Source organism: Lepidochelys olivacea (assembly GCF_965140295.1).
Source record: "Lepidochelys olivacea isolate rLepOli2 genome assembly, chromosome: 2".
NCBI lineage: Eukaryota > Metazoa > Chordata > Testudines > Cheloniidae > Lepidochelys > Lepidochelys olivacea.
Window position 1 is genome coordinate 225,560,975 of NC_140412.1, and position 255,705 is coordinate 225,816,679.

The 255,705-nt window shown below is 40.8% G+C and overlaps 3 protein-coding genes across 9 annotated transcripts in view; 2 read left to right on the top strand and 1 right to left on the bottom strand.

Annotated features, from left to right (window-relative positions):
• Positions 1–11,339: 11,339 nt before the first annotated feature.
• On the top strand, positions 11,340–38,389 carry CYP51A1 (cytochrome P450 family 51 subfamily A member 1). Its single transcript, XM_084619887.1, has 10 exons — positions 11,340–11,587; positions 12,794–12,892; positions 19,598–19,774; positions 25,177–25,303; positions 28,447–28,621; positions 30,700–30,819; positions 32,171–32,366; positions 32,753–32,848; positions 35,755–35,923; positions 37,046–38,389. Exons 1-10 carry the CDS (start codon positions 11,435–11,437, stop codon positions 37,222–37,224), a joined length of 1,491 nt encoding a protein of 496 aa, XP_084476013.1. The 5' UTR covers positions 11,340–11,434; the 3' UTR covers positions 37,225–38,389.
• Positions 38,390–38,833: 444 nt separating this feature from the next.
• AKAP9 (A-kinase anchoring protein 9) lies at positions 38,834–240,923 on the bottom strand. 3 transcript variants are annotated; one of them, XM_084619886.1, is made up of 51 exons: positions 240,673–240,923; positions 199,130–199,378; positions 176,217–176,261; positions 166,196–166,249; positions 165,579–165,749; positions 160,342–160,497; positions 157,611–157,808; positions 151,809–154,262; positions 148,225–148,438; positions 143,562–143,641; positions 140,653–140,791; positions 139,713–139,810; positions 137,060–137,171; positions 136,389–136,587; positions 129,232–129,328; positions 128,322–128,414; positions 125,601–125,960; positions 121,661–121,885; positions 119,073–119,213; positions 118,513–118,616; positions 115,371–115,579; positions 103,982–104,208; positions 93,991–94,153; positions 86,009–86,221; positions 83,166–83,204; positions 81,681–81,913; positions 79,605–79,724; positions 77,219–77,395; positions 76,987–77,091; positions 74,752–74,904; positions 74,319–74,498; positions 65,116–66,201; positions 61,895–62,041; positions 61,030–61,536; positions 60,521–60,584; positions 59,032–59,153; positions 57,978–58,169; positions 55,290–55,478; positions 54,992–55,136; positions 53,745–53,964; positions 52,942–53,092; positions 51,209–51,877; positions 50,170–50,384; positions 48,288–48,396; positions 47,027–47,212; positions 45,846–46,064; positions 45,213–45,445; positions 43,782–43,867; positions 41,352–41,475; positions 40,015–40,154; positions 38,834–39,351 (listed from the first exon to the last, which is right to left on the bottom strand). In XM_084619886.1, exons 1-51 carry the CDS (start codon positions 240,718–240,720, stop codon positions 39,308–39,310), a joined length of 11,904 nt encoding a protein of 3,967 aa, XP_084476012.1. In that variant the 5' UTR covers positions 240,721–240,923; the 3' UTR covers positions 38,834–39,307. The 3 variants fall into 3 exon arrangements, with proteins under 3 accessions (XP_084476012.1, XP_084476011.1, XP_084476010.1); XM_084619885.1 differs by lacking the exon at positions 83,166–83,204 and having other exon boundaries at positions 45,846–46,046; positions 240,673–240,725; XM_084619884.1 differs by lacking the exon at positions 83,166–83,204 and having other exon boundaries at positions 240,673–240,725.
• A 9,056-nt stretch (positions 240,924–249,979) lies between these two features.
• MTERF1 (mitochondrial transcription termination factor 1) overlaps positions 249,980–255,705 on the top strand; it is an 8,600-nt gene continuing 2,874 nt past the window's right edge. The window contains exons 1-2 of one of the 5 annotated variants that reach the window (XM_084618572.1): positions 250,036–250,410; positions 250,927–251,068. The gene's annotated coding sequence lies outside the window, so the exon portion shown is untranslated. The other 4 variants (XM_084618570.1, XM_084618571.1, XM_084618569.1 and 1 more) reach the window with 4 other exon arrangements.

Sequence of the window (255,705 nt, forward strand, 5' to 3'; positions counted from 1 at the left end):
AGTTCTGTGTATGCAGGGCACACACTAAGGAACAATATGGCACATAGGCCATGGAGCACTTGGAATTTTGAGAACAAACAATGCTAATTAACCCCCATACTAAGCACAACTGTCCCTTATTTTATTAATTTCAGTACAGAAATACATTTTTAAGTATGATTATTGGCAGTTCTTTGAGTAGCTCTGCATATTCCCATTTATGGGTATGGCACCGCTTGGTGGTGCCTGATGGTAGAACTGTCTCCAAACAGTGCCTTTTGGAGCAAGTGTACCTCCTCCCACTTCTTCCCTCTCCCTGTGGAAGTGCCTTTCATACAACTTTTACCGCTCTCCCAGGCCAGACTAGCATCGTCCACCACACCGTTCAGACAAATCCCTGGGAGGTGGTTCACAGACTGGACTCCTTCCTAGTCTGGGCCCAATCCTTTCCCCTGGTACAGTCCTTGTTCCAGCTCAGGTGGTAGCTAGGGGATTTCTCATGACTGGAACCGCCTTTGTTTTGTTTCACCCCCTTATATAGCTTTGGCACAAGGCGGGAATCTTTTGTTTCTCTGGGTCCCCACCACTCCTAAATGCCCCAGATTTTAGATGGGTTTCAGAGTAACAGCCATGTTAGTCTGTATTTGCAAAAAGAAAAGGAGGACTTGTGGCACCTTAGAGACTAACCAATTTATTTGAGCATGAGCTTTCGTGAGCTACAGCTCACTTCATCGAATGCATCGGGCATCCGATGAAGTGAGCTGTAGCTCACGAAAGCTTATGCTCAAATAAATTGGTTAGTCTCTAAGGTGCCACAAGTACTCCTTTTCTTTTTGAGATTTTAGATGGATTCCCGTACCAGGTGATATGGTCACATGTCTTGTGAGACCCCAAGCCTTCATTCTTCCTGGCCTGACTCACAGGAAGGCTTGCAAGTAAACAGAGCCATTTACAACCAATTGTCCTAATTGATGGGAGCCATCAAGATTCCAAACCACCATTAATGGCCCACACTTTGCATAATTACAATAGGACCTCAGAGTTCTATTTCATATTTCTAGTTTCAGATACAAGAATTACACATTTATATAAATAGGATGACCACACTCAGTAGATAAGCTTTGTAATGATACCTTACAAGAGACCTTTTGCATGAAGCATATTCCATGTACATTATATTCACGCTCATTAGCATATTTTTATAAAATCATATGGAGTGCCATATCACAACTTGACCTCACGAAGGGCTACTGGCAGATCCCCTTGGACCTGGGCTCCAAAGAGAATACCGTGTTTGGACTCTATCACTTCACCCAGATGCCCTTCAGCCTCCATGGGTTCCAGTGACTGATGGACTACCTCCTGAATGCTCACACAGAGTATGCCTCAGCCTATTTAGATGATGTTGTGGTCTACAGCTGGCAGTGGGACGAGCATTTAAATCAGGTGGCCACTGTCCTCTGGACTCATGGCCAGTCCCATCTCACAGGCCCCCTTTGTTCCCATCACCGACCATGCACCCCTTAAGTGGCTAAACACTATGAAGAACTCCAACGGCAGGCTGATGCGCTGGTACTTTGACCTCCAGCAATATGCCTTTACAATCAGGGACCGGGCAGGTAAGGACAATGCCAATGCTGACTTTTTCTCCCACCTAGGGGGGAACCAAGGAGCCAGCCCCGAAGACCGGGAGCTGGACTTGAGGGGTGTGTATGTAGTGAGGTGGATTGGCCACCCACAGACCCAGTCACTGAACCCTGGTGGGCAGAGCCACACCTCGCTTAACCCTCCCGCCAGACATCGTGGGCAGGACAGGAAATACAAAAGGCGTGCCGGAGAACTCAGTTGAGGCCCAGCCACCAGAGGAGCCAGATGCCTCCTGCGAGCTCTCAAGCTGGGAGGCTGCTGCAGACCCCGAGGAAGCTGAGGACTGGCCAGGACCTCCAGGGCCATTTACAGACCCAAACAGAGAGGAGCTGCAAGCCCTGGCAGAGGTCCTCTTCCCGGACGATCAGGATGACCCTCTACAGAGCTAGGTACGCCCTGAGGGGGAGTTAGGAAGTGGCCATGTGGTAGCGAGTGAGTCAGTGTGTTGCGGTCAGGATCCCTGCTGACCCAGTGGCAGACTGCTCTGCCAATTCTAGGGCCCTGGGCCAGGACACAGTGAAGTGGGTGGGCCTGCATCCCCCCGCCACTCCAGTCTCGCCCTCTCTTAAGCAAGAAGCTGCACTTGTCGGCCCTCCGCTAGAGTTCGGAGGCCCGACTGTTTTGTGGCTTAGCCTGAGTACAGGCCTGAGCCAAGACTCTCTGCTGCCCCGCCCTGACCAGGAGCTGGGCTCTGTAACTGTGTATGTTGTTTGGCCCTGATCACAGACCTGCACTCATGTCTCCTCACTGATTCCCCAAGGCAGATGACCTCCCAGAGATGTAGTGAGGCGGATTGGCCGCCCAGAGACCCAGAGCGGGAGGGGCCATTCCCCACAACAGGCGGGAAGCAGAGACTGCCTCTGAGGTGACTGGCTGAAACCAGTTGGAATTGGAACTTTTGCACCACAGAGGCTACAAAAGGACTGTGCACCCTGTCAATCGGGCTGTCCATCAGAGAGGCAGCCAGTCACTTTGCGTGGGTGTTACAGGATTCCCTCACCGGCCACCTGATCCATATCATCCATCAAGACATCTAACATCTGAGTCTACTTACCGGTTCCTGGTTCGAGTGACTTGCCTATATCATTGGTTCCTGGTTCCAGCCGTAAAGGTCCTGTGTTCCTCCTGTCCCCAGCAGCCGCTGGAAGGCAGTTGTAGGTCCAGGGTCCAATGCACTCTAATAGCAAAAGTACAGACAGTTACTTACCATCAGCAGCTGTGTTCATATCCAGTTAATCTTGCAAAGGTCCAGAGGAGACCTACGAGTACAGTTTTAGGGTTTTACTTTGTATTTGCCAAGGCTTGTTTGGGGACTGGGCTTCAGGCCCATTCTGGGGAAACCACAATGTTGTTTTCCACCCCCTTCCTTATATGGTTAACATTCCTTCAATAAACCCGTTTTGTTTTTTAAGTCCATCATTCTGTCTAGTCTTCTGTTACTTACCTGGCAGACTGTGGGAGGATTATTGGTTACTTACTCCCCAGGTGATAGAGATATTGGTTTGCCAGTCCAAGAACCTGGCCCTGTTACGAAAGAACACGTAACATTTCTATTAATAAAATGACAGGCTTTATATGAGCTTATATTGCCCAGGAGAAGGCTGGGCAGTACAAGACACATTTGTGGGGAAAAATCTGGGACTGGGAGTGTGCTGGTGTCACCATACAATATATATTTCAGGCTGGTAAAAGCCTGGGTGTGACAGGTTGGTTGCAAGTGCAAACAGACATAGCTGGGAGTGACTTGCATGTTTGAGGCTGTTTGTCAGCAGTCCCTGAATGGAAGCAACAACAGCAATGCAGTGTAAAGGGCATCCCTGGTTAAAGGGAAGGGTGACAGAGATACTGGTAATCTGGATGGGTAAGTCACAGCTGTCTACTACAAAGGGTTATTGTTTAAAATGGTCTAGATTTATTGCTTGGCTGGTGGTGAAAAATCTGATTCTCCAGTTTCAGCTTCCATATCCTGTATTTTGGAATATTTAATGTACTTAAAATCCGAAGGGTTGTCTTAATTTTTTAAACGTTCACCTGGCAGCTATTTCAGATTTCCATGTTTTGGTCAATTGTAGACCCTGAGGGAGTCAAAGTCTGCTTTTCTGAAGTCCAGGGTCCGTATTCTGCTGCTCTCCTTTCTTCCCTGTGTCAGGATCCTGAACTTGACCATCACTGCCTCCCAGGTTCCCATCCACTTTAGCTTCCCCTACTAATTCTTCCTGGTTTGTGAGCAGCAGGTCAAGAAGAGCTTTGCCTCTAGTTGGTTCCTCCAGCACTTGCACCAGGAAATTGTCCCCTACACTTCCTGGATTGTCTGTGCACCGCTGTATTGCTCTCCCAGGAGATATCAGGGTGATTGAAGTCTCCCATGAGAACCAGGGTCTGTGATCTAGTAACTTCTGTGAGTTGCTGGAAGAAAGCCTCATCCACCTCATCCCCCTGGTACTGTGGTCTATAGCAGACTCCCACCACGACATCACCCTTGTTGCTCACCCTTCTAAACTTAATCCAGAGACACTCAGGCTTTTCAGCAGTTTCATACTTTAGCTCTGAGCAGTCATACTGCTCCCTTACGTACAGTGCAAGACTGTATGTTCAGACTGAACCCAGTACTGATAGTACATCACACACAAAATAAAACAGAACAGTTTCTTTAAGACAGGATGAAAGGAAATACTACCAACAAGCTAACAATAACCTAACCACTGCCAACTATGTATCTGAGTATTTACAGCTATCAGCATATAAAAGGAAAGGCTGAACAGTGCTTGAAGAGGCTTGGACAAAAGTTCTGATTCATACCTATGCGAAGTAAGAAGTAAGTGAAAGGCAGATGGGGCTGCCCTGACCTTTATATCCTTGGCTGGAGGCAAGAGGACACTCAGGTGCAGCCCCAACAGACACTGCTGCCCAAAAGAATTTATCTTGAGTGAACCAACAATGGAATATATATAAGAACCAGCACTTGAAGAAAAATAATCTTCAGATATCACTAATACTTAATGGGACAATGCAGGTGTCAATCCCTCTGAAATTGACCTGACCATGCCAAGTTCAACACTCATGGCTTGGTACGGGGAAAGGAAAATGCAGGCAGGAAACTGAAACCAAGAGCTTTGGAACAAATAAATGGACAGGCCCTAAAAGCACATATGAGAGAGACAGAGAGAGAGAGAGACAGAGAGAGGCTGAAGGAGTGCAGACTCTTTCCCGTAAACCAAAGAGTGGGATACTTGGGATAAGCTAAGCCTATGTAAGCTTTAGTAAACACAGATGCATGATAGAAAGACATATGCAAGATAGAAAGCTGGCTAGAGTGTCGGGCTCAATGGGTAGTGATCAACGGCTCGATGTCTAGTTGGCAGCCGGTAGCAAGTGGAGTAACACAGGGGTCAGTCCTGGGGCGAGTTTTGTTCAACATCTTTATTAATAATCTGGATGACGGGATGGATTGCACCCTCAGCAAGTTTGCAGATGACACTAAGCTGGGGGGGGGTGGGGGAGAGAGAAAGATACATTGGAGGATAGGGATAGGGTCCAGAGTGACCTAGACAAATTGAAGGATTGGCCCAAAAGAAATCTGATGAGGTTCAACAAGGACAAGTGCAGAGTCCTGCACTTAGGACGAAAGAATCCCATGCACCACTACAGGCTGGGGACAGACTGATTAAGCAGCAGTTCTGCAGAAAAGGACCTGGGGATTACAGTGGATGAGAAGCTGGATATTAGTCAGCAGTGTGCCGTTGTTGCCAAGAAGGTTAACAAATATTGGGCTGCATTAGTAGGAGCATTGCCAGAAAATCAAGTGATTATTCTCCTCTATTTGGCACGGGTGAGGCCACATCTGGAGTACTGCATCCAGTTTTGGGCCCCCCACTACAGAAAGGAGGTGGACAAATTGGAGAGAGTCCAGCGGAGGGCAACGAAAATGATCAGGGGACTGGAGCACATGACTTACGAGGAGAGGCGGAGGGAAGTGGGCTTGTTTAGTCTGCAGAAAAGTGAGGGGGGATTTGATAGCAGCTTTTAACCCCTGAAGAGGGGTTCCAAAGAGGATTGAGCTCAGCTGTTCTCCGTGGTGGCAGATGACAGAACAAGGAGCAATGGTCTCAAGTTGCAGAGTGGGAGGTCTAGGTTGGATATTAGGTGTTAGGATATAGATATTCAGGCCTGTCTGTAAAGGCCTATACTCTAAGAATTTAGGTGTATTCTTATCACTTAGCTAGTTATAGAGGTACAAAAGAGAGAATCAAAATCACTCTCTGCCGGTGTAAGGGCCTTCTCTTACTGTGACAGTCTGAGGCCCTATTCTTAGGCTAAGGCCTTTGGCTAAGCAGCAGGGGCAGCCATAAGCTGGGAAGCAAACGGTCAGATCCTCACATTCCAAACTAGTCTAATTGAAATAAGGTGCTATTGGGCTGTTAGTAATACAATCCTGTCCTGATAAAGCCTATCACCTCCAGAGAAAGGAAAGTGCCTAGAAAATGTAAAAGGAAACTTAGTTTGATAGCATTCTGTCTGGCAAGAACTCACTTATCAATAGCTGGGATGTGAAATCCTCATTTTTGTGTTTGTTCTATCACTGTAGTCCCCATTTCCCTATTAAAAAGAAAAGGAGTACTTGTGGCACCTTAGAGACTAACCAATTTGTTTGAGCATAAGCTTTCGTGAGCTACAGCTCACTTCATTGGATGCCCGATGCATCCAATGAAGTGAGCTGTAGCTCACGAAAGCTTATGCTCAAATAAATTGGTTAGTCTCTAAGATGCCACAAGTACTCCTTTTCTTTTTGCGAATACAGACTAACACGGCTGCTACTCTGAAACATTTCCCTATTGTTTGTTTGTATAATCTCTGTCTGGTTCTGTGATTGTTTCTGTCTGCTGTATAATTAATTTTGCTGGGTGTAAACTAATTAAGGTGGTGGGATATAATTTGTTAAATAATCATGTTACAATATGTTAGGATTGGTTAGTTAAATTTCAGGAAAATGATTGGTTAAGGTATAGCTAAGCAGAACTCAAGTTTTACTATATAGTCTGCAGTCAGTCAGGAAGTAAGGGGGGAATGGGAACAGGGAATAGGGGTGGGGAAATTGGAATCATGTTTTGCTAAGGGGGGGAATGGGAACAGGGACATAGGTAAGGCTCTGTAGTGTCAGAGCTGGGAAGGGGGACACTAAGGAAGGAAACTGGAATCATTCTTGGTGGAAGTTCACCCCAATAAACATTGAATTGTTTTCACCTTTGGACTTCGGGTATTGTTGCTCTCTGTTCATGTGAGAAGGACCAGGGAAGTGAGTGGGTGAAGGAATAAGCCCCCTAACATTAGGAAACACTATTTCACTAGGAGGGTGGAGAAGCACTGGAATGGGTTACTTAGGGAGGTGGTGGAATCTCCATCCTTAGAGGTTCATAGAATCATAGAATATCAGAGTTGGAAGGGACCTCAGGAGGTCTTCTAGTGTAACCCCCTGCTCAAAGGAGGACCAATCCCCAACTAAATCATCCCAGCCAGGGTTTTGTCAAGCCTGACCTTAAAAATATCTAAGGAAGGAGATTCCACCACCTCCCTAGGTAACGCATTCCAGTGTTTCACCACCCTCCTAGTGAAAAAGTTTTTCCTAATATCCAACCTAAGGCCCGGCTTGACAAAGCCCTGGCTGGGATGATTTAGTTGGAGTTGGTCTTGCTTTGAGCAGGGGGTTGGACTAGATGACCTCCTGAGGTCTCTCCCAACCCTAATCTTCTATGGGTCTATGTAGACCAGTCATACTGAGACTTGCGAGCCACAAGTGGCTTTTTAATGTGTCTCCTGCAGCTCTTTGCTGCACATATTAAAACACTGTGTGATTTAATTATTAACCAGTCAGGATGCTTTTACTATGATCATGTTTCCTTGCTCATGAAGAGCTGTTGAATATATAGTACTATAGGAAATGAAACAATAAATTCACACTACTGTGGCTCTTTTGGGTAACGCTGATCGCTAATTTGGCTTCTGAACAACTGAGGTCTGAGTATTACTGATGTAGACTGTTGCATTATAAAGCCTTTTTTCATTATGCTTTGATTCTTACTGTTGAGATTAAACAATGCTTTGCTTTGAAAAGGCTGGTTTGGGTCACTGTATTCACACATTGTTCGCAGCTCCTGAAGGGAAGTCTTGCAGGGGCTGCTGAGCAATTGTCATTGGAAAAGAGGGTGTTACGCTCCCAGGACCCCATCTAAAGAGTGGGAGAATCATGGGATTCTGCCCTAGAGACATGAAGGCACAAGGTCTGTCACCTGGAGGAGGTTGTATTCAGAGACTGATCTCAAAGTTGTAGCTCGACTTGAACTGTGTCAGTGCGTAAACCAACACAGTTTCTTGTCACTGCTGGAGGGCCTGACCAGGGCAATGGAACCAGCAGCGCCAACTTTCAAATCTGCTCCAGACCCCACCCCCACTCCACCCCTTCACTCAAGCCCCCACCCCCACCCCACCTCTTCCTGCCCCTGTTCCACTCCTTCCCCAAGTCCCCACCCCGCCCCGCCTCTTCCTGTCCCTGCTCCACCCTCACCCCGCCTCTTCCCACCCCGTTCTGCTCCCTCCTCCAAGCATGCTCCCTCTTGGTCCTCCCCTTTCCCCCCAAAACATCCTTGACGGCTGATCTGCAGTGGGCGGGCAGGCGGTGCTGGGAGGATGGTGGGGAGCTGGCTGCTGGTGGGTGTTCAGCATGTACCATTTTTTATTCCATTCATAGTTGGTGCCTATGAATGGAACTTCTGTGGGTTTAAGGTGTGGACTAAGAAAAAGGTTGTGAAATGGGGAAGATATTTTTTTTAATTTAACAAACATGCTAAAGATCCAAAGAAGGAAGAATATGTCAAATGCAAAAGCAATTTTATGGAGAGAGAAATACATATAATAGATACAGGTCATTCCTAAATTTGACATAGTTTTTGGAGAAGTCTTTAGATAAACATCATTGGTGGTGAAGGTACATATTCCCAATCATTAACCTTTGCTAGAGGAGGGGTACTGGATGTGATCAAAATGATTTAAAGGAAGAACTGAGAGATCTAAGAAATATGGCTCAAACCAAATATATGAAGTACATAGCTATCTTTTCATGAGCTAATCAAGGGGTACTCAGGATCCCCACTTAATCATTTAGGATAAGAACCTGCTGAAAACAATTCCTCCTGGCCCTATCATCACCAAAAGAAAAATGTGTACTTATCTGGTAACTAACAGGAGGCAAAATCCTAGAAGTATTCTGTAGTTTTATCACAAGTTACAGGTCAAGGTAAACTCCAAGCCTCTCCTTAGTCTGTACCTCAACCTACTTACAGATGAAAACTACACACTGCTTTGTCTTCACTAGGATTGCACCTCATGTTTTTTACATGTTAATTAACTTGAGAAAAGAACACCTTTTTACTTGGTGAAAATGCACCCTTAATGAGGGGTGTTGGAACACTGGACATATATGGGCATGGCCTGCAACCAAGGAAGTGAATATTTAGGCTTTCCTCTTGAGTTTCTCTAGTAGCGCACTGAGTGGGGGAGCGGGATTAGGGGGCAAAGAGGAGATAATCACTTCAGAGAGCCCCTTGTGTGGCCCTCTACGTGGAAAGAAATTGGAAAAGGTGAGTGGGGTTTTTAAGTGGACATCTCTGCCCCTTACCCTCTCCTCACCTCACTAGTTCCACCAGGTCAGCAAGATGCTACCTTAAATGCTGCACACTCCTGTCTACCCTAATCTCTGGAAAGACAAGGTAAGTGAGGTAATATCTTTTATTGGACCAACTTCTGTTAGTGAGATAGACAGGCCTTTGAGTTTGCACAGAGCTCTTCTTCAGGTGTGTAAGCTCGAGTGTCTCTTGTGTCAACACATATTGGTCCAAAAACAGATATTACCCAATCCACTTTCTCTTTAATATTCTGCACCAAACATGGCTACAACACCACTGCAAACATACCCTAATCTCTAGCATTCCTACCAGGGCCGTGCCTAGCTGTTTTGGTGCCCTGTGCAGCCCCAGGCCTCCACGGGTGGGGAGGCAGGAGCAGGCTTGGGGGGGAAGAGGGGAAACCTCCCCCAAGCACAAGCCGGCGGAGTGGAGCAGGTTGGGGCCGGGTCGCTCCACTTCCTGCTGCCCGGTGAGTGCAGGGCAGGCCCGATCCCACAGTCACGGGGCAGCGGGAAATGGAGTGACCCGGTCCCAGCCCGCTCCACTCTGCTCCCTGGCTCCCAGTCTTGGGACTTGGGGGGCAGGTGGAACTGCTCCCCAGCACTCACCAGTGGCGTGGCTGGGAGCTGACGGCATGGAGTGGGCTGGGGCCAGGTCGCTCCACTTCCTGCTGCCTGGTGAGTGCAGGGCAGGCCCAAGCCCTGCTGCAGTCCTCAGGGAAAGGGGTGAAGTGGGGGTGGGGGTGGGGCGGAGCAGCACACAGCTGTGTACTTTGCGTATGGGTAAGGATGGCCCTGATTCCTACAGTCTGTGGAGAGCACGGTTCTTTGTCCTGTGAGCTAGAATAGGGGAGGGGGCTCAGGGTTGAGGTAGGAGGTTGGAGTGTGGAGCGCTTACCTAGGGCAGCTCCTGTTTGGTGTGAGGGGTGCAGGTGGATATGTGGGCAGGAGGGCGCAGGACCTCCCCATTTGGTGCAAGGGGAGGGGTTGGGGATGTGTGCAGGAGTCAGGGCACAGGGTGTGGGGGGCTGGGTACGTGTGGAGGTGCAAGAGTCAGGGCTGGGGTGTGTGTGGGTTGCACGAGTCAGGGCAGGGAGCTGGGAGCATGTGAGGGTGGGTGCAGGGGAGGTGCGCTGGGGTCGTGGGGGTGCTCCCAGCCCCCTGCCCTGAGCAGTTCAGAGCAGGAGGTTGGAGGAGGTATACCCCCCAGTCCACTCCCTGTCCCAAGGCCCTACCCCCGCCTCTTCTCGCACAGGAGGAGGGGTGAGTACGCAGCAGGCTGGCGGAAGAGGGGGGAGCTTGGCTGCCCTGGAGCCGTAAAACAGAGCCCAAGTCGCGCCGCACCACCAAGCTTCTGCCCCGCAGTGGAAAGCGGCGATGGAGAAGAGAGGCCAGGCTAGGCCGGGCCGGACCGGCCGCCCCCCCCCCCACGCACCCCGGACTCCCCCGCCCCCCATCTCCAGCAGTCCGGCCGCCCCCCTTTTTTTTGCGCTTGCGGCGGCCCTGATTAGGGTGTGCCTGGGCACATCCGGCAGACCCCGTGCGCAGGCCTATGTCCCAGAAACTGCGACACTCATCCCGCCAGGGTGCACCGCTGACTAAGGGCAGCTGTCCGTGCAGGTGGGGCTGTCTCTCCCGCTGCAGGGGGTGAGTGCAGGAGGAGACGCCTCGTCCCCGAGACCAGCAGGACAGCTTGCCACGGGGGGCTGGAAATGCCCAGAAAAGGCACTTGAGGCCGGCAGTGGCGATTAGGGGTCAGCCCGTGTAATCTGGTCTAACTCCCTTGACATCGGTTACACCAGAGCCGGAGCGGGCTCGGAGCGTTCCGCTGGACCCGGCTGGCGACGCAGCCGGCGGCTGCCGATTGGCTGCCACGCCCTGTCGAACCCCCTTCTCACCACCCCTCCCGCGCGGCCGCCCTGTGGTGCTCGGACGCCGATTGGTTCGGAACACTGTGGTCGTCACATAGGCAGAGATCAGCCCAGCGCTTGGGGGTGGGGTTAGCTGCCCCTCCCGGGTTAGGAGGCGGGGCGGGGAGAGGGCGGGAGAGGCGCGGCGCGGCGCTGGGGCCGCTGCGGTAGAGCGGCTGGCGCGCCTGTTACCTGTGACCGCTCACCCAGCAGCTGAGGCGGGATGCTGAGCCTGCTGGAGGTCGGCGGGTTCGTGCTGGAGCGGGTGGCCACGGGCAGCTCCTTCTCCCTGGTGCTGGTTGCCTCCGCCTGTGTGCTGAGCCTGGGCTACCTGCTGCGACTGGGTTCCCGGCGCCAGCCGTGGCCCGGTGAAGGGGTAGGTCGCGGGGCGGAGGAGAGGGACCTTCAGGGTGCGGGCTGAGATGGCGGGGCCGGGAGGAGCGGTGGGGTGTGCGTGCGTGAGTGTGTGGGGAGGGGGGACCTCGGCTGGGGGAGGGGCCGCTGCCCCAGAGCCGGGGTGGCGAGGGGGGTTATTCAGCAGCAAGCTGGGCATCGGGGGGCTGAGGAAGAGGACGCCCGTGTTGCCTTACTCGGAGGGGGCTGCTCAGCGAGACCCGCAGCGTTAAGGGGGCTGTCTGAGAAGAGCCTGCTGACCTCATTTAGCAGCCTCCGCCCTACTTAGACCTGGGGTGCCCGGGTCCGACTTGGAGCCCAAAGCCTCGGGTCGCAAGGATGCACTTGATTCCTTCTGGCTGGAGAAACCAGGCTACGTGTCCCTCTGCTGGGCAGAGAGCTGCCCCCACGGAAGAGCTGGCGGAGTCTGACTGTAGGGGTGAGGATTTGTGGCATACTGTATTTGGCTTTAAGAAAAGGAGTACTTCTGGCACCTTAGAGACTAACCAATATATTTGAGCATAAGCTTTCGTGAGCTACAGCTTGCTTCATCTGGTGCCACAAGTACTCCTTTTCTTTTTGCGAATACAGACTAACACGGCTGTTACTCTGAAACCTGTATTTGGCTTTTTTTCATGCCAATTCTTATCAAGCTGAACACCTTCTGGAGCAGTGCAATTGGATGGGGCACTGCCTTAGCTGTTATGCAGAAGAAAGGTTCCTTTGACTCCAAATAGGACTGACTTTTTGGAACAAGCTTTTAAAATGCATTTACATACATGTCCCTGCAACCTGTGAGCATAAAACTGAGGCCAGTTTGGAAGTTTATTTCAGAGCTATTTTGTTTTTATTGAATGACACTTCATTGCAGCCTTATCTGTTATCCAGCAGGCTTCATATCTTTCCATTTACTGTATCTTTCTATTCTAGTCTCATTAACCAGTCTCCAGAAGTATTTTTGAATCTTTCCAATCTTTAGATCTTTGGTTGATAACAGTCTCTTATCCAAAGCTGTAGGTGCCATAAAGTGAGTAATGTCATGACTATTTATCCATTTACGTTCTTGGCCAATGTGAGTTGTTGAATCCTATTATTCACATAATGAACCATGAAATAAGTCAGCAGTCTTAGTGCAGTACTTGATTTAGAGAAGGATTGATCTAAATGTTAAATGAATATTCTCTTGCAGAAACACCCACCTTATATTTCGTCTAATATCCCTTTTCTTGGACATGCAGTAGCATTTGGAAAAAGTCCTATTGAATTTTTAGAAAATGCCTATGAAAAGGTGAGTCTTGCTTAATGAGTGGTTAAATGTACCTAGGATATTCTTATTTGTTCTGCTACCTTCTGTATTCCCAGAAACTATTTAGAATTTGGATAACTTTGAATCTCCTTGGAATGACATGTTTACACTTTGTCTGCCAGAGTTCAATATACCATACAACCTTGATAGTGTGGGTACATAATGTAGTAATACCTCATTCTGTGGGCAAGTTAATGATAGAAAGGTGAAGGAGATATAATATGATTAATAAATATCTACAGAATCATAATTTCAGTGATACCATCCTTTCTGGCATGGCAGGTAGGACTCGCTGCCCCCCCCCGTGGCTCCCAGCTTCAAGTCGTGTGGTCGGTGGAAAGTTTGTTAATGCAGTGTCTTTGGAACTGGGTCAAGCTGGATCTCATTCAAAAGCCTTTTCTTCCACAATGGTACCAAACATAATAAACTTAGAACAATTATGTAGATATGTAGTTGAGAAAAAATATTTAAAAATTAACATTTTGAATTATACTTTGACATAGGGACGCATTGCTTACATAAAAAGACATTGATCTTTGGTAATTCTAGGTAAGTTGGCCTTGATATGTAGAACTGAAAACATATTCATCAAAGTCATCATCAGTGTTGTCACCAGGTAGGGCATCACTGCTAGACATGTTGTCACATTGATCCTTATCCACACCGCACTTGCACATCTATGTACAAGACAGGCTACTGGTCAAACATTTGCAAGGGGTAGGCATTTGGTCTTTTCACACAAACATTTCATTAGCTGAATGATGGATTCAGGAGTGCATGGTATATTGCACAAAACTGGTGTGTTCAGTTCATCCTCCAAGACCATAGATGCCCAATAGGGAAGTGTAGTTTTGGATTTGCCTAATCATCCCATCCCAGTACTTTATAATTTGCCCTTGTTAATAACAGGTTTTGACTACCAGGGTACAGTCCAGTCTAATGGGAGGAGGGATAAATCAGTGGTTTGAACATTGGCCTGCTAAACCCAGGGTTGAGAGTTCAATCCTTGAGGGGGCCATTTAGGGATCTGGGACAAAAATTGGGGATTGGTCCTGCCTTGAGCAGGGGTTGGACTAGATGACCTCCTGGGGTCCTTTCCAACCCTGATATCCTATGATTATGGGTAGTTGCATCACCCCTTCCTCTAGTGTGGGGTGATCTTTACAATGCCCTGCTGCTGTAGCTTCCCTGCCTGGGTTGCTCACAAACAATACTCCTGGGGGAATTCTGCATCACTGTGCAATGCAGAATTTGCACAGAATTCATTTTCTGTGCAGAATTTCATTTCTCCCCCTGCAGAATTGGTGCTGCAGAGCTGCTGGCTGCCACTAGGGACCCCTGGAGTCCAGAGAGCCTGGCTCCTCGGCTTGCAAATAGAGGACATTGCCAGGGGGAGGGGGGCTGAAGGGTTCCAGGCAGCTGCAGTTTCCAGCATTCAGGAAACTCCATACAAGCCTGGAAGCCAGCATCAGGTGGTTTTTCCCTCTGTATTCCTGAGCTCTGGGGGAGATGAGAGTGCAGGTGTCTGGCTCTGTGGCTGGGCTCTGGGGGAAGAGGGGATGTAGATGGCTGGGCTGGGCTCTGGGGAACAGGGAGTGTGGGTGTCTGGGCTGGGGGGCATCCTACAGCTGGGCTTTCGGAAGAGGGGAGTGTGGGTATCTGGCCCCACGGCTGGACTGTGGGTGGGAGGGGGTGCGGGTGTCTGGCCCTGCAGCTGGGCTCTTAGGAGGAGCCAGACATGCACCCCCCCAACTGTAAGGCCCCCCCTCCAGCTCCTCCTTCTCCTGACAGTGTCCTCTGTTTGGGAAGCTCTATATGGTAGCCTTAGGGGAGCAGGCCAAAAAAGTTTCCTTTCAAGATGGGCCCAGCTGGTATGCATGACGCACCCAGACTGAGGCGTTCAATAAATGCATAACAGAGAAACAGGAACTAGGTTGTCATAGGGGTTTCTTTAACTCTCTATTCCTGGCAGAATATTTTTTCTCTCTGTTACAGACATACTTGCTGACAGGTATTTTGAAATAAATTACCACAATAATTGAAACTGGCATGACTATATTTTTATTTTGAAAATATGCAGAAGTTTATTAACTACAAAGGAAGAGATTTTAAGTGAATACAAGTAATGAGACATAGGTCAGACAGAACAAAGAGTAATGGTCTCAAGTTGCAGTGGGGGAGGTTTAGTTTGGATATTAGGAAAAACTTTTTCACTGGGGGGTGGTGAAGCACTAGGGAGGTTGTGGAATACCCTCTGATCCCACTGAGGGTTACCAAAAGAAACTACACCATCTGCTCAAGAAACTCCCTGAAAAAACACAAGAGCAAATCTGTACAGACACACCCCTAGAACCCCGAGCAGGGTTCTACTCAAGATCTTCTACTCAAGATCCATAAACCTGGAAATCCTGGACACCCCATCATCTCCAGCATTGGCACCTTGACAGCAGGATTGTCTGGCTATGTAGACTCCCTCCTCAGGCCCTACACTACTAGCACTCCTAGCTATCTTTGAGACACCACTGACTTCCTGAGGGCTTCTACATCCATCGGTGATCTTCCTGAAAACACCATCCTGGCCACTATGGATGTAGAAGCCCTATACACCAACATTCTACACAAAGAGGGACTACAAGCTGTCAGGAACAGTATCCCCGATAATGTCATGGCAAACCTGGTGGCTGGACTTTGTCCTCACCCACAACTATTTCACATTTGGGGACAATATATACCTTCAAATCAGCGGCACTGCTATGGGTACCCGCATGGCCCCACAGTATGCCAACATTTTTATGGCTGACTTAGAACAATGCTTCCATAGCTCTTGTCCCCTAATGCCCCTATTCTACTTGTGCTACATTGATGATTTCTTCATCATCTGGACCCATGGAAAAGAAGCCCTTGAGGAATTCCACCATGATTTCAGCAATTTCCATCCCACCATCAACCTCAGCCTGGACCAGTCCAAACAAGAGATCCACTTCCTGGACATTACAGTGCTAATAAGTGATGGTCACATAAACACCGCCCTATACCAGAAACCTACTGACCGATATACTTCCCTACATGGCTCCAGCTTTCATCCAGACCACACCACACGATCCATTGTCTACAGCCAAGCTCTACGATACAACTGCATTTGCTCCAACCCCTCAGACAGAGACAAATACCTACAAGATCTCTACAAGCGTTCTTACAACTACAGTACCCACCTGCCATCACCTTCAGCCCCCAACTAAAACCTCTCCAGCGCATCATCAGGGATCTACAACATATCCTGAAGGACAACCTATCACTCTCACAGATCTTGGGAGACAGACCAGTCCTCACTTACAGACAGCCCCCCAACCTGAAGCAAATACTCACCAGCAACCACACAACAAAAACACTAACTCAGGAACCTATCCTTGCAACAAAGCCTGTTGCCAACTGTGTCCACATATCTATTCAGGGGACACCATCGTAGGGCCTAATCACATCAGCCACACTGCACATCTAGCAATGTGATATATGCCATCATGTGCCAGCAATGCCCCTCTGCCATGTACATTGTCCAGTTTGGACAGTCTCTATGTAAAAGAATAAATGGACACAAATCAGACGTCAAGAATTATAACATTCAAAAATCAGTCGGAGAACACTTCAATCTCTTTGGTCACTTGATTACAGACCTAAAAGTGGCAATATTACAGCAAAAAACTTCAAAAACAGACTCCAATGAGAGACTGCTGAATTGGAATTAATTTGCAAACTGGACACTATTAAATTAGGCTTGAGTAAAGACTGGGAGTGGATGTATCATTGCACAAAGTAAAACTATTTCCCCATGTTTTTCCCCCCTACTGTTCCTCAGACGTTCTTGTCAACTACTGGAAATGGCCCACCTTGATTATCACTACAAAAGTGGTTCTCCCCCCCCCACCCCACCCCTCCCCGGCTCTCCTGCTGGTAATAGCTCACCTTACCATACACACTGTAACATGAGTGATCAGGTAACACCCATTGTTTCATGTTCTCTGTGTATATAAAATCCCCCTACTGTATTTTCCACTGCATGCGTCCGATGAAGTGAGTTGTAGCTCACAAAAGCTTATGCTCAAATAAATTGGTTAGTTTCTAAGGTGCCACAAGTACTCCTCCTTTCCTTCCTTAGAGGTTTTTAAGGTTAGGCTCGACAAAGCCCTTGCTGGGATGATTTAGTTCGGGATTAGTCCTGCTTTGAGCAGGGGGTTGGACTAGATGACCTCCTAAGGTCCCTTCCAACCCTGATATTCTATGAAGTCAGCAATGATTACAAGAAAAATAAAGATAAAATGTTTACTAATACTTAACAAGCTACATTAGATTCAAAGCAAGTTTTCTCACTACATTCTTCAGAAAATTACTGACCAAACTCTTAAGTCAGAACTCCTCCTCCAGGCCTATCCTACTTCCTTTGTCCTTTAGAGGCCATGAATATGATTGGCAGAGAGGGTGTCTTCCCTTCCTCTTTCTAGTCCTCTCCCTGCTTTAAGAAGCATTTCCAGCTAGGAGCATGGTGACAGGCCATTTGTGTGAATGGGAACTCTATGCTGTTTCTTTGCTAAGATGTAGATTTTTTTCACTCACGCCCTCTTTCCTGCCAAAGAATAGCTGCTGAGCAGGTAATGGCTCCTTGACCTTGTTTACACCTAAGGCTAAGGCATCAGCTTGCTATTTGTCTGTGAAGATCTGCTTTGGCCACTCCCCAGACTTGGATCACATATTAATAACACCATGTAACGGAATCTTATAACTTTACATACAATGTTACCATACATATTTTACCGGGATAATAATGACCAGCAAATTATAAGTTTTCAAATGACACCTCACAAGACATACTTTGTACAAAGATTATTACAATAGCAGACACAAAAGTATGTTCTGTCACACATGTATAAATGCACCCATTATTAGTGGCAATTTTTATCTGTCTGTTTTTTGGAAAACATCCACCAGTGTAGCTCTGCCAAGTGTCGTAATGTTGATTTTTAAACATTTTGACGAATATGTATCTACATAATTGTTCTAGGTTTGTCATGTTTGGTACCGTTGTGTTCATGGGTTGAGCTGGGTATAATTTCTCCAATTTCCAACGACACTGTATTATCAACTTTTCCACCAACCGGAGGACTGGAAACTGCAGAGGCAAGGGGCAGTGAGTCGTCCCGCACCCCCCCCCCCCCCGGCCCCTGTCCCTCCCAAGCCCCAGAGGATGACACTATTGAAATTGTGATTCTGTAGATTTTTACTAATCAAATGACATGTCCCTTACCTTTCTGTCGTTAGCTTGCCAATGGAATTCCACATGTTCCCAGGCTATGACTGAAACAGTCACATCCCTGAATTTCAACTGTGGATGTGACCTGGTTTCAAATAAGTGTACATATAGTTGAGGGACACCTGCCAGTTGATTCACTAGTTATCCAATGAGCTATTTGAATTACTTACCTTACCGTTTGTTGATACTACGCAGGTTCTCTTTCTCAGTCTCTTCCTTGCCGATAATCTTGGGTCTTAAAAGGTCAGCGTATGACTGGGCCCCTACCCTGACTAGTTGAAGAATTTGAGTGTCTATTGTAAACTATGAATAATTGGGTGTTCAACTGCACCAAGATTTAGTAGCCCAGGGAAAAAAATGAAATGATACCGATCCTGAACTCATAGTGTCTGAATTATGTCAGAAGAAGGCTTAATGGTTAGACTTTCTGGAACCACAAGCTCGACTTGTGGTACTGTTGATTCGATGCTTGTGAAATGGACAAACTGAATAATATGCACTTTGCTTCTTGGGGATTTTGGTCAAAAGTAGAGTTGGTTGTGTTTTATTGAAAAGTACAGGTTTATTAAACCCATAAAATCTCATGAAAGTGATTTGGGTTTGAAATTTCAACAAATAATCTAGCTTGCTATACCATGATTTCCAGGCTATATGTCCTGGGGCTGGGAGCCTGAAAGCCCTGGGAGATCCAACTGTAGCTTAGGCTTTCAGGACTTAGTCTCCATGGCAGGGAGCCTGGAAGCCCAGATTCTAGCAGAGGCTTAGCTTCTGATTTCCGAAGCAAGGAGCCTGGAAATCCTGAGGGTTCTCAAAGGTTTCAGGCTCTCTGCCATGGAAGTCTTTACCTCTCTACGTCCATGTCCCCTTACTATTTCTGTGGTTTCACACACTCCTGTTTTAAAGAAGGTCTTCCCCCTGTTGTGTGAAAACCTCCACACAAATGAAAATGGAAACTGACTGACTCATTAGACACAAAATGCAACCAAGTAAACAGGAAGAACACACATCCTTTATTTATAATCTTGGCTGTTACCTCAAATAAATCTAATTTTTCCCAATATAAGTTTGATTTCAGGTATTTATGTCCCATGACGTGATTTTTAGTCACTTCTTGTAAGAGTAGGGGCTTGTGCTTATTAACTTTGGTCAAACTTCTCCCCTCTTACCTTCCATTCTTCCCCAGTGTGCAGTGCAGGCTATGCATCAGTTGTCTAGTTCGATTGGAAAGGAGGACAGCAGCCCAGAGGTGGCTGCACTTCAGTAGTATTGTGAGCATATAGATTTGAAGCAATTAAAATCTGAAAGGTTCTACATAAGGATAACATTTTTTTATAACTTTCCAGAGTCTCATTATTTTAAACTAACTTGTCCTTTTCCCCCCTCAGTATGGGCCTGTGTTTAGCTTCACTATGGTGGGCAAGACATTTACCTACCTACTGGGTAGCGATGCTGCTGCTCTAATATTCAACAGTAAAAATGAAGACCTGAATGCAGAGGATGTATACTCTCGACTGACCACACCAGTCTTTGGCAAGGGAGTTGCTTATGATGTACCTAACCCGGTATGTATTTAGAGTACAAAGTCAGTTAAACATCTAGGGTGCAGATCAAATTCTGACAAGGTTGCCATGGGCTGTTTGGACTATATGATGGGGATTGACAATATCTGTGAAATTCTGGTAGCATGGTTTGCCAACACAGTTGCTCATTTTGATTGTTAGGCATAGAGCGACCAAAGGCTGAACACATTTAGACTCTGGTATTGTTTTTTATATGGCCATCTATTGGTTTGGACAATACTTGTGGGTTAGACCTTCTCCTTCCACCATAGTAGAAAACTAGGAATTTAGCCTTCTTTGTTTTCCTTCCTCCTTTGAGTGTATACTTCCTGAGTGCTGCAGCACCTCACTGACCATTTACTTTTAGCCTAAGAGCACCTATAGGCTCACTCCTTTCCGTGGGAGCTTGAGTGAGTTTTTTTTTTTTTCCCCCCTACCAGGCCTATTTGTCCATACAAATGTGAGGCGGTACCACCTCCCCAAGCCACTTCCATAGTCCCTCTCTCTAGCACCAGATCTAAGTGCTTAGTGGTTTTCTTTGCAGAACTTTGCACTTCTGTCCTCACCAGCAGGTGGTATTGAGTTTTCTCAGTGCAGCAGACAGCAGCATAACCCTTCTGTTACCTCTACCCTCTTTGCCTTGTATTCTTGCAGAGGCTGAGACTGGAGAGAGAGGCAGCAGACCTTCCTCCCTGACTGTGGGAGGATGGAGGACTGTACAAAGTGAAAGCTGAGAGTTTGAGGATGATAGTTATTTAATGTGCTAGGGATGGCTGCATGCTTCAGAAGCATATTCCCATTCTACAGAGAGGGATAGTGGTGGCATACATAAACTGCTATGGAAGAAAAGAGAAAGTTAGAACCATGAGGCCTTCAGAATCCTTTCATTCTTGAAGAGCCAGCTAAACTAAGGCTGACTGGCTCAAATAATTTTAATCAAACCAGTAGGTGGCTGTATATTTGCCATACTGAAAGTAGCAAGGTGGAATACTTCTGCAGATTGCCCACAAGTTCATTTCAGAATGGACCAAGAACATGGAACTTGCTGCCAGGAGAAATAAGTGTTCGCTGATCTCACTATTCAGGGCTAAATGCTAAACTCCACTCTTCAACCAAGCTGTCCAATGCTATCCCCATTCTAAGATGCACTTTTAAAAACCCATAAGCTTGGTGGCTGGGAAAGATAAGTGAGTGTTTGCATGGGCTTTTTTTTTGTTTTTTTTGGTACCTACGAGGCTCTCTGGGAAGAGACAATAAGTTGACTGGATAGATAGAAGGTAATTAAAATCTGAAACAAGTATAGACAGAATATTGACTTAATGACTAACAAATATTGACGTAAAGAGGTTTGCAGAGGAGTTGCTCCAAATATGAAAGTAAACTTGAATTTCTTTGTAGGTGGTAATGTTCAATTGCTGAAGCTTTTGAGTGTGGAAAAATTAAAAAGCTTTAATTACAATTTAATGACAATGTGCGTGTTCTGAAAGCAGTAAGAACCGGATTTAAGTGTATCCTAGAATGCAATTCCACACATTTGCCAGTTTCTGCTCACGAAAGAAGAATCTAGACTTGCTTTTGAAAACCTAGTAGAAGTTTATGTTGGCAGGAACTCAGTTCTATCAGTAGTTCAACGACCAACCAGGATTTCAGTTTTCAGTATTTTGTTCTTTATGTACAGTAATTTTGTAAAATTAAAATAAAATTCCCCACTAGTAATGACAGTGATGTGAGTTAAAAACCTCCCCAGCATTTATAATTTAGCTAAAAGTTCAATAGCATGAATTTCCAAATTAGGTCAGTTTTGAATTCTTTTAATAAAAAAAAAAAATTTCTTCCTCTATCTGGCTTCATTCCCAAAACATGGAGTAGCAGTAAGAGCCTGAAGCAGAACAGGATAAGAAAGCTTCAGCTGGTATAGAATACAGCAGCCCATCTGCTTGGAAATAATTCCACTACTCTGCTTTCGAAATAGAACCCATTAAAGATCTCTTTTCAAGATAGGCCCTTCTTCTTGAGGGGTTGCTTCTCACTCCAACCATAACCTTCAGCAATGGCTACCTTACACCAGTGCTTACACCAGTACCTGACGTGAAACTTGGTCAGTGGGATACTTGTTAACATGGATAGAACTGTCACAAGAGCTAGACTCAGACTTTGGAACTTAAACTCACAAAATACAAGAATGACTATTGATTTTGTGCTTTCAGAACTAAATGCCAAACCCATTTCTTTGATTAAGCTTCCTCATATGCTACATGAAAATTTAGAGCGGACGGAGCTTGCTACTTTTTAATGCCACTGCAGGTGAAGGAGGGAGATTTTTTTTTTTTTGGTGAGGTGCACCTACTACACTGAAAACCATGTAAGTATCTAGATCAGTGGTGTCCAACCTCTTCACCCTGAACAAGGTCAAGGGGCCCAATATTTTGGGGCAGAAAATCTTCCCTGTTCTACTAGCTCCTATGTCTCCAGAGGGAGAAGGGAGAATGAGTGAAGTATGTTGTGCTCTAGCTATTCCCAGGTGGCATATAATCTCTTGTGGTCCTCTGTCAGATTGGAGTGTCCTCAGGCAACTTGTGCCTATGCTGCTTTAATCTGGGTTGGTGCAGAGAATTGGGGAGGTCCCCTCTGCCCTGCCCTGGATTGTGTGGGCGGCCATCCTTTACTAGGCACTCTGCTAGGCTAACGCACCCATTTGAGCTCCCTTCCTGCTCTCCCTGGGGCTCCCAGGCAGTGGGGGAGCTGCTGAATAGCTCTAGCACAAGAGGGATAGAAACTGTCTGGTGCACTCCTGGGTCGCAGAGCTGCTCATGGGGCTACAAGGAGAATTTTCATTTTCTGTAATCCTAACTTTCACCCATCGTAGGCCACTTGGAACAGGACTGAGGCTTGATGGTGGAAATTAGTGGATATATTTGGGCTGCTGCTTCTGGGTTTTTGTTTTTGTATTTTTGTTTTTGACAAACAGCATGAGTTCAGTCTTTGTCTGTCAACCATGATCTTTATAATATGACAGTCATCTAAAATGATATATACAAGGTGGGTGAGGTAATATGTTTTATTGGACTAACCTCTATTGATGAATGAGACAAGCTTTCAAGATTACACAGAGCTCTTTTTTCAGATCCTGTGTAAACTTGAAAGCATATCTTTTTCAGCAACAATATACTACCTCACCAGCTTTATCTCACTAATATCCTGGGACCAGCATGGCTGGTACTATTGCATAGTAATTGCTGGCATACAGCTCCCTACCTTTCCCTAGTGGCCTCAAGATATCCTATCTGTTTCTTGCTTTCAAAGGAAATGCACTACCTGAAGCACTGCTGCGGTTCTTGGAAATGGATAATGTTACTGGCAAACAATACAGCATGTTAAGACTGCTCTTTATGTACCCAGTTAGTGGGTAACTTGGCTGAATATGTAAGCTTAATACAATATCAAGTGATCTTCTGTCCTTTTCTGCAATCAAACCATGGAATTTGACTCCAATATGTGAATTAACTGCTATATAGTAACATTCTTGGAATGCCCTATCCAGTGAGAGATTCCATTCGCTAATGAACTAGTTCATATTTGTAATTACTGTACTTATTGGGCTAGTTATGTTTTTGCTTTGAAAACTACATGATGCTACAAAAATGGTAATTTAACTATAATTGAATACATAGAGTACACTAGTGACTGTTTTTGGTGGTGGTGGGTGGCGGGGCACACTGAGATTGCCCAGTCAGGGCAAACTGCAAAGAATAGGGCAGACTCAAAAGTGCTGGTTATACTTAGATTCACCAAGCCAGCAACAAAACGGCTTCTACAATACCTCACTGGTTGCCCAGAAACCAAAAACATAGTTTCCTTAAAGCAATCCAGCCTTGGGCTCTCACTCAGACAGCCAAGTTAGATATGATGAGGATACTGAAAATCTTGTTCATCATATATAAAGTTCTACCAATCCCAAGAGATTGTACACATTACCCACCAGGTCAATTAATATTTCAGATCTTACCCACGTACACGCTTACAGACAATTCTTATTAACTAAACTAAGATTTATTAAAAAAGAGTGTATTGATTAAAAGATCATTATTCAGTTATGAATCCAGTTCTTAGGTCAGTTTCATAGTAGAGATGGTGAGCTGCTGAATTGCAAAAAGTTCTTTCCAGGATCGGTTAATTAGGTTATAGTCCAAATAGGCAGCCCATATATAGATTTTTTGTTCAGATTCTTCCATGAGAATTAGCAGGGTAATCCAGACTGGAGCTGGAGACCTCAGTCTTACGACTCAAGCTTCCCCTGACCAAGCTTAAGCAGATCTGAGGTCTTTTATAGATCTCTGGCAGGTTATCAATAGCCTTGTGACAGCAGGTATTCCTTTGGTGAAGAATAGTGGTTTTGAAATAAAAGCTCCCATTTCCTATGTGTACTCAAATAACCAGTTGGATTCATCAGCATAAGGTATTATCCATTAAGCAGTTCATAAACAGTTTTTTACAAACTTCAAAGAGCAATATAGATGATATTATTACACTCAAGTTTCATCTAAAGGTTAATATTCCCTTTTGATCTCTGAATCGATAGAGTATAGTAATGGACAGGAACCATCTGTTTACATGATTAACATCTAACAAGATAGAAATAAGCACATACAATTAGTATTTACCTCTAATTCTGTAACAATACATGTTTCCATTTCAAAGCTCTAGTCTACCTGCCATGGCTTGGTTATAAGGAATGGCCTTAATTACCATTTATATACTTTTGTAATATGTCTTTAAAGTTTGAATTCAGGTGATTTAGCCTGCTGGTTGCTTAACCCTTTCTGGCTCAGTGTTGCAACACTTAGTTAACATTTTCAGATTTGGGTGTCTAAACTTAGGCACTAAATAAGTGGCCTAATTTTCAAAAGGTGCCCAAGCATCTGCAGCTCCCACTGAAGTCCAATAGGATCTGCAGGTGCTGTTTAGCTATTTGAGTGACTTAGGAACTCTATTTAACTCTGAAAATGTTAGCCAAATGTAGTGCCAAACTTTAATATAGAATATGGTAAATGAGTTCTGCTTTGACACTGTAAGAGATTTGCAACTCCATCACAGTATTGTTGTTGTGGTTTGGATGTAGTTAAGCAAGCATTCTTGCTTGAAAACCAAAGCAACTAAACTCAAATGGAATTTCAGGTTTATAGCTTAGGTTTTGTTTTTAAATTTTGTTCTGGAATTTTTTAAAGTGTGTGTCATTGTGGAATCCTAATCTTGATTTCATTTTACTTTAGCTTCTAGAAGGTTCTACCTGTCCACAGTAACTTCTTTCTTTTTCTATTTCTGCCTTTTCTGTTTTAGTACCACTTGCAATACGCTATTAATGACTAAACTGTAATGACGTACCTCTAATATCTTAACCCTTGCAGGTGTTTTTGGAACAAAAGAAAATGCTAAAAACTGGGCTGAATATAGCTCAGTTTAAACAACACGTACCAGTAATTGAAAAAGAAACAAAGGAGTACTTCAAATCCTGGGGAGACAGTGGAGAAAGAAGTAAGCAAGATCAGATGCTTTGTGTTTTGAAAAGTTACACTGAAGGGAGTGCACGAAGTAGACAAAACTAGCTTCATCTGACAGTATTTTAATCTACTTGAACATTTTTAATAGGAAAAACAGGTCAAACTCTATCAGACATTCCATGCTCAGAAGAACCAGGTACAAAGCATGGAATGCCTTTGCCTACTTAAAGCTCAGGGGAGGATGAAGCCACTCTCAAACTTAGTAGTAGGTGTAAATAGCTAATTTGCTCTTGGCTTTGTAGTTCAGGCTGAATTAGGATAGTTTGGCAGGGGTTAGGCCACTTGTGCCTAATAGCTTCACTGTTAAACCAGTAGTTCAGCATTTCTAAATGTTATTCCTTTGTTCCAGAATCAAGATCAATGACTCACATCCTCTTTAAAGAAACAAACCATTTGTACTTCCTTAACTAAAACAGTCTGTCTTAAACCAAATTAGATTAAAAAAATTAATCAGAAAAAATAGACTCCACCTGTCCATTTTATTGGTGAGCATTTATTCCCAAATTTCATTGATTTGAATAGGGCTGCTTCATCATGAGCGTGTTACTCTTGGGGGAATTCTGTGCCACTATGCAATGCAGAATTAATGTTCTGTGCAGAATGTTATTTGTTCTGGCAGAATTGGTGTTGCAGAGCTTCTGGCTGCCACTAGGGGCAGTTGGAGCCTGCAGAGTCTGATTCCCCAGCTTGCAAATATAGGACACTGCTGGGGGTGGGGGAGCTGGAGGCTTCCTGGCAGCTACAATTCCCAATATGCCCTAAAGGTAGGGTGACCAGACTGCAAATGTGAAAAATTTGGGACTAGGGTGGGGGGTAATAGGAGCCTATATAAAAGAGCGGCCCAAAAATCAGGACTGTCCCTATAAAATCAGGACATCTGGTCACCCTACTGGAAGGAAGGAGGTGGTGTGCAGGAAACTCAACACAATCTCAGGACCCAGCATCAGGTTGTTTCTCTCCCTGGGCTCTGGGAGTGGAGGGGGTCTGGGTGTCTGGGCCGGGGAGGGGGGGTTGGCACCCCATAGCTGGGCTCTGGTGGGGGAGGGCGTGTGTGTGTCAGGCCCTGTGATGGGGGCTGGGGTAGGCCCCACAGAACTCCCTCCAGCACCCCCAAATACCCCCTCCCAGTACACACACACCGCTCCAGCACCCCTAGATACCTCCCCCAGCTTTCCTTCCCCCAGTAGTGTCCTCTGTTTGGGAACTTCTATATGGTAACCCCATGGGGGCAGGGAGAACAAACAAGAATCTACTAAAAGACTGGAAGGGCAGACTTTTCCCCAAGATGTGCCAGCTGGCACATGTGACACACCCAGACTGAGGCACCCAACAAAGGCATAACAGAGAAACAGGAACTGAATTGTCATAAGGGTTTCTTTAACTCTCCACTCCTGGAGGAATCTCTTTTGTTGTCTGTATTGTTACAGACATACTTGCTGATAGGTATTTTGAAATAAATTACTAAAATAATCAAAATTGGCATGATTATGTTGTGTTGTTTTGACAACTAATATATGCAGAATTTTTAATTTTTTGGTGGAGAATTCCCCCAGGAGTAGCATGTTAATGAGTAAGAACTGCACAGTTGGGCCCACAGAATAGAAGATGGTTATGACTGAATTACTTGTGTTTCTAGAGCAGTCTTTAAAGCTATGTCAGATTTATCAGTAGAATATTTTTTTATTGCCACTCACCTCTTTTCTGACATGAGCAGTCTTTGTCCAACTCCCCCCAAACCTGATGTTACTCTTTTCAGGGAATGTTTGTTTGCATAGGCTTTAAGATTAGAATTGTACAGAAGCAAATTCTTTTCCTGATAACTGTTGACAACACTTTTTTGGATCCTTTCCAAATAAAACAGCTTTCCTCAAACATAGCCCACCTTTCCTTGCTTGTATATTGGAGTAGCTCAGTAAAAGCACTCATATCACTGATGAAGTTAATAATGCCTTCCTTTTGCGTCCTTTGATGAATTTGTTATGGTCATCTAAGACCCCAGGAAGTCTCTCTTCCTCGGTGATGGATTGTCAAGGATGGATGGATAGTCAGTATGGTCCAATCCACCACTTTTGTGGTGTATTAAGGAACAGATAAAGAGGTTCTTAATCAAGCTAGTTTTAAGACACAACAATGACTAACATAGAGACCAGTACCCCAAAATGAAAAGTAGTAATAAAGGAGCCTCTGTAGCTCCTTAACCTGAACTGCCCATAAATTCAGTCTCTTGGGGTCATTCTCAGTGAACCAGCTGCCACTTCCTTCCTCAGTGCTGTCTTCCCTACAGCTCACTAGTAAGTGAGGACTCTGTATTTTAAAGACTCCAGACTCCTTCCTCTTTCCCAGCATGTTTTGTCACATAACGTGACAGCCATAGAATTCTTTCTCCCATTGTAACAGAGCAGCTTGGACATCCTCAAGCAGCTTACTCCTTCCTGTCTACTGTAGGTAAGGCACTGTGCAGAGTAAGCTTTGAGTCCAACCTTCAGGTCTGAGGATTATTGTTCCAAGACTGGCTTCTTGGTATTTTCTCTCTGAAACCAGATCTCATCAGTCTTCTTGTACAAGTGATACACCCTTCTTTTAGAGCTGTGAGCAGGGATCATAGCACAACATAGCCCTCATCTCCAGTTGAAAAAAATTATCTTGGAAATACTTAAAAATATTTTTCCTTCAGTTGGTTGAAATGCACCTTATGTTCCCACAAAAGTGCTTCAAATCAACTGTGTGGTGTTGGGGCACGAGTTCAACCATCATGGCAATTACTTCTGGATTTTGTAGGGGTAAATAATAATCAAGTGCCAGTTTGGGCACATCTCGCTTGCACAAGCAGGGGCTTATAGCTGCCTCAGCTACTGAATTCCCCTTTAGTTCTTTACAATGTTTTCTATCTTCTCTCCCAACCAGCCTTTCCAGTATCCCCTTCCCACTGTCCCAAAACAGGGATCCATTTGTGGAAGAACACTTTCAGAAACACAGAGGAAAAAATTATTTAAAATTCTCTGTGTGTATTCTGTTAATACCTTTTTTTGGCAGAAGTGAAAGTAGTGGCCTGTTAATCTTGTCACCATATCCCCAAAATGCGTGCTGACTGATTTTCCTTTTCCTCCCTTTATTCAGATTTGTTTGAAGCTCTTTCAGAGCTCATTATTTTGACCGCAAGTCATTGTTTACATGGGAAGGAGATCAGAAGCCTACTCAATGAGAAGGTGGCACAACTGTATGCTGATCTGGATGGGGGATTTACTCATGCAGCTTGGCTTCTGCCAGGTTGGCTTCCTTTGCCTAGCTTCAGGTACCAAAAATAACACGTTAAACTGGATGTACTTAAGATACTTCTGTGCCTGTTTCAGCTATTTACTTAAAACATACTTTATTAAAGATGAATTTTAAATAAAAATGGAATGCAAGGATATTTCCTGTTGGGGAGACTATCAAAACACTGTTTTCATGGTGTAACCTCAACTAGAAATTAGGAAGACAGTTGCTTTTAACTGACATCTAAAAGCATAAGACGTATAGCATGCCTAAAAACATAACAATTACAGCATAACTAAATGTTATCCCCACAACTACTGAGTACCTAAATTGGAGTCAAAGCATTAAGAATGTGGGTTTGAGAGTTTCTAAACATGTTAATTCAGTATAATTGAGCTGCCTAAATGTAATGCATGTAATTAAGTATATACCGTTCTAGTTCAAAGCACTTTTTGAAGCTTTGTTCATTTTCTACAAAGCAAATGACTTTTATGTAAGATATTATATTGGGTCTGATCCTTCAAGTTCTGCATGAGCACATGGGTTTGTTTGCATCTTGTCTTAAATTCATTTGTATTAAAACTTTAGAATTAAAATGGCTACTACAAATAACACTTTTTTTTTGTATAGTATAATTGTATAGGCCCTTATTCAATAAAGCACTTAAGTGCTTGGTTAACTTCAAGCAAATTAGTAGTTCAAGTGATAATGTCAATACATATTCCATATTAGGTGAATATAGGCCAGTATGCATATGCTGGAGAATTTCCTAGCAGGAGTACAAACTGGAGGGTACTGTCACATGTGCGCAGAACCATTTTGTTCTATCTGGACAGCACTAAATCCTTCCAAAAATTGCCTAGACTGCTCCTGGCCTGTGCAGAGGGTCTTAAAGGGCAGGCCATATCTTCACAGAGAATATCAAACTGGATTGCCTAGTGTATCTGGACATGTTATCAGTTAGCTGATCTGTAACCACACAACAATGTGAAAGCACGTTCCACCAGGGCACGGTCTATCTCTGTGGCCTTGCTGGCAAACCTCCCCATTCAGGACGTTTGGAAGGCAGAAACCTGGACGTCAGTGCATCCTTTTGTTGAAATTGTATAGTCAGCTCCTTGACTACGTTTTGGTTAGTTATGAAATATGTTCAGTAAACCAAATAACATCTGTCAGGTTTATTGCTCTAAGCCAATAATAATGTACAGGGAAAAGGTTCTCTATGATACCAGTCTCTGGGAAGCTGTCTCATGCAGTGATGTTACATTCACCTTTTGCAGATGATGTGCTCACAGAGTTCTACATTTCAGCTGGGTAGTATTTATATGATGATTTTACGAGTCACATATCTCTTTACATGTCACTAAAATCCAACCCAATAGTTTGTCCCAGTTCCCAAACTTCTTGTTCTGTTCCTTCCTTATCTTTGTTTTGGATACTAGCATTTCAGGTACTGGTCCATGAAGGTATTTCCCTAGCTTTCATTAAGCCATAGAATGTATCTCGATGTTGACACGTTTCCTATCTGCTTATGCCAAATGCTTGCTTCAGCAAATGCAAGGTGTTATAGGATACTTAATCTAAATGAACAGGGTTATGGTATAGGCCAGTTTAGGCAACAACAGTGTTCTATTTGTGCTTAATTGCACTGGGTGTTAGGGTATGTTGTAACACAAAGCAGCTCTCTCTCTCTGGCCCATCTCATCAGCTCAGTGGAGCTTGAACCAGTTTTCCCAGTCTTATATTCCTTTGTGTTTCTGGTGCGCACATTGTACTGTGATGCACATTATCCACTCCATATTCCCAGAACTCCTTGATGGAATTACACCTATTGGATCACATACCTAATCTGTTCTGCTCCTCAAATTGGTATCTGAAATTACTATGACCCAGTTAATATTTGGGTAGTAAATGACTCACATGTCACTGAAATATTCCTTTTAAAGACTAGTGGAAACTTTTGTTTAGATAAAATGCCTAAAATACTTATTCACAATCTTTTCTATTGTCACTGATTATTTGCAAAGAAAAATTCTGCACATCTGATAAGTATTTACAGCATTTTGTGTGTTTATTTTTATACAAAGACTCTAATAAAAATGCTTTGAATTACAGACGTAGAGACAGAGCACATAGAGAAATAAAGAATATTTTCTATAAAGTAATCCGGAAACGCCGGCAATCTGGGGACAGGGAAGATGACATGCTCCAAACATTGCTGGATGTTACCTATAAGTAAGTGAAAGTGTTGAAGGTTTGCCATTTAGAAGCGTAAGGGGGAAGTGCTTAGTATTTTAACAGGGTATACTTCATTTACCAAAATTTTCCAAGTCATTGCTGCATGACTCTTGTCACCCACCCCATCCTCCTCACGTCTCTTCCTTGGGTTATTTGGCTTTCTCCTCTTATATGCAGCTTTCTATAGGATTTGGAGAGAACACCTCTTTCCATGCCACTTTGAGGATAATGGGTGGAATTTAGTCTTTTTTGCCACCTTCCTCTAGAGGCTGAAGGAATTCATTTTGTTTAGGTGCAGACTGTGTGAAGCACCCAAACAGTAGATTTCTTAAAACCAAGATTGATTTAAAAATGTAAAGAAAAATCAGACTAAAATACCCCACCTGAATACTGTGCAAAGCTCAGGGAGCTAGGCTTCCTTATCTCAATTATAGAGAAGAAAGATGTTACATGGGTACAAAACAAAACCTGTCCCTCCCCACCCCTTAGTCAGCATAACAGCCTCGTTTTCCATCTCACTTACCCAGCCTACTTATCGATCTTTACGGTAAGGAACTCTAAACCCACTAGATGAGGTCACCTCAATGTTTCCATAATGCAGATTTTATCAGGAGTCTCTTCTAGAGAGGATATGCCACAGTTGGTGTCTCCAGTAAAGTTTTGTCTTCTAATCATCTCTGGAAAGCGTCCCAGCCTTCTTATCTTCAAGTCCCATATTTCAAAAGCCCTTTTGAGCTCAATTTCTGTAGCCTAATCAAGGTGGTTAGTTTTTTAATTTCCTTTCCGTTATGTACTGCAGGAGTTAGGCTGTACCCCTGTTGCATGCCTCGTTTCTCAACTGTACCCCTGCTGGATGCCTCTAGTTTCTGTTGCCCTCAAGCCTCTTTTGAAATCTTCCAGCAGTTTCTTCTACCATGACATATATATTGACAGACCCTTTCTCACACCTCTGTTCTCAGTAGAAAGAAAAAGAATTGAGTCTGAGTCAGTAAAATTCCATGCACAAATGGCAGACTTAAGGTGTGGTCTTGCCAAGTTCATTACTAGCTGTGTTTAAGTGTAGATCAAAAGGTTAGGAGGTTTTGTTGTAGATGCTTAGCCAAATGTTGGAGGCAGCTGTCAGATAGCTGTTGCTTTTCTCCCTCATGGCAGCCATGTGATGACTTTCTCTCTAGCTCCTTGCCTTGCAATCTCTCCTCTTTCCCATGCATCTGCAGTTCCCCAACTGGAGGAAGGAAAAAAACTGAAGCTAAAAGTATCTACAGTCCAACATTTAACATGATGTATGGCACTATATCTGGATACCTAATCAAGTAAAGCTAGCATGTTTTTTATTTCCTTAATCTAGGGATGGCCGTCTGCTGACAGATGATGAGATTGCAGGAATGCTTATTGGGTTGTTGTTAGCAGGCCAGCATACCTCTTCTACCACCAGTGCTTGGCTTGGCTTCTTTTTAGCTAGAGACAAATCAATACAGGAACAATGCTATGCAGAACAGAAAACAGTTTGTGGAGAAGACTTGAAGCCCCTAAATTATGACCAGGTTTGTTTGTTTATATAACTTTCAGGCTATCTTTAAATTTTTGAAAATGAATTTATAAAAATGTTTTAAACTCTTACTCAGATACTGTTACAATTACAGCATCTGTCACATGTATGCTAGATGCTCATATCCTTGAACTTGGTGAATGAAAGCAGGTTTTGGTGGTAGCTTGTATTCTAGTATCACCTTCTGGATAGTGGAATTTTTTTAATTCAATCAAATAAAGCAGAAACAAACAGGGTAGCTACTGAAGTATATATTTGGAATTATGTATTTAATATATGAGCAGCTTATCACACGGATTTTTCAAATGGAAAAATACTGTTTTATGAATGTTAAATATTCCTAAATCATGAGGAAACTGATAAAGTTTACTATATTTGCAGCTGAAGGAGCTGAACATGCTGGACCGCTGTCTGAAAGAAACTTTAAGGATTAGACCTCCTATAATGACCATGATGAGAATGGCCAGAACTCCCCAGGTGAGCATATTTGTTGACTGTGTCCAGATCAGTGGTGTGGCTGTAATGTACATCAATTGTAAATCTGTAGTAGATAAGGAATGACAGTCAGAAAGGATGCAAGTCCAAACTAGGTTTTTAACTTAGCAAATGTCACCAACGAGATTAGCAAGTTATGCAGTGAGCTGCACAGTGTGCAGAACGCTAATTAGCACAGGGGCATAGGAGGACTGGAATTTGATGGTTTCAGCTTATTCCTGTCAGACCAGGGAAAATGAAGAAGAGTTTGGGAGCCAGCGGCACTAATCTGTTCATCAGAGAACTTGTTGTGGCATTTTTGTTGTACCTTGCTAAATCACCGATGCTGTGGGTCTGTTATACCCTTTTTCTTTTAAGGGCATAAAGATCAGGATCTCCCCTGCCTTGAAACTTGTCTACTTTCTGCACTTGTGAATATGAAATTAGTATATTTAATTTTATTTATTGTACTGTGGTATTTCTGTTGGTAAACTAATCTTGCTTCCTCCTGAAGGGCCTTCTGTCTCCTACATTGACACTTGTTCCTTTGTACTTTGAAAAACACAGTGCTATCTAGTGTGAACTTTTCATCTCTTGCCTCTGGTCTTAGTTTGATTTGTAGTTTTTCTAACCTGTTAGTACCCTGCCCTTCTTACCTGATATACCTCACATCTGCTTTGCAATGCACATAGGCTGAGCACTGATGTCAGCTGATCTGAAAATGAGGCCTATATGTCTCTGATATTAAGCAGTCTGATTACCTCTGACTGTCCCCTTGGGCACAAACAATATGTTTCTTTAAAAAAACATCTCTCTACAGGTGAGTGAGAGAGCAACTGATGTTGGAGTGGAGTGCTGTTTGGGTTTTGGTTAATAAATATTCTTGTATAACTGCTGTTCTATGATGTGGAAGAGAACATGCTTAACTTCAGATTTTAAAACTTTTATTTTTACTGTTTGTAGTGTTTTGGATGCTTACTTGAATGACCTTAACTGCATTGCAGCTAAGTCTTTCATGTGTGTGGGTACTGAGAGATCTAGTTCTGTATCGGGAATGAACAAGTCAAGCTGATGATCGCAGATATATCACTATGTATAACATTTTAAGGGGGGGAAAAAAAAGTGATACTTTCCTTACTCGGTCTTACTATTTTCATCTCAGTCTAGTTCAACAATAGATGGAGCTGTAACACAGGCTCCTTTATTCTGAAAGTACCTTGTTTAACTCCAAGGAAAGGAAGCTTTTTCTCTTGTGTAACACGCTGTTCTGTTTCTTTTTGTATGCATGCATGAGAAACCAGAACACTTTTTCTCTCCAAACACCCCTTTTGTCTTTACAGGTATTTCTCAAGGTTTCAGGCGACTATCTTGATGGGGTGCCCAATATTGCTTCTAATGCAACTGACAAATTTTCTTACACTTGTCTTTCCCTATTTAAATTTTCTTTAAATGAACAAAAAAAAAAATCACACAAAGAGATCCACAAATCTTCTGTAGTAAGAGACCCCTTCAATAGGAGGCTTTTTGGGTGTGAAAATAAGCTCAACACTTGCTCATGTGACATGCATGGTCATGGCTAGGGTCCCAGGGACACAGTCCCATCTTTGGAAGGGAGGCAGAACAGTAGTAATGTCAGCATCTTTTACCCTAACATGCATCTTTCCAGATTCTATCCTCAGTCAGTGAGGGGTGGGTGAAACAGAATCTAAAGATTGAGTAAACTGGAGCAATAAAAAAAAAAAAGCCTGGGGCATAATTACCAAAAGGGCTCTGAAGATTTGGAGAATGGTGTGCAACACTTGAGAGAGAGAATGGCAGTGCTAATTTCCTTTCCTTTCATACTTTGTTTCTTTTTAATTTTTTTACTCCTTTCAGTCTTGATCAGTCTCCCCAAGAGTTGGCCCCGTTTCCTAGCCTGCAGTCACAGAACTTCATTGTCTGGCTGTAAAGTCTGTTTTACTGTATTACGCAGGCAGTACTTCTTTTGTCTTTATATTTACTTAACAGCTACACTTACATACTGTGTCCCAAATAAACCTGCTGTACATAAGATGCCAGTTTGGGAGCAAAGTATATTCACTTGGGCATCATGATTAATATGAAACGCATTTTCACCAAAACTGGAAAGTCATTGTGCAACCTGCACCATTTTTAAAATTTTCTTCTTTTAATTTTTAAAAGAATTTGTTGTGCAGAGGAAATGAGCTCACTCCGTGTTCATAAGCTATGTATTACAATTATCTGAATACAGTACGTAGCATACATTCCATCTGAATACAATACCTAGTTAGGAACATAGGATCTCTTTGGTCATCGAGTCTAGTCCCCTACTACTGCAGACAACTTCCACCCTATACTAAAATGTATCAAGCTGTATCTTAACACTAGTTGTTGTTTGCTCCTACTACTCATATTGGAAAGCTGTTCCAGAACCTCATTCCTCTGATGACTAGAAATCTTCTAATTTCCAGATTAAATTTATTCAGGGCCGGTTATATCCATTTATTCTTATGCCAACATTGTCCTTTATAAATGCACCAAGGGTAAATACCAAAGAGGGAGAAGAACTATTTAAAGTTGTCTCTCAGCCTTTATTTTGCCAGGGTAAACAAGCCAAGCTTTCTTAATCTTATTCTAGGTTTTCCATTCTCCATATCTTCCTAATAGCTCTTCTCTGCACCTGTTTTGACTGAATTCATCTTTCTTGACCATCGGTGTGACTAGACTTAAACATAATATTCCAGCGGAGGTCCAGATTAGAGTTAGACTACTCTAATTATTCAGCTAAAAAAAACTCTTTATAAACCAAGCTGAGGATGACACTGGGAGAACTTTTGCAGAAGGGAAAAGGGAGAACTGCTTTTTGTAACAGGACTCTTGTTTATTTTTTGTTTTTTTTTTTCTTGTAGACTGTTGCTGGCTATACTATTCCTCCTGGCCATCAGGTTTGCGTATCTCCCACAGTTAATCACAGACTTAAGGATTCCTGGATAGAAAGTTTAGAATTCAAACCTGACCGTTACCTCCACGATAACCCTGCAGCTGGAGAGAAGTTTGCATATGTGCCATTTGGTGCTGGTAAGTCCAATGATACACTCAGAAATTGCATTAGGACTTAAGGGTTCTCAAACTTCATTGCACTGTGGCTCCCTTCTGACAACAGGAGGGGGCTGGAGCAGGAGTCAGCGTGAGCCCTGCTGCCCCAGGTGGGGCTGGAGCTAGGGTTTCAGCCCTGGGTCTCAGCAAGTCTAATGCTGGCCAATGTGACCCCATTACAATTGGGTCGTAACCCACTTTGGGGTATTGACCCAGAGTTTGAGAACCAGTGCATTGATAAAATAGCAGCATCTTAGTAATTCAAACATCTGTTACCCAATGCCACCTTCACTTTTAAACTAAAGGGACTTAGTCGATTTTAAACTTTAGTCCATTGGAAGTATTTTTTGGTACAACACTTGCCACTGTGTGGTCTTACACCCACACTGTCCAAAGTTTTTTGAAAGTTTTTCTCTTGTTGCTTTGTAAAAGACCCTCTCAAATGAGAGACTGATCAGATGGGGAGAGAAAGTGAAACTGACTGTAAAAGTGCTGTTTAATGCATGAAGTAAAAAGTTTTGTCTTCTATTTCAATTAATGTAATTTTAGTTTTTGCATGTCTAAAGATTCCTTGCTTACTGCTCCAAGCATGTCTTTCAAGTTTGTTTACTTATTGTCAAGGGGAAAAAACTACACTAACATTCACTGTGCAGAGTTCAATTCTGATGGCAACAATAACTGCATCATTGTACATAACATTCAGAGGAAAGTTTTATGACTGATCTGGGAATAACTTTTCAATGTGTGTTCTCCCTTAATGCTGAATTAATGAAGATTTTTGCCAAGAAAATAAAGCAGATTCTGTTCTGTAGACAGTATGTGAGATTTGCTGCTGTGAAGATTGTTTTAATTTCAAATTCAACCCTATGTACTACTCCTATTAACCAGTAGTGGTATGGCTGTTAAAGATATACATATGTGCTTATTCCTACTGATGTCCATCAGTCTTAAGTATGTGCTTTGCTGAAGCAGTACCATAAACAGTTGTTTAAATACATTGAAAGAAAGCAGTGTACATTTTAAAGCTAATTGTTTAACTCTTTATTTTAGCTCACAATGCATTACAAAATGCATTAACTATTCTCCTCTTGGGTTTTCTTCTAGGCCGTCATCGTTGCATCGGAGAAAACTTTGCTTATGTTCAGATTAAGACTATTTGGTCTACTCTGCTTCGTTTATATGAATTTGATCTCATCAATGGATATTTTCCTACTGTAAACTATACAACTATGATTCACACACCTGATAACCCAGTTATCAGATACAAAAAGCGATCACACTAAGTTTTGGAGACAAAATTATTTCTCTATTTAAATAAATTGACACAATTAAATGGTTAATAGAAAAGCTGGTCCATTGGATGTGTAGTGTTATGAAAGTGAGGTTAATTTAGCTGTAAAATGTGAAATTGTTGTACGCTGCACAGTACTGTACATTCTAAATTACACAACTAGAAAAGAAAGTGTCTGGTTAACAATTTTAAGATGGATGCTCCATATCAGTATAGGTGAATCCAACTGGTCAGTCAAATTTTAGGACAGGTGAACATCTAATTTTTTTTTACAAGCTTAAATTTTAATAGGTGCTTTTAAAAAACCTATTTTCCTTGATTCAGCTACTTTAAGGGGCAAGACTATGCTCTCATGGACATCCATGGGAACCGATGTGTATTTTAATGTGAACAAGTTGGAACCTGCTCACTTTGCAGATTTTCAGCCCTATCTATGTTTGGAGAAGTGAACACTTTTCATGAGAATGCTTGATAGTTCTTTATATAAAAATTGCCGTGGGTTTTAATTTAGAAAACTATAATATTTTCAAATGTGACAGGTGATATAAGTGCTCATCTTGAGACAGTTTTTAAGGGTTGGGATTTTCAGAAAGTGCTGAACTGTAACTCTCTGAAAATTAGTTTCATTTTAAATTATGTAAAATTAGTCACACTTGAAAGTCTTGGTTTCAGTGCAAAGATTAGCAGTAGAACCTTACAAATCCAGAATTAATAGTTAAGAGTAAGCAGAGCAAGGCAGTTGTATCCCATGTACATCTGAGAAGTGTAGTTTCTTTAGTACAAAATGAACAGAGTTAAAGAAAGTGAATGAAAACTAGTGTGTACTACTGTATTAACTAGGAGTATATCCAGTGTTTAGAATGATGTAGAGGGAAGAATGGGCACTATAAAAACTTTTGTTTTAAGAAGTGCCTGCTGTTTGGGGGACAAAGTCCTATTAATAGCTAACCTTCTGCAACCCTTTACTATTAAATCTTGGCAACCACTGAAGCTGTTCACAAAGACGCACAGTGAATTAATAAGGTTCCTCTCCCATAATTCACATGGGAATGGGTAACTTATTTCAGGACTGTTAAATGTTGTACTTGTGTAGTAGAAAATAGCTCTGATGTGACTTGCAGAAATTTTTCATTAAAATTTATAAACTTTGTGAAATAGTTTCCTGTGCTCAGAACACTGTTCATACTTTTAGAAAAATATAGAAAGCAAGCTCTTTTAATAAAGGAATGGATAAATGTGAACTTAAGCCAGCCTGATGCTAACACTAGTTAGTAACAAAACTTTGTTGCCACAAAGTGAAAATCTCATTAACTACCACTTCTCCATTTTTAAAGACGAATACAAAAAAGCCCTTAGCTGGCAAGTTGTTGCCTTAGGAAACTCCCCTGGCAGAGTGGCTGAGTAAAATTAATTCCTAATCATTTTATTGTACTAGAACATCAGGCTGAGTCTGGACTTCTTCCCTAGGCAGTGCTCTGGTGCTTACCAGGAATCCTCTTGCCTATCCCTGAAGCTGAAACTAGCAAGAATCAGGGTTTAGTTACCTTTTAATAGTGTGCACAAGAAATGCTCCTGTACTTAAAATAACCTGAAACAACAAGTAAAAGGATGAAGTTATCTTTATTTCAGTACTTTGACAAAATACCCTTAAAATTCAAAACTTCTACCTTACAAAAATAGGTCTCTACTAGTGATATTCTGTCTGCACTGCCAGTAGCAAATATTAGGCCAGAGTTGTGTAGTTTTGTCAAAGTGCAGTACACTTTCAGCTACACATTCAACAATCAAATACACAAGCATCATCTCCTGGCATCCCATTTGATAAATACACTTTTTATAACTTAATCATTTAAATTAGCATTCCACAAATATACATGTAATTTAATGATTTTTGAATGAACACGAAGTGCCTATATACATAAATTCCAGTCTGTGTGGATGTGCCAGCAAGAGAACTGTGTAATCATACAGCTGTGTTCAGGTTGGTCCCACAATATACACATTCTACAAAAGCACAGAGAGCACAAAGGTAGTTCATTCATTATCATTACCATGATGGAGATGTTGAAAGGATATTATCTTCTAACACCAGAGTGCAAATGAGTGTAGGAAGTAGAACCTGTAAGATTTAAAAAACAGTGTTAGTACTTGGTGAAATTAGATGTGTAGTCAGCATTAGTTATCTGACATTTCTGCAAGACTTCAGCTGACCTGTGCAGATTCTACTATAAAGTAAAAGATATACTTCAAGAACAAAACTACTTGTTTCTAAATTCTGTTTTGTTAAAGTGGTTTGACTCCTTATCAAACTAGACGTGGGTCAGTCTGAACCGTTCCAGTAAGAAATACTGGAGTTAAAAGTTCTAGCGGGAAGAGCCTTTTCAGAAAGTGTGATTAAACATGCTGCAGTGTATCATCCAGTACTTGTCAGCATGTGAATAGGACAACTGAGCCAAACAGCACAAAAAAATGATTAAACAGGAGGAATCTTGATACAAAAGAGTTTACCAAAACCACGCCCCTGTCTCTCTTAGATGTTCATTAAAACCTTGCTGCAAATTTATTAGACAGCCCCAGCAAAAGCTTCAGTACATAACTGAATACAGTTTCATTCCTATATAGTTTCTGACCACTCTCATGGGTAGTGGGCTTTTTGTTCCTTGAGTTCAGCTGTGAGTTTTCCCCTTTAAGACTGAACCTGAGAAACCAGCATATACTTTCTAACTCAGAACAGGTATTCTGTGTCTTTGTACCAGGAAAAGGAAAGTTTGAGTATTTTTACCTGATTGTACGCTTCCAAGTCGCCTCTGTAGTGCCTCCAGTCGATTGATATAATCTGTTAAAGCTCTGTCAGGATCATAATTCTGCAGCTGAGAACATGCAAGGGAAGCTGGGCTTAAATCAACATGGATGCCCTGGAACCTAGCAGAAGAAAAACAATGAGCTGTAGGTTTCAAAAATTGAAGTTCCTGTACAAAAATCCTGTTTCCAAAAGAGAATGTAGCAGCAATCTTACGAATATTAAGTATACGTAAATGCTGCCTTTTAGAAAATGAGTGTTCTGCTGAGGGTAGAACTCCCCAGTTTCTTGGACACATTGTCCTCCCCATCTGATTCTCCCCATGGTACATCTACACTGCAAAAAAGATCCATGACTGTGAGTCTCAGAGGCCAGTCTAGGGGCTCACAGTCTGGTGCTAAAAATAGCAGTGTCAATGGTTCTAGTTGCGCTCTGAAACCTGGCAAGGGGAGGTTTCAGAGGCCAAGCGGGAATGTCTGCATTACTCTTTAGTGTTGTACTGTGAGCTGGAGTCTGTGACTCAGATGTGCTGCTGGAGGGTTGTTGGGTTTTTTTCTTCAGTGTAGATGTACCCTCAGCTGCCTACCTTCCCTGCTATTCCCAAGATTTCTGTTGCATTTCTTTGAGGCAAAAATCACAAGTAAGTCTCCTAGTGAGACTGCATAAAACATGCAGAAGTAGCAGTTTCAAGTACAGTTGTTTTAAAAATTTCTTCTAAGAAAAAGCAGGATGTTTGAAGAATATCTATATATGGTTTTAGTTCTCCTCCATCGTTTCCAGCTGCACATTAAAAACCACTACAACTAGATTAAATACTTTTCCATGTAACCAACTACTGTAGTTGCCATAGGTTATGAGATTGCAAATGAGAGGGGAGACTGTACAGTAGTGGGAGAGAAAGTGTCCATGGCACTAGGTGAAAATACATCCCCCAGCTTGAGAACGACTGGAGCCTGATTTTTCAGAAGTGCTTGCCTCGGCGGTGAAATATTGGCTCCAGTGACTTCAACAGTGCTAGGATTTCATGGCGGTGTCCTAGTGGTGATGCTCTGAATGTCCATAGATAAGGGCTTGGCATGAGGCGCTAGAAGCATTTACATAATTTTGAAAACCCCATTTTCTGATTTATTAATACTGTTGATGGTTTCTGAAGAGCATTATGTTCCTCAGAAGGCAGGAGACTGCAAGGTTAGACCTTGAACAGAAAATATATAGCATATTACATAGCAAACTGTGAAATTTCCACACTCCTAAAGTGCATTAGTATTAATTGTAGAAATAAACTTTTCAGACAAAGAATAATTATTTAACAAACTTACCTGTGCTGAGAATTTATAGGAGATCTGAGAGACTCTAGTTCTGATCTAGATCTATCAGAAGAATGTCTTTGTTCTCCATAGAGCTCCAGACCACCAGCTAATGAATCAGGCCTTAGCTCGTGACCTAAAACAACAAACAAGTATTATCTATACAAAAAATATCAACTTGTGAAAATCAGACATTTTGCAGTTTGACAGATATCCCAGGTGCACTCTTTGTTTTACATGTGGTAAAGTAAGTTAAACTACAGCTAGTTAAGGAAGTGCAGCTATTACTGCCTACCAAGCTGACCAATACTGTTTACTTGTTCTCCTTCCTCTGGTTACAGCCATTTCTTGGGTTACACTTAGACTGTAAGCTATTTTGGAGCAGGGACTGTCTTTTAGTTCTGTGTTTGTACCGCATGTGGTACAATGTGGGCTTCAGCCATGACTGGGGATCGTAGCCACTGCAGCAAAATAGATAATTATTAATAAAAGCAACTGCCACTGTTTGATCACCTGTTTTGACACCTAATCTGAAATTAGGAAGGCCATAGAATAGATAAGAAATAAATTCACATATACTCACAAACTGCATGTCTTAGAAGTTTAAGACCAAGGAAGTCTCAAACAGCTGTAACTGCTCTTCTGTTTAGTAAGAGTAATTTTTGTAAAATGGAAATTTTATGTTCTACCATGAGCTTTCCCAGCATATAACTATGGGTTGCTTCCCCTCCTCTCATTCACGTACAGTAGTTACAACTTTTCAGGCTCTTGGTGCTTCCTGCTACCAAGATCCAGTCAAAACTTCCTTGCGGCGCACTCAAAAATAGCTATTTTAACTGTACACAGTAACTATGAATATTGGTGGAGCTTTACAACCAGGACTGGGAGCTCTGCAGAAAAACAGTTTTCAGGCAGAAAAGTTAGATTTCCTTTTCTACTCCATAGGCTGGAGCTACGGGATTCTGCCGAGCAGTACCCTAATTTGCATAAGGCTGGCACTGCACTGAGTAATTTAGAACTATAATTCTGATGTAGCACTATATTAACACCATAATACTTAGTGCACATGTAGTCTGCGCTCCCAGTCATTTTCCAGCAGACTTCCATTGCTAAAGCAGACTCACATTCAGCCCAGGAGGCTCTCTTGAACCTCAGGAAATAGAGAGGTTTCAGAGTAACAGCCGTGTTAGTCTGTATTCGCAAAAAGAAAAGGAGTACTTGTGGCACATTAGAGACTAACCAATTTATTTGAGCATGAACTTTCGTGAGCTACAGCTCACTTCATCGGATGCATACCGTGGAAACTGCAGCAGACTTTATATACACACAGAGACCATGAAACAATGCCTCCTCCCACCCCACTGTCCTGCTGGTAATAGCTTATCTAAAGTGATCATCAAGTTGGGCCATTTCCAGCACAAATCCAGGTTTTCTCACCCTCCACCCCCCCACACAAATTCACTCTCCTGCTGGTGATAGCCCATCCAAAGTGACCACTCTCTACACAATGTGCATGATAATCAAGGTGGGCCATTTCCTGCACAAATCCAGGTTAGAGACTACTTCATTCTTAAGATTTCTTGAGAGGAGACCATGGGTAAAATCCTGGCTCACCATAGGCAATGGCAAAACTCCCATTGACTTCAACAGATTCAGGATTTCACCCCATGTTTACATAGCCAGGTGTGAGTAAAAGGCTTTTTGACCTCCCTCAGGCAAATGGAATCAGATTTCCTGGATTTTAGGTACATCCAGGGTAGAGTTGGCGCTAGGCATAAGCGGACTAAATAATTGCTTATGGCCCTGATCAGCTAAAGGGGGCTCCCTATTCACTATGTGTTGGGGGAGAGGGGGAGGGCAAAATTTTCCTGCTGGGGCCCCCCGTGGGCTAGCACTACCTCTGATCCAGGGGCCATCAGAACTTTTTTGTCTGGGCTGGAGTTAAGACAAAAAGGGAGGAACTATTGCTCAATACCATGGTCAGCAATGTTGTCTCATCCGCCCTTTCCTCAGGCTGTGTGGTGGGCACTGTGAGATTCATGGTTCCTGCCTGTCCATGCCCTGAGAAGGATTTACTCAGTGAACCACCCTTCGTAGAGCTGGGGGAAGGGTCTCTGATACCGGAGAACACTTCAGCGGACACAGAAAAATCTCACAGTTCACATGCTGCCCTTTGCTTAAGATGAAGCTGCTATGTTTTTAAAAAACTCCTGCAGACAGATTTGCATCTGATGAGAAGCAAGGTCCAAGAGAGTTCAGACTAGTGTCTATGCTGAGTGGAGTGGAGTGAACTGCTGAAGGGGTTGCCAGAAAGCTGAGAAACAGATAGGGGAAAGAGCAACCCATTGGTTCCAGACCATGGAGGTTGAACAAAAATGTTCACTCAGCACTAATATAATTCATGGATGATGTTTCTTCAGACATTGGCAGTCAGTGATTTACCTGTGTTCTGGCTAAAGCCATCCCTGTTGACGTTTATTAAATTAGAACCTGTAACTCGGTGCCACCGACGAACCAGGAACTTCATTCTGCATTTAAAATAAAAAGATACTTTAGAGTAAGCCAAATATTTCTTTATTTAAACAAACATATAATGTTCTAGGGTGTATAATAATCCACACAGCAGCAAACTGAGTAAGGAGATAGACTTTTAAAACCTAAAGAACTTGGATTAAACAGAAACAGAATTTATCTAAGAAAAAGACATGGGCCATATTCTACCTTCAGTTATACCTGTACAATTCTAGTGATGTCTGGGTGTTGAATGGGTCTGACTAAGGGCAGCATTTGTCCTAGATGTCTACAATACTTAGCATTAATATCTTAAAATATAAGACACAACAAATAACTGCAAAAAATTTCAGCCCCAATGCAGAAAAAAGGTCCATGATAGCAGTGGTATATTCTAAAGTAAAATCCTCAGTCACCAGGTCCCCCATCTTACAAACACTTTCACTCATACTTAACTTGAGGCATGCGAGTAATCTGAGTTCAGGGGACAGCTCATGTGCCTAAAGTTAAGCATGTATGTATTTTCAGGAGTGAGGCCTCAAAGGAATTTAAAAACCAGAGGTAGCCACAGTATTTACTGCTTATACACAATATTCTCTCTCCGTCATTCCAAAAAGCTTAATTATAACAACTTGATTTCTTAGATACAATTCCATTTTATGGATTACAATGCCTGCGTTTTAAGGGATTGTTTTTACTTTTAAAGAAAAAGTAGGTTACAGAAAAGAAACAATGATACATTTCTAAAATACACAGGCACTCTGGAGACGTCACCAGTAATTCATTAGTAATTTTTAAAGCTTGTTATCATAACCCATAAATTCTGACATCAGTGGATTACAACACAGAGCCAGGCTGCTTTGATTTACATTTGTGCAGTAGAATGTCTTAAACAGCTTGCTCTAGTCTTCTACATTACCAGTGCCCTGTGTAACTCTGCATTCTGTTTAAGATGCACTATTTTCATGGTTACCAAGACTTACAATTTAGAGTGTATCACAAAAAATGGTGAATTACACAAGATACTTAATTTGATAAAATATAAGGCCCTACGTGATTTGCCGGATAATTGTCAAATAATTGTGGCAGAGTTGTGGACAAGACATGGAAAATCGTGGAAAAGTACTAATGGACCTGTATTAACTGTGGTAATTTGGAATAGCTGGCCGCCCATGACTGACAGCAGGGGTGATTGTTAAAATGCAATATACATACACCTGAATTTAGTTTCAAAATTGCAGTGGAAGCCTAATATTGTGGGATCCGCAATTTTGCAATATCGCAAATTAAGTAGGGCCTTAATAAAATCTATGTTAAATGGCATGTTCACATTTGGTTAACCTGTAACTTCCTGTGATTTACCTTGAAATTGCAATGGACACTCTGACCACAGAGCGAAATCTGGTAAAACTCTTTGAACGATGTGTAATAATTTCTAGGTCAGTGTATGAAGGCTGTCCACCCATTCTCGCAATGAGGGCCAGGGTGGCTTCTTCACACTCTTGGAATCCACCTACTAAGAGCAGTAAGTATTTTTTCTGATATATGAGAGCTTTCCGAAAGCTCTCTGCTCTCAGGTATTTTCCATAAATTATCTAGATGACAGAAGAAACAAAGAAAGCATTCAGAGGACTGTTACAATTCCAAGATTTTTGACATCATTATCGTTGAAGTTCATCTGTGATTATTCACTTCCTGCCTGCACTAATGCTAACATTCTTTGAATACCAGTTCCATAATATAGGGATGTTTTGAGCTGCAAAAAAAAAAAAAATGTAATTTATGGAAGAGGGGCATGAGTGTTTGTGTGTCTTTACCCCAGGGAAAGTTATAATGGAGTTCCAGGTCTTTAAGACCAAGCCTCTGAAAACTGAATCATACTGATGTCCCCAGTTAGTCTAAATGAGAATGATGGTGAATGCAATGGAAAACAGGCCCAGTTCTAAAAGACAGCCCACTGTGCTGAGAGAGCGCAGTTGGTGATGAGCTTCCTACCTTTAAAACAGCATTTTCAGAATTCGATCCCAATTCTCTCAGAAAAGCTTCACTCCTTAGTTCTGCTCTCAGTTTGGACAGCTCTGCATCAGCGTGTTTCAAAGACTTCTGTAGTGACAGCTTCTCTCTGTTCCAAATCTCTCTCTCAGAGGCAATGAGAGTATCGATATTAGCTCCATTGTCCAGTGAATGTCTAGAAGACTGCAGGGGGACCAAACCCTATTTTTAACAACGCATCTTCTTATCATTTATTCATTGATTCAGTAGTGTGCTCATCACATTACTGAGTGGGAAACCCAGGTCTGAGGTGAACCTTGGGCCCTCACACTTCAGGATAACAGGGGTTGGGAGCACTGTGAAATGATGCTATTAACTTCCACGGAAAAGTATACTCATTGCATCTGTCCCAAGAACCCAAACTAACAGCTCTCTTATAGTAGTTCTATAGTCTTAAAAACACCTTGAGTCTGTTAGTTCCTTGTGAGGAGGCACAAGATACTTGCAGGGAAAATGGCAGCCAACTAGGCAAAGGTGGATGAAAACACGAAGTGTCTGTCTATGGAAAAAGAGTTTGCCAAGGCACCCTGATTACAGACAGAGCGGGGGGGGGAGGAGTAGAGAAGGAGGAGAAGAAAGGGTAGAAAAGTTAATCACCCTTCTTCCCTCCTCTTAGACTGCCAGCTCACTGAGTACTGAACAGAACTTGTGTAGATATATTTCATGTGAAAACAGGGTGATGCTTTCTAGTCTATACCAGGGTGGCCAACCTGTGGCTCTGGAGTCACATGTGGCTCTTCAGAGGTTAATATACGGCTCCTTACCTAGGCACGGATTCCGGGGCTGGAGCTATAGATGCTAACTTTCCAATTTTCTGGGGGGTGCTCACTGCTCAACCTCCTGCTCTGCCCCAACCCCCCTGCCCCTTCCCCTGAGGCTTGCATGCCCTCGCTCTTCCCCACAAGCACACGTGAAACAGCTGATTGCAGTGCGCAGGGGGATGGTGGAGTAGGCGCTGATTGGTGGGAGCTGCTGGCAGGCGGTGGGAGCTGGGGGGGCTGCTGACTTATTACTGTGGCTCTTGGCAATGTACATTAGTAAATTCTGGCTCCTTCTCAGGCTCAGGTTAGCCACCCCTGTTCTATACACATTTGTTTATGGCAATGCACAGAGAAGATACATACATAGTCCCCACAAAGTCCTCTCTGTCGGTATCGTCTGAGTTCCTCCTCCAGTTTCAAGGCAGCGTTCCTCAAATTGTTCTTTTCCTCACTCAGTCTGCTGACAAGCCCTGTCAGCTCTGCATTCTGTCTCAGCAGTTTTTCAGTTAGTGAGCTAGCAGGGGCCACAGGGGGCAACACTAACTTCAGCTAAAAAGGAAAAAACTTGCATGAGATCAGATTGATATGACTCCTACCCTAGATGACAAGTTTTGTGGATGATAACAGAGCTTTGTTACTTTATCTGAGAAATCTGAAAAGTGTAATGTTAATCTAAACAACAGGTGAGTTAAAACACAGGTACAAAGTATCAGAGTGGTAGCCGAGTTAGTCTGTATCCACAAAAACAATGAGGAGTCCAGTGGCACCCTAGAGACTAACAAATTTATTTGGGCATAAGCTTTCTAGGTAACTCCCTTCTCTTCATGTGCCAATACATATTTATGCCTGTATCTATAATTTTCACTCCATGCATCTGAAAAAGTGAGTTTTTTACCCACCAAAGCTTATGCCCAAATAAATCTGTTTGTCTTAACGAGGAGTCTGGTGGCATCTTAGTTTTTACACAGGTACAGTGACTTTTTATGGTATGTTAGAGCAGAACATTTCAACACAAACTAATCTATTATAATAATAATGTGCAATGTTTATTTTTATTATGTTCATATTTGTTTCTAAAAACCAAAAGAGCAGTTTTCAAGTTAGTGCTATCTTAGAACAAAACAAGGAAAGCTAATTCTGAGCTACTTTTAAAACAGATGCTTCACACTGATGTTGGCTTTAAGGCTGAGCTCAGCCAAGAACCAAACATTGCCCAAGTGTTATTCTTTGTGCCAGACTGCCTCATTAATGTTCTGAACATTCATAATTGCATGCAGATTTTCCTGTTGCATTTCTCTTGGTACAGACTACATAGTTTAAGTAAATGTCCCGTAACAACCTGATATACTAAATATTAAAAACACTGATTTTTCACATCTGGGAAATACTGAATAAAGTTTTTCCCACAGTCGGTTGCAGCTATATGAGTTACTTTTAGTAACTTTTTGTACTTTTCCTAAAGAAAATGCTAGGAAATGTGAAATATACGTCAATTTGTGATTCCTTCTCAAAGTTGACAGGTAAAAAGGAAAGGATTTACAGCACTCTTTGCCAATGTTAAATGAGCACAGACTACAGTTGACTTTTTACTGTATAAGTTTACCAAAAGTGATTATGTTCTCACCCCTTCTAGTTGGGACAATCCAGATAATGTTCCTAACAGTAAAAGAACATCTTCAATGTTACTTTGTACCCCAATAAAGTTGTCATCATCTGCTGTTTCAAACTGTAACCTGGAATGAAAATAGCGAATATTTATAGTGTATGCAGTGTAATGCAATGTAACTACAGTGAAGTATACAGTTCTATAAAGTACTAGATTTCTGAAGGAAGGCATAGGGAAAATGACTGAAATTTCAAAAGGAGACAATGCTATGATGAACCCAATTCTCACAAAGTAGAACTGTATTTTTCTGGTTATCGATTTTTTTTTTTTTTTTTTTAGCAAGCGCCTCTCATTTTTCTGTACACACTGTTAATAAATACAGACACTTTGAAAATCTGGCCATTTCTAAAGTAAAGACACTCACAGTCAAAAAGGGTTTAACAACATTCCAAAGTGCTCAGTTTCCCATTTAAGCACCTAAATTAAGCTGTCCAGAGTTTAAACAGCACTCAGCACTAAGCACCTACTGTTGTTTGGAAGGGGAGCTTTACAGTGCTGAGAACCTTTGGACTTTTGGACCCCAAGTCTCCCCAGAATTCTTAAACCTTTGTGACCAATTGTAATTGAGACATTTTCAGAAGTGCAGAATATGTTCCAAGTATTGCACTTCACACTAAGTTTTTCTGATATTACATCAGTGTAATAGCAGAATCAAAAACTGATTCACACTGGGCTTCCAGGCTGCAGGTGTCACAAATAAAGTCCCCTCTTAGCAAGATGGTTGCAAGTAAAAGAAGGTTCAGGAATGTCAATCTGAATGAGTATTTTGCAAAAAAAATTCACAATTTAGAGTCCCTGGTAATCCTTTTTGTTTCAGTATGTGACTGTTCAGCATTACTGAATACAATTACTCAATTCTTTTTAGGGGTTTTCTGTCTACATCAAGTTCGAGCCCTCCCTCCCACCTTGCACAAGAAGCCTCCTTTTTTGGTCTGAACTGATGAAGGATTACACTAAGTGTTAATATTTAGAACTGGATTCACTACTCTGTGATCCAGTTTTATGCTGGTGTAACTTGACTAAAGGATCACAACATAAAACTAGAATAGTGGTCTCCAACCTTTTTACACCCAAGATCACTTTTTGAATTTAAAGGCAACCCAGGATCTATCCCGCCCCTTCCCCAAAGCCCCACTCCATCCCTCCCTCTGTCATTCACTGTTCCCCACTCTCACTCACTTTCACCGGGCTGGGGTAGGACATTGGGGTTCGGGAGGGGGTGCAGGCTCTGGGCTGGGGCCGAGGGGTTTGCGATATAGGAGGGGGCTCTGGGCTGAGCCTGGGGCAAGGGAGTTGGGGAGAAGAAGGGGGTGAGGGGTGCAAGCTCTGGGAGGGAGTTTGGGGGCTCCAGACTGGGGCAGAGTGTTGGGGTGCAGTAGGGGTATAGGGTGCTGGCTCTGGGAGGGGGAATCAGGGCTGGGACTTGGGGTGCAGGAGGGGCTCAGAGCTGGGGGTTAAGGAGGAGGTTTGAGGTGCAGGAGGGGGCCTCAGGGCTGGTTTTGGGTGCTGGCTCTGGAAGGGGGCTCAGGGCTGGGGTGCAGGGGGGTTCAGGGTACAGGAAGGGGTTGGGGTGCTGGCTCTGGGAGGGAACTCAGGGCTGGGGGTTGGGATGTGGCCTCCTGCCAGGCAGCACTTACTTCCAGAGGCTCCCAGTTGGCAGCGTTGCCAGAGATTGTGATCGACTGGGAGATCCTCTAGGATCGACCAGTCGATTGCGAGCAACCAGTTGGTGACCACTGAACTAGAGTAACACAGGAATGGAAATTCTGATTCATGTGCCAAGATGCTACAGTTTGTTGGCTGCTACTAACAAAAACATGCAGCTGAAGATGCGTCTAACCTGCTGGCGGCTTTGTGTGCCAATTGTTTCAGCTTTGAAGATACATTTTGTAGCTTTTGTCTGATGTTCTCCAGAACTTTACTTCCTTCATTTAGATCAGCTTCTCCTTTCATTTCAGTCAGCACGGGGTAGGAAGAGTCATTCATTTCAGCTCCTTCCATTTTCTGCTGTAGAACCCAATTTCTTGTTCTCTCATTGGATGTATCCCAAGTAGTCTGCATATGTATGTATCAAAATGCAAATGGTACATATATTTCAGTTGAAAAACACTTAAAATGTAACCCATTTAGGTCAAACTACAGACAGTAAAGTGCATGTTGAGTCAAATTCTACACTGAATTATGCCCCGTGTAACCCTATTTACTTGAATGAGGTTATATGTGGTCTGAGTCAACACAGGGTTTTGTCCATTATTCCTCACCTTTAGCAAATGTGTGATATTTCCAACACACACTCCTAAACACAGGACAACATTTTGGTGTATGTGGGGTTACACACCCCTTCCAAATAGGCCCAGATATACCCTGAAAAAATGGCGTTCCTAGGTACTGTATTGTGCCTGAGACCAATCCTATGCACAATCACTTGGAGCATTCCTGAATAGGAATAATTTGTTCAAATGGCTGGGTGCTGGGACTACAGCTTGATCTGCTTGGCAATGGATATGTGTATGTAGACATACAGTCAGGCTTTGCTTATTTCTCCAGTTGCCACTCTCAGTTACCCCTCCCCCCCCGTGATTTCAATTGCACAGGACATGTGGAATGGTGTCACTAGATCTTTCTGGAGTAGGCAGAATTGGAGTGGTCTAATGCTCCTGCCAATGATTTTGGCAGCCACGCTGTGCGTCACCAGCCAGGATTTAGCCCAAAGCAAGGAGAATCTCCAAAAGACTGAATTAAAAGATAGGAAATGAATCTGATGAAAATTGCTCCTCAACTTTACTGCCCATCTATCTAACCAAACTAGAGATTTAAGAGCACAGTGACAGCTTTAGAATTCAGCTCAGTGTTACATATTTTTCTAAGCTCTACTGTACCTCATTGAGATTCTGGCATATTGCTCTTTCAGCTTCCTTTTTTTCCTCACTCTCTTGTTCTTTTTTCTGTAGCTCCTGTAGTATTTCCTGCAACTTCTTTACCTCATGCTCTAGTTTATGAACCTGTTGTCTCTTCTCTTCAAGCTGCCAGTGCAGATCTTCCACTTTGGACTCTAGTTCATGTACTTTCTTTTGTGCCAATATATTAGCATCCTGTTCTGTTTGCAGCGACTTCCTCTGAATCTGCCTCTCCTTTTCCATCTGTTGCCTCATTTGTACAGAGTCAAGTTTATACCTCTCCATCTCACTGACTATCTCCACTATACGGTCATGTTTTTCATCCATTTGTTTTTGTAAATCTTTAAGTAACTCTTCAGTTGGTTTGGGTGTTCCATCCTGCCCCTTATCTTCAACGCTCTGAAGCTGAGCACACAGTTCTTTCTCCCTTTCTAGGGCACTGCTCATTTCGAGAGCTCGGACTTTCTCTGATTCAAGGAGCACCTGAAGCTCAGAGTTACGACCTCGTTCATGTGACAGCTGGGCTGCATTCAGAACTTCCTGGGATTCAATTTTCTGTTGCAGATCACTGGACAGCTGTTTCTCTTGTTCCAAAAGTTTATTTAATTGTAAATTCTTTTGTTTTTGATCCTCAAGAGAAATTTTCAAATCCTTCAAGAAGAAAATAAAAGATAGTGACTGGTTATATTAATTTAAAATATGCCCTTTTGCTGAAAATGTAAAGTATTTAAATCTAGACAATTTGCTTTAATGCCACGAATCTGATTTTGTTTTTAAATGTGTATGACAATGTAATGAATTATACATTTGTAACCAATTTAAGAATAAGAATACTTACAATATACTATAGCTTTCGTAATATTACCCTAACCTTTAATGTGAAAGCCCGGCTATTTATAGCTAGTTGTTTTTACTTCCTAAATGGTGAAGGCAGATTTTCAAAGTCAAGTATGCACAGCTGTCTACTTCTCCCAGCAGGATGAGGGCCATAGGGATAATTAATATATTTTATTTAGCCACATTTCTTTAGGATTTACAGTATTTTAATTTCACATCTCTAAGATTTTTCTACTGGCTTTGTAAACATTAAGAAAGTGGTTCTTGTTTTGTCCTGATAATTTGATTAAAAAACAAATATTAAATAGAGAGCCAAATTCTGCCATACCCAGTGCCTTGAGAGGTAGCATGGATGCTGGGAAATGCATCCTCTGCCACAGGAGTCCTGCCATCCAGGATAGGATTCCATACGGTGGGTCCTGGTACACAATGCTTAAAACAGGACCAGCAATGTGCACTTCTGTATAGTGCTGTGTACATTCTAGCCAGATGTGAGGGCTGTGTCTGCTGCCTTGTCAGCCAATAGATCCCTGAAGATGTGATATATGCGGGCTGACCCCTTTCCTACTCATATCTGAAACACCACTGGTGTGATAGAAAGCCAGCTGAAATTCATATGAAGACTCCCATTGATTTCAAGGGGCTTTGGATCAGTTTTGGATCAGGCCCTTTCTGCCCCACTGCTTGTATGGGAGTGATTCTGTACACCCTTTTCCAACTCCAGTGAATATACTGCAGCAGCAGAGGGGAAAATCTAGCCCATAGATTGCACAGTACGTTAAACAAAAGGTAAACTGGGATGAAATGTTAAGAGAAAATCTGGAAGTATCTGTATATTTTTTAATGCTGAGGATAATTTGAGAGCAAAGATAGGGTACCTCAAGCTCTTCTCTTCCTCTTTCTTCATCGCGTTCCATTTTAGCTTTTTCCTTTTCCAAAGCCCATTGAAGCTCTCTTGATTTTTTCTGTTCATTTGCCATTGTATCCTTTAACATATCAAGCTCAGCTGCTTTTTCTTTAACCTCAGTCCTAACAAAGATACACAGGCTACCTTTAGGATTATTGTTTTTGTCAAAAAGCCACAAACTACATGGGGGAAAAAAGCATTTAACATTAACACAAATACAGAACTGCTTTTTAAATCAGTATGTAGGAGGTATAGTTGCAAAGTCAGTAAAGATAATCTGTGAAAATTATTTCCTTAGCATGATTTTCCTACGCTGGTCACCTCCGCTGTTGACCCCAAAGCAAGAGTAATTAATTCACATAAGCTACATGGAACTGCACATAAAACTTATCACAAACTACCTGTAACTTTCTCACACCATGTCAGTCTCAGCATAAACTGTTTTTTTCTTGCTATTGTGTTAATAAAATATTTACAATTTTATATATAATGGTCTAAAGTAAGTACAGAAATCTCAAAATATCTGTCCGTGGGTTGTGAAAGTATTTCAGAGTAAGCAATAAGTAAAACTAAGAAAAATGAAGCTTTCCTTGTTTCCATGGGTTTACATTTCAATTGGGATAATGGGCTACTTTTCCTTAGCAATGTTTTATAGAAATTTCTAACTCAGATGGTAACAATTTTCTTAATAAAATTAATATGGTAGTAAAAAGCAATACAAGAATGAACATCTAAAATGCCAATGTAGGAAGGGTTAGCCACTGAAAGCCACACCTGATGGTTTCCAAGTCTTTGAAGTGCTTGTGCTGGGCCTTAAGGGTTGTTTCAAGTTCTAGTTTAGCTTGGGCAAGTTCATTCTTCACTTCTGAAACCATCATTCTCTCAGAATTCAGCTGTTCTTGAAGTTCAGCCGCTCTGTCCCTCACACTATGGAGCTCCACTTGCATCTCCAGTATCTGAGACTGCTTCTGCTGCATGTTGTACTCCAGCATTTCTAGAGATAACATCGTTAATATGGAACTTACCCAGGTAGCATTCTACAAACAATGTTACTCATTTGGGATGAAATTTGCCCCTGTGCATAGGACCATCACAATTACTCACAATTGCTCCACATAAGCTTTCAAAATGGTGTCTAGGCCCTGTGCCAGACCTGTGTACAGGGGTGAATTTTACCCTTTGTGAGGATCAGTTAAAACATAAATATTTGTTTAGCAGGACTGGAATGCACAATTATTTCAATTTCTTGTACCCAACCTTTGACTCCCACATGCCTTTAAGCAAGCTCTGAGCAGGATCCAGATACTGTCTTTGAAAAGGGGCATGCTAAAATGACTGTAGTCCATTAACATTTTTAGAATGATAGTTTGATAAAAATATACATTCTATAGATTATTTGGAAATGTATAAAAAGACTCATACATTTTGATATTGCAAAATATATTCATATGTAGAAAACAGATTTGTGACAAAGCACAGACAGGTTATAGTAAGTACACATCTCGTCTCGCAACATTTTTCTCTGTCAGGTCTATACGTGACTTAATCTTAATCACTGTCAATAACTACTCACGAAAGCTTATGCTCTAATAAATTGGTTAGTCTCTAAGGTGCCACAAGTCCTCCTTTTCTTTTTGCAAATACAGACTAACACGGCTGCTACTCTGAAACTACTCATTTTAAAGAGATACTCTCAAGGCTGTTAGATCTAAAAATTGAAGTACAGGCTCAGAAAAAATCCGGAAGGTGCAAACTTCAGTAAGGGTCCACTTTCAAAATCACTCAGCATCTCTTTAAATTAGGTAACAGTGGTAAGAGTTTGTAAACAGAAGATTATTTTAATTTTCAAAAGGCAGATTGGTCAAATAAGAGTGAAAATTTTGAATCCTCAAAATGACAGGCACAGAATGAAAGGCACAATCTGAGGAAATATACCTACACTTATCTGTAAGCATATTTTTAAAAGCGTGTATGAACACACATGCACCGCTATACATATATAGTATTACCACATAAAGCACCTTGACTTTTTGGATCAATCTCTTGTTCTCTCTTTGGATTAACTTTTCTATTGTTCATCTGAGTGCGCAGTACTTGAATTTCCATTAGCAAACTTCTTCTGTCTGCATTCTGAATGAAGTCCATTGCCATTCTCTGGCTAATAACCTGTTTGTTACAAATTTAAAAGTAAAACTCCAGAAAGTAATTAATGCAACACTTAATAAAGGAAACAGTTGCTTTGTAATGCTTTCCCACTGCATTTATACATCAGAGATTAAAACTGAACATGCTTTGAACAGAAGTAGTGTTCTGCATCACCTGTTCTTGAAGTCTGTGCTCTAACTGGTTCATCAATACAATTGCATCCTTGGTACCCAGTTCTGAAAGTTCTGTTTGAGATGCTGCTAGAAGAACATCCTGTTCTCTCAGAAAGACTTGCTGAATAGCATGCAGAAGTTCACCTCGCCAGTCTGGAACACTTTCAGGAGGTTGACAGTTTGCACAAATCTACAGCGGGATAAAAGTGACAGATCAATCAGTATTTAACAGAATTGCAAGTATACGGATTATGTTAAATTATAATTTTGTGTGTGCAGAGTCAGTGGAAGACTAAACTTCTTTCATTCAACAGATATACAGATACAGTTTGTGTCTGTGCACATACAGATTTGTGTGTATATAAGTACTTACTGTATACATGCAATTATTCTCTCTGTATGCATAAATACTCCTTACTGCATGCAAACTGACATTTGCATTTTTCACAGGGCAACTTAGATCCCTACATTTGAAAATTTGGCCCCATGTAGCAAGATTCTGTTTTATATTGTATCAGAGTCTCCTTTTAGTGGTATAGCTTTTAAGTTGGAACTCTATGCACTGACTATTACAGCAGTATGTGGTACTGTACCACACCATTGAGTGTATACTGTACTAATGGTTTTTATGGAGCAGAGTTAATCTTGGTTACATTTTGTAGTGACACTGCCAGATTCTTTGACTAATATTCCTTTCCCTTTGAGCCCTATAGGCAGTGCAACAGGAAAGGAAACTGTCCACATATCTGAAGCAGGGAATATACTTTGTGTAAGGCTCCTCAGAAGGCACAGAGCTAGTGTACCTGGCTCCTTAGCCAATTCCCTGCAGCCCTAAACATAGAAGATGTGTTGGGGATGCACTCCAACTAGCCCCACAGCTGGTAAACAATCCCTTGCAGACCACTGACACCTGGGGTGGAGAAGAGCAGAGAATCAAGGAACTGACACCTGGGGTAGAGAAGAGCAGAGAATCAGAGCCTCAGCTGCAGCAGATAGACTACTCTGTTACTTACTATGGGCCTGATTCTGCCACCCTTACTCACATTGGTAGTATCTCACGCGATGTCTAGTCCCATTGAAATCACTGAGCAAGGCACTATTCATGGTAAGTAAGGGTGGCAGAATTCATGCATTGATTTTTTTAATTTGATTTCAGTTTATAAAAATGCATCTATTCATTGCTCTGAGAGCATGTGCAAATAGGACTCAATGAATTGTCTCACATAACATCTTTCATAGCAATCTTACTTCTAGAAGTGTTCGTAAAGGCTGACTTACTATTCTGTACCTGAGTTCCCAGGGATTTTGTATTGTTAAAGGTGAATTTCACTAATGATTTTTTTTTAGTTCTTTTTTTAAAAAAAATCTCACAGGACTATATTTTTTTAATTTTACAGTATGTAGTGTGATGTATATTAGACTCTGATAAACAACACAATATCTTTGTTACAAAATATAAGTCAGGCACAGATGGAGAAGGGTACTTTGAAATATTTGTAAAAGGTTTATACCCTTCCTCTTAAGGCCAATTTTCCAAATATGGGCATCTAGATTGTGGCACAAACAAGCATTATAAATCACTAAAACATGAAATAAAATGAATGAAAGAACAAAATAAAGTCCATCTTATAAAGATAAATATTTTTTTCCTGTCAGTATAACTAAATATGGGAACACTCCAACATTTAAAACAAACATCTCCAATAACCGGCACAACGAGAGAAAAAAACATTGGGCAAAATTGTAATGCAGAGGCAACATGAACATCTGATTGGAAGAACAGCTGTAAGGTTCAAGTGCATTACATTAAAAATTACCAAATTCCCAAGTTCTCTTAGTAGAAAGAAACTATTGATTATATCTGGCCCAATTCTTTTAGGTGTTGAGTACCTTCACCTCCCATTGATCTGAATGGCATTGTCTAGAATTGGATTTTAAAAGTGTGTTATTAGATTGTGTTATTAGATCTATCCAAATAAGACCTTCTAAAACTCTAGTCAAAATAAAGTAAATTGTACTGTAGCATATCCTGAACTGGTTGAGTTAAAACCTAGGCTCCTCTCTAGGCTTTAACTCAATCAGTTTAGTACATGCTAAAACGGTGGTTCTCTGGGGTTACGCAGAGGTCTTCCAGAGGTACATCAACTCATCTAGATATTTGCCTAGTTTTACAACAGGCTACATAAAAAGCACTACCAAAGTTAGCACAAACTAAAATTTCATACAGACAATGACTTGTTTATATTGCTCTATATACTATACACTGAAATATAAGTAAAATATTTATATTCCAATCAATTTATTTTATAAAGTTATGGCAAAAATGAGAAAGTAAGCAATTTTTCAGTAATAGTGTACTGTGACACATTTGTATTTTTATGTCTGATTTTGTAAACAAGTAGTTTTTAAGTGAAGTGAAACTTGGGGGTACACAAGACAAATCAGACTCCAGAAATGGATACAGTAGTCTGGAAGGTAGAGACCACTGTGTTAAAGTTTAAATTTCTGGAAATTTGCTGAAAATTCTGAAAAATTCAGTTTTGGTTTGACCCAAACCAAATTCTCCCCTGCCCCCCACCTTTCACGATTGCCAGTGAACCAAAAATCAGTTATTCACACACCTCTAGTTTCAAATGCTGCTGTATAAATTATTTTGATCTAAGTAGAGTTTTTATAATATTGTTTGTACCTCAGTTTCCCTATGCAGTTGCATTTGTGTAATTAAATCCTTCAAAGATGAAACAGTGCTCAGAAAAGTTTTCCTTTCCTCAAGCCATGATTCTGGCCCTTGTTTAAGAGAAGGTATATCTCTTTCACCGTCAGGAAATTCAGTGAGAGACAGCACCTGTACGCCTTCATGATGCACTGCTCTTAGCAAACCCTATAACAATAATGTAAGAAAAAAATTATAATACTGACAGCCATAATAGTGATCTTGGCAAATGCAGACTAGAATTTGGCATCAGAACAAACCAGAAAAGGGAGGCTGGTTATGCAAGGAAAAGCACTATCTATTTACAAGTAGTGGGGCGGGGGTAGGGATAGCTCAGTGGTTTGAGCATTGGCCTGCTAAACCCAGGGTTGTGAGCTCAATCCTTGAGGGGGCCATTTGGGATCGGGGGGCAAAAATTGGGGATTGGTCCTGCTTTGAGCAGGGGGTTGGACTAGATGACCTCCTGAGGTCCCTTCCAACCCTGATATTCTATGATTCTATGGTGAATATGATTAATGTTGAGACTAGAAATATAGAAAGTGCCTGATTATTTAATAGGGTTTTAGAAATATATATATTGCCCACCCCAGAAACAAATACTGCTGTAGTCCCTGAAGTTCATTACAAAAAATCTATTACATCAATACTACAGATTTAAACTGAGTTCTCTATAGAAACTTATTTTTAGAAATTAAGTCCTGGAAAGTTTCCATTCAAATTTTGTATTATGCTTTTGAAACTCGCATATGGGCTAGAGTTAGCACACAAGATTGGTGGCAGGAGACACATTCTTCTTTATAATTGTTAGAAATGAAAATAGCATATTATTATTTGTTATAATTATTTATACAGTTCTGGCTTTGCTGGTAGCCAACATATTATATAGTGGTGATATTTCAAAAATACAATTAAATAAATTTTAAGATATCTACTATATACAGGGCTCTTCTTCCCAAAAAAAGAAGATCTACATTAAGGAGCTTTAAAATGATCTTGTTTTCAAGTAAAAATTACATCAGCTCTCATGTACCTTTATTTTCTTTGGAAGCAGATCTGTTGAAGTTTCATCTTCTTCGCCTATTCCTTCTGATACTATGTCAGATCCCTGGCTCTGGGCAAGATAAATTCCTTGACTCCAGTCTGAACTAGAGTCTAAAATAAAAGGGAAAAACAATAAAGTTGAATTGCTGGAAAATCTTTAAATAACAGATAACAAAAAAGGACTTCTGTTTCTTGGTTGTTAGGACAAGTGGTTTCATAACATCTAATTTTTTTGTTTTGTCTTCTAAGACTGGCTTACACTTTCCTTCTTTGCTTTCAAAACACAGCAGCAAGAAAATCATTTAAAATTCTTGGAGACGGAATCAAGACATTTATCTGAACACTACATAAGCCTTTTGCCAACTGACTCTTCGCAGTATCTGTAGTCTCTGCCTCCAGTTGAATCTACTTCCTATTTACTACTGTAGGACAGAATGTTTTAATTTTTGTGGTAAAAATTTGATGCGTCTGACTCACTCCTGTTGGTGCACACATTCAGATCACACCTGTCTGCAGCCAGGGAAAGAGGTGCATGTGAGGAAGTATTCCCCAGGGGAAGGAGACAGTAATACTGCCACCCTGAGAGATTTTGCCAGGGACCCACAGCTTTAAATTCCATTCAGGGCTGAGGAGACTGCCTGGAGAGATGCTGAAATCAGTATGAAGAAAGGATGGAGGGACTATGCCCAGAGAGAAGGAACCAGCTTCCAATTTCTTTCCTCAAGGCAGCTCCATACCCACTCTGTCACACATACATTTCTGTTCTATAGTAATTAAGATTCACATAGAGATATAATGCTCTTTGCCTTTCCCAGATGTGCCAGCATTTGATTACTACAGGATTTTGTTTTGATTTTCACTGCTGCTCCTGTCGTAATTCCTTTTGTTATTGCAGGTTGCTTTTTGTTTTGCTTCTTGGGTTACAGGTCTCAATGCAAGGAGTTCCTTTACCACAGAAGCCTATCAGGCAAAGAGGGGATGGAGATCAAGGTCCCGCTTACAAGTTGGGTTTGAATTCGATCAAGTTTTCATTACAAACACTTGATGTTCCTACGGGAAGATCATGGGTAAAGAAGAATAAGGGGAAGATCCCACCTTCATAGGAGGCAAAAACTAAGGAATTTTGGGAAGGGACACTTGCTGATAGTATTGTGTGTTGCTTATGCCGTGCTTTTTCTGAACTTTAATTTTTTTGCTGTGCTGCTGCTGCATGCTGGAAGTAGAGAAGAAAAGCATCAAGTAAGTACCTGTTGCGTCTTTAATAAAATCCTGACTTTGGTCCAAGGTCACTGTAGGAAAGTCATAATTAATAAGAGGGAATGCCTGCAAGATTGATATTTTACTTTGTCAGGTGACAGCTTCCATTGTGCTAGGATTACAGTAATGCACAGCTACTTTTGTTTTCTATTAGACAAACATAATTTAATTTATAATACTATTATGGGAAATATGAAGGCTATAAAACAATTATCTCTCACCACTAGAACATCCATCTCTGGCCATATAAGATGCAGTGTGCGGTAACCCAGAAATTGGGACTGCCTATATTTGGAAAAGAAAACATTTAAAACTTTGCAAAAAACACAACCTGACACATAAGGGCCCAGATTAATCAGAAGAGAGCAGCTGAAAGAGGACCACATGGGCTACTCCCTCTATAGGCAGTACAGATCCTCTCAAAAGGGGGCAGAAATGGGAAGGTTCATGGGCCAACACTTCTGCTTCACAAGTCTATTGAGCTGGCTGGGCACAAGAGGGCAGGAGGTTGCTCCAGCCTAAGGGATGGTAAAGCTGGGGAGGGATTTAGGAACTCTCCCTAGGGTGAAGCAACTCTACATAATTCCAAACACCAGTATAGTGCCTTAATGGCACAGTCTTCCATGATTAAGAGGACTCAAAATAGGAACCCTACTTAGGAGTAGCATGAACTAAAATACTCTTTATAAAATACAGAATGACAAAATTAAAAAAAAATTACAATATATACCTCGTTAGCTCTCAAAGTTTCTATGACTTCCTTCAAAGCATTACATTCTTCTGTTAATACCTGGACTGCAACAAACTGCTCTCTCTTCAATGCTTCAGATTCAGAAATATGCCTGGTTTCCATATCCATGATTTCAGCAGCATGGAGTTCTTGCATTTGGTCAATTTTCTCGGTAAACTCTCTTATGACCTCTGCAACCTCCTCTGATGAATATTCATTTTGTAAATCATTTTGGATTTCTGCATTTTTAACAAGGACCTGTAAAGTTTGGTTGGAGCTATTGATTTGCATAGTCTTCTCAGTCTGAGATGATGAACTTTTTCTGGTAGAAGTCGGGTCTTCTTTGGTAGAAACTTTATCTGGTTTGTCAACATCCTTTCTGCTTTCAAGTTTTCCTATTTCCTCTTCCTCTCTCATATAATCTGCAAGCTTCTTTTCTGCTTCAACTAGGCTGTCCTTGACTCGATGTAGCTCTTCTTGAAGATGTCTCATACTTGTTTCTCTCACCTAGAGATACAACAAATTTGAACTGCAGATATCCAAATATCTTTAAAGAACCAAATTTTGTATTTTTAAATGTTCTATACAATGAGGAGTCACAGTTATTCTTTTTAGATTAATCTTGTGTAGATGGATTATGTCGGTTAGATGATAACACAAAGTTACTATCTCAAGAAACAGATTAGATCCAGTAAATTGGTGTAACTCCCTTGAATTACACTTATTTGTGGCAACTAAAGATCTGGTCCACAGCATCAGGTAGTTTTCATAAATGTATGAACAGTGTGTACTGCGCAGTCATTTTTATGAAGTAATTTTTTTCACTGGAAGAGATAAAACAATTATGGAACAATCCAGTTCTTACCATTAATTCCTCTTGAAGTTTTTCTGACTTTTCTCTGTAACTACTCAGTTCTTCCTTGACAGCAGCTGATTCAGCTTTGATTTTCTCTAGTTCACTTTCAGCAATGAATACACTTCCCTCTTGACTTTGAGTTAGTTCTGTGACTACCTACATGTCAGTACAAAATATAAGCAGTGGTAGATAAAACATCTATTACAATGGCATCAAAATACTAATGACGCTGTCCCGTGTGTGCCACTCCACAAAAGCTAGAGATGAGACAAGCCACGTGAAGAAACGTCAAGTGCCTTGAATTGGTGGTGTTCTGACCAACCTAACCTCCCAGACTTTCATTTCAAAAGGCCACTTTTCTCGATTAACTGGGATCCCTAAGCTGAAAAAAAGGACTGTTTGGAAGTGCTGTGAAAAGGATAATCTTCTGGGAAGATCTCTGGCCAAGGATGAAAAAAACACTAATACACTAAAAGGCAGCAACAGGGATGTGAAAAAACAGTAATGAAGGCTGTTAGACATCATAAAGTTTTAAAGAGAAGTTTCTGACCTTAATTCAATAGCATTTGTACAAAAGGTTTTAGCACCTGTGGACCAGGCCCTGCATTCCATATCTGTGAACATCAGACTTTCAGCAGCAAAGCTGAGGTTGTCATTAAATTAATAGCTACAGAACATACAATCTCTGCCTTGGAAAATGGAAGACAACACTCAACCCATCTTTGACTCAGAGGGTCAAATTAACAGGTAACATAACTGGTGATCGATGGAAGGCAGTGTGAACAAAAATTGGCATAAATTAAACATTAAAGAGGTATAAGGCCAGGTCATTGTAGAAAGTAACCAAAGGAGGTTACTTTAAAAAGATATAAGAGAAAAAGGAATATCTTTCAAACCACATACACTTTTTTACCCCTTCTTAATCCTCTTGTTGGCTGTGTTTGTTACTATGACTGTCTTTTTGCCTCCTAGGCACATAAATTACATAGATGTGTAATTTAACCCCCATATACTTCACCTCTAAATCTGATCCATGGAGTGGGAAATTTCAGACATTAGGCAGTGGGCCTAGAATGTGGCAAGCCATTGGATCTATCACAACCTCACTATTATTAAATGAGGAGACAAGAATAAAACACTAAGTTTCTTTGAACTTTGGCTTCCATAATTTTAATAAATGGCAATGACAATGAAGTTAATATTGATCATGTTAACAAGTCAAAACTGGAAAGTAGGTATCTGTGCAATGAAGATGCTTTTCCTGACATTAGATAAGAGCAAGGAAACTAAATCATCCAAAGCAGGACCAAGCTGTAGTGGCTTTGGTATTTACATTATAAGAGCATCCTAAATTGAAATTTACATTATACTTTTGTGAGATCAGCTTACTTCAGCTACACGTGTTTTCATGCCTGTTCATTCCAGATAGATGGAGTAACATTGCTAATTTAATATTCAAATAGAACATTGTTTCCTAAAAGCAAATAGCATTGAACTGTTGTTGCAATGTTAAAAATGTGTTATTGTTGAATTCATACTGTTTTAATAGTTGTAAGAAGTGACTATTTTAGACAGGAGTTGGAATGGGATTTGGGTAGAAAGACTAGCTTTTTGGACTGCCTGAAGGGGAAGTAGGAGGAAAGACTCCTCTTGAAGAAGTGAGAGATGGTCTGTATAGTGGTTAGGTGATATCCTGGGACCTGGGGAGATCCAGGTTCAGTTCCCTGTTCTGTCACGGACTGATTTGCTCAAGATCACACAGAAACTTAGCCTCTCTGCCCCAACCGTATAATGGGATAATAGTACTTCCTGCCCTCAGAGAGGTGCTGTGAGGATAAATACATTAAAGGATTGTGAGTTGCTCTGATATTATGATAAAGGGAATTGTATGAATGGATAGATTAGATAGTGCTGTGGTCTTGGTTATATATGGATAGAGAACCCTGTTAGAAGAATCCCTTTGAATGGATTATACCTGCTTGTAAATTTTCACTGCAATATATACAAATAACTAGGGCCCAGAACCACAAAGGGACTTATGTGCCTAAGTCCCAGATTTAGATCCTACTGAGATCCACAAAAGCCCCGCTCAGCTGCTACCTAACCCTGCAGGAACCTAAACTCACTTGGTGCCTAAATTTTCACTGTAAAAGTCCCCTAAGCACCCACATTTCTGCCTCTAGGCATGTGCACTGCTACCTCAAACCTGGTAAAGATAGGCAAGGGAACACCTATCTTGCTGGCAGGCCCAATACAGTGGTGGGTAAGGCATTCTCCTGAGAGGAGGAAGACTTCTATTCAATTCCTTTCCCCCCCATCAGGCAGCATGGGGAATTGAACCTGGGTTTTACACATCTTGGATGAGTACTCTAACACTGGGCTAAAGCTTATAAGGGAGGCACTACCTCCAGTCATTTTGGATGGAGTTAGGCATACACCGCTGCTGTTCTTGCAAGAAATGGTTCAGGCAACAAAGGCGTTTCCCTTCCAGGAAAGGGTTCCGTGCTGTGGATCCCAAGCAGAGACACAGGCACCTCCCTGCAGCTGGCTTAACACCCTGAGAGGGCAAGGCATAGGGCACATCCCTTCAATTAGCATTTCCTTTCGACTAGCTTAGGCAGCTCCCTGTCTAGCATGCTGGCTTTCTCAGGTGCCTCTTTCTCCCGTTTCATTATATAGAGAGCCTAATACCTAACCTCAAGCTTTGTGGATTCCAGTGATTTTTTAGGTGCCTAAAAAATGGGCAGTGCAATGCTGAGTGTCACAATGTCTAAGACCCATTGTGATTCAAGGCCTAAATTAATATGAATGCCCCAAATTAAACCTTTAATAAAAATACATTTAAGACTTCCAGTGCCTCAAAAATCAATCTGCAGATTCATGGCAAGGACATCATCAATCTTATTATCTTCAGAACATATTCACAAAAATTGAGAGAAGTATGTTTAGTTTTAAAAACACCTGATTCCCATGAAAAGGCTGGATATGTTTTATTCAAATATCCATGGGAAATCAATAGTGGAATTTACCAAAAGTGCAATTTTTGTTCTATTTGTAACTCAGAGGAGTATGTATATCTAACACAGCTCTGACTAATATTCTGTTATTGCATGAACAGATTCAATGTCTTTAATCTTATTAAAAAATGTGTGCGCCCACCACAGAGCCCATAAAAATAATTGATTCTTATGCAAAATGAGCAAAAGATCATGAGGCATACACTTTTTTACCTCAGATGTTTGCACCTCTCCCTGTTTAGGGGTCTTTTTAATCTCCTCTTTGTGTTTTTCCTGAATGTCTTCTAGTAACTGCTGAAGTTCTAATAGTCTGTTTTCTTTTTTTATAGCCTCTCTCTGTGCAATTTCTGCATTTTTTTTTTCTAGCTCCAGGTTATCGTACACCTTTGCCAGCTGGTTTTCCATCTCTGAAAGTTTCTCTGTTAATTTTGATTCGGTCTCTTCTTTAGCTATGTGATTTACATTCTCTGTTTGTGTATTTTTGTTTGCTTCTTCAGCGCCTTTTGAAAATGACTGTATTCTCGGACTCAGTTTATTTTGCTCCTGAATTGCATTCAACTGAACTTGGCTCACAAGAGCAGCAGCAACCTTTTCCTGAAGTATCTCTTCAAGTTCCAGTATTTTCTTTTTAAGTACTTCTGTTTCTATCTTGGATTGCTCTTTCAAGTCCTTTATTTGATTGTAACACTGCCACAACTCAGATTCCCTCTCTTTAATAGCTGCCTGAAGTTGCTGCAGCTTTATCTCCATGTTGCTGATGGTGATCTTTGTATTTTCTTCCACAGACTTAAGCTGGATTTTATTTTCTAGGAGCTCTGGTGACTTCTCATTCAGGGCTTCTTCCAGTTTTTCACTTCTGTCTTTGCTCCTGTCCCCTACTTCTGCCTTGTCACTTTTCATCAGTAAATGCTTATATTTCTCTGTTACTCTCTCATGTTCCCTCTTTAAGATATCTAGTTCTTTCTTTAAATGGTTCATTTTTAATTTAGTTTCTTCAAGCTCCTTCTTTGTCATGGATGACTCTACATTATTATCTTCCACTTGCTTCTTCAAAGCTTCTTTTTCTGCCAACACTGTATCAAGTTCATGTTTCAGACTGTCAGCATCCTCCTGAATGGAAGCAACATCTACAGGTACTTTTTGTTCAATATTTGCCAACTCCTGCTGAAGTTTTTCAATCACTTCATTCAGCTGTTCTATTTCCTCTTCACTGTTTTTCTTCACACGCTCTTGATCACTTTTTAGGCATTCTATCTGGGCTTCAAGTTCTCTTATATGCTCATTTTTTTCTTCAATAACCTAAAAAGTCAATGAAATAAATTAATAGCTACTAGTTATTATAATAGTTAATATTAGATAACAACCAGATTATGCTTTCTCCTGGATTTGCTGGCAGCAGTCTGTTTAATCATTCATTCTGACATCTTGTAAAAGCAGCATAGTAGCAGTAGATGAAATTGCCTGGATGATTTATTGCTCATAGAGCTTTACATGAATCAAAGTACATGCATGTAGGACTTGGAAAAGAGGTGTGAGCTTACTGAACTATCTACTTTCTACAAAGCTACATGTGAAAGCTGAAGCTTTCATAATATTTTTCTAGCTTTCTTGTCTAAAGCTCTGACAACATCCATCCCCTGTGCAAATTATTACTGAGGTTAAAGGGACTACCAGCTGTGGTAAGGTCTGTGCAGATAAATCTCTTTGCACAATCAGGGCCTTAGACATAGTTTGACTTCCAGCACCCAAGAAACAAAGGTTCTTTGAATCATATTACCTTCAAAGAAATCATCTTGCAGTATATTACACAAATAATCTCCCTCTCTCTAAAAAAGCAGTGGATCCTCAGTCTTGAAAATAACAGTTTCAAGACTGAGGGTTCCAGCATACACAAGTTAGATACTATATTCAACTAGATTAGTCAGATACTGTATTTCTTCACCATTAAAAAGAAGCAGCTCACCCTTCCAAACATATATTCGTCTGGTTATATTACAATAAAGCCCTACTGACGCCACCACTTAAACTATATATTGGATTTTTATATGGAATGTGAAATATAATGGATTTATAATGTAAATGCAAACAGGCCCTTAACTATATCAATATTAAGCACAAATATAATATGAATTTTCTTTTCTACATGTATGTGCAAGCCACCTGTAATGAAATGAAGCTATATTCCGTGCAAGCCACCTGTAATGAAATAATTTATTTTGTACAATAATTTAACTGAAAGAAGAGAGAGATGGAGATGCAGCACTATTTGTCAAAAGAATCTATAATGCTGTCAAAGCAATTCAGCAACAAAGAGATTTGTGATGATACAAGCAGAGCAAAACAATACATTTCTGGACTAACTCATGATATTTGAAGTTACCAGATTCATATTCTTAACTACCCAGAAATTAGTTGAACGACAGAAACAGCCCAATACATGTCCTCACTGAGGTACCTAAATTATGAAGAGGATGACTTTATGATGCAGATAATGGAGAATATGAACAAGAGAGAGACTGACTTCTTTCTGAGCTTGAACAAGAGAAGAAAAGGGAAATTTGGGGTCAGTGAACATAAAAATTTACCAGAATAAGGAAAGAGTTCACAAACAGCAGCAGTAATAAAAGAGTATAAGATTTCAAAGGAATTTGTTTTGGAGAATTAAGAATATAATATGAAACGTTCAGTGGGAGAAACTTCTCATTCCACAAGTATAGAAGAATGCTGGAGGACCCTTAAACACACCATAATACAGGTGCACCAGAGTAAGAGGAATAAGGTTGACAGAAACAAGAAGTGGTCAACGTGGCTTCATAAGGAATTGCTCAAATCTCTTAGGTTAAAAAAAGTCTGTTCTGGAAACGGAAAAGTAGCAGGCAATCAAACAAGAATATTCAGTCAGTCAATACTTGTACAGAAAAGATAAGGATAGCAACAAACAATGAGTTAATGATCGCCAAAGCATAAGCTTTCTTAATTAGCCTCTTACAGTTTGTATGGCAACTTCCACCTTCTCTGCATGTGTGTATCTATCTATATATCTATCTTCTTACTATATGTTCCATTCTATGCATCCGATGAAGTGGGCCGTAGCCCACGAAAGCTTATGCTCTAATAAATTTGTTAGTTCTTTATTTGGATTTTAGCACAGCATTCACATAGTATCAAGAAATCCTGCACACAAAATTCATTTAATTAGGCATAAGTATAATATGCAATATTATTCAGTCAAATAGACTGAAAGTTGGAAAAGGCCACAAAGAAACTGATTTTAAAAACAAAAACACTGAAGGGAGGAAGAGGTCTAGAAGAGTACTGAAGGGATTGATCTAAAGTAGTGGTTCCCAAACTTTTAGCAAGACGACCCAACAACTGCATTTTGACTGATTTTGTGACCTGCAGAGGGTCCATCTTTGGAAAGGGAGGGGCACACAAAATCATAGGCTAGTGTCCTCCTTTTCCACCGCCACCTCCTCCTCATCCTTGCCCCACTGAGAGGGCACTGGCCACTTGCAGCAGCACCCTCTGCCCTGGTGCCGCAACCCTAATACCGGCTCGTTTAGGTGGAGGCCCCAGCGGGGGTTTGAAGGGCAAGCCTGCCTCACCCTCACCCTGCAGCAGCAGCTCCTGTCCTACAGGTTTGGGCCTGACTTCCTACTCCGGGCATTGCGACCTGGTGCACAGGGTTGCAGCGCCACTCAGGTTTGGCCCAGCCACCCTTCCATCATGAGAGAGAGATGACTGAGCAAAATTTGAGTGAGTGGCATTGCAACCTGGTTTGACCCAGCCACCCCATGAGACAGGAACCACTGCTGCAGAGTAAGTGCCGGGTGGGGAGCCTCCCCTCTGCATTGGATCCACAACCCTCCTAGAACCTTTCTGTGACCCACTGGCACATCACAACCCATTGTTTGGGAAATATTGATCTAAGGTCTAGTCTTATTTTATATCTACATCTTGCACCAAGGAGAGAAGGGAATTATTTAACATGCTAGAGAATATAACTAAGAGTGATGGGATGAAATTAAGAAAGGGATAATATAGGTTGAATCTGAGCAAGGCTTCTATTTTTCGCGATCTAACAACTTCATTTGGGGGGTTATTTTTAGCAATTTTTGAGTTTTACATAGGTCAAAAAAAATCAGGGTTTTTCGGGACTTTTTCTCTTTGTAAATACTGTAATGTGTAATGTACACTATACTCACTACTCCTATACTATAATGACTAATCTCTTTGTAATGTTCCCTAGAGTGCTTTAACGTAGTACTCTTTCTAACAGCACTAGTTAAAGTAGGGGACCTAATAGGTCCTATATGGACCAGTTAATGAGAAACACACATTGGTGCGCTTTAGAAATCACAGTCCCGTAGTCTGCATTCCTGCTCCATGTAGATAAGCCCCTAGACACAAGCAACCATTTCTGGGGGTTTTCTAGTGTTCATTTGATAAAGAGAGCACCTGGAGTGCATTAAGATGTTTTGTCCCTCAGCATGCTCCACTTCAAGCGTGGGTATGACTGTGCAGTTTCAATCAGAGATTTTTGTCAGCAGTGTCTGCAGCCCCATGCCTGCACCCTACACATCCTCATGCTCTGGGTCCAAGGGCACATAGGGAAAGGAGGACCTGTCCTCGCTGCTCTAGTTCTTTCTCTACTACAAAGTCCACGGGTAAGAACTCCAAAGCAGAGAGGAAGGAAGGAAGGCGGTGGAGCACCCACAGGGACAAAACATTTTGAAGAACTCCAATTACTGTATAGGTAAGTAACCTCCCCTTCTTTAAGATGTTGTCTCAATGGGTGTTGCACTTCAGGTGGCTCCCGAGCAGCGCTCTGGCGATGGCGGATGCTGAGCAGATGGATTCAGTACACACCAGAGAGCAGCCTCACCAAAGGGTGCATCTGCCCTAGAAGCAAGCCTGAGAGCATAGTGCTGGGAAAATGGGTGCACAGATGACCATGCGGCAGCTTTGCAAATATCTGTGATAGGCATGTTAAGTAGGGCTATAGAGGTGAATTGTGCCCTGGTGGGATGGCCAGTCTCTCTAGGTGCCTCTGGAAGCTTTATAACATGCTACTATGTATTCATTTCAATAACTTTTGGGTGGAAATTGATGATCCCTTCATTCTCTCTGTGAAGTAAACTAGGAGTCTAGGAGAAGCTCTGAACGGCTTAGTCCTATTGAGCGAGAAAGCAAGGGCTGTTCTCATGTCCAGAGTATGAAGACTGGCTTCTTCCCTTGAAGTATGAGGTTTGGGATAAAAAAAACTGGTAACTGAATGTTCTGACTGATGTAGTAGTTGAGCCACACTGAAACACCAGCATTTCAAGTTAGACAGTGTCGTGAATAGGTCTATCTCTGGGAAGCCCCAGGCAAGACAAATCTCCTCAAAGACCAGATTGCTCAGCTCCCATTCATGGTACTGGCTGAAATGCCTGCTCAGGGTGTCTGCTATGGTATTTTCTGAAGACTCTCGGTGCGGTCAAAAGACCAAACAGAAGAACTTGGTACTGGTGGCAGTCATCATCAATGACAAACTGTAGGAAGGTCTGTGAGCCGGATGCACAGCTATATGGAAATACGCATTCTGGAGGTTGAGGGCCTCAAACCAGTAACCCGGATCTAATGATGGAATTATTGCTGCTAGCATTAGCATCCTGAATTGCTGTGTCTGGATGACAGTGTTCAGAGTCCTGAGATCCAGGATCAGTCTCCATCCCCTTTTTTCTTAAGCACAAGGTAGTATTTGGAGTAGAACCTTTCTAATCAAGTTGGAAGGAACAGGTTTGATTGCCCCCCGGAAGCAGGAGAGATTAGGAGAACCTTGTGAGAAGGGTCACTGAAAAGGGATGGGGAGGTGGGGGTAGGAGGGAGTTGAACTGGATGGTGTAACCAGATAAAACTATTTCTAGTATCCATCTTTCTGACATTATATGCTCCCAGGAAGGCATGAAATGGGAGAGGCAATCCCCATAGGGTACATGGAGGGTAGGACAATGCAGTGTAGATCCGTACAGTGCAGTGATTCGTGGCCCTCAGTAAAGCTTCAAAATGGCTGCTTGGGAAAAATCGCTGACTGGGAGGAAACAGCAGATGATGGGCCCTTTTTGTGGAACATGGACCTCTTCTTAAGTGTTCTGGTGGTCTTTGGGAGGTTGGATACTGAACTGGTGAGATCACTGAGGTGTCTGTGATTTGCTATATTTTCTTTTTTGATGCAGGGATGCCGATGCCTAGAGATCACAGGGTCTTTGAGAGAGTGCAGGGATTCATCTGTGACATCACTGAAGAGCTTGGGCCCTTCTAAAGGAAAATCCTCCATTGTATTTTGTACCTCCCTGGGGAGCCTGGAGGATTGCAGCCATGAAGCTTGATGAATGACCATGGTGGCAGTCAAAGAAAGATGCTGTGTCAGCTGCACTATGGGAAGCTTACAAAGGAGTTCTGGCGATCATCTGGCCTTCTGTGATGAGGGCTTGAAACAGGTCCTTCTGGTCTTGAGGCAAATAATCAATACAGTGAGAGATTTGCTATAATTCATAGTCTTACTTTGCCATCAAGGCATGATAGTTGGCAACCCTGAACTGTAGTGTGGCCAAAGAGTAGCTTTCGTGGCCAAAAAGATCCAGCTGTTTAAATTCTTTGTTGTGAGTAGTTGATCTACCAAAGAATTTGGTCTGGAATGGGTGAAAAGACACTCTCAACCCTTGGCTGATAGACAGTACTTATATCAGCCCCCTCGCCTGTAGCTGGAATGGTTAGCAGGTGTTTGCCATATTGTACAGGCTGGTGACAGCATGGCATCATTAATAGATAAGGCTACCTTTCCTTGAGAAGAGGTATACAACATTTCCACCAGTGAGTGTTGTGGTTCTTCTGTTTTCTTCAAGGGGATCTATAAAGTCTTAGCTATTCTATTCATGAGCTCTTGGAAGATATTGCAGTCATCCACATAGGATGGTGGAGGGGACATAACTCATCTGGTGAGGAAGAGGATTTATTAGATGGCAATGCCTTCTCCTCTGCCCTCATTTCTTGTTCTTCTGGAGGATCTTTGTGGGGAAGAGAGTCCCAGGGTACTGGTGGCAGCTGCTCTTGGCAGGTCCTCTTATGTGAGGGCATTTTGTAGAGCTGATGCCGGTAAGGGGCCCAAAGGTTCCAGAAAGCCCAGTGTGGCAGGGCATATGTTAAAGGAGAGGGACTCCATGGTTGTTCTTAAAAAGGCCAACAGAACAATCACTGACTGGCCCCTGGAGTCTCATCCCCTGGATATACTGCAGGAGAGGGAGACTGGAATGGAAAAGTAATGGTATCCTGGATGGGACTGTCTGAGTCAGCATCCAGCAGAGAAGCCAGAGGCATTGGTACTGGGGACCGTGTCAGTACTGGTGGTCAAACTGGTACCAGTAGCTGCGCTGATACTGGTGGCCAAATTCTTGTGTCAGGGTGTGGTAGCACCAGAAGATTTGTTGCTACTGGCAGGAAATTCCTCTTGGCAGCTCTCAGCAGATGGCATTCAGGCTCCTCTGACATTCACAGGTCTTGAGAGGAGAATCTGCTCGGTAACGGTAATCTCGGGCACTATTTCTCAGATTGAAATATACTGAGCAGTGGAGACAGTACAGATGGATGGTCTGTACACTCTTCATTTCTGTGGTCCGAGGAAGAAGGTTGTTGGGGTCGAGGACAGTTTCTTTGAGGAGTCCCTGTGCTTGGAGGGTTCCGAAACAATGCTGCCACATAGGGTTATTTGCTGACAGATTTTCCAGCAAGCAGCACGTTGGAAGTCCTTTTTGGTGGTACTGGTGTCTTGGTGCCCAAGGAGATAGCAGCCTTAGCAGTACTTGTACTGGGACCTGAGGGTTCCTTACTTCCTGGCCTTTGGGGCTACTTCTTTTCTTTTAGGCTCCCTATCACAGGATCTGTGTCTTTTCTTCTTGAAAGGCTTTGAAGTCTCTGAGTAGGCCCCATAGTCTCTGATTACAGGATCCAGAGAAGTCACTGAAGTGCTAAGAGGCTGAGGCCAATGTATGAGAAGGGGGGAATTCACACCCCAAAGAGGAGAGAGGTCTCAAAGAATACTTCATAAGGAACAACTTCAGTCTGTCCTTTCTCAGTTTCACAGATCTGCTCTTGAAAATGCAGCAGACTTTGCATTTTGATGGAACGTGAGAATTTCTAAAGCAGTGGAGGCAGCTGGAATACCTGTCACTGAGGGGAAAAGACCTGTGGCAGGTCTGGCAGGGTTTGAAGACTGGGCTTTGGGACATAGCCCAAGGAAAGAAGCCTGCAACAAACAGGGGTCGAGAGCAGCAGAGGCCCTGACTGTGAAACAAAGGGAAAAAATAATATCATCTTGTGGGATTAAATCCAAAATGCTCAGCCAGCTCCTAAGTGTACACACAGCTGTTCTTTATGACTTACCAAAAGGCTATATGAAATGAAGAATATTTGTGTTTGGAGACAATGTTTATGATTAAAATTTATATAGAGTCATGTGTACAACTATCTGAATAGAAGATAAAATCTCACCACAGTAAATCACCCAATTTGCTTTCTACATGAGATATGAGACATTGGGCCAGTTTCTCCTCATGCTTATCCTAGTTTAAATCAGAAGTACCTCTTCTGGGATGGTGAATCTATCCTGCACTAGCTGCTATGCTCTAACTGTCTCTTTGCATTCTGCTGATGCACATTAACAAAGAGGACTAAATCAAACCGTTAATGCATACAGCAGACAAGCCCTGAATCATATTCATGTAAAATGGATGCAAGCCAGTGGAGAATCAGGTCCATTGTCTATTACAGGAGAAAAAGAAGTGTTGATAGTAGTTTAGAAAGCAGCAAAAAGCTAGAACAGTTAAAGTATGGAAAATATTGAAAATGGTTCTTATTCCACTTTGTCTTATCAATATAGTGCTGCAAGTCTCTTGCCTGAAATCCTTGCAGATCTGGCAAGCGTTATATTATATTAGAAAAGGATTATGGTTCATGGTATGATCAGAAAGGCTGCATTTACACATATTCAGTGAACTCATAGCTTCATTAGTTTGAAAAGAAGAAATTTCAGAAATGAAGCACTATCCAGCAGGTGGCACCAAAATGCAACCTACTAAATATATCTCATATATACAAGACAGTAGAATAAATTCAGTAAGTATGCTGAGATGCAACTCAGATGTCTGCATCCTGATAGGCTGCAAGAGGATCAGGAGTACTTAAAGACAGCAAAGAATACATGATTATATAAGCAAATACAGGCAAATATAATTCTAATGTATTTTCTTAACAGAATGTCAGAGCCATACAATAACTGATAAATAGTAATTAATTTCGAAGGTTAGAGCACTGCATTCTATTAATGACTAAATAAACATGTTCTTTAAATATAAACAAAAGATTTCAAAAGAATATACTTTGTTGTCTGTTGTGATTTCAAGTTGCTGTTGCAGTGCTGTTATTTGTTCATTAAGATGATCTATTTCCTGCTCCTTTTCATGCATGATCTGAGCAAGTTTCCCAGGTACTAGACAATGATCCTTTATGGATGTATCTTCAGATTTCTGGATCAGTAGCCCCAATCTTTCCATTTCATCCTACAAAAAAAAAAATCCATAACGTGCTGTAATTACATGTATCCTTTTCTGAATATTCTTCAATTAATAGATTATTTAAATGATAGAAGATCACATGAAATAAAGAATGGCTATATGAATTTTTTTATATTTTGTATGTTGAATAGTACAACACTTGAACATCAAATAGAGTTAAGGATCTTGATTTTATCCCAGAATGAATTTATTCAGGGTAAACATGAATGAAACTATATCCTGTCTGTCGGATAATTACCTTAAATAATTTATTCTCTTGTTCCAGTTCTTGAAATCGTGTAGTGGATTCCTTTCTCTGGATTTCTAATTGCATATGTAATTGTTGAACTTCTTCATTTTTGTTTTCTAGTTCCTCTCGAAACTGCTCCAGTTGTTCTTCAAGGTTTGTGATCTGCACATCCAAAATGTGGATCGAAGAGGTTAATAGACACACAGCAGAGCCACATTTAAAAAACAACAACATATATCTGGGATCAGTTTTGTTTCTGAAAATAACAGAATTTTACTCAAATGAGATCTGTGTTCACCAATACACTGGCCATGTTGATTGTAAAGATACATTGGATTCTTAAGACTGAATGGATTTGGAAATAGTGATTTGGAAGTAGACCAGGTCACTCATCCATCTTCTGAAGGCCTGCAAGCTATTTGTATACAAAACTCCCACTGATATCAGCTGAAATCACTATGATTGTTCCAGTGAGGGAGAGCTTGCAGGACTAGGCTCATTTAAATTTACCAGTTCTACCTCACAATGGCTTTAGAGTCTCAAAATACTTAACTGACATTTTAAAAACTGTTTACATGAGCTTCTCTTATTGCTGCCTTCAACAGTCTTTTCAAAACAATTAAAAATATAAGTGAGCTGAATTCCACTTTCAGTTACACTGGTATAAATCTGGAATAATTCCAGTGAAATCAACAGAGTCCAGATTTTCAAGAGTGTAACTGAAAGAAGAGCGTGGTCCATTATGTTTAAAATCATTTTAGGATATTCGCTGGGCTTTTCAAAGGAGCCTAATAGAGTTAGGTGCCCAAATTCCAATGAGATCTGGGTACCTAGCACCCTCAGGTTCCTTTGAAATTCTCACCCATTATTCTTATACTTAACTCATGTGACCATGTCCTTTTTATTTCTTAATTTAGACTAAATGGGCTATATCTGGATCTCATTTACACTATGTGAATTTGGAGTAACTCCATTCAGAGAACACTTCAATCTCTTTAGTTACTCGATTACAGACCTAAAAGTGGCAATTCTTCAACAAAAAAACTTCAAAAACAGACTCCAATGAGAGACTGCTGAATTGGAATTAATTTGCAAACTGGATACAATTAACTTAGGCTTGAATAAAGACTGGGAGTGGATGGGTCATTACACAAAGTAAAACTATTTCCCCATGTTTATTCCCCCCCCCCCCGCTGTTCCTCAGACATTCTTGTCAACTGCTGGAAATGGCCCACCTTGACCATCACTACAAAAGGGTCTTCCCCTCCCCCACCTCCCGGGTAATAGCCCACCTTAAGTGATCACTCTCATTACAGTGTGTATGGTAACACCCATTGTTTCATGTTCTCTGTGTATATAAATCTCCCCACTGTATTTTCCACTGAATGCATCCGATGAAGTGAGCTGTAGCTCATGAAAGCTTGTGCTCAAATAAATTGGTTAGTCTCTAAGGTACTACAAGTCCTCCTTTTCTTTCCACTGACTCAGTATCAGTGTTATCAGAATGTGGCCTTTTATCCTTTCTTTCAAGATAAATACTTCTGTAATCGCAACTGAACTACATTTGTACTGATTCTCATTTTTATAAAAGAGGATTTCAGGCATCAGACTGTGGATGATGTTCACTCCTTCATTTTAAGGTTTCTTGAACTCCATCCTGTTTACCATCAGGATACTTATTTTTTGGCTGGAAAGGTATAATGTAGGTCTTTTCCAAAAACACCTTTAATGTGTGCAGGCTAGTGCTGGTGGTGTGGTGCCTTACTATCTCAAACACCCTTGTAAAGGTTAAGCATGGCACATTTTTCCCCATTGCATGGAAAAAGCAATGGGAATCTAAAAATCAAGCACATATCTGGTCTTCCCTCATAGAACTCTGGTGTTTTGCAACACTGCCAGTCTGCTAACCAAATATATAGTCCTAACAAGATTTTCTCCACAAGTGTACACAATAGCTTCACTAGAACTTAGATGGGAAAACAATTCAACCAAAAAGTGCCACCCATTCAATAAACACCACCACTGCCTACAACACTTTAGGAGGTCCTTGGGAGAACCTGTTCCAATAATTACCAGGCAGAAGCCTGCTCAGCTTGTGGGAGTTGTTGAGATCACTGTCCAATATGGCCTTGCTGCAGTGTATAAACAGTGAACTACAGATTGCTGCATTGAGTCAGGTGTAAAGCAAAAATCACTAAAACAATTCATATTAAAAGCAAACCTGAACATTTAGAGATACTCTACCTCTTTTTCCTTTCTGTCTACAGCTTCTTGTTCAGCCTGCAATTGTACTTCAAGGGGCAATTCTCCCTTCACAGTGGCAGCTCCACACCGCTTTCTTTCCTCCACCTTTAAACAAGTATTATAATATTAGCTACTTTAGCTTTCATTTATTTATTATTGAGTAAACATTGCATTATTCTTAGGCAAATGAAGAATAGTAGGAAATGCATGGAACTTTTATACACAACAATACCTTTTGCAAATTGTCTGCACTGATAATTAAGGCTTGTTCCAGTTCTCTTATTCTGCACTCCAGTTTCTCAATTTCTTCATCCCGTTCTTGTACATCTCTCTGAAGTTGCTCTTTAGAGAGCAAAAGCTCACTGCATTTGTCTGTTTTTTCTTGTAGATGGTTTGTTAACTGTTCAACCTGGTGGACAACATGGTAAGCATGGTGAATACTCTGTAGCATATTGGAATGTGTTTCTAGCATTAGTATAACACTGATTTTTGAGGGAAAAAACCTCCTCTCTTAATGAATGTCCAACCTCTATGGCAGAAAACAGTGCAAAATTAGTCTTGTAGCTCCAAATCCAATAAATACAAATTATGCCTCTGATGAGTTTTATGTTTTGTGTGATGGCATTTGCTACTCCCTACAACCTATTTTGTCCTTCTCAAGGTCCTCAGACTCCCTACTGAGCTAAGACATATACCTTGGTATCCCTGTGCACCCTATCAGTGGGATCCCTGAAACATCCAAGGAAGAAGTGTCTTGACACTAGAGAACAAATTCAATTCCAGCAGTTCTGTTATTCTTCAAGTCCTAAAAAACTATTTGTGCCAAAAGTCCTTGAACCAAAAATAATTTGTGAAAGAAGGAATGACAAAATGCTCATGTTGCTTTGGGGGGAGAGTTAAAGTTATCTGGGTAACCTTAATTATGCATTTCCATACTTCAAAACATTTTAGCTTTTGAGGGTTATTTTATAACTACTCTAACTTCATCTAGATCTTTAATGTTCAAGTCAGTTAATATAGTTCTACCTTAACTCTAGATTAACAAGAAACTTTGTTTTCTGCCTAAGTTTTTAAATACGATTTGGAAATGGCTAGGTAGTCACCAAAAGTAACAGAGGATGTAGTTTATATGGCCTCACTTTCTGCAGTAGAAAACATCATCTAGATAAAGCCTTCTGAATCTCCTGAAGTTGAGACATTCAAGGCTTAGGAGCATCATATTAAGGGAGTAATGAAAATAGTCAAGATGGGAAGTAATTAAGACACAAGTAAAGATTTCAGCAGAGGTACGTGGAAGGTAAACACAATTGTGGCACTGTTCTAGATGTGACATGAACAGAATTACAGATAAGGAAAATGTGTGAGTAACAAGTGCAAAACATCTAGCCTGAGGCACAAAGATAAGGTCTGAGTTAAACTGAGTGATAGGGAGAGATGGGACAAACAGCTTTTCATTCAAGAAGTGAATTTCAGTATCTGAAGTATTTAGAAGTTATGATTTAGCCTGGAACTAACAGAGTCAATGCAATTTGACAGATGGAAGATAGAAAGATCAGATGGAAGGGTGCCATCCACCTGAAAGTGTTATCCAAGTTTGAAGCAACCAGTTAGACATCCCAGAGGGAGAAGATAAATGGAAAAGAATATTTCACAATATTCTTCCCAGATAGTCCATTGTGGAAGAACTGACCATATTAAACAGCAGAAAGTAAAAACAGTAGTTAGTAATGTAAAATGAAAGCAAAGAGAAGAATATAATACTGCTTCTTGCTCAAGGCACTTATATAAAATAGAATAATATTTCATAACTGTGCTAGTGTAAAGAATACAGACATGTCAGCTATAGTAAGAGACATAAGACGACTCTGTTTAACTTTTAATGAATAGGAAGATCATGTAACAGAGGCACTTCTCCTCATTGTCTATATGCAGTTATATATATATCTGAAAGTTCACATAACATTATTATATATCCCTCCATGCAATTAAAAAAAGCAAGTCTAATAATTCATTTACATTATGTTATGTAGTAATACCCTCCGTCTTTTATCTCTTAGTCTTTCACATTCAATAATAGGATTTTTCGCCTATAACCAGGACCTTACAAATCATGACATTTTTGGACAATACAATAGCAGGCTATTTGCTCTTCCATGTGTATCTAACTTAAAAGTGACAGCTTCTCTATTAATCTCTCTATGTGTGGGGTGCTAGTTAATTGTCAGCTATTAGTGACTATCTTCTGTATGAATATATGTGCACTTACAGTGGTTTCTTCACAATCAATAGTTTCAACACTTGGGACATATTCCAGTATAAAAACCTGGATAAACTGGCAAATAGACTGAACATTTCCATACATTCTGAAGAAGTTTTATCTATCTTCATTAGTTGTTTCAAAAGTGTCTGTTACTGAGATAGCTAAACTCTGCATTATTTTACTGTTTCAAACAACATTTTCACTCTTCATCCATATTGCTTTATTTTCTTGCTGTGCAAAAGATGCAGATTATGTACATTATAAAATAATGTTATAAAAAGGTTTTTACAGTGTGTCCATCATTTGCTTTTATCATGTACATTCATTAAGCACAGCTGATAATACTTCAAAAAGTTACCTCTCTGGTTTGGTGTTCATTGATAGGTTGAAACCTTTGTGGAGTCTTAAGTTGTTGCTCTAGTTTCTGTATCTCTTGTTGGAACACATCTCTTTCATGTTCTCTATCAATTGCTTGCTCCTGAAATTTATGAAATTATGACAATGTTATTTGGATGAACATTATTAGAAAGATCTATATTCAAATTACGCATATATCATCTCATTTCTGCAAACTGTGAGTTTGTTTTATATATATCAGTTTTTATTAAGTAGCATGATCGCTTTTTATTTTATTAAATTCCTCTTACTTATTGGACAGCCACCGTACTTCATATGTTTCTGTTTGATCAGTCAAAAAACAAAAAGATATTGTATTTCCCTATGGATCCAATACTACTGCATCAGAGTGTATTATTTCTTCGGCAACAGCAAGTCAGAAGCCTATTATTTTGATGTTTTTAACTTTCCTTTTTCTTTAATATATTTAGTACAAATATAAATTCAAGTGTTGAAGTCTGAATACTTATACTAATATTAGTCTGGCAACAACTACAAAAAACAGATTCCAAGAATACATTATCTGAATTTTGCATATCAATTTTGTCTTGATAAAATCAGATTGTTTGAGATACATTTTGTGACATTTGTGAAATAATTTCTAAATATTCATATATAAAATGCTGCAACATTTGTAACAACATGGGCTGTAGTTCCTCTCCAACTGTCAGTTTGGAGAAGTAAGATTGTTTTCATTTAGCAGACAAACAAACAATCAAATGTCTAAGACACAGCAGCAAAGAACATTTATTCTCTCTCTTTTTTAATGCCACATTAGCACAATAATGTGTGTCTTTAATTTTCACAAAAGTCAAATATAGTGAGACATAACATTAACCTCCATGAATTGCTGATTTCATGAACCCAGGTGTATTCTACTGCAGGAGAAAGACCAGAATTCTAATATATTTATAAAGAGTTTATTTGCATTCTAGCCAAGTGCTATGTCGCTCTTAAACACACATTGTTGATTAACAAAAGTTGTGTTAAATTTATAGTGATGGATTTTTCACATGTTCATTTTGAACCTAACCATAGAAAAAACACTAATTTTAATTGTAACAACAACATCAGAACAGCACAAAATGAAATAATGCAAATTCATCTAAGTGATAAAATATTTCTAGACAGGTCTTCCAGTTCACACTGCTTAGTAGTAACTAATGCAGAGGTGGCATCACAAAATATTCTAGCTGTTATATTAATTACAAATGAAATTCATCCCTCCCTACACAAAACTGGAGTAACTGGGCTTGAGCAGAGAATTAATTGTAGCAGGGTGGAATTCATTACCTCCAACCCACAAGCAGGAGATAGGATTGAGTGAGTGGAAGGAAGGGTAGCTGCAGCTGCAATCAGGGAAAGATCAGATAGTGTGCATAATGAGTGGTCAAGTAGGACATGCAACCTGGAAGAAGGGAAGCGTTCACCTGCAACTGCTGTAGGGGGATGAGACAGATGGAATGGGACTCCAGTAGAGTGTGGTTGGAGAGGCTGTCAGGGAAACTTACACGTAGTCCAAACCACTAAAAGGATGGAATTTTCAAAGGAGCCTAAGAGAGCTTACCACCCACTCCCCTCAAGTTCAATAGGAGTGTAATATTTAACTCCTTTAGGCTCCTTTGAAAATCCCATCCTGAACTTTTATAAACTGGAAAACACAGTATATTTTGCCATACACAAAGCCAATTCTAAACATTCATTTTTTCTTACTCATTTTAGAGACTTTTAGATTTGCAAGTTTAGAAATATTAAATAAAAAAATTAAATTAAATTTTGCAACCAAATTATACCTCAAAATACATAGGGAATATTCTAAATTTAGAGATCTCAACTTGGCACTCTACTTTTAAAGCAGTGTTAATGGCATCTCTAGACTTGAAACCACTCTGCAAGTTCAGTCAGATCTATTTTTTCATTTTAGTTCAAAGTCTTAAAGAAATAACATTTCTTGCAGTTCAGAGAAATCTCTGCATCTGTATGGCCCACCTGACAGCATAAACAAACATCTTCTGTCTTTTGCTTTCTCAATACTTACATCTAGAAATTTTCTTGTTTTCTCAAGCTGCTTCTCCAAAGCCTGGTTTTGCTGTCTTAGATCTGTTAGTTCTGCATTTTTTTCTTGCTCTAGCTCTATAAATCGGTTGACCTGCTCCTCCACATCTGTTTCCAGGGCCTTCACTTGTTTCTGGAGGTCATCGTACTCTTTTTCAGCTTGACGCTGTACTTCTATTTTTTCCTTCATTAGCTTTTCTGTCTCCTCCAGTAATTCTGTTTTTAAATAAAGAAACCATATTACTTTTAGATATGCATAGTTAATTATATTATCATTGCAAAACCACTCCCCAAGAGTGCATATCCATGCTGTACCCAAATAAAGGATGTGAACAGGTTTGGGTTTTATTAATTTTTTTTAAAATGTGGTATTTTTCTATTAAAAAATTATCACGATACCACAAAACCCATATAAATCCCAAACAAAATGGCTAAAATGCTATCATCTTCTTTACAAGATTATTAATAGCACAGCTTTATCATATCACTTTATTGTCCATATTAAGCTAAAGATGTTGGTACAAATAGTACAATACAGGAAATGCATCAGTTCTGTTTACAACTGAGGAAGGTGCACAGCTTTACAACAAGGCATGGAAAACCCAACCATCTTCTCATCCTGTAGCAGTTTAACCCATTCCAAATTTATTTTTTTTCACATGATGCATATACAACATGTGAAGGGAAATACTGCAGAACTTGACCTGGTGAGGTGAGCTAGAGAGGGAAATTACTTACTTGTAATTGGAGTTTTCAGAAGGCCTGTATAGATCCCCAGTTTTTGGTTTGGTGTCCTCAGGAGAGGACTGGGAAGCATATATGATAAAGCTTAGGACCACTCTGATAAGACATTAAAGGCATGTACTTGAAAGAGTCATATCACCTGGCCTTATCCATTCCTTGAGGTAAGACCGAAGACTAGGGATCTATAAAGTGCAATTATCGTTGGAGAATCTTCACAAACATGATTGATTCTTAGGTATATGAAAAGAAAACCACCAGATATATACAATTTTCTTTCACTACACAATTGAGATCCTTTGGATACCATCATCTTACATAAATTTTAACCAATTCTTGTTTTGTTAGGTAAACATTACATGTCAATATAAAACAATATCCAGCAAATCATTATGTTAATTATATTTACAAGTTAACAGTAACGAAAAGGCTATTAAAAACCTCTTCCAATACAGCATGAAATCTTAAAATTCATATGTGAATAAGATGATGGTTATTAATGAATCTGCTTATTAAATCTGTTAATACATTGTGCTTAGAAATTATAAGAAATTTTGTTATTAAAAAGAAAAACGGTGAGTGTGAAATATAACATCAAAGCTGAAGGCCAGTAAGAGTTACACTAATGTCAGTAAGCTGAAAGCTCAAAAGTTCTTGATTAATAAATAATAAACAGGTGTAAGTCTGCCACCCAATTAAAGATCAGCCATGCAATATACAAACACACCTGCTTGGGAAGCTGCATCGACTGCAGCATCTACTATGCCTAGGAGAACAGAAAAAACAACAAAAAACAAGAAGCAAAGTAATTCACATGCCAGCTACAGTTTTCTCATTATTCAATTATGTAAGAGAAAATGAAGCTGAAGACAATGCTGTGTTTAAAGACATAGTTATTGTGATAACTTAAGGAATGTGCTTGGTTATTCTGGGAAGTATGACATAGATGTGTATTTTTTGTCCACAAGTTTAAAGTGCACATGAAAAAAACTTGTATTTTCAAGTGATTTTGTACTGTACACAAACCAACCAAATTGTATACAAGGATTCCTCTACTCTAGCACAAGAATGAACAGACTACTATTAGTAAATTGTTCATTACGTAAGCGTGGATACTTGAGATTGCAAATATACAATGGGATTATATCCTATAATTTAACAATAAAGCTTTAACAATGTTTTGAATAAATGTACAAAAAATCTTGAAGATAATTTACTATTCCAATTATCAAACCTCCCAGACATTATATAAAATGCTAACATTTCACATGCCATTTATAGCATAGGAATGATCAAGATAGTACTGTTTAAATACCATTGTCCTAACTTTTTCTCCTCAACAAATATTGATTCACAGACATTTAGTTCCTTGTTGAAAGAAGGATTAAAAAATGCATTTACTTTATGAAGTTAAACTTTTGTTAAGTAAACAGTTAACTAGATTAAACCAACTGGGAGGTTTCTTTCTATGTGCTATTTAACAGAAGAGTCCCTTCACTGTCAAAAGCCACAAAATATTTTTTTCCAGAGTACTTCTCTTCCTTTTGGACAACTCATTGGGTGATGCTGGTTACATGCAGATAGCGGCTTTTTCTTGTCCTGCCATATCTGACAATTTGGGAATGTATTTGTACAGTTTTTGCGAATTCTACTTGGTAGTAGGGGCCCTTTATATGTATTTGTGTCAGACTACAGATTCCATTTTAGATACAGACTTCTTTAATTTCTCTGTTTTCTTCTTATCTCCATATTGGACTGAAATTCCAAGGTGTAGTGATACAGGCTGACAATAGAGGCTCATTAAATCGGTATGGTCGTCTATCAAAATGCAAACATCCTAGACAATAAGATAGCTCCTATCCAGAAGAACTGCTTAGCGAGGCGGGGCTGGGGGGAGAATGAGACTGCTTAGCAATTAAATCATCTGATAGGACTCTGTGGTCACCTCTTGAGGTTGACTAGGGAGTCACCTGACAGAGGACTGGAAGGTTATAAAGAGCAGGAGCTGTTCTATGTGCTCTCTCTCTAGCCATTTTCACCAGCTTAAGATGAGGGGAGCTAAGAGAAAGAGATGAGGCAACAGGGGGAGAAGGACGACCCTGTCTACCTCAGCTCAGAGGGTTTCCCCAAAGACCCCCAAAGGAAGGGTGAGCAAAAGTGGGGGAACACACATACAGTAGAACCTCAGCGTTACGAACACCAAGTTATAAACTGACCGGTCAACCATACACCTCATATGGAACTGAAAGTATGCAACCAGGAAGCAGCAGAGAGACAGACACACACTAAGGCAAATACAGTACAGTACTGTGTTAAACGTAAACTAGTACAAAAAATAAAGGGAAAGTTTTAAAAACGTTTTTGACAAGGTAAGGAAACTGTTTCTGTGCTTGTTTCATTTAAATTAAGATGGTTAAAAGCAGCATTTTTCTTCTGCATCATAAAGTTTCTAAGCTGAATGAAGTAAATATTCAGTTGTAAACTTTTGAACGAACAACTTATAACATGTTGTTCAGTTACAAACATTTTAGAGTTATGAACAACTTCCATTCCTGAGGTGTTTGTAAGTCTGAGGTTCTACTGTGTAGGGTTACTTATTTTGTATGGATCTGTATATTACTTGTGTGATTAAGTCCAGAACAATAATTTGTTAAAAATCTGTGCAAAGTATGTGCATGTGTGGTATGCTACAACAACCACATTTCCCTGGAGAAAGTCAAACTGCAATCCAGAAGGCTCACACTTTTGAGGGGATTTTGGCGACGACGTGTTTAAGCTACAGGGGGGAATCTGAAGAGTCAGCACTGGTTCCAGGTGCTAGGCAGCTAGGCCATGTGGTCATAGCTCTCTGAAGGAAATGTTAGGTGAGGGTCTGCATTCCGAGAGCATACCTAGAGACCCCAAGATTGGGACAGTGCCTGGCCCCTGTTCAGACTCTGGAGGCTTAAAATAACTGGGGATCCAGGTGCTGGATTTCCCTTTAATAGAGTCTGCTATGCCACCCTGCAGAGGGAGCTCAACTGAATCTGTGACATCATCTTTGTTACATTCTTTCCTAATAATGCGTCCCTGAAAGAGGCGTTTGGTGAGGGAAGAACACACCTTTCTCAGGTGTCTAATCATGTGTGAACTTGTGTGACTACTTCAATCATGTGTACTTAAGTAGAGTTTCTTGTGCAAACTGGGAACAGAGCTAACTGTACTAGGAGGGAACTGAGTTAGGCCAACATTTTGAAAGTTGGGTGTCTAAAGTCAGCAGCTAAGTCCAAATGTGGTCACCTAAAAGTGGCCTAATTTTTAGAGGTGCTGAGCAATGACATTTCTCACTGACTTTATTGGCAGCTGTGGTTACTCACACTTCTGAAAATCAGGCTACTTTCTGTTTAGTTGCCTAAATGTTAATTTTTGTGGTCAAATTAGATACCCACGTATGAAACTGTTTGCCTTATTGCATTGTTCTGTGAATGATACTAAAAAAGAAAAAAGTTAATCAAGACTTCTGAAAATTTACTAAAGATGGGGTAGGAAAATATGAGAGAACCGCATTGGAAGATTGTGTAGAATACATACGCTGCTCTACTGGTCCTGCATCTGCTTTCATGGCATCCTTCTGTCTGGAGAGTAGCTCCTTTTCTTCCTGGATCTGCTGTCGTTCAGCCTCTAGTTCCTGCAATTTGTTACCTGTACATAGTAGCTCTTGCTCAAGATGGTCTGTTATATCTGTTTTTTCCTGGATTTGTTTTTCCAGAAATGCTCTTTCATCTGCATAACCATCAATGAGGCCTGTTGAGCAGAAATATTAGGTTAATTTAGTATGGCAACTTTCGAACTGCAATTTTAGTGCTATGGCAGAATTTCCTGAATTTGAGGCAACATAAAAATTCTAGAACCCTAACGGTCAGATTAGTATTACCACAATGTTACCGTGACAATTGTTGGGTGCTGACAACGTGTTCCGTGCTCTAAGGAACACTGTGTAGACAAGTTCCCCCAACTAGGTTTACAATCCTAAAATCTAGTCTTGAAAAGCCTTGTTCATGTGAGTAAATTCATACTCATGAGAGACTTCCAATGAAGTGAGTGAGACTGGCGCACATTTTTCTTAGTATGGAAAACATTCACCTGCTCCTATTTCAAATTCTTCATCAAAACATACTTTTGTCCTGCCTATCCGTCCTAACCACCTTTTGAGGCAACTTTCATAAGAACATAAGAATGGCCATACTGGATCAGACCAAAGGTGCATCTAGCCCAGTATCCTGTCTTCCGACAGTGGCCCATGTCAGGTGCCCCAGAGGGAATGAACAGAACAGGTAATCCTCAAGTGATCCATCCCCAGTCGTTCATTCCCAGCTTCTGGCAAACAGAGACTAGGGACACCATTCCTGCCCATCCTGGCTAATAGCCATTGATGGACCTGTCCTCCATGAATTTATCTAGTTCTTTTTTGAACCGTGTTATGGTTATACAATTGTATGTTTGGGCACTGCTGAGTGAGGAATCTTACTGCTGGTAGAATACCACTAGATAAATACACTATGTGTCTGATTTGTTATCTGTAATTTTCCTTCTTTAGGCTTGACCTTTCAAAACCTTATTTATGTGAGAAATCTAAGAAATTCATATTGAGGAGGGATTTGGAAGAAGAGAGGTGCCTGTCACACAAATGGTTGGTAGGGCACTCCCGGGGTTGGGAACAGCATAGAAAATATAAGCATGAGAGAGGAAAGAGACAAGGGTACGTGGAATAGAAAGCTATGAAGCATGGATAGGGAAGTATCAAGGTTTTTTGTATTTTCATGAGAAGAGTCCCTGCCCCTTCTTGTGATTTAAGGAGAACAGAGAGACTCAATGAACAATTCTTTATTAAGTCTTCCACCACCACCTTTAAGGCATAAACCAGAGGACTCTAAAACACTATTTGCATACGTCTCACAATAGAATAAGATGTTGAGGTGAATCATTTCTTGCTTATTCACTGTAGCTAGCTCTGGGCTCAGAGTTCAATGGAAATTAATCTTGAAGCTTCTGACAAAAATAATGTATGCCTTTATTTTAAATGTCTACAACAGCAGCCTCTCACACTGGTTCATTCGGTAGACCTCTTTGCTAATGAGATAACCTGGATGAATCACTTCCCTTCCTAAATTCATAATCCCTCACTTTCCATGTGGCATCTAAAATGTTTGGATGGCTAATATTTTCATTCTACACACCGCTGGAAAGGGCGCTGTGGAACAGAACTGAGCACTGCTGCACTCTGAACCAATACAGAACCAGTGCCACAACACGGTATTTGGGAGTGATGTGCTACCAGAGGTGCCATTTTTCAGAAGACACTTAAAATTGAGGTCCCATCCATGTTATCCTTAAATGAAAACAGAATCAGTCCCTTCAGTAGCAAGATTGGCACCTAGCACTTTTCACGAGACAAGTCTACTACCTGAATTCCAACTTCAACAATTCCATTCTATTACTGCTATATTTCCTCTACAGCTCCACTTCTTGTGCTAAACCGATGTGTAATGATACACTGTGTACCAACAGAGTTGTTGTATTTAAGCCCTAACATGGCTGCCTTTTAGTCAGGGATGACATAATCCCTCTGTATATCATTATTAGATATTTATAGGACTAACTCCCAGAAGTCCCAATCAGGACCAGGGCCCCACAGTATAAAGAGTGCTGTATCAAGCACATACATACACACAATCCCTGTCCAGAAGAGTTTTATTTTTAATGTGCATTAAGCAGAATTCTTACAGTTACCTTTTTAAAGTAGATATTATAAAAATAATGTTCTCATTCTGTCAAGAGATGCTTTTACACAACTTTTTCATTAGGTTTAGGTACCTGGTTTACTAATAATTAGATTGCCAAAAGATTGTTCATTTTTCAGATTAATTCCCAGTTTAAAGAATAGCTCCCACAAATCACACTGGTTCAGATTTGTATAACTGAAAATTGTTCCAAATGTACAAGTTATTGATTTATGAATTCCAAGATTAGCACATGATGCACCTATGCAACAAATTATTATACAAGCTTCAGTAAGTTCACTTTACATATAGACATTTATGTACTGAACTATAATTGCAAGTTATAAATTTAACCATAACCACTCCTTTAGAGTGTTCTGAATAAGAATACTTGACAAATTAGGCATTTAAGGGCATATAGGATATGCAAAACAAAGTGTTTGGAACAGGAATGATCATTTTGTTCTGTTTGTACAGCACCTAGCACAACAGGGTCCTGGGCTATAAGCTAAGTTCCCGCTAAGCTGCGTGGCTGCACAGTAGGCTACCAAGGGCCATGCAGGTGGGGAGAGGTGCCCCTCCCGCAGCCCAGCCCAGCCGGAGCTGCCGCAACCAGCGTGCCCTCCCCTGGCCCAGAGCTGATGCAGCAAGAGAGAGGGCTGGGGGGAGTCCTCTCTCCCTGGGGCAGCTTGCACCCCAAACCCCTCATCCCCGGCCCCACCCCACAGTCCTCACCCCCCCACACCGCAACCCTCTGCCCCAGCCCTGAGCCCCGAACTTCTCATCCCTGGCCCCACCCCAGAGCCTGCACCCTCAGCAGGAGCCCTCACCCCCTGCACCCTAACCCTCTGCCCCAGCCCTGAGCACCCTCCCATACTCCGAACTCCTTGGCCCCACCCCCACCACACATCATCTGCATATTGGTGTACATAACAAAATTCATTCCGCACATGGACGTAAAAAATTAGAGGGAGCACTGCACGTAGGTCTCCTAGGTGCTACGGTTAAAAAAAAAGAATAATAAATAATAATATAATCTGTTTGCTGCAGAAGAAAAAAAACAACCAATGTCCCAAGAGAAGTATTACCTTTCCACTGTTTATCATTGTCTTTCTTGCTCTCCACTTCCTACCCACTGCCCTACTGTCATTTTCATTATCTTAGTACAATTGAGATATAAATACCTAAGGGCAGTTGCCGTGTTATTTTATTTGCCTGTAAAGCATCAGGCATACCAATAACGCAACAAACAAAACTGGTGAGTCCAGATCCCCAAACAGTACAGACATGTTTTAAACACTGCTGGTCTGTGATCTCTCTCTGGATGCACTGTAGGTCAGAAGAGGAGATACAATTTCATACTGTAGTAATAAATATGCTGTTGTAATTCTTATACAATTAAAACTTTAGTTGCTTTCATGTAACAACTGACGTTGATCTCCTGCCAGTGGAAGATGTTTAGGTGCAAGGTGGCAGAGTTGAGACAGGATCATTCACTTCAAATTTGTTAATGTTCAAGAAAATACTTTTACATAAGAACGGCCAATAGTCCATCTAGCCCAGTATACTGTCTTCCAACAATGGCCAATGCCAGATGTTTCAAAGGGATAAAAAGAACAGGGCAACTATTGAGTCACCATCCCCCGTCATCCAGTCCCAGCCTCTCGCTGTAAGAGGTTTAGGGATGCCAAAACCATGGGGGAAGGGAGGGTTCATCCCTGATCATCTTGGCTAATAGTAATTGATGGAGCTATCCTCCATAAACTTACCTAATTCTTTTTTGAACCCAGTTATACTTTAGGCCTTCACAAAATCACTTGGCAACGAGGTCCATAGGTTGACTGTGCACTGTGTGAAGAAGTACTTCCTTATGTTTGTTTTAAACATGCTGCCTATTAATTTCATCGGGTGACCCCTGCTTCTTGAGTTATGTGAAGGGCTAAACAACACTTCCCTATTCACTTTTTCCACATCATTCATGATTTTATAGACCTCTGCCATATCCCCCTCTTAGACATCTCTTTTCTGAGATGAGCATTCCCATTCTTTAATCTATCTTTGTATGGCTGCTATTCTATACCCCTAAATATTTTTGTTGTTCTTTTCTATACCCTTTCCAATTCTAATATATCTTTTTTGAGATGAGGCAACCAGAACTGCATGCAGTATTCAAGGCACTTATCAATATTGAATTTCATCAGCCATTCTGTTGCTCAGTCACCCAGTTTTGTGAGATTCTTTTATAACTCTCTGCAGTCTGCTTTGGACTCAACTATCTTGACTAATTTTGTATCACCTGCAAATATTGCGACCTAACTGTTTATCACCTTTTCCAGATTATTTATGAATCTGTGGAGCAGCACTGGTCCCAGTACAGATCCTTGGGGGAACCTGTTATTTACCTCTTTCACTGTAAAAAGTGACCATTTATTCCTACTGTTTGTTTCTTATCTTTCAATCAGATACTGATCCATGAGAGGACCTTCCCTCTTATCCCATGACCACTTACTTTGCTTAAGAGTCTTTGGTGAGGGACCTTGTCAAAGACTTTCTGTAAATCCAAGTACACAATACTCATCACCCTTGTCCACATGCTTGTTGCTGCCCTCAAAGAATTTTAGTAGATTGGTGAGGCATGCCTTCCCTTTACAAAAGCTATGTTGACTCTTCCCCAACATATCGTGTACATCTATGTGTCTGATAATTCTGTTCTTTACTATCGTTCCACTGATTCGACTGGTACTGAAGTTAGGCTTACTGGCCTGTAATTGTCAGTTTTTAAACCAGAGAGTTCCTCTAATATTGATATAGGAGCCACAAAATTAGACCAGGATGCATATGTACAAGTTACTACCTCTTAGTGAAAGCTGGGGACCTTGTATAAAGATTTATGATACAAACTACAATAATACTAGTAAAGAGCTCTGTGTAAGCTCAAAAGCTTGTCTTCCTCACCAGTAGAAGTTGGTCCAATAAAAGGTATTACCTCACTCACCTTTTCCCTATAAGACTAATAAATCAGATACCAACTGAGCAAAGCCATCAAGCGAAAAGTCATTGCTGGATCTGGGCAAAATATATAGAGCTGAGAAGAACAGATTTGTTCTTTTAATTTACTTTTTGCATGTGATTTGGTTATTATTATTTATTTTACTTTTGAAATCTAGCATTTCTTTTCTACCTTCAAAATTCTCTTCTGCTGCAGAATTGGATACTGTCTAAAATAAGAAGGAAGTTCTCTATAAAACCAGTATTGGCAAGGCTCAGTGGATTTCATCTCAGAAACGACTGAATACCTATCAGTTCTGTAATGAGTGTAGATTACACTCTCCTGGGACCTACCCAAAAAATCCTAGTCAGATACCATAATATGCTTTATCTTATCAGGGAGCATTACACCACTCACTCCAATGAGCAGAAAGGTAGATTTTACATCAAATTTTTGCTGCACTTTTGTGTAGTGTTTTATTTAAAGAAAATACAGCAAAAAAAGGGTGTATAAATTTTTCATCCTTTGGTGTGAAACTGTAGAATTAGCAAATTTCAAAATTAAAGAGGTTTGATTAATTAATGAGAGTTATAAAATACCTGGTGTCTACCCGGACCGTGAAGCAGCTCCCAACTGCAGTATTAGACATACCCTTACAGGTGCGGCACGGAGTGTTAAGCTGGCTTCTCTGCATCTGACATGTCAACACTAGTAATAAAGGTTTTCCAGGACAAATTCTGCTTTCAGTTACACCTTTGCAAACCCATTATCTTCAAATTAACTTCTTAGTGACAACTGTGTAACTTCCATTTGTAAATCTGAATAGGTGGAACTGATTGGACATTAATCATAGAAATGTGTTATTACTCAAGAACAGAATCCAGCTCTCCCTCTTTTAGCTGTGGTGGTACTCCAGTGCTATCAAGAATAAAAAGCACATTTTTCTCATTAAAGTAAGCCGCTCTAAGTACAAACAAAAATAATGAGCAGAAATTCTACCTTTTATTACATTCATGTGAAACTAAACTGATGCTTGTTAGGTCTTGCCTATACAAAATGGAACAAGACACTTTTCTTAGGACAATAATATATACCAAACTGTTATAAAACCTGGGACAGTACTGAAGAATGGTATACTTTATTTTATTCAAAGTTACTGTAATTTAGTTGCAGTGGTCTTTAACCTGATACATAACCTATACTTTAAATTATTCAAAATACAGAAGTAAAACCTAGAATGTATAAGATTGATTCCTGTCAATGGCTACAACTGGGCTATTTTAAAGCAAGATTTACAGAATTTGTTCTTCTTAACTGAGGCTACTTTAAGAGCTCACAACTGCGAGCATTTTACTAAGATCAATTTCTAATGGTAGGAACTGCCTGTCTGCATCTTTCCGCCCTTGTATGACTGTATAAGGAAATTAAGATTTTAAAGCAACTTGCACTTCGTATTTCCTTTTTAAATTAACTCTACTATTGAAACATATTTGATACATACCGTTTTCAGTATATTGTATTGAAAGAACAGGTGGCTTTGCATCAATAGCAGTAGTTTCCATTTAGCATCAATTGTCACAGCAGGTTTCAGAAGTATAACCTCTCATGACATAGTGTAAATATAGACCAGGGCTTTATTAATGCTGTGAACCCCCAACTCCAACCTTGCAGGATCACATAAACTGATAATTTGATGTAGGTTAATGATATTTATTCCAATTATTATACAAAAATTGGAAAACATACAATTTATTAAAGCTAATTTAGATAAAAGAACCATTTACAGGACCTGTGAAATCTGCTAATCAGTTCTGAGTTCACTGTCAATGTCCCAGAATGCGTGATTCCAGGACATCACAGACAATGCAAACCTTTGCAGTTGCATGAAACTGGTTTATAGTAGATCAGGTAAGTTGCTTCCCCCACAACCCAGACACTGCATTTTTCTCTGTTTCCTTTGTAGAGAACAATACCTGGCAGCATACCTAAAACAAGTCACCAAATGTCATGGGTGCTACAAAGAATTTTTTTAGCACCCATAATCTAGTGAAAGGCATTCATTACATATTTGTGTGTGGGGCTCAATTTTCAGGTTTCCCTTCTAGACTAATAGATTTTTGATTAACAGATTTTAAGTCAAGAAGGGATTATCATGATCATCTAGTTTAGGTTATATTAATGTAAAATTAAAAAACTGGGCTGGCCTGGGGGACTAATTGCACAACCACATGTTGGAATCAGAGTTTTAATACTCAGTCTCTTGGTTTCTCAGGCCACTACGGGCTAGAAGCATTGAGGAAACAGTGTATTTATCCTTGGCAAGGAAAAACCATGGGCTGGGGAAGGGACAGAAGAGAAATTGGGAGGGGGTGAACTATGAGGATCCCTCCCTCCTTAACCTTCCAGCCAATGCATGAAGTTAGTTTATATGCCTTTTCTTCCCTTCTTTCTCTCTCTCTCCTTATGTATCACATTATGGCTGTGTTTTTGTTTAATTTTATTTCCAGTCTTCTTACTTTCAATTGTTTTCTTTTTCTTGTTTTCTAGTTATACTTCCTACCTCTACTGTTGGGAAAAAAGGATAATTTAGCCAAAACTATCCATAATTTGATAGTGATCTAAAATGTTCAATGGCAAATAAATTGATCTAATTTGCAATGTGTTTAGCTATTTTATAAAAGTAGATTTCTAAATAGAAAAGAAATAAAATTATTGTAGATACAAAATTTGGCCATGTACTATAAAAAATGAACAAATGTGTCTATGTTTTCAAATTCAGCAACATATCAATGGGAAATGCTCACCCTCTGCTTTGCTGAGCTCCAATGCCAGCTGCTCTCGAGCTTTGACCTCTTCATTGAGTCGCTCTTGCAATTCTTCCTGGCATTTGAAAAATTCAGTGGCCTCCTGCTGCTTTTTGAAGGATTCTCGCATAAGTTCTGTCTGCGAAACTTTAGCATGTTCCAGCTACAGCAAGAGAAAGTTACAAATATTAGACATTCATGAAAATTTTAAATAAAAACACCTACTCTAAGGGTATGTCTAAATAGCAAAGAAAACCCTGAGGTTGCCAGTCGATTTGGGCTCGAGCTCTGAGGCTGTTTCACTGCTGTGCAGACTTCTGAGCTTGGACTGGAGCCCGGGCTCTATGACCCTGCGAGGTTGGAGGGTTCCAGGGCTCGGGCTCCAGCCCAAGACAAGAGGTGAATGAATGAAACAGCCCCACAGCTCAAGCCCCGCGAGCCTGAGTCGGCTGCCATGGGCCAGCTGCAGGTTTTTCTTGGCTGTGTAGACATATCCTGTCTTTCATGTAAAATTATTAGCCGTTTTGGCTGATTATTAGCCTGATAAAAGGACACACATTAACTTCAATGGATATTGGATCAGATGTTCAATGCATATGCACGGACATACTGAAATATGAAGTCCCACACAATAAGAAGATCTAAGCAAATACAGACAAATGTTCAATACAGTGTATAGTATGAGTCACATGACTGAATCCATATCTATGTGCCAAAACTTGAAACTTCCTGATTTATGTCAGTTTATACCAGACTCACCTTTATTTAAACAGAATGGGTTTTGCATTTAATATGTGTAGGAGTATACTATCACTAACCGCATCCTTAGTATGCTTAAGAAGCACCATACAAAATCTCTGGCATTTCTGAACAAATTTTTAGGTGAGCAGCATTCCTTTCTTCTTCCATACATATATGTAAGTAGGCAAACTAGGAAAATGTGAACTTTGAGAATATTAATTTTTTCAATTAATGAGGCAGTAAAGCAATATTTGTTTCAACAGTTCCTTATTAACGTTGTAATGGCTTTTTAATTCATGTCTTTTCATGATCCTCAAGTTACAGAATGACAACAAATGTTTGCTTAACTTCAGAAAAGCAAAGAACTCACACCCTTGTTTTTATATCGTAAGTCTTGGCAGATTCCTATAAGTATGGTTGCTTCTGTGTTTTGCAAGTCTGTTCTGTGAAATGGAGGCTACTTCACCAAATTCTTCAAAAATAAGAGAGGTTTCATTTTTCATTTACTCCAGCTAGTAAAAGTAAAGATACTGAATTGCTCAAACTAAACTGTCTCACTTAATCTCAAACTGAAGACTTCACTATTTTTGAAAAATGAGTTGGGAAAATTTTATAACAATTTCACACCAATTTGTCTACTTATCGATAAAAATGGCTGTTCAGAATTAAACTTCTAACTAGAAAACATCTAATCACTAATATTTCTTTTAACATTAATGAATTTAAACTATCCTTTAAAAGCAGTGCAAGGCTTTAAAAGGGTGCATGGTTCTATAGCTTGTACTGACTTCTAAAGGGACATCAACAAAATTTGAAACAAAATTTATTTAAAAATAAAATTTAAAAGAAGGGACAGGTACCAGAGGTGCCCAGGAATCGCCCTACTAATTTATTGTGGTTTTACAAGCACCATTATACTATTTTAAGTTTTTATATCCTAGGTTGCTGTATGAAAGTCTCATGCAAACAAAAGGGGAAATTAAGCAACAAACTTGCTATACAGAGTAAACAGTGAAACTGACTTATCTACAAGGGCTTGTCTACAAGGAGATATTCAGGAAATCTGAATTAACTAATTTCCAAATTGAATTAAACTAAACTGAAATAAAGCCAGTTTAATTCTGAATGAATGTCTCTAAACAGGTATTTAATGCAGTTTAACCAATCAATTTTTAATTCACACCTTTAGTTAATTTGGATTAACTTTCCTAGTTTAGACAAGCCCTTAACCAAAGTGCTGTCAAATGCACACATTAAAACTGAAAAATAAAAGATTTTTTCTCTCTAATCCCTTTAAATTGTAAAGAAGTTAGGTGTTACTGGTAATAAGCATAGGAAAAAAAAAATCAGACAGAAATGTGTTTTTTAAGTTGACAATATCCTTTTCATAAATTTAAGAACACTAGTAAATTTGAAATGGCATAATTCTAGTGGTTTTAAGATATGTATATTACAGCTTAGAAAATGAAACCTACAGGAGTGGTTTTATTTCATTGCACGGCATTTCCACATCACACACAAAAGAATCAAAACTCACAGTAAATCTCTGTGTTACTGGTCTAAGTAATAAGCACTACTAAAATACAGGCATAAGAACACATGAAATACTCAACCGTTTTATCTTTTCATAAAAAAACTTAAAACCCAATACAGTTACAGTTTGTAGCCCTAATAATTTTATAATTAAGACTTATCACTTCCTGTTAAATCATTAAATTAAAAAATGGACAGTCAAACACGATTAAAAACAATGGGTTCTATGTTCAAGAGATATATGTTTAATTTATTTCCAAACACTCTTTCTTTTAGTTGTAAAGATTAAAAAGTTGAACTTCCTTAAATAATGTCATACTTACTGAATATGGAGGTGTAGGCAAGGAGATTTTAGAGACAACTTTTAATATATGCCCATTTTTTTTGTGCCTGTAGTGAAAAATTGAAGTATTTACAACTACAGAGTTATTTTCATCCAAGTGTTCAGTGAAAGGAAAAGGATATGGTAAAGGCACACGAGATTCAACCTCATAGGTATCTTCTTCTTGGCCTTCTGATTGCAAGCCATTAAATAAGTTAGATGCCAAGTATGTGCGGTAAGAATCCATTCCAAAAGATGTTGCCGTTGTTCTCTTCTCCTCCGTCACGTAGCTATTTTGCACTGGCTATTTTAATTGTAGAAATTTGCAATAAAACATCTTACATTTTTGACACCTCTGAGGAAATGGCACAGTAGTGCTAGCGACAGTGTGGGAACAATCATTTCACATTCACATGAGTAATCAAAAAGTGCAGGAAGGTCCCAGGTAAACATCAAGCAATAAAAGGAATCAACATTTGCAGAAACCAGCTGGATAAATGAGCTTTGCCATTTTTCCAATACCATTAAAAAAAACCCCTTCTTTATAATATATTTCACATTAAAGTGCAATCTGAATCCTTCAGAAACAGAAAAATGGTAACAGGAAGGAGGCAATTACCAAAGCAAGAAAGTATACTTTCGGTATCAAAGCAGGTACGCTACAGCAAGCAAGCAATCAGCAGAACCTGGCAGCAACTGTCCACACTTTTAATCTCCACTGGAGCATCAACAAGACATTTACATATGAAGATATTTGCCCTTATTCTTGCTCCTTGAGTTAAATCAACAGGAAGAGCTGTTTTGAACTCAGTTAATCAAATAATGCTCCGTCTCACTGAGCAAAGTTTCCTGTCAATATCTTCCCTGATAAAGAGTTCAGGACAGAGGGAGTGGCTAAATTAGGTACGCTGGCAGGTGGAATTTGAATTAATACACCCACATTTGAAGCTTGCCCAACAGGATTCAAATTCCACATCAGAGCTCTAAAAGAGTGTGTTCAAACAGGTTTAAAATAGCACTTTAAAGATTATGTCAGGTTTCTACCACTCCTTTTAAAAAGTATGCCGATTTGTATGTATAGTATTAATTGAGGAAAATGACTTAAGTATCTGCTTTGCTTGTAATTATTTTATTTAGATGTTAGTTTCTCATATTGATTATGTTGAACATGTCATGTTATTTCTATTATTCATCTTTTCAAACTCTTTTCTTTTGGGCTGCCATTAAAGGTAAAATGGCTGAATTTACTTTTTTTAATGTTCATACACAGAATATTTAATAAATTATTAAGAAACTTCTTGCACCATTAAGAAACTCCCTAACTCCTCTGTTTCTGTTACCAATTACATGTAACTAAATTAGCAGACGTCAGGGGCCACATCACCCGACATGCTTGTTATTCCCAAGTAGAGAAACATTATCTGGTGAGTGGTTGGGAAATGAGGCCACAATTTATATTAGATACTACAGAAAAATGTGTAAACAATGCAAAAATTCATTTATTTTTATCAGAGGTCTCATTAACAGGGATAAACCTATTTTTATACTACTTCAGATTCTTATGATTTTGAAATTAATATGTTAACTGTAAATATATACATTAATCCTGTTTTCTCAATTTATATTTTTCTTGAAATTATGTGACATTTTAGTTTCATTTGATCAAATACATTATTTTCTATATATTAACCCTTTTTGTGGCACAGAACTTGCCAATAGAGACAACATAAGTATAGTTTGAGGAATTTTTTCAAATTTTTTCATAGAAATGGAAAGATATAATGCCAAGCACTCTTAACAGTGTAAATTCCGCCTCATGGAAAATTCTGATGCAATAATTTTTACATCCCAATTTTAGAAAACAAAACAGATATAACTTTCACAGCCAAATGATGGTAGGAATGCCATGGCACAGAGAACCATGTGCTTATCTTCTGAGATTCGAAACTGATCAAATTGAAAAACTTTTGGTTTGATTTTAGAATACTGTTGCAAAAGTTATTTCAAAATATAATTCCTACATTACTATTATGAAGGTGTTAGGGAAACTGTCCTAATTAACTGATCCTATATGAAATTACACACCTGTTTTAGACTACTCATGACTACATCCATTAGATACTATTTCATCACTATGTAACAAAAATAAAAACATGTTTGACAAAAGTAAAAGAACTAAGATTAGTACACCAATTACTAATGATATAAAATTATTGTCTGAAGTATTTGGAGGAAAGATGCTCCAGGTAGCAAAAACTGGATAAGAATAAATGATATCACTTTTATAATAGTGGTACGTATTCCATTAATTATTACTGTAACATTTAACTGCTCTATTCCTTTATTTTGTACATCTATCAATCACCTACTCTTTAAATGCTTATGTAAGCAAACAACATACCATGAACAATTCTACTTATACTTAAGTAATTATAGGTAATTAGCTACAATTATGTGGTTTTGTCTCTAATTTTCTCTGATAAATGTTGCTACAAGAGCCATACATTTTGTAATATGCTGTACCATAATCTGTCATTTTGTTGGATATATGATGCTTTGGATATGAATTAAAACACAAATGGTTTCCTCTATGATATCAGAAAGTGCAAGGTAGTTGAATTTTCGTTCCATTTGATCAACTTAGATTTGCTACTATTCTACGTAATCCTCCAACTCCTTCCATTTCTATCAGCAGTGATCTATGCATTTTACTCAGAGATTAGAAAGGCAGACAGTTTTAGAGTCTAACGTCATTAGTGTCTAATGTCATTGTTAGATCAGCTACTTGAGGGGTCTATAGCATACAGCTAACTGTGCCTCTGGAATACTTCTAATCCCAGCCAGTTTAGAGTGGCGCACCTCAAAGATTGCTCTCAAACTAATATCCCCTGGAGAATTTAATTCAACAGATTGATCTAGCAACATCATCCATGCCACTGTTTTTGCTGGGATTGTAAAATATACCATATTAGGGTTTAAGATGCAAAATTCTAGCATATGGAATGGATCACATTCCAGTATAAGACTACCAAGTACTGACAGATATACTTTGGCCAGGTCTACACTATAAACTTATATTGGTATACTAAGTCACTCAGGGGTGTGAAAAATCCACACCCCTGAGTGATGTGGTTATACTGACCTAACCCGTGGTGTAGACAGTGCTATGTGGGAGTGCTAATGGGAGAGCTTCACCCATCAACAAAGCTACTGCCTCTCGGGGAGGTGGATTAACTATGTCAATGGGAAAAGCTCTCTTGTTGACGTAGTGGCATCTTCACTGAAGCACCACACTGGTGCAGCTGTGCTGCTGCAGCATTTTAAGTGTAGACCTGCCCTTTGTAGACCTGCCCACTGGGCCCTATTGAGGAGCTGAGGGAATGAGGGGTACAGAGGGAACAAAAGTGGCATTATGCCTCCTTATGCTTCCCCCCAGTGTCAGAGGTTTCTGGCAATTGATTTAATCTGCTGTGGAATCTGGAGCTACCTCAGAATTGTGCTAATTTAGAATAGCTGGTAATAGTCTCCTAAATGCTATTATACAACTGAGGATTACTGGAGCACAAGATACAGTAGATGCTCAGTCAACAACCCTTCCTCTGACACAGTATTAGCACACCCTTATTCCAGGGAAGAGGATTGAAAGGGAATGGTATAGAGGCACCTGTACCAGCTCTGTGCCACCTAGGGATTCTGCTTAAACCAGTATTCCAGATCTTTGCCCTGCAGCAGTGGTATAAGGGAGCTGAATAGAGGCAAGGAACTGAACCAAAATGATGTACCTTTTCTGACACTACAAAATAAACATTTGTAAATGTCGAAGTATTGACAGGATGCCAAAAAGATGAAACATTTTCTTATTCTAAATGATAAATTATGGTGAGGTCTTTTTTTTCTGTTTGCATAGTGCCTATTCCAAAGGTTCTGGTCTCTAATAAAATAATAAACAATAATAATTTAATGCTGTAAGAGAAATGTTTACATTTTAGTATTACCCACTACATCTCATATTTTGTGAGAATAATATGTATTATAGCACTGAAGAACATAGAAATAGAAAGTTATACAAATTAGTTATAGCAAATGTGCAATAACCAGACAAGAAGTACATTTATAATTAGAATAACAAATTATCATGTCTGCCAAGGCTGTTGGGCACTTGTATAATATGTCAAAACATATAAACATTAGATTACCATAAACAGAAGGATGAAAAAAAAAATGTACCTTCTGACTGGTTTTATGAAATGACCACAAAGTACAAATATCCACACTGCACCCTTTTGTTTTCTTTATGCTGTAAAATGAACTGATAGCATCTACTGTAAACTGCAGAGCTACTGAAAACCTCTCTGTGGCAAAGTTTATAGCACATAACAGCTCAACGTTTGCTTTCCCTTTTTTCCCCCCATTTCACCCTCCAGATGGAGGGATCACTTATTCCTCATGCATGTGGAACGTCACATTCACAAAACCATTATGCAATGTAATCTACTATAAAGTAACAAAGTTCAAATAACTAAATTTAGCCAAAAAATAGCACAAGCTAGAAAATCCAAGGTTCTGGCTGAACGCCTTAGTGAAAATAAAAAGGCACAACATGATGAGATAAACCAGACCATCAACCCTAAAGTCAGCTTTTGTCAGTATTAGAATTTCTTTGTGTCCTGACAGTAGAACCTCAAAGATACACCAGGGTTATGGATTTACCAGTGAACCGGAAGTTATTGATCAGGCAGCCACAGGGAGTTGGGACTGCAGCTGCAGGGTGGGGTGTGTGTGTTTCAGGGCTCCAAGCTTCTGACCCTCAGGAGCAGCGGGGCTCAGGGCTTTAGACTTGGGAGGGGGAGAACTTTGGGGCTCCGTTCCCTGCTTCAGCCCCGCGCCGAGGCTCATTGCTTCAGCCACAGGGGGTTGGAGCTTCAGCCATAGAGTGGGAGGGGGTCAAGCCTCTGGGCAAGGGAGGGGCCTCTGGGCTTTTGATCCTCGGGAGCACCGGGGCTCAGGGCTCTAAGCTGGGGTGGCGCTGGGGCTTGGAGCTTCAGCCCCACGGCTCCGCTCCCAGCTTCAGCCCCGCTGGGAGTGCCGGGGCTCGGCACTTCAGCCCCACGTGGGACACTGGGCTTTAGCTACAATGGGAGAGCTGGTTTCAGCCCCAGAATTCCCCCCATAGCTAAAGCCCCGAGCTCTGCCCCAAAGTCGGGAATGGAGACATGAGGAGCCCTGGCACCCCGTGGGGCTGAAGCCCCAAGCCCCAGCGCTCCCCACAGGTCTAAAGCCCTGAGCCCCGGTACTTCCATGGGGCAGAAGTCCTGAGCTCCCCATCCGGAGCCCTGGCGCCCCAAGGGTCAGAAGCACTGACTCCCCCATCGCCACTGGACCCCCATCCTCATGGCTGCAGCCCCAAGCCCCTACCACTACCACCATGACTGAAGTCCATAACCTCTTGTTCAGAGTTACGGACCATTTCAGAGTTACGGACAACTTCCATTCCCGACGTGTCCGTAACTCTGAGGTTCTACTGTATCTGTTTGCATCTGAACTTTAACATAGTTTAAATGTATTATTTTTGCATCTTTTTTAAGAAAGAAAAGTCTTTAAAAGATTATGAATGTATATTTACCTAAGACAAGAACTAAGAATTGCTCTAGTCTCTAAGATAAGTACACATTTATGTATTCAGATATGTATATTAATATGGGGAAAATACCATTAACTTGTTAAATTATAATGGCTCTCAAGTTCTACTGTGTCAATCAATATTCAACATCTTTTAAAAGATGAATTTTTAGCCCAACACATTGACAAATTTTTTTCAAAGTCATTAACCTATCACTCAAATCCTTCCTACTCTGTGGATCATTTACCATACATACTGCATGTACCCAACTATTTCACATCCATCATGGTCCACTGCATCAAAGCAACTGTCCTATGTGCATCCCAAGCCCAATTTATAACTAAAATGACTGCTGAAAAAATATGGACAATAGCATTTTTCATGTCAGACTGGACAAACTATACGTCAAGCATGGTTTCTTGTGGCCTATCCATGTGGAAAGTGAAGAAAAACATTTGCACCGCCCCCCATGCCTACTAATTCACCTGGGCTAATATAATGCATTTCTAAACATGGATGTAAAAGAGTCATTAAATTAGATATTTAACACAACAGAGCATTTTTTAAAATTCCATTTACCTAGTTTTCCTATTGTATTACAAAAGTACATATGCAAAAATAATATACAGAGCAAAAGTCTCCACCTCCAACATCTACGTATTGTAAACCTCTGTTTATGCTGGGAGCTCACTGAAACACATCACTATTAAAGGCTTTGTGCCAGAACCTCAGCTAGAGTAAACTTAAAAGCTATGCAAAGGGAAAGCTGTGCATGCCTGAAGCCCTTCCACAAAAACATAATGCAAACCAAGGCCTTAATGCTGTAAACATGTATACACGTGAGTAACTTTACCCATATGAGTAGTCTTATTCAGCTCAAAGGGACTATTCTCATATGTAAAGTTATCCCATGCACAACTGCTTGCGGGATCAGAGCTCTAAGGAAAATACAGAAATATTCTTCTTTTCTTATGAATATAAAGCAGGGGTGTGCCAACTTTTCGGCCTGAGGGCCACATCGGGGTTCCAAAACTGTATAGAGGGCTGGGGAGGGAAGGCTGTGCCTCCCCAAACGGCCTGGCCCCCACCCCCTATTGCCCCCTCCCACTTCCCACCCCCAGACTGCCCCCCCCTCAGAACTCCCGATACATCCAACCCCCCTGCTCCTTGTCCCCTGACCACCCCCTCCTGGGACTCCCCACCCCTAACTGCCTCCCCAGGACCCCACCCCCTATCCAACCCCCCCTTCCTGTCCCCTGACTTCCCCGACCCCTATCCACATCCCTGCCTCCTGACAAGCCCCCCGGGACTCCCACACCTACCCAACCCCCCACCGTTCCCCATCCCCTGACCACCTCCCCCCCCGGAACCTCCACCCTATCCAACTGCCCCTGTCCCCTGACTGCACCCCAGGACCCCTTGCCCTTATCTAGCCCCACCCCTCCACCCCCGCTCCCTTTCTCCTTACCATGCCACTCAGAGCAGCAAGACAGGCAGCTGCGTGGCCCGGCCGGAGCCAGCCCTGCTGCCCAGCAGGAGCTCGCAGCCTCGCTGCCCAGAGCGTTGGCAGCATGGGGAGGGGAGACAGCAGGGGAGGGGCCAGGGGCTAGCCTTCCCGGTCGGGAGCTCAAGGGCCGGGCAGGACGATACGGGCCATAGTTTGTCCTCCTCTGATATAGAGTCTGCATCTATACAAATACTACATTAATGAAAAACAAAAGAAAAAAAGGAGTACCACTGCAAACTGAAAGCATATTACAGTTAGGTAACCCTACCTGATTGCTGGTTTCATTGATGGCTTCCAGAAGTTTTTCAACAGCTGCCTGCAGTCGAGAACTAATATTTAGAACTAATTCTTCATTGTCAGGGTCTATCTCTTCTCCAGCAAAGCCACTCCCTGTGAGATGCTGAGTCAGCTGAAGTTCTTCATCTGTTACTCCTGCCCACCTGATAGTAGCATCATCTCCCAAATCAGTACCGTGATATAAGGAAGAGGGCTCTTCTGCAATAACAACAATAATCTTTATATACAGACTCAGCATTTAAAATTAAAAAATTACACATGAATTATGATTACAGAGACAAGGTATAAACTAATTATAAAATATTTATACCTTCAAAGCAGGACACCACAAAGACATACAGAGAAACTGTTGTACATAGAAAAATATATACGCAAGGTACAGTGTAAGTTAATTAGAGAACAAGCAGAGAGAGAGAGAGAGAGGAGTTATTAACAGAGAATAATATTTTGAAAAGCCTGGTAGTACTGCTTTGGGCTCTAAGAGCCTGATCTTTCAAACCGTTATCACTGACAGTAATTTTTACTACTGCGAGTAGACCATAATAATGATTTGCAGGACTGGCCCTTAATATGGAGTACCAGGGAAAGAAACAGATAATCCTTCTGTCATCAGTAGCTAAGTGTGGCATTGTGAATTAGCCCAATTGTTCAAGAAAATTACTAATTAAAATACAAAAACAAAATTAGTTGAGCATAATAATGTAAGCAATTAATACAAAATTTCTTGGAATGAAGGTGACTGGAATATTGAACACACTGATAGTCAGCAATATTATTAATGAACTGTAAATTGGTTAAAGGGATATATGAACCAATGACAAATGTTGCAGATGAACAGGTAGGGTCTGTATTGATGGACAATATGGTCTTTTTCTAGTCCTTAATATTCCTGACGTCTGATTTCAGTTTCATATGAAATATCCTTTTTGTCTGAAAAGCAGCAGCAGACACAGATTTGCCCAAGGCTTTTTTAGCCTGATACAAGTAATCAGAAAGCACTGGATTTTGAATATTTAGAATGTAGGGATTCAGTAAAGCAAGAGATAAATGTGCACATATTGGCTGCTTTCAAACCTTTTAGGCAACAGGTGAAATTTTCAACAACAGTAGGGTGAGTGCGATAACAGTACATTAATGTCTCATAGCAGTAGATTATTTCATTATGTTACTATAGAATTTTGAAGCACTATCTGATTATTAGATTTATTAGATTCTGAATTGGCAAAAATGTTTCCTTATAATAGAAAAGTTTGTTTTATCAAAATAATATAATCTTTAAAATATCTTTCTGCCATTTTTTTTTCAAATACTTTTTACCCAAGGTTTAAATTTCATAGACTGAACAGGTTTGTTCTCCAATTCATAATATCTGACAGTCAACAGTAATTACTCAATATATCATAAGGCATTAGCAATGCATAATTCTGTGCATGACACACCAAATGTCATTCCTGTTTTTTAGTTACAGAAGGTGAAGTAATTTCCCCATGAAACTGCTTTGGAGACAGATGGAAAAGACTTTTTTTTTGGGGGGAGGAGGGGGAAGTAATGGTATCAATTAATCTACACTTGTTCAGCAATTAAATATGAAACAAGTAAGATGGATCTGTAAATTACAGTATTGAGTTGTTATTCCATTTAAGGGTTCTGATGATATCAAGAATCATAGAATATCAGGGTAGGAAGGGACCTCAGGAGGTCATCTAGTCGAACCCCCTGCTCAAAGCAGGGCCAATCCCCACCTAGATTATCCCAGCCAGGGCTTTGTCAAGCCTGACCTTAAAAACCTCTAAGGAAGGAGATTCTACCACCTCCCTAGGTAACCCATTCCAGCACTTCACCACCCTCCTAGTGAAAAAGGTTTCCCTAATATCCAACCTAAACCTCCCCCACTGCAACTTGAGACCATTACTCCGTGTTCTCTCATCTGCTACCACTGGGAACAGCCTAGATCAGGGATCGGCAACCTTTGGCATGCGGCCTGCCCGGGGAAGCCCCCTGGCGGGCTGGGCCGGTTTGTTTACCTACTGCGCCTGCAGGTTCGGCCGATTGCCGCTCCCCATTGGCCTGGAGCGGCGAACCACAGCCAGCGGGAACTGCAATCATTCGAACCTGCAGACGCAGCAGGAAACAAACTGGTCCGGCTAGCCACGGGGCTTACCCTGGCGGGCCGTGTGCCAAAGGTTGCCAATCCCTAGCCTAGATCCATCCTCTTTGGAACTCCCTTTCAGGTAGCTGAAAGCAGCTATCAAATCCTCCCTCATTCTTCTCTTCTGCAGACTAAATAATAATTTAGCCTGCAGAAGAATCATGACCGCAAAGCTGGAACAGTTTGTGTAGTTAACAGAACTTCAAAATGGAACTACAGCAGCCTCTTCAGAATTTGCTTGTTTTTTAAAAAAATTGTATTTAGTACATAGGTTTGATCCAATCTCTTTATACCTATTCTTCCCTCTTATTTATTGCTCTCCCTCCTTCAAATTGTCACAAGAATGGTTGGGCTCTCTGAAAAACCAACTCCTACAACAGCTGTTTTGGGGGGAATACAGCAAGAAGTGCAAGGTTCTAGTTTTAATTTTTTTTAAAATGAGTTGCAACTTGTTTAACAATGTAGTTGATATATTATACATTTTTATGCCTAAACTATACCATTCAGGGAATGGTAAATGATCACACTTTTAATTTCATGTCATTCGCATTTATTTCAACATAATCAAGCTTATTACCCATATACAACAACTTTTAGGGTAGGTTTGGGGAAATAAAGATTTTTCTTAGCATCTAAAGATCCCAAACCTCTGTAATGAGACCTTAAGTGGAACTAACTATTCTATATTTTTACAATAATATATATCATTTGGATTGCTCAGCACCCAAGCCGAAAGGCCTTTTGGTATCCTGAAATAGTGACACGGGAGCTTTAATATCCTCAGAGTAGAAAGGACCTTTATCTAAGATGGACATCCAGCACTGTAGAGTTTCCCAATGCTGTACCAATGTAAAAGACATTTATTAAAGTTTTGTTAATGTCAATGAATTTGGAATGAAACTTGAAACTCAAATTACATAATTGCAGTGCAGCCTAATGGTCATAGCCTATAATCCCTGAATGTTAACAGAAGTTTTGCCTGAGAAGTATTGTTGCACTGGGCCATAGTGAGTTACTTTAGAACACAAAGTGTTCTTTCTGCAAAGCAACTGCATAAATATGCAGCACTTTTCTGCAACTTCTGGCAGATCAGGAATATGAATGGAAAAATTTCAAGCTTCAAAGCTTGCTCATAATCAGTACTGACATAGTCTCATCATTTCAGCATCTGATGCTATCATCATCATTCTCTCTTTACCGATGCTACTAGTATTAACAAAAAGAAATGGAGTATTTGTGGCACCTTAGAGACTAACAATTTTATTTGAGCAAAAGTTTTCGTGAGCTACAGCTCACTTCATCGGATGCATCTTATTAAGTAAGTTCTCCTTTATCCATGCCAATGACCAAAAGATTATGGTGTGGAATTCATGAGGTAAAGACAAAGATTTCAGACTTCAGATTTTAAAACCATAGCTTGGTTACATTAGTTTTTACCCCATCCCCAATTCTGTAGCTACTGTTTTGAAGTTTATCTTTGGCTATATATAAATAAAAACCAAATGCAATAAAGCATTTTCTAAAGAAAAAAACAATTCTGAAGCATAATTTGACTGAAGGATAGCTGTCAAACAAAGGAAAGTGCCATCTCCCATCTCCTGAGTTCAGCAGTGGTAATGAATGTAAAGTGCTATTTTATTCTGAAACACAACAATTTTTATATTTATTAATTTATATTTAACGGATCTGTTTCTTGTGTTTATTCAGAGTCATATTTGTTTATTTTAGTGATTAAGGCTTTGATCCTGCATTGAGCTCTGCTTGGGCAAGACTGAGGCCTAAAATCAGGTTTTACTGTTTTTCATTCCTGTTGGCCCTGCAGAGCCAACAGAGCTAAGAGCATGTGAGCAGGATTCTATTTTTTCCTAATACATCACCAACAGAATACTTAATTCTAATTAGTTACACCTGTGCATGCCCCAATAATGCAGTGCGATTACCCAGGTGTCACCCATTATTTGGCCTGCAGAAACTTTACAAATAGTAAGGATACTTGAAGAGGAAAAAACCTAGCTTGACTCTCTGAGTTTTGATTAAGTCTGCAGAGTGAACAACTGGAATATGGAAGTCACTGTGGGATGGTAAATATAGAAACCATTGATGGCATTTTTAAAAAATCACTTTTCAGTGTAGAAATGCACTTTAAAAAACACTATTTCCCGGGAAAGCGTAAGTCTCCAGATGTATTCTTTTGAAAATAGCAAAGCATTCCCACATCTGCGCCATTCATTTTAGGTGACAAATCTGAGGAACTGTCCCAGACTGAGGAGTCAATAAAGGTTTTGGAACAAACTGATAAATTAAACAGTAACAAGTCACCAAAACCAGATGGTATTCAACTAAGAGTTCTGAAGGAACTCAAATGGGAAACTACAGAACTACTAACCACGGTATGAAACCTAGCACTTAAATCAGCATCTGTACCAGATGACTGAAGGACAGCTAATTTAGCACCAATTTTTTAAAAAGACTCCAGAGGCGATCCTTGCAATTACAGGCCAGTAAGCCTAACTTCAGTATCAGGCAAATTAGTTGAAACTATAATAAAGAACAGAATTATCAGACACATAGATGAACACGAGATGTTGGGGAAGAGTCAACACGGCTTTTGTAAAGAGAACACATGCCTCACCAATCCAACAGAATTCTCTGAGGGAGGTCAACAAACTTGGACAAGGGTGATCCAGTGGATACAGCATATCTGGACTTTCAGAAAGCCTTTGACAAGGTCCCTCACCAAAGACTCTTAAGCAAAGTAAGCAGTCATGGGATAAGAAGGAAGGTCATAAGTACCTAAGAGGAAGATGAGCATCTGTAACCGGAGGTTCTTCAAGACGTGTGGCCCCTATTGTATTCCACATGTGGGTGCGCATTCATGCAATGCGCCAAAGTCCGGAAATATTTCCAAGCAGCGTCCGTTGACCTGCACATGCATATTGAGTCTCCTCATACTCCTGGTCCACGGTATAAAGGGCAGGAAGGAGGGCGGGTAGTGGGAATACAGAGAGAGAACACACCTCTCTAAGTTACAGGTGAGTAACTTCCTCTTCTTCTTTGAGTGATGGTCCCTATGTGTATTTCACATGTGGGTGACTTATGACCAGTAATCAGTGCGGAGGTGGCATAGCCATCTGCAATACAGCGTGGTCCACGGCCATGTCCGCATCTGCCATGTGTGTTACAGTGCACCATAAACATATGGACAGAGCGCCACGTCATGGCCTTGCAGATGTCTTGCCATGGTACATCTGCTAATGAGGCTGAGGAGGTGGCTTGCGCTCATGTAGAATAAGCTGTTACACCAGGTTGGAGTGTTCATAGCATTCCGGTATGCACACTCAGACCCATTTACAGATTCTTTGGGAAAATATGGCTTGTCCTGTTGATCTCTCTGCAACGGTTATGTAGAGTCTCGGCGACCTCCGAAAAGGTCTAGTCCTGTGTTAGTAGAACGCCAGGGCGCATTGAACATCAAGAGAGTGCAGGGCTCTGTTGGTGGGAAATTTGGATGGAACACAGGCAAGTGGATGGATTGATTGAGGTGGAATTTGGACACCACACTGGGAAGGATTTTGGGGTGTACCCTTTATGAGATCTTGGCTTGTGAAGCACCATGTCGGGAGGGTCTGCCATCATGACAGTGAGCTTGCTGACTCATCTGGCCAAGGTGACAGCAACCAGGAATGCCCCTTTCATGGGGGGGTGGGGGGGAGGGTCATGGAGCATGTTGCCATGGGTTCGAAGGGCAGTCTTGTGAGGGCAGAAAAAAAAAAGGTTAAGATCCCATGGAGACAGGAGCTTCACAACTGGTGGAAAGGTGCTGAGCAAGCCCTTCATGAAGCACACAGTTGTGGGGTGTGTAAAGATGGAGGTGCCCTCCACTGGTGGGAGGAAGGCAGTAAGTGCCGCCAGGTGTACCCGGATAGAGCTGATAGCTAAGCCCGATATTTTGAAGGTAAGTAGGTAGTCCAGCACAACTGGGATGGTCACCGTGTCCAGAGAGGGGTAATGGCAGCGAGACCACTCCAGGAAGCACTGCCACTTTGTGAGATAGCAAGTTTTCCCGCTTTGGGTGAGGATTTGTCGAACCAGGGCGGAGCACTCATGGACTATACTCAATGCCATTCTAAATACCAGGCTGTGAGGTGAAGGGAGTCCAGGCTGGGATGCCGGAGTCTGCTCCGATCTTGCATAAGGAGATCCGGGAATGCCCAGAGCCTGACTAGTCAGGCAAAAGGTTTCAGGAGGTCAGTGAACCAGAACTGCCAGGGCTAGTAGGGCACCATGAGGATGATGTTGGCCCTGTCCCAGAGAATCTTGTGAAGAACCTGAGACAGTAGAGATATGGGGGGAAAGGCACAGCGGAGGTCACCTGTCCAGGAGATGAGGAGAGCATCTCCCCAGGGCCCCTGTCTAGAGCTGCCCTGGAGCAATAGCAGGGACGTTTTTGATTCGGTTGACATGCAAAGAGGTCCCAACAAGGGGCTCCTCGCTGGGTGAAGAGATCATTGAGGACTACATTGTGCAGTTGCCATTCATGGTCTATGTGTAGTGTTCTGCTGACTGTTGGCTAGAGAATTCTGGGTGCCCAGCAGGTATGTAGCATATATTGTCACCTGCCTCCTGATGCACCAGTTCCATAGCCGAACAGACTTAGAACAGCAGAGATGTTGTCAGAGAGAAGCTGAATGTGAAGGGACCATATCAGCGGAAGGAAGGCTTTGCAGACGAGATGGACTGCCCTGAGTTCTAGTATGTTTATGTACAACCCAGTTTGTACATAAACACATAAGTGCAGGCTGCCATATGCCCCGAGAGAGACAGGCATTGGCGGACCATGGTGCAAAGCCTATAGCAAAGATGAGCAATGAAGGCATTAATAGCAGAGAAATGATCCGCTGGGAGGAAGACTCGTGCAGCAATCAAATCCAGTATTGCCCCTCTGAAGTGTATTTGTTTGTGTGGGTGTGAAAATAGATATGTTTTCGGTGACGCAGATACCCAGGAATAATAGGAGGTTTTGAAGATTGCCGAGAGAGCTTTCAGCTGCAAGTGTGTCATCAGGAGCCAGTCATCCAGGTAGGGGAATACGGAGTATCCTAGGTTCCTCCTCTGGCCCACGACCACCGCAAAGACCTTCATGAATACTTGTGGTGCTGTCGCAATGCTGAATGAGAATACCTAAGATTGGAAGTGTTGGTGCCCCACCCTGAAATGCGACAGGTGGATGTCCACATGGAAGTAAAAATCTTCTATGTTGAGAGCCATGAACCATGCTCCCTGGTGGAGGTAGGGGATGATCGATGCCAGCGTTAGCATTCAAAATTAGGTCTTCCTGATAAACTTATCTAGTAGTCAGAGATTGAGGAAGGGATGCTGTCCAGCGTCATTTTTCGGGATGAGGAAGTCTGCTGAATAAACACCTCTACCCTGGTATTGAGGAGGAATGCACTCTATGCACCATTAAGGACAACAGCATTTGCTTCCTTTTAAAGAATCAGTTGGTGGGAGGGATCAGCAGCTGCCTGGATGACCACGTTTTTGGGAATCGGGTGCATAAATAAAAAAATTGTCCCGTCAGCCGACACAAAATCTCTCTCTCTCTCTCAGGCGGCAACTTCTCCTGGCACCAGTGGGTGCTCAATCCCCCTCGCCCCTGACCCCATTCCAACCCCTTCTCCAAAGTCCCCGCCCCAACTCCACCTCCCTGCCCCTTTTGGACTCCTTCTCCAAATCCCCGACCCGGCCCCGCCTCTTCCCCCCTCCCTCCCACAGCTTGTTAGTGCTGGGAGGAGAAGCAGGGATGCAGTGCGCTCAGGGGAGGAGGCGGAGGTGAGGTGAGCTGGGGTGGTGAGCCTGGCTGCTGGTGGGTGCAGAGCACCCACCAATTTTTCCCCGTGGGTGCTCCAGCCCCGGAGCACACACTGATTAGACGCCTATGCTCTCTCTGCTCTCTTTGGTGTGGGGGTGCAAAAGGCTGATGTGTGCCTCACCGATTGAGCTGGTTCTAGGATGGCCTTGGTTATCGGGAGTGCCATTCTTGAAGGTCCTTGTGGTTGGAGAATGTCCAGGAGGAGGTGTTTGGGTCCTGGACTTCCTCCAATGGAATTTGCAGGTCTGTGGCCACCCTCCTCAGCAGGTCTCGATACTGCTGGTGATGATCTGGCAGAGAGAGCAGGAGGGGGATGATTGCCTCCTCCAGTGACGAGGAGCTCCGGTTGGGACCAGCAGTACTGACTTGACATCCTCCTTTTTGTATACCGACAGTGCAGGAGGGAGTACAGGGGAAGCCTGGCAGGACCCTTGGGATGACTCCGGATGCCTTTTGTACAGGTCCCAGGGCCCCCAATAGGGCGAGAATGAGGGGTCCACTAGTCTGGGCGGGCCCCTAGGAAGGAGTACCAGGCATCCCTGGGTAGGTCGTAAGCAGGAGGATAAGGAGGTCTGAGATGTATGTCTGGGCTCCTGTGTGGCAGTGGGGATGGCGGCAGAGCCATGTCCCAGCACTCCTTGGAGTCAGAGGATGGTTCCATCGGTGGCCAGACTGTTGGTGCCTGAGGGCTGCAGTGCAGCGCATGAGAGATGGGCTTCTCTTGCAGAAGGAGCAAAGGTCCATATTCGAGTGTGGTAGTATCCTGGATAAGAGCAGGGCCTGAGAGAAGTGGAGATTGTGGATATAGTAGAATCATCTCCTCCACTGTGAGGAATGTCTCAGTGTGGCCAGGGGTCCATGGGGCACCCGGTTGAGACTCCAGAGGGACCCAGTGAAGTTGGAAGAGTTGGTCTATCCGGTAAGCGAGACAGAACCGTTGGTGTCATGCTAGCAGCCAGGTGGTCTGAATCCTTCGGTACAAGGGTGACCGCTGGTAATGATGGATTCCGCTTTCGCTTGGCTTTACCCCAGCCAAGGGGGCCTTCAGTGGCACTCCCATGGGATCTGCATTTAACGTCTCATCTGACCAGGTGTGGCATAGGGAGGGAACGCTGAGTTTATGAGCAGTCCCCTATGGGGACCTACTCTTGTGTCTCTTGTGCTTCTTGCTTTCACGATGGGGCTTGTCTCTGGGCTTCAGTGCTGGCGGGTTTTTTGAATAATTTTTTTATTTACATAATTTATAAAATATATATATTTTACACCAAGTTTTCAGTAATAGTGTGCTGTGACACTTTTGTATTTTTATGTCTAATTTTTAGGGCTGTCAATTAATTGCAGTTAACTCACGTGATTAACTCAAAAAAATTAATCATGATTAAAACAATTAATTGCTATTAATCGCACTGTTAAACAACAGAATACCAATTGAAATGTATTAAATATTTTTGGATGTTTTTCTACATTTTTAAATATATTGATTTCAATTACAACACAGAATACAAGGTACACAGTGCTCACTTTATATTATTTTTTATTACAAACATTTGCACTGTAAAATGATAAACAGAAGAAATGGTATTTTTCAATTCACCTCATACAAGTAATGTAGTGCAATCTCTTTATCATGAAAGTGCAACTTACAATTGTAGTTTTTTTGTTACATAACTGCACTCAAAAACAAAAAAAAATGTAAAACTTTGGAGCCTACAAGCCCACTCAGTCCTACTTCTTGTGCAGCTAATCACTAAAAGAAACAAGTTCATTAGATTTGCAGGAGATAATGTTGCCTGCTTCTTAATTACCTCACCTGAAAGTGAGAACAGGAGTTCACATGGTACTGTTATAGCTGGCGTCGCAAGATATTTATGTGCCAGATGCGCTAAAGATTCATATAGAATCATAGAATATCAGGATTGGAAGGGACCTCAGGAGGTCATCTAGTCCAACCCCCTGCTCAAAAGCAGGACCCATCCCCAACTAAATCATCCCAGCCAGGGCTTTGTCAAGCCTGACCTTAAAAACTTCTATGGAAGGAGATTCCACCACCTCCCTAGGCAACGCATTCCAGTGTTTCACCACCCTCCTAGTGAAAAAGTTTTTCCTAATATCCAACCTAAACCTCCCCTACTGCAACTTGAGACCATTACTCCTTGTCCTGTCCTCTTCCACCACTGAGAATAGTCTAGAACCATTCTCTCTGGAACCACCTCTCAGGTAGTTGAAAGCAGCTATCAAATCCCCCCTCATTCTTCTCTTCTGCAGACTAAACAATCCCAGTTCCCTCAGCCTCTCCTCATAAGTCATGTGTTCCAGACCCCTAATCATTTTTGTTGCCCTTCGCTGGACTCTTTCCAATTTATCCACATCCTTCTTGTAGTGTGGGGCCCAAAACTGGACACAGTACTCCAGATGAGGCCTCACCAATGTCGAATAGAGGGGGATGATCACGTCCCTCAATCTGCTGGCTATGCCCTACTTATACATCCCAAAATGCCATTGGCCTTCTTGGCAACAAGGGCACTCTGCTGACTCATATCCAGCTTCTCGTCCACTGTCACCCCTAGGTCCTTTTCCGCAGAACTGCTGCCTAGCCATTCGGTCCCTAGTCTGTAGCTGTGCATTGAGTTCTTCCGTCCTAAGTGCAGGACCCTGCACTTATCCTTATTGAACCTCATCAGATTTCTTTTGGCCCAATCCTCCAATTTGTCTAGGTCCCTCTGTATCCTATCCCTGCCCTCCAGCGTATCTACCACTCCTCCCAGTTTAGTATCATCCGCAAATTTGCTGAGAGTGCAATCCACACCATCCTCCAGATCATTTATGAAGATATTGAACAAAACCGGCCCCAGGACCAACCCCTGGGGCACTCCACTTGACACCGGCTGCCAACTAGACATGGAGCCATTGATCACTACCCGTTGAGCCCGACAATCTAGCCAACTTTCTACCCACCTTATAGTGCATTCATCCAGCCCGTACTTCTTTAACTTGCTGACAAGAATACTGTGGGAGACTGTGTCAAAAGCTTTGCTAAAGTCAAGATACAATACATCCACTGCTTTCCCTTCATCCACAGAATCAGTAATCTCATCATAGAAGGCGATTAGATTAGATTAGATTGATGGATTGATTAGATAGATTAGATTGATGGATATCAAATGGAGATGCCATGTATATCATACACTTCTTTTCTTTTTTGTTCGTTTCTTTTTTAAATATACCTGCCCTTTAACTTACCATGAGTTAAAAAAAAATCTTACTTTTCAAGTAAAAAGACCTGGCATATTACATGTCTTCTAGATGATATGAAGTTAGAAGTAAACATGCAACCAGTACCTTTTTCAAATCCCACATGGACACAGGGCTTTACTGACTGCTCTGCCTCCGCCTCCCATAGAACAGTTTTAGAAGAAGGAGGGTCTTTCCCAGGTCTATCCAGTAATCCAAGGACATGAAGACCAATCGTTTCTTCTACAGCTACAGTTGTCTTCACAACCTCTAACAGAATCTTCAGGAGTCTGTTGTTAGCCTTCTGTAGAGCATGCCTGTACATATAAATGAAATAGAAACTAATCAAAATATTTTTTCCCCTCACATTCTATTTTGTGGGGCCAAAACCAGGTCCCACTGAAGACTATGAAAGTTTTGCTATTGATTCAGTGATACTAGGATTTTGGTTTAAGATAGGAAAGTACATAAGTCACATAAATGCTACATCAGCACATCTATATTAGTCCATACTCAATCAATTAAAAATATATTACATACTGTTATATTAAATAACTACAAAAAGCTATAATTATGAGGAAAAACTTCCTAGTAATTCTTTTTGTAAATACAGATAGCAGTGCCATGTTTGTAGGCATTCACATTTTAAGCCCTTCCTCCTTATCAGGTTTCATATGGATTGGCCAGTGATGCACTATTGCTCTGTAAAACACAAGTAAAGACTACATGGATAGTCTGCCTAGTGAAAACAATGCAGAATTCTCCAACTTGAATATTTGTGTCTAGGTACATGGACCCTTTAGGATGCTTCTAGTGTCTGAAACTACTGCTTCTCACTAGCCTACACGTCACACTGGCTCAACAATGATGTGAGATTTGTACTTCAGACAAAGTACTTTTGGCTAATATTACCAAAAAAGATAAACCATAACTTTTGTCCTTTGCAAAGTAGTGTAATATTAAAGTAGAATTTGTATTAGCTCTGTGCAAAGTTATTGACAACGTCTATAAAACAGAGTAAAATGTAACCTCACACCAGTTCTGTAAAAATCACAAAACTTCAGTCTCTTCACAAAAAAATATTTGTTATCATTTAATAAAAGTGAAGTTTGTCTTCTCCTCAACTGTCTTTCTTCCCCACTGAAATACGCCTTGATGGGCCAAATGCAAACAATTAAAAAAAAAAAATCCTATTCCATGTGGAGTTGTACAACAGAAGGCTGATATACCACAGCTACAAATGGTTCGTTGACAACGAAGTAAGGATTAACGGAAGCTACTTTGCATATCCACTACCCACTCTGACACAGGCAGATTACAGTCCTTTTGGATGAACAGTATGGGACCCAACAACAACATTCTAAGCACTGTGCAGTTCCATGAGCACAAGGTCAACCAAAAGGGAACTTCTTTAAAGTAAAGTCCTGCTCTGAAAAATGACTGTTAAAAATGACATTTTGAGACATCACATGTGTCAAGAACCACAGGTTTCCTTAACACATTTCTTAATTTACAAGTAAAAATACATTTTTTTCTACCATCCCTTCAAAACCAACCCTTCAAAAACCAGTGAAGCTGGGTCCTTTCCCTTCATACACATCCATGTCTGTGTTGGCTCAGCAGTGCTATTAGGAGTTAAAAACAGTCAACATTTATTTTTGACATTAAATTAAGCAACTATGACTCAGAATACACAGAAGGGGGTGAATGAAATCCTAACTGCACTGAAGTCAATGGGAGCTTTGCTATTGACTTAATTGGGGCCAGTATTTTACCCTAGGAGTAGACCTGCAGAGTAAAGTAAGTAAAGTATTTTTATAATCACTTTAAAAAGCAGAACTATAAAAGTTATTAAAGGTCATGGTTATAGTTTGAGTTTCTTAGAGCAGTGGTTTTCAAACTGTTTTCATTTGTGGAACCACAACAATTTTTGAATGGAGGTGCAGACCCCTTTGGAAAACTTAGACTTAGTTTGTGGAGCCCCCCAGGGGTCTGTGGGCCACAGATTGAAAGCCACTGCCTGAGAGGTTCCTCACATGAGGAAAAAGAAATTTGCTAGTTGCACAACTTGGACAACATGAAAATAAATATTATTGTCCAGCTATGATAATATATGATGATAATAAAGCAGCACAAATTATTTTATTTTGCACTGGAAACATGTACTTTGAAAATATAGACCACATCAGTCTGTTCATTTATATACGATGGCTACATAATTATAAAATAAACATTAGTTTATTTACATCAGTACAGTATACTAACTATATTTCATACACTTCACTTTTTCAAAGAATGACTGTGCTTCATTATGATGGGGAGCCAACACCTTAGTGGCCACGATTACACATGCAGGCTGAGGAAGGAGATTGGGAGAATGTGGTAGGGTTGGAAGTCAGAAATTAGAGATGGGGAAAATGACATAACTCAAGATGAATTTATGTTTAAAATGCAGCCTTTGACTTTATAACAATAAATGTAATTTATGGAGGTTTTGTAAGAATATTATATTGGTAGCTTAATATAAAACGAACAGCAAAATTTGTGCACAAAAAATAGTTAAATTACACAGACGATATTTTTTGAAAATGTCTAAGTTATGCCATGTAGTATAAGCAATATTTAAAATTACATAATGACATTGAAAAATAGGCTATTGTGTTTCTGGTGAGCATCTTTGTATTTATTTATTGTAAAAGTTTACATAAAAAGTTCAAGATAAGGAATATTCAAAGATAACTGGGACACTGACAAAAATCAATGTAAAAATATATATTGCCCTATATAGTATATGAAATGGATAGGAAAATGTGCAAACATCAAAAAATCCTTATTTGCCATTATATAGCTACACAGAAAAGGCTGAGTTTCAGGTAGAGTACACAATCCAAGCAGTATGTAAGGAATGTGTGGCATAAGCCAAGAAATAGCCTTATAAATTCCAATGATTGGAATATGATTTAAATGCTTGATTCAACTACTTGGAGTAAATAGCCTCAGAACATCATTTTCAAGACCATTTTTAAGAAATCCAATTTTATAATATAGCCGTTCAAATAAAACAGTACGAAAGTGACAAATTATTTAGCTTCACTCAAAAAGCATCGAGGTTTGGATTCTATATTGACTTATTATAAATTTTTATTGCATATGACTGATACATCAGATAATTATATGATTCACAAAGCTATAAATACAGAAACTTTGAATTAAAGAAAGTCTGGATTTAACAAGTACAAGCTCTGAATACCTTTCTTTTGAAAGAATATCTGAAGATATTTCTTCAGGCTTTCCTCCTCTGTCTTCACCCTCAAAGGTGTACTCTTTTGATTCAGTCTGGCTTTCATTTTCATTCTGAGTAAGTATTTGCAAAGGTAGAGAAGACAAAAAAGACAAAAATCCTGTCATGTTGGAATCAACATTGTATTCTGATACATGGTTACATTACGAAATTAAAATATTTATGCAAAAATTACATATTGTTTGAAATAAAACTATCCCTTTCCATGAAATTGCAGGCATCCAGGAAAGATAAGAAGTGCAAAACACATTAATGTGTAGATGGAAAAAACATGACAGATCGAAGCCAGAGCCTGTTAAAATGAAGTTTGTTATGCTAAATAAACAGTTTCTGGGTTCTCTGTTGAATGTTGCTATAGCAACATTAAAATTTGAGTTTACCTAAAGTAAAAAGATAGGCAGCTAAACTCCACCTCCTCATTATTTAACCAACCCATAAGGCAGCAGACAAAAGAAATCCTACTGCATTTACATTCCATGGCTCCTAAGGTAGCCAAAGTCCATATTTACCTGTGTTTGCGTACTATTGTTGCATAGCTCACAATGCAACTTCTCTCTTCCGGGTACAGAATGTTGCTTTAACAATTCTAGGTCCTCTAAAAGCATTCTCTCTCTCTCTGTAACCAAGTTGTCATTCTCCACTGAGACACTCTAAAAATGAAATTTCATAAGGACATACTATGAATAATAGAAGGAAAGCATTAACATTAGGCAGGTTTTTAATCTTCTGGTATGAGTGATTCCTGGCACTTCCAATACTCAACATATTTTGCACCAGGAAAATACAGCTCCTTTTGTTAAGTGGTTAAAAGCAAATTTAAAGCTTTCTGAAACTGAGAGCTAACTGGCCGTTTTGGTAGCTTAAGTATATCTAAGATTTTCATATAAATCTTTAAGTACTTCTTTTAAAGCACTATATTTACACTGGAAGTTACAAGTTTAACTTCATAATATATATATTATATATACACTGTAGTATATTATTGAGGATGGAAGATAAGACTATCCAAATAATATGTCCTTTTTATAAAAGATCTTCATAAAGGTGAAAGAATATAGTATAACAAACTAATTACAGCTGAGGGTAAAAACAGGGAAGGAGATTTCTAATAATCAGGGGAGCAAGGCTCTGGAATAGCCTGCCAATAGGAGTAGGGGGCAAACAACCTAACTCAGCGTTTCTCAAAATGGGGTCTGCGGACCCCGTTGATCAACTCCTCCCTCAACTCCTCCCCCTCCCTCCCTGCACCTCCTGCACACTGGAGAACAGCTTGCACGAGATACTGGGAGGGAGGAGGAGGAGCAGAGCCGGGGTGCACTTAGGGGAGGAGGCGGAAATAGAGCTTGACAAATTTATGAACTGGATTAAGTGACTGGGTTGCCTACTGGAGACTGGACTTTATGATCAGGGAGGTCCCTTCCAGTGCTATGGTCCAAATTTAGAGGAGCTAGAAGTATTCCTGATTTAATAATTATATATTAATTCTAACATAGATCTCATGGCAAAAACATCCTTTACATTAAAACAGAGGAGCTAACGACCTAAATTACACAAGTACTCTCTCCCCCCAGGGTTAGAAGTTTCAGCTCCCGCAATGTATAGATGTGAGTGTAAGGAGACAGAAGAGGCAGTGCAGAGGAGGGGAAGATATCGGTACCCCAGAGGAACAATTCCAGGACAATGGATAGGAAGAGGTCCAGAAATAGGCTAAAGGATAAGCATGCCTGCCAACCACACCCCTGAAGTTGCAGAAAGGAGAAGCAGGCTTACCAGCCACCTACAACCACAATGATTGGGAACAGCAGGTCACTATTACACTCCCCTCCCCCCCACAAAAGCAGACAGAAGGTAGACAGAGGAAAAACCTAGTATGGGAGGAGCATAAGGCATCAGGTGGAACCTTCCAAGTATAGTGGAACATAACTGAAGAACTTTAGGGTTTTCCTCTCACTATTTTCTCGTATATTTTTGTAATGTTACATTGTTCAGATAACGCATCAAATACATATACATGCACTGTCAATGTAATATGTGAGTCTGTGAATGTACGATTGGACGGATTGTTTTGAGTTTTGTCCTTAGTCTGGTAAGAGACAAAATCTAATTTCTGAGACCCCGATAATTAAGAGGAGTTCCTTTAACATACCTTTTTATGGAGATTGTATGGGTTTGGGACACTGGATTCTAGGGTGGCTATACTTTAGAAATGCAAAAAATATAGTAAACATACATCCTTGCCTCTCCCACTTAAATAATTTGTACTTTACAAAGCCAAGCTCCTTACAGTCCAATGGAATGAAGGAGGACATCTTTTGGCTGCTGGGAAGCAGAACAGAGAGAGTACACTCTTGCTCATAATGGTTTCTTTCTTCCCGAGGGAATATTAACCCTTCTCCCACCAGTGCATGGAAGCTCCTTGCAGCTTCCACAACACCAGATCCAATCAGGCAGATCACAGAGTCTCCTGTAATTGGTACTCTTCTCATTTTATCTGAGACCCAGGTGGAAGCAGCATATAATGCAGTGGAAGAGCAATGTGAACCAGCTTTTTACACCACAAGACAGGGCATCTGGCTTGAGATAAAAGGGAGCATGAGGGAAGAAATATGGCATTAGAGGCAGTAACAGAGTTGGCTCAGTGCAGGCCACTCTTGGAATGCCCCACTCCATACATGATCCAAGTTTGGACTGTGAACAGTCATTCCTGGGAACACTGTGCCAACGATAGCAGTGAGGACAGGGCACTAAAAGAAGCAATGGATTACTACTCCACTGACAACAATCACTGGGTGGGTCAATTAATGATAACCCTCTGGGACCAGACTTACACAGAGGGAAGTTAATGGAAGCTGGCCCCAGAAACCTCATGCCCTTGACTTGGTAGGCTTCACTGTACAGACAGTGGTAGGAGATCAGGCTGCTAAATGTCTTCCCAGCAACAATAAGATGGTTGAACTGCTTGAGGCTCCAACCAAGACTAGTCCATGACAGTTTAGGGCTGATTGTGGTGAGAACTCTTTTTTTCTTTTTTTTAAAAAGGCAAGATCAGCTGTCAGTCCACTCTTCTGCCCTGCCATTGCCCCAGACCCTACATTACCTCAGCTAATTGAACTTTAAGTCTATCAAGCTCTGCTAGGAGTTGTTCTTGATTTTCTTTTTGCCATTCCATTTGCTGCATATGCCCCTGTCTCAATAGTTCTGTTGCCTGCTGATGTTCCTGATATTGTCGTACAAGTTCCTGCCGCATGTCTTCCAAACGCTCTTCATATAGCAACAGCTGACTTGAGGTTTCTGTACTGGATGTTGCCATCTCATGATAGGGCTGTAATATTTGAATTGTTATTAGCATTTTATATGCAGGTACATATATGAAATGGTTAAACAATTTTTCAAAAAGATTTGCACAAATCAAAACATCTATCATCCAAGAAATCAACTTGTTGCCTGCTTCTTGGAAGGATAAATGCTAAAGAATCACATACTCCCAACTAAGAGACAGTACACAGATGTAATGTTCCAAAACAAAGAAAAATATTAAGCTCTGTTTAATATTTTGGGGTTGGTGAGAGAGAGCAGGGATTTCATATACAAAGTTCTATCCAAGTAACATTAATATCCCTGCCCTTATCTCCAACCTTCCTCATTGCAACCTCCTGCACTCAGGCTTTGCACTTTTATCTTCCTCGTCTCAAATCTATCGAAAATGCAACCACTGAATCACCTTCCTTGGACCACATCTCATATACTCTTCTTTATTTCTCTGTACTTTTCTCTTCCCTTTTTCTTCTGAATAAAATTAATGTTTCTCTTCTTCAGTTTCAAAGCACTTCACAAGTCAACTCCTACCTATTACTCTCCTCTTCTCCTCTCTACTGCTTCTTTTGTTCTCCAAAAGCATCGCTCCTAGCTGTTTCCTTTGTGTGTGTGACTCACTTCTGACTAACTGCTTTCTCATACACTTTTCCATACCTGGGATAGATCCCAATTCATATTTTCAAAAGCCTCCTCATATTCTACATTCAAAAATATCCATATGGCCTACTACTTGCATGAGGTACTCCAGTTACAGTTTTTGTTTATATCTGAAACGTGCCCATTGCAACTACACATTCCTCTGTTTTTGTATTGTAGTCTTCTGTTTTGTCAAGCAACAAAACTGCCTGTGCTCTTATACCTTGAATAGAGACGGGTGAAATTTGTTGACTTTTCCAATTAAATTTTTTCCAATGAAAAATGCATTTTTGTTTCAACCAAAACATTTTGCAAATTCATGTCCATTTCAGTTAATTGCATGAGTGCAAAAAAAATTAGGAGGAGGTGCCCTCCCTCCTTATATCCAAGAGCCCCATGATTAGGGACTTGAACCCAGGTCTCACATATCCCAGGTGAGTGCCTTAACAACAATGATATTGGGTATTCTGAGCTGGGTCTCTCTCAGTCTCTCCAGCTGAAGCTGTTCCACTTTGTATAAATAATTAATTTCACTGGAGCAAGGACTGGAACCCAGAAGTTCCCACTCCCAGGTGAGTGCCCGAGCAACGAGGCTATAGAGTCATTACCACTCTCTGCTCCAATGAATGTTTAAGAATTGTACACAAAGTGCAACAACTTCAACAGAAGAGACTAAGAGAGACCCATTACAGAATAGCTAATAGCCTAGTGGTTAGGGCACTCACCAGGAATAAGAGAGACCTGGGTTTGAAGTCCCTGCTCAAAAGCAGTGATTTGAACTTGTATCTCCTACATGAGTGCCCTTGCCTCCGAGTTATTGGGAGCCTCCTCCTCCATTTTCTGGGTGGTGCATATGTCCCCTTGTAAATACAGCCCTTCATTTTCTTTGCTTTTATTAAAAAATACAGTCATAGATGCCAGATCTATTAAAACCAAATCCTTCATTTTGAACACATTTTGTTTGACCCAAAACAATTTTTTTCTCATTTTTCTATTCATTGAAAATTCTAATAAATTTAGGTTTTGGGTTGACCTGAAACAATATTTTTCCCAATTTTCTGGAATTGCTAGCAAACCAAAACATCAGTTATTCACACAGCTCTAACTTTTAAGTCTTCAGGACAGCGTATAAAGTATTTGTTTGGCTGAGTTCTCCTATTGTACACTGTTGTTTATAGTGATAAATTAGTATTTGAAAATGTACATTCTATGTTCAAGTGACAACAACAGACATTAGAATATAGATAATGCTTGCACCGTGCACTCATAACAAGAGTTGATCATGCACATTTCATGTTATTTAAAATTATATGGAAGAGTGAGCATTTTACAATTCCAACTTTATGCTCTTTAGGACACGATCTTTGTAAAAATATGAATTTCAGAAGCTCTTTTCTGCAAATACTTATCTTTACAAGTAGAATACAGAATATAAATTTGTTTAGAACTTTAAACATTGTATAGAAACTGAGATTTCAAATCTCAAAACACAGTTTCCGAAGAACAAATTCACTACTCTATAAAAAATTATTAAATCTCAATCCAGTTATGAATGAATATATGAGAATCCTACCACTCAAAATTTATATACAGTGCTATCAGATTTTAATGAAGACTAGGCTAGCTAAGTTTCACTGGTTCCTTTCTGTAGGTGGAAGGGTTACTTATTTGAAATACAAAATTTAGATTAATTATAATTCCACCTATATAATGCTTTACAACTAGAGAATTGTTGTCAGACACATTTATTTTTTTCCTGTCTCTTATTCCCTGATATATAGTATTCAGAGGACTCACTATCTTGACATTGTAATCTCTGTTGTAAAAAAAGGAGGTGGAAATAACTCCAGCCAATTCTTAATTATCAAGCTTTCTCACTAATCAGTGGTGCTGACCGTCCCCTAAAACTGAACCTAATGAGCTCCCAGCTGTACAAATATCAATAGTTTCCACCCTAGGAAGAAGAACATACAATTTTGATTAAATCTAAACCCATGGAAATATTATAAAAAATTGGAAAAACGAAACTTTTAACACCAATTTCCATGCTTAGTTACTTAAAAGTGGATTGTGTACAGGGAAGCTGGCTGAGATTTCTGTTACAGACATAGCTTAACCTTTTGCTATGAACATTTTCCAGGTATCCGTTTTTCCACATATTTATTTCAGTTTTCTCCAGGACATATACTGTCTCTGTCTCCATGATTCCAAAAAGAAGTACAACAGGATAATTTTGCTATTTAAGCTGGTGAAGGGACACAGTCTGAGGGGACTGTAAAAGATATGCACCCTCCTACACTGTGCGTAGCTCCACTCTGCAGACGATCCATATGTGGCAGCACACAATGAGTGAGCATAACATGGGGCAGAGGACCCTCAACTTTGTGGATCTTACAATCTTATCTTGTTCAGAATGGAGTGAGTTGAATAACCTATCTTTGTCATTGAGCTGCAGTAGCCCTGTAAACACAATAGGGTAAAAATTTCCCCATCTTCACTTTGTAAATTGCCAAATGCCTGGCTATTAGGATTGAATGGCGGGCTCTGTACATACCTCTCCTCCCCCAGAGATTATTAAAAATAATATATTTTAGCTATCACTTTTATCCTTTCAGATGATGTCCCCTATATATCAAGAGGGACATGGGTGGGTTAAAATAATACATTTACACAATTTTATCCCCTTTATATAGGTTTCATGTGTCACTAGTAAGATGTATTTATTGATATTAAAATAATTTTTAAAAATCAAGCTAGTTTTTCACTGTTTATGCCATTCTTACTTTTTTGAATTTCACAAGCTTTGATCATGAAAATGGATTAGTCATTTTCAGTATATTCAGTTTTATTTTCCAGTTCTCATACATTAGTGTAATGCTACAATATTTAGGTTAAAACACAGCACACAAGTTGCTAAATAAAATATTAATTTTCATAGCATTAAAATAAATCATAACATTTCTGTTAAAATTAACTCTTTTCCATTTACAATTTTTTAAAACCCCATTACTTTAGGCCTAAATTACCTAGTAGTACTGGGGGGGGAAAAGCAAAAGATTTTCTCAGGTGGATGTTTATATACTTACTGATATTTCCTTCACTACTTTTACTGGAAACCTCATTTCATTCTTGCTCAGTTCTAGTATGTAACCAGGCTTAACCCTTGATTCAAGTTGTTCTTCAAGAGAAGAAATCTCACTGGACTCTTCACTCAGCTCCTTGCTAAGTGGTTTAAATTCTTCTGCATGTTTAATGTCTGCTTTCTTCTCCTTAATAAGATGGTTGTCTAGCTCATCTTCAGTGCACTTCTTCCTACTTTCAAAACATTCTTCCTTTTTATGAACAATTTTTGTTTGTGCTACCAATAGTGCTGATTCTTCCTCTTGTCTAGCCATTCTTGCCAGTTCAGTCTGTTGGGCAAATGCTACGCTCATTGACACAATAACCTGAAAAAAATAAAAACAACCTTTAGAAGTTCATACATAGCAGCGTCTACAACTGTAGAAGAAAACTAGTTGCTACCCATCAATAATATGAATAAATAAATTTTACATGGAAATAAATACATTTAAAAGGTAAAAAAGCAACACAGTTAGCAAATAAAATTCATATTTTTAAATATGCTATTATAAAGTGAGATATATTATTGGAAATACAACTATCTATAGTATTTGAAGCTATAACCTCCCATTGCCTGAATTCCCCAGGATGACTACAAACCATATGATAAGTTATTACTTTATTAGTTCTACATTTATCTCCTATTAATCTCACTGAGTGATTTCCCCCGCTTGGTTTTTTTTTTCTATTTCTGCTGTCTCATAATGAAAGGAGATGAATTATTTTTTCACTATAACCTTCATGTACTTATGGAGAGTACAAGATCAGAAAATAAATTCTGCAATGATGAGAGATATTTCTTTTCATCAGCAGTATGACAAAACTGACATAGTGGAGATTGTATAAAGAACTTAAATGGGACATTTCACATTTTACAGAAAGCTACTTTACCTAGTTGATGTCTAAGAAAATATCTGCAACTATGACAACAGATTTTGAAGAAAGTGGCAAGACATTCAATCCCTCACCCTTCCCGATTTTCATAAATAATTTGTAATGGTGAGGATAAGATAGTTTGGCTGAATGAAGATCCAGACTCTTAAAGGATATGAGGATTGATAGATCAGACATACTATGTGTCTTGCTACTTTCTTCAAAACCTTTTGTTATAGTTGCAGATGTTTTCCTAGACATCAACTGGATAAAGTGGCTTTCTGTAAAATGTGAAATGTCTCATTTAAGTTCTTTATACAATCTCCAGTAGAGTCCTCATCCTCTAAGGAAACCTGCACAACATTTTCAAAAGACAAGCCTGGGAGCTTACAGTCATAACTCATGGACTGAACACAGACACTGGATTTATGGCTTATTACAACAATCTGTAACCCACTAACACCCTCTTTTTGCCCTTAGACTGTTAACGGGCCACTGCACCTTGAATGGTCCCTCAGAATATGTCCTAACTACTTATGCTTAGAACCCTGCATCGATACAAAAATGTGGATCCGCATCCGATGTGCTTCCATGATAATTAACTTGTATGTGACCCGCGATCTGCACTCCACCTTTTATAAGCATCTGCATCCACACCAGCACCCGCACCCTAACTCACAGTTAGAGCCCTGCCCGCAGTGCTTAATTTTTAATGAAAGAGGTGCCGGGGCTCAGCCTTGGCAAGGCCTGGCGCAAATTAAACACTGCAGCTGGAGCCACAGCCTCCCCATGCCAGGAAGTAACAGCTGGAGCTGCAGCCTCCTTGCATGCGGGAGCTGACAGACTCAAAGGAGTAAGTCGGTGCCAGGGCTATGACCTGCTATGTCGAGAGATGCTGGGGCTCAGCCCTGGCAAGCCCCAGCACAAATTAAGCACTGCCTGTGCAGATACAAAAATTTGGATCTGCATCCGATTCACAAAGATGGTAAATAATACAACATCATCCGTCTCCATCGATGCAGATATCCATGGATATAAGCGGATATACATGGATTTGCAGGGCTCTACTTATGCGAAACAATCTGCTCCCCTTTGCATTTAGCCGTGATGCTCGGAGTATCTATCCCAGAGCTAAAGAAGAGCTGTGTGTGGCTCAAAAGCTTGTCTCTCTTCTACCAACAGAAGTTGGTCCAATAAAAGATATTACCTCATCCACATTGTCTCTCTAATGAAAATACAGTCAGTTGGTGCACAAGGAGAAAATGTATTCACATTGTACAGATATACAGAAAAGTAAATCAGTTCTCTTCTCCTTTTATAAAAATAAAAATTAATAAAAATGGAACAAACCAGGTAAGCAGCCCAAGTATTCTAAACTTAGCTAAGTTTCCAGTCAACTGTAATCATACACCTCTTTCAAAAAAATTGGATTAGACTGATTAAGTTGCTCTTTTCCTTTACGGAGAAGATTTTGAGAGGGTTATACAGAGGATTTTAGGGGCAGGACCCCCTGGAAGATGGGTATTGGTTAAGAAAGTAAAAGGATTAACTGGTGTATGCTAAAGGAATGAGTGAAAAAAGAAAAATAAAGCGGATTAGTATGGGCCTACTTATCACGTTAAGCTTGTGTCAAAAGCAGAAGATTCCCTACAGGCTTTGAAAGGTTCTCCCTTGTTAAGAATCAGAAAAAGATAGTTTCCCATAAATAAATATAACTATAACAATATATTTGTTCTGTAATTTTCTGAATAGTAAAAAACAGTAAATAAAACCACATTACACATGTTTAAAAAGTTGTTACTATAAAGTTATACCTTAGCTATTTCTTCTTCTAATCTTCCTTGGTACTGTTTTTCCAACAGCTGAATAATGTCCATATCACCTTTTGATTCCATTTTACTAGGAAACTAAGGAAAAAATATGAAATATTAATTCATGGTTTCTTGCTTTTACTTTCTCAATTCTACAAGTTTCAGCTAGGATACTGAATTTTCTAAACCTCTTTTTTTTTTTTTTATTAAAGGTTACCTGTAAATTAGTTTAAGTAATCTTGGTCCACAAAGAAAAAGAGTTGGAAAAGGGAATTTTCCTCACTGTGGTTCCAAAATCGGATACAAAAGCTAAAATTGCAATAGATGAAGTGGTGGTTCAGTTCTCCAGCACTGTTTGCCCCCCCCAGAAGCATAGAAGCTGGGGTAAGGGCAGAAGGGACATGACTAGGTCATTGAGCCTTACAAACAAGTCTGAAATACAGTACTGCCAATCCCAAAAGTTCAAAAATCATGAGTCTGGTCTCAACAAATGTTAAGGGTGGCTTAAAAGTTTTGGATTTTTTTTATTTGCTGTCTGGTTTTTGAGCCTTTAAGAATTAATTTTTCAAACTTTCCTCTGCAACCAGGGCTAGAAACTTTTTTTTAAAATGAAAGCTAAGATTATTGCTCATCATAATTTCTATGACACACACATTTTCTTTGATATGTTTTGTAAACACTTAAATCGGACTTTCATTTGTTTCTTGATCATGGGCTGAACTCATGTTCATGTTTCACTTCAAACATATGATATAACTATTGAGATTATCATTATCATTTGTTTATTACTCCAAAACATTATTCCCAAATGTCAATGATGTCTTGTTGAAGTGTAAATATTTATATCCCAAGGTACTTAAATTATGCTGAAAACACATAATATTGTTGATAGGCAAACTGAATTATACAGTACCTCTACTGCCGTATCTGTACTTTGTTGATGAAGACTTTCAGTTTTTGTCATTTTCTGCATGAAGTCTTTAGAGTTTCCCTGTGACTCTTCAGATATACTAAAATGTAAAAGAAAGATGGGGAACATATTAATATTACAAGATATTCATTTCAGTTTCCTAATACCTCTAGCTGATTATATAAGAAAAAATTAAACTAGTGTCAGAGGACACATATTTTACAAATTCTGTGGTACTCTTTTAATAGTAAAATGCAAAATGATGATGATTACTGTTTATTATTTGTATTGCAGTAATCCCCAAATGCCCCAGTCAGTATCAGCCCCATTGAGAAAAATGCTGTGTAAACACAAAGCTAATCAGAGCCTCTGCCCAAAGACTTTACAGTCTAATTTGAAATAATAAATAAGTGAATGTGACAAACAAGAAGAGCAAAGGGGAGATGGAGGATAAAGGTAATGAAAATAAAAACTTTTAGTTATGCATGTTAGTTAGTACACAATTTGACAATTTAAACTTAAACATAAAAGCTGGGATTTTTGAAAGAGCCTAAGCGACTTAGGAACACAAGTCCTCTTGATCTCAGTGGGACCTATTGTCTTAAGTCACGTAGACACTTGTAAAATTCCACTCAAAATTAATAACAAAGTTTGATGAAATAGGACCAGATGCACTTCTAAACATTCTGCTACTCTAGGCAAATCTAAATATGTCATTCCCACCTCCATTCTATGTTTTCTATCCATCCTACTTAGTGGCCAGGGAAGCGAGCCATAAAACTTTCCAAATACATACTACAGTAATCACACTTCAAAAGTTTCTACAAGTTTGACAGATATCAGTTCTACCAGTATTCACAATTGCAAGCATACGGATGCTGTCTCAAACTGATAGAATCTTTCAAAACAGAAGTTTTTTTTTAAAAAAAAAGTGTGACTACTGTGTATATATTCAAAAGAATCAAATATTCCATCCAATATTAAAAAAATGCTAAGGTTACAAAATGAAGTATGAAAAGTCTGACCCCCCGGTATGTGGATTATGATAGTCTTTAATTACATGATCATATACAACAGCAGTTCTCAAGCTGTGGGTCAGGACCTCAAAGTGGGTCCCGACCCCATTTTAATGGGGTCAGCAGGGCTGGCATTAGAGTTGCTGGAGCCCAAAGTCAAAGACAAAGCCCTAGACAGCAGGGCTCAGGATTCAGCTTCAGCCCTGGGTAGAGGGGCTCAGGTTACAGGCCTGTTGCTCGGAGCTGTAGCCCTCGGGCTTCCACTTTGGCACTCCCCAACCAAGGTGGCATGACCCAGGCAGGCTCCTGTTTCTGTCCCCCCTCCAGGGGTCCTATAGTAATTTTTGTTGTCAGAAGGGGGTCACAGTGCAATGGAACTGCTGATATACAATATTTTCCATGGGACTTCTTAGTAATTTAGGGAACAAGATGGACAGAGCATAGTGAATGAGGGAGATATTTGTTATCCACTTTGTTCAGTGTCCAGTCCCCTGCCTCATTCACTGTACATCATCCTACCCCATATCATCCTACCCAGTCCCACTCACTTTACAACCCTCCCTCCACAGAATACTCTTCCATCTCCCAGCCACATGTCCTTTTTCTCAATATCTACACTCCCTACCTTCAGTTATACAGACTCCCATCCTTACAGGAGGGTTGCCCTTTAAAGCCCTATTGAGACTAGCAGCCTCTGCCAAGCTCTGGTTGCTGCTATTGTTTACTTACCACCAACATAAAATTAAGGGGAAGCCAATGGTCAAGGTTTGACTACTAGGGTGCAGGCTAAAGAAGAGGAGGTGCTGAGATTCTGGAGAAACCAGATGGGGCCAGACATCAGCTGGAAGACTGGTCACAATTTTTTTGCTGCCCTTTTAATTGTTACACCCTAGTCAGATGCATGTCCTGCTTGTATTATATAGGTAGCTTGTTAACAGACTGTTCTAACTGGGTTATGTTAAATCTCCCATTGTTGCAGCAAGTTGATACAAGGAAGCTCAAAGCTCTGGCTATACTCTTCTTAGGAGAGATGTTACAAAAGGCCAAAGTTAAAACCAGGCTTTAAAATTATTAAGATTTGTGGCTTTCACAAATCCTTCCTCTAATATTCATTTTCTGCTATCATGAGACAAATGAGTGCCTTGCTAAAGAAGACATAAGTGTAGGGTGAATGAAAGAAGACGTTAAGCTTCTTTATTGCTAGGTTTATGATCTTTTGACACATTTAAAATGTGTACAAATTTTCAGGCTTGCTTTTTCTCAAAAGCAGATTTTATGTAAAACCATGTCTTCAATAAGATAACTTTGAAATAGCAAGGAATCCAAAATACCTGATAACTTTCTCAAGGTAGCAACAATTCATTATTTTAGCTATAAAAAGTTATTATTTCTAGGACTCTTATTCAAAATGTATTCTGCTTTCTTTATAAAGAAGTCAGGTAATGAACAAGTCCTATACTATAATGTATGGTGCTCCTCAATCTTAGGATTCACTGAGTTCAGCAATAAATTAAGAAATTACTCTACTTTTTAAATAGCATTACACAGTGTGTTCCATTAATTATTTACCAAGATGTGACAGGAATGCAACCTGGTGAAAAGATCTACCTGACTCCCAGCAAGGAAGGTATTAATTCTCTGCTTAGCTCTTACACAGATTACAAATGGAGTAACAAAGTAAGGATGGGGACTGAAGACCCCCCAGAAAACTCTATAAAAGCAGCTACCTGGTAAACATATCTATAAAGAGGAAGAACTACACATTTGGTTCCCAGAAGACTAAGTTATTCCCAAGCAAGGGTATTTTTCCCATTAAATTCTAAGTTTATGTGAAAACCTTTGGTTTCCTTCTAACTTGCATAATGCTCAAGAATACAGGAGTGAATGAACAGGACAGTGCATCATCTAAAATGTTTAGTCTAAAAAGGATGCATGCTCATGAGTATTTACTTATTGCTAAATATTTTCACTTCACAAAGAGTTAACTTGAATGAAACCAGCAGATTAACATGTATACAAAAAGAAGTCTAAAAAAGGATCAAGCAGTGACAGACTAAAAAGCATCAGGAAATTAATAATAAAGGCTGATAACTTGTCCAGGCCAGTACAGATATTCCAGTCTATAGATTTTAATAAAATCCACATTGACAATACTTCAAATGTACCATTTTTACAGTGCTGATAATTGACCAGGCTAGGAGGCCTTAAACAAGCTCAGATGCTCACTGGGAGTTCATGCCTAGCCGTATGAGTATTCAGAAGGCACTGTGTTTGTTCTCCAAAGCGGATAGTAGCAGGAAGTTGTAAAAACTAAGGTACTGGTCCTGCAAATATTAAGTCTGTGTGTAAATCCAGGGCCTAGTGTTTCCAATAAAGTAAGCATACATGACTGAGTACACACAAGAAGCCAATCAGCTTGGTAAATAGATACCATTTTTACATAAGTTTCAGAGTAGCAGCCGTGTTAGTCTGTATTCACAAAGAAAAGGAGTACTTGTGGCACCTTAGAGACTAACCAATTTATTTGAGCATAAGCTTCCGTGAGTTACAGCTCACTTCATCGGATGCATTCAGTGGAAAAATACAGTGAGGAGATTTATATACACACAGAACATGAAAAAATGGGTGTTTATCATGCACACTGTAAGAAGAGTGATCTCTTAAGATGAGCTATTACCAGCAAGGGGGTGGGGGGGGACGGACGACTTTGCTTTGTAGTGATAATCAAGTTGGGCCATTTCCAGCAGTTAAGAAGAACGTCTGAGGAACAGTGGGGAGGGAGGAAATAAACAAGGGGAAATAGTTTTACTTTGTGTAATGACTCAACCACTCCCAGTCTCTCTTCAAGCCTAAGTTAATTCTATCCAATTTGCAAATTAATTCCAATTCAGCAGTCTCTCGTTGGAGAGAGTCTGTTTCTGAAGTCTTTTTGTTGAAGAATAGCCACTTTTAGGTCAGAAATCGAGTGACCGGAGAGACTGAAGTGTTCTCCGACTGGTTTATGAATGTTATAATTCTTGATGTCTGATTTGTGTCCATTTATTCTTTTACGTAGAGACTGTCCAGTTTGACCAATGTACATGGCAGAGGGGCATTGCTGGCACATGATGGCATATATCACATTGGTAGATGTGCAGGTGAACGAGCCTCTGATAGTGTGGCTGATGTGATTAGGCCCTATGATGGTTTCCCCTGAATAGATATGTGGACACAGTTGGCAACGGGCTTTGTTGCAAGGATAGGTTCCTGGGTTAGTCGTTCTGTTGTGTGGTTGCTGGTATTTGCTTCAGGTTGGGAGGCTGTCTGTAGGCAAGGACTGGCCTGTCTCCCAAGATTTGTGAGAGTGATGGGTCATCCTTCAGGATAGGTTGTAGATCCTTGATGATGCGTTGGAGAGGTTTTAGTTGGGGGCTGAAGGTGACGGCTAGTGGCGTTCTGTTATTTTCTTCGTTGGGCCTGTCCTATAGTAGGTGACTTCTGGGTACTCTTCTGGCTCTGTCAATCTGTTTATTCACTTCAGCAGGTTTACAAAGGAGGTGCTGTTGTCATCACGAGTAGGTCGGAATATGAACAAGTCGGAGAACACTTCAATCTCTCTGGTCACTCGATTTCTGACCTAAAAGTGGCTATTCTTCAACAAAAAGACACCAGAAACAGACTCCAACGAGAGACTGCTGAATTGGAACTAATTTGCAAATTGGATAGAATTAACTTAGGCTTGAATAGAGACTGGGAGTGGTTGAGTCATTACACAAAGTAAAACTATTTCCCCTTGTTTATTTCCTCCCTCCCCTGTTCCTCAGACATTCTTGTTAACTGCTGGAAATGGCCCACCTTGATTATCACTACAAAAGGTTTTCTCCTCCCCCCCCCACTCTCCTGCTGGTAATAGCTCATCTTAAGTGATCACTCTCCTTACAGTGTGCATGATAAACACCCATTTTTTCACGTTCTGTGTGTATATAAATCTCCTCACTGTATTTTCCACTGAATGCATCCGATGAAGTGAGCTGTAGCTCACGAAAGCTTATGCTCAAATAAATTGGTTAGTCTCTAAGGTGCCACAAGTACTCCTTTTCTTTTTGCATTTTTACATAGTCACTTCTCAGGGTAGAAATGTATTTTAAGAAAGGGAAGGAAAGACATATCAACTCGAAAGTGTAACAAAAAGAAAAAAATATGTTTTCTCCACTTTTTGCCAAAGCAGACATGGCTAGCTTGAATGGCCTCCGACTGAGATGGGGAGTGGTTTTGTTCAGACTGGCAGGGTTCTGAAAGGCAGTGGGGAAAGGGAGTGGCTGTGCCTTTCCATTTCCCACAGCTACCTGGGAGGTTTGCCCCACCTTTCCTATGCTACTTGGTAACAAGTACTGTACTGAATACATCAAATATTAAATAATTTATATATTGAGTAACATGAAGTAATGAGTACAATTTGCAAATGTTCAAGGGTAACTATCAAATCTGTTGCAGCGGTATAACATACAACAATTTGCAATGATATATTAGAGAAATACTTGTAAAATAGTGAATTCAATATTCAATAATTTCTGAGTTACCAGATACTGCTCCCTCACTTAGTTCATACTGGTTACACCAGTGGACGGCAACCTTTTAGAAGTGGTGTGCCAAGTCTTCATTTATTCACTTTAATTTAAGGTTTTGCATGCCAATAATACATTTTAACATTTTTTAGAAGGTCTCTCTCTATAAGTCTATATATTATATAACTAAACTGTTGTCGTATGTAAACAAGATTTTCAAAATGTTTAAGAAGCTTCATTTAAAATTAAATTAAAATGCTGATCTTATGCCGCCGGCCCACTCAGCCCGCTGCTGGCCTGGGGTTCCGTTCACCTAGGCCGGCAGCAGGCTAAGCGGGGCCTGCGGCTGGGACCTTGGCTGACAAGGGGCCAGCAGCCAGAACCCCAGACCGGCAGTGGGCTGAGCGGGGCTGGCGGCTGGGACCCCAGACTGGCAGTGCACTGAGCGGCTCAGCCCGCTGCCAGGCTGCAGTCCCAGCTCTGTCCATATAGAGTAAGTACCTACCTTCTCCCTGGTTCTAGCCATTCTCTTCCTTTCTCTGTGGGAGTGTACTGAGCACAGGGCTGGGGGTGAAGGAGCAGGCTGGGGGTTCGGGTGCAGGGTCTGGCCAGGAGCTATAATGAGGGAGGGGGCTCTGGGTTGGGCCAGGAGGTTTGGGTGTGGAGCGCTTCCCTGGGCAGCTCCCATTTGGTGCGAGGGGTGCAGGTGGGAATGTGTGTGTGTGGGGGGGTGTATGTGTGTGTGCGCAAACGCACAGGAGCTCCTGTTTGGTGCTCAGGGTGGGAGTGGGGATGTGGGGGGTGCAAGAGTCAGGGCATGGGGTGGGGTGGGGGGGCTGGGTATGTGTGGGGGGTGCAGGAGTCAGGGCAGGGGGCTGGAGGTGTGTGAGGAGGGTGCAGGAGTCAGGGCAGAGGGCACTGGAGTCAGGGCAGGGGTCAGGGCACGGGGCTGGGGTGTGTGGAGGGTTTGGGGGTGAGGGCAGAGGGCTAGGGAGTGTGGGGGGGTGCAGGGCTCACAGCAGGGGGCTGGAGGGGATATGCCCTGACTCCACCCCCCTCCCCAAGGTCCCCGGAGCAGAGAGCGCGCTGCGGCTCTGCTTTTACCTCTCCCGCTTCATCGCAAGGGCCGTCAGCTGATCGGCCACGGGGAGGGAGAGAAGGAGGGGCAGGAACCCAGCACGCTCGGGGAAGAGGCCGGGGGCGGGGGAAGCTTGCCTGCCCTGCAAGGAAAGAGCAGTGGGCAGGGGGCGGAAAAGAGCAGGCCGGGCCAGGCAGGATTTTTAGTGGCACAGTGCTGTCTGCCCGGACCCAGGCAGACAGCAGAGTGCCATTAAAAATTGGCTCGCGTGCCGTCTTTGCAGGCGTGCCATAGGTTGCCGACCCCTGGGTTACATCATTTCTTTGTAAAATACTTGATTTAAAAAAAAAAAGTGATGAGTAAAAAAACGTTCATATAATTTGATGATTTTTTCATATTCTGATGTTAATAAAATATAAAGCTTTGCACGCATTAGATTTTTGAAAACACTAATGTTTACATACGGTATTCAGTACAACATGGTAAACTCTATAGAAAAGGAGGATACAGATCATGGGATACCTGAAATCTTCAGGGGATTCACTGACATCCTGAAGTCCATTCTGTAAATGAGCAATCTCTGTAGTGTATCTCTCTTCAGTTTCTTTCAACTGCTGCTGGAAATAGGATCGGAGATGCTCAATTTCTTGAGCATGTTGTCCTTCAAGTTGTGTTTTAAGGTTCTCCATCTCCTCCCAATGAGATGCTCTAACCATAAGATCTATAAATGGGTAATTTGAAGGGAGAAAATCAGTTAATTATGTTAATACACATAAAAAGTCTATTTGAAATAGTAAAATGGTGACTAGCAATAACATCAAAGATCTCATAAAATGTTAATGAAGGTAATTATTTTTATTGTGATAGCAGAGCAATCCTATTTTCTATAAACAACAACAATCTTACAAAACAACACAAGAACTCTCTCTCTCTTAGAGGTAATATTAATAATCCCTTTAATTGCTGAAAACAAAAAAAATATTACTGAACAGTTCTAGAGCAGATCAGCTGAATTTCTAAACAACATTCCAGAGATTTATAAGAACAAAAAGCACATAAATCAGATGACAGAATCCTCAGTACTTATGGTGTTTAACCTTGTCTTATCCACAGGAAACAAATTTTGATTTAAAGCGGTTTGTTCATCTTTATGGCTATAGACATTACAAATAATTGCATATGTATCTCTTTACCAATAAGGTCCTGAGAAGGGGTCTGAAAGTCTTCTATTTTCATTTGTAAACGGTTGCTTTCCTCTTCTTTTCGATGCTCCAGTTCAACATATGATGTCTGCTGCTCTTCAACCTAGGAAAAGTACAGTAAAAACAAATGACAATTTAAATAATATTTAAATCAAGAATAGAAACTGTAACTGTCCTGAAAGCATAACACAAGTGCTAATACTTTACTTGCACCTAATCTACCATATATATAAAATACATACACATAACCACATATGCATATTTTGCAACCTCTTTCTAAACGTAACCACTGAATATATCACATTTAACCTTTTAATATAAAGCAATGCAGGATACATTGTCTGTACTATTATCAAATTTTCTACTGATGGCACATCAGTAAGAAAAATGACCATTTCATCAAAATCATCTTATATTTGTATGAAAGAATACTGTGCTATTTACCCAAAGACGGTCTTAAGATCTACGGTATCGAGCATATCAAGATATGGAGGGCAGGAACACTGCAAAGACGATCCATTTGGTCTTATGGTAATAGGTGGAGTATTGCTGGTTACATATGTATTCAAACCATCTTGTTAACAGATCCACCAAGTGGAATTCATAGAGACTTTTATAAATGCTGCACGTCTCTCCCTCCTGCTTTTCAATAAAAGCTAAGTCATGCATGTAAAAAAAGCTTAGAATGAACTCAATGAGAATTTTTACTCTATATTGAAAGCTCATGTTCTGTTTACCTATAAAATATTAGCATATATAAGGTGCAGGTAACAGGAATCCAAGTTAGCTTAAGGAAGAAGAAATACTTTACTACTGGTCAGATTACCCACAGACTATTCTTTTTATACTTATTTTTAAAAATATAGGACCTCTCTGAGATTATTTGAAGTTTTTCTCAGAATTTAAAAATCTTTATTTAAGACTACTGAATTTGTTCATAGGTAACAGTGTAGGAAACTTATTTTCAAAACATTTCAATTTTTTTCCATTTCTTTTTAGATTTAGCTAGTTAATCTTATTTCATAATACGTTTTCCAGCCTGTGTTCTAAACAGATCAGGCCAATGCACAGCCAACATGCTGTATGCAGTCTTTGGGCACTTCCCTGTTTTAGATGAATATGTATATTTTCCACTGAATAGGGAGTCAAAGTTATACATATAAGAAAGAAAAAACAGGATATTTGATGGGTCATTCTTTAAATAAGATTATCTGTGTAATTTTACATTATGTAATTGCTCAATTTTATACATCTACCTGTGCCTATGACCAAAATTGTAAAAAGCAAACAGCAGCAACACCCATAAAAAGTGACAACCTTCAAAATATAGTAGATTCCGCTTAATAGCAACCCTATTAATAAAAACTTTCTGTCCATGGGAACATGGAACCAATACCATGCAATGACTATAATGTTAATTGGCCTGGACATTAGCAACAGGCATGCCGGCTAGTGACAATTTTTTTGTGGAAAGCCTTGGCTGCAGGCAGGTTTGTGGGGCGGCAGCAAGGGACAGAAGCAATTGGACATGCAGAACCCAGGCTCCAGGGTAGGCTGCTAGCAGGGCAGCAGCAGGGAATGGGGCTGTTAGTGGTGCGAGGGCTACAAAGTATTTGTTCTCCCCTGTGCTCTCCAGGTTGCGTCCTGCCTTGAGGACTGGGTTCAACATATTCCAGAGCCCCTGCCTCTTGTGGAAAGCCCTGGCCACAGGCAGGTTTGCAGGGCTGTAACCAGTGAAGGTAGCACTGGGATGTGTTGAACCTGGGGCCTTGGTGCCAGGGGAGGATGCAGCCTGGAAAACACAAGGAGAGGTACCTCGAGCCTCTGAGCTTCCTTCTCTGGCTGCAGCCTTGCAGAACTGCCTCTCTCTTATTGGCAATTGCAGGTTAATGGCCAATTTTGGCCATCTGCTGAGGGGTTGTTAGTAAGCGGAATCTATTGTATATACTAAAAATGGCTGAGCTATAAATCATAACTGAACTATATTTATTTTCCTCAAATTTCTCAGGACCAGACTTGGCTAAGTACTTGTTTTAGGAACCATATGAACCATATTTCAAGAAATGGCAGTATATGGCTGATGATTATGGGGGCAGCAAAAGCTTTGATGGTCAGATTAAATTGCTAGTGATGGACATAAACTGAACATTCAGCCAGGCCACCTTAAGGACCAAGCCAGAGAATAATTCAGATTTGCACTCGATCTGCAAGGAGGCCATGTCCCATTGGGATATGCCATGATGATGATAAAAATATCTTGTAAAATCACCTTGAAACATTATAAGAATGTTAGTGTTAACTTTTTTCACCAAGAATACCAACTGAGTATTACATGACATAAAACATCACATTTAAGAGGGTTTTCCATTTAATTTTGAAAAGTTCATTTCCCCTTCTTAGATCCAGGTACATTACACAGTCATTAAATGGTCTTTATATATAAGGCCTCAATTCTGCAAAAACTTGCACATGTGCTTCATTTTATGCATGAAATAAATGGGCCAAGTGAAGTTTACATGCACAAATTTAAATATGGACGTGTTTGCAGGATTGGGACTTAATAAACAAGGAATAGATGGAATCCACAACCAGCATCTGGTTTGCATACCCACTTTATAATCATATGGAATTGTAAATAGTTTACCTTTTTACAGTCCCTCATAAACTGTGTATGAAGTGCCATCAGCCTGTTGTATTCTTCCATTATCTTGCTCAGAAGAATTTGCATACTTTCTTGCAAGGCTAAATTACAAAGAGAGCTGGTGACATTTTCATTAAATTCACAGTTACTGCATCATTACATATTGTATTTTTAATTTATCAACTTGCTCACAAATTCTTAACTGAAGAGGATTATTACCATTACCGTTATACTACTCCATTATTGTAAGTGGGAGAGGGGCTGTACAAATGTTTATGCATTAGTATTCATTTGTTTGTTTATAATTTATGGTAGAACTGCTTAGCTTCTCCTGTTGTATGAGCAGAAAAATCAATCTCCTCACATTATCTATCTGAAACTTCCACTACAATAAGCACTGCACAGGATGGCACGCAAAAAATAAGAGGGATTCAGAATATTGAGGCATCTTGAATGCTGATTAATTGGTGATGTAAATAAGCAATGGAATCATATGCAGAAATAAAAGGGGTATATAAAAATGGTTGAGCTGACATATTAATACTGAGTTCAGATAAGTGATCTCCAAACTGTGGCGCACGCCCCCTAGGGGGGCATGGAGGAACGTCTGGGGGGGCGCAGTGGGGCTTGGGCCAGCCCCCACAGTGGGGTGGGGAGGGAGCGCCACCCTGACCCTCTCTGGTCCTATCTCCGGCCACAGTTGCGGCCCCGGCTCTGCTTCCGGCTTAGCCACTGGCCCCTGCCCCCCGCTCTCAGCCACATCTCTGCCCCGGCCACGCTGCGACTCCACTTCCGGCCCAGAGGGGCATTGAAATATTCTATTACTGGTAAGGGGGGTGTGAGAGGAAAAGTTTGGGCACCACTGCCTTAGATTATTAATTATAAATACCAGTATATTAATATAGCGTTGTCAGCAATATCTAAAAGTTACTACATGTGTTACCTTGAGCTTGAATTCTGTGCGTTGGTAATTCTATGTCAGGTTCTTTTCTCTCAACAGTAGGAACATGGAAAATGTCTTGTTCTCCAGGACTAACTTTGATAGGAGTTGAGTGTTGTTCACTCTGAACACTGCAGAGAAGCTATATGACAAACAAATAAAAATATCAAAAAGAAATAAAGATAGTTCAGGCTACAGCAGATTATTTATGACTATATTAAAGACAACAGGCAGAGGAAACAAAATAGAAAAATAGCATCCATAAAGCAGTATCTTTGGGGTAGTAACTTCCGTGGAAATAGCTGTACATGTCTGTTTGCAAAGTTTTCAGATGATAAACGACACTTAATATTTTGCATTTATAAAAAACAGTGGGAAGTGGGGAGGGGGTGGTTCACAAAAAAATATCGCCTTAGCACTGAAACTGACACTGTCAAGTCTTTTAGGTCTTGTAAAATTAGCCCTACCCTGTAGTGGCTCACAGGTCAATGCATATTGCACCATACCTTCACTTTGATTTCCTGCTCCTTTGTTGGTGAGAACTATCCTGTATTGTAGAATACAATCTACGAGAATCCTATAAAAGTGTTTCTAAGATTTTTGAAGAAGTCATTATCCAATCTATACTCAAGAATACATCAGACTGGCAAAAACAAAGGGGATGACGTGAAATGCATGTAAACACAAATGAAAAGAATCCTTCAAATTTATTGGTGCTAGATTGTCCAGGATGTATGGCATTTTAACAATGAGATGGCTGAAGGAAAAAAAAGATTTATCCATATAGCATCTGAAAGCAAGGCTATATTCTGAAAAAAATGACTACAGAAATACAAGTTCAGGGTTCAGCCATTCAAACTCAACCTGGAAACTTAATGTAAAGCTGTGTTCTTTTTGGATTAACACCACTAATACTAAAGCATCTGTAGTTGGAATTTAGTTAACAGTTCCCTTGATGGTGTGTGTAAGTCATAATGAAATCCAGTTCAATCTCTCCCTATATTTGCTCTCTAGTACTACTGTAGCATGAATACAATTCAACAAAAACTTGTTTTAGTCAGGGAAGTAACTCTGCCTAACTTCATACGAGGAGGAGTTTTTTGTACTAAGAAGTGTCATTATCTCTTATTTTGACCATAAATCACTTGAATGTCCTGTACAGAATCATTTAAAATGTATAACAGTGCCCACAATTTGAATAAGTACTCCCAAAAGAGAAAGAAGACATGTTCTCAGTTCAGAGGAGATAAACTAGATTAGACATTATGTAAAGAGGTGGTCACAGGACAGAAAGCAGGAGTAAGGAGAGGGGAATACAAGGGTAATATCTATACAATTATGTGATTACTCTGCTAGATCTAGCATATGGACTCAAAGTAAAGAAGGCAGGGCTTGTTTTTTTTTTCCTTATATTCAAAGTATCTATCTAACTTGGCCAGTTTCATGTAAATTGGCCAGTTTTGGATGGCAAAAGATAACGTACGTACATCTTTGAATTTTTTTAATATCACAAGTTTGGTAATAAAGGTAACTATATTGACATAATAGACTTCTGAAAAGCATTTGACATAGGCTGCATGACATTATGATAAAAAATTAGCACTGACAAAAATCAATGCAGCCTATATTAAACAGATTAAAAACTTCTCAACTGAGAAACAACAGAAAAGTAACTGTAAATGGGGAAATCATGATTTTGGGTGTGTCTATAGTGGGTCTTGCAGAAATCTGTTCTCAGCCCAATGCTATTCAACATCTTTAGATATGATTTGAAAGGAAATACATATCAGTCCTGGTAAAATTTGCAGATGACATAAAAATTGGTGAAATGGTAAATAATGCTGGGAATAGGTCAGTCACAGAGGTTGACCTGCATTTCTTGGTCAGGTGGGCTCATTTCAGCAACATGTATTTTAACATTACCAACTGTAAGGTCATACATTTAGGAACAAAAAATGTAGGTTACATTTATAAGATGGGGGACTATATCCTGGAAAACAGTAACTCTGTAAAGGAGATGGGAGTCATGGTTTATAATCCTCTGAACAGGGATTCCCAGTGCGATGCTCTAACTACTAGGCCTACAGTTTTTGGACGTATAAGCAGTGGACTACCAAGAAAGAGAAGGAAGGTGGTATTACTTTCACATATAGCATTAGTAAGACCATTTCTGGAATACTGTGTCCAGTTCTTGTGTCCACACTCCAAAAAGAATGTTGAAAAATTGGAAAGATTTCAGAAAAGAACTACAAGAATGACCTGAATTATGGAAAAGATGCCTCATAGTGAAAGACTAAAAAATCTCATGTATTTAGGTTATGTAAAAGAATGCTAAGAGGTGACTTAGCACCTATATAGGGAAGATATTCCTGATAATAGAAGACTCTTTAATCTAGCAGAAAAAAGCAAAACAGTTAGCCATTGGAACAATTTATCAAGGGAAAATGTGGATGCTCCATCACTTGAAGTCTAAAATCAAGACTAAAAGATATGCTATAACTCAAACAGAAGTTATGGTCTTGATGCAGAAATTACTGGGTAAAGTACTTTAGTCTGACTTCCTGCAAAACACAGGCCAATCAATCATAGTGGTCCCTTCTGGCATTAAAATCTACGAATCTCTGATCTTTGGCGATTTACAATAGTTTACAGAAAGGCAGCAAGATTTCAGAAGCACTATATACAGAACATTGTGGGGAAAAATACAGGAGCTGAGGAAATACATGAAGGAAGGAAAAATGTTCTGGTTTCTCAGTCTCAAACTAAAGGATTACTGGGAGAGGAAAATGCTGTGATGAAAATTTGTTAGGGGTGGTGAGAAGAACTAAGAAGAAATAATTCTATCAATATATAAACAGTTCTTGATTTTCAAAATTCCTATGTAAAAAAGTGTTTCTTTGACAAAGTCTTACCTGTGTGAGCCTTAAGCATTCCTCAGACACCGCCCTGCTTAGCTTTTCTATAAGCACCACTGTAGATTTGCCTTCATTGTCTATTAATACAGATTATTAATATTATTAACTTATTTATTGTAGCATGCACTAGATGTCACACACTTTTCAAATAGACAAGAAGGCACAGCCCTAACGAGTTCACAATGTGGACGGACAGAGACAAATAAACTGAAATTGAGGGAATAGGAAAGAAGATGTTGCTTACCTTGTAGAATAACTGCAGTTCTTCTAGATATTTGACCCTAGGTGGTCCACTTCAGGTGTGCATGTGCCCCATGAGCTCATGATGGAAGATGTTTGGTAGCAGTACCTGTCTGGTTACACATGCGCCCTAGCTACCCTCATGCCCCTTACTAAGGGCAGTGTCAGATGAACTACCCTCAGTTCCTTCTGTATCACAAAGTCCAATGGAAACAAGACTCCGAGAAAGAAGGGAAGGGGGGCAAGTAGCGTAGCACCCCCTGGACAAAAATCTTGAAGGACCCCAATTACTGTACAAGTATCCTCTCCTTCTTTGAGTAATGTCCCTATGGGTGCACCACTTCAAGTGACTCCTGAACTGCATTCCTTAAAGGAGATGGGTACTGAGGAACCCAGTCTGAGGCTTTTGTAGAATTGCAGTACCAAAGGCAGTCTCTGTCCTAGAGGTATGTATTAGGGCATAGTTTAGAAAAAGTGAGAGCCAAAGACCATGTGGCAGTTCTGCAGATTTCTGCAATGCGTGCAGTTAGGAGCAAGGCAATGGAAGTCTATTGCAATTTGGTGGAATGGGCATAGGAGGGAGCTGAACCTTAGCAGCCTTTTAATAGGTGTCCTGCTGGAAACCCACTTGAATAGTCTCTGGGTTGAAACGGGAGCCCCTTTAATTCTGTCCATAAGAGACAAATAGTCTTCGGGAGACTCTCAAATAGTGGTTTTCAAACTATGGGGTGTTCGTTTTGTTTTTGTTTTTTTTAAAAAAGAAAGGAATTTTGGCTGTCAGCCCCAGGTGGCCAGGGCTTGTGAAGGAGGAGGAACAAGACTTCTTGCCCCTGCAGATGTTCGTGAGATGTCTCTGAAAAAGGACAGGGAAGAAGCAGATGCACAGACATGAGCCTAATGTTATTACCACCAAAACCATCTGTCACAAGTAATCTGCTCCAATTAGGTACAAAAATAGGAGTGATCATCTCCAAAAGGAGGGGGATGGGCGGGTCGGAGGCAGGATGATCCAGCTGTAAATCCAGATAATGGGATTGTTCATGGCCCTCGATGAAGGTACAGTATCAGAATGAATCCTTGGATGATGAAGATGACTATGCTGCAACAGTCATGATGACTGATCTTTTTCCCTTCTGGAACCTAAGTTTTTCCTGGAAGGTTCTGAAGGTCTATGGTAAGCTGGAAAGTAAGATCTTTGATCTGTCTGTGACCTGCTGAATCTCCTTTTATTTGCAAGTGTATAAATCCTTAGTGCATGGAGAGTAGCTCTTAAATCCTTTAGGGAATGCAAGGACTCATCCATGGATTCACTGGATAGCCTAGGAGGTTCCTGATGATTATAGCCAGGATGCATGTCAAATGACAACTGCTGTAGAGATGGAGTGGGCTGCTGTTATCAGCCACATCAAGAGAAGCCTGAAAAGAAGTTCTTGCCAGGAGTTGACCTTCAGCGATGGTGGCCTGAATTACTCTTAGTGTTCCAAAGGCAAATATTCAATAAAGTAATCAAACTTTGAATAATTTATGTGGTTGTATTTTGCAACAAGCAACTGGTAGTTGGCAATCCTGAATTGCTCCGGGTAGATGAGTAACTCTTACAACCCAAGAGGTCCAACAATTTTTGTTCCTTGTCATGCGGGATGGTTTTGCCATGGTGTGGCCTATTATGCTTGTTCACTGCATCCACCACAAAGGAGGAGGGTACCATGTGTGTGGACAAACATTCTGAGCCTCTAGCAGGGACATAATTCTTTTTATCTGCCCTCTTACAAGTTGGAGGTATTGTGGCCAGCCTTTGCCAAATCATCTTGGCCAGTTGAAGTGAAGTCTTATTTATGGGCACAGCTACCTGGATGGAGGAAGCAGTGTGTAGGATGTCCAAGAGCCTATGCTGGATCTCCTGTATCCCTTCTGAGGGGATTTGAAGAGTGTCAGCATGAGGTCTTGAAACTGATTAAAGTCATTCACATGTGATCAGAGGCAGTGGGACATGACTGCTTCATCAGGAGAGGAGGAAGAGATATTTGACCATCAGCTATTTTCTCATGCTCCTCAAAGGATTCCTCCTGCAGTAGAGAATGAGGTAAAGGAATGGGAGGAACAGGAAATGGTTACTTTTGAGGTTCAGCATGGGGGTAGCTGGATGCTCTGGGAAAACTGCTGTTGAAAAGCAGCCCATGGATTCCAGTATGGTCACTGAGGGGGGCAAGAAGGAAAGGCAACAGATACCCAAGATAGGTCATACCAAGAAATATGTGAGATACTTGAGCCTGTTTGCATCTTGGGGTCTCCTCCGAATAGACTTCATGGGAGATTGGTTTAGGTTGGTAGTCAAATAAGCCTTGGACAGAGAGATGAGGTCAAAGCTGCTTTCATTCCCATAATGAATGGGGAATGCAGACAATAGTGCAGCTGCAGGTTGTCCATCCATTTCAGTGGGTACCAGGGAACCAATCGGTACTGGAGAGGAATGAAATACTGATGGTAGGTGAGACTGTGGTACGCAGAGTCTTCTCGGGTCCGTAAGCAAGGGGGATTCAGGTTAATGGGATACAAACAGGTCCCTAGAAAAGCTGCAGTACCAGGTGAATCTGTGTGGAAACCTGGCAGGGCTTGACAGTAGAATATAGTAGTACTGAGGATGATGCAGGGTGCAAGAATAACAGTCGACCAGATTATACTGTCGATTTGGGTACGATACACAGTGAGGAAGAAGTGGAGGCCATAGACATTACTGTCTTCCTAGCTGTATAATCTTTAGAGTTCCTAGCATCTTGACTGTGCTTGGATGGTACTAGGCAGGCTTTAGCAGTGATCAATGGGTACTGTGGGGCTTAGAAATACCCAAAGCCTTCAGTATGGATGGACTTTTGGTACCAGAACACAAGGTCTCTGACACGACAGGGCTCTTAGCACCAACTTATTTTTGAGATTTGGAGCTCCTCTTGCTAGATGACTTGGTGCTTTCTCCTGCCAGTCTCTCCTGTGAAGGTCTTATGGGTCATCAAGCTGCAGAGGTCAACTATGGTCACTGGCAGACTGGTGTACCAGGGAGTAGAGGGCAGGTGGTATCCAGCCCTGGGTCTGATGCAGGTCAGAGGAAGTGCTCCATCATGAGGAGCCTCAGCTTTATTTCCCTGTTCTCTCTATATTTACTTTTGAGCCCTGAGTATTTAGAAGGAATGTGAGTGTCCCTTACACAGTGGCTAGAGCAAGGGTGACCATCACTAACTGGGAAAAGTCCCAACAAGTGACACAATGTTTAAATCCAAGGGAACCAGGCATAGCCTGAGGATTTAAGATTCCCTCAAAGGAGAACCTTTGAGGAGAGGAAACCCTTGAGGATTGGTAAGTGAAAGGTCCCTAAAATAAAACACCGAACTTAACTAGTGAAACTAAACACTATGTTAAAACTAAACTAAACTATTCCAAAGGGTAAGTTAGATAGAAGCAGCTTCACTAGACACTTTGTCTCAGGCCAACGTGGTTGGGAAGGAACTGAGGGCAGTGCATCAACAATGTACTATAGATCCTTGGTACGGGGCATGAGGATAGCAAGTGTGCATGTGTGGACCAAACAGGCACTGCTACCAAAAGTCTCCAAAGGTGCATGGAGCACATGCTCACCTGAAGAGGATCACCCATAGGGACATTACTCAAAGAAGAACATATAGATTTTTCTTAATATACATGTCAATTAGATTTAGTCAGCATGACAGAAATGGGTCCTTAAGAGGGACTTAAATATGGCGTGGTATGGCAATAAGTTCAGGAAGTTCAAACCATATACGGGGAAGCATGTTAGAAAGCACAGAAGTGATTGACAAATGAGCAGTCAATGGAGGAGCCATGGGGGAATAGCAACATGAAGTGAGACACACTCAGATAAGAAGGGAGGGCAGAGTTATACATAGCTTTGAAGGTGGTGATAAACAAGCTTGAATAGTGTGTAAGGAGCCAGTGGAGAGATTCAAGGAGGGGAATGATATAATCAAGACAACGGACAAACAAGGTATTGTGTTACTACATTTAACTAGTATGATTTCAATACGGAATACACACCTAAACATTTTTTTAATGTAACCCTCTAAAATGACTGCTCTAAGACAAATAGCAAAAAATAAATTTGAATACAACCATCTATTAATAAATATAATCATAATAAAAGTGATAACTTACATAAGATTTTTCAAAATTATGTTGAATAATACACAGTGTGTACTACATAATGGGCTTCTTGTAACTTTACAATAATTTGAGTTAAAACATTTAAATATAAAAAAGGAAATATTGGATAGAAGAACCTATTTTGTTAGGCAACTGAAGAAAAAATTCTCTCAAACTTTTCTTGTCACATGCTCTCTTTTAAAGAAATATTTTTACACAGAGAACTTCTCTCCTATCATTTTCAACAATATACCTGCTTGTTGACCTTTCACGGTCTGGAGCTCTAGTTGATACATTTTCTTAAGCTCATTCATCTCTTGTGTATGACTGCAGATGAGCTCCTCTTTAAGGCTGCAGAGTGCATTCTCTTTTTCAGCTTTCAAGTACTCACGGACCTGGTCCACATGAGCTGAATAAACCAGAGAGAGACAAATGCGCTGGGCCTCCATCTGTAGCCGTAAATCAGTCTTTGAATGGAAATACACATATTACAAAGAGTTAAAAATAAGGAAGCAAGAAAGTCCAAATTTTCTGTATTTTATTACAGCTGCTAATTTCAGACAATAATAATTTTAAACATGTGCACCTGACACGTAAACTTAATATTAACACTTAAATATTTGTTAACTATTATCTAGTTTTTATTTGCAGTCAGAAACCAAATCTGTACAATAATTAAGAGATTTCCTAAGTTCAAAATATATCTGCACATTCTTGCTCTAGTGATTCAGTAATGTAAAGCATACTTACAAACCATATTTTCCTTTGAAAATCATTATTAACTAGTGAACTGATATGAAGTTCAATGGGCATGTGCCGAGACAACGATGGCTGCATGACAGTTTTAAAGAAAATTTTCAGGGGAACGACAATTCAGCTAAGGTAGTCTGGAGAGAAGTTTGACTTGGAGTAGAAGCACAGTCCCAAATTTATTCAGTGAGTGGATTAAAGGACTGAGTTCTTAGCCCTGGTCTACACTAGGACTTTAGGTCGAATTTAGCAGCATTAAATCGATGTAAACCTGCACCAGTCCACACGATGAAGCCCTTTATTTCGAGTTGAAGGGCTCTTAAAATCGATTTCCTTACTCCACCCCTGACAAGTGGATTAGCGCTTAAATCGGCCTTGCTGGCTCGAATTTGGGGTACTGTGGACATAATTCGACAGTATTGGCCTCCGGGAGCTATCCCAGAATGCTCCATTGTGACCGCTCTGGACAGCGCTCTCAACTCAGATGCAAGATTGTTTGCCGTTGCTCTGATGCAGGGAGGGGCGACTGAGGACACGGCTTACAGGGCTGGCTTCAGGGAGCTAAAATCAACAAAGGGGGTGCCTTTACATCAAGGAGTATTTCAGGCAGGACTTCACGGAGGGTTCCAATAAGAAATGGTGCACCTAAGTTATTGTTCTTATTGGAACAAGGAGGTTAGCCTGGCCTCTGATTGATACATGGCTAGATTTACCTCGCTGCACCTTCTCTGTGAGTGACTGCAGTGTGACCTAGAGGAATGAGTCCCCTAGACAGGGGAGGGGGGGAAGCAAATGAGTACAAAACAAGTCTGGTCTATTTCTTGTTTTGATCCACTCCATCTATCTTTTACATCTTTGGCTGGCAGCAGACGGTGCAGAAGGACTGCATGCCATCCACATCTCATGGCTGCTCGGCAGAAGATGGTACAGTACGACTGCTAGCCATCCTTATCTCTTGCCTGCCCGGCAGAAGATGGTACAGTACGACTGCTAGCAATCCGTATCGCCTGCCTGCTCACCATAAGACGGTTCAATAGGACTGACTGCAGGACTAAAGAGAATGACCTGGTCAAGTCACTCCAAATTTAGTCCCTGCGCCCATGTCTACCCAGGCGCTCCCAGCCGACGTGGCCAGGAGCACCTCGGACACGACGAGGACGGCTACCAGTCGTATTGCACCGTCTGCTGCCAGAAGGCAATGGGTTGCTGCTACTGTGTAGCAATGCCGTACTGCGTCTGCCAGCACCCAGGAGACATACGGTGACGATTACTTGAGCAGGCTCCATGCTTGCCGTGGTATGGCGTCTGCACAGGTAATTCAGAAAAAAAGGCGCAAAACGATTGTCTGCCCTTCCTTTCACGGAGGAAGGGAGGGAGGGAGGGAGGGAAGGGGGGCCTGACGATATGTACCCAGAACCACCCGTGACAATGTTTTAGCCCCATCAGGCACTGGGATCTCAACCCAGAATTCCAATGGGCAGCGGAGACTGCGGGAACTGTGGGATAGCTACCCACAGTGCAACGCTCTGGAAGTCGACTCTAGCCTCAGTACTGTGGAAGCACTCCGCCGAGTTAATGCACTTAGAGCATTTTCTGTGGGGACACACACACTCGAATATATAAAACCGATTTCTAAAAAAACGACTTCTATAAATTCGACCTTATTCTGTAGTGTAGACATACCCTTAGTTTAAACGCACAGCAGTCCCTTCACAAAGGAAGTGAATATCAAATCATGCTGTGTGCTTGACTGGAAAGGCAAGAAATAGCATCAATTCTCAAACCAGTGAGATAGTCAGGGACCTGTTTATGATTTACATATCAAATTATATTTTGTAAATTTTGATACTTAGGTAATTTCTCTTGTTATTTCAAGCCTCTTTTTATTTTTCTTCTCTATTTTTCTACATTAGCACACAGTGCACTGAAATTAACATTGGATTCTATGGCCCAGGTCTTTGGCTAAGGCTAAGAAGCATACATCACAACTGAGGAAGGGCAAGTTAAAATTTAGCCTGATATCCACTTTGGTAATAAATGCCATGTGGACTATTAATAGTAGACTGTTTTAAAACTGTCAAGAAATACATATGATAACCTAAAACAACCTGGTAGAGGAAAAAGTCTAAGGTATTGGTGCCTATGAAAAACCTAACTTTTGCTACAATATTTATTGAATCATTGCATATAGATTTAAGGCCAGATTTTTGGTGCCAGTCTCTGTTTAAATATTAGTAAAATATCTAAACTGTTTGCACCCACAAGCAAGTAGAGATAATACTATTTGTATTTGTATCTGCAATTCAGCACGGATACAAAAATGCAGGCCTAACTGCACCTCCAAAAACTGAGGTTAGGTGGAGGCCCAACTGGCTTTTAATATCTTCTGACAGTTTATTCACCTTCCATTTCTCCACTTCTCATCCAGAAAAATTAAATTTAGAGAACATTAATATAGTGGCAGTGGGCTGTTAAAGATTCTACTTTTTGTTTTGCAAGTTTAATCGAACATAATTAGTGAGAAAATATAGTGAATTGTTTGCATTCCTTCCAATTTTTTGTTTGAGTGGTTATACTGTAGAGCTGGAGAACAAATCATAAACAAGGTAGAAGTGTCTTGGAAAAAATAACCAACTCTTTCCTGACCTCTCCAACAAAAATCTAGAGTCATTAAAACTTTTACTTTCTTTGAGTAAGATAGGATGTTACAATTGTATTGAAGACAAAATGCAATAATTAGGTTTTGCTTCATAATATTTTAACTGATGGCAAAGAATTTACCAAAACAAAGTTTAATTTTAGTTAAAATATTAAATTTAGTGAAAGCAAAAAACATTCATTTCTTTTGATCTATTCATACATCCATTAAAAAGGAACCCCTTCACACACTCCTTGAGAATTCTTAAACGTACAGCTATGAAACAGATCACTCCTATGACTGCCCACCCTTAACCACTAATCAACATATCCACAACAAACAAGCCCAGAAGCAAAAGGCATATTTAAGATAAACATTAAAACTTTCATTATTTTAAACAGATGTACTCCTAGTAACGTTCTTTACCATACAGGTTTCTATAAACATACCTGTTCAGATTTTAATATATCCAGCTGCTGCTGAAGCTGATCATTTTCATGCTGTGTAATGGCCAGTAGTGACGTTTCTCCTGCTAGTCGGTCAGTCAGCTGGTGCACATGATCCAACAGTGATTGCTGCTCGGGATTCAACTTTTGCTGAATTTTCTTCTCTGTTACATGATGATGATCTGAATCTTTACACAAACTCAGATCATCTTCTCTTACTTTTATTTCCTCACCAAGTTCATTGCTGGGATCAATTATTAGATTTCTAGTTTCAGACACTGGGATAGCATCTGCTTGAGCTTTCTCTTCAGAGTATTTTGTCTTCTGTTCAAAAATCTTAACATTTTCTGCCTGATTGTGGCTAATTATGATTTCTTGTTCTTTAAATCTTGCTAAAACTTGTTCTTTCTCCTGTTTTAAAGATTTGACTTCTTCACTTAATTGACAAATTTCACTATGTTTTAATTTTAATTGTTCAGAAAGATCTGAAAGTCTCAAGGACAATTCCATTTTCTCACGCTGGGCTACCTCAAGCTTTTCCATAAGTTCTGTACTATCTTTCTCAACAACTTCTCCAACTTCAAAAGTTTCTGCTCTGCATATTTTGTCTTCTTTAGAGCCTTCAAAGACTGAACTTTTAGTTTTCAATACAACCAGTTCATAGCTTTGTAAATGTTGAAGCTCTTCAGTCAGAGCCTTAAGCTTGGTTTTATATTCAGCTTCCTCTTTGTTTTTGCTCTCTTCTAAATCAGCTTTTATCTTTAGAAGACAAGCATATTCTTCCTGCAGCTCTTGATAACTAGCTTCAAAATTTTTCTCAGCAAATGAAAAAGTATTCTTTTGCCTCTCAATTTCTGCTCTGAGTTCAATGTCTTGTTTTATAAACTGCTCATTTTCAGCCATTAGCTTTTCTATTCTTTTTTGCATGTCAAGGTCTTCTGACTTAGAATAAACATTGTCTGTGAAAATCAACTTTTCTTCTGAACTAACCAAACTATGCTTTAATTTCTCCTCTAAAGCTCTATTTTCATCTTTAAGAAGATTATTTTGTGTCTCAAGCTCTTTACATTTTTCTTGAAGGCTAACTTCTTTCTCTTTCATTTGTTTCTCCAAGAATTCAGTTTTAAGTTGCAACTCTTGAACTTCTTGTTCAAGTATACCCTCTTCTTTTTCTTCTTGCCAAAGAACATCAATCTCCTTTTGGAGTTCCTGTATTTGAAGTGTCATTTCTTCCGATTTAGAATTTACAACAGACTGCTGCAAATCTTTCAGCTTTGAAATCTCCAACAACAGCTGACTTTGCTTTGTTATTAAGTTGTCCTTTTCAAATTGCATGGCTTCTATCTTTTGACTCATTTCATTTTGTACTCCTTCTAATTGCTGTTTATAGTGTGTGGCCAAGTTATCTTTAAGAATTTCAATGTTTATTCTGTGCTCTTGTTGTAAGTCTTCTCTAAGGTTGGATAGTTCTTCTTCATGACTAAACAGAAGCTGTGTCCTCAGTTTCTCTAATTCAGCTTCTTGAGATTCAGCCATTCTGTCCAAAACTTCATCCTTCTCTCTTTCTAGCATTTCAAGTTTTATTTTATAATTTGTGACTTCTGCCTCATGTTTTAATTCTAACTCTTTCCTTAGCTCAGATGCAGAAGCAAGCTGAGCTTTCAGCTCTTCAATCATAACCTGGTATTTATCTGCTTCATTTAATCTGCATTCTTTGTCCATTATGGTCTGCTTGGCTCTCTGAATCTGCTCTCTTGCAAAGGTCAATTCTTGAAAAAGACCTTTAATTTGTGTTTGTTGAAGAGACTTCTCTGCTGAAATGTCTTCCAGTTGTTTTGACAAATCTTGCTTTATTTTTTCCTTCTCATAATTAGCATCTTGCAATTTCTTATTCAATTCATTAATTGCAATATTCATTAAATGTACTTGATCTTCACTAATATTATCACTTGAACATGGATTTAAAGTTTTCTCCAGCTCAATTTTTTGTTGGGCAAGAAGTTCTTCAATTTCTAATGCATGTTGCTTAATTAACTCTTGCTTCATTTGTACAATCTGCTGCCCATACATCTCATCTAATTCTGCCTGAAGTTGTGCCAGTCTCCTTTGTGTTTCTAATTCCATTCTTTGAACAATGTCAGTTTCAAATTGGCTGTCTTTATGGCATCGCTTCTGTAATTCTTCCACAGTACCCATTAACTGTTTTATTTCATCAGAACATTGTCTTTCTTTTTGTTTGCAGTTAGCCAGTTGCAGTCTCACATTATTTGCCTCTTGATTCTTTTGTACAATCTGTTCTTTTAATTCCTCCAGTGATTTATTGGCATCGGATAATTTTTCCTTCACCTGAAATGCATTTTTTTCTTCTTCTATTATTTTTGCTTTCAGCTCTCCAATTAGTACTTCTTTTTCTTGTAGTTTTTTATTAGAATCTTCTCTTTCATTTTTGTGTTTCTCCTTTAAAAAGCAAAAACATGCCATATTTTAACTTTTGGCATCTCAATATTTAAATGTTTTTAAACTTTGAATATTATACTTAAAAATTCTTCTTAAAAACATCATGTTACTCTGTAACCATTTCTAAAATTAGATCTAAACCATTTGCTACTCAATTTCAATAATTTTCTCTGCATTGGGAATAAATTATGGTTCAAGATCACTTTATTTTTTCCAGTGCTGCACTTGCATTTCAAAAATGTTTGGCTTAGTTGAAAAGCAATTCTTACAGAATTAGTTTCCTACACAAACTACTTTTCTTCAGAAATTAGAAGTTCTAAAGGGAAATATACACAAGAATAACATTTAAAATGTGAGGGAAGGTTTGACAGCAACTCTTTGAGCACCACCATTAGGGGCTGATTCACCACCCACTGAAGTCAATGGGAGTTTTTTTCATTGATTTTAATGGGCATTGTATCAATATGCACCAAGGGTCCATTAATTTTCATATTGTATACATTATGCCATTTGAAAATGCCACTGAATACAAGTAGATATATCAATAGGCCCAAATATGCACTCTTTTAGTGGATGTATTTCAAATGTCTACAGAACAGTCAAGAGGTTTTAATTGGTGCTTCTTTAAAGTGCATTCAATTTTGTGCAGCGATTTGAGAGGTCTTCCATGAAGGACACTAAATAAACACAAAAGATATACCATAAAGCATAAAAGTACTTCTTGTTTAAGACGAGAGTTGTTCAATCAACTTTTTATATTTTCTTTCAAAGTTACTGACATTTATCACAGAATATCAGGGTTGGAAGGGACCTCAGGAGGTCCAATCCCCTGCTCAAAGCAGGACCAATCCCCAACTAAATCATCCCAGCCAGGGCTTTGTCAAGCCTGGCCTTAAAAACTTCTAAGGAAGGAGATTCCACCACCTCCCTAGGTAACGCATTCCAGTGCTTCACCACCCTCCTAGGGAAAAAGTTTTTCCTAATATCCAACCTAAACCTCCCCCACTGCAACTTGAGACCATTACTCCTCATTCTGTCATCTGCTACCACTGAGAACAGTCTAGATCCATCCCCTTTGGAACCCCCTTTCAGGTAGTTGAAAGCAGCTATCAAAATCCCCCCCTCATTCTTCTCTTCCGCAGACTAAACAATCCCAGTTCAACACAATCCCAGAACAACACATCCACTGCTTTCCCCTCATCCACATAGCCAGTTATCTCATCATAGAAGGCAATTAGATTAGTCAGGCATGACTTGCCCTTGGTGAATCCATGCTGACTGTTCCTGATCACTTTCCTCTCCTCTAAGTGCTTCAGAATTGATTCCTTGAGGACCTGCTCCATGATTTTTCCAGGGACTGAGGTGAGGCTGACTGGCCTGTAGTTCCCAGGATCCTCCTTCTTCCCTTTTTTAAAGATGGGCACTACACTAGCCTTTTTCCAGTCATCCGGAACTTCCCCCGATCGCCATGAGTTTTCAAAGATAATGGCCAATGGCTCTGCAATCACATCCGCCAACTCCTTTAGCATTCTCGGACGCAGCGCATCCGGCCCCATGGACTTGTGCTCGTCCAGCTTTTCTAAATAGTCCCAAACCACTTCTTTCTCCACAGAGGGCTGGTCACCTCCTCCCCATGCTGTGCTGCCCAGTGCAGTAGTTTGGGAGCTGACCTTGTTCGTGGAGACAGAGGCAAAAAAAGCATTGAGTACATTAGCTTTTTCCTCATCCGCTGTCACTAGGCTGCCTCCTGCATTCAGTAAGGTGCCCACACTTTCCTTGACCACCTTCTTGTTGCCAACATACGTGAAGAAACCCTTCTTGTTATTCTTAACATCCCTTGCTAGCTGCAACTCCAGGTGTGATTTGGCCTTCCTGATTTCACTCCTGCATGCCCGAGCAATATTTTTATACTCTTCCCTGGTCATTTGTCCAGTCTTCCACTTCTTGTAAGCTTCTTTTTTGTGTTTAAGATCAGCAAGGATTTCACTGTTAAGCCAAGCCGGTCACCTGCCATATTTAATATTCTTTCTACACATCGGGATGGTTTGTCCCTGTAACCTTAATAAGGATTCTTTAAAATGCAGCCAGCTCTCCGGGACTCCTTTCCCCCTCATGTTATTCTCCCAGGGGATTCTGCCCATCAGTTCCCTGAGGGAGTCAAAGTCTGCTTTTCTGAAGTCCAGGGTCCATATTCTGCTGCTCTCCTTTCTTCCTTGTGTCAGGATCCTGAACTTGACCATCCCATGGTCACTGCCTCCCAGGTTCCCATTCACTTTTGCTTCCCCTGCTAATTCTTCCCGGTTTGTGAGCAGCAGGTTAAGAAGAGCCCTGTCCCTAGTTGGTTCCTCCAGCCCTTGCACCAGGAAATTGTCCCCTACACTTTCCAAAAACTTCCTGGATTGTCTGTGTACTGCTGTATTGCTCTCCCAGCAGATATCAGGGTGATTGAAGTTTCCCATGAGAACCAGGGCGTGTGATCTAGTAACTTCCGTTAGTTGCCGGAAGAAAGCCTCGTCCACCTCATCCCCCTAGTCAGGTGGTCTATAGCAGACTCCCACCATGACATCACCCTTTTTGCTCACACTCCTAAACTTAATCCAGAGACACTCAGGTTTTTCTGCAGTTTCATACCGGAGCTCTGAGCAGTCATACTGCTCTCTTACATACAGTGCAACTTCCCCACCTTTTCTGCCCTGCCTGTCCTTCCTGAACAGTTTATATCCATCCATGACAGTACTCCAGCCATGTGAGTTATTCCACCAAGTCTCTGTTATTCCAATCACATCATAATTCCTTGACTGTGCCAGGACTTCCAGTTCTCCCTGCTGGTTTCCCAGGCTTCTTGCATTTGTGTATAGACACTTGAGTTAACTTGTTGTTTGTTCTGCTTTCTTAGTATGAGGCAGGAGCCCTCCTCTCTCGCTCTCTCCTGCTCGTGCTTCCTCCCGGTATCCCACGACACCGTTAAATGCTTATTTAATATAAGCATTCTAATTCCAGTTCTACCTTTCTCATTCACTTGTTATAAATATTTCTGCTGTAATTATAAGTTGATTTTAGACTCTAGAAAAAATGTCCAAATAAAGAACCAGGCAATTCAACTAGTACTTACTTCTAAACTATGCATACAATATACATTTAATATAATAAAGGTAACAGTCCCTGTCTTAAAGAGACAACAAGTTCCTTTTATAAAATGAATATAGGAAGCCAATATTTTTGCTGCCTCTAATAAGGAGTTGCACACACGTATTTGGTGTTACATTTATAATTAACTTCAAAGGAACTACAATTAGTAAAACAACATCAAGTCAATAGTAAAAGGTATCAGTCTAGTAAGAAACCTACCATTTCATAGACTGTGATTCTGTCTTGCAGAAGGGTAATTTGTACTTCAAATTCTTTATTCTTTTTTTGGTAATTCTTCAGTAGATATTCTTGTTCTTCTAGCTGTTGCTGATGTGTAAGGATCTGTTGTTTGGCTTGCAATAAATCCGCAGCTGTACTACTATGGCTGGTATTCCTTAAGGCTTCACTTGCCTGTAACTTACACATAGAAAAAACATACATAGGTCAGAGTTTTCTAAACCAGCAATCCTCCCATTTGCTCCACTTTATCTATAAGCAGGGAAAGACTCTTTGAAATTTGTTTGTCACATTATATTCTCTTTTAGTAGCAATTGTGACAGGGTCGGGCCACATGGCTACAGGAGAGTAACAGAAGGCAGATATATTAGCCCCAGGTTAAGTAGGACCCTTTTCCCTGGATAAGGTAACATGGAAGGTTCCGGAACAATCAGGAACCTTCTGGACACAATTCAGACAGACAGGCTGATTAGAACACCTGCAGCCAATCAAGAAGCTGCTAGAATCAATGAAGGCAGGCTAATCAGGGCACCTGGGTTTAAAAAAGGAGCTCATTTCAGTTTGTGTAAGGAGTGTGCGCGTGTAAGGAGCTGGGAGCAAGAGGTGCTAGGAGCCGAGAGTGAGAACGCATACTGTTGGAGGACTGAGGAGTACAAGCATTATCAGACAACAGGAGGAAAGTCCTATGGTGAGGATAAAGAAGGTGTTGGGAGGAGGCCATGGGGAAGTAGCCCAGGGAGTTGTAGCTGTCGCACATCTGTTCCAGGAGGCACTCTAGACAGCTGCATTCCACAGGGCTCTGGGCTGGAACCCGGAGTAGAGGGCAGGCCTGGTTCCCCCCAAACCTCCCAACTCCTGGTCAGACACAGGAGGAGCTGACCTGGACTGCGGGTTCACGAAAACAGCCAAACTGAGGACTACCATGAAGCTCCAAGGCGAGCAAATCCGCCAATAAGCGCAAGACCCACCAAGGTAGAGGAGGAACTTTGTCACACAATGGAATGGTGTTCATCATGTTGGAATAGCCAGCAAATTATTTTTTCATGCTCAGTATTACACTGCTGCTTCTTACACCCAAGGTCATCAGGGGAGAGATCTTGAACGACTGCTGGAGATGAAACACAAGGCCCAGAGGGGATGGGCAATGCCAGTATACTTATGTGGTAAGAGGGGTGGCTGCCCTCCATCTCAAGTTGACTGCCTTCCCATTGGCTTGGGATGAGTGATCTGGCTAGCTGATTGGCTCCTGTGTACCCTCTCACCCATATTTATACTCTCCTGGGCTTTTCAACAGCCTCTTGTTCCTGTTGGCTGCTCTGCCCTGCCCTCTCCTGCACTCCTCTTAAGTTGTAGTGTAGGAGCTGTGTTTTTTAGGAGGTTGCAGGTGTCACTGATCACCTGTTTTGGGATCATGATGAAATTTTTTCCATTGGATCAAATTAGCCTGTGTCTAGTTGGTTTTTTTTCCACTTTCCTCTCAGCATCATGGAGGAACACGTGGGTTGTATGCAATAGACTTTAAAGTTTAATATTAGGAAAGAAATGACCGTTCAGCTTGTCACAACGTGTGGCCAGTGCAAATAAAGGTTAAAAGGGCCAGCTCCCACAGGTAAATGAGATTCAGGATTTTGCTGGTCGACCTTGGGCCTATAGGATAAGGGGAGACCTGAAAGATTTTCAGATTGAGGTTCCCTCTTGGTAATTTCTGCCCCCTTCACTCAAGGGGATGCAGAGAGGATTTAAAAGCAAACAGTCCTACGGTAGGCCTGAACTACTGGTTATATGGTGGGAATCCTGTAACTGCATTGCAAACCAATTAAACACCTGGTATGTGAGAATGGCGAGTAGGCATAAAGTGCCTCTTCATTGTGTAAAATTAATACCATTGTGGCCTGCTGCTTAAATCCATCCCATATATCTGTTGTTCATTGCGGGCATATCTCAAAATATGTTTTATGGCCAACTAGCACAGGGCAGCAGTATATTAGGAGTCACTTTGAAGTGATAATATGCCTTGCTCCTGCAATTGTTAATTCTCAGAAATCAGTATGTGAAATACTGTAGATTCACAATGCCATGCTCAAAGCTTGTGTAAGTTACCTATGAGTGTTCAACAGCTTAAAATACTAAAACATTTAACTGCCGCACAAATGAATAACAACGAAGCCCCTGTGGCTACCATTAAACTCAATCCTCAGTTCCTTTTTGAACAAATTAATTTAAAAATACGTAACAAAAAGGAACAATGGAATAATCTTCAACCCTAGCAGAGAAGTAGGGGTGTGACTAAGCCTCTAATAAGACTCTAGGGTGAAATCCTGAATACAAATGAAGTCAATGGGTGTTCTGCCATTGATTTCAAAGATGCCAGGATTTGACCCCTAATCTTTTGAGAACAGTTATTATTGTGGTTGCCAGTAGAAAGCCAGTATTTACCAATGGTTACGATCACGCAATAAAAGCGAAACCACGTTTTTCCTATTATATTATAAGAAATGAGTGCAATATTCCAGATTTTATAATGTGGTAACTGCTGGCAAATACCAACTCTTTTAATCACTGTAGATCCCTATTCTCGGGTCCAAATCTTCAAAAGTTTACATGGAAGAACACTGATTTTGTTTCTAAAGGAAGTAATACTTCATAGATTGTGTTATCCAAATTGACCCCCTTTCATCAAACCTGATGAAATATTGTTAGCAATAAAACTTACATGCTGAAACTGAATTTGCAGTTTCTGGCTTTGTTCAGTAAGCTCTAAAAATTCCCTCAGTGTTTCATCCTTTTCTTTCCGTGCTTGCTGCAGATTCGTAGTAAGCTGTGTGATAATATCATCTCTTTGTTTGATAGCAGCCTCAAACTCTTGAAGCTATGGAAGGTTAAAGTTTAAACAATTAGTGCAAGTCAAAAGATCTACAAAAACATATTAAATTATTCTCATGAAATGGGAGTAAAAAAAGTAAAATGTATTTAATGCATGACATCTCTACTCAAAAGTGCTTACAAACACTTACGGTAGCATTAATATTTTAGCAATAACTTTGTACCATAAGTATTTAAAACTATTCAGACACAGGATATTGCTTTCATCATTAAGTAACTGACACAATTTCCTGAGCCCCCCATAAGATACCTAACTGAAGAATGTAATCTGGAGTTTATATTGACAAGGTATTGAATCTTGATTAAATATATCAGAGTTAGAATCTGAAACTAAGTTAAACCAGAAGTTCTCTAAAACATTCTTTGACATCAGTGTGGAACATGCAACAAATTGGGACTCCACGAGATAATGAGGAAATCAGATTAAACATTCAAGACTGATACATGGTATATAGCAGAGAAAAGCTTAGATGGACACTTGTAATAAAAAAAAGAAAAAGGACAAAAGTACTGTTGATGGAAATAAATTTCTTCAGAAGTGTTATAAGTACCTTTCAGGAGCATATATTTCATTAAATTCTGTAAACCACGAACTGTAATTATTATTACCTGACACTAATTTTCTTTAAAAAATTAAATTTCTTGTGGTTTACTTGAAAATTACTTCATTTATTTAAACTCTTCTTTCTACAGCCAGCAGAAGCGTTAAAATGTAAATAACCTGTCAGTCAATATACATATTTTTAAATCATTAATCTGCTCATATATTATGCTGTAAATTTAATTTTCTATGCTCTTCTAATAAAAAGTACCTACAGTTCATACAGGGAAATGTTCACTCCACTGACTTCAATGGCTTTGCAGCCACTTACGTCAATGGTAAAGTGGGACCAGTACCTACCAGTTGTACGAAAACCAGAGCACCAATAGCAGCCATTTTGTTCCCCAGGTTGACTGAATTTTAAAATTATTTTTACAAAGAAAATCAAAATGAAGTGTTAGTGTCTGGCTTTTCATTAAACTTAGAAAACTAACATCAGAAAGTCAATGGAAGTGTCTACATGGAACACTTTTCTTATAATGCTAGACATTCACCTGTGTTGGTCATTATCCTGACATGTTGGTTTTGTATGAAAGGAGAAATTGGAGGCAGGCATTGTGTATTGCTCAGAGTTCTAGACGTTGATGTGAAAAGACATATAGGCATGAGACAAAAGACCCTGTGTAGTGTATTGGGGCATGTGTCTGTAGTTAAGATGACCAATGGGACGTCCTGTAGAAAGGGGACCCGTAGCAAAGGTTGTGAGGCAGTGTCCACCAGTGGAGCGAGTCCTAGACTCTGGGAGGTATGTATAAAAGTTTGTTCAGACCATGGACATTCGGTCTGTAGACCGTGGAATCCAGCTTTGGAAACACCTCATGAAGAGACGAGCGTTCCTGACTACAAAACTGCAAGAGGTTACGTGGCCTCGGAGTTGTAGGCAAGCTCACGCAGCCACTTGTGGACTGTTGCACAGCTTGGGAATGAAAAGGTTGATAGTGTTAAAAAGGTGGAGTGGGAGAGATGCTATTCTTTTGCATGAGTCAAAATGTGCTGCTATGAACTCCAGTTGTTGGATGGGAGTGAGTGAAGATTTTCTTTGTTCATTCGCAAGCCAAGAGCATGGAAACATTGGACTGTCCGTTGTGTGGATTGAATGACTTCTTGGAGGGTCCTGGCTTTGAAAAGGCAGTTGTCGAGGTAAGTAAAAATTATGATTCTCTGCCTTCTGAGATGAGCTGTTATGACTGCGAGGAGTTTGGAAAAGACATGAGGCGCAGTCAAGAGGCCGAAAGGTAGGACCCTGTACTGATAGTGTTGTGAGCCCAGAAGGAAGCGAATAAAATGTCTGTGGGCAGGATGTATGGTCACAGGAACATAAGCATCCTGCAGGTCAAGGGCTGAAAATCCAATCTCCCTGCTCCAGTGCTGGAATTATGGTTGCAAGAGTCACCATTTTATTTTTTTTTATTTTATTTAACGAATTTATTGAGGCATCTTAGGTTGAGAATGGGTTGCCATCCCCCAGTTTTCTTTTGTGTTAAAAAGTAATGGGAGTAGAACCCTTTTCCTCTGTGTTGGTCAGGCGCTGGTTGTACTGCTCCTAATTGGAGGAGGTGATGCCGAATTGCCGCAGCGCCCGAAAGAGTGGCAGAGCTGCCACCGAATTGCTGCTGCGGGACACAGACTGCCACCCCATTCCAAATGCCACCCCAAGCATCTGCCTGGAAAGCTGGTGCCTGGAGCCGGCTGGGAGCGGGGGGGCACTGAAGTAGGGATGATGTTTTCTATACCATCGGAATGCGTTACCTAGGGAGGTGGTTGAATCTCCTTCCTTAGAGGTTTTTAAGGTCAGGCTTGACAAAGCCCTGGCTGGGATGATTTAACTGGGAATTGGTCCTGCTTCGAGCAGGGGGTTGGACTAGATGACCTTCTGGGGTCCCTTCCAACCCTGATATTCTATGATTCTATGATTCACTGAGGAGCCCATACCTGGGTCAGAAGCCGGTCCGAGTGACTTCGGCCCAAGAATCATTTTCAGGCGGAGTTCTCTATCTTTATGTGCCCTGGATTTTAATTTGGAACAATGGGCACAATTTTGAGGAATGAGGGACTCCCCCCTGGCATTTTATACACTGGGAGCGACCATCTGACATAGGGATGGCGTCCCTGCACATAGTGCACCACTTAAATCCTGGGGAGCCAGGCATATTATCATTGGCTGGAGACTGGGAGGAACAAGCGGGAATGAATTTTTTTTATTTTTTTTTTATTAAAGGGATGAACTTATCTAGTAACTAGAGTGCTAACGTAAGGGAAACAAGGATGTAGAACGGGTAAGAGAAAAAGTTTTAATGAGTCTGCTGTAGGTCCGATTCTGGCCGGGGACGGTAGAGAAGGAACTGAGGAGTTTGGCCGTGCATGCGCACTATTAAGACAAGACTAGTACGTGAGGCAGGCTCCGCGTATGTACGGCTGATACGGGGACTGCTGTAAATATCTCCGAACAATGGCGCAGGGGCACACAGACACCTGCAGTGGAGCATCCACAGCGACACTTCTCAAAGAAGAACCTTACAATTACAACATTGTGAAATTTCAGATTTAAATAGCTGAGAACACAAAATTTACAATTTTTAAAATCCTTTGACCATGAAATTGACTGGGCCCGATACATACATATGCCCAGAAAGCAAGTTCAGCAAAATTAAGTGAACAGAATTTATTCTTAAGCATTCTTCCTATTCATTCACAGTATTATCCAATCTGTTTTTAAATTTGTTTTTGTTTATTCAATTTGGTTTTTCTTGAATAGTAAAAAAAAAAAAAAACATGACTGGCAGTTGAAATTAAAACAGACAGATACATTCAGACTGATTTTTTTAGAAGGTTAGGAAAATAAAAGGCTCTTACAGGAGCTAAGGAAAGTATCTGTTGCAACTATTTTTCAATTAAGATATAATGCATACTACAAAGCTACAGTAAATATAATTTAGTGTGACTGAAAAACGTTCATAAGCATTATTGTGCTACAAACTTTTAAGGATATCACATAAAAGGGACATCTTAAAAAACAAACAAAAACAAACAAACCAGACTTAGGACGGTCTTATAAACTTAAAATTATATATGTTCACTATCTTTTCTTTCACTGAAAAGCACACAGTGTTGGCAGCAACTAAACAGAAGAAATTATAACTCTTATAAAATCCATCAAGCACGAATGGTACAAGACACAGTAAATAGGAACTAAACATGAATTAAAATTTATCAGTACCATGGGAGATAAGTGATCTTTCAAATCATTCATATGCACCAAAAGACAAAACAGTGATAACCTACCCCTTTTTTTATTTATAGGGAATGCTACTTAGAAGGATATCTACATTTCACCAGAAAGTTACATATCCTTTTTCACAGATTTGCTAAAATAAAATAAAATCTTTCAAAAATAAACAAAAAATCCCACAGGGATGAATAAAATTAGGCCTACTTAGTTTAAAACACTAAGTTTGTAAACCATGATCCAACAACAAAATTCTATCTACAGTAGAAACTTATAAAACAAAGCAAAACATATGAACACACATGCAGTATCCAAATCAACAAAAGGTCAAGGAAAAGAGAGACAAATGTGAAATGAAATACAGACCATGAAAAATAAAACTATGCCTTAAATTTCACCAATGGTCCAAATTCAGTGTGATATAAGCTAACAAAAACCTAAGAACTTTAATAGGAGTACCACCTGCTTACATCAGGGCAGAATTTGACTTAATGTTCCCATTATTACAGGGATCGTTAATACAGTTTCTTAGCATTTAATGTAAGAAACCTTTCCTTTAACTCCAAATTGAGAAAAGTTTCTTAGAATATGTTCATCTAATTGGCTTGTATGCCTGTCTGTAAACTCTGACAGACAAATGACCTCCTGGTTCAGTAGCTACCTCAGGAATCTCACTTCTTTGGTAGGAGGAACTTGATACTCTGCTTGGTTTCTGAGGAGCAAGGGGGAAAGAACTGTGTACTGCCACTGGAAAATTAATGAGGAAGAATTAAGAGTTTGTCTTGAGGAAGCCCATGTAGCCACTCTTCCAACCAGAAGACAAGCACTGCAACTGCTAAGCACAGAGTAAAAATGTTGGCCAGAGAATAAAAAGAAAGGTGAAACACACTGAAACTGAAGCACTGAAATGGGTTACCTAGGGAGGTGATGGAATATCCTTCCATAGAGGTTTTTAAGGACAGGCTTGACAAAGCCCTGGCTGGGATGATTTAGTCGGGGATTGGTCCTGCTTTGAGCAGGTGGTTGGACTAGATGACCTCCTGAGGTCCCTTCCAATCCTGATATTCTATGATTCAAGATGATACATGCTGATGAAACGTCATTCTCTTTGGAACTAAACAAAATTGTGTATTCCACATTCTCTGACTGGCTCTCTTTAACCATAAACACGTCTAGGTGATACTCAGCATTTTTGTGTGTAACCAAGTAGCAAACAGAAAGCAACATACGGTAATTATACCTGTTGCAATCCTTCTGTACCATATGCTGCCCTCATTTCTTCTAGTTCTCTGTTTAGCTCTTCGATCTCTTGTTGTTTCCCAGCCAATTCATTCTCCATCATCTCTAGCCGTGTCTGAGAATGCTGCATTTCATGCTCAGAATAAGTCTCTCCAACTCCAAATTCTTCTTCCTAAATCAATCCAAGTTCCTTAACAACCCAACACTTACATGTTTCCTCAACGCGAGCAGAGTCAAATTTTGAATTCTCTATCAAATACCACGTTAGAACATTAAAATATAACATAGCATTTAGGAGCTTTTTGCCATGGTAACCTGCCTTGTTGGCATAATTTACACCTCAAGAGCACTGACATACAGTACTTCTGTGAATTCTGTATTAAAAGGCTAAGCTTTATACTAGAAGGAACATTTTTTTATTTTTCCTAAAGTTTAAAAGAGGCCACATTATACCTATTAAGATGTCATGAAACAACAACAAAGCTGGATAACATAGCGTACCACAGAATTTTTGTTAGTAAGACAGGTAGTTTTGTTCAACCAGAATATTAATATACAAATTGCTTAAGGTTTTTAGTACCCAACATTAGTAATATGATTTAATTTGTAATACTATACCCTGATTAAGTCTGCTGATATAGCTGTTCTTGTCACAAAACTGCAACCATTTACCTGTATAAAGACAATTTCTAGACACATTATAATTTAAGATGTAGCTTAAATTCTAGCTTCCTTTCATTTGAGACGTATCTGATTATTTTTGTAGACAAAACCTCATGAGCAGAGAACAATCACTTCATTTGAAATGCACACAGTTAGTATATACTGTTCCAGAATCTGATTGTTTTGCACAATTCAGATATACCTAATTGTAGCAAGGGTTATTTTGTAATTTAGAGCTACTCAGATTAATTAAACCTGGGCTGATGTCTTTATGATATAAACTGCAATAGAATTCTGATAAACAAACAAAACAAGGAAATTCAGATTTAAAAGGTACACATTTTAAAAATATTAAAAATCAGTAACAGAACATACAGTATGAGCAGACTGAACAAATACATTTTAAACACAATATATTTGGAGTACACACATTTAAAAATGGTAAAGAGAGAAGCTCAGTAAAGAGTACCTTAAATTACTAAACTCCTCTCTTCATTCATTCATTTTTTTTTTTAAGGTGTGCACTTCATAATTTGCAATTACTAATCACTCTCCTCTGGAACCAGAGTCGTCATATCATATTCTTGTAATCTGAAATAATTTCTTACATTGAAAAATGTACAAGAGACTTTGGATTTAAAATAAAATATCTGAAAATTTCTTCTTCCCTTTCACTTACCTGCTGCTGTCACACGGTGCAGCGTCCATGAGATTATTTGACCACATAAACCAATAATAAAGAGACTCCAAAATTTTAAATGCAATCCAAAAACAATACTTACAGATCAACAAAAAAATTGTAAGAAACAAACACAAAAATACACAGGGCTTTTACTCAGCAGGTCCTTTGACCCATGTGTAAAATGGTGAAACAAAAAACCGACACATTCCTCTCAGAGCTCCTCTCCACATAAGAATCTGAACTAGGAGTGAGGATTTTGGAGAAGGGGAGCTACTGTATATTTATAGGATTTCAGATCCACCAAACATCATTGCTGTAGTGTTTAAGTAAAAAACCCAGTATATTATATGGAAATCTGCTTAGAAATTGTCTAGGCAGGGCAGGGCTTATTTACAATATGAGGGCATCATGACTGTGCAAACCCTAAAGTCTAACATCAAAATGCACTTGCAGGCAAGGGATCAAAGTCTGACCCCCAAGTTTGATTAAAGCTGTAGGGTATCAAAAATAAGAATGCCTTACTCCTAAATGACATTTTGGTAGAAACACAGAGTGTGTTGACTCGCTTTGGGGAGAGTCAAGTCCAGATCTCCTCTACAATAAGTAAGGTCACCAAAACATAGTCTAAGTTTGAGAGGGAATCAATACTGTAAAAATCAGGGGATCCCAATAAACTCCTCTGCCCCTATATGAGCACAGCAGGTACTCTTAACTCTGCAGGGCAACTGGCTGCCACTACATTCACCCAGCGTTTGCACTGTAGCTACTACCTGAGGCCTTAGACCAGATTTGGGCTTCTGGTCCTATCACAATAATAATAAATTAGTCGGAAAAAAACATGAATGTAAACAAAACAAAATGCTACTTTTCTTTTTCCTTTATGTACTCCAATTTCTATTGGCTCTTAAATTGATAAATAAAAACACTGGCTACCGAAGAGTTATACACCACATCTGTTGGATTGCCCACAGTGGTCCTCTTGTGTTGTGTATAATCTCTATACTTCTCCCATCCAACTCTCTGTGGAATCTATTATACTTTTCTCTTTTGGCATGGTGCAAGATGAAACCTAACATTTTTAATAAATTTCACTTGGTATTCCAACGTATAGACTGAACACAATGAAGTATAGAGGCTGGAGAGATCTGGTGGGTGCCAAACAGGCATAATTTTAGACATGGAAGAGTACTGGCTGTAGGAAAGCTGGCAGACTATTACAGGAATGTGCAAACACTGATTTTGAAATATCTTGTTTTAAAATAGTTATAAATTAATTTGTAGTTTTTAAGGCCACAGTCCTGCACACGATTCAATGCTCGTGGACCTCTGTGCAAGGCTCATTGATTTCAATGGGTTTCCATGTGGGCATACTAGATTGCCTACACAGAGCTCCCTACAACACTGGCATCTAAGTCCATATGTATAATTGATTATTGATTTGGAATCTTACAATTTATTTTCTACTTTTAAAGTTTTGCAATGCACCTTTAGGGATGAAATGTTCTTAAATCACACTGGTGTGCCTAAGTACTGCAAGCATACAAAAAATGAAGTCATCCATCTTTGGAGATCCTGGAAATATCGAGTAACAAGAGTACAGTTGTTAATCTTAGTTCTGAATTTTCCTGTTTTCATTATTATCTTAATATTTTCACAAGAAATATTCCCCAAATATAAAATTTCTTTTAAATTGCTTATAATCTATTTATTGTGTAAAGACAAATGTGTTTTAATTTAGACTTTATTTTATATTGTTTTAGCAAATACAATGCATATTTAAGCAAAAGCAGACTTAAATACCACAAAACTATCCAAGCAGCACAACTGAAGTGAGCTGTAGCTCACGAAGGCTTACGCTCAAATAAATTGGTTCGTCTCTAAGGTGCCACAAGTACTCCTTTTCTTTTTGCCAACACAAACTAACACAGCTGCTACTCTGAAAACTGAATATAGTGATTCATGACTACTGCCACCAGGGGTCAGCACGAACTTTTTGAGCCATTGCACTTTAACGTACAGTGTAGCTATCACCATCAGGCTCCATTAATAAGATTTTAGATCCTATAGACCTCGGAATCCCTGACATGCTACCACACAAACTGTAGCATCAATCTTCTATATGGAGCTATTTCAATGCTATTAAAAAATTACTCTCCAATATAAATTATCAAGTTTACATGTCAAAGCATTGGCAATGTAGGACAAATTTTAATATATAAAAGAACAACATATTATTGACTGACAAGAAACTTTCAGGTCAGAAAACAAAAACCAAGTCCTTAATTTTGTTATATATTAGTTTATATAAAAGCATCTGGAATGGGTAATGTATTTTTATTCCACATCTTTAAAACAACTCATATTTATTTATTTTAAAATGTTCTTTATTCCAATGAGGATTAAGATATACATTTTATTCAGGAATTATTTCACTTTTATTGCCACATTATTATTCCATGAACACAGAGGTTTATAATATCAATACTGGCAGACTGCATTGCTTGCAGTCTGGAATGTTGCTAATTGCTAATGGTCTCTTTTAATGGGTCCCTCTTTTAAACTAACCGAGAAAACACTTTGATTCTGAAAATTTCTACCAAGTGCTGAATCCTCAGCTTTTGCACTCTTATAATTTAGTGCTTTTTTAGTTGTCTCATATTATAGAAACATCACAACATATTGAGGACTCCAATAAGTTTTAGTCTGATTACTACAAAGAATCTATCTAAGATTCTAGCACTATAATTAGATCACCTTGGCAAAACCTATTACAATTCACTCTTATTTTTAACCTGTGCCTAGGCAGAAGGTATTTCCTGTTGGTTTCATATAAACAATTAGAATAAAGACTTAAGCATAACAATAACCGATGCACAACCTTTCAAATCTAAAGAGACTAACAGTGATTTTTTAAAAATATGTGATGGCTGGGTTACTTAAATTATTTTTCCATTATATAGTAATGTGCATTAGAAAACAATTCTTCATTTTAAGGTTAAAGACTACCGTTTACAATGTAATTAGTTTTTCTAACAACAACTTATTTTCTTCATCTTCCTCAACAGTGATTAACAATATTCCTCAGGGTTTGAAAAAAAGAAAAAGAAGTTTTGGCTACTGTCTTTTAGTACTTCTCATAGAAGTGTGGAATACAAGTTTATATTTGGACCCAGGGAGAAGCATCATCAAGAAAGGTAAAAACCAGTGCTTGCTACTGGGAAAAGCCCAATTTCCCCTTAGTTTGGGATTTGAACTGTAATCCTGACTAGATTACTAATCATCACCATTATTTAATTTTAAAGGCTACACAAGGTCTCATGCTAGCTTAAAATATGTAATTTGTTACAAACAGCATATTCTGTATATATATTTTGGATTTGGTTACCATGTCCACAACTGTGGATCTGTACAGGAGACTGAAGGAAGGAGAAGACTTCATTTATAATAATAAAATTCCTGCAACAGAAGATTGCTGATATTTGCAGTTACTGTTTCCTCCAACTTTGCTTAGGAAACTGTACTCTATCATCAGACAGAGCCATTATGAGCAACGTTCCTCAAAGAGGGATATATTTATTTGTCACTGGACTTTAGCCAGTTCCCCAAGAGAATTAGCTAACAAAAAAGACCCATAATGCTCACTTTACCAGCTATAATAAAACAAACAACTTTTAAATACTAGTTTAAAATATTCCACTTGAAAGCATGACTACTACTTTTTTAGCATTATTTCTGACTGAAAAAGTTTAAATAATTTTTTTTTAAAAATGATGCAAAGCCTCTTTAAATAATGAGAAGAAAGAGGGGAAGCAAAGAATAAGATGCGTACCACTACTAAGCTCATCACCGGCCTGTTCAAGTTGCCAAGCACCCTGGCTCCCACCAACTTCAAATTAAATTATGGGTGTTTAGCATCTCCAAATGTAAGGCGCTACATGCCTGAAACAAAACTGAGTTCAAGATTCAGTCTCAATTCCATACAAAATTTGTCCAGTCTGTGCTACTGTATACAGAATTTAATTTTTTCTCACCTTTCAAAATTCTCAATATTACAGATGGCTGCAGTTGTTCATTAATGTAAATGAAACATATTTAACTACTAAAAGTATTATTATGGCTGACCTGAATATATGATTGATGACCACTCAATGCAGTTCCTAAGACACATGTACACTAGTTCCATGATCTCACTGCAGACAGTGACAAACTTCACTGACTTTTAACAATTAAAAGGAATGTACTGAAAAGCTGTACACTCTGCATCTTAACAATCATTGCTTGATTTTGAAAGCCAACAACTATTTGAACTGCATGCACAAGTTTCTCACCGTCTACTTATGTTTTGGAACAGAACTATTACTTCATGAGAAAAGGGAGGGGATCCCTCTCACAGAAAAGAGAACAAGAGTTCCTAGAAAAGCATGAGCTCATACATAGTTTTTTTCATTTTGGTTTTCAAAGAGGGTGAAAAATGGGATTTTTTTTAAAAGTAGAGTTCAGAAGGAGATCTGGTTATAATTCTACAATATTAGTCTTCTGTGGTCTTTGGCATTTAAAATAATGTTAGAGATTTTAATAACAGTAACTGTAGACACTAAGGAGAACCTTTTAAATTCCAAAAAAAAGAAAGAGTACAGACCCACAAGGTGCTGAGCTAGACTGTAAACTCTTCACCTCAGGGATTGTGTCTTCCACCTATCTTTCTACAGTGTTGATGCTACCATAGTCTAAATATTAAATACTAATTAACCCATGCTCATCCATAATCATCATGAGACATTACATCAATGTCCTTCATGTACTCTTTCTCAATCTCTCCGGACTTGCATGTTTTCTTGGGATTTTTGCTCTCTCACTTTCTGCAATAGCTGCTTCTTACATCAGATTAGAGGTTTTGATTATACTTTTGTATGGCTCTCATTGTGCATATGTCAGAGCTTGTCATACTGCTCTGGGCTTCTGAGGCATCTAAGTCTGGCTCTTCATGTACAATGGATGTGGTACAAATATCTCACTGTGGTATACATTCTAAACATATCATAGTAAAGTCAGTTCTGTGCCCTGAATTGTATTTGTTTCCTTTTTAATGGCAAACTGGTGTGTATGAGTTGCTGCCTTTCCTCAACACACACACACAGCTCCTGATGATTCTTTTTATCTTCTTCTATCTCTCACCCTTCGCCAAAACATATAACAAGAAATGTGCTGTGCCCAGGTATATGAGATATGAAATCTCTAATCAGAGCAGATAACCTGGATTTCCTTCAGGTAGAGAGGAATAGGAGCCACTAGTTACCAGAAGTAATGTTATAAGCGGACCTGGCAGCACCACCTATGTCAGGTTGCCTGACATTTTCCACTGTACAATCCTGCTTTCAGTTACTTAACATTGCAAAACTTTAACTATTTGGGCTCGAATCTTCCATCCGAGGTGCAGGGCGGGATTAACGCAGGGGCTTTAGGGGCTGCAGTGCAGGACCCCAGGCTAAGAGGTGCCCCAGTCCAGCAGGGCTCAGGCAGGCTGCCTGTATGACGTGGCCCCATGTTGCTCCCAGAAGCGGCAGGCTACTGGCATCTCTCTGCGGCCCCTGGGGAGCCTCGGGGGGGTGTGGAAGAGATACTGATCCGCACGCTGCCCCTTCCCCCAGCACAGTCCCCGCAACTCTGGTTCCTGGCCAATGGTGTGCTGCGGGGGCGGCGCTTGTGGGTGCAGGCAGCACACAGAGACATGCTGTCCACCTCCTCTCAGGGGTGTGCAGAGAAGTGCCAGCAGCTGGCTGCTTCTGGGAACAGCATGGGGCCATGGCATACAGGCTGCCCTGCTGCGCCGCTGGCCAGGAGCCACCTGCACACCCAAACTCTCTACCAGACCCCACACCCCTTCCTGCACTCCAACCCCCCTGCCCCAGGTTACAATCCCCTCCTATACCAAACTCCCTCTCAGATCCTGCTCCCCAACACTCTGTCCCTGCCTGGAGTCCCCTCCTGCACCCAAACTCCCTCCCAGAAAGAAACTAATATAACAGCTGTTCTAAGGTAAGAAGTAGGCTATTTTGAATTAACTTAACTATATTCTACATATTTTAAGATTGAAATGTAACCACAGAATGGCTTTATGTTAATTAAAAGGCAAGTTTAGTATAGAGCTAATAGCCTATTACTATTATTATGGCTGTCCTGAATATATGATTGATGACAACTCAATGCTTGACTCAAATGCAGAGGGGACAAGAGCCAGACTTGGGAAGGAAAGGAGTAAACTGGGACAGAGAGGTAATGGGGGGGGGCGGCAGGGGGATGAAGGGGATGAAGACTGAGGATGGATGAGGAGCTGGAGAGACTGGGCAAGTAGACTATAACTGGGAACCACTCAAGAGAGAAGATGGGCAGGAGACCAGATCTGACAATGAGCCAGTGTACAGGGGAGAACAGGAACAGGGTGGGCAAAGGGACAGACAAAAAGCCAGGGAGGTAGGAGACTGGGACAGGGAGCTGGAAAGGGCATTGGGAGACAGAGCTTGGATAAAGAGCCCAGGGATGGAGACAGACAGACTCGACAAGGAGCCAGTAAGGGGGAACTGAGACTGGCTGCAAAATGAGACTGGGACTGACTGAGCAAGGAGACTTGGATGGTGGACAGGGTAGGAAAAGATTGAGAGCAGGATGTGAAGAGGAATTGAGACTGGAAGTTAGTAGGTGAACAACTGGAGTCTAGGAGGGAGGGAGACAGATGGGATGAAAAGCCAGAAAGGCTGGCACTGGCTGGGCAAGAAGACTTGAGGCAAGGAGCTGGGGGGAAACTGAGAATCAGATGAGCAGTCCTGAGAGGAAGACTAGGACTGGCTGAGCAAGGAGACTGGTACTGGGTAGGCAAGGAGAATAGGAATTAGACAAGGAGCCAGGGGTGGGGAGAAAGACAGGACTGGGACAGGGACAGGTTGGAGGGGATGGAGCAGAAAGGGTCAAGCATGGGAAGAAGGGGTAGAAGTCTATGTGCCTACTCGAGTACACTCCCCTCTAGAGCCTGGAATGGAATCCAAGGTTCCTGGATCTGAACATTCCTCTGCTGTCAGCAAATATCTCTGAAACCCACTGACAAGGTGCATATTTTGTCGTCCTCTAGAGAGATAACTACTGCTATCAATTACTTCCTTTGCTCAAATGGCAGAGGTCTGTATGATGGCTCTAAAGGTTCCAACCTTGCTGATTATTCATGTGGTTTTCAATTTGATGTCACACAATGGCATCTGTTTCTTTTTAGCTTGCTTTTTTAAACACTTAGAAAATTACACATTTAAAAGCCACGTTAAGAGAACATTAAGGTTGCCAAAGAGCTCCTGTGTGATGCTAGGCAAGTCGATTAAACCAAACTTTTCACTAAGGGCTTGCCTTCACTGCAAAGTTAACCTGATTTATATCTCAAGTACTGCCACCAGCTTGAGTCCCATCCACACACAAAATCCCTTACCTTGAGTGTGGTTGTGCTTTTAACTTGAGTTGGCTGGCCTGGCAGGGGATATAAGCTAAAGTTTAAGTTACCTAGAACAACCACTCTACAGTATGGATGCAGGCTAGCTCCACTCGAGCACTGCTGGTCCTCCAATGCCTTCCCACAATTCCCTCTGGATCCCCAGAAAGGATGAAGAAGTTCTCATAAATCACTGGGAAAGAATTCATAGAGTGGCTCAGCGTACTGCAGTGCAAAGAACTATGGGATATATCCCCAGAAATCTGAGTGCCACACACAAGTGAGTGCAGCATCGGTGTGGATGCAGTAGTTTGAGTGTTATTTGGCAGTGTGGTCTCTTTCACACAAGCTAGGATAACTCAAGAGGAGTAACTCAAGTGACGATAACTTGAGTTAACTCTGCAGTTAAGATATACCCTAACTGTATGTTCCTCATTTTCTGTCTACCCAACTTGAGACCCTTAATCTGATTTGCAAAAGTGCTGTACTCTCACATCTGCAAAATGAAGTCAGTAGGAGCAGGGCCATCGACATACAAAGTTCTATATGAAGCTAAGTACGCTGAAAAAATCAGGTTGTAGGCATTTCAGACTGAGCACCTAAAATTTGTGGACACTTTTTACTTTAATCCCTCTGTTCCTCAGTTCCCTGTCTGTAAAATGGGAATAATAGCAGCCTCTCTCCTAACAGCAATGTTGTTATAATAAGTTAATTAATGTTTGAGAAGCACTCAAATATTATAGTGATGAGTGCCATGGAACAGCCCCTGCAGAAATTAATAACTGTATTCAGAGCAGGGTTTGAACTGTGTGCAATAAATAAGGCAATAAAGCATTGAACAATTAAGATAAAACAAAATATTGAATAGCTGCTGATTTAATTAGCACTGAATGAGGCAGGGGTCCTGGGAAAAGACAGTATGTGAACATGTAATTAAAGACTATCATAATGCATATGCATAAGGGACCCAAATTAAGGTGCACAAGCACCCTATATTCTGGCATTTCCTATCTTTTCAGTGACCGGCTTTGCAACCTTAATGATATTTTAACATAGCTTTTGTATATTTAATATAACGTGCTGACCAATATATTGACTCAAACGTATTGTTCTCAAATTGACAATATTTGAATTTTTCTACTTGTGCTATCTCAAAGTTAGAGCTGGGAATTGGCAGGGATAATACTATATGTTACAAGGCTCACCATAAATACAAAGTAGCACATTAAATTATAAACTCTAGCAACTGATTAGAGAAACTATCATAGTTTTTGAGGAAACCTTAAGAGATAAGAAAATTAATAGCATATTGACATGAAGTTAATTATTAATAACTCTCTAAGGGCCTAATCCTGCTCTCAAGGGCAAGATGACAATGACTTCAGTGTGAACAGGATCAAACTATTTCAAAGTATTTCTTTCTATAATTAACTAATTTTCTCAACAAGTAGTTTCCATTTTACCTACAAGTTAAAGATAATCACTCAACTTGTCGTTTAATTCTCCACAGAAAATTAACACAGAGAAATAGTTGCATAACCAGAACTCTGAACAGTACCATTAAAGTGCAATTGTAGTGAAGAAACTATTACATTGGCTTACAAACCTACTACTTTATTAGATACAAGTATTTATCCTGTTATTTATCTGGCATGCTGCTTGTTTAATTGTGACTGCTAAAAAAATAAGTTATATTTTCATGTTATTTATAACATTTTCAAATTAATACTTCCTTTCTCTTTTTTTAAACAAACAAAATATTTAAAACTATTCCACAGTGTTTAAATGTGACATATTAAAAATGTAAAATATTTCTTCATTCTTACCTCAGAACTATAATCATCTGCTGTAGTGGAAATTTCACTGTCTGGCTAAAGTAGGAGAAAAATAAAAATATTTACAATGTTAACAGACTTCAAAACATTAAACATAATTTCTATCTATTTTTGTGTATGTGGACAGTAGTTAAAGCCACCTAATGAAGCATATCTAGTTAAAATACTCATGTTATCCATTAGAATCTACAAAATGAAAGCCTTTCCCAGCTCTCTGAGGCCTTGTCTATACATATAGCTATACCGGCAAACCCTCCTAGTGGAGATGCAGTTTATATAGACAAAAAAGTGCTTTTGCTTATATAGCCAATACCAGTCTCTCTGCAAAAAATAAGCAGTACTGGCAGAAGTGGCATTACTATACATGCAAAAGTTTCTAGTGTTGCTCCGGCTTCAGATATGATTATGCAAAGCAGTGAACACCTTCAATTTCCACTGAAGTTAATGACCGCTGAAGGTGATTTCTTGCAGGAGGTGCATACGTAGGCTCATATCCTGCAGATCCACATGCATTCAAGCGACAGGAATAGGGCTTCAATTTTGAAAGTAACAAATATGCCCAATGAATGACCTGATTTTATTACCAAACATGATTATCAATTGAAACAAAGCATCAATTTAAGTTTTAATGTCTAAAGGCTTATCACTACAAAACTTCAGAGGTATTCACATGAAGTCCATACTTGGCATGTTAAAAAATACTATGCATCTTTCCCAAAGCTAAATGATATAAGGGTACACTTTAAAACTTAATTCTATATAGGCAAAAATGGTGGAAGGGGAGATGTCCAACATCCTTAAGTCAGTTAGAGCCTTTCCATTTACTTAAATGGGTGTTGGATCAGGCCCCATTAGGGTGACCAGATGTCCTGATTTTATAGGGACTGTCCTGATATTTGGGTCTTTGTCTTATATAGGTGCTTATTACCCTCCACTCCCTGTCCTGATTTTTCACACTTGCTATCTGGTCACCCTAGGCCCATGTAATTAAATAGTACCAGGGAGATTTTCAAAGACACAAAGAGCAGTTAGATGCCTAATTTCCATTGACTTTGAATAGTGCTGAATTGCTATTTGTGTATATTTCCTTTACTATATAAACTTGTTTTACAGAAATATTTTAATAAATATATGAACATAATAGTCTGAAAGATAAGATGATTTCATCCTATTCTGAATAATAAAAATGAAATTCACTTATTTTTTATTTTTATTTCTTCTCAAATTAATGTTTATTTGGTAAATTAACAAGCCACGATTTAGAATTATTTAACATATGACTAAGAAACACTCACTCACTCGGCACCTGTCAAATAAATTGCACTTAATGGGAATGTATGTTAATACCATCCTAGGACCAGTAATTTGGGCAAGGTTTTCCTTGTGGAGTTTCCAGTGAACTACTACTTTAGAAGGTGGGGTTAGTACTCTTAAGGAATCACTAAAGGGTTTGGTCATCAAAACTACTTGAAGATGGGAGTGTGCCTGAATTCTGGGCAATATGCCCTCCCAGCTTCCTATAGTAGTTGTACAATCAGAGAATGTACAGACAGCCACTAGACATCTCCCAGGTGGTGGGTGTTCCATACTGCCAAAGGGAAATCTCCTAAACAAATGCCGACCCAGTCAACATTAACTTTGATAGTAAAACTCCATGGAATTGTTGGAAGGGAGAGGGGATATGACAAAGAGCTGGTGTTGCCCCAGTCATGATTATGTAAGTTAAAGTAGGCCACCCCAGCACCTTTAACTTACACTTTTTCCCCAACTTTTCGGCATGTAAATTGTAACAACTTAGTTGAAAATAAAAAAGGCAGACTATTTTTATTTCTACATTTGTTAGAAATTAAGTGTGTGGGTGGGGGGTTGGGATTAGGGCAGTGTTTACAGCGGGGCTGCAGGGGGCTCCCTGCATGGCCAAGGTGCCCCAAGACACCAAGGTACGAGGGAGGCTGCAGTCCAGGCCTTGTGGAGCAGAGAATCCCAGCCAGGACTACAAGGAGGAAGATGAACCCCAGTACTGCTGAGCTGTTCTTGCCTGGAGATGGCTCCCACACATCTGGCTGGTGAATGAGGGAGCAGGATTGTAACAGTGCAGCTGAAGAAGACTCCCTACATGGCCAGCAACACCCGATCCCTGGAGGTGCAGGGTGAGGGAAGGTACAGTGGGGGGCAGAGCATACCTCCTTGGCCAGAACTGCAAAGAGGAAGAGGACAAGCTCCCAGCCCTGGGGGAGGCCATCCCATAAGAACAGCCATACTGGGTCAGACCAATGGTCCATCTAGCCCAGTATCCTGTCTTCTGTCAGTAGCCAGTGCCAGATGCTTCAGAGAGAATGAACAGAACCGGGCAATTAGCAGGTGATCCATTCCCTGTCGTCCAGTCCCAGCATCTGGCAGTCAGAAGCTGACAGATATCCAAAGCACCGGCTTGCATCCCTGACCATTTTGGTTAATAGCCATTGAAGGACCATTCCTAAATGATCTTATCTAATTATTTATTGAATCCAATTACAGTTTTGGCCTTCAAAACATCCCCTGGCAGTGAGTTCCACAGGTTAACTGTGCATTGTGTGAAGAAGTACTTCCTGTATGTTTTAAACCTTCTGCCTATTAATAATTATTCAGCAGTTGAGTAACCTCCCCCATGGCAGGGGACTTGGCCTCCTTCTTGAGGCCATGGCCAGCAGGCCCTGCTCTGTCCTGCCACAACCACAGCCTTTCCCACGGGTGTCACCTGCCCAGCGGCCATGCAGGGAGCCCTCTGCAGCCCCACTGTTATGGGAAGGAGGAGCTCACTCCTGCCTGGGGACAGAGTCATTCAGCAGCAGGGTGGCCTATCTCAAGGCCAGCGCTTGTCCTCATCCTTCTTGGAGCCCTGATTTGGGGTTTGTGCTCTGCTCACCATGTCCACAGCCTTTGCCGCACATTACACCTGCAGGGATTGGGTAGCACCTGCCCTGCGGCAGTGCAGGGAGCCCGCTACAGTCCCGCTCTTGTACCAGCTGAGAGTGCTGGGGGTCTCTACTCTACCCTGCCAAGACTGCAGCCTTCCCTGTACCTTGCTTCTGCAGGAAGGGTGTCACCAGCCCTGCAGCAGCACAGGGAGACCTCTGCAACCCAGCTGTCAGGGTCCTGTTCCCTCACTCCCATGACGACAGGGTTGCAGAGGACTCCCTGCACAACCTCAGGTTGGTGACACCTAATGCCGGCAGAAGCAAGGGAGGAGGGGAGAGGCTGCACTCCTGTTGACAGTTACTAACTGACATTTTTTTTCATTGCTTTCAGCATTAGCTGAAATGACATATTTACTGACTTCTGTCGGTTTACACTGAATCCTGCAAAGACTACACATTGTAAGTGGCTATCAGCTTTTGTGAGGAAGTCTGAGCCTTAAAGTAGTTGATTTACATCCTCTTACACATCATACGTGAATCCTTCGTATCACAAAATGTGACTGAATGGAAGAGTTAACCACAAATTTCAAATACAGAGGATAGCAATATGTTCTAAATGTTGATTGGCTCCTGGGACGAAAGAAAGACAGGCACACAGACTAAACTACAGTATGCAGTAAATCTGTATAAATGCTGTTATGTAAGTGATGTTCTCCCTACTGTTAGAGTGAATAGTTGTGGATCTTTTTTAAGTGGTTGTTTCCAAATTTACAGGATTAGTCTTAGTAGCCCAATAACACTTTATTAGATAATTTGGTCTGATATTAGAGTTCTGACTACTGTGTCCCCAGTGCATTCAGAAGATTGAGTGTTTATTCTTAGGTTTCAGAGTAACGCCGTGTTAGTCTGTATTCGCAAAAAGAAAAGGAGTACTTGTGGCACCTTAGAGACTAACCAATTTATCTCTAAGGTGCCACAAGTACTCCTTTTCTTTTTGTTTATTCTTAAATATCCACAGTTGAAAGACATCCTACATGGGTTCTCCTTCCCAGTTTAGATGTGCAGTCACCTGCAAATAATTTCTTAAATCTTTTCCCTCTGTCCCACTTTTTTTTTTTTAGGCAGAATGTAAGCATTAATTGACTCAGTGAATTGGAAGGGAAGCATGACATACAGTCTGAGAGGTTCTCTGTTGATTGCGACCACCCAGACTTTAATGACTACCAGCACTTGTTATACAGCATGAAAGCAGCCTTTTCATTTTACTCCTTTTACACTGATTTAGGAAGGCTTCCAACTGATATGCGGCACCAGCAGCGATAGACAAACAGATCACCTCCTACTCTTGACACAGTGACAAAAGACACCTCAGATTAACTGAATCTAAGCTAGAGGGAGAAAATATCACATTGGACTGTCTGTTTCTATGATTCAGTTTTACTTTTCACCTGTATAACATGCACTCCATTTCCCCACAACTATTATTTCTAGCAGGTTCACTCTCAGAAAAGACTGACAACATGACATCTTTGGTGTGTTTTCAGTGTGTGTACATCACTGATTGAAGCAAATACACATATTATGTGGCAAAAATGGTGATATCGTTCTGGACCCCACATCTTTACATATCCTAACAGCTCTGCACTGTTGTTTCTGAGTTGCTAATTGAAGATACATGTTCTCTCTTCCATCTGGGTAGACTATTGTGGATGGCTCCAAGGTTCCAAGAGGATGTCCACACAGTTTTGTTTTTCAGATAGGTGGTACTTCTGGTAGCTTGGATAAATCTCCTGTTTGGCTGTTAAGATTGAATTGTTTTGCCAAAAGATTTGTCTGACGAAAACTGCAGAATACTGGCCAAAAGAGCTCAAATTAAACCTCTTTGGATATGTATTTTACTTCAAGGGCATGATCCAAAGCCCACTGACATCAGTGGAAAGATTTTCATTGACTTCAATGGGCTTTGAATCAAGCCTTAATAACGTATGTCTACTGTTTTATTCTCTTGCTGCCTCAGCCTCTGTAGGCAGTATTCAGAACTGGCAACAATTTGCAAATATTCATCTTATATTCTGTGGGTCTAAAGAATTGTATTTCATTTCCTATGGCTGATCAAAGCCTGCTCACTCACTTGAAAATGAAGTGTTCTGTGAGGCTGTATTGTCCCCTTTCTTTACATTTTACCCCATTGCTGTATACTTCCAATAGTTATCAGTCAATAGGAATCACTAATTTCTATATATCTCATCTGATTGAACCCTCAGGATTCAGTTTTAAAGGAAGTATGGCTTCTCTCTTAAAAAATCATTTGCTAATAATAATAAAATAATTTGACTAGGGTGATGCACATTAAACTATTTTTTTCCTTTCTCACTCCCTATATCTGTGCAATTTGTTTCAGGTTTACGATTCCTCGCTTACATTCTAGGTCTGAATTTTTGCGTGTTATACTATCTGTGTCCTGTAGAATATCCAGAAACAGGACTTTTTTTTTCCACATCTGGGTCCAAGCTTATGAAATAACTTTATGTATAACCTCTGTACAAACAAACAGTTCTTTTACTAACCTTAAGTCTGTTTTTTTCTAATTATTTTTTATTCAATGTTCCATGCATTTTTCCACCTCCAAAAGATTTTAAACCTCACAACAATCTTCAGAGGGAATGTTACAAATGAGGAAACTGAGGCAAAGGTGTTAAGTAACTTGCCTAAGGCAACACAGGAAGTTTGTTTCACAAGGAAGATTAGAATTCAACAGTACCAGACATGTAGGCATTGCTCAGAACACACCTATCTTGGCACAAAATCCCCTACATACTCACTAGAATCACAAAGATTACGTTACTCTAAGTAGCCATGGAAATTGAAAAGTAGCATACTTTTTAAAAGTCCATATACAGCCTATTTTCAGCACTTAATGCTATTTCACTTTTAAGGAATACCTCAGGTGTAGGAAAAAAAAGAGTATTTAATAAGTGACACATAAGCATTTCCCCCCCCAATTCTAGCACTTCTTGGATAGTAGAATAAAGGGACAGGGCCAAAGATTGAGTACCCCTTAAAGCAAGAAGAGCAATCAATAATAAACCTGATACTGAAATCACTGAGCCTGGAGAATGTCTTATTGTTATTGTGAAACAAGATTCCACATACGAGAAATGAAACTCATTCATATTTGAATGTATTATTGTTACTGACAGGACTACAACCTCTATGAAAACTAGCATAAAAACTCCAGAATCTTAAATTAATTTCTGAATAGTGGCTGGCTATTAGCTGATGAAGAAAATACCTTTATTTTAGACAAAAAAGTGTTGATGGTACTTCACTGCCTGATTTACATGCCTGCTCACATCAAAATATTTAAATTTGTTGGAGTTTTGTATTCTAAATTCCCAATGTGCAAACTATATGGCCTTAAATTTCTACCAAATGCATTAAGAATGAGATCTGGTTATAATTCTACAATATTAGTTTTCTGTGATCTTTGGCATTTCAAATACTGCTATTAATATCTCCAACGTTAACTGTAGACACTAAATAGAACCTTCTTTTTTTTTTTTTTTTTTTTTGGTATTCAAGAGTACAGACCCAGAAGGTGCTGGGCGAGATTGTAAATTCTTCACCTCATGGATTGTGTCTTCACCTACCCCTTCTACGCTGTGGATGCTACCATAGTCTAAATATTAAATACATTACATCAATGTCCTTTATGTACTCTCTCGATCTTTCAGGACTTGCATGTTTTCTTGGGACTTTTGCTCTCTCCCTTTCTGCAATAGCTGCTTCTTACATCAGACTAGAGGTTCTGATTATACTTTTGTATGGCTCTCATCGTGCATATGTCAGAGCATGCCATACCACTCTGGGCTTCTGAGGCATTAAAGGTTGGCTCTTCATGTACAGTGGGTTCAAATATCTCACTGTGGTATACATTCTAAACGTATAAATACCATAGTAAAGTCAGTATTGTGCACTGAATTGCATTTGTTTCCTTTTTAATGGCGAACTGTGTGTGTAAGTTGCCTCCTTTCCTCAACACACAAACAGAGCTCCTGATTATTCTTTGCATCTTCTCCTACCTCTCACCCTTCACCAAAACATATAACAAGAAATGTGCTGTGCCCAGGTATAGGAGATATGAAATCTCTAATCAGAGCATATAATCTGGATTTCCTTGAGGTAGAGAGGAATAGGAGCCACTGGTTACCCAGGAGAAAAAATATTATAAGCGGAATTGGCAGTACCACTTATGTCAGGTTGTCTGACATTTCCCACTATAAAATCCTGCTTTCAGTTACGTAACACTGCAAAACTTTAACCATTTGGGCTGAAATCTTCTGTCCCAGGTACCTGCTGCAGGCTAAATATTTTGGAACATTTCAGTCAAAAGAGTTCTGCCATTTCAGAGAAGGAATTTAGGGAAAGATATAGTGTTTTGTCACATTAAAAAATCCTTACTATGGTTCCATTGAGGAGCTTGAACGCCCCATGCTTTGGAGCAGTGACTTGACATTTGGCAGGAGGGTGGGTTTTGTGGCAGGGATATGCCTTTTGCTACTCCCAGGAAAATCTGGTCAAATTTGGCCAAGTTATAAGCTTTCTAAAATCTCAATTTGCACATGTTCAGTGGAGGTTTGTTAGAACTTTACAGTTAAATAAAACCTGCAAAACTCCATCGCATTCAGCATGCTCTAGCCTCTCGCAGTTCCAATGTGTGACTACTCTCACACCATCCTAACTGAGCACGGTTTTTTGCCCAGGGCTACAGGGGCTCAGCAGGACTTTCCCTGTAATTGCAGCTGCAGAGGGGCTGAATGCAGGAAGACTGTCTTTTCTGTTAATCCTCGGGGAATTCTGTGCCACTGTGCAGTGCAGAATTTTGCAGAAATTGACGTGCGCACAGAATTTCCTTTCCCCCACAGAAATGGGCTGAAGCGCTGCTAGCCTCACTGGGGTCCACTGGACTCAGCAGAGCCCAACTTGCACATAGAAGATACTACTGGGAGAAGCAGGAGGGAGCTAGAAGGTTCCTGGAAACTGCAATTCCCAGCATGTCCTGAGAGAGGGAGAGGGCTGCGGGCATGAAACTCCATGAAAGCCTGGTATCGAGCATCAGGCTGTTTCTCCCCCTGGATCCCTGGGCTCTAGGAGAAAGGAGGATGGGTGTCTGGGCGAGGGAGAGCCCGCAGCTGGGCTCTGGGGGAGCCCAAATATAGAGGGGACAAGAGCCAGACTCGGGAAGGGAAGGTACAAATTGGGACAGAGTTGGGGTTGAGGAGGAAGATTTGAGACTGGGATCTGGCAGCTGGTGTGGTGTGGGTAAAGACAGAAACTGGAACTGGCAGCTGGAGGGGGAGGGGGTGCTGACACTAACTAGGCAAGGGCACAGCCTGGGAACAGGGAGACAGGAAGCTGGGGAGGAAAAGAAGAGGGGAAACTGGGGAGAAGGGGGAACAAAGACTGGGGATGGATGAGGAGCTGGAGAGACTGGGGAAGTAGACTACAACTGGAAATCACTCGGGAGAGAAGGCATGCAGGAGACCAGATCTGACAATGAGCCAGTGTGCAGGGGAGAACAGGAACAGGGTGGGAAAAGGGACTGAGACAATAAGCTAGGGAGGTAGGTGACTGGGAGGGCATTGGGAGACAGAGCTTGGATAAGGACCCCAGGGATGGAGACAGACAGACTCAACAAGGAGCCAGTAAGGGGGAACTGAGACTGACTGCAGAATGAGACTGGGACTGACTGAGCAAGGAGTCTTGGATGGTGAACAGGGTAGGAAAAGATTGAGAGCAGGGCGTGAAGAGGAATTGAGTCTAGGAGGGAGGGCAACAGATCAGATGAAAAGCCAGAAGGACTGGCACTGGCTGGGCAAGAAGACTAGAGACAAGGAGCTGGGAGGAAACTGGGACTCAGATGAGCAGCCCTGAGGGGAAGACTAGGACTGGCTGAGCAAGGAGACCGGGAATTGGACAAGGAGCCAAGGATGGGCTCCTGGCTCCGCAGCAGGGAACCTGGAAGCCCTGAGAACCCTAGCTCAAGCCATGGTTTTCAAGACTTCCAGGCTCCCAGCTGTGAGGTTGAAAGCCTGACAACCTGGGATCCCTGGCTCAAGCCATGACTCTCAGGGTATGTTTACAATGCAATACAACACCCACAGCTGGCCCATGTCATCTGACTCAGGCTCACAGGACTATGAAACTGAAGAGTGGATGTCCAGACTTAGGCTGGAGTTTGGGCTCTGGGACCATGCCCCCTTGTGGGGTCCAATAGCCCAGACTTCAGCCTGAGCCCAGACAGCTACACTGCATTTTATAGTCCTGCAGCCCGAGCCCTGTGAGCCCAAGTCAACTGACATGGGCCAGCCATGGGTGTTTTATTGCAATGTAGACATACCCCCACAGTTTAGGGGTCCAACATCGCAGCAGGACACCAAGGCTCTCATGGCCTTCTGGCTCCCTGCCCCTGAACCAGACTATCTGGCCAATTGGCACCCCAGGCTGCCTGACTCCTGGGGAAGGTGGCCTCCTGGGCTACACATGCCTATCACAACATGTGGTATACCTAATCCAGTGCACCAAGTGCCCCAACAACAACTACGAGGGTGGAACCAGACAATCACTACGCTCCCAAATGAACTCACACAGGAGAACGATAAAAGACAAAAAACACTACCATTTGTGAGTGAACACTTTTCACAAAGCGATCGCTCTATATCTGACCTATCAGTCCTCATCCTCAAAGGAAACCTGCACAACGCTTTGAAAAGATAACCCTGGGAGCTTAAGTTATTACTCTACTAGACACCAACAATCATGGACTTGAACAGAGATACTGGATTTATGGCTTATTACAACAATCTGTAACACACAAACCCCTCTTTTTGTCCTGTGACTGCTGAGGTGTTAACAGGCCACTGTAACTTGAATGATCCCTTACAATATGTGTTAACTACTTACGGGAAACAATCTGTTCCATATTGCATTTTGCTGCGATGCTGGGAGTTCCTTTCCCAGATTGAAGAAGAGCTCTGTGCTGCTTGAAAGCTTGTCTCTCTCACTAACAGAAGTTGGTCCAATAAAATATTACCTCACCCACCTTGTCTCTGTTTTACCCTGGGACTGACCCGGCAACAACTAAACTGCATATTCCCTACTCCCCACAGCTGCTGCCCTGATTCAAATCAGTTTCATGGCTACTAGCCAGGGATGGCAGCAGTGAAACTGATATGAATCATGTCCTCTTCATTTAGCAGGTGCTGGAAATCTGGGAAGCCTATTTAGTTTCAGAAACACCATGTTTCAGTGTTTCTGAAATGAAAATTTTCAGAACCCTGGTTCACAGGAACACAAAACAGAAATTCCAAATTTTGGCCCGCTCTGGTGTTGAATAAGTCAATTAATTTCTGTGGTTCATTTTTAAAGTTTATATGAATTCCTTATACACTAAAGGTACATCTGCACTTGAGCTGGAGGTGTAACTTCCAGCTCGGATAGACATACGTGCACTAGCTTTGACTGATCTTGTGCACTAAAAAAAGCAACGTAGTTGCAGGGAGCAGGATGGGTTTGTTATCCAGAATCCTGCTCAGGACCCTAGGTACTTACTCATGAATCTAGCCCATCCTGCCACCTGCCCACAGCGGCTACACTTCTATTTTTAGCATGCTGGCTCAATCAAAGCTACCCACATGACTCTACCCAAGCTGGAAATTACACCTCTGGCTCCACCGTAGACATACCCTAAGGTATTTTGTGATTTGTTTTCCTCCTCATACTTACCTTCCTTACACGAGTGCTTGTAAGGATTAATGAACACAAAGTGCTGACTGTTTATTATGTAGATCTTTGTCTTAGTTCCTTTCTCTAATGCCATTCCACTTAAAATGAACAAATTCTATGTTAATTTATACACAAAACAAACCAACTGACTTCAAATCAGATCTAAACTGAATGGAGCTGTATGGAGTTAAGGCACTGCAGAATTTGACCTTAGGTCTTTTATGATGTAATTTTTTTTCAGATTCTGAATTTTCTTTATCATTGGTTCCCTCTCTTTTTCACATAGGCAAGAAATTCCAAGCATGGAATAGGAAATTTTGAACCTGAGATTTTTACCTTAACTTTTATGAATTTTTAAATAGCTCAGCTTCCCTTTTCTTCAGCGACACAGAACTTAATCTTTTAAATCTACAGTCAAACCAAAATGAAACTTTCTATTGTTGCAGAGCAACTGCACCGAGTTATGTTAGTATTTATAGACAGAGTGTACGTCTTCAATCCAGAGCTTGTCTGTGTAGGCTGAAAGAGATAACAATTTTGGCAGCCCTTTGTCCAGATGGTGCATGTTGGATTCAGTTTTTCCTTTATGTCATTGGGTATCTACTCTTTCCTCCAATGAAAATTAATTTTATTAGACAAACTATTTTCAAATAGAGTTCTCTAATAAGCAAACAGTCCTCTGCCCTTCAACATAAAACTAATTTGCTGGGGCAGCTGCTGAGAGAGTAGCCTGACTTACTCTCTCACGTATTTTTATTATACTTCATTTTCTTTTATGTCACTTTCCCTTCTCATCTTTCTTTTATCTTCCTATCTCTTTTCTTCTCCTTAAAAAGCTTTTCCTTCAGCTGAGTTGTTTTGGTGGTATTAATACTATAGACGTTCACTAACTTTCTCTCACCTTCAGAATCCTATCTCCCTATTTCTCCATGTTGTTTTAGTTTCTACTCTCCTTCCATGTTCTTAGTTCTCCCCTCTCTCCCTCTTTCCTCTGAGAACTCTGTCTCCTGTCAGTGTTCCTACTCTCTCTCTCCTGCCTTGACCAACATTACTGCCCCTCTCAATTCCCAAACTCCTCAGGACCCATCACTTAGGATTTACTAATCCAATAGTTGGCAGTGTCACCAATTATTTTTTCTACCTGCCTAGCCATGCCCCTGTGTAACTGTGATCTTTACCAGTAATGTTTCCCCATTCCCTCCCTTATGCCAATCCTCTCCACATGCTTCATCCTCTCCTGCTCTCACCTTCCCATCTTTTCCTTTTTCCAACAACAAAATTGGCTTAGTGTATAAACAATTCACATAATCTTTTTAAAAATTCACAGTAAATTTTTTAAAAGACTCTGTACCCCCTATGTTGTTATACTGCAGGATTAGGTGAAACCTCTTTGAAGCTGGTGGGTATAACAGCTGTTTTTCATTCAAGATAAATGTCAAATAGAATAGATAGCTGCAACTACAAGAGCCACTGCCCAAAATACATGCTACATGGAAGTCTGGAGTAAGAGTTGAGCCATACTGTTTGAACACAAACGCAGGGGAGCTGGATATTGCTTGAGGGAGCTGTGTGTATCGAAAGAAGCAACCGAATCACTACAGAAGCATACAGAGAAGACAGCAAAGAAGCTCCAGAGACCACCAGAGAAGCCCTTACAGCATGACCTTGAGAAAAAGCTAAGATATCAAGTTTTGGGTAGCGTGCCATCTGGAAAGAGGGCTTGGAACCATGAGCAAAGAAACTATCTCCTGCCATTTGATTCCTGCTTGCATTCAGGGAAACAGGACTTTACGTACATTCTTTGTAAGTAAACACAATTTCATCAAAGAAATACATGACCCCATCATTAATCTTTCCCCCAACAGAAACAGCCTCTAAGACCCCCAAAATTGGCTAATCGTTTGGGCCAAAAAGGGATAACAAAATTATAGATACACATAAGTATACACACACACACAGATTCTGATAGTCATATATTTCTGTAACTCTTGTTCTCCTCTTCCTCTGGATGTTCTCCCACTTTTTGTGTGCTCTCATTCATATCTTGTCTAAACTCTAGGCTGTAGGACCTCTGGGGGAAAACCAATTGTTTTTATTTGTACCACGAGCTACATAAAATATACTAGCACACTTCTGGGCACTATAAACAACAAGAAGCTCCTATCCATCAAGCATTGTCTATGAAGGAGGAGAAAGTTACATGTTCTGTGTGTATATAAATCTCCACACTGTATTTTCCACTGAATGCATCCGATGAAGTGAGCTGTAGCTCAAGAAAGCTTATGCTCAAATAAATTGGTTAGTCTCTAAGGTGCCACAAGTCCTCCTTTTCTTTTTACAGACTTCTCTGTGGCAGTGTAGAGCTTATTTGAGTCACTCATGGAATAGGCCTTTGATTCTGTTAAGATTACTCTACCCCGCTGTGGAGCCCTTAAGGGGTCTCGGAGATGGTTGGATTTTAGGATTCAGACAGATCAGTAGAAACAGTCACAATCTTTTATACCATGTACTGATGTCATATGGCCAATATTAAAGGTGGGCTTGTTGTTTTTCATTCACTGAGCTGATTCCAACCCTCATTTGAGGTGTGTCATCCTCAAGTGACGGATGATACCCTACAGGTTTAATTTCTGAAGGAATGCTAAGAATAGGTGTAAGGGGAATTCCATCCATTTCGGAGGGGAGGGGGAGAGAGGAGATAGAATATCATTATTTTAGAATCACAGCTGAAGGTGTCTAAGTTCTTCTTTTACAGTTTTTTCCTTCTTTTATTTTTAAGGAAAAAAGCTTTACAGCCTTTCCTCCGAATAACTTATTTCACCACCAACAAATCTGATTGCTATTGTAAGAGCAGTCATCATTGCTAGTGCGTATGCCAAGTCATCTTATGGATGGATTGGGGCCACTGGGAGATGAAGCTCCCAGTGGCCCCAATTAAATTAACTGATTCTAAGGCAGAAGGGAACATCGTGGTCATCTAGTCTGACCTCCTGCATAACACAGGCCATAGAACTTCCCGAAAATAATTCCTAAACAGATATTTTAGAAAAACTTCCAATCTTGACTTAAAAATTGTCAGTGATGGAGAATCCACCACAATATTGGTAAACTGTTCCAATGGTTAATAACTCTCACCATTAAAAAATATATATCTTATTTCCAGTCTGAATTTGTCTGGATTCAACTTTCAGCCATTGGATCATGTGATGCCTGTCTGCTAGACTGAAGAGCCCATTACTAAATATTTGTTTCCCATGTGGGTACTTCTAGACAATAGTCAAGTCACTCTTTAACCTTCTCTTTGTTAAGCTAAAAGGACTGAGCTCCTTAAGTCTATCACTGTAGCGAATGTTTTCTAATCCTTTAATCATTCTTGTGGCTCTTCTCTGGACCCTCTCCAATTTATCAACATCCTTCTTGAATTGTGGGCACCAGAACTGGACACAGTATTCCAGTAACGGTAGCACCAGTGCCAAATACAGAGTAAAATAACTCTCTACTCCTACTCGAGATCCCCCTGTTTCTGCATCTTTCTTTGATAGCCACCCTGTTATAATAAGCTTAACATTTCAGGGCTCTCTCTATCACCAGCGGGTGTTTATTTAGCACAGGGGTGGGAAAACTATGGCCCAGGGGGAGAATCAGATCCTTTAGATGTTTTAATACAGCCCTTAAGCTCTTGCCGAGGAGCGGGATCAGAGGCTTGCTCTGCGCGGCTCCCAGAAGCAGCGGCACGTCCCCCCTCCAGCTCCTATGCGTATGGGCATCCAAGGAGCTCTGCACGCTGCCCCCGCCCCAAGCGCTGCCCCCACAGTTCCCATTGGCCAGCAAATGGGGTTAACGGGAGCTGCAAGGGAAGCACCTGCAGATGGGACAGCACGCAAAGCCGCCCGGCCGTGCCGCTGCATAGGAACCAGAGGGGGGACATGCCGCTGCTTCCAGTAAGTGCCACCCAGACCCCCTCCCACACCCCAACTTCTTGCCCCCTCCCTGATCCCCCTCCCACCCTCCGAACCCCTCGGTCCCACCCTCCTGCACGCACCCCAGAGCCCTCACCCCCCCATACCCCTGCCTGAAGCCCCCTCCCGCACCCTGAACTCCTTATTTCCGGCCCCACCCCAACCCCCACACCCCCAGCCGGAGCCCTCACTCCTCAACGCCCAATTTCGTGAGTATTCATGGCCCACCAGACAATTTCCATATCCAGATGTGGCCCTCAGGCCAAAAAGTTTGCCCACCCCGATTTAGCTGCTATATTATACATTTTGAAATTATAGTGTACACTATCTGAATGATATTTGAATTGTATTTTCTTTTATTAATACTGAAGAGTTATGTTGCCTCTAACTTGACATCATGTATTTTGAAAAGTGAGTTAGCAAAGCTGAAATCTTTTCATGTCAGAAGTAATTGAACTTAAAAATTAAAAACCTGAACTACCTAATAAGATGCTGCAGATCTCAGGTACTAACCCTGTAGGAATTTAGAGAAAGTTATGGAAATAAAATATGGAAAATTGGGATAAATTTTGGCTTGGCCAGAAGCTAAAATTCTTTGGTCTATTCTTAAGATGGTTTACTAAACATACACTTGTCTGGAGAAAAGCACAATCAAGAGCTACTGCTCCAAGTTTATTTTGTTTTGATTTGTTTAAATCAAAAGGGGCTTGTTGTATAATTTAGGTCTAAAATGCTGCCAGGCATGTGGGGCTCATCTTGGAAGAGATCAGAGTTTTTAAAATAGTAAAAAAAAGTAACCAACCACAAATAAATTACGAAACAGAGAATATCATTATCTTTGTGAGAAGCAAACTGGACAGACGGCAATTTAAAACAAACTTAGGGCAGGCCCAAAGATTTAAATTATACTATATACAAGAAATCGGATTTCGAGTCCCTCTCCATATCTCTCACTTTCCAAGCAAGGAGATAAACTTTTCTCAGCTAATAGAATAGCAACTATGATTTTACGACATTACAGATCAAGCTCAGGTGAGAGATACAATGGATGGGAAAAGAGGGATTGTTATTTCTTATCAGTTACAATAATAAAAGCTGTAGTAATCTTCAGGACTCTAACAAAAACAGACACTCCTCTTCCCTCCTCCAACCTTTCTTAAACTGGCTCCTATACAACACTCCGATGAGAAATTATGTCTGTCAGATTGCTACAGACTTCTCTCAGGGGAACCACTCTAACATGATTATTAAGGAATTTTAATGACTATCTGTGCCTTTCAAAAACAACAGTCTTCTTCAGGTGAAAGGTTCTGGTGAGTTTTTCTAGTGAATTTTGCTAATCAGAGGTATTAGACACCCTTTTAATCCTAAAAGAAAGGGAATTAGATATCTTGTGAAATCTTCCCAGGAAAAGAGCAAGAAAGCCCATAAACTGAAGTCGCCAATGAGACTGCAAATGCTGAACAATAAAGAAAACAAAATGGCCCTCGTTACAATTCTGATGATATAACCAAGAAAGGGAAAGAAAAGTTTCAGTCCTTTGAACAGATCCCTTCTGTCTAAGAAAAGGAACCCATAAAGTAAAGAAATAGAAACACTTTGATTCCATCTGCTATGGTCTGCATCAAGAATGAGGATTTCTTCAGGACTCTGTTTTTGGGTTGTTTTTTTTTTTATTTGGAAATTCTAGTTCCACTTGCTGACACGGAAAACTCAAAATCAGAAAAATCACAGAAAGCTGTGATTTATTTTATCTACAGAAATGCTAGAAGAACAAAGAGAATCCAGTCATGACACTTAAAAATGCAACATACATCAACTACTGAATATATTTTGTTGTACAAAAGCAAAAACCAAAGAGACATATCCTACTACAAAGATGAGGTAAGTAAGAACTGGAAATTCAGCTAGAAAATAATCCCTTGTAATGCTTCCAGTAATCTTGCTTTAGATCTTTATAGGATGTTGTGTCAAGACAATAATGTTGGGTGAAAGAGCAGACAGCTCTAAGAAAATGCATTGTAAATCTCAGTTGGAGAGATTAACCTGAACCTGGCTACTACTTGGGCTGCACCTCCAATGGAGCAAACTCTAGTCTGATTATCATAATCTAGTTTGTCTATCAGTACATTTACAGCACTAAACAGTAAAGTACAAGATACATAACAATCTATTTTGGCTTTTTAACTCCAATACAGATACTATATTAAAACATTAAACTTGGAAGATAATTGCTGAACTTCCAAAGCACTTCTCATTTAGCTTGACTAACATGGTCCTGATTGAGACTAAATGGAATGCAGCAAAAAAATTTCTACATTTAACAGCAACTTCATTAAGGTGGAACTCAGTGGTCTTTTTGGAAAGAAATACATATGAATAATTAGCAAGATTCAGATTATTAATGAACAGTGGTGACAACATTCTACAAATTTGAGTTACAACCACCAAAAAGTTTTCAAAAACTTTCATATAAAGTCTGTTGCTGTTTAAAAAAAAAAAAAAAAAAAAAAAAGTAAAGTAAGTTTAGGCTCTATCCCATTTAGCACAGGCAAATGTGAATTGGAAGAGTACTTGAGCCAGCTTACTCAGATTGATAGTAACTCTCCACAGCACCACTGTAGAACATGTATTCATAACATTCTCCCTAAAGAATTTGGTTAGGAAGGTTTCTCTGTACTACTATATCTGTATAGGCCATACAGCCTTTATTATTCCAACAGTTTAAATCCTTCCCTCTTCTCTCTGCATAACAGCTCCCCTATCCCATTATTCCTCTCCCCCAGCTCTATCAAGTTACCTGCCTCCTTCCTCTTTCCTATATAAAATCAATCAAAGGAGGGACAGACTGGTGCAATATGGTACCTCTTTCCTTCTTTTTCTTTCCTCCCTGTCACAATAAGAGAAGACTCCTAAATTCACTCTCAAAACCAGTTCCTCTCGCCCTGACAGCTTCTTTCAGGACCCCCTCCTGGAGGAGGCTACAGCAGCTTGTGGTGCTCCATAGGAAACTCCTTTTGTTGAATGGAGCAAACAGTTCAATTGTGTTACTACTAGGAGTGGTTCTGAAACTCAGAAGTGGGCTCTATAAATAGGGAAACTGGGAATACATTATCAGAATTTAAATTTAATTAAAGCACATGTTGCTATTCAACTTGCAAGGACCTCTGAAATAGGGAGGTAAATACCATTTAAAAAGTTAACCGTTTAAATGATAAAATGTTGTTTAAACGGTTAACCAATTAAGTGTCTGGGCTCATGCCATCTCCAGGGTGTGTGGCCACTGGGGTTGGCAGGCCAGCTGGCCGGCCGGCCCAGGGTTAATGGTTAAGGCAGGTTAACTGGTAATGCTTACAGGTTAACCTTTTGCATCGTTACTCTGAAATATCTAGTTCAGGGGTATAACTGCATTTAAAGAGGAGTCTACAGTAGTTGACAAAGTATACAAGACAATTTTGGCAGTGCTAAGGTTCTATATAGAAACTTGTAGTTTAGTCTCTTTGACTGACAGGCTAACCTCAAACATTCTTAATGAGTACAGGAGTGGGAGGTGGAGTTTATTAAAGACCTTTTTGGCCATTGGTGAGAAGGGAGGGGAGCCAAAGAAGTTATAAATTCTGCTTCTTCTCCCAGTGTAGGGTTAGCAAGCCATAACCGAGAGTACTACTATGAAACCCCTCTTGAAAATATCCTGCTTACGTACCCGCAGTTTATGCTTTACAATATATTGTAAGCATAGTTTCTCTTGTTTTTGCCACAATCATATCATTCTACTTCATTTTTCTTCATTGAATCTCTTTTCACAAGCACACTAAGTAAATCTGCACCTTGCACCTCTTCACTTTATTGGGAACTCTTATAACTAGTGACCACTAGATCTGGCATTTTTGTCCACTCTTAAACCACACTATTTGGTGCCATGCTCAGCTGATCAGGAGAGAACACTGACACTTCCAAATCCTTTCCGTTTAGTGGGTATTGCTTTTGCTACGTGGTATTGCAAGAAACACATTATTTGGCAGGGGAGGAGAGCCCTGAAGTGTAAATCGGAATAAAAAATGGAGATGTATGAGTTACTCTATATACACTAATAGTTCACATTAGTGTAAATATGTTTTTAGCACGTGTATTAAATATGCATGTGAAAAAGATGTGGGGTTTTGGTGGATAATTTGCTGCAAGTGAGCTCCCAGTGCAATGCTGTGGCCAAAAGGGCTAATGTGATCCTCAGGGGCATAAACAGGGGAATCTTGAGTAGGGATAGAGAGGTTATTTTATCTCTGTATTTGGCACCGGTGCATGTGATGCTGGAATACTGTGTCCAGTTCTACTGTCCACAATTCAAGAAAGATACTGCAAAATTAGAGAAGGTTCAGAGAAGAGCCACAAGAATGATTAAAGAAGTAGAAAACATGCCTTAAAGTAACAGACTCCAGGAGCTCAATCTATTTACCTTAATATAGAGAAGGTTAAAGGGTGACTTGATTACAGTCTATAATTAGTACCTATGTCAGGAACAATATTTAATAATGGGTTCTTCAATCTAGCAGAGACAGGCATAATCTGACCTAATTGTTGGACAAATTCAGACTGGAAACGAGGCATAAATAACCACTGGAACAATTTACCAAGGTTTGTGGTGTACTCTCCCCCTTAATAACAATTTTTCAATCAAGATTGGGTGTTTTTCTAAAACATATGCTCTAAGAATTATTTTGGGAAAGATCTATGGTCTGTGTTATACAGGAGGTCAAACTAGATGATCATAACGGTCCCTTCTGGGCTTGGAATCTATGAATCTATTAACAAAAATGTAGTCACTGCATATTCAATAACCACATTAAAACATCTGTGTTTTAACATCTTCCTAAAATATCAAAAACAATCAGACTAGACAATTTCTTACAATTCCATTTGATGTTTAAATTAAAGCCAGTTTTTTAATTAAGAGCACAAAAGATTAAACCAGCAAACCTACAAAATGTATATTTATGTTAAAAAATCTTGTGCAAGTTTTTTTAAAAAGGAATTCTATAAAAGAGGTTTCTGAAGATGTCTCTTTCCTGAGACCTTGTATTCCAATTTTTATTCCTCTTTTTCCAAAAATCTAGACAGCCAATTTATGACTCTGTGGGAAAAAGAGGTTTTTATAAAATGGAAGGGTTTCACAATCTTATCTATAGTGTCATGAATCAGCAACTCTATAATTCTGCCTTTTATCATTTACATTAATGCACAGTATAGGACAACACATAGCCTTTCACTTTAGGATAGGTAGATTCAAATATCAAGCCACCAGGAAATATTCTTACCCTACTGTATGTTTGTCCATATCTCAATACCACTACACAAATGGCACGATTAGCAGCCTGCTCAAGAAAAGCCCAAGGTTGGAACAGCAAGAGACATTTGCAGGTCGGGATCAAGGTGTATTAGCTGAAGTATAATAGGTCAACTTGACAAGCAGCTGTCTATACATTGCCTTTCTTTAGCCAGTGTTATGAGTTTCGTTTTCTTAAAACTAGGTTCACCCATCACTTTTAAAAACGTAATAAAGATGAATTGAAAGATTTTTGTTAACTTAGGTCAGAATGGTGAGAAAAGGTACCACTTATCACTGTAAAAAAATGCATAATTTAACAGTCTTATCATACTAATTAAAGTCCAGTACAACTAAATTGCTGGAACCAAAGTTTCGCTGAAAATGAATGTGACATAAATACTTACTGGTTTTTGGTTTCTCATATGAACTAGATGTTTATAATTGGTACTTAGCTGACAGACAACTCCAGAAACTGAAGTTCTTGCTATTTGTCCACACAACAAATACAATACTATGCTGTTCAGATGCCCCTCTGTCAGAGGAACCACCTGCAGAGCTAAAAAAGATAGCTCAGTCACCATTCAGTTCCTTCACCTGGTAGATCAGACTGCCAACATTCACAGCGTTTAAGGTCATAAGGGACCCTTAAATATCTAGGTCTATAGCTGTATATCAGAGGTCTTTAAATTTCATCCAGTTGACACTGTATTGAGCCCTATCAATAAACTGTGTTTGACTAAAGCCTTTCTTGGAGAAAGGCATCCAGAATTGATCTAAAGACATCAAGCACTAGAGAATTCACCACTACCCTTGGTAGTTGGTTCCAATGGTTAATCACCCTCATTGTTAAAAATTTGAGCCTTATTTCCAGGTTGAATTTGTCTGGCTTCAGCTTCCAGCCATTGCTTCTTGTTATACCTTTCTCCACTAGTATTTTGCCCCGTGAAGGTATTTATACACTATATACACAAGTCACCACTCAATCTTAGAATCATAGAATATCAGGGTTGGAAGGGACCTCCTCATCTAGTCCAACCCCCTGCTCAAAGCAGGACCAACCCCCCAATTTTTGCCCCAGATCCCTAAATAGCCCCCTCAAGGATTGAACTCACAACCCTGGGTTTAGCAGGCCAATGATCAAACTACTGAGCTATCCCTCCCCCAATCTTATTTTTGATAAGCTAAACAGATTGATCCCTTTAAGTCTTCCACTTTAAGGTATTTTCTGCAACCATCAAATCGTTTTTGTGCCTCTTTTCTGCATCCTCTCCAATTTTTGAACATCCTTTTTAAAAAGTGTACACCAGAACTCTATGCAGTATACTAGTATCAGTCTCATCAATGCCATATATGGAGGTAAAAATCACATCCCTATTCTTGCTTACTACTCCCCCATCTATACATCCAAGGATCACATTAGCCCTTTGTACCACAACATCAAGGTCATGTTGAGTTGCTTGTCCATTATGACTCCTAGATCCTTTTCATAGTCAGTGCTTTAGGATACAGTCTCCCATTCTGTGGGCATGGCTTGCATTTCTTGTTCCTCGATGCATAACAATAGTACTGAATTTTGTTATGGGAACACTTGTCCACTCAGAACTGAACTGCGACTGCCAATCCATCTCACTTAGGCCATTTTTTAACCTTCAGATGGTAAACACTTTGAGTCACTAATGACCAGAGTTAAATTCCAACGAGTAGTAAAAGGTGGAGCACCAAGTTCCCTAAACCATCCAATTCCTCCCCCAAATTAGTGTTTTCAAAATAAATTCCTAGTCACCATTAACCAGCAAGAATCAAATTACTTTATGAATTCCAGAAAAATGCTTAGGTTTGCTTTTTTCTCCTTACCAGTAACCACAATTGTACTTATTTAAAACTATAACAGTGTAATACCAGAGGCATAGACAGCTGTAGGCACGGTACACACGATGTGTATCATTGAGAGGGGAGCCCTGGTACAGAAGCTGGCCCCATGGCAGAAGCGTTGAGAAGTAGCCCTGGCTGACCCACTGCCTATTCAGTTTTGGCCCCACAGTCCTTCCATCATGCCGGGGAGCAGGGGGCCAAACTGAGTCACTGGTATTGTGACCTGGTGCATGAGGGTCACAGATCCACTCAGGTTAGGCCCCGCGGCCTGTTGAGTGAGTGCTGTTAAAACCTGACACATGAGGGTCACAGAGCCACTCAGACTCAGGTAGAGGGCCAAACCTAAATGGCACTGCTACCCTCACACACTAGGTCACACCAGTCATTCAATTTTGGCCCAGCAGCACTCACCTTCACTGAAGAGCCATGGGGCAAAACCTGGGTGGGTAGTCAGCACTGCTTCTCAATGTTGCTGCCATAGGCCGGCTCCCGCACCAGGGATTCCCCCACAGAAGCCTGCCCAGCCTCACCCTGCTTCTAGAAGTTCATGTCCCCTTTGCTGAGCCCACAGGACTCGCTCATCAAGAGCCTCAAGACGTACTATAAGTACAGGGAGCTGGAGTGAGCACCTGCATAGGGTAGCTGGCCAGGAGAGGGGCAGTGGAGAGCCCCAAAGTGGAAGAACACTAGGGGGTTCAGTTGTGCAAACCATGTAAAAAATTTCTGGGGGTACTCCTATGTAATACTTTTCATTTTATTATAAGCTTTTAAAAAAATACATATAGCTTTTATCCTATCAAGGAATGCACACAACTGTGCCAACAAATGCTTCATATTCTACAGCTCAGTTATCATGCCATAGAAAATATGTCACCAGCAAGCAAATGGAAAGTGTCAGCTCTGGGCATAAAGGGATGTCAGCATGGAGGTTGAGGCAAGGGAATAATGTCAATATTCTCATAATACCCACTCATTTTTATTTGCATATTCATTGCAGTTTAGTAAAATATAAAGAGCCCATCTTTAAATAGAAAATAATGTAATTGCTGAAGACCAGATAACACTTACTTCAATGGTATACGTCTGGTCATGTTTGATCATTTCTCTACTGCGTAAAGTCCTCATTATAGCAAACTCCGCAGTAGCAGCTGCTCCTCTTTGGTGTGTGGATGTCTCATCACCCTGTGACCGGTCAATATCAGGACCATCTTGTATAGATTCTTCATCTTTGGTGTTTGATGCCTTTTTCTTTTTTTTCTGCTTCTTGGATGCACTCTGCCCATCAGATTGTGCTTTCCGTTGCCTAAACTGGGCAAGCTGCACATAAGAGAAAATCCTGTTAAGGTGAAAGTTGTCTTCTTTATTACTAATGACACCAATTATGAGAGCTTATGGACCGTTCTACATAAATCTTCTGACTAATCTCTGTAGAAAACAAAGCTGAGGTTAATGCTGCATATTCCAAATACCCTTCAATACAATTTAATATAAGCATGAAAATAATGTTTAAAATGTACAATATATAAGCAGCATAATGATAATTTAATATAGGTCTTGCAGGTTTCATAACAATAAGTATGTACTTATTGGACAGCTATCAAAAGATTCGAAGTTAAACATAAAGCACAAAGGTGATAAAATAATCTTTGATCTCATTTTCTTAGGGAAACTTAAATTTCTCTAATTTTATAATAATTACCTTACACACCAACAAGACTATGAAACTCATTTTATCTGCTTTGAAATAAAACCAGAAGAGCAACCCTTTCTCATACCAAATATGTATCACTGCACTCTTCAGAAAAAACAACTTTTAGAAATCAAGAAAACCAGCCCAAGCTACAAACAAAACATAGAAGAAAGTAAAATACATCTTTAGAAAATCGTTTAACAAAAGACAGACAACAAGCAAATTACAAGATACTCTACCTTGTAGCAAAACATGATGATGAATAAAAAGTCGCAGGTGATCCAGACACAGCACAGTTGAAAAACCAATTAGTACGTAAGCTATCCAAATACTCTAAGACACTGCCTTTTACAGAGCTTATCACTTTTAATCAGATGTAACCGTTTACATGTGAAAATCCATTTAGAATATATTTTTCTTAACTGGAACAGAATTTCTGTTCAAGAAAGAAAAATAATAATTATGTTTTTTTACAAATGTAAAGACAAAATTAAACTGACATTAACAAAGTGTTATCCATCACCAGGTTTTATGCTCCCACCTCAAAAAGTCCAACATTAATGATTGCTGCAAACCATATTACTTTATTAAGCATGTACACTTACGAACACAACAACATTTAAATATAGCCTTAGACTTTCATATCTATTTTACGTCCATTAATACCGATCTTTTTGATAAACCCACTGTCAACTTGGAAAAAAAAAGTTTCTATCAAATAATACAAGAATATTGGAATTTTTGCTCATGATATTCACCAATCCAGAGAGCCAGGCTTCCATTCAAACTCTTTGTCAATGCTCAAGGGGATCAATCAGGATTTCCAATTTGGCAAAGATCTCCCCTTCCCAGTCTCTGTTCTGTCACAATGCAAGCTGTCACTTTTGTGTTTTCTAATTGTCATTAAACCTCAAGATAGCTGAGAAAGCCATAAATTAAACATAGATGCTACTTGCAAATCAACTATGATTTATTCCATAGCTAATACTTTTGTCTCACTGCAATAAAAGATGTTCTTATTTTCCCAACAGGATTCTGCAGCCTCAGGACAGCTGACAATGTGGAATATAGCTTCTGCTCTGCTCAGAAGGACCTTGAGATTTGCTGAGCAAAAAATGCTCACCTACGTATTTAGCATTTATTTCCGCTCTCTCTTCACTACATCCTTAACTAATTTAAATATTTAACAAGGCTTTTTCTATTTTTTGAAAATAAATAAAACTTTTTAATATTTCAGAACATTTGCCAGAGAATAAGTATTTTACACCAGGGAGAGAGAAGAGATTCCCCACCACCACGTTGAGGTAAGGAATAGGATACATCATAGACTTATCTTCTTAACAGAGGGAAGAGTGAGGATACTAATTTGCTAGCTCTTCACGATACCAATACATGTTCTGAGGGCTTGTCCATACAGTGCAGTAAATTGCACCAAAGGGGTGTGATTTGTAAAGCATTCTAACTGGCCCGTGTCAGGGTGGATTTGATTTAAATCAATTTGATTTAAATCATGATTTAAATCACTAGTCAGGAAGACTCAATTTAATCACGGATTTCTACATAAAAAGTGCATTCTTGTTGGTTGTTATAACCTTAATACATATTCTTCACAACTCAGATACAGATGTAGGTTTCATTTTTAGAAGGTACACACTATACATTTTAAGTGATTTATTTTGAAAACTTTTCAAATTAGTTTTACAACTATATCAGAAAATGAATGATTGGTTATTTCATTTACCAAAGGTAATTGAAGCAGATATTTATGAAGTCATTGGGAGGTGAACTATCTCCAGTTCAACAGGTTAATCATTAATATTTGGAGGATTTTCTTGCCATGCTGTATTTGGAGAAGATCACCACCAGACAGACATTTAAATTATTTTATTTATAAAACGACAATGTTATGTATTCTGGATTTTTTTCTTCAACAGCAAACATATTTTAACAAAACAAGCATATGAATTTTCAAATTTAGTTAAACATTCAAGTTTTTTTAAAATCAGGTTGGTTTTTGTTAAAATTGTTTTAACTAAAATAGTTAAATGAAATATTTAAAAAAACAAAACAAAAATTAAATCGACCGTGTCAGCCAGGTCAACATGAGAAACTTAAAATATTGGCTTCTGTGGCTAACTCAGTCGTTTTCACCTTCATTTTCCTGTTTGTTCATAATCTTGGGGTGGAGGGAACAAAACAAAACAAAAAACCAAGCTTTCCTGCTTTTTCAGGTTCCAAACGATTTCTCAGTTTGGAATGAATTAGTCCAAAGTTAGAAAATATTCTCTCTTCACTGGCAGACGAAGTTCCTGCTGTTAAAAGTGAGAGTATCACTTCAACAGTCTCTGAATCCAAGTGCTTAAGTGACTTCCACCAGTTCACTGGTGTGATTTTCTTTAAAACATCATCAGCAAACATATGTTTCTTGAATGGTTCACCCTTAGCTCTGAAGTTTATTATAGTTGGCATTATGGAGGGATGACTGCTGGATGTCCATGTCATAGCCAACTCCTCTTCTTCAGCAGTTAAGGTTTGACCCTGGTACCGAGTATTGAGAATATTCGCAGGAAAATGAGCTGGAGATAGTGCTTGTCCCATTAATTTTTTTAATGCTTGTAATTTAACTCTGTCATTGCATATTTCTCTTTTTAAGATCTCACTCAGTTCCCTCCAACAGTATCAGCAATAAAACAGCTATTTCCCTGCATTTTGTTCAAGGCTACAGAAATAGGCTTCAGGGTACTCAGCATGTGTTCAACATTTCTCTTAAGCCCAATGTTGAGAACTTTGGCTGTGACAATGCCATCTATTTTTTCACAATTTTGTTCACAAACTGTCATCAGATTAGGCCAGTTCTTGATACAGTGCTCAAAACAGTCCACTACTGAGTTCCATCACATGTCTTGTGGGAGAGTTAGCTTGGTTCCTCCCACTTTTTTCAGAGCAGCTGCTGCAAAAGTGGTTGTTACGGAAGTATTTTAATTTTTAGCCACCCGGGCCCATGTAGACCCTGCTGGCGAGCTCTAAAAGGCAACTAGTTTGCATTAACATAGTCCCGTTTGAGACTGTATGTTACCTCAACAAAACAACTAGCTAAGTCATTCTTGTCATAAGTAAAACCCAGAGTATTTTCTAAATGAGACAACTGGTGGAAGCTGGTGGGTGTGGCCTTCAGAAGTAAGTATTGAGAAATTTTTAAGAGAGGTAGACTGTGTCAGAGATCAAGCATTCTCTTCCCAAACTTGATCACATATTTTTATGTTACCTAAAGCCAGCTTGCAACCTTAACATTGTCTCTGCAGCTAAAGTTGCTGCAAGAAAACATAACTGTGAGCTTTCTGGAACACATATACTGGTTCTAAAGTATCCCATCAACTCTATGGTGGATGAAACCTTATGTAATAGATAAAAGGTAATGCAGCTTCTTCCAGTGCAACTTTATATTTTTTATTTGCCTACAAAATTAGATAAATAGCTCCAACAAGAACAACTGAAGGATTCTAATCCCCTCGAGTACGGACTGTCTGGGTGATGCATCTAGTTACATTATATTCCTCTCTTTTTAAAACTAAGCTACCAATTTTTATCAATGAGGAATTATCAGATAAAACCCTAGCAATTTTGATTAAAGATATTATACAATTGACTGAACTTTCTTTTAAAGAAGACTAAATATGGGCATGTATAAATGTATGTACCTAATCTGGACATTCAAATAATGATTGCACCTTATTTTCACAAGAACATCCACTCGGTACATAATTGGGCATTTGTATTCTGAAAGGGACAGATTTTCATACACATCTGGTATTAGCATGCACCAACTGCATGTACATATCTTAGAAATTTTTACCCTAAAATTTGCACAGTCAAATAATAAAATTATTATTTCAAATTCAGAAATTTAATCAAAATTCAAAAAAGCAAATAGAAAATTGTGTTTCTTTATTTTAAAACCCCAATTTGGATTACAGGTGAAATGCACTATATGCAATCCTCAAAAATACTTCTGCTGCTCATGAAGAAAGGAGAACCTAAAATACAGACTTCCTTCCAAAGACAGGGCTCTAGAATTAAGATATATGGTCAGGGCTTGAAAAAAAAAAAAAAAAAAAACACACACACACCTACTTTCAGTGACAAATTGGAAGAATTCCATAGCAATCATTTTAGGCAAGGCCAACAAATTCTAAAAAAATTAAGATTTAATTTAAACAACATTAAGTTTCCAGGTTTTATATTTTCAAAAAATAACCTTCCAAATGTGAAAGGAATGTGAGCCAAAGCTAAACTGATATAGTACTGTCTTCCTGAATCTAAAGACAGAGCTACAGAGCTTCGACTAATGCTCATGATTTTATCAGAGTGAAATTAACACATTAATTACTTTTATTGCTTCTATTCAACATCTGTGACCAGCAACTCAAGAATCAAGTCAATTTCATGCCACTGCTGATAGTTGGAAAAGCTTAAGCAGCAGCAAAAGATGCAAGTACTGATGTTATTTAAAAGGAAAGAGGATCCAAAAATAGAGAGAGAGACGGAATAGCAGAGACATTCCATTACTGCCAACTTCTTCCAGTAGCAGGAGGCTCTGGTCCCAGACACTACAGGAAGAAAGGACAAGACGTCAAAAAAGTAGCCACAACTTCATTAAACAACACAGCTGGAAACTATTTAGCAATAACTTGTCTAATGCAGGTCATCCTCTCTTTGTAATCCATTCTATCCGATGGAGGGCTGCCCACCAGCTCTCTATCCCACCAACCTGGTCCCAGTACCATTACTGTAATCTCCAAGCAGTAGTGAAATTCCTGGTTTTGTACCTAACTGGCTCATAATGGGGTCCTGGTCCATGACTGAGCTTCTAGGTGCTACAATAATACAAATAAATAATAATATGTTTAGTCCTTTAGTTAGTTGGTGTCAGGTAACTCTTTTAAGCACTGCTTACGGTCAACAGATCAATTCCCTATGGAACAGGAAAATGCTTTCAACAGTGACTCTAAACAAGGCACTGAGGATTCCACGTTTATTGTCTCAATGACTTTTGTGTCAAATGTGCACAGTTTACAAGCAAACTGTCAGCCTTGAAATTTCAACTGAGATCTCAGAGTAAAACTGGGTTTCTTTCCAATTCACACATCATGATCAGTACTAATGGTTCTACTGGCCAAATTAGATCTTTAGTTACGGCTGTATAATCCCCATATCCTGAAATTATGCCCTCAGAAACTCCAACACCTGCATAGTCCCCACTGTCTTCAATGAGTTTGCAAAGGTATAAATGACTGGATCCAAGCATCCAAATCTGTAGATGCAGAAGATGGAACACATGTCTTATTTCATCTCACTTAGCTGTGTTGGCTCTGCAGGGCTAACAGGAGTAAAAAGCAGCAAACACTTATTTTTGTCACTAAAGTCAGCAGAATATGACTGAACAAATGGAGAGTAGATATGATGAGTAATATATATAATTTTGGAAGTCATTTTTCAGAGTAGAACTGCATTAGAATATAAAAGCATAAATGTTTAAAAGATTTATTTGGTTATGTACGTTCTGAACCTTTCCCCCCCTGGAACCCGAAAATCATTCATCTCTTTATCACAACCTGAATCAATCCCACAACCCTGTGGGAAGGGCTACAGCAAAATACCACAGGTGATTTGTGTGGTTTGCAAAAAAAAAAAAAAAAACCACCACAAACCTGGGTGCAATCATTGCTGTAAGATGATCAGAAGAGGGTTGGTGTGGGCTGGGGTTGCTGGGTCCTAGGTAGGCATCCTGGTAGGACACGTGCTATCTTGGGGGCTGGTTGGGACTACTGGTACAAATCATACCGATTTAGTTAACTATTTTACTGCTGATCATTTTATCAGAAATATCTATCCAGCTATTCTTGGTTGTGGACATAACTTGAGTACCCTTGTTTTCTTCCCCATCCAACTCTTGACCTCAGTGGTAAATGCCACATGGTCTGTGTGTCAGAATATAGAAGTGACATGGCACAGTATATAAATGTGCACACAAATTTAAAAGATGATCTAATTGAATGTACGGTGTGAAGTGCATATTCACAAAGATTTTCCACGTGAAGTTCAAAATCATAAGGTTCAACTAAATTTTTCAACAAAGATGTGAAACTACCCAAATGAAAACAATGATGAAATTTACCTTGCACTATGTAATCTCTTTACCACATATCAGGCCCAAAACAACATCTGGCAAGTTCATGACATAAGAACTCTATGGGTAACAGGATAAACAAATCATCATACACAGTACAAAAGACTCAATTTAAGGCGAAAACAATCAGGTTCTCAATTATGTTTGCCTATTACCCCTTCACACTCTGAAAAACATGTCATTTTTCAGATTGCCGTGGCAAGTAGGAGCTGCAGGTGTTCAACACCTCTAAAATAACATCCCAGTTGTGGCTATTATGGGAAGAGACATGATGTACTGTCTCTTAAAAATAAAACTATTATTTTTGTTCTTAAGTATATACTTTAGTACTACAACTTTTCCATTAAGACATCCATAACTATGATCAAAGATGTGATTAATCATACTATTCAAAGGACACCACTCTGTTTTACCTACAATGTGGAAGAAACAAGAACTCAGAGCAGACTTTTTCTAAATTCTTGTCTACCATAAGAACAGCCATACTGGGTCAGACCAAAGATCCATCTAGCTCAGTATCCTGTCTTCCAACAGTGACCAATGCTAGGTGCCCCAGAGGGAATGAACACAGCAGGTAATCATCAAGTGATCCATCCCCTGTCACCCATTCCCAGCTTCTGGCAAACAGAGGCTAGGGACACCATCCCTGCCCAAACTGATTATTACACATCTACAGAAATTCTGTCAGGGGGATACTCAAAAAGAAATAAGGACTGCAGTATCATTCCCCCCAACCCCCATCTCATGACAGTCACCTCCAAAGAACGTGCAATGTATCCCATTCTCTTTTTTCTCTATTAGAGATGCATAGAAGTTCAAACACTGAGAACACAAGGAAGATTCTCCTCCTCAAGGGCATTACAATACATATGTAGCAAAAGAACAGTTACGGACATATGCCATGCATCCCTACCTTTCACTGATGACAGGGAAATAGACAGTGCAATGTGGACATGGCACAGGACAAATAATAATCCATTTTCCAATAATCCCAACACAGTCAGTATACCATGGGCACTTTAACATTAGGTTTTCAAGAGAAGATTGTCAACTCCACTTTACGATTTTTGAATAAGGTATAGTCATATTCTGCCCCTTAACCAGTCTGTCTACATATACATATAGATAGGAGTGCAGGGGTTTGCTCATAGCCTTTTTTTTGTTCCTCAACTGGCATTTGTGACACTCACTAACACCAGAATGGCACAACATGCTCCACCAGGATGATGCTCCTCATTCTGAGGGCAAGGTAGCTGTTACTGAAGCCTATGCTCTTTCTTGGCAGCACAAGAGGTACTTCTGCACCTGAAGCTATGCAGGATGAGAAAAGCCTCTGGCTCAAAATGCCACCCTCATTCCCCCAAAGTAAAGAGGATTTTAGCTAAGCTGTCAGTGGGAAACAGAGAAGCTGGGAGGGAAGCACAGTGCACCAACCACCTGCCATGCAGACAAACTGATCAGAGCCTCAGAGGGGATGGAAAAAAAGGGGCACTGTGGGAGGAACCAGCTTCTTCAGAGAGATAGAAAGGTCCTGCCTTGAGACCTGAAAAAGAGGCAGTGAGATGTATCTGCTTTGAAGAAGAGACAGGATCACTTGTGGCTAGAAACCGCCCATGGTTAGGGAGCGATCCGCTCAGTCAAGGCTAAGGGGTTAGTAGAACCAATGGAGAGGTTAAGGAGGAGCCCTTTCCTGTGCACTGAGGGAGAAAGGTCACCAGGCATGTGCTTGTCCTTGTCATTCTAAAAGTCCTATTCTATCTTCTACTTTTCTCTTTACCTTTCATTTTGTATGCTTTTATTTTCTCTTGTTTGTTTGGAGGCTGGAGAGCAGAGAGGAAGGCTCAAAAATTGATATGAGAAGGCAAAGGCAACTGGGGTTGAGGATTACATACTGCTAGAAGTACACACACTTTATTCTTTGCTTCGCTTCTAAGTGGACTCAGAACATGAATTTTCATTAAATTGGAGTCTGAAACTTTCCTTCGACTTTAAAAAGTCTCTCTAGCATATTGTCATGTTACTGAAAACTAACTAGCCTGTCAGATCCAGGAAATGCCAACTCAATACTAAAGTCTAAAGAGCTTTAGAGTTGTTGATCAAAAGTACTCAAACAAAAAAGAGCCAACAAAGTTTCAGGTACATTTTAAAAGAACAAAAATGAGAGAAAGATCATAGCATTATTGTTTAACTTTATCTGCTAAACTTATTGTTTAGAATCTGCTTGTTGCAGAACTACAACCTTCTCCCAGTTGGAAACATACTGGAAAATTGTAGTTCTAAACTTTCATTTTTAGGCCATGGCAGTTCTCCTTATCAAGTGTTCCTACTTCATAAAAGCATTTTGTAAAAATGGCATCCTTTGGCAATTGGGTTTGCTACTCTGGATGTATTATTTGTGTGAGCATTGCAACCAGTTGCAAAATTGTTCATTGGACTACATGAGCTTTCTGGCTCAGGGCTTTTTTAGGTATCAAAATTTATTACTTGACACCAATCAGCAATCATCACCCTCTATATTCTCTAAAACAAGCTAAGGACCAGACAGTGAGGCCCAGAGCAGGGTTACCACCTTTGAAATACAAAAAAACCAGCACTCCCACACACACAAGACAAGTCCGCATCCATCCCCAACCCTCAACCACAAGGCAACTGAGCAACTCTTCCCCCCTCAACAGCCACTTATAGTATCTAGAGTGATAACACATTTAGATAAGATTGATAACATCATTTATAACTAACAATTTGTTTTATTGCCAGACAGTCTTTGTAGTCTGTTTCATTTAGCCAGTTGTCACTAATGAGCAGTTTCTGATGCAAGCTTTTTTTCTGAGGGTGTAGCAGGATCACTCACACCATTGCCCTGCTCTTCCATTATTTAATATGCCTCGCACGTCTCCTCACTCTTGCATGACTCAAACCCTCTCTCATATACACACACGGTAGGCTTGCATGTTGGTGGGTAGACAGCTGCTGCTTTTTCAACAGTTTTGATCTGTTATCGCTTAAACTGCAGAAACAGGAACATCACGGCACCTTTAGCTGGACACGGACACTTGGAACATTAGCTATCCCAATGTATTCTGATGATAATGCAAATCTATAGACCCACTAAAAAAAAAATCCAGCAAATTTTTTTTTTCTGGCACCTGGCAAATCCATAAAAAAAAAAAACAGCCAGACCAGTCAATACCAGCCATGTGGTAACTCTAGCCCAGAGCCACAATGAGACTTAGGTGCCTAAAGCCCAAATTTAGGCCTGTTGCGATCCACAAAATGCCTGCTTGGCTGCCACCTAACCCTGTGGGCGTCTAAAGTCACCAGCACCAAAATTTTCACTGTAATGGTCCTCTAGGCACCTACAGGTAGGTCTATACAGCAATGGGCTGGAGGGTCTGAGCTATGGTTGCCAGGTGTCTGGTTTTCAATCAGAATGCCCAGTCAAAAAAGAGACCCTGGTGGCTTTGGTCAGCACTGCTGACTGAGCCATTAAAAGTCTGGTTGGTGGTGCAGCGGGGCTAAGGAAGGCTCCCTGTCTGCCGTGGCTCCGTGCAACTCCCAGAAGCAGTAGCATGTCCCCCCTCTAGCTCCTAGGCATAGGGGCAGCCAGGGAGCTCCGCATGCTTCCCCCGCCCCAAGCACCAACTCTGCAGCTCCCATTGGCTGGTGTCCACGACCAATGTGAGCTGCGGGGCGGTGCCTGTGGACAGGGCAGTGCGCCAAGCTGCCTGGCCACACCTCTGTGTAGGAACCGGAGAGGGGAAATGCTGCTGCTTCCAGGAGCTGCTTGAGGTAAGCACTGGCTGGAGCATGCACCCCTGACCTCCCTCCCATGCCCCACTACTGTCCCAGCCCTGATACCCTTCCTGCTCTCCAAACCCCTCAGTCCCAGCCTAGAGCACCCTCCTGCATCCCAAACCCCTCATCCACAGCCCCACCCCAGAGCCCGGACTCCCAGCTGGAGCCCTCAGCTCCCCCACACCCCAACCGCCTGCCCCAGTCCTGATCCTCCTCCAGCCCTCCGAATCCCTGTGCTCCAGCCCTGATCCCGCTCCTGCCATCCGAACCCCTCAGTCCCAGTCCGGAGCACCCTCCTACACCCCAAACCCCTCATCCCCAGCCCCACCCCAGAGTCTGCATTCCCAGCCGGGGCCCTCACATCCTTCTGCACCCTCTACCCAGCCTGGAGCTCCCTCCTGCACTCTGAACCCCTCAGCCCCAGCCCAGAGCCCCCTTCTGCACCCCAAATCCCTCATCCTCAACCCCACACCAGAGCCCACACCCCCAGCCCAGAGCCCGTACTCCCTCCCACATCCCAACCCCCTACCTCAGCCTGGAGCCCCCTCCCACACCCTGAACTCCTCATTTCTGGTCCCACTGTGGAGCCTGCACCCCCAGCCGGAGCCCGTACCCCAACCATCTGAGCCAGGCCGGTGAAAATGAGCAAGTGTGAGTGACGGTGGGGAGAGCAAGTGATGGAGGGAGGATAAACTGAGTGGGGGCGGGGGGGAAAACTCAGAGAAGGGGCGGGGTAGGGACAGGGGTTCAGAGGAGGGGCAGGGCAGAGCAAGGGTGTTCAGTTTTGTGCAAATACAAATCAGAGAGGTGGCCTGCAGGGTTTTCAATGGAAAGAGAAGCAGCTTTTGGCAGAGAGAGCTGCTTCTTGGTCAGAAGAGCACAGCCAGATTTTGTTGCTTGCAGCCTCGGGGCTCCTGCACACACAGACACAGGGAGGGCAGGGGAGCAAGGGCCAGAGAGCATAGCAGGTACTAAGCTGCTGCCCTGCAGGGAGTGGGAGCTGCAGAGCTCCTGGCTCAGCACAGCTGGGAGAGGATGACTCCTGACATCCCAGCCGCTCCCCGTCCCTGCAGGGCAGCTGCTTAGTCCCCTCTCTGCTTTCTGGCCCTGCTGCCCTCCCTGGGGTTGCATGTGCAGGGGTGTCAGGGCAGCGTGTGCTCTCCGGGCAGTGAGTGGGAATCAGCCCCAAAACCTCCCCACAACCTCCTGCAGCTCCAACTCCTCATTCTTGCTGCTGTGCAGAGGTTGCCCAGAGCAGGGAGCAAAGTTGAGGCAGGAGACTGCTCCTGACTACCAGGTAGGGTGAGCACCTGAACAAAATGGGGCAGGACAGTCCTGAAATGCAGAGTTCGAGTCCCGGGCTGAATGACTCTGGGTCAGCATTTGCTCTGGATTTCCTGCTGCATCAGTCCGCATCGGCCCGAGGCTCAGGGGTGGTGCTAGCCTCTTCCCAATGGGGGATGGGTGACAGTGGGCCTTCACCCCTCCTGTGCTACTAGCCAGGCCAGAAGCTGGAGTCAGGCCATGGTAAGAGCTGCTCAGGGAGCCTGTGCTGCTGTGGGGAGCCCCAAACCCTGCACATGCCCTGGTCGGCATGCCCCAGGATGTAGGAACACGGGCCGGGGGCAGCTCTCAGGCACCCCAGTCCCCTGCCCAGGACAGGTGGAGGCACCAGGGCTCCCCACAGCAGCTCAGGCTCCCTGTGGGGCTCTTACTATTGCCCAGCTTCTGGCCTGGCCAGGACCTCAGGGGGAAGAGGAGGAACAGGGAGTGGAGCCACAGAGAAGCTGGGGCTCCTGCATGTGTCCCACTTTTGCCTTTTGAAAAGGTGGTCACCCTGCTGCTAGGATGTGTGGGATCAGCCCTCCCATGGCCTTGCCTTGCCGGGAGCTTTGCTGCTTCCCCTCCCTGCAGGGCAGCCACTTGGTCCCGCTCCGCTCTCTGTCCCTAACTCCTGCCCCACTCCGCCCCCTGCCCTCCCTGGGGCTGTGTGTGCAGAGGCGCCTAAGGGGTGTGTGCCTAGGGTGCATGCACCGGCAGTGCGTGGGAGCCAGCCACAAAACTTTCTCTCAGCCTCCTGGGGAGTGGCGGGGCAGGGATCCCCAGGGGGGTGCTAGAGTACACTTGAGCCCAAGCCCTGGGGATGTACTTCACAGCTCCACAGCCGGCAGTAGCCAGGCTGGGGGGGAGGGGAGGGCATGTTTTTCCTCTGAAACCTACACTGTCAAATTTCAAAACAAACAGACAAATATAAACTAACAATGAAACAAAAACACCTTCATTCAACATCCCGTTTTAAAAATTAAGAATTGCAAGTTTCATATTTATAATTTGACAACCCTGAAGACTGATGTCCTAATTATCCTCAGAACAGGTGCACAGGGGCATTTACCTGCCAATGTGACTCTGCCTCGCTGTGGAGAGTCCATTTCTCAGATTAGATGGTAGGTCAGTGGAAAGCCTTCTCAAACTGCAGTCAGTCATTCTAACGAGACAGCCACAAAAGGACCTAATTATGCAGTTTATGTGCTCAGGTGCTCCTGAGTCCCACCAATAGCACCATCACAACTAGGAAACAGGGTGGGCAGTAGAGTTTTCCCACAGTGCAGCACATCTGTACAACGAGAGAGACAACATGGAGTGTGTGTGTGGGGGGGGGGGAGAGACGCTAAACACTCTGGGACAGGGTTACTTTGACTCTGGTCTGTGCACTGCAGCCTGAATGACAGAGCCCTAGGTTCGAGCACAGGTCAGAAAATCCTTCACCTAGAGTTAAAATGCTGCATAGATGCTGAAGCCCAGGGTTCCCTGACATGGGTTAGCTGACTCAAGTCCCACTAACCCTAGGTTTACATTGCTGTGTAGACATACCCTATGTGTCTGGCACTGGATATGCACATTGCAGTCTCAGGCAGGTGCCCAGATGCCTAAGTCCCAGCACAATCCTCAAATCAGGTGGAGATAGGTGTTTCCCCACCTATGTTGCCTGTAGGCCCAGATCCAGTAAGCATGCTCTGAGGAAAAATGGTGGGGAGGAGGCCTCCCTTGTAACTTTTAACAAAGTGGACTCTAGGATAATCTGACATGGGTCTCTCTCAATCTTTTCTGTCGAAGACATTCCACCTTGCATAAAAGTATGCATGCAGTGGGCCAGAGAAAGTTATTAGGGCACTCACCTGGGAAGTGGGAATCCAACAAGCAAATCCTTTCTCCTCACCAAACAAACAGAGGGGGAATTGAACTGGGGTTTCCCACATCCCAGATGAATACCCTAATCACTGGGCTAGCAGTTATAAAAGGAGACCCTCCTCCTGCCACCCATTTTGTGTGGTGTTACAGGAGCACCAGCATTGTTCTTGCAATAAATGGCTTAGGTGCCTGACTCCAGGAGAGGGTTCTGGCTGTAGATCCCAAGCAAAGATAGGCACCTCCCTCCAACCTGGACTTAGGTGCTTAACTCCCTGAGAGGAACAAGCTTCGGCACTTCCCTCTCCTCAGTATCTGCTATTGCACGCTAGCTTTGTGGATCCCATTCTGGGATGCCTCTCTCTCTCCATGCATTGTATAGGAAGCGTAGGTGCCTAAACCAGAGTTTGTGGATTCCCCTGGGTAGGCGCCTAAAAGTCACGTGTTGCAACAGCTCAGTCTCTTTGTGGATCTGGGCCTGACGGGCAAACACTTCCTATACAATGCAGTACTTACTTCCATGTGTAGTTCCATTGGAGACAAGTGGTTTATTCAAGGTAGCAAGTACTACACTGTGCAGTACGCATCTGCAGACGTGGGCCCAATTCTGTAAGGTGCTGCACGTTTTATGCAAGGTGCGAGAAACTTCAATTCTTATGATTTCAACAGGAGTTGCGGGCACTAAGCATCCCCCAGGATTAGGCCCTAAATGAAACTCTCGTCTTCACTTGCACCACAACCAAATAAATAAATTTCAAAACCAATGGCACAATAGACGGGTCGCGGCACGTAAGGCATTGGGTTGCCTTGCTCTGATCAGCATCACGAATCGCAATGTTAGAAGTCCCGCTGGCGGTGCTGCCTGGCTAAGGCAGGCTAGAGCCTACCTTTTCCGACAGTGCACTGCACCCCGGAAGCGCCCAGCAGCGGGTCTGGCTTCTAGGCAGGGGAGCCATGGGGCTCTCGCCAATGGGAACTGGGGGGGGCGGTGCCTGTGGGCAAGAGTCATGCAAAGCTGCTTGTGTGCCTCTGCCGAGGAGCCGGATCTGCTGTTGGCTGCTTCCGGGGCGCAGCACAGTCGGTGGTGCCAGGACAGGTGGAAAGCCTACTACTGCACCCCGCTGCACTGCTGACCAGAGCCGCGAGAGGTAAATCCGCACCCCAATCCCCTTCCCCAGCCCTGAGACCCCTCCCCAAACCTGGAACCTGCCCCTGCACTCCCAAAACCCTCATCCCTGGCCCCACCCCAGAGTCTGCACCCAGAGCCCTGACCCCCTCCCATACCCCAACCCCTTGCCCTAGCCCTGAGCCTCCTAAACCTAGAACCCCTTCCTGCACCCCAAACCCCTCATCCCCAGCCGAGCTTGCACCCCCAGCACAGAGCCCTGACCCACTCCCACACCCCAACCCAGCCTTGAGCCCCCTCCCATATCCTGAGCCCCACATTCCCAGCCCCACCCCACAGGCCTCACCCCAACCCTCTGCCCCAGCCCTGAGCCCCTCATCGCCAGCTCTGTTGCATCGCAGGCATCAACAATTTTCTTCAACTGGGTCCCCAAAAAAAAAGTTTGAAAACCACTGTAATAAATGCCTTTACCACCACTTCTATAATGAATGAAAATACTGGGTCTTGTTACTTGTTTTGCTTATAGTCAATTTAAAAAAAATACTGATAAGTCTAAAACAGCTTGATATTTTGTCTATTTGCATCAACAGCAATTTTATGTTGTTATATGGAAACTAGGCAATAAATGTTTAAGAAAATGAAGTTACTTTGACTGTATTTTGTACTAACAATGACAAACATTAACAGATGAATGAAACCTCTACAGGATAGAGTCTGAAAAGAATGAAACATTTGACACCACACATTCGAAGTTACACAGCAAACCTCTCCCTTTATATATTTGTACACATTACAGTGCATTTGCTATACATTGTAGCTCACATTTTGGGATCGCTTTGTAGGAACCGATCCCTGTACAACAGTGGTCTCCAACCCTTTTATGCACAAGATCACTTTTTGAATCCAAGGGCAACCCAGGATCCAAGGGCAACCCAAGGGACCCCGCCCCTTCCCCAAAGCCCCACCCTGCTCACTCCATCCCCACTCTCTCTGTCGCTCACTCTCCCCCACTCTCACTCACTTTCACAGGGCTGGGGCAGAGGTTCGGGTGTGGGCTCTGGGCTGAAGCTGAGGGGTTTGGAGTGGGGGGGGCACTCCCAGCTGCTTGGGGCAGGGGATTGGGGTGCAAGATCTGGGAGGGAGTTTGGGTGCAGTAGGGGGCTCCAGCAGAGTGCTGGGGTGCAGGAGGGGGTACAGGGTGCTGGCTCCAGGAGGGGGCTTGGGGTGCAGGGCCCCTGCCTGCTCCGGCCCCACACCACTCCTGGAAGTGGCCATGTCCCTGTGGGGGGCCGGGGGTTTCTGCGCACTGCTCCTGCCTGCAGCCACAGCCCCCACGGCTCCCATTGGCCAGGAATGGGGAACTGCAGCCAATGGAAGCTGGGAGGGCAGTGCCTGCAGGGTGGAGCAGCATGTAGAGACCCCTCTACCCCTACCTCGCACACACACGCTGCAGGGACATGTTAGCCACTTCTGGGAGCGGCGCAGGGCCAGGACAGGAAGGGAGCCTGCCTTAGCCCCCTGTGCCACCGGACTTTTAGAGGCCAGAGATCACGATAGACTGTCAGAGGCTCCAGGATCGACCAGTTGATTGCAATCTACCAGTTGGTAACTACTGCTGTACAGCATGCTCTGTCCACGCACTGTCCATGTATGACTTACTCTTTACCTCATTTTATATTCCAGGCTTATTTTATCCATTTTTACCTTGTCCATGAGTTCCTCCTTATTTTAGCAAGAGTACATTCATTCAGTTTCTAGCCTGCTGATCCATTTATCTCCCTAATTCTGTCTCCCAAAAAATGAGGCCTCACTCACATCCAATCATTTATGTCAAGCCCAGTTTACAGCATTGACACTTTTTGTCAAGTTGTGAAGTAGGTAATTTAGTCTTTAAAATGCTTTTCCTCTGAGCTCTTGATGACTGTAACCTTGTAAACTGAATTACTGTGTTAAAAGGGGAAAGACAGGTGTGGCCCCTTTTTGAAGAAGGCAACAGAAGGAGATAAATACAACATATTAATTACATTAGTAGCGCAAACAAATTCCCTACACAGTATAGAAGGAAAATTAGTCATCAAAATGAGAAAAATATATGTTGCTAGCCTTTATATTTATTACCCTCAGATTTCAGTAAATCCAGTGTAGTCAGTGTCGTTACACCAGAGAAAAATTTTGTCCAGTCTCATCTATAAAGCATCTTGAGCTGATTATGATCAATAATTTCAAAATAGTCTATATAGATATGCCACACACTTTACTCTGGTAAAGTGGGAGAAAAAGTAAATCCAAAAGCATGGCCCATGTTAACTGTCATTCACATTTAATGAGCTATTTGGCCTCAAAGGAAAACCTGTTTATATTGCAGAGTGGCAACTCAGTATCGATTAAATATAAACAACAGAGAAGAAAATGTGAGATTTTGGCAAGTAGCACATCCAACAAAGTGGCAGAATGTCAAAAAGTATGCCACCTCTTGTCACCCCGGAAATATTGCCAACAATCCTAGTACTGCTTGGGTATTTAATGCATTTCATTTCTGCCTTAAGGAACAGGTGCAAGACCAGTTGCTATAACTAGTGTATTATGCAGCTGCTAGAGATTTATTTAACCACTTTAGAGTCCTGGCATGGGTAGCATTTATCCTCCAAAAGCAGTCCCAATGTAATCCTAGGGTTAAATATGTTAATTCCTGCCACAAGAGAGACATGGCACTCCAGGGGTAAAGTAAAATGAGTGACAGCAACAGTAGAATGCAAAAAGACTCAAGACTATAGACAATGGTATCATTGAGCTTCATCTGTGCTCACAAAGAGAACTGTATATCTGTATTTTATTCAGGCACTATTTCATTCCCTGAAAATCAAGTGGAGATTGTTCTCAGAACACAAAGCAAAAAAAAGTTGAATCTATTTCTTTAAATCCACCTTGCTCTCATATGAAGATTGTATTTCAAAAATATAATGATAAATAATAATAATAATATAAAAATATAAATCTAATAGTGGTTGGGTAAGGAGGGAAATAAAACTTCTTTGTTCAATGAGAAATTTTTCCATAGCTAATACTTAGCACTAATATTACACTTTATGTTTCTAAAGTTCTCTACAAACATTAATAATAGTAATTCACCCCCTCAAATCCCATGTGAGGTAGCGAAGGCTATCCTCATTTCACAAAGGACAGAAATATAATTACATTTGTTCCCTAATTTTTTTTGCATTGGGCAAGAGCAGAAAAAAAAAATTAATTATCTGGATGCCCCAAAGAACGTAGTAAGCTCTTCATAGCCAACTCAGGGGAAAAGTAGTACTGTTCTTCCTCACACTATAATCACAGTACATTAGATAGTGTACTTATCTAGCTGAAAGTCTCTAAGGACTCAGTTTTATCTTCAGATATACAGCAATATAAATCCATGTATCTTGAAAAAAAACAAACTGCTATTCTTCTAGCACTTGTCTTTAGCAGATTGCTCAAGATATGTGGAGTCACACAGTGGAAAACAGAACTGAGCTAACTCTTGCTAGGAACATTGAAAACATTTTCAACTAAATTATTTTACTCTGAATTTCCTGGATTTAAGCCATGCTCTTGAATCTTCAAACAAGAGCTAGTAGGCCTTCTTTAAAGAGGTTCTAAAGTTGGGTCAGAGGAGTCCCACATAGCCAAAGAGGCCACTTTGTGATCACCAGTAACCAATCATGGAGGACAAATAGGGCAGTAGATTTGACAGAACAAACACCTACCAAAGCAGAACCGGACAACCTGCATGGAGAAAGATGAACATGCAGCAGAGAGAACTCACAAATGATCACAAGATACTTCAAAACAGTTAATGTTTGTGTTCATTAAAATTAAACCTGTCCACACAACATTTTCAGCCTTTAGCTAGTACGGTAACAAGGCACATTTTGTCCATTTTGCTTTATATGCAAACATTTCCCCACAATTCTAATTATTTATTCAGGAAACTTATCTGTACCACACTTAAAAACAAATAGAGAAGAATTTAACTGCATGTTCCCCAGTGGTCTCGCCATAGTTAGCTGCTGATTCACCAGTTCCCAGCTTCTTTTTCTACTTAACAATTTAAGAGCATCTTTCATACAAAATGTTACATGTAAGTCAGCCTACAAATTTATTAATTTTTACACATCTAAACAAAAACTCTGTCATACACTATGTACTTGAAAAACCTATAATACAGTACTTTAATTTGCATTAACACTTAAAGACTACACAATTGACTACTGTATTTCACTGAAAGCATTTCTCAGACAGAAAGCGGTGTTAATATAGGCACCGAAGTCACTGCTTATTTTCTTTTGTAACAGGCCAGTTCAGTTGCTAATTAGACTCTAAGGCCAGCAGCATAGGCAGGCACCCATCCTCTTATTTATCTGCAAATACCATGCACACACAAATTCACACAACACTGTATATACAACAATAGAACACATAAGGAGAGGATTCATGTTGAAACCAGTGTTTACAAAAGCTATTTAAAGAAACATCACAACCTTATCAGCAAATTAAAGGCCTCAATCTGTTCCAGTCTGATTAATTTTAGTGAAAGTAAATCAGGCTCTGTTTAAAAGGTTACAAATCCAGAAGGTGACACTAAACTGATGGTAATAAAAACAAAATTAACCCATGCACAGATTTTTTAAAATGATCTAAAAATAAGTGCACAGTGACGTACTTGAAGGCTTTTGCTTAAACATGTATACTCCCACAAATATTATTTTGAAATATAATAGTCATCAAACCTTCGGATTAACGCTAGTGCCAATCTCTTTATTTCTATTTTGCAAAAAAAATATATCAGACTACAGACCCAGCAGCTATAATTGAAAACCTTTCAGAATAGTTAACATTTGATGTTTAGATAAAAGAAGTTTAAATGACTGTGTAAACATGTTTTAGTTTATTCAGAAACATACAAAAGCCACAGTCTGCAGCCATCTGTGTTTGCCTCTTAGGAGCCAATTATAAAAATGTGAACGTATGCAAGTGCAGCAACAATTGCAAAGATCTTCCCAGAGTGCTTGTCACTCAAATTATTGGTAACAAAGCACAAATGCTGAGACCCATTTCTTGTACACAGCCTTTTTTCTGCTTGTAAATTGTCTGGACTCTGGAATGTTTAAAAATTAATTAGTGTCTGAGAGTTGACAGTTTTATAAGATTGTTTTTCTAAATCTAATCTTAAAACATCAACTACAGAAAATTTAAAGCTGTAATAAAGAAAATGGCATGCTTCTCATATTGCCTCAATCTATACAAACATTTCCAACAATAAATAATCTGCATATAGAGACTAAAAGAAATGGGAGTTTGATTTGGGTATTACCATTAAGCAAAATGTCTACAGGAAAGTTTGGTTTAATATACAAAACGACTGTGCCTAAACACCATTTTCATTTTTTCTGCTGTGAAGCTGGCCAAAATAGGTTTAACCTCCTCATTTTATAGGTCCTATCCTGGAGATGCACAGCACCAGCAAATCTCATGGGCATCACTGGGAAAGGAGGATGTTCACTGCATCTCTGGAATAGGTACTTAGGCTTTGATTCACAAGGTACTTAAGCACACACCTAAAAATGTGAGTAGTCCCATTGATTTCAATAACACTACTCCAGTCTTTAAAGTTAGGCACGTGTTTATGTACCTTCTTGAGTCAGGAAGGTTTAGGATCTGATCTAGAGTCTGTCCATGACATCAGTGGGCTCTAGAACAAGTGCTTAATGCATAATTTCTCCACTGTCTGTAAGGACACACTGGTCTCAGTTCATTATCATAAAAAGCCAAATCAAGACATTACCACAGCTTCCACATCATCATTCTTCTTTCTTTGGTGCTATCCAAAGTTACAGACCTGTATTGAGGTGTGTAGAGCCTGGGGCACCATCTGAACTAATCCTTGATCACTGTCTCTTTCAGTATTACATACAAAATACAATTTATATAACTTTGTTTTCTAAGACTACAATTGTAAAGTCCCTTTAACGTAAGGAATTGCCCTTTTCTAGTTTGCTTTCACACTAGGCCTCCCAAGTGTACAGTCATTTTCCATACACGTGCCATATATCAGCACAGTACTGAATTTCCACATCGTAACCAGGATACGCACTGGCATATTATTCTTATTTTAATCTGACTTTACTTTGTGTATTATTTTGTTTCTGTGGAAAAAAAATATATTGGGAAATAACTTTCCTTAACCCATTAAGAAATTTTATTTCATCTGCTTTCTAAAACAGTATCCAACTATTTTTACTCAGTTAAAGTAAAATTTCCATGATCTGTTGGAAATCTGTAAATTCCTTCATATTCAGTGAAGAAAAACAAACTGGAGGCTGTTTATTAATTTAAAGAACACAAAACGTTAAGAGAAAGATATCAAATTTCCACATAAAATCATTTATCCAAATTGTAAAGGGATCTGGTAAGTAGTTGCCTAGCACTTTCCAGGAGAAAAGATTATCTCAGTCTCTATTGAGACATTCTAATACCTCCACTGTTTAAAGCAGACCCTTGAAATTGGACAAGGAGAAAACCTTGGGGTTAGAGAAGCGTCTTTGCTTTATCCCATGAAATTCCACATAGGTTTGGTTGAGATATAAACATTTTGAAAATCACCCTGTCCATTCTATTCCTTGGGTTTTCAGCAAAATATTGGCAGCTTGCCAAAACAAGCACTGAACAGGACTACTTTAATGTAAAGCTGGGCCCACACCGCCATCAATGCAACAGCACACATTGCACTGAGACGACAGACATGGAAGGAGAAGAGATAGAGGAAGAGACAGCCAGACTGAGCTCCCCACGAAAAACCCTCGCCATGGACCCAGCACATGGCCTGGTGATATATGCCCCCCAGTCCTAGAGAAGGAGGGGAGAGAGATAGGCAGGCTGGGATCCCCTCACCCACCCTGAGAGCCAGCACATGGCCCCAACAGCCCATTTTCCCCGCAGGATTATAGTCCTTCCTGTTGGCACCTAATGTCCTGTAGTTCAATTTACACATAAAATAATTTGTTTTATGTTTTCCTTTAAAAAAGCCCTGCAATATTATATTGCAAAACCCCTGTATGCTAAAAGAGCATGATCTTAGATGTAAAGTCAAACACTCAAAATTAACATATCAGAATAAAGGTTGCCTGTGGAAATTTAATTCTGCCCCCTGTGTATATGCATTATGAAACATTCTTTAGTTGTATAACCCCAGAGCATTTTTTAGAACAAGACCTTAGCCTCATTAAGTGCACTCGGTGTACAGTACCCAAGGAATGAAGTAGAGCTGAGTAGTGAGTGAAGCTGTTCGTAGGATCCTTGCCTCACATGCACTAAAAGTTGGAAGGTGTGTAGAGAACGAGGCAGGGAGCTGCAAGAAAATAAATGATAGTCTCCTGCTTAAGACAGGTGAATACCACAAAGGAGAACTCAGTTCTATCCCTATCTCTGTCATAGTTGTCCTATGTGATACTGATCAAGCCACTAAAAACCACAGTTTTGGCAGGTATTCCCTTACAGTGTTCTCATTTTCTAGGAGATACCTAGAGCCCTGATGTGCAAAAGTACTGAGCACTCACAACAGCAAAAGACATCAGCGGGAGCTGTGAATGCTCAGTACCCCTGGAGGAATGAACCCAGAGTTGAATCTCAAGATATCCTGAGTTCTAATCATCACTCTGCCTGTGGTTTCAGACAAGATTCTTCATCCTTTTTCCCGCATCTGCATAATGGGGGTAATACTCTTATTTCAATGTATACATAAATTGATTAATGTTTGTGAGGCACTTACATTTTATGTTGATGAGTGCCCTGGAAAAGACTCTGAGGAAATGAATAATTCTGTATTAATTGGAGGATCTGGACAATGTGTACAATAAATAAGGCAGGGAACTAATTGAATAATGAGGATAAAAATAATGAACAGCTGTCTCATGTCCTGAGCACCATCTATTCTGTGCAATGAATATTATTAAATCATGTAATTAAATACCGTATCACAATGCATATACACAAAATTGGCAGAATTACAGTTGCAAGGACATTTTGGCATTTCCTAACTTTCATGTGCTTGACTTTGGAACCTGTTATTTTTTTAAAAGTAGGGTTTTTTAGACTGTCATGGGGTGGTACCCTGCGAGTCTCACACTCACTACAGGCCACCTTCACCACCACTGTGCTTTATTATACAGTTCTAGCAAGCCATTGCCTGCAGTACTAGTTACATATTTAAAGGTCCCAGTCAGCTCCCCATCCTACTTCTGAGGGAGAAAGAAGCAGTACCAAAAGCAGTGACCAGATCTGCCTTCCTTCAGACTCTTTCCCACCACACACATTTATCTACTACTAGCCTCTGGGGTTGCTTCTTTCTCTAATTAGTCCTTCAGTTATTGCCCCACTTGTTAACTGATCCTCTATTTAGGCCCCATTTAACCTATATTGGTTGGGATTTGAGTGACAGGGTACTGAGTCTACTCCTGACTCAGAACCCCTGTCACATAGATTAAATAGTTTTTAAAGGACTGTGTTTTAGAATGGCAATATAAAGTAATGGCTGAGGATATTACTCTCACTCTAAATGCTATTATTTAGAATATGTTATTCCAGCAGGAGTAATTATAGCCAATTGACTTAATTTCATATGTTATCAGTAAAAATATGCATCTCCGAGGTTTAACAATCTGAAGCATGTCACATATTTCCATTTCGCTTTATTAAAACATTCTAAATCAGGGGTGGGCAAACTTTTTGGCCCGAGAGCCATATCTGGATGGGGAAATTGCTTGCAGGGCTGGGGCGGGGGTGCGGGGGCAGAGTGCGGTGTGTGGGAGGGGGCTCAGGGCAAGGAGTTGGGGCAGAGGTGGTGTGCGGGGTGTATGAGGGGGCTCACGGAAGGGAGTTAGGGTGCAGGAGGGGGCTCAGGCAGGGGGTTGGGGTGCAGGAGGGGGCTCAGGGCAGGGAGTTGGGGGCCAGGAGGGGTTCAGGCTCCAGCCCGGTGCCGCTTACCCAGAGCGGCTCTGGGGTGGCAGCAGCACACACTGGGGCCAGGCCAGGCTTCCTGCCTGTGCGCCCTGGCTCCATGCCGCACTGCTCCGGGAAGCGGCCGGAACCACGTCCCTGCGCGGCCCCTGGGGGAGGGGGTGCCACAGGGCTCCGCGTGTTTCCCTCGCCTGTGAGTACCTCCCCCGAAGCTCCCACTGGCCGTGGTAACCTGTTCCTGGCCAATGGGAGCTTTGGGGGAGGTACCCAAAGGCAAGAGCAGCATGTGGAGCTCTCTGCCGCTCGCCCGCCCTGGGGCTGCAGGGACGTGGTGTGGCCGCACCACGGGGGTGGCAATCCCACAGGCTGGATCCAAAGCCCCGAGGGGCCGGATCCAGCCCACGGGCTGTAGTTTGCCCACTCCTGTTCTAAATTCAGAATATAGCAAAACTGCACAAAAATGACCACCACTAATTTCCTATTTGCAGTTTTAAAAACAATAACGATGTTACAACAAACCTAAGATTCAGTGCATGTGAAAAAATTGTTGTGTTCTGAGTGACCAAGAAAAAAAACTCAACACCAAGCTTAATAATAGCTATGTATTACCTTCCAAAATGACCACACACAGTATTTACCTAAGATTAGAATAGGATTAGACCAGGAACCTTAGAAAAGCAATGTTGATGAAAATCAGTAGTTGCTGCTAAGATATTTGGGGGGAGGCAGGAAGACACTGCAAAATACTTATTTCACCCGCTACTGAAAATATATATTCTATCATTTTTCTCGTCTTTACTTGGGTCCATATGCAAAGTGAACTAAATACATTTAATCTCTCATGTGCCAACCTCTTCTCAATACATTTATGTACCAATGCATTAACCTGCAATGGTATATATGGCAAGCCTTCATAAAGCATACCATGTTGGTCCTGATCCCGCAAAAAGTTATGCACGACTAATTTAACTTCAGTGGATCTACTTACATGAATCAGATTACTCACTAGCATCACTGTTTGCAGGACTGAGCCCACAGACTCTAAAGAGTTTAAACAGAATCTGTCTGTATAATGTTGAGGCTGATGATAAAGTGATGAAATATTATATGATGGTAGTTTGAATGGCCTATTATTACTTTACAATTTACCATTTGTGGCCTGTTTGACAAGGGAGGCCATCTGCCTTAGAATCATTAATGTGCAAGACCATCTTTATGGAACTAGTGTCTCATTGGAGTACAAAGGAGTTATTTATCCAAGTAATGACAATTTTTAATAGAACTATGTGTATAAATACCCTCTATCAATGGGGAATAGATCCCTTTCTCTAAAACTAAATAAAGGGATACTCCCAACTTGAAAAAAAATAATCAAATTTCTATATAAATATTTTGTACCCACCTGTGTTACAAGTAACCCCTAAGATTACTGTAACAAAGAGATTATTTACCATCTAATTATTTTCCTTACATCTTTGTTTACACTGTACATTTGGTAGCACTTTATGTACTATTAATTTCACTGTTTTGTTGACAATGAAAAGAGTGTGTTTAACAGTAACAGTAGCAGCAGAACTTTGAATCTGAAGAGGCAGCAAGTAACACGCAGTTGTGTGAACAGAGAAAAGAGAAAGCAGGAGAACAGAGGGACTTGGGCACGTTTGACCATTATGGTCTCAGAGCTAAGCAAATACGTCCTCATTAACAGGGGAGCAAAACCCCTCTCCCTCCCGTTTTGTTTTTTTAAGAAAACTCTTTTAAAAATCAGGACATGTTTTTCAAAGGGTACATAAATTGACTAATTTTAAGTAACTCAATTACTTATCTGAAAAAAGTCATCTTGACAGTGTCCCTTTAAACTCAAGCAAATAAAGATAATATGGAGAGAGGAAGAAAAACAACAATTTATAATGATCAGGGTGATGGCCAGCATAATGAGTGACAGTGAAAAACATAAGAAAACACTTAACATGAGCGCACGCGCGCGCGCACCCCCCACCCCCATTTTCTTGATAATCTGCAATATAGACTGCCCTGCTTTAGTCTGACAGCAGTTTTTAAGTTTAGCAAAAAGTTAGAAATAGCATTTCTCCATTGGGCCTATCTTACATTCCTTATTTAGATAAAATTCCAACTAAAGCCATTAAAATCAACGGGAGTTTTGTCTAAGTTGGGAGTGCTCAATAAGGCTCTGGTCACTGTCCATGCACTGAAGTCTATGGAGTTCTATGTGGGGACAAGGGTTAATCTGCCTGTGCAGGATCAGGGTCTAGGTAGAAAAAAGGATCCTGTATAGCTAGTTACACGCAAGCCTGAAAGAGTTGACTATTAATTGCTCACTCTGAATGACATTTTAAGTGATTATTTAAAAAAAACGTTTGGCTCACAATGTGAAAGAACAAATTGTTCTCTTCATTTATAAAAAAACAGAATTTAGATAGTATTCAAAAGAGGCTATAAAAAAGAATGTATACTTTATAGTAAGTTTTGTGTGTTTTTTTTAAAAAGATATTTTGTCTGTATGGATCCCACACACAAATAGAATCTTTTCACTAGTAGCGTACTCCCACTCAACGGCAAATAGGACAGAGCAGCTCCAACCACTTCTCAGTTCCCTCACTAATCCAGAATTTCAGCAGAGACTGGTTCCAAAGGAATGGGTTCCACAAGATCAAAACTATAAAAATTGAAAGGTAACCGTTCTTTCTTCAAGTCTTTATCTGGGTGAATCCATTTATGGTGACTAGCTAGTAGTTCCCAGATTAATAGGAAGGTCTGAGAAGTTCAGCTAGCTAAATAAGAAATACTCTCCCAAATTTGGCATCTGATCTAGCTGCAAAGTCCAGGATGCAATGTTTGGTAAAGGTATAGGCTGAGCTCTAAATGTCTGCCCTGTAGATCTCTGATACAGGAACATTTTTAGGCATGTTGAAGAGATAGCCTGGCCTCTAGTTGAATGGGCCCTGCTACAAAGGGAAGGGGTGCACCTGCTAGTTGGTAACATTTTGTAATGCAGTTGGATAATCTCTGGGAAGAGATGGCCTGACCCGTCAGTTTTCCTTAATGCCACACATAAACAGGGTGATTTTCTGAATGGCTTTGCCCTCTCTAAATAATAAAGAAGGGCTCAGGAGACAAAGTATGGAGCTTAGTTTCCACTGGATCTAAGTGGGGTTTGTGGAAGAAAACAGGGAAGTTGATAGTTTGGTTTAAATGAAAATTGGACACCGGTATGAAACTGAGGTTGGGGTCTCAGCACCGCCGCATCCCCATGGAAGACCATCTTAAGGAGATGTGGTATTAGTGCTTGAATTTCAGTAACTCTCTTGGCTAAGATAAAAGCCACAGGAAGGCAGCCCTGAGAGTCAGACAGTGAAGAGGACATTTGGATAAAAAAAGAGTTCAAAGGGAGGGCCATAAGAACGGCATTGAAGTCCAAGGAAGGAGGAAGTTCATGAACCAGGGAACAGGTGTGGTCCAGTCCTTTTAGAAATTTTGAAACGGGGATGCAACACTGTATAAGCTTGTACTGGAGGGTGACATGTGGATCCTGATAGAACTAATGGTGAGGCCGAGAACTTGAGTTGGGATTCCACTTTGATTTGTGATCCGATTTTGTAGAGGGCTTCCTGCTCTGTATAAAGATTTCTCAAACCTCCGTAGCGCAATCCCTGTCTGTAGAGCTTAGCCAGTCAACTTCTAGGACATCAGATGTAAAGATAGTGGGTTTGAATGAAGAATTTGTCCCCGGTTCTGAGAAAGCTTGTCTGTCAGATTACAGAGAGAAATCAGCAGTAGCATGGACAGATGTAGAAAGTCTGTAAACCAATACCATGAACCAATTCTATGGAATAGGAGTAAAAGATGATTAGTAATTTACCCTCAGTCCTAAGGGATGGAATTAGGTGAGGACTGGCGATATTGCGCTGGACAGTTCCTAACAGGATTTCCAAGTGCAGGTGTACAGGTATTCCTTCCCAACTCAGAAGGGCTGCCACTACTGTCTAACATTTTATGAAGACTCTCCAGGCTATGGATAGGCCAAATGATAGTATTACCCAGTATTGATAATGGATATATTGGATACAATGGGGTAGCTGGCAAACATGACCAAGATGTGTCTCGCTGTTATAGGGGGTTATAGAGGGAACTGAGAGGCAGTCAGGGCTGCTCTGCCCTATCAAGCCCTCAGTGGGGGACCATCATGAGAACATGCAAGGTGCAGGCATAGCCCCAACAGACACTGCTGTTCAAAAGATTCCAATTTCAGGTGCATGAGATGTATATGCACCCTAAATTGGACCAATGTGGACAAAGATGTGAAGAACCTATGTTGAAAAATTGTGTGAAACTGAAAAACTAGAAATTATGACAACCATGATTTCATAATACAGCAACACTACATTATTTGCTAACTTTACGCATTTCTTAAAGGATGCGGTTCTACTTTGAGTAAATGATACATCTACTTAGTCCTTTTTAGAGTAAGTTTAATTGCTAAAACTAAACAAATGCCATTCATTAGACTACTCTGAGAAAGGGATCACATACAGCCAAAAGTTCATACATACATAAGAAAACATTTGCGTCCAGTAGGTTAGACTGCTTTAATTACTGTAGTAAATAACTTCTAATGTCATAATCTTTGCACACAGACTGAATGACACTCCCAAGAATGGTAGGCCTGAACTGGAACTACAACTTTGATCTTCGTTTATTGATATACAAGTCCTGGCAACCCCTTAAGTGGGCAAGTTTATAAGGGAAATTTACAAGGATCCTGCTACTAAATATTTTCAAGGACAAATTTTCAATATCTGGCTGCTACTTAAATTAAAAATAAAATGTTTTATTAGGTTAGCTAAACTATTTATTTATCTACCACCTACTTATAGTGACTTGATTCTGATGTATTTACTTATCTTGTACATTTGATACATTTTTATTTTTATTTCTAATGTAAGAAAATAGATTGTACTAGAAAAATATTTTTAATGGCAAATTAGCAATTAAAACAATGTACAGTAGAATATATTCTGCTCTTTTCAGCCTGCACAATGTCCTTTTAAGAAAGCTTACTTCATAGACATTTACTAGAGCAAAAGTTGGGCAGACTAAAAATACGTTGAGCGCCACAGAAAATACTGTAACTTGAAAATTAAATGGCAGACATACAAATAAGTCCTGGATAACTGTTCATTTTTGACATTTGCAAATGAACTGAGAAATCTGCAATAGAAAGTCATCCATCACAGAACCAACAAACTAGAGAAGAGTTATACACAGTATATCTAAACATGGACATTGCTAATAACCAATACAGGATTGCCAGTCTCCCCAACTCAATGAGTGAAATAAAATTTAAAACACATTACTATAGATCTAGATATTTTAAGTGATTGACAACTGGATATAGAGCTTTTCAGCTCTAAGTCACTAGCTGACTCCAGTCCAGGTAAGCAGTGAAAGCGTCGTTACCACATAATCAGTCTGTGATAGTCAGTAAAAGTGATTTGTTAATTTCTGCCCAGACAATCCTTTCACAAAGACTATGGCTGAGATAGTCAAACAGATGGAGGGATTTAGACACACGTTTCATAAAGTTACTGAATAGCCTCAGTTTGTCAGTGTCTAACTTGGATCTAGAGCTGGTTGAAACTCAGAATTCTCACTTTGGAACAAATATTGACATTTACTTTTGTTTCAAATTGGAATAAAACACATCGTGAGATTTCCTATGAAATGGAAAGTCTGAAAAACAAATCAGAAAATTTCAAAGAACTTTGATACTTTAAAATTTATTTTATGCTTTTTTATTTTTTAGATTTCATGACATCAGTAGTAGTAATGATGTGTCATTGTCATATGATGAAATGTGCAAGAATTTGGGGAATTTGTCTATAATTTACAAATTCTGTGGGAGATTATGAACTCTCTGTATCTGCAAACTGCATTTCGAAAGTGGCTTCTCTGTGGTCCAAGTGCCTCCATGCTAGACTGAAATTTCAAGGCATAGAGATGCTGAGCTGACAAATGAGGGTTGTTAACTCGGGATAGTCTTCTAGGCAATAGCCTAGGAAAACTGATTTATCAAGATGGGTTGCCTGCTAAGGAAATCATCAGGCAGGGGTCTGTAATCATCTGTTGAGGCTGATCCAGAAGTCACCCAACAGGACTGGACAGTTATAAAAAGGGCAGAACCTGATCTATTTGGTGTCTTCAGTCATTTTTACTAGCTCAAGCTAAAGGAAGCTGCCACAACCGCATAATGGTTCCCTCTGTCTACCTGAACACAGATGGTCCCTAAGGACCTCCAAGGGAAGGGTGAGCTAGAGTGAGGAGCATTGTGTCCAGGATGTTTATGATGTCATCTGCACTATCTGTGTATATCTTATGTGATTATGTAAACAGCAATGACATATTTGAATCCTTCACAATCTGTGTGTGTCAGTTAAGTATTTATACCCACTACATGGCTTCTGAGGGAGTTAAACTGTTACTCAGAAGGCTCATGCCATTAGTGGTATTCTGCAGAAAGGTATGTTTAAGCTACAGAGAGTCAGAGGAGTCAGCACTGCTGCAAGAGTGTGGGCAGGTGACAAATGACATGGTCTAAACTCTCAGGATAGGATCTAGACAGAGTGTCTATGGGGGAGTGGGTGCATAGGGACCCCACGATCAGGACCGTGAATTGACTTTGTTCATACGCAGAGGTTTAAAAACACATGCAAATTAGTGGCTAGATTTTCTCACAGCAAGCTAGTGAGTAACCACAAGGAGGCACTTGGCCTGAGCTGCGACAGCATCTGAATCTGACCTAGAACAGAATATTTCAAAACAGTCTGGTCCATTATTTTATATTGTAAAGAGACATGAAGGGCAGCACAATGTAGCAACTCTCCTTAGTGTTTTTTTTAAAGAAGTAAAAGAAAAGTATTTTGACTATTACAAAGTCAAGTTGGATCAAGTCATATCTTTACTTGGACCAACTGCGACTGGTGAAAAAGGGATGCTTTTGAGTTACACAGAGCTCTTCTTCAGGTCTGCTAAAGATTTCTGTCGTTTGACAGGTTCTCTTCCACCAAATGCAGTTGGCCCAATAAAAGATTATTTCAGCCCCCTGGTCTCTCTAATACCCTGCGACCAACACAGCTACAAACAATAGGCTATATGTCATAACTGAAATAACATTGTGCACAAATAGTACTCACGTATCATGAAAGGTAAAAAAAATTTTAAAATCTTTCCAAAAGGAAAAGTTCTGCATGTGGGAAAATTGATATATGGCATAGCTCTTGTCCGTAGGTTTAAGCCCTAGATAAGATATTCCATATTTTTGTTTTGGACATGGAAAGAAATCAAAATGAATTTGAGAATAATGTGAAAAATGTTTAGCACAAATTCAATATGAATGAGACAGGATTTATCTTACACCTATATCACCCATATCTCATTGCTGATGTGTGATGACCAATACCTTGTATGGGTAAAATGTTAAAATTATAACTGAAGTTCCAAGGAGATGATGTATCAGGGCTTGAAGTACTAAATTTAGCAGTCAAAAGGGATACTTTATTAAGTGCAGGAGTCAGATGAGTTCAGCTGTCCTGGTGAATCTCTGACTTAGAGTGGGTTGATGGAAGTTGCTGAGGAAATTCCAGTGTAGTAGGTCTTTCTTCCCCCAATTTAGGAAATCTAGATCCTGGAATATATTGCAGTTGTTGAAGAAAATCAAGAAAAAAATAGTTTCTCACACAGGCTTAGTAGATGAATGATCTCTGTACACAATATAAAACATTCTTAAAACCCTAGCTACATAATACATCCTACTGAAGCTGACCTCAGAAAGAATCTTTTGAAATCTGTTATCTAAGCAGTACATCTCTTCCAGAGAAATTCCACATAATCTAAAAGACTATGTCTATCTTCACTTTTGAGAGTAACAAAGTAATTGTCTTCGGAGAATGATCATGTGTTTTTCCTTTGTTGCTATATAGTCAGACTCAGGAGGCACCATTAGGGAGGAACACAAGATGCAGGATAATCAGCTCATGGAAAAACTAAACCAGGGCTGAGGGAAGAGCTTGTGTCTTTCTTGCTAGTTTCTAACCTAGCAAAAGAAATTAAAAACAAAATAGTAGTTTGGTTTAAATGAGTAGCAGGGTCTTCTGTAATTCTCAGTCTGATCATTTCCCTCATAATCCAAACTAGATCTGAAAATATTTTAAAATCTCAAACATGCTCAGTATTGCCAATGCCAAGCATTCAAAAATCATGAGGTAGAAACTGCAAAATCATGAGATTTTTAAAAACAAAATCTCTTTGGGGATTGTTTTGGCTCTGGTTTCTGAGCCTTTAGGGAAGTTGCTTCATGTTTTCAAGATTTTCTTTGCAACCACGAAGACTAGAAATGTACTCTCTCTTAAAAATGAAAGCTGAGATTCTCATATAATTGACTCTAGCAGTTGGGGCTTTAAGGAAAACACCAAATATCACATGAGTCATGATAAAATCATGAGCTAGCAATACTGTAAATGATGCATTTTGAAGTGCTGTATGCACAAAACTGCAGATTAGTGAAATTATGTTGAGTATTAACCCTGCTCCCTTCAAAAGATCAAATCACCATGATTCATTACTCTGTCATTTACAGAAGTTTTATTCATATAATTTGCTACTTGTGACATCACTCCTTGCTCTCAGTTTATTCTCTCCTTACATCTATTCTGTTCTTACTTCTTATGCACCTGTCCCTTCCCCTCTGTCCCTCCACATGCTTCCCTGGTGGCAGGTCCTCCCCTTTCCCAGTGGACAGATAGTCTGGTTCTTCTCTCCCCCTGCTCTCTTGAGCTTGCTATCTCGTTCCATGCTCCCTATTCAAATGACAACTTCAGTCCGCTGGCAGCTCCAGTCTTGCTGTTGGCTGTAGTCGTTGAGGATACCCTCTTATTTTCTTTCTCCCTTGCTTGTATCAGTAGTTCCTAATGGAGGCAGTCAGTCTTGGTTTCTACATACTTCTGCACATGGCCAACATCTTTACAATGTACACATTACCAACCTCTTCGAGAGGCTAGAAATCAACACCATGAGACAGGCCAGTTCTCTGAAAAACCACTAGCAAATACCCCAAAGACAACAGTTAAGTGCTGATGCTCTTTTATGCGCTTTGGCTTTGTATGTAGTAAACAATAAAATGTGGTCAAATGATAGTGTTTATTTTAAAGTTGTTCCTTTCTCAGCATCTTTCTGCAATAACAAAAGTGACGCATTCGCCAATCCCAGTTATGAGAATTCCTTGATGAATATTAAGATGGATCAGTGAAAGTACACTGTGACCTCAGACTATAGCAGATGATCAAGCAGTAAAGGGAGATGGGAAAGGAATTTAGGATAGAAGCCTTCAACTAATGAAGTGAGCAACTAATAATTATATATTAGTAACACAATTTGGAGTTGAAAAGATACTGATAACCAGGGGTGAAAGTAAGTTAGAGGACTTACCGGTACGCCAGAGTCCTGAGCAGGGGGCGTGGCCTCAACTGGAAGAGGCATGGCCTCAAATCCCCAGGCCCTTTAAATCTTGATTTAAAGAGCCAGGGCTCCAGCTGCGGTAGTAGCAGCTGGGAGCCTGGGGCCCTTTAAATCACCGCTGAGCTACCAGCTGCAGAGGCAGCTGGGAACCCCGGGGCTCAGGGGCAATTTAAAGGGCCCAGGGCTCCAGCTGCCGCTACCGCAGCAGAGCCCCGGGCCCTTTAAATTACTGAGGAGCCCTGGGGGCTCCCGGCTGCCATCGCTCCCTGGGGCTCTGGCAGAGCTTTAAAAGGGCCTGAGGCTCCGCTGTGGTAGCAGCTGCCGGAGTTCCGAGCCCTTTAAATCCCCACCTGAGCCCTGCTGCCCGAGCCCTGGGGTAGCGGCAGCCGGGCTCCGTTGGGGATTTAAAGGTCCCCGGGAGCTCCAGCAGCTGCTACCGCCCCGGCCCTTTAAATCCCCTCTGGAGCCCCACCAATGCTACCCTAGGGCTTCGGCAGCAGGGCTCAGGTGGCGATTTAAAGGGCCCCAGCAGGGATTTAAAAGGCCTGGGGGGGTAGCGGCAGCTGGAGCTCCGTGGCCCTTTAAATCCCCGCCGCTGCTACCCCAGGGCTTTAAATTGCCCTCTGAGAAAGCCAGTCCCAGTACAGCGCACCAGCTCTTACCGGTACGCTGTACCAGGGCATACCGGCTTACTTTCACCTCTGCTGATAACTAATGTGGGAACCACTTCAACAGCCTTTTTCTGATTTCCTCTTTTCCACTGTCTTCTTATTTTTCTTACAAGTTTATATTATTTCTCTAATTCCAAATTTCTCCAAATATTGATTACTATATCATCTCAGGTACCATTCTGCAGAAATAGATCTCTGTATAGGTATTAGAGTAAATTTTTGACAGACAATGTTGCATACAAAATAGGTTTTTTACATTTCTCATGTGACCTATCCTCAAACTGTCAAAGGTCAAGCACTACTTTCCCTAAAGTACTCGATGTACTTTATTGAAAACACTGTATAATTCTTTCTTTATTAAAGGAGACTTTTGCATCCAATGAAGTGAGCTGTAGCTCACGAAAGCTCATGCTCAAATAAATTGGTTAGTCTCTAAGGTGCCACAAGTACTCCTTTTCTTTTTGCGAATACAGACTAACACGGCTGTTACTCTGAAACCTGTATAGAATTTATTCACACTAATTTGAAAGTTCAAAATATTTCTACCTATACAAGTATGTGACAGAATATAAAAATATCTGCCATGGAAATCTATGCTACCTTAAATATAGATGTCGCTACAGTCCCTCTCTGATGGAGCAGGGAAAGGAAACAATTCCGCACCACAAGAAAAGGGAGCCCAGGAGCCACCTGGAGGTTGAAAAGAAAGAAAGCAGGAACCAGTCTCTTCAAGAGAACTGTCTCCAGCCCCATTCTCTTCCTCCACAGCTTCCCCTCTGGGCCCCAGACACCTAATCTACTGAGCAGTTTGCTTTTCTCAGTCCTGTTGAACCTATGCTCATCCACTCCTTTCTCCACCTTACTCAAGTGCATTATCAGGAGTCTCCCCTCCAGTTTCCCCACACACCCCTCCACCCACGCCAGATATAGCAGTAACCCACAGTAAACTTCTCACTCTAACTAGGAGGGCCTGATCACCTCCTTATCTCCGTGCCTTTTTTTTTAAAAAAAGCATGAAGTGTGAGAGCAGTAACATAATGCTTACCACAAGCAATGCCTTTTGTTACATAAAATTTCTTGTGTTAAAAAAAATGACTCAAGATGCACACTGGCAAAAAAAAGTTTGTATAATTCTGCTTCATAAACGTTTTTGTTCAAGTTACTGAAAGCAATTGGAAACAAAATGAGCAATCTGCACCTGAAAGCAAAACAAGACAAGTAAGTAAGGTCAGCTTTTAAATGACACACAAAATTTAGTTTTAAAAAAGAGAGAGAGGATGCAACTCACCACATCCTTAATAAATTGCAAGAAGTTTCAGCAGTTATCCTAAAGAGAAAACAATATTTAAAAGCACTGTTCATTATCTAAGAAAGTTTACCTCTAAACAATCTATTTCAAACTAAATTCTTTGTTATATTTAAACACTGACCTGGTGAACTGTGGAATGAAATCCTTTCATGCTTCTGTCAAGTCAATGATTTTTTTTTTTTAAAACCTGTAACTTCATTCTAAGACATCATAATTTCTCAACACAAGAAGATCAGATGACAGAAGTAAAATTTATCTTGTGTATCAGTAATTCGTAGGGAAAACAACTACATAGTCTCAGGCTACCAGGCAACATCAGTGTATTTGTCTGGATACATTCCACCTTCATGCTCAGCCACTAGAAATAGGCACAAACAAATACTCACAAACCAAACTGTTGAAGATATTTTCTGAAGGTATCATCAGATAGACCTATAGACTACTTAGCCATTTTAAGTAGCATTAGCTCTCCAAAACAATGAACCTAACATTGTAACCTTTGCCATTACACGTGTTTTGATTATTACCGAGTATAAATCAAAGACATGCAAGTTCCTTGTTCTGTGTTTAAACATGTACTAAATAAGCCAAACAGCTTCTTTCCACAATACCTTCAGGTGGTTTAGGGAGTCTCTCTCCATGGACAACATGCTTTTAAGCAAGGGACCAAGTACGCACTGTGAACATACAGAAGACACTGACAACCATGACAATGAATAATGCTAGAGGGCATTCTTCATATAAAAAGAAGATATAGACAGTACCTAAAAGCCCTGAGAATCCAGAATTAACAATGCCAAAGCTGGAATAAAGATTTTCTAAGCAAAATTCAGTATTAATATGATTTAACAAGCTAGACAGCATGCCACCACTGCCCTTCATCCCGCCTCCTGAATATAACAGAAGACAAGAGCATGATCAAGAAGCACACTGGGAGGTAGTTTATGTTCAAAGTTTCATTCATGTAAGAAACAGTTTTACAAAACTTTGTACTGACAGAAGTATCTGTGAAACTTTATACATTTTTCAATTAAAGTTGTGGTATCTCTAGAGCATTTAAACAGTTTCATTCACCTACAATGGTAAAGGCTGATGAGCAAATATATAGCAGGAAGGTTGCTATAGAATTACATTCACTTTGCACTCTTCAGGTCTGAAGAGAGCCATAAGTAGCAAGAAAAGCAACTAAAAATCCTCTTACACACACCTCAGCTCTTTATTTACAAAAATGTAAATAGATAACAGCGTGTAAAATTCAGAGGTGATGTTTTAAGGGGTGTAAGATACCAAGTCTTTAAGTAAACACTTACAGAAGGACTACTGTTTTAGCTTTCATCCAGAGAGGACTAGAAGAAGGTATAAGTTATACTAATCCCTCCTGGAGTGAAATCAAGGAGAGGACAGATCTAAATAATAGTCACAGAAGAGAACCCAGGGGAACTCCACAAGAAAGAAAAAAAAAAAAAAAAAAGCACAGTCCATCCCACATCAGAAGGGGGCTGCTGAGCTTCCCTTTCCATCTGTCTTTGGTTCCCTCTTCAATCATTACCACCCTCGTGTTTCATGTTCTTACCCCTACAGGTAGAAAGATAATTCCATTGAGAAGTTTCCTGACATTGTAAACCACCAGTTCAGATGTTGAGTGATTGCAAAGATTACATTTCTTTGAAAAATATTCGGGGTTGTTGATTTTTTTAAATAATTGCACTGGAATTTTCCTATCAGAAATAAAATATTAGTGTTACTCTGACAATAATATTAAAGTCTTGATGATTATGAATTCACACCATAAAAGGGTGAATTTATTTTGAATTAGATGTTAAAAACTACACAAAAGGCACCCATCCAAAACTCTGGATGCCCTTGACATGTATTTTAAAACAAAACCCTGGAGAGTTGCAACTAAAACTGTCTGAAACACTTCTCCCAACCCAGTTAATTACTAGCACCCCATCACCTTGATGGAAAGGATTGGAAACAACTCATAGTAGTGGCAAGGACTAACAGACATCTAGCTAAATAGATGATATTGTGTGATCACTCTGGATCAAGACAAATAAGTGGAATCTTTGGGGCATGTGGATAAAGAATAAAGGGGTGGGGAGAGGAAGGGAGTGTCTGAGAGCAGCTGGCCAAATATGCAGCTGCTTTAGAGCTGGCCAAAGATAGAACCTGGAGAGGGAACCCTGGAGCAGAATCTCATCTAGAGCTGGGGAAAGAGCACATCTGAAAAAGGGAGAACTCAGAGAGACAGCAGGCACAGGCTGCCACTGAGAAGTAAATATTGTAACTGGCAGACGTGGCACAGGGGAAAGAGCAGTTTGTCCTGTGATCTGGGCCAGATGCGAAAGTGCAGAGAATATGATTGAAGAACCACCTAGAGATGCCAGAAGGCCTTGTAGTCTGTTGCCTAGAGAAGCAGAAGCTACAGCTCGCAAATTCAGCAAGGAGGCAACATGAGAGGCTTCTCTAATGCAAACACTAGAATGGAGGTTCTTAAACGGGGTGCACCCTCCAGAGGGGTGCAGAATGTATTCTAGGGGTGTGAGAAGCCTTAAGGGGGGTGGGGGTTACACCATGCACATTCAGAGCTGGGTGCCTGGCCAGCGGCTGCTGCTCTCCAGCCACCAAGCTCTGAAGGCAGTACTGCCACCAGCAGCAACAGAGAAATAAGGGTGGCAATACCGTACCATGCCACCCGTACTTCTGTGCTCCTGCCAGCAGTGTTGCTGCCTTTAGAGCTTGGCACCCAGCCAGCAGCCTCTGCTCTGCCTTCAGAAATGGGTGACAGGAGAGCGTCAGCTGCTGGCTGGGAAGCTGGGAGCATAAACTACTATAGACATAAAGAAGGGGATGTGATCAAATGATTTTGAGAACCACTGCACTAGGAGATGCCACAGGCATCAATGTTAGAGCCAACAGCAGCCTATGCAACCGAAGGCTAAGAAGCTCTCCCTCCCAAAGAAGGCACCTTTGAAGAATCTTTGGAACTAAACATAAGGACTCAGATACTAACCTTGTAACTTCCTATATGATTGCCCCTTAGGGGAATAGCCTGGAAATTTTCTATACCTTTCTTCTGCAGATAAATCACTTTGGTTTTAGTGGAGTCTTTGTACCCCTTCTTCTCTGCCAGCCCTAATAAAGAATCTGCCTTTATTTACTAGATGTGTGCAAGTGTCTAAGGGGAACCAACCAAGAACAGGAGCCTGTAAAGTCTCGCATTTGAAGTGTATAACATGCTTGCTTCTAAGTTCATGGTATACACCAGGCTACGTATCAGAACTCCTGGTGAGTCTTCTGAGGAGAAAAGGGAGGGGAGGGGGAAGCTTGTCAGATACAGCAGATTGTCTGCTGGTTGATGGCACTTTTAAAAGAATTATATAAATAGGTACAGTGGCTTTACTTAAAAGTTTCTACTGATTCATAATTTAACTGATTCTACCACTGGTCTCCCAAAAATGTATTAGAAATCTTTCAAACCAGCAGAAACATTTCAATTGCAATTGTTATATATAAACACAAGTATGAACATGGTAAAAAAAAAAAAAGACTTGTATTGATTTTAAATGTTTAGATATTGCCATAAGTGTATATGGCACTTTTTAGAGGGAATAAGATAAAGACTATTTAAAGAGTGAAGTGGTTAAAGTGGAAAGGTATTTTGACACCTCTGAAAACATATTTTAAAAAGTGTTCAGCATCAATAATATAGAATAAATGTTCACTGAATTATTACAAGAGCAAGTTCTTTTCTATTGTGTGCACAGCATCAATTTTTAAATAAAAAATTGAAGATACAAAAAGGTACACATTTGACAGTGTCCTTAGTTGTTCCCCGCCCCTAATATACTTCATGTTTAGCAGTTATTAGTACAACTTACCAGTGCTTGTTCTTTGCTCACTGTTGTTCAAAATGACTACTTGAGAAGTTTAAGTAGAATTACTAATTTTATTCATTTTTAAATTGAGAAAAATTTCCCCATGTTTCAAAAAGAGCAGTTTAATACATCAATTTATAGTGTACAATGCCATGCCATACCAAAACATCTCCGTTTGTTTATCAAGTAATGCTGGCGTACAGTACCCACTGCAAAACTAGCACAAAGCCATAGAACTGTTTTGATACCTTCTCAGCAATGGAAAGGTGGCTATAACATTTACACGCATTCTGTATTGGGGAGCATTTATTCCAAGATACGGCATTTTCTGATAGTTTAGTACTACTCACTGTTACTTTTCCAGTTACACGTTTAGGTTAACCATTTTCACAATGTTAAGATTTGGCAAAATATGCTATTACATTGCTAAGATAGCATATACCAAGGAAACCTATGGGAAATACCTAGTTGTACAGGATTTCTCCTACTTGATAAAGATCTTCAGGATTAAAACTGGATAGAATCCTAATGGACTTGGAGACCTAAGGGGCTTCAGAGCCTCCTGACAAGATCATCCATTCAATTTCTTTTTTTTCCTCCTAGGTGTATCGCAATTGGGTGAAGATCCCCAGAATCTCACCATTTCTTACCTCTTCAATTTCTCAGCTGCCCAGCCTCTCTCCTGCCCAATATGCTTCTCACTCTCATCTACCCATTCTACCCCCCACCCCAAACACACACACAGTTACTTGTCCCTTCACTCAAACCCAACTCTTGCTTCAAAAATCCCTTCCTCTCCCCAACCTCAAGTGGCCTTCTCTGCCAACCGGCCACAAAACTGGATTATATGAAATATATATATATATATATATAAACCACACTCAACTTGTCACCATCCTGACCTCTTGCCCTATCCCTTCATTAATTTGTTTTTAGATTGTAAATTCTTCAGAGCAGTACCTTGCATAATAGAGCACTGTTCCTGCCTGGGGCTTTTGGTTGCTACTCCAATAGAAACAACAAATACAAGTCACAACAACCAAACAGAGACACTGAACACTTTTCTGGATAACGTATCTTAGCCTATTCAACTTTGCACAATTGAACTTCCAATCCCAATTTCAGTGAAGAGACTCTGCAAGCAAGACAGAGATGGACATCAAGTAGTTACAGATTTACTTTGTTCTCCAACTGCATACACAATGCGATTTTGCTAAATTATCTTTTCCAATGTGAACTGACAATTTATCTTCTATGAACTCTAGTATTTGGTGGTAAACTGCCCAATTAGATGGACAAATTGAGACCAATTGCCTTGGTTTGCTAAACCTAAATTTTGCTTTACCCTGTGCTGTTATAATGGTTGGGTAACCCTTGAGTCTTCTTTCACTGATCATTTGTGAGTTTCTTTTACTCTAGAAATAAGGTCATTATAGTTGAGCCAATGTGCTATTTTACAGATATATTCTGAAGGTGATTTGTTTAAATACATTTAAGTTATCAATAAACAGCTGATTATGGGAATAGTTTTGGAAATAAAGGCATCAAACATTGCACTGTAAGATTACTTTATAGTATTAGCTCATTGAAGACAAAATGTCCTTCAAAACGAAAATCAGTTATCTCCATAAATTTTTACATTGCTTTTTAAAAATGCAAAACAGCAACTTGTGCATCAGGTTAACAGTATGTTGCAAACTGCATTTTCCTCACCCCCCAAATCTCCTTTTGCTAAAGTGAAGTAACTTTAAAGTGTTGTACCCAGACCATTAAAAGCTATACACATTCACAAAAAGACACCAGCACATAAAGCGTTTCACTCACAGAAATACCACTAACTTTCAACGTGTAACTACTGGCACCTGTGGCGCTTGAAAGTCATGGCCGCCCACCAACAGCTGCCACAAGCCAATCATACAGAGAGAGACAGAGAAAACCTGCTCTGGAGCCCGCTGCTATAAAGGAGGCTCTCCTAGCTCCTACAGAGACCCCCGCGCTGCCTGCACGCTCCATTACCCAGGACACCACACACTGGACACCGGTGAGAAGCAGAGTTATTCCCACACCTTGGGGTGGGCTCGTCCCAGGCTACTCAACAGAGGATTTATCATTTCGTTCCCCCCCCCCCCCCAGCTTCTTCCCCCGTCCCCGCCTCGGCCTCCGCACAGCGTCCCCCACCCCATTCCGCTCGGCTCGGCTCTCCCACCGCGCTCCCCCCGCCGCCACAGCCTCGCCGCCTACCTTGGCTTTCCCGGCCTCCAGTTTCTTCTGCCTCTCCTCGTCCTCCATGGCCCCTGCGCGCAGAGAGCAGAGCGTTACCGTTACCGCCGCCGGCCCCGCTACAGCGACAGGAGCTTCCGTGGCGGATCCACCGGCGCCGCCATCTTCAGCTCCACGTAACCACGCGCGGCCGGGAAAAGTGACGTCCGCGCCGCCGCCGCCGCCTCGCCGAGCCCCCAGGCTCCGCACCTGGCCGAGAGCCCCGCCCACCCCCAGGCAACGGGAGCCACCACAGGGGGGAACGGAGAGGATGTGACGACCCTGCTCCCCTCCCCCCGGCACTCACCGGAGGCATCCGCCTACCCCCTTTGAGCTCCCTACCCCCCCCAATCTGCGGGGGGATCCACCCCCCCGAGACATCTGCGCCCCCCCCAATCTGCGGGGGGATCCACCCCCCCGAGACATCTGCGCCCCCCCCAATCTGCGGGGAGATCCACCCACCCGAGAGATCTGCGCCCCCCCCAATCTGCGGGGAGATCCACCCACCCGAGAGATCTGCGCCCCCCCCCCAATCTGCGGGGAGATCCACCCACCCGAGACATCTGCGCCCCCCCCCAATCTGCGGGGAGATCCACCCCCCCGAGGTACCTGCACCTCTCCCCCCAATCTGTGGGGGGAATCCACCCACTTGCTCCGAGATCCTTGCCCCCTCCCCAGTCACAGACTGGCCTTATTGGAAATCCCCGCCAGGCCCAAGATCCCTGCTCCCTCCCCTCACATTCAACAGGGGCGATCCGCCCCCACTCCCCTAACAGACACCTAGCCCTCCCCAGTCACTCACCCTATGACACACTGTCCTTCCCCTAATAGGATGACACTGGATTGTGTCTATAAATTGTAATTTTAAAAATTTGAAGTAATAAGTAATATTTTTATTAAGACTAACACTTGCAAAGTGAATGCTGCTACAATATCCATGTGTGCAACATTGTTTTTCTAAATGTTTACTTTAAAAAGAGGAATGTTTCCTTGCCTTATTACCTATTCCTGAAGTTGATCCAATGATCAGAGCGCATTACATTGCAAACTGTCTGAATGTCCTATGCATTTTTGTCCTGGAAATCATAAAAATCAAGTCTGCGAGGTCTTTGTGCATTATGTACCCAGGGAGGGTAATGCCCAGTATTTTGTAAGATTAGGCCCCATGTCTGTATTTCATAACATGTATATTTCATGCATCAGAAGTTTTAATAGCTTTTGTTTGGTTAAGGATCATTATGTTTATTTGACATGTATTAGTGAAACGTTTGGGGCACATCAGTACCTGATAATTCAAGATTAAGCAGTATGCTGTGATAGCTAATAATACATTTGTATTACACTAGAGCTCTGAATATGCACATGGCATGCTTTTCCTTTTTGTTGTTAGATATTCATTAACACGAACATTTCTTACAAAACATATGCATTTGTGTGTCTTAAAATATACATTTTCTTAAACATAATGCAAGCCTGGTCAGATTAACATGCACACTGTTCTATATGAACACAAATATATTCCCTATCAGTTTGTATTCGTACACGTTTTCATTAAAGCTTATTTACATTTTTGAATTTGAAATAAAAGATATCATTTTAAAAGAATGTTCAGTTCCCAAATTTGGCAGTAGGATAAATGGTTTATCAACAAACAGGATGTTTAAAAATATTTTAATGTGAAAATTGCTGATATTTTACTTCATAAAGGAAGAACACTATTTTCTATATTTTAATTTAATTTTTTATCAAACATGTGAAGAATCATATTTCAGTGTTGTAAGGAATAATTTTGAGGGAGAAACCATTCTGTAATTTATTTTAGAATTAAAAATCACATGTACCAAATAAATTTTATTCCTAAAATATACATATTTTTCTGTGGAAAAAAAAAACATGGGCAAAATCTCTCTCTCATAGACATACACACTTGACAAACTATTTCCATAGACAATGTCTTACAGAAAGGATTTTTAATTTAATCATATTCCCAGACTATGTCTGATTTCTATATTCCTTACAAGAATGTTCTTAGCTTCAACAGATCGCTAATAACATCCAATAACATCAAATAATGCAACTGATTTGCACAACTATATCTTCTAAAGAAACAGCTGTATATTGTCTCTGCCTCTTTGACTATCGATTACCACTTCAGAAAATGTATCATTGTATGCAGTAGCATCTGATGAGATTCTATTGCTTAAGAGTACAAAGAGAGGATGCAGAGTGCACTGATGTGAATATCAATGAAATAGTTTGTACTGACTACTAAGGGAACCATTTAAATAATACAGCATACATGAAACTCACATTGATTAAAAGGTAATATCTAAAACCTCTGTCAAGGCATTCTATTTTCAATTCTCCTGATCCCTTTTGAATAAGATTCATCTGCCAATAAATGTTTGTTTTTTAAATGTTATATTTAAGTCTGCATGTTTTAACTAAGCTGTAAACAATCACTCCAGATACCTGTGCAATAATCATAGAATATCAGGGTTGGAAGGGACCTCAGGAGGTCATCTAGTCCAATCCCCTGCTCAATTCAGGACCAATCCTCAACTAAATCATTCCAGCCAGGGCTTTGTCAAGCCTGGCCCTAAAAACCTCTAAGGAAGAAGATTCCACCACCTCCCTAGGTAACCCATTCCAGTGCTTCACCACTCTCCTAGTGAAAAAGTTTTTCCTAATATCCAACCTAAACCTCCCCCACTGCAACTTGAGACCATTACTCCTTGTTCTGTCATCTGCTACCACTGAGAACAGCCTAGATCCATCCTCTTTTGAACCCCCTTTCAGGTAGTTGAAAACAGCTATCAAATCCCCCCTCATTCTTCTCTTCTACAGACTAAATCCCAGTTCCCTCAGCCTCTCCTCATAAGTCAAGTCCCTAATCATTTTTGTTGTCCTCCGCTGCACTCTTTCCAATTTTTCCACATCCTTCTTGTAGTGGGGGGCCCAAAACTGGATACAGTACTCCAGATGAGGTCTCACCAATGCTGAATAGAGGGGAATGATCATGTCCTTCAATCTGCCGGCAATGCTTGTACTTATACAGCCCAAAATGCCATTGGCCTTCTTGGCAACAAGGGCACTCTGTTGACTCATATCCAGCTTCTCATTCACTGTAATCCCTAGGTCCTTTTCTGCAGAACTGCTGCTTAGCCACTCGGTCTCTAGTCTGTAGCAGTGCATGGGATTCTTCTGTCTTTAGTGCAGGACTCTGCACTAGTTCTTATTGAACCTCATCAGATTTCTTTTGGCCCAATCCTCTAATTTGTCTAGGTCTTTCTGTATCCTATCCCTACCCTCCAGCATATCTACCACTCCTCCCAGTTTAGTGTCATCTGCAAACTTGCTGAGGGTGCAATCCACGCCATCCTCTAGATCATTCATGAAGATATTGAACAAAACCGGCCCCAGGACCAACCCTTGGGGCACTCTGCTTGATACCAGCTACCAAATAGACATGGAGCCATTGATCATTATCCGATGAGCCCGATGATCTAGCCAGCTTTCTAACCACCTTATTGTCCATTCATCCAGCCCATGCTTCTTTAACTTGCTGGCAAGAATACTGTGGGAGAGTGTATCAAAAGCTTTCCTAAAGTCAAGGAATAACAGATCCACTGCCTTCCCTTCATCCACAGAGCCATCATAGAAGGCAATTAGATTAGTCAGGCATGACTTGCCCTTGGTGAATCCATGCTGACTGTTCCTGATCACTTTCCTCTCCCCTAAGTGCTTCAAAATTGATTCCTTGAGGACCTGCTCCATGATTTTTTCAGGGACTGAGGTGAGGCTGACTGACCTGTAGTTCCCCGGATCCTCCTTCTTCCCTTTTTTAAGGATTATTATGAACGATAAATCCTCTTTGACCCCAATCCGGTTCCCATAGAAGTCAGTGAAATCTTGTCTGCATTGTCAACTTTTTAAAAACATTTCCATTATTAGTTTAGCGCTGGAGCAGCTCCACTGGCACCAGCAGTGATGGGTGTCCTAGTGTAGATTGGCCATCAGGGTCTGGATTCACAAAGGACATTAGACATTATAATGCCTAACTTTTAAGCATCTTGGATATATCTACATTGCAATAAAACACCCAGGGCTGGCCCAAATCAGCTGGCTCAGGCTTGCAGTGCTTGGGCTGCAGGGCTAGAACATTGCAGTGTAGAGATTTGCACCCCAGGTTTTTGGACCTTCCCCCTTCATGGGGTCCTGGAGCCCAGGCTCCATCCCAAACCTGAACAGCTACACTGAAATGTTGTAGCCCCACAGCCTGAACCCCATAAGCTCAAGTCAGCTGACACTGGGCCAGCCACAGGTGTTTATTGCAGTTTAGACATACCATATGATGCCTAAATAGAAGCCACAAACATTGGGTTAGGTTTTTAGGCTCCCTATACTTTGCATGGGAGAGATAGCTGCCTGAGAATGGCATCCACAAAAGCCAACATGCTGGGAGGGGACCCACTTAAACTAGACAATTGCACATGTTGAGGAGAAGGGTGTGTCCTAAGTAGTTAAAAGAAAAGGAGTACTTGTGGCACCTTAGAGACTAACCAATTTATTTGAGCATGAGCTTTCGTGAGCTACAGCTCACTTCATCGGATGCATACCGTGGAAACTGCAGCAGACTTTATATATACACAGAGAATATGAAACAATACCCATTCATCGGATGAAGTGAGCTGTAGCTCACGAAAGCTCATGCTCAAATAAATTGGTTAGTCTCTAAGGTGCCACAAGTACTCCTTTTCTTTTTGCGAATACAGACCAACACGGCTGTTACTCTGAAACCTTACATTAGACTGTGACAGTAATTTCTCAGTCAGAATATCCAATTCAGAAGATAGTTAGAGGCCCCCAAAGTCTCCATGAAGTCACTTAATAAGAGCTAATGGGTCTTATTTTCCTCCTGCTTACACCAGTTTTAAAACTATGTAATTCCAGTGGAGTAACTCCTATTGATACCAGTGTGAGATGAAATTTAGGCACACAAATTGTATGCACTCTGAGAATGACAATTGGACAAAATATTTTTAAAAGGAATAGCATTTATAATTCCACCTTTTCCCTACACCCTGGAAGCCTATGCCAACAGGGGATTGTAGGAGAGCATTTTATTAAATTCCAAGCAATCTGTAGAGATTGTAGCTCTTTTTATTTATATACAATTCCCATTCTACAAATTCATTTATGGCCAGATGGCTTTGGGGTACAACTTGGTTAGCTACTTAAGATTTGAGGGTTTGAGCTATAGGTGATATTTATCTCCAATAATCTATTTTGGTAGGATGACCAATACTGGCTCACCTAAGATGCTACTTGATTAAGGGCAGCCCAAAAGCCATAAATATTTAAACATCTTGGTTCATTTTCTAATCTCCATAGAGCTTAGGTACCATAAACAAGTAAATTTTTATTTCATACATTAGCTACAATTATAAATGGGCCTAAGCCACAACATTAAGATCTGGATCTGAAATTCCTAAAAATATGAGGGAATGGCGTTTTTGTTTGGGATCAACTCTGCATACAATATAATTGTTTATATTTGGAAATTAATGTTTATAACTACGGCAGTGAATTAACTTTGAATAGCAAGGATGGCTCCAGGTGTTGAGAGGCTCTGTCCAAAGCAACAATGCAGGCTCTATTCAGGTTCTTCACCACTTATGTCAGAAGCCTTCCACATTTGTATAACAATTAAACCCTCCCTCTGAGCTACCTCCTTTTGCCTCCCTTATTTTCCCATTCACTTAGTTGTGAGACTTTGCCTGGTTCCTCCGATAATGCCCCTTTAAGGGATGGGCAAGCTAGAAGATAGAACGGAAGCACCACTTTCCAGCTAGGGCCTGGAGAGGGTTATTAGGGAATTCATCCTCTGACTGGTGAAGTCAGAGTCAGATGGGTAACCAGAACTGGGGATGGAGCTCATGCTGGCAAATCAGATGCATGAATGGGGTACAGAAGTTCTGGAACTTTAGGGGCCTAAACAAATGCATACATCACTTAAGCCTAAAGCTAAGGAGCTCAGATACTATTGAGACGGAGGATATAAAGTATTCAGATAAATATATAGGCTAATACTATACAGTACCACTCAATAGTAATGAGGCTATCTAACTATAATTGGGCTGTATCAAAAAGTAAATTCATATTGAAGTGGAAAGCTAGATGAACCTCGTTATAGTCTCAGAACCTACTACCTTATAAGAACAATCCCTTCTCTGCAAAGTAGGGATCCGAACTTTTTCCTGCCACCCAGTATAATGATCCTGCCATTTTGGGTTAAAGAGAGTTCAAAATGTAAGATTTCACTTGCAAATGGCTGTATATGGTCAGAATTATATGGAGGAGACACTGCCGCTGATGCTTGCAGTCCAACCCTTCTGCTGTGGCCTTGGGATCTGCTGTACAGACCTACCTGACAGGGGAATGAATTATAAATTAACTCTGTGAAATTATATGAAAACAAAAGAGATACCTACATTTGAGATGTGACTGTGTCCAAGGCATTCTTTGATCAGGGCCTGCTTCTGCTTCCACTGACACCAGTGAGAATTTTATAATTAAATTTAATGAGAGCAGGATAGGGCCACCAGTGTTTAGTTCTCATAGTGCCTATAAGAAAGTAATTACTCATCTCCACTTTGAGAAGAAGTACAAATAACGAAGGGTTAACTTGATGAACCTCAGCCCTTGCCACAGTCTGCTACAATAGTTCTGCTCCAGTGTCCCTAAGTATCCGTTACTATCTGCTCTGCAGCTGAGGTGAGCTTTGCTTTGTATTTGAGTATCTCAGAATGCTGTGGGCTTCTCCATCACCATGGCTGCAGCAGGGAAGTGTTGTAGGTAATACTGTAAACATCTTCTCTGGACACCTATTCCTCTACCCCCAATCTTTACTGAAATAGAATTTCTGTTATGAGATATTGCTGCACAGTATTCTGGGGCCCCCTTCAAAGGCAAGCAGTAACAAAAATTGTAGAATAGATAGTGGATGGTTGGTGGTAAAGGTGCAGGTGGGGAAGCTGAGTGGATGGGACATAGAGCAGTGTTTGGGGATTTAAAGAAACAAGACAGAGCAGAACCTTTTCTTAAGAATCATGTTGAAAGGAAAAAGTTACAAAGTGGGGTTAGGCCTAGGTCCACAAAGTTATTTAGGCTCCTAACTCGAAATCAATGGAAGTTAGAAGCCTAAATATCTTTGAGGATCTGGGCCTTAGTACTTATTATAGTGGTTGCTCAAGGTCTGATGTGGACATAATCACTGTTTTGTGTTTATCCACTTCTTATGTATAATTAATTTAAAAAGCATCTCTCCCTGTGAAGCAATATGGGCACTGAGGAAAGAAACAACGTTTGGAAGGTCAACTAAAATAAAGTGTGGTTTTTATATGTTAATTGTAGGCCTTGTAAATTAGCCAAGTTCATGTGACCTATAGACAATGAAAACATTGTATAGGTCCCTTCATTGTATGTCTACTTTTATTCATTATTAAATCTTAATATTCTGTAGCTCTAAATACATTTTGCTGAGCCCTTTTATAAAGTGTTCCAAAATGCAGCAGAACACATACACATCACACGCAGAGCTATACAAAGATAACCGCACCTTCACATGCTATATATACATGCACAAAATACATATATACAGGCATACAAGCATGCTTGCTCCATGCCTCAAATATGCATCTGCAAAAACATATACATAATCTCTTTATTTATATTCTGAACACCCAACATATTTATCTCCTGTTGTAAAGATATTCATTACTAACTCAGACAAATGGAATGAAGCACAGACCTCTTGTAATAGTGCAGTAATACATACCCTCTGAAGTAGAGTGTTGTTGTTTTCTGGATCCTGGGGTTGTACAGCTTATAGTTTGACAGATTGTAAACTCTACATATCTCTTTTTGGACATATTTGATTATTATTCCTCATCTTTTCATTAAAAGGACAAGTATTGTAGGTTTACTGAGCTGGTCACTTCTTTGGTATGAACACTGTAGCTGAAAAGAAGATCAAGACTCCCTGCAATGTAGCAAGTTTGGTAGGATGAATAATTTATTTTGAAGTATAATATATCAAGGAGGTAATTTAAGTAAGCCTGCAACTAATGCAGATAATTAATTAAGTGATCCTAGAGCACCTGATTGACATTTCCTAATTCAGTTATGTACAAAAGTTCTACTGTTATCACAGATCAGTTGGTATACATAAAAATATTATAGTACACTTACATGTTATTGTATGTCTGAAGTGTATACAATTGTCCCAGCTTCCTTTAAATATTCAGAATAAAATTCTTTTATGCTTATTGTACACATAGGTATAAGTTTACCTCCTTTTGTATTTTATCTCTATGATCATTATTTGCTTTAAATGGATGGGTGGGTCAGGGCCAAGCAGTGTGGGTATTCATCAGTCATTGTCCCCATATGACCACTGAAGCTACTGCAGTCCTGAGGCTGAAACAGCAGCTGCAGACACCTGCCCATTTATACCCAGGTTAGTTATCTGGCTCAGCCTTGGGGTCAGGATTATCCCCCATGGATTACTAGTCCTTACTGCTCTGATAAAGAATTGGCACATTGGGCCTGTCTTTATGATCAAATTAAATAATAAAAAAAATAAAATCCTTCTCATTGTTGAATTTGTTTAAAAATACATTTGGTCCCCAATGTGAATGTGTTAATGACAACAGTGCATAGGGTTGCCATCCGGGATGATCCCACCCAAGCCCATAAAACTGGACAGCTGTCAGTGTGTACTGAGCACCCTTACAGATTTCCTGGGACAGCTACCTCAAAAAAGGACAATCCTGGGAAAACCTGGACAGGTGACAACCTTCTGTAACAGACATGTTAGAATCCTCACCCAGCCATTTAATGAGACTTTTGGGGGAAGAAAGGGTGATGGTGCTATAGGAAGGCCAGTGGCAATGTCTCTGCTCCATATTCCATATCCTCCTGGAGAGGCTTCAGACACCTGTCATCTTTGTGAAGGTTGTTAGTAGCCCACCCTTCTTTCCTACATAGGCTACAAAAACAGTGTGGACCCCCTCCCCCTCCAAATCTTAAATATAGCACAAAATACCGCAGCACAAATTGCATGGCTATGTTATTTTATACTGCCATCTCCTGGTCCAGCAGTTCACTTTTACTAAAATGAGTGAAAACAGAAATCTGGTAGGTGGCAGCACTAAAACGAAAACCAAATCCTTTTTAATATCAAGTTTTCTTCTTTACTAGCTTTGACTGTTTTCTCCTTGTTAGCTTTCAACTTTAACCTATGATGAGGAAGACTCCCGGACCGCAATGTGGTGGTAAATTACACGTTTTACAGTCTTATTACACTGGTTACTCAGGGAAGAGTCATTTTACTTTCAATCTTACTGGATGGAAAACACAAATCACATACTTCTCGGCTATAGCACTTTTCACGTCACTTCTAGTAGAATTCAAATTGCAAAGTGAAACAAGAAATTTAAGGAAGGAAGCTGCAGTGAAATAATTTAATTAAAAGGGGTTAGCTAGTATGTGCCGATTAAATGCTTGAAAATTACTCTTATGAAAGCGGCAAGGTTTTGGGGCTTGATTTAACAGGAAAAGGATTTGCTTTGCCCAATAGGAAGAGTTAGCAATACTAAAGGGAAGTCAAAGTGGTCTTCGGATCCGAGTAAAGTGGTGGGATTATCTGCGTGCAACGTAAGGACTGATTCTGCTGTGTAAAATGCAACCAAGAGGGTTTAGAGCAGTATATTTATTTTGTCTTATAATGTGGTTTCTAAAGATATTCAACTGTATTCATTAGTCTGAATTTTTGCTTGAAATTTGACTATTTTTTGTGTGTATTGGCAAAGGTCTCATGTCTTAGCAATGTGAAATAAGAATCCCCAAATTAGGTTTGCCAACCCTCTAGGATTGTTCTGGAGTCTCCAGGAATTAAAGATTATGTCATGTGATCAAATCTCCAGGAATTCCTCCAACCAAATTTGGCAACCCCCAGTGGATGCTTAGGTAAGGAAGATCTGGGGTGATTATTGCTTAGAATAATAGAAATAGAATAGAAATAGAAATGAGCTGTGCAATAGTATGTCCCTTGCTATTTTGGAGGAAGGTTCTTTTTCTCCTGTTATATGAGTCAGAGCAGACAATGGATATTTTTAGGGACAGAAAATATTTGTAAAAGGCATAATCTATAAAAAGAGCATTTGTTAGCAGCTGTTTGCTGGTTCAGGACCTTAGATTGGAAATTCTTCAGGATGGGGACTGCCTCTTTGTCACACACGCACATACACACAGCACAATGGATCCCTGGTGCTAACTGGCACATCTGAGTCTGACTGGACTATAACTTTTAAAGGCTAGTAAGTTATTACTAATAACATTTTACTAAATTATAAAGTGATATTGTGATTGAGCATCCCTTGTAAAATAAACCTTGTCTTAATTACTATTAAATTTTAGGTTTCAGAGGAGTAGCCGTGTTAGTCTGTATCAGCAAAAACAATGAGGAGTCCTTGTGGCACCTTAGAGACTAACAAATTTATTTGGGCATGAGCTTTCGTGGGCTATAACCCACTTCATCAGATGCATGGAATGAAAAATACAGTAGGCCGGTATAAATATACAGCACATGAAAAGATGGGAGTTGCCTTTCCAAGGGGTGGGGGGGTGTCAGTGCTAACGAGGCCAATTCAATCAGGGTGGATGTGGCTCATTCCCAACACTTGACAAGAAGGGGTGAGTATCAACAGAGGGAAAATTACTTTTTGCAGTGACCCAGGCACTCACAGTCTTTATTCAGGCCTAATTTGATGGTGTCAAGTTTGCAAATTAGTTCCAGTTCTGCTGTTTCTCATTGAAGTCTGTTTTTGAAGGTTTTTTTGTTGAAGAATGGTTACATTTAAGTCTGTTATTGAGTGTCCAGGGAGATTGAAGTGCTCTTCTACTGGTTTTTGAATGTTACAATTCTTGATGTCTGATTTGTGTCCATTTATTCTTTTGTGTAGAGACTGTCTGGTTGGCCAATGTTCATGGCAGAAGGGCATTGCTGGAACATTATGGCATATATCACATTAGTAGACGTGCAAGTGAATGAGCTGCTGATGGTGTGGCTGATGTGGTTAGGTCCTATGATGGTGTCCCTTGAATAAATGTGCAGACAGATTTGGCAACGGGGCTTGTTGCAGAGATTGGTTCCTGGATTAGTGTTTCTGTTGTGTGGTGTGTAGTTGCTGGTGAGTATTTGCTTCAGGTTGGGTAGCTATCTGTAAGCAAGGACTGGCCTGTCTCCCAGGGTCTGTGAGCGTGAGCAATCATCCTCCAAGATAGGCTGTAGATCCTTGATGATGCTCGGGAGAGATTTTAGTTGGGGGCTGTAGGTGATGGCTAGTGGCGTTCTGTTACTTTCTTCGTTGGGCCTGTCCTGTAGTAGGTGACTTCTGGGTACCCTTCTGGCTCTGTCAATCTGTTTCTTCACTTCCCCAGGTGAGTATTGTAGTTTTAAGAATGCTTGATAGAGATCCTGTAGGTGTTTGTCTCTGTCTGAGGGATTGGAGCAAATGTGGTTGTATGCGGGAAAGGCGAACTGCAGCCACTGGGAGTTGCAGGCGGCCATGCCTGCGGATGGTCAATGTAAACAAACTGTCTTGCAGCCTGCCAGCGGATTATCCTGACGGGCCGCCTGCGGGCTGCAGGTTGCCCACCACTGGTCTAGACCATCCAAGACAGGTGGCTATCCTGCCTCCTTTTGAAAACCTCCAGTGAAGAAGCTTCCACAATTTTAAATAATAGGGATCTGGTTGGTGTCATTTTTAGGGTGTTTATTCTGCTCTTCAGGCATATGTGTTACTCCTGGGTGGGGAGAACAGGAGTTACACACCCTACCAGTGAGAAAATATTCCACTTCTTAAGATAGTTTTCATCTTTCTTGACTGTTTTTTCTTGCTATTGGTTTTCATCTATATACTGATCTGTTGAAGAAGGCTCCAGGATGCCCTGGTGAGTCTGAGACTGTTTGATCGGTTATTCATGCAATTCCCTTTCATCAAGTGTTACTGCAGCATTTATCAGATTATTGCTAGTAGTGAACAGATTATGAAATGTAACAAGAAGAAAAGCAGTCTGCAATGAAATTATGTAATAAGACTAGTTAGCTGGTATGTCCCATTGAACTCTTGGGATTAGCTGACCTGAATCCCAATAGGGATAAAATGATTAAGGACTGCTTTTATTTTAACTAAAAGCATTGAGGTTTTGGAACTCAATTTAATGGGACAGATACTTGCTTTCATAACCCACACTAAGGGATTATGAATCTTTTAGTCTTCTGCTAATGGGTGGTAGAGGAAGATTAGGAGTCCACTACAGTTTCCAGCTATTGGAGTTTTTCTCAAGAAATAGAGTCTTACTCTCTTAGCCCTTTAGATACAGGGTTTGAACCCTGCTGAGGGCCCAGACAGGAATGTACTTTGTCCAACAGGAAGTTAGTTTGTCTAGAGGCTAGTGGAATCCTTAGTACAATATGTCATTGAGTCAAATATTATAATTGGACTTTGAAAAGGGGTAAGATAACTTCATAAGCAGTAAAAATGATTGCACTTAGTCCAAGATATGGATTGTCAAATCTTGTTACATTGCATCAGCTGATCAGAGCATGGATGAGGAAGGTATTCCCTCCCATAATTAGCCAGGTGCTTGTGGATGTGGATGAGGATAAATTGAGGTTGCCTTCCTCTTAAGTGTCAGATATTTTCTGTGGCCAGCATATTGGATTTTGATACACATGTGGTCTGATTTGTCATGGCAAATTCTTTTTCTCTGAAAATGATTTTTTGATAGTTCACTGCTTGGGAAACACTATGTGCTATATGTTCTGGGGGCTGGAGGATTGCCGCTTGGTTGAAAAGTACAGGCTAGAACAGGATATTTATTTTTCCTTATAGTACAATTGCTGAAACAATTAGAACTATATCTGTTAGTCTGAAACTTTTACTTGATTGCACCCCTTTATTGCTGGGCTGTGTGGAAACTATGGCTAATAAAGTTATTCCATAAGAGGGCATCCTTATCACTCTCCTTCCAAAATAACTTTTCTTTGTCAAACAAGAAATGTAATCAGTAGTTATGTTCCTGAATCTGATCTGAATTCAGTGCCTAGAATAAATTGCAATATAGAAGTGCCAGAGCCTCTAATGAATTTTTAATGGAAAAGTTCTGGACAGAACAGAAAGATTATCATCGGTATTTAGCTAAGGAACTCTGGGGTTTGGCTGTTGTACTATTGTCCAAATGACCAAGAAACCATTTTATAGCGTCCCGGATTCAAAGTGGCACCTATGTTCCACATGTTGGTAGAAATGTAGGGCCTGATGTCCGGCCCATTAAAGTCAATGGAAAAACTCCATTTGAGTTCAACAGACTCTGGGTCAGGTTCTTAAAGCTGTATTCTGTTATTACTGCAGACTTACTGGGTATTACTGTGGGTTTCTTATAAAATTGATTATTATAAGCCATATTGTAGCCTGTCCTATGTGTTGGCGTTGGGACAAGGGAGTAAGGAGGAGTAAAACAACCTTCAGAGTAACAGCCGTGTTAGTCTGTATTCGCAAAAAGAAAAGGAGTACTAGTGGCACCTTAAAGACTAACCAATTTATTTGAGCATAAACTTTCGTGAGCTACAGCTCACTTTATCTTTTTGCGAATACAGACTAACACGGCTGCTACTCTGAAGGTTGTTTTACTCCTCCTTACTATCTCTGGGTGGCATGATGGTGTCTGTCCTTCCCTTCTCCCATTGTTGATGCAGGACGTTGTCGGTAGGAGTGCTTGATCCTTTCCCTACTGTAGGGGCCTCTGATGATGTTCCCCATTGCACCACGGCTGCTGAAGAATTTTTCTTTTCAGCATTTGAAATGCTTGTTCCTTCCTATCTCAGGAGCCCTGACCCTTGCAATAACACCTGAGAGGGAGCCCACCAGGGTTCCGTCTTGGCAGCCAGAAGTGCCTGGGGAGCTCCTAACTCCCCCACCCTCCCTTATTGTAAATAAACCCATAGAAGCTACAAGTGCCGCTCACCCTTATTTATTACAAAATAAGGGTCTGGCACATGCCAACAGTTTAAGTTTTTTTTAATGTAAAAATGGTTTGATTTTTAAAACTGGAAATTTGCCAGGAATGAATCCCTAATGGGGTCGGAGTCCATTTTGCTATTTTGAAAAACGTTTTGTAGCACCTGAGATTTTTAACTTTTGAAACTACCTGGTGAGCGTGCGCAGTAATGAGTTTTCATATTGTTCTTATATCAACATTTAAAACTCCCAGTTCTGATGGATAGGACAAAGGTTTAATTCACTTCAGTGGGGTGTTTGTGTCACTTGTTGAGGATTTCCAACGTGAATTTGTGGCACTAAGAGCCTGACATAATTTTCTGAGTTGCTTGGCTTAGTTTGACTGTATTGGAAGACCTAACAGCTGGGGATTTTAAATGACCAGATTTCTGAAAAGGTTCCAAGAAATGACATATATTTTGCTGAGACTCATATTGTAAGTCCTAAATCTAAAACTCCATCTTCAAGCCATGAGGAGGACACAAAAAACTTGTTCATCTTTTTTAAGTTCCATTTTTGATCAGATGACATTAAAACTTGTTACTGTACTTAGACTGTGTACAGACAATTGATTGGTTACAATTGATTGATTGTTTTGATTGGTTACCCAAGTGTCAGGATCAAAGTCAGTCCTTGCAATGCATGATATCTTCTTGGCTGTAATATGCTGAACCAGATGAGGAGCTTTCTGGATCAGGATAGTGGTGTAGTGTGTTACATGGAAGAAACAGCTTAGAGGGTGGGGAAATAGAAGAAGCAAGGATGAAAGGAAAAAAATACAACCAACTAACCTAGAACTCAACATGAAATTGACCAGAATACACAACAAACTTCAGCTCTTGGGGGATTTGTGATTTCCAACTTCCCAACTCTTTGTGGAGAACTATTC

Coding starts and splice junctions, on each gene's coding strand:
- CYP51A1 (XM_084619887.1), top strand. CDS start 11,435: ATGCTGAGCCTGCTGGAGGTCGGCGGGTTCGTGCTGGAGCGGGTGGCC. Junction 19,775..25,176: donor CTTATGATGTACCTAACCCG/GTATGTATTTAG, acceptor TAACCCTTGCAG/GTGTTTTTGGAACAAAAGAA. Junction 32,849..35,754: donor GAATGGCCAGAACTCCCCAG/GTGAGCATATTT, acceptor TTTTTCTTGTAG/ACTGTTGCTGGCTATACTAT.
- AKAP9 (XM_084619886.1), bottom strand. CDS start 240,720: ATGGAGGACGAGGAGAGGCAGAAGAAACTGGAGGCCGGGAAAGCCAAG. Junction 62,042..65,115: donor GAGAGGTGCAAACATCTGAG/GTAAAAAAGTGT, acceptor ACTGACATGTAG/GTAGTCACAGAACTAACTCA. Junction 55,479..57,977: donor AACTGCATAGGGAAACTGAG/GTACAAACAATA, acceptor ATCCCGCTGTAG/ATTTGTGCAAACTGTCAACC.